This window comes from Equus przewalskii, chromosome 9, assembly GCF_037783145.1.
Source record: "Equus przewalskii isolate Varuska chromosome 9, EquPr2, whole genome shotgun sequence".
Classification (NCBI taxonomy): Eukaryota; Metazoa; Chordata; class Mammalia; order Perissodactyla; family Equidae; genus Equus; species Equus przewalskii.
The window spans coordinates 7170763-7451479 of NC_091839.1; the positions used below are offsets into that span (position 1 = coordinate 7170763).

General features: G+C 47.2%; 14 protein-coding genes, 5 long non-coding RNA genes and 1 pseudogene across 75 annotated transcripts in view; 12 read left to right on the forward strand and 8 right to left on the reverse strand.

Annotated features, from left to right (window-relative positions):
- The first annotated feature begins 6241 nt into the window (after positions 1 to 6241).
- On the forward strand, positions 6242 to 19875 carry LOC139073463 (uncharacterized). Its single transcript, XR_011522226.1, has 4 exons — positions 6242 to 6643; positions 8887 to 9066; positions 12589 to 12766; positions 13669 to 19875. It is a non-coding gene; the product is annotated as an uncharacterized lncRNA (long non-coding RNA).
- A 297-nt stretch (positions 19876 to 20172) lies between these two features.
- Positions 20173 to 22926, forward strand: SDHAF1 (succinate dehydrogenase complex assembly factor 1). Its single transcript, XM_070557412.1, has one exon. It carries the CDS (start codon positions 20310 to 20312, stop codon positions 20664 to 20666), a length of 357 nt encoding a protein of 118 aa, XP_070413513.1. The 5' UTR covers positions 20173 to 20309; the 3' UTR covers positions 20667 to 22926.
- Positions 22927 to 25230: 2304 nt separating this feature from the next.
- Positions 25231 to 29053, reverse strand: SYNE4 (spectrin repeat containing nuclear envelope family member 4). The gene is made up of 8 exons (XM_070559513.1): positions 28776 to 29053; positions 28513 to 28663; positions 27852 to 27995; positions 27462 to 27656; positions 27140 to 27388; positions 26304 to 26549; positions 25545 to 25603; positions 25231 to 25452 (listed from the first exon to the last, which is right to left on the reverse strand). Exons 1-8 carry the CDS (start codon positions 28901 to 28903, stop codon positions 25272 to 25274), a joined length of 1353 nt encoding a protein of 450 aa, XP_070415614.1. The 5' UTR covers positions 28904 to 29053; the 3' UTR covers positions 25231 to 25271.
- Positions 29054 to 29349: 296 nt separating this feature from the next.
- ALKBH6 (alkB homolog 6) lies at positions 29350 to 34589 on the reverse strand. 15 transcript variants are annotated; one of them, XM_070557410.1, is made up of 9 exons: positions 34511 to 34578; positions 33828 to 33913; positions 33657 to 33735; positions 33282 to 33350; positions 31962 to 32077; positions 31643 to 31703; positions 31114 to 31265; positions 30790 to 30906; positions 29350 to 29765 (listed from the first exon to the last, which is right to left on the reverse strand). In XM_070557410.1, exons 7-9 carry the CDS (start codon positions 31240 to 31242, stop codon positions 29502 to 29504), a joined length of 510 nt encoding a protein of 169 aa, XP_070413511.1. In that variant the 5' UTR covers positions 31243 to 31265; positions 31643 to 31703; positions 31962 to 32077; positions 33282 to 33350; positions 33657 to 33735; positions 33828 to 33913; positions 34511 to 34578; the 3' UTR covers positions 29350 to 29501. The 15 variants fall into 15 exon arrangements, with proteins under 15 accessions (XP_070413511.1, XP_070413503.1, XP_070413502.1 ...); XM_070557402.1 differs by lacking the exon at positions 31962 to 32077 and having other exon boundaries at positions 34511 to 34589; XM_070557401.1 differs by lacking the exon at positions 31962 to 32077 and having other exon boundaries at positions 33851 to 33913; positions 34511 to 34584.
- Positions 34590 to 35001: 412 nt separating this feature from the next.
- Positions 35002 to 47043, reverse strand: CLIP3 (CAP-Gly domain containing linker protein 3). 2 transcript variants are annotated; one of them, XM_070557437.1, is made up of 14 exons: positions 46850 to 47043; positions 46322 to 46545; positions 43216 to 43355; positions 43038 to 43131; positions 42681 to 42842; positions 42156 to 42274; positions 41004 to 41240; positions 38691 to 38826; positions 38417 to 38545; positions 37849 to 37992; positions 37657 to 37780; positions 37390 to 37454; positions 36949 to 37021; positions 35002 to 36577 (listed from the first exon to the last, which is right to left on the reverse strand). In XM_070557437.1, the coding sequence occupies exons 1-14, from the start codon at positions 47014 to 47016 to the stop codon at positions 36523 to 36525; spliced, it is 1869 nt and encodes a 622-aa protein (XP_070413538.1). In that variant the 5' UTR covers positions 47017 to 47043; the 3' UTR covers positions 35002 to 36522. The 2 variants fall into 2 exon arrangements, with proteins under 2 accessions (XP_070413538.1, XP_070413537.1); XM_070557436.1 differs by having other exon boundaries at positions 46845 to 47031.
- LOC139073464 (uncharacterized) lies at positions 39603 to 41993 on the forward strand. The gene is made up of 2 exons (XR_011522230.1): positions 39603 to 39744; positions 40384 to 41993. It is a non-coding gene; the product is annotated as an uncharacterized lncRNA (long non-coding RNA).
- Positions 47044 to 48549: 1506 nt separating the features above from the next.
- THAP8 (THAP domain containing 8) lies at positions 48550 to 59557 on the reverse strand. Of its 6 annotated transcripts, XM_070557442.1 has the most exons (6): positions 59371 to 59502; positions 53020 to 53082; positions 52826 to 52904; positions 51203 to 51395; positions 50598 to 50990; positions 48550 to 49142 (listed from the first exon to the last, which is right to left on the reverse strand). In XM_070557442.1, exons 4-6 carry the CDS (start codon positions 51347 to 51349, stop codon positions 49002 to 49004), a joined length of 681 nt encoding a protein of 226 aa, XP_070413543.1. In that variant the 5' UTR covers positions 51350 to 51395; positions 52826 to 52904; positions 53020 to 53082; positions 59371 to 59502; the 3' UTR covers positions 48550 to 49001. The 6 variants fall into 6 exon arrangements, with proteins under 6 accessions (XP_070413543.1, XP_070413541.1, XP_070413542.1 ...); XM_070557440.1 differs by lacking the exon at positions 53020 to 53082 and having other exon boundaries at positions 52720 to 52904; positions 59371 to 59534; XM_070557441.1 differs by lacking the exon at positions 53020 to 53082 and having other exon boundaries at positions 59371 to 59515.
- Positions 59558 to 59583: 26 nt separating this feature from the next.
- On the forward strand, positions 59584 to 106964 carry WDR62 (WD repeat domain 62). 23 transcript variants are annotated; one of them, XM_070557414.1, is made up of 34 exons: positions 60060 to 60375; positions 62859 to 62993; positions 63097 to 63188; positions 63849 to 63911; positions 67979 to 68036; positions 68271 to 68441; positions 69297 to 69434; positions 69859 to 70041; positions 71605 to 71765; positions 73133 to 73322; positions 82205 to 82342; positions 83832 to 84010; positions 85498 to 85589; positions 87181 to 87306; positions 89843 to 89910; positions 89992 to 90113; positions 90932 to 91007; positions 91789 to 91900; positions 91995 to 92058; positions 92713 to 92838; positions 93894 to 94027; positions 95797 to 95849; positions 97784 to 98005; positions 99281 to 99408; positions 99752 to 99855; positions 100196 to 100306; positions 100578 to 100712; positions 100990 to 101101; positions 101219 to 101360; positions 101435 to 101495; positions 101677 to 102357; positions 102907 to 103046; positions 103141 to 103452; positions 106060 to 106188. In XM_070557414.1, exons 1-33 carry the CDS (start codon positions 60199 to 60201, stop codon positions 103402 to 103404), a joined length of 4758 nt encoding a protein of 1585 aa, XP_070413515.1. In that variant the 5' UTR covers positions 60060 to 60198; the 3' UTR covers positions 103405 to 103452; positions 106060 to 106188. The 23 variants fall into 23 exon arrangements, with proteins under 23 accessions (XP_070413514.1, XP_070413532.1, XP_070413520.1 ...); XM_070557413.1 differs by lacking the exon at positions 106060 to 106188 and having other exon boundaries at positions 59584 to 60375; positions 103141 to 103483; XM_070557419.1 differs by lacking the exon at positions 62859 to 62993 and having other exon boundaries at positions 59609 to 60375; positions 106060 to 106964.
- A 747-nt stretch (positions 106965 to 107711) lies between these two features.
- On the forward strand, positions 107712 to 109564 carry OVOL3 (ovo like zinc finger 3). Its single transcript, XM_008536255.2, has 4 exons — positions 107712 to 107910; positions 107984 to 108048; positions 108646 to 108847; positions 109308 to 109564. The coding sequence occupies exons 1-4, from the start codon at positions 107817 to 107819 to the stop codon at positions 109511 to 109513; spliced, it is 567 nt and encodes a 188-aa protein (XP_008534477.2). The 5' UTR covers positions 107712 to 107816; the 3' UTR covers positions 109514 to 109564.
- POLR2I (RNA polymerase II subunit I) lies at positions 109563 to 110836 on the reverse strand. Its single transcript, XM_008536241.2, has 6 exons — positions 110702 to 110836; positions 110569 to 110623; positions 110211 to 110284; positions 110049 to 110123; positions 109892 to 109943; positions 109563 to 109664 (listed from the first exon to the last, which is right to left on the reverse strand). Exons 1-6 carry the CDS (start codon positions 110758 to 110760, stop codon positions 109602 to 109604), a joined length of 378 nt encoding a protein of 125 aa, XP_008534463.1. The 5' UTR covers positions 110761 to 110836; the 3' UTR covers positions 109563 to 109601.
- Positions 110837 to 110862: 26 nt separating this feature from the next.
- Positions 110863 to 117804, forward strand: TBCB (tubulin folding cofactor B). Of its 2 annotated transcripts, none has more exons than XM_008536242.2 (6): positions 110863 to 111545; positions 111867 to 112010; positions 113599 to 113695; positions 114456 to 114647; positions 117270 to 117342; positions 117525 to 117804. In XM_008536242.2, the coding sequence occupies exons 1-6, from the start codon at positions 111210 to 111212 to the stop codon at positions 117637 to 117639; spliced, it is 957 nt and encodes a 318-aa protein (XP_008534464.2). In that variant the 5' UTR covers positions 110863 to 111209; the 3' UTR covers positions 117640 to 117804. The 2 variants fall into 2 exon arrangements, with proteins under 2 accessions (XP_008534464.2, XP_070413722.1); XM_070557621.1 differs by lacking the exon at positions 110863 to 111545 and adding an exon at positions 111583 to 111758.
- Positions 117805 to 125418: 7614 nt separating this feature from the next.
- LOC139073483 (uncharacterized) lies at positions 125419 to 130642 on the forward strand. Its single transcript, XR_011522262.1, has 2 exons — positions 125419 to 125616; positions 129837 to 130642. It is a non-coding gene; the product is annotated as an uncharacterized lncRNA (long non-coding RNA).
- Positions 130643 to 136324: 5682 nt separating this feature from the next.
- CAPNS1 (calpain small subunit 1) lies at positions 136325 to 143692 on the forward strand. The gene is given in 12 exon segments (XM_070557630.1): positions 136325 to 136464; positions 137328 to 137489; positions 137492 to 137541; positions 138437 to 138470; positions 138737 to 138826; positions 138971 to 139028; positions 139126 to 139190; positions 140800 to 140868; positions 140969 to 141047; positions 141194 to 141310; positions 142901 to 142959; positions 143140 to 143692. Coding segments are annotated over 11 exon segments (792 nt in total). The 5' UTR covers positions 136325 to 136464; positions 137328 to 137345; the 3' UTR covers positions 143167 to 143692.
- A 683-nt stretch (positions 143693 to 144375) lies between these two features.
- COX7A1 (cytochrome c oxidase subunit 7A1) lies at positions 144376 to 146328 on the reverse strand. The gene is made up of 4 exons (XM_070557631.1): positions 145947 to 146328; positions 145133 to 145219; positions 144937 to 145021; positions 144376 to 144489 (listed from the first exon to the last, which is right to left on the reverse strand). The coding sequence occupies exons 1-4, from the start codon at positions 146253 to 146255 to the stop codon at positions 144434 to 144436; spliced, it is 537 nt and encodes a 178-aa protein (XP_070413732.1). The 5' UTR covers positions 146256 to 146328; the 3' UTR covers positions 144376 to 144433.
- Positions 146194 to 158264, forward strand: LOC139073476 (uncharacterized). The gene is made up of 2 exons (XR_011522254.1): positions 146194 to 146454; positions 155648 to 158264. It is a non-coding gene; the product is annotated as an uncharacterized lncRNA (long non-coding RNA).
- A 24202-nt stretch (positions 158265 to 182466) lies between these two features.
- Positions 182467 to 214415, reverse strand: ZNF565 (zinc finger protein 565). 4 transcript variants are annotated; one of them, XM_008536245.2, is made up of 5 exons: positions 214283 to 214415; positions 198913 to 198986; positions 192801 to 193049; positions 192131 to 192226; positions 182467 to 184039 (listed from the first exon to the last, which is right to left on the reverse strand). In XM_008536245.2, the coding sequence occupies exons 4-5, from the start codon at positions 192150 to 192152 to the stop codon at positions 182769 to 182771; spliced, it is 1293 nt and encodes a 430-aa protein (XP_008534467.2). In that variant the 5' UTR covers positions 192153 to 192226; positions 192801 to 193049; positions 198913 to 198986; positions 214283 to 214415; the 3' UTR covers positions 182467 to 182768. The 4 variants fall into 4 exon arrangements, with proteins under 4 accessions (XP_008534467.2, XP_008534466.2, XP_070413665.1 ...); XM_008536244.2 differs by having other exon boundaries at positions 192923 to 193049; positions 214283 to 214395; XM_070557564.1 differs by having other exon boundaries at positions 192081 to 192226; positions 192923 to 193049; positions 214283 to 214395.
- Positions 214393 to 233076, forward strand: ZNF146 (zinc finger protein 146). 9 transcript variants are annotated; one of them, XM_070557629.1, is made up of 5 exons: positions 214774 to 214860; positions 217074 to 217151; positions 222083 to 222310; positions 224461 to 224532; positions 230024 to 233076. In XM_070557629.1, the coding sequence occupies exon 5, from the start codon at positions 230807 to 230809 to the stop codon at positions 231683 to 231685; it is 879 nt and encodes a 292-aa protein (XP_070413730.1). In that variant the 5' UTR covers positions 214774 to 214860; positions 217074 to 217151; positions 222083 to 222310; positions 224461 to 224532; positions 230024 to 230806; the 3' UTR covers positions 231686 to 233076. The 9 variants fall into 9 exon arrangements, with proteins under 9 accessions (XP_070413723.1, XP_070413727.1, XP_008534468.1 ...); XM_070557628.1 differs by lacking the exon at positions 217074 to 217151 and having other exon boundaries at positions 214723 to 214860; XM_070557624.1 differs by lacking the exon at positions 224461 to 224532 and having other exon boundaries at positions 214769 to 214853.
- A 21207-nt stretch (positions 233077 to 254283) lies between these two features.
- On the forward strand, positions 254284 to 255483 carry LOC139073480 (uncharacterized). Its single transcript, XR_011522258.1, has 2 exons — positions 254284 to 254483; positions 255141 to 255483. It is a non-coding gene; the product is annotated as an uncharacterized lncRNA (long non-coding RNA).
- A 5806-nt stretch (positions 255484 to 261289) lies between these two features.
- On the reverse strand, positions 261290 to 266431 carry LOC103561566 (zinc finger protein 260-like; annotated as a pseudogene).
- A 4349-nt stretch (positions 266432 to 270780) lies between these two features.
- LOC103561563 (zinc finger protein 850-like) overlaps positions 270781 to 280717 on the forward strand; it is a 32645-nt gene continuing 22708 nt past the window's right edge. The window contains exons 1-6 of one of the 3 annotated variants that reach the window (XM_008536248.2): positions 270781 to 270937; positions 272294 to 272353; positions 276206 to 276290; positions 278195 to 278275; positions 278442 to 278568; positions 278830 to 278925. In XM_008536248.2, the coding sequence (XP_008534470.2) occupies positions 278270 to 278275; positions 278442 to 278568; positions 278830 to 278925 (229 nt within the window). In that variant the 5' untranslated portion in view covers positions 270781 to 270937; positions 272294 to 272353; positions 276206 to 276290; positions 278195 to 278269. Of the gene's footprint in view, positions 271514 to 272293; positions 272354 to 276205; positions 276291 to 278194; positions 278276 to 278441; positions 278569 to 278829; positions 278926 to 280717 lie in introns of all 3 variants that reach the window. The other 2 variants (XM_008536247.2, XM_008536250.2) reach the window with 2 other exon arrangements.

Below are 280717 nucleotides of genomic sequence, written 5' to 3' on the forward strand. Positions count from 1 at the left end.
CCAGCTGCCGTGCTGGGGTCTGCCCCTTCCCCAGCTACCCACCTGCGCTCTGCGTGGCCCTCCCGGTCTACGCGCACGCCTGTCAGCGCCTGGGTGTCAGCGTCGACCCCTGGAGGTTCTGGTCTGGCTGCCATGAGCAAGCCTTAGAAGGAGGTGGCTGAGGGCTGCTGGGGAAGGGCATTCTGGGACTTAGGGACGACACTCTTTGATACTGGCGTCGATTCCTGGGTCAAGGCTCCAGGGTCCCTGGGGTGAGACAGCCTCTGGGTCTCGGGGGTGGGGCTACTGGCGCCTGGGAGGCGGGCTCTTTGGGTGTGAGGATGGAGACTCCTCTGCCCTAGGGGCGGGACTTCTGGGTTCTGGGGACTAGAACACCTACGTCTTGGGGTCGGAGTCTTTGGGTCCTGGGAGTGAAGACTAACAGGCCCTCGGGCCCAGAACTACTCAGTTCTAAAATGCAGGATCCCGGGATTTGGTGGATGGAAAATCCTCTAGGCGGCAGGACTCCGGGGTCTAGGGTGAGAGATCTGTGTCCCACAGCCAGACTTCTATGTTCTGGAGGGGGACTTCTGGTTTCTGACGCTAGAGACTTCTTTATTCTGTGAGGTGGAGATTGCTGGGGCTAGGGGCTGGAAAGCCTCCATTCTAGGGGATGAGGACCCCAGGATCCTGGGGGAGACTCTCGGAAGCTGAGAGTGGGGTGTCTCCACTCTAGGGGTCGTTGTATGCTTAGGTCTCCTAAAATCATACTCGGAGGTCATGACTGGACTCTCTCTCCCCCCCCCCACTTCCTCCACCCCTCCCCTACAGCCATCCAGTGCCCCCAAAACAGCCACTGTGAGCCTCTGGCTCGTCCTGCCCAGAGACGTGCGTGGGCCTGTCGGGAGCGTAGTGCCCGGCGCCCTGCGGGGAGACAGGCGCCTGCGACGCCCGACAGTGGCCGGCGGTTGTGGCTGCACACAGCGGGGACACCTGCTGGCACCTGCTGAGGCTTTGTGCCGCGGCGGTCTGCAGAGGCCACTATATCACCTTCGACAGGCGCCGATTCCGCTTCCCCAGCTCCTGCGGGTACCTGTGGAGCGGCTTTCGTTCTCCGGCGCCACGTGGGCTCGCTGACTTCCGTGTGCTCCTGGGCACCGGTCCTGAAGGGACCCGAGCGGCCTCCAAGTGCACATGCCTGGATGCCACCTGAGGCTGGATCCCAAGGAACCCCGTGGGGTCGTGCTCAGAAAACCCCCATCCTGCCCACACATACACCCAGAGATCCCCCCTTATGCCCTCTGACCCAGAATCCTCACCTCAGGACTCCCAATCCTGGTCCTAAGATTCCCCTAACCTCACCTAAGGCTCAAATCTTGAGTTTTAGTCCTATAGTACTGGACCCTAAATCCAGAACTCCCACCTCCTTCCTTTTGACCCCAAATCTCTGGTCCAGCAGCCTAACTTCAAAGACCCCCCCAAAAAAACCTCACCCCAAAATCATAACTCAAGCCTTAACCCTTTAGGACAAACTCTAAGTCCAGAACTCCCTATCCAGGTCCCCCACAACTTCCTGGAGAGAAGGAAGAGAAGTTGTGAGGCTTTTGGAAAGGCCACATGTAAGGCATTCACGAGGAGTCAGTATAATAGCACATGCACAAGTACTTTTAAGGTAGGTACAATTGGCATTACCATTTTCCAGATGAGGAAACTGTGGCCCAGAGAGGTGCAGCCACTTGCCTGGGGTCACACAGCTGATAAAGAGCAGAGCTGGGATTTGAACCTTGGCAGTTTGGCTCCAGGGTCTGTTATGCTGTCTTTGCAAATAGAAAACACATGACCTCAGCTACCTCATTGGGAAACATAAGTTAGAGTCCCAATGATTTGGACACGACTTCAACGTGGCAAGTTCTCCCGTTAAGGTAGAAGATAGGAGCACTAGGAGAGTAGCCTCTGGGGCTGTGGGGATAAGTGAAGCCACTGACCACAGAGGACAGCATCCAAACGGTGTCAGCTATTTTATGTCAGCAGCGTGCCTTGGCAGTATTTTAAATTTATTACTAAGTTAGTTAGCATTCTAAAATGAGGATGTCTGGATTTACGGCATCTCTTGAGAAACCAGAACCTCTGGTGACTGGTCCCCTAGTCTCATGGCCACTGGTGGGTGGGGCTTCCCCCTCTAGCCAGGGACACATACTTTCTCTCGTTTGTCCTAGTCCCTGTCATGTCCTCCTGTATTACAGCCTTTCCTCTTCACTCATTTAGTTGCTCACCTGGCCCCCGGAGGCATGTGAGTTAGGACCAGGTTTTATTGTTTCCTGGGACCAGGGGTCTGGCCCTGACTTCAGCTTTATGGGGGCCCTGGACCCTTCTGGACCCTAATCCCAGGATCTAAGATCCCTCTCTTGCCCCAAGATGTGTCAGGCACAGTTATAAATCCTCACAACAATTTTTTCCAGTTGGGCACTATTATTTCCCTCCTTTTACAGAGAAGTTAAACAAATTGCCAAAATGAAACAACTGAAAAAAAATAGGGGCCAAGATTTGAAACCAGACAACTTGGCTCTAAAATCAAAGGTCACTTAACCACCATGCTTCCCTGTGCTGGCACATGTAGTTATTAAAGTCAAAACATACGAAGTTGCCAATATGTAATGTTTTTGTCCTACAATGTGGCAATTTCAAATAGTTTAACTTCTGTTTATATCCTGGGATAAAAACACCTAGCCTTGCTTCAAGAATCCTAGAACCTTCATGGTGAGCCCCAGCACACCAGAGCTTTCAGCCCTGATTCTGGGATCCTGGAACCCCAGTCCTGACCCTGACCCTGATTCATTCAACAATCATTTATTGGGTACCTACTGTGTTCCAGGCACTAAGTGCTTTTTACATGTGTTAACTGAATTTCAGACCCCACTCTCAGTCCAAGTCCTGAGCACCCCAAGACCTGACCCAGGGTCTTCAAATCCCCTATTCCCAAGGCTAACAAATCCTCACCCTCAGTTCCTAGACCCACAGCCCCAACTGCTGTGGGCAAATATGGTCAGAACCATGGACAGCAGCTTCAGCTCGTCTGGACGCTGTGGACAGACCTCCCTGCCCTATGCGGCACACTGAAGCCACTCCCACTGCCTAGAAATCCCAGCACCACTGAGACTTTACAGCCTGATTTGACCTATGAACTTCATTCATTCACTCATTCATTAGTTCCACAAGTATTTATTGAGCACAGACTATGTACCAGGCACTATTGTAAGTGTTTTGTACATATGTCACTTGCAGAGGCCCTGGCTTTCAACTCCCCAGACCTGATCCAGGAATACTACAGCCCCAACCCCCAGAATCCACAATTTTCACCTTCCAAATACTTGTTGGAAAAATTATCAGTACTGTGTACAGTATCCCAAGCATTTATAGGCCTATTTGAACAGTCCCCTGGATCCTCAATGGGGCCCCCTGGAGGCCCTGTCCTTACCTAGGGATCCCAGCGTCCTTGGTACTGACTCTAGGCCCCAGAATCCCAGCTTGACATCCTTTCTTCACACAGATGAGTGGTGCATAATCTGCCATTCCAGGCTCTTGGCAGCAATACACTCATCTTTCACTGTGGCTGGGACACTGTGGTCACCTGCCCCTTTGGCTTGCAGGTGACCTGTGCCCCTCAGATTTGCGTGGCACTGGCTCTCCAGCAGCATACGGGGGCCATGTGATGCGGCTGTGTGCTGACTACAATGGGGACCCCACGGTTGACCTCCAGGTGTCTGGAGTTGTGGCAAGCACCCAGCTGCCTGAGGATGGACTGGCCTGGGCCTTTGGCCATAACTGTTTGGTGAATTCCCCAGCTGGGTGCCTGATGCTGCTTGGAAGATGCTGCCATCGCCACCATCCTGGGTCACCCTGCCAACCACCAGCACCACAGCCCACTTTGCCCACCTCTGTGACATCCTCTTGGACCCCCTGAGGCCCTTCTGGCAGTGCCATGAGTTGCTGGCAGCAAGCCCCTATTTCAAAGATTGCATGATGGACATGTGCCTGGGCACCAGACCCCGCCCCTCTACTGTGAAACCTGCCAACTGCTGGGTGGTCAAGTCTTCCCATGGCACAAGTCAAGCCTATGCAGTGAGTGCCCAGGGCCTCAGTCCAGCCATCATTGCTCATCTGGGAAACCTCGCTCCAGTCCTAACCATGGTTTAGTTCCTTGGCTGTTGCCCATCCTAGGGTGCAGCCCCTCCCTGCACAATTTAGTCCCTGAGACCTTGTACTTCCCAGCCAGCCTCTAACTGCCACCCTCCATTCCCCATCATGGTATAGACCCTCAACTTTTGCCCACCCTAAAGTTTCAGCGCAACTCTGACTAAACTCCAGCCCCAGCTCGTATGTTTCCCACTTCTCAGCTCTGATTATGGCCCGGCCCTTGAACACTCACCTCTTCAGAGACTTGGATCTGTTCATGGTTCAGCCCCCAAGCTCTTACCCATCCCCAGCCCTTACAGATCAGCTATGCCTGACTCATGGTTAGCCACTTGATCTTTACCTGAAGGTAAAGACCTGAAGCTTCCAGCTTCAGCTCTGCCAAGTCAAGCTTTCCAGTCCTTACCCCTGCAGGGCCCAAGATGCCTGATCCTAGCCCCAGAGGTGGGAGGTGAGACTCCAGCAGCCACGTGACCCCAGTAACTCTCCATTCCTACTCCTTCCCGCAGGCCTGCTGTGCCCAGCACACTTGCACTACATGCTGTGCGCTCCAGGCTGCTCAGCCACTTGTGCGGGGCTGGGGCTGGAGCCACCGCCAGGCTATGAGGGTGGCGCGCGCTGTCACCAGGGCTGCATGTGTGACGCAGGCTTTGTGCTGAGCAGCGCCATCTGCATGCCCATGGTTCAGTGAAGCTGCCCAAGTGCCGGCCACTACCTCGAACATGGTGGGCTGCTGCCACCCCTTCACCCTGAAACTGGCTGCTGCTGCTACCACCCTGGTGGCCAGGTGGCCTACAAACCCTGCCACATAGCCCAGGGTGGCCCAGGCCTCTGCTTCGCCTCAGGTGGGCTCCATTACCAAACTTTCGATGGCACTCCCTTCCACCTGCTGGATGCCTGCACCTGTTCATTGCTGGGCACAGACATGAGCCGCCTGTGGGGTGTGTGGACCTTAGAGGTGGCACTGGAAAAAAGCCCAGGGAGCCCATGCTGCTCCGCGCACGTGGCCACCACTTTGGCCTGGACTGTGAGGACTGGGGATATGTCAAGATGAGCCCCACCCTGTCACTCTCCTCATTTCTCTGCCTCCCAGGCTCTGTTCTGGCAGGCAGGATCTCTGTGCATCGCCCTCTGATGCTCTCCTCCCTCCAACACCCTCCTTTCCACTCTTTTCTCCCTCCTACCTTCTCTCTTCTCCACCTCCTCCTTTCTCTCCTTCTTCCCATTCAGTCCCTCACCCAACAGTCGGGTCTGCATGTCCCTGCTCCAGACTGCCCAGGCTCTGTCCCTTTCACTTCTCTCTTCACCACCTCAGCATGTCCACCCCACCTGTCTCTCCCACCCCTCAATCTTCAGCTCCAGGTCTTTTTCTTTTCCACCTGGGTCTCCCTGTGCCCTCCCATGCTCCACAACTACCATTACGTCTTCCTCAACCTCCAGCCAGCCTCCACGACCCCTGGTCCGTGTGCCCCTCCCCCACCACTGCCCTTCCTCTTGAAGTCTTGCGTCTCTTTCTCCCCACAGTGGCCCCTTCTCTTCTCTCCTCCTCCGCCCCCAATATCTGCTCCCTCCTCTTTCCTGGATCCACATAGCCCTCCACAGCCTCCCCATGCCCCAGGCCCATGGATGCCCTCTAGGTGTCTCTCCTGTCCCCTCTCTCACTATACCCCATGCCCACCTCACCACTCTCCCTTCCCCTCACTTTCCTTCCCTTCTCCTGGTCTCCACGCACCTCCCCGCAATACCCCTCCCCAGAACTGCCTCAACTGCCTCTTCTCTCCCCGACCCCTCACCCCCTTCACACCCTCCTCTCAGCCTCCAGTCCCTCTCCACTCTCCCCTGGGTCTGGCACACCACTTCTCTTACTCCTTGCACACACTCCTCGCACTACCCCTCCTCCCTAGGCTTTTCCCAGATTCTCCCCAGACCTGAACCTCCCCCTCACTCTAGGCTCCCCCGGCCCCGGCCGCAGGTGGACTGCGTGCAGCGCTGCTGCCCTCGCGCTGACCAGGTGAGGGGTGCGCGCCTCCACGCGGGGTGCGTCTGTGGCGCTCGCGGTGCGTGGAGGCCCGCGGCTGCCTCCTAAGCGTGGCGCTGCCGGTGGCTCGTCACCGCCTCACGCGCAGCCTCAGCAACAACTTTAACGGCAATGCAGCGGATAAGCGGCAGCTGCCGAGGCCCGGACCCTGCGGTGCCACGACCCTCCCCGGGTTCTGGCGGTCGAGGGGCCACCGAGCACACGGGTGTAGACACAGCATGGCACAGCGCGTGTGGCCTCCTGCGTGAGCCCAGTGGCCCTTGGCGTCCTGCCACACAAGCCCGCCGCCGGAGCCCTTCTTCCAGTCCTGCGTGGCCGACGTGGGCCGTGTCCGCGGGAACCGCGAAGGGCTACGCGCCTTCCTGCAAGCCTATGTGGCCCCCTGCCAGACTGCTGGTGTCGACGTGCGGGCCTGGAGGGAGCCCAACTTTTGGCGTAAGTCCCCCACCTGAGGGTGTCCAGGGCCGGCCCGGGTCGGGTGAGCGGTGGGAGACCGAGGTCTGGTCTTCAGTCATCCCAGGAGTGTTGAGGACCTACTATGTGCCATGCCCATGCTGGAGATAAGGCACCAAACAGGATAGAGTCCTGCACACGTTCTCCTTGGGAAAACAGATTGGATTTTTATCTCTCAGCACATTTACAGAGGGCTCATTCTCTATCGGGCGCTGTGTTAAGACAGTGGTTCTCAAACGTTGCCCCTGGACCAGCAGCATCAGCAATATCCAGGGTTTGTTTACAACGCAAACTCTTGCCCTACCCCAGACTTACTGAAGGAGAAACTCTGGAGTGGGGCCCAGCAACCTGTGTGTTAACAAGCCCTGCAGGAGACTGGGAAGCAAGGCCAGGTCTGAGAACCTGTGTTACCTGCTTTAAGTCAGCTCGCTCCATCTTCCAGCTGCTCTAGAAGATAGGGACAATCATTGTCTGCCTTCTGCAGTTGAGGAAACTGAGGCACAGAGAAGCTAAGGAATTCCCAGACCTCACAGCCAGTGAGTGGTAGAACTGCCTTCCACCTGACTCCAGAATCCTCGCTCTGACCCCCATGCTATATTCTCTCTCCAGCAATAATGTAAAAATAATTCCAGTAATAACATGAAAAGACCAGCTGACCTGAGTACTTGCTGAGTACTTGAACTGAGTAAACTGCTCCGTGCTAAGCCCTATATTACCTCAATTAATTCTCCCAACGGTCCCATCAGGCAGGTACATTTTCTGGATGAGAGAAACCAAGGCATCAATGGTTAAGGAATTTGCCCAATGTCGCACACCTAGAAAATGACTTAGCTGGCATCTGAACATTTGTTCATTTATTTAACAAATTCTCATCAACTTTGAGTCTCTATATGTCCACGTCTCCTCCATGCTCCTCATGGATTCTTGGCCCAACCCTGATTTATTTCTGTGTCAGTGTCCACCTCTTTCTGACCCCCTTCTGCCCCTAGGTTCAAATGCTCCTGGCGGGAATCTGTTTGACTTACTATTTACTGATAGACTGATGACCACCCCTACCTCTGTCTGCCATGGTCATTTGTCCAGCCCTGGCCCAGCCGCTGGTCATCGAGACACAATGTGGCCGCTATATCAGGCAGGACTCTTAATGGCAATGTCAGAATCCCAACTCAAACTGAGAGGAGAAAGAGAAAAGCATTCGGAGCACATATAACTGCAAAGACCGAGGGTACTTCTATCTTCAGGATCAGGTAGATTAAGGATTATCAGTTGCAGTTACAAGAAACCTGTTTCTCTCCTCCTCTGCCTTGGTCTTCCCTTCCTCCCTCTCTGTTAGCTTTATTCTCAAGCAGGCTCTCCCCTTGTGGCTGCAGCAAGGCTTTGGCAACTTTAGGCTGACAATTCTACCAGCTTCAAAGCCCTCGCAAAAATGTAACACCCTTTTCCCATTGGTCCCAACAAAAGTCCCAGAGTCACCACCCATAAGCTTTGCCTGTCCAATTATTGTGACCCAGAGGAGAGAAGAATAATCTGTTTAGCCAGCCCCGGGTTCTGTAGGCACCCCTGGAGCCTGGATATGGAATCACCTCACATAGTGAAAGTAAGGATAGGTGGTTGTCCAAACGGAGGTGGAGGTATTATTATCAGAAGGGTGCAGAGAGCGAAAAAGACGTCCACCACTAGAGTTCACCAACAGGCTGCCCACAGGACCAAACGGCCATAATAGGAAGTATGAGCACTTGGTGGTTCCAGGGATGGTCAACCCCTTCGGCAGGGGCAAGAATCCTTGGGAAGGATGCAGTCTGGGGGTGCTGGTTGGACAGAGGGAAGGCCCTGGCTTGCCTGAGCCTGACAAGCCTCCTCTCCACAGCCATGCAGTGCCCCCCACATGGCCACTACAGGCTGTATGTGAACCCCTGCCCTGAGGCCTGCCTGGGTATTCAGGGAGGTGGTACAGCTCCCTGCTCCCTGCGCTGAGGGCTGCCAGTGTGTTGATGGATTCTTCCCGGCTGGGCGTGGCTGCATCCCTGTGGACCGCTGTTCTTGCTTCCGCAATGGCCATACTTCCCTGTGAGCATCCTCTTGGGTCCTTGTTAGTTTCACTCGGATCCTTCCACTTTGCCTCTGATCCCCAAATGCTCCCTTGTTTGGGTCTCATCTCAGAACCTCTAGGTGCACTTCCCCTTCAGTAGCCCCTCACCTTTCACCCTCCCTCCCTTCCTCCACAGCCCCTACAGACCATCCTCCATTAAGAATTGCTCCTCCTCCTGTACCTGCCAGCTGGGGGAGGAGGTGACCTGTGTCCCCTTCAGCTGCCCTGTGGAGGAAGTCTCTAACATCACAGATGGAGTCCTAGGCTGTCGATTGCAAGGTGACCAAGGCTGCGGTCTGATGGGTCAGAGATTGAGGTATGACTCCTGGCTCCAGGGAAGGAAGGGACTGGTGACCTGGACTCCTGGGACTCATGGGTCCCTGACCCTCTCTCTCCCCCACAGCCACCTTGGCCCTTGCCCTGAGCTCTGTGGCCCCACCGCTGGTTTGCCCACCATTGCTCCCTGGCCCCAGTCCCCAGTGCCTGACAAACTCTCACTTTATCCCATGTGGCTCTGCATGCCCAGCCATCTGCACCAACCCCTCAGCCCCAGAGCACTGTAGCCACCCCTGTGCCTTTACCTGCCAGTGCCTGCCTGGCCACCGGCTGCTGGAGGGTTGATGTGTGCCCCACGCCCACCGATCCTACTTCCTGTGCCAAGGCCATGCTTTCTGTACAGACAACTGTACTTGGCACTGCTGCTGCCTGGCCCTTGGTGCCCCAGTGAGCAAGGTGCCCCAGTGTTGGCCTGACAAGTGCCATGGTCACTGCAAGGCACCACTGCCTGTTAGCCCAGTCCCCACCCAGCCCCACTGTCCTGGAGGAGCCACTGGTCTGCACTGCCACTGGAGACTTCCACACATTCGCAGGAGCCCACTATGAATTCCCTGGCTCCTGTGTCTACTGCCTGGTAGGTCTCTGTGGCACAGCCCATGCCAACCTTGAGCCCTTTAGCCTGGATTTGGCCCTACTTCTGCGGCCACGTGGCTGCACCAAGGCCCTGACTCTCTTAGCCTGTGGCCTGAGGCCAGACATGAGTCCAAAAGATCTCAACCACATCCGCGTGAGGCTCCTAAAGCCCCACACTGATCCGCCATCCCTCACTGTCCCCACTACCCTCAGGTAACCCATAGTGACCCCTCTTTTCCTGCTGATGCCCCCTTCATTAACTCTCCCACTGGCCCTCAAAGATGTCCACTCCAGTTTCCTAGTGGCCTTATTCATCTCACACCATTGGTACTGACCTCCTCCTCACTGGCTTGCTTGCTGACCCCTTCTCACTGACCATCTACTTGTCATTACTTACCACTCTTCAGACTCCTATTACCCTCCTATTAACTCTCCATTGAGTTCTCAGTTGACCCCCTAATTGACTCCCCTTTATCCCACAGGCTCAGCCCTGACCTCTCCATTGCCCCTCCCTTTCACACCCCATTGAACATCCCATTAACCTATTGCCCCTCCCCAACTGATCCTACTCCTGTTATATTGACTTGCCCATTACCCATTTACTGTCCTGTTGGCTCCATCCCATATCCTTACTCCGTTGATCTGTACTGAGTTATCTATTGACCTTCTCAGTGATCTACTGAGTGGCCCATTAGTGCCCCATTTACGCTCCTGCGGCTCTTCCCATTGAGCTTCCTATTGATATTGACGCCTCCATTGAATTCTCAGGTTTTCTGTTATCCCAGTTGAGCCTCTCTCTGACTCATTTTCTCACCCACTGAGCCTTCCATACAGTGTTCCATTAATTCATTGACTGCCTCCTGACTCCACCCCCATTTACTCTCCAGCTGAGCCCCCCCATTGCCACCCAAAGCCACCTACTAAGGCTTCTCTGGATCCTCAGGATCCTCAGGATTTGTCCATCCACTTTCTCCCTTTGCCCTCTTCTTGATCCTCCCATTGATCCTCACTGACCCTACCCTCTGACTCCCTAATTTTCTTTTTACCCCTCATTGATCTCCCATTGACGCCTCATTACTTCTGATTGTCCCATCACTCTACTATTGATCCCATTGAATCTTTTATTGACCTTCCATTTAGCCTCCAACTGACCTCCCATTGAATCCTTCTATGATCCCTAATGACTACCGCTGCTAACCCACCACTAATGTTCTCCTTGAGCCCTCTGATCCTTCGCTGACAAGTCCAAGAATTTCTGCTGACCGTCACCATCGCCTTCCCAGATGTCCCCAACCACATGCCCTCCCTGTAGGTGTACAGAATTCTGGAATCACTGCCCTTCTTTCACGGCCGCCGCCTCCGCGCCTATCGCTGGAGCCAACAGCTCTGCGGAGACTCAGACCTCGACCTCTCGCTGACATATGATTGGGGCAGCCTGGCACGTGTGACGCTGCCGAGGCCCCATGGACCCTACCTGTGCGGCCCCTGCGACCAGGTGGCCCGAGCGGCTCGCCCGCGCCCTTGCCTGGTGCCTGGAAGGTGACAGAGGTGCCGGGCTCTGGCCGGGCCTGCGGACCCGTCTGCCCGGGCCCCGCCTCCGTGGCCGCGCGTACCCATTCTGCCTCAAACACGTACTGCGGGCCGCTCGACAGCGGCCGAAGGTGCCGTGGGCCGTGCTGCGCAGCGCTGGACCCGCTCCGGTTCCTCGACGACCGCTTCGACGACATGTGCGGCCATCGCGGCGCCCGCCGCACCGTCCGCCGAGTCCTGGTCGCCTACACTGTCGCCTGTCAGGCTCTGCGCGCGCGCCTGCGGCCCTGAAGGACGCGCGACTCTTTCCGCGAGCGTGCGGGGCTGGGCAGAGAGAGGGCGAAGCTCGGCCGAGCTCGGATGGGCCACGCGGGGAAGGGCGCGGGAGGCCCGATGGAGCAGCTCCGACCTGGGCGGGCGGGCCGAGCCAAGAAGGGCGGGGCTTGCAGAAGAGTTGGAGGACGAGGTTTGAAAGAGCGGCCAGACCCGGAGGGGCGGCAGTTTAATTAGCAAGATCTTTCTGTCTTTCGTGCCTGTCTCTCTCTCTCACTGTCTGTCTCCCCCGTGACTCTTGGTCGCTCTCCGAGTCTCCCTCTCTGCTCCTCACTGTATCCCTACCTCGCCTTCCCACTCTCTCTGTTCCTCGTCCTTTCTTCCTCGCGTCCCCCCGTGTTGCTCTCCCTCCCCGCCATCCTCCATCTCTGCCTCCCCGTCTGTTTCCCCCACCCCGCCTGTTTCTCAGTCTGTGTCCCCGGCCGACCCCCTTCTCCGTCCCTCGCGGTCTCTCCCCCGCGTCTCCATCTCTGTGCCCTCGTCTCTGACCCTCCCACCCCCGCCGCTCTCGCGCTCCGAGCTGTGCGGCCGGAGCTCTGCGACCCTGTGCCCGGGCGGCAGCCGATGCGCTGAGGGCTGCGAGGGCGACAGGGGCTTGGTGCTGAGCGGCGCCCCCTGCAGGCGGCGGCCAAGGGCGGCTGCTTCCGCGCCGCCGCTACCGCACGCTGGGCGCCGGCCGGTACCCCGGGCGCGGGCACGTGTGCAGCCTCCGCAGGGGCGTGCGCCGCGGCCCGGCCCCCTGCGCGCTCGCCGGGCCCGCGCACGTGCTCGCCTCCGACGGCCGCGCGCTCACGTTGCCCGCGCCCTTCAGCCCTGCGGTTGCCTGGACCTGCCTGCCCGCCCCGCACGCCCCAGTGCCTGGCCCTCCCGCCTAGACGTGGCTGGCGATGGGGCCGGGCCGCTCGGTCTGCGCCTCAACCTCCCCGGTCGCCCCTGCAGCTACACCGCGCTGATGTCGGCGTCCTCGGCGGTACCTGCCGGCGGACTGCGCCCAGGCCCTGCCTCCTCCTCCTTCTGGAAGTGCCTCAGTTTCCCCCATGGTAAAATGGACATGTTTGCCTTCCAGGTTTGAAAGATGGTGCCAGTATATAACAAGGTGGAAGCGTTGCCTGGAACACAGTGATGGCTCCCTCAAGGGTCCCTGTTCGTGTTTGTATGATCACCTCCTACACAGGATTGGATAAAATCAGTCATTTAGGATTCCTTCAATAAATAGCTATGGAGAATCTCTGGAGGATTCAACGGTGAGCAAGTTCTGGACGCGCACACATTCCTCCAGGGAAGCGGATAATAAGTAAATACATAAGTAAAATAGGTGATACATCAGATGATGAGTGTAAGAACTATAAAGAGAAGTAAAACAAGGAGAAGAGACAATAGGGAGACGGAGGTTTAGAATCTTAAATCAGGTAATAAGGAAGACCCCACCAAGAAAGTAACATTTGAGTCGAGGTCCGAAGGAGGTAAGGGAGGGACCCATGTCGACATCTGGGAAGGAGCAAACCAGGCAGAGGGAACATCAAGCGCAAAGACCAGGGCCTTATAGGGCAGTGTGGTGCAGACTAGGCAGAGCAGTAGGAGGGAGGCAGGAGTGTGGTGAGACTCAGTGTGGTGAGACAGAGAGAGCTTCAAAAAGGGGTGTGGTCAGCAGCATGAGGAAGAGAAGGCCAGAGAAGGGGCTCTGGGATTTATTTAGTGCTTACTATGTGCTAGGCATGTATGTATGAGCATACATGTATCATCTCATTTAATACTTCCAGCAACTGTATCAGTCAGCTAATGCTGCATAACAAGCAACCTAAAAAATTTCAGTGACTTACCCCAACCAGCTTTCTCATTCACATGTCTGTGAGTCGACTGGCATTTGGCTGATCTTGGCTCGGGTCATAAAGCACTTACCATATGCCCAGCATTGTTCTAAGCACTTTTTGTTAATTTATTTAATTCTCCCAACAACCCTATGAAGCAGGTACTCTTATCCTCCCATTTTACAAATGGAGAAACTGAAGCTCAGAGCAGCTAAGTCCCTCACTCAAGTCTCACAGCTGGTTTGTGGCACAACTTGGAGGGATGTCCAGGCTCCTGGGAGGCATGGGAGCAGGCTCAGCCTTCTCAGCCCAGTCCTGACCCCTTTCCTTCTCCACAGGTGGATGGTGAGTGCTGCCAGCTGCCCTGGGTCCTGCCGGGGCCAGGGCCTGGGCCACCCTGGAGGGCCGCCATGTGGTGGTGCACACAGCCTGTGGGCTGCATCTCATGTAAGACTGGGGCAACTGGGTGTGCCTAACTGTGTCTTCCATGTTCCACGGCTGGCTAGCATGGCTCGGTGGTGGCAATGTTGGCCCCCTCTACCTGCCCCTGGACACCAGATCCTGGCCCACAGGCCTGGTTGCTACCCTCGTCCACCATCCAGGCCCAGCCTCGGCTTTAGCATTAGCTGCCCCATGCGCTTGCCCAGATTTTCAATGCTCCCAAACTGCATGGACTCCTATAGGCACCAGATGGTCCCTTTGGCTGCTGCCCAGGCCATATCAGCCCCAAGGCCTTCCTCGGGATACGCCTGCAGGACATATGTCGCACCCATGGCCAGCATCTTGGCCTCTGTGATGCCCTCACAGCCTGTACTGCAGCCTGCCGGGAGGCGGGATGCCCATGACACCCTGGAGGGGCCACAAGCTCTGGGGCAAGTTGTGGACTGGCAGGAAGCCACCCCTCTCCTGATGGGGATCAGAGAAGTCCTGACATCAATGGAATTAGCTGAAGAGAGTGTGTGGGAAGGGCATCCAAAGGAAAGGGAGCTGTAATTGCAAAGGGGTAGAGGTTGGAAAATATCGATGGGAAGCTAGCCTGCTGGGGCAGGGGTAATAGGATTGCAAAGGGAAACTTCAGTCATAAGCACTTGCCTTAGACATCCGCCTGCAGCCCTGACTTGTCCACCCTAAAGCCACTATGGCATCTGTGCACGGCCCTGTGAGGGGGCTGTGTCCCGCCTGCCAGCCCTGCTCGCTGGTCCACTTGATGCTATGAGGGCTGTGAGTATGACCCTGGCCTCATCTTTGGTGGCACAGAGTGTGTGTCCCAGGACCACTGCGACTGCTTCCACCATGGACACTCCATCCCTGTAAGAGAGGTCTCCAGGCCCAGGCTTGTGGGCGCGGAGTCTCCCATACCTCGTCCTAAGATGTTCCCTGAGCCAGGCCATATCAGTCAGCATTTTCAGTTGTATCTGCCAGAAAATAATGCCAACTATCTTAAATACAACAGGGAATAGATCGACTTTTATTTGTGTAAAGTTGAGGCTCAGGCATGGCTGGATTCAGGGACTCAGAGGATGTCACCAGGACTCAAGCCTCTATCTTTCATCCCTGCCTTTTCCTTTTTCTGTGTTGGCTTCTATATTAAGTAGGCTCTAGGTCCACCTGCTATGAGAGGCTCAAAATTACAGTGGCTTAGACTTGATAGAAGCTTATTTCTTTCTCATGAACAGTTCAGGTATAACCAGTCTGGTTCTTCCAAGTCAGGGACACAGGCTTCTTCTGTCATGTGGCTCTGCCTCCCCTGTGGTATTGCCCTCATCTGCTCCCCACCACATCTATATTCGAGCAGGTTGGAAGGGAAAAAAGAGGGGACAAGGAAGTCAGGCCTCCTCCCTTTAAGGGCACCCCCCCAGAAGTGGCACTTAGCACTTTTGTTCACTTCCCATTGGCCAGAACTTCATGGAAGGACCGCATCTGGCTGCAAAACGGGCTGGAAAGCATATCTTTAGCTGGGTGGCCATGTGTGCAGCTAAAAATTGTAATTCTAGGGAAGAAATGGAGGATGGATATTTGAAGACAAGCATAGCCTCATTCTCAAAGCACTTCTCTGTTTGGGGGGCAGTGGTGGTCGCAGCTGCTTCAGCTTTACAACGCACAGTTTAGCAACCTCAGTGGGAACACAGCACTTCTCTCTCAACAGCTCCAGCGGAAGTCTAAGGGCCGACTCCTACTGTCCAGTGTAGGTTATCTGTCCATCCCTAAACCCAACACAGAGGCCAAAGTAGGGGGTACTCTGATTGGCCAGGCCTGGGGCACGTGCCCAGAGATGGAGCCAGAGAGTAGATAAATCACCTAGGCAACCCCATAGACTGAGAGTGGGGCTAGTTCCCCAAAGAACCTCGGAGGCTGTTAGCATGGATGGACCCTGGGCGGGCAGTGTTCCCTTCAAGGTTTTGCAGCTCCTTGAGTCCATTAGGAGGTAAAGAAAACCCCCTTAGGATGGTTGACATAGTTGTCTTAGAGATTAGGGGCCACTGGAAAGGAAAAAGCATGGGTCTTTAAACCTCAGTGACTCTGGGGATGAAGAGATGCCCACACTGGGAGGAACAAGGCATAAGAGCAGATATACTGTCACTGCGTGTCCACTGCATGCCAGTGCTGACAACGCTAGCCGCAGGTCAGAATCTTCGGTGAGCTTGTAGGGCTTTTCACACACAAGTGAAAAGCAGAGGGATCGTCATTGATGAAAAGAGACTAAAATACCACAACCGTCCAATGCAGTGCACAAAGCTAGATCAGGTCCTGGTTTGCAAAGAACAGTTACAGAAGATGTTTGGGGAGCAACTGGAGAAATGCATCACATTTTTAAGGATTTGCCCTCCTCATATGGAAACGATGTTTCAATGGATTTTTAATTTGCATTTGTCTTATTAGGAGGTTGAGCATCTTTTCAAATGCTTAAGAAACATTTGTATTTCCTATACTATTAATTTTCTGAATACCTTTTGCTCTTTTTTGTATATTGCGTTGTTGGTTTTTTTCGTTCTGATTTCTAGGAGCTCTTGATATGTTAGGGAAATTAGTGCTTTGCGATATGTGTTAGACATATGCTTCCTTTTTTGTTGATGTTCAGGATGGTCTTTTGGGTCCGATTTTGAGTCTATCTGTCTCTGCAGGTTGGGGAGGTACTGGTCCTGCCTGGCTGCCAGGAATGCTGGATGTGCTTGTGTGGCCAAGGCCTCCAGTGCCAGCCCTTTTCCTGCCCACAGAGCACAGGCTGCATCCTGGATGGGGGTGTGCAGTGCTGTGAGGCTGGGGAGGGTGCCGCATGTCACCTGGTGCCCGGGGGTCTCTTCATCACCTTGGATAGCTTTAGTGGGCTTGCACCCAGGCCTGTTATGCCCTGTGCCTTTGAGCTAGCCACACTGGTGGGTTCCAGGCCCCAAGATCCTGACTGGTTCCATGTCCTTGCTGACTTCCCATCCTGTCCTGGCTGCACTGCGGGAGGCCATCGGCTTCAGGGATGGCTATGCGGCTGTGGGACCCAATCAGGAAATATGGGTAAGGGACTTCTTCAATGCCAGCCAAGACCCTTGTGTGACGTAGCACTGATCCCTGGGGCCTACTGACCCCTCACTGACCTTCAGTAGCCTTTAACATAGAAGTGGTTTCCCATGACCCTCTAATCTCACATTGGCCTCCATTGGCTAAATGTCCTTGCCCTGATCTCCCAGGACCCTCTAGACCCTACATAAACTTCTCAGGACCCCCTGAGTCCACCTTGCTCCAAGACCTACTGGACTCCTGGGAACTACTGACTGAGTGGTCAGAGCTGTAACAGGGAAGCAGAGGCCAGAGCGATCAGGGCTGGGATAGGGAAGCACAGGCAGGCTGTGGGAGCCCAGAGGTGCCCCCAGTTTAGGGGGTCGGTGAAGATTTTCTGAAGGAGGTAACCAATGAGCTGAGACTTGCAGTTAGGCTGGGGAACAGAGCAGGGAGGAACGTTGCAGAACAAGGCCATGACAAAGGAGGGACTGTATTGGGGACTGTGGTGAAAATCAGCTAGTGAGTCTAAGACAGCCCACCAAATGCGGTGGACTTAGGACCAAGGAGGCTATGAGTGACTTAGGAAATCACAGTAGGGGGCAGCTCCTGGACTACAGGGTTGAGGAATGAGGCTTACGGGGAGACAGCAGGCATAGACGCTTCTCTTGACAAGTTGTCCTTGAAGACAGAGGAGACTAGAGATGAGCCAGGAAGAGGCAGAGGGCCAGGCTATCTTAGAACTGATTTATTATGATGCTGCTTTGCAGATGGGAGAAACTCAGGGATGTTTGCTGATAGGAAGAAACTAGACAAGGAGAAGTTGGGAATCCAGCAGAGGGAGGCCGGGGTGGAGGACACCTGGCTCCCCAAGGAACCCGGAAGCAGGAGGGCAGCAGGAGAACAGGAATCTGGGCAGGCACAATGGATAGTGTTTCTAAGCAAGGGGAAAGCATGCCTGAAATCCCATGCTGAGACTCAGAACACAGCTGTGAGGTGGAGCAATTGGAGGAGCCAGAGGATGGGCCAGCAAGAGCACCTGGGGCATCTGCCACAATCTGGCAGGGAGGCTGAGCCAGAGCTTTGCTTGTAGGGCCAAGAGCCCCGGACTGTGTCTCTTAAACTTCTAGTGTAACTTTGGGCACATGACTCAGCCCCTCTCTATGCTTCAGTTTGCCCATCCACAAAAAGCAGTCATAAGAATAGTACCTCCTTCATAGGGCAGCTGTGAGCATACATGTGAATTGCTGGTGTACACTAAGTGCTCTGTAAGTATGAGCTGTGATTGCTCTCGCAGCCTCTTTTATATTATTATTGGAGAGACAAGGTATAGAGCAGAGTGGTTAAGAACACAGGTCACGAATCCAGTACCCCCTCCTCCCCAGGATCCAAACCTGGCTCTGCCACTCACCAGCTCCATGAACCTGGGCAAGCTCTGTGACTTCTCTAGGTCTCTTTCCTTTTTTTTCTTTTTCTTTTTTTTTTTAAGATTTTATGTTTCCTTTTTCTCCGCAAATCCCCCCGGTACATAGTTGTATATTTTTAGTTGTGAGTCCCTCTAGTTGTGGCATGTGGGACGCCACCTCAGCATGGCTCAGTGAGCGGTGCCATGTTGGCGCGCAGGATCCCAACAGTGAAACCCTGGGCCGCAGAAGCAGAGCGGGAATTTAACCACCCGGCCATGGGGCCAGCCCTACTGGGTCTCTTTCCTAATCGGTAAGAGGCAAGAGGCATATAGGCTGCAGATCCACCTTGTCAGTGTGTTGGTGGGATTTAATATCATTGTAAATATTTAATAAGCTATTTTAACATTCACTATTTTAAAATAAATGTATTACATAAAATAATATAAATTTGGTGACAGTATATTAAAATATCAATTGCATCGTATTATTTTGCAAATTTTATTGATGTACTGTGTCATACATTATCTTATGAATTGAATAGTAAAATATTAAAGCAGTTGGAATAGCGCCTGGCACAGAGAATGTTAGATTTTGAAGACAAGAGGTGAGAGACCTGACAAGTTCCAGAGGCTGTTTTTTCCCCTCTAAAGCTGCCTTTTAGGGAAGTGTTTATTATGGAAATTTTCAAGCATCACAGAAGAGAGAATAGTGTTATGAAACCCCATTACAGTTACACAGTGGTTTCTTTTTTTTTTTTTAATTTTTTTTTAATTTTTGAGGAAGATTAGCCCTGAGCTAACTACTGCCAGTCTTCCTCTTTTTGCTGAGGAAGCCTGGCCCTGAGCTAACATCCGTGCCAATCTTCCTCTACTTTATATGTGGGATGCCTACCACAGCATGGGCTGCCAAGCGGTGCCATGTCCACACGCGGGATCCGAACTGACGAACCCCGGGCCGCTGAGAAGCGGAGCGTGTGCACTTAACCGCTGCGCAACCAGGCCGGCCCCTACACAGTGGTTTCTGAAGCCCCGCGGACTCCCAGACTCCGGCCCTAATCCCGGCCTCTGACCCGTCTCCCCTCTGCGCAGGTGAACCGACGCCCCGTGCGGCTCCCGGCCCAGTCGTGCGGGGGCGTGGTCGCACGCTGGGCGGAGGGCTCTGGGGTTATCGTCAAGCGGTCCCCCATGCTCTGGGTGCCCGAGGGGGCGGTGGCCCTCCACGTTACGAGGACGCCTCCGGGCAGCCGGCGGGGACAACAACGGAATTGCGGCCGACGACCTGATACTCTCAGGAGGACTCCGGGGCACCAGCCTAGTCGACGTGCTCCAGGCGTGCCGGACTCAGGGCTTCCACAGCTGCTGAGGACCCTCCCTCTCCTGCCCCAGGACCTCACTCTCATCAGCAGAGGGAGCTACCAGACCAACTCCCTGCCAACAGGCTGCCTTTGGGGGCTTGGAGCCCCCACCCCCTTTCCGTTTGTCTTCCCACTGCAAAGAGAAGCTCTCCTGCCGGCCGTGACTCAACACTTCCCCGCGTGACTCCGTCCGTCTGCGCGTCCCCAGGGCTGGGACCCACGACAGACGCCGGCCCTGGAGGTGGGACCGCATGGAGCTTCCTGCGATCGTTTTAATAAATAACTGATGACAAAAACACGCGTGTGCCTGTCTTCTCTCTCCCGTGCCGCCGCGCCCAGGGGAACACAAGGATTCCAACCTCTAGCTCCCTGCTCTCCCACGACCCAGGAGTTAGGTCAGGGCCCCAGTCCCCTTCCGACCCAAAATCTAAGAGTCCGAGCGCCTAGCCCCCTCCTCCTCCGGGATCCCAGAACTGTCCCCTCAAGGACACAAATTCCCGGTGAGGCGGGCCAGCCAGCCAGCCGCTCCGCCCCCTACGCCCAGCCCTGTGACGTCACTGCAGCGACAGCCAATGGGGCGCGAGGGCGAGGGAGGCGGGAGGCGGGAGGCGGAGCTGTGGGAGCGCGCGGGGCGGAAGTGCTCGCTGCCTCGCTCCTCCATCTCGCCCAGCGCCACGGCGCCACGGTTGGCGCGGCCTCCTCTGCGCGCGATCCCGGCCCCGCCGCCGCCATGAGCCGGCCCAGCCGGCTGCAGAGGCAGGTCCTGAGCCTGTACCGCGAGCTGCTGCGCGCCGCGCGCGGGAAGCCGGGCGCCGAGGCGCGGGTGCGGGCCGAGTTCCGGCAGCACGCCTGCCTGCCGCGCTCCGACGTCCTGCGCATCGAGTACCTGTATCGCCGCGGGCGGCGCCAGCTCCAGCTGCTCCGCTCGGGCCACGCCACGGCCATGGGTGCCTTCGTGCGCCCGCGGGGGCCGACCGAGGAGCCCCGGGACGCGAGGGTCCCGGGGACCCCGCCTGAAGATGGTAACAGTCCAAGGAGCCCTCCCGACAGCATGGGGTCACCAGAGACCCCGCCTGATGGACGGTAACAGGCAGAAGAGCTCACCCGATGGCGCAGGGCAGCCGGGGGGCAAGTCTGACTGCGTGACGGGATCGAGGAACCCGCCTGATGGAAGGGGAGACGTCTTAAGAGACTAGCTCCATGGACTGGGGGGATCGGAGAGACCTCCTGGCAATGTGAGGGCCTAGAGACACCCATGATGGATGGCGAGAGATGTCCAAGCCTGCCCGATCCACGGTAACGGGTCGGACTCTTCCCTGAGGGCTTGGGGCGGCCTGGGTCGCCGGCTGGCTGGACTGTGTCAAGCTGAGAGCTACTTACTCCAAGGCAAGGGGAGTCAGGACTCCCGCCCCCCGCTCCCCCCGCCCCCCCGCCCTCGTTGGACAGAAAGAGACTGGGACACCCTTTTGATGCCTGGCTCCTCAACTCCCCTCTCCTGTAGCAGACTTTTTGCTGAGGAATTTGGGAAGATGCCTTTATGGACGGTGAGAAGCCCCGAATCCCCCTTTGGAAAACTTTTCCCCAATTATTGCGACAAACTAGAACCGGTGAGGAAGGGGTTAGGGTGTCTCACGCTAGCCGATCAACTAAAGACCCCTCAAGACCTCTACTTGATGGTTCTGAGGGGGCATCGTGACTCCTGTGCCCTTCCAACTTCAGGACTGTTGAACAAAGGGAATAAAATTTGGGATGTGCTTACTTCCCTGTCGGTGGTCTTAAAGATTTTATGTGTTTGGGGATTTTTGAAGATGCCCCACAAACCAAGAAGTGACCCGCTGGGAGGGGTGGGTTTAGGGAGCTGTCTAGACTGGCAAATTGGTTCCAGCAGCATAGTTCTCTCTACTGGGCAGATCCATGGGACCCATCCTGGTTTGACCCCAAAGAAACCCCAGCTGACTCCTTAATGGAGGGCAGTGAGGCAGGAGAGGAAATGAAGAGGCCTGGCTGGGAATCCTTGAGGCAGTGGTGGGGAGCTCAAGCCTGGTAGCAGAGTCCAGTCTCAGCTACAAGCTGGGATTTTTGTCAGCAAGGCCCAGGGGTTGGGGAGGAGAGATGGGCGGGCAGACCACAGGCACACCCCCTCCCGTGTCCCCGTGTGGGCCTGCCCTAGACTTTCTCTGGGTACTGCATTTTGCACCCCTGAGCTGTATTTGCACCCATGTTGGTTAAATAAGTGGAAAGCAGACGACTTCTTAGCAGATGCAGCTGGGAGGAGGAGGAGGACGTTAGGAAGGAGCCCAGCCCTCAGACCAAAGGGAGGATGGACAGAAGAGAAGCATGACTCTGCCCTAAACCCTGTGGGGGAGGCAGGTGCCCAAATAGTTATCAAATGGGGTTGAAAGTTGCAGAATTATAATTTGAAGAGATATAATTTGTCAGAAGGTGGGGATAGGCTTCTCAGCAGGAGGACCAGTGTGGGGAAAGGCCTGGAGGGGGCCAAGGGGAGACACGCAAGGGCCCCAGAGCACAGGCTCTGCCCCTTGGGTGTGTGGCTTCTACTTCAGCTTTGTCTCCAGTTAGTACTCACCTCGGGACCTCTGCACCTTGCTCCTCTCTCTCAGCCTCGGTTTTCATCTCAGCTCCTCTCTCCCACTCCTCGGGGAGTGGGTGCCTGGGAAGATTAAATGGGATTGGCTCTGAGTTGATAATGATTGGAGCTGAAGATGAGTCCAGGAGGACTTGTAATGCTGTTCCTTCTCCTTTTGTACAAGTTCAAAAAGTAGCAGAATGAAAACTGAAAAACCAAAACAAACTCCAGTGGTGCCCATCTCACTCAACTAGAAGTCCTCACTGTGGTCCACAAGGCCTCACCTGATCTGGCTCCATCGCCTCTCTCATTTCACCTCCCACTCTCCCCCTCCACGACTCATGCTCCAGCCACACTGGCTTTCTCACATCCCAGGCACACTCCTACCTCAGGGCCTTTGCACTTGCTGTTCCCTCAACCTGGAATACTCTTCCTTCAGTTCTGCACTGTCCAGTGTGGTACCTGGGAGCTACCTGTGACTTGAGCATTTGAAATGAGGATTTCTTTTTAATTTTATAAGTTTTAAGTCATTTAAATGTTAAAACTGAAGCAGTGTAAAATATTTTTTTTCCATTAAACACAACTTTATTGTTTTGGTAGGATTACCTTTCATTTTATCTGTTGAAAATTAATTGTCTGAAAGACTTCGTAAGAAAAAAGGATTGTAAAATACCTCATTTTTATACTGATTACATGTTGAAGTGATAATGTTTTGGATATATCAGGTTAAAGAGAATATAAATTAAATCATTAAAATTAATTTCACCTGTTTCTACTGTTTCACTGTGACTACTAGGAAATTTAAAAGTATATCTGTGGTTCACGTTCTCTTTCCATTGGACAGCACTACTCGGAGGCCCCACCGTGGCTGGTTTCCTCACTAGGATTTGCTATAACGACAATAATTAGAACATGATGACATAATTGTCACCCTGATGCCTTCCTCCACCACCCTGATTAAATCGTACCCCCTTTCCCCTTTGCCCCCTCTTTCTCCTTAGCGCTTATCACTATCGGACCTATTACATACTTACCTGTTTCTTTTACTTACTGTTGGTCTCCCCGACTATAATGTCAGCTCCACAGAGACAGGACTTCAGCCTGTCTTGCTCACTGTCACAGCCCTGCCCTTTGACCCAGACCTCGCTCATAGCAGACTCTCAGTCAATGTTGAATGAATGAATGGATGACACAGATTTGCTCCATTACCCGGTCATTTGGGTCAATATTGCCAAGACTGCCGGCCCTTTTTGCAGTGTCCCCAGGGAAACCATGCCTCCGTGGTTGGGGACAGAGACTTGGCCTGGCATTTGAAACAAGACAGACCCAGGTTTGCCTCCTGACTTCTCCCTGAACCTGGAGTGTCCAGGGGAGCCAGCTCTGGGACTGTGGTTGGAACTCTAAAGGAAGAGGGACTCTCCTATTGGCTGCTAAATCAGAGGGATGTGTGCTCAGAGGTTTTGAGGGACACGCTGGCCACCACCAGGATAAGAATGAAGCCAAACCAGAGAAAAGAACTGGAGATATCATTTAAGCCCCTGGATCGACCTGTGCCTGAAGTCCTAAACTTTTCAGTTACCCATGAAAATAAATTCCCATTTCTATTTAAATCAGTGGAGATTGGGCTTCAGTCACTAGCTCTCTATGTGGCCTCAGGCCAGTGGCTTCCCATCTAGAGCCTCAGTTTCCCATTCTGTTAAGTGGGGACACATCATCGGGTGGTTGTGAGAATTAAGGAGAGGAGATCTGTCTTAAGTGCACATCCAGGAGCCTAGCACAGGGCTCCCGCCTCTGCTCTTGACTCTGATTCTGCTCCACCTCTTGTCCTGACACTTGAAGCTCTGGAGAGCACAGGAGCTTAGACACCTGGGGCTGGAGGCTGGACTCCAGGACCAAGCCCTGGCAATTCATCCTGGTGTCATCAAGACCCAGGAAAGGGGGTTTCACAGTCCTGCGCCAGGGATGGCCCAGCCTGGGGGCCCCCCATGGAGAATTTGAGCAGAGCACCTGTATGGATGCAGGTCAGAGGCAACTCGCCCACGTCACCTGCATCCTTCCCTACACGCCTCTGGCTTCCTGTGGCAAGCTCCAGTGCCTCTCCGCCTGCTGGCCTTTAGAAGCAGGAAAGGCAGGAAGTGCCAGGGAGTTAACATCTCCAGGAACAAGCTGTAACCAGTGAGAAATGGGAGCTGGTACCTAAATGTCACAATTTCTTCACCCCTAGGGTGGAACAACTTTGAGCGTGTCCCACACAGTCTCCTGGAGGTCCCAGTGGGATGGCTCCCCAGGTGCCCAGAGCGGCAACCAGCTCATCAACTCCTGTCCCTGGTTCACCCCCTGCTCCCTGTCTGTCTGCTGGGACCCCCTCCCCATCTCCCTGCTCCCTGACTGTCTGCTGACCCCCTCCCATCCCCCTGCTCCCTGTCCGTCTGCTGGGACCCCCTCCCCAATCCCCCTGCTCCCTGTCTGTCTGCTGGGACCCCCTCCCCAATCCCCCTGCTCCCTGTCCGTCTGCTGGGACCCCCTCCCCAATGAGCTACTTGTGCTTGAATCTTTTGCCTCAGGGTCCGAGGGACCCCAACCCAAGATGGGCTGATTCAGTTCTGTGTCCTGTGCTCAAGGCAAAGGGGTCTGTGGAGGCGGCTGTCCAGACATATCGGGACCGTGTGCTAGTTTCTAGGTCCTCGAGCACCGGATATCCTCACACGTCTGCCATAGACTGAACGTGTCCCCTCAAAATTCATGTGTGGAAATCCTAACCCCCAATATGATGGTCTTAGGAGGTGGGGCCTTTGGGAGTGAGTAGGTCATGAGGTGGAAATGGTTAGTGCCCTTATGAAAGAGACCCCAGAGAGCTCCCTGCCCCTTCTGCCATGTGAGGACACAGCGAGAAGACAGCTGCCTATGAACCAGGAAGTGGACCCTCACCAGACACCAAATCTGCTGGCAGCTTGATCTGGGACTTCTCAGCCTCCAGCACTGTGAGAAATAAATGTCTATCATTTATAAGCCACCCAGTCTATAGTATTTTGTTATAGCAGCCCAAATGGACTAAGACACATCCTTTGAAAGTGACCATTTATTACATATGCCTGGGCTGTGTCCTCAGACTGGGGGGGGACCATTGACATAGCTGAGCACCACGTAAGGTGTCCTGGCCAGTCGGGCGGGAGAGGAGCAGGGGTCCCCTGACAGGGGCAGGAGCACTGTGGCACCCACCAGGAGAAGGAAGAGGAAGAGGAGAAGGAGGAAGGTCAGGGGCCGCCTGGAGACAGGAGCAGGGGCTCTGTGAAGGGAAATGCAGTGTTATGCAAATACGTGGGCTGCCACCATGAGCCCTGTCCCCACACCCGCAGACCCATCTCCCAGGCATCTCACCCAGGGTCTACCTCCAGCATCACATCCTGTAGGTGGGGAGATGCTTGCCTCTTCTTGTCCTAAAGGTAGACAGCACCCAGCAGCAGAATGGATGGAAGTGGCACTCAGTGTGGACTTTCTCTTACTACTACAGGCCAACAGGGCTGGGCTTACTTCTCCTCCATTCTTGGCCCCCCCCATCCCCCATCCCCAGGACCCCACATGGACCCCCTCCAATGTGGTGGATGTCTGTTTGTACCTGCCCTTCATCTGATCCTCTTTTTCCTGGTAACGGTGGCTCAATTTGAGGGGGATGGGGTCACACCTCCCCACTTTCCTGACCCCACACCTCCAATGCAGTGATTGGGCATGTGACCCAGATCTGGCCAATCCGAGTCCTCTATGAGCTTGGCCACTGTGACTGGTTCAGAGTAGAGGCCATGACCCAAGCTGGGCAAGTGGGAGTCAGCCCTGCAACTTTGCTGCCTGAAGGTCGGCGGCACGCTCCTTCCCCTGGGGTGGGTAGACCAGTGGGAAGTGAGTGTGTAGCCACTGGGGTGGCCATTCTGCTGAGAAGGAAACCACCTTGGGGAAGTAGAGCCCAAGGGAGGGAGGGATTGAGCCCTGACAGCATTTGAGGTCCTGCATTCAGCAGCGCCTGGACTTTTCAGTTACATGAAAAAACAGCATCCCCTTTTTTATGCAGTTCAATCTAGGCTGGGTTTCTGCCACTTGCCATCAAGATTCCTGAGCGATACACCTAGCTGAGGAGCAGCTCACCTGAGACTTCCGGAGCAAGGAGCGTCTTCGGTGCCCTGCTAAGTGTTTCCGGTGGCTAAGGCCTGACAGGAGCATGTCCTGTGGGGACAGAGCAGTGTGGGATCCTTGGAGAACCAATGACAAAGGGACACAAAGTTGAGGAGGGGCCAGGATGGGGAGTGTCACAGAGATGAGATTCTGGCGGAAGAGAGAGATCTTGAGGAGAGACGAAGAGAGGGGCAGAGCCAAAGAAACCAAGAGAAGAGAGACATTATTTATTCATTCAACAAATATTTAATGAGTGTCTGTTACATGCCAGGCACTCTTCTAGGAGCTGGGGACACAGTGGGCATGGAAACAGGCACAGTCCTGGCATCCATGGAGCATTATTCTAGCAGGAGAGAGAGACCATGCACCAATAAATAAATATATGTCAAAATGTGGTCATTGCTCTTAGGAAATAAAGCAAGAGGAGAAGGAGAGAGGGCAGGGCAGGCCTCTGCAAAGAGGTGACATCTGAGGAGTGAGCTGGGCATCATCTGGGGCCTTTGAGATGGGAGTGAATTTGGAATGTTCGAACAGCCAGGAGGCTAGTGTGGCTGTAGTGGGGTGAATGAGGGGGAGAATGAGAGAAAATGAGGAAATGTAGACACAGACAGAAGAGAAGAAAACGAAAAGTGAGAGAGAGGAACAGAGAGAGAGAGAGAGGGAGGGAGGGAGGAAAACATTGAGACACCAAGAGAGAAAGAGACTCCGACAGAGATAGAGGGGGAGAGAGCCACTAAGACCTCCTTGAAAGGGAAGGACCCTGCTAGGAGGCACACACGGGTGTCGTCCCCTGCCCCGCCCCGTCTCACCTCAAGGCCTTGTCCCCTGCCCTGAGAGCCCCTGTGGCCACACAGCTCACAGGGAGCCCCTGGTGTCAAGGGTGTCTTTCGCCCCAAGGGCCCAAGGCCCCCAACGTCCCCTGCCGGGTCCCACTCCAACTCTGCAGGAGTAGGGAGGCTACTGGGTGCCCGGGGCCCCCAGACTCCACCAGGTCCTGGCCCGTCCGAGTCCCCCTCGACCTCCAAATCCTGGTCCAATATGTTGGCCTCCTGGAACACCTGGTCAGAGGACAGAGGTCATGGGGGTTGTGGGATTGGCACCAGAGCCAGGGACTGCCAGGGTGGGCCATACCAGGCTGTAGCTGACCAGCTGGGCCTGCAGCCGCCAGAGCCGCCGGAAGATGCTGTCTCGGTGGGCTCCGAGGACCCTCAGGATCTGCTCCAGGGAGGCCCGGGTCTGGGGCTCACTCTGCTGTGCCAGCCCCTCACCAAACACCAGCAGCGCATCCACACGCTCAGCTGCCCCACGCAGGTCTGCCTGTAGGGCCTGGGTACACAGGGATGGCATCACTTCCCACACGCGCACACACCAGGGACCAGAGACCTGGGACCTAGAGTCGCACCGTCCCTTTCCTATCTAGACACCTGGAACACAGAATAAACCCATTTCCTACGCCAGGAAGCTGACACTCACTCCTGAGGCCCTGCCCACCCTCCTACATCTTGGCTTCCCACTGCCCACCTGCAGCTGGACCATTCCGCTCTGGGCTGATGCCCAGGGCCCCAGGCCTCGCTCCAGGTCCTGCAGCTGGAGACCCAGCCCCAACAGGCAAAGGTGCAGGTCCCCCTGGTCAACCTCCAATATGTCGCGGGCAGAGATGGGGCACTGGGGAACACAGGGGGCTGAGTCAGGGCTGGTGGGCCAACCAAGACCTTGCCCCCATTCCCATTGCCACTCCTCTTCTGTAGGCTCCTGCCTTCTGGATGCTTCTCTGCAGCAGAGTCCATCTCCGGATCTGCACCAATGCTGCTCCCACCTGGAGTCCTTCCCAGCAGAGCCAGGCCTGAGGCCCTCTAGTTCAAAGTCTCCAGGTTTTCGCGCTCCTGGAAACTTGGACATGTGGGGCCTGGGGGTCTGGAGAGGGAGGGGGCGATGGAGCTGGATACCCCTACAAGGAACAGGGCTGCACGCAAGCCAGCAATTAAATAATGCTCTCTCAGTTGGTAAAATAATGAGATACTTCCTTAGTGATTGGTAAAGAAGCATTTTCTAGAGCGGCCCTCCCCTCCCAGATGCCCAACACTTTCCCAGCACCATCACTTCATCTCCCATGTGGAGGGCAGATTCTGGGGGACAGAGAGGAAGTGGGGCTGGCACAGGGTCCCGGGGCACCTCAGCTCACCTCATGGTGTTTGCCCCCAGCTGGGTCCTCACTGGCAGAGGGTGCTGGCAGTCTGGGAGGGCCAGTAGCAGGCTCATTGCCCCTCAGCCCACCCTGGAAGTGCTCAAGAGGGTCCAAGGAATCCTGCCCCTGTTTCTGGGCCTGTTCCTGCCTGGTAGGTAGGGGACATTGACAGGCCCCTGGGTGATCCCTGGGACCCATTATCCACCCTGCCCTACCCCTGTACCTTTTGGGACCCAAGTTTCAAAAGCCCCAACCCCTACCTGATTCTCTCCTCTCCAGATGCCGGGCAGATGGCGCATCCAACGAGATTCAGTTCCCTAGGGGCTCCAGGGGGGTGGTTGAGGGGCTCTGAAGGGGGTCTAGGGTCCAGAGGTGGTAGGAGGGCCATAGCTGGGGCCTGGGGACAGATAGTCAATGAAAATCCCCAGTAAAAGCCCTTTTCCTAGCCAGGGGTAACCCCCCAGACGTCAGCAGGACTCACCCAGGCCTGAGGCAGCCAGGGGCCCAAGGGCCTGCTGGCTCCACCTCCTTCCAAGGGGAACCTGGAACCAGGTAATTTGACTCCCAGCTCAGGTGACAGAGGCACCACTTAACTCCTTCCTCCCTAGCAGACCAGTAGCTGGGAACCTTCCAGGCTCACCCTAGCCCTCCCCCCACCGCGAAAGGGTTCCAGATATAACCCCCACACACACCAGAGACCCGGATTCTGCCCCACCCAGTGACCCATTCATCTGACCCCAGGGGCCCCACCATCCATCTAAGGTCCCAGATGCATTGCCCCTCGGGAACCCAAGCATCTGGCCCCCACCTCCGAGAAATCTAAACCCAAAGAAAGATGTTTTGTTTTGTTTTATTTGGAATGGGGCCTTTTCCTGCGGTTCCCATAGTTACTGGGGAAATAACCCCAGAGAGCTGCCTCTGCCCCAGGGTTCCAAGGTCACAGGGACGCAGCCGTCCGAAGTCGGAGCGGGTCCCGGGGCCCGGCGTCACTTGCTGAGCAGGAGGCCGGTGCGCAGCACGCGGGGCACGCGGCGGATGGTCAGCGAGACGCGGGTGCCGCGGACCAGGCGGGCTCCGGGCCGCGCAGACGGGCAGGCGGCCGCGTTGGGAGGCAGGGAGGCAGCGTCGAGCGCGTCTACGCAGGCGGCTGCGATGCCGTGGAGGAGGCGCGTGTAGGCGGTGCCACGGAGCACCAGGAGGCTGCGCGGTTCGAGCAGCAGCGAGGTGGCCGGCCGGGGTGGGGGCCGGGGCTGCGGGGCAGGTCGACGGTCAGCCAGTCCCCAGAAGTCGGGGGACAGGCGAGAGGTCCGCAGACATTGGGGGCCAGGGGACGAGGGTCGAGTTCCCAGAGGCAAAGGCTGAGGGGCAAGCGTGCTCCCAGGGATGGAGAGGTTTAAGTGTAAATCCCCTGGGTCCCAGGTCCAGGGCTACGGGGAAGGGGAGGGGGGAGGTGCAACTGAGGGTCAGCGGCCAGGCAGGGAGATAGTGAGGCAGAGATGGGGGGGGGGGGGGGTGCGGTCTGGGAGTATCTGGGGACATCAGGATGTTCGAGGGCACCGGCGCAGTATGGGGAGGGTGTCAGAGTATCCAGGAGCAGCAGGGCTAAAAAGGGAAGCCCTACGGAGCATCTGGGGAGTGTCCAGGGCAGTCTCTGTGGACACTGGGGTATCAGAAATGCATCACCCGGAGAAAGAGGTCAGGGAAGCTGCTGTCGTGAGCAACCGTCAGAGACGGGACACAGGATATCTGTGGGGTCCTTGAGCAGCAAGTCATGGGTTGAGGTGCCAAGGAGAATCTGGGGGTGTCCCACATGGCAGATCACATTATTGGAGTGGCAGGGAGGAGGTCAGTCTCGGGGTGCCCTGTGCAGTGGGCAGGGAGAGCCAGGATGTTGGGAGGATGTCAGGGCCACCCATGAGTGAATGGTGTTGGGGTATCTGAGGATATCAGTGTCCTCTGGAACACTGGGGAGCCCTGCATGGGGTATGAAGACCTTGGGCTACTGGAGCAATCTGAACGTGTGGGGCCAGCAGATTTGTAGGGTGTCGGGGCATCCATTCAGCATGGGGGGGTTATTAGGGTGTCTGTGGACATCAGGTTTCTAGGGCATTCTGCAAGTAGATGGGTCAGGTGTCTGGGAGGATGTGAGTGCACTCCATGAGGGGACAGGGGAAGGTGTCTGGGAGGGTATCAGCCCAGTGGGACTGGGGCCTCTTGGAGGATGTGGGATGTCAGAGTGCCCACGAGTGACTGGGGCAGTGTCTCAGGGCCCACCTGCTCTGTAGGGTCATCATCCTTTGGCTGCCGCGGCTCGTAGAGATCCAGCATGGTGTGGGAGCCCAGGCTGATGGTGCTGACAGTCGGGTAGTACAGTGGCCCGTCCTCGTGGGGCTGGGGAGTGGGCACCAGGGCTGGACAGGGCAGGAGTCCACACCCCCCACCCTCTGGAGTTCAAGGGGGGCTCCCCAGCTGGGGACAGGGAGGTGAATGCCTGGTTGGGGTATGCGGCTGCTTAATGAGAATGGAGGTAGGTCAACATGATGCCCTGCCCCATGGTGGATCAGAGGTCTGGGGGTCAGGGTGAGGGTGTGTGGTTACCATGATGCCCTCCCCAGGCAGATACTGGTTCACAAGGACGTGGTTGGCTGGGAGACCCCCAAAAAGGCTGAGATCAGACACTTTGTCCACGTAGCGCTGGAGCCACAGGGGCAGCCGCTCAGGAACCATCCCCCGGGGATGGGGGAGCCCACCTGGGGGAGGACAATGAGGTCCTGAGGGCACCCAAGCAAGGAGCCCTGGCACCTGGAGCCCCCATTAGGGATATCCCAGTGGTTGGTAGCACTCTGACCCCCTCAGGGACCCCTGACTCTTTGGAGACCACCATCCAACCCTTCAAAGGTTTCTTGACTTCTCCAAACCCCTGAACCCTTCGAGAGACAACCCTCCTCCCCACTCATCAGGAAATCCCTAACCTCTCAGGACCTCCACTGACCTCTCAGAATCCTCCTGGCCCTTGGGACCTCTTGAACCCTCAAGGACCCCCCAATGTCTTGAGCCTACCCAACCTGAGCCGCCAGCCCCAGCCCACACCCCCAAATCACCCATGCCCCCAGGCAGGGACACTTACCCCAGTTCTGTAACTTCCTCCCGGAGAGCTGGGTCCACTTAGGCTTTGGGGCATTGAAGACCTGGGAGATAGGGAGGGGATCACCCCTTTTTCAGGAGCACCCTCTCTGATTCTCCCATCCAGCCCAACATACGGGTCTTGACTTGGGGTGCAAATGGGTCATCTCAGTGTCTGGGATCATTCTCTGGGACACAGAGTCCCCAAGATTCTGTCATTTTCCCTCTCCTCTGTGGAGGCCTCTGGCCCCAAAGCCCACCTGTGTCTACCAGGGCAAAGGAAAGGATCCAGGGCTACACAATCATGGTTTGAATCTACTCACAGCTCTGGGCTGGCCTGGGCTCTTTCAGCCCAGCAAATAGTCTGGACTCTATAATTTCCTGATTTCTGGGCTATCTCAGCACAGTCTGACTTCTGGAACTTCCTTGTTCCTATTACCTGGAGGAGGGAATGTGCTAAGCTGGGCTATCTCAGCATAGCAAAGAGAGTATTTTGAAAATTCTCCAGTGCCAAGATCCCAAGGGTCTAGAATGGGCAATCTCCAAGAAGTCTATACTCAATAATCTCCTCATTCCCTTCATGGTTATGGGGCTGGAATGAGCTATCTCAGCACAAGGGACTGTGTTCTGTAGCTAACTTGTTCCTGGAACTCGAACTAGACAGGACTAGTTGGGATAGCTAAGGGAAGATCTGTGCTCTATAACTAAGGCTCTGGGGCTGCGAAGGGCTATCCCAGTGCAAGGACTCTAAGCTTTGTAAATTCTTCTTTCCCCAAAGCTTAAAAGTAGAATGCAGGGGGCCAGCCCCGTGGCTGAGTGGTTAAGTTCGCGTGCTTTGCTTCGGCGGCCCAGGGTTTCACCAGTTCGAATCCTGGGCATGGACATAGCACCACTCATCAAGCCACGCTGAGGCGGCATCCCCACATGACACAACTAGAAGGACCCACAACTAAAAATACACACCTATGTACCAGAGAGCTTTGGGAGAAAAAAGAAAAATTTAAAAAAAAAATCTTAAAAAAAAAAAAAAAAGAATGCAGACTGTGCTATCTCAGCACAGGTGGTCTGTGCTTGGTTCTTTGTTCCCAGGACTCTGGGTCTATGCTGAGCTACCTCAGCAGAGGGAAAAGCTTACTCTGTAACATTCTGATGCCTGGGCTATCTCGGCACAGAAATCTGAGCACTGCAAATTCTTCATTTCCCAAATCGCAACGGCCTGAACTGGGCTATCTCTGCCTATCTTTATAACCTCCTTTTCTCCAAGATAGCAGGATTGGGCTATTTCAGCACAGAGAGGATGAGCTCTCTAACTTCCTTGTTTCTGAGGCTCTGGGGTTACACTGCGCTCTTCGAGCACAAGAAATCTGATCTTAATAACATCCTCATTTTGGAGGCTAGACTGGGCCATCTCAGCACAGGGAGTCTGCGCTCCTTCTTTCTAAGAATCAGTTTGATTTCCCCTAAACCTCCTGGGAAAAGCTCTTTCTGACAGACCTCAGCAGGTCCTGAGACAGGAATAGGGAAGGAGAGGGATGGGTGCTGCCAGGATCTTCACTGTCGCCTTGGGGGCTCTCACATAGGACCTGAGGTTGGGGAGGGATCTGGGAAGAGGGGGAGGACAGACCAGAGGGCACTGGGGTCACCTGTCGAAGCAAATACTCCTCCTCGTCCTTGGAGATGAAGTCAGGGACATAGTAGATTACAGGTGGTGCCTAGGATAGAAAGATCCCCCTGAAGGTATGGCCCTTGGACCTACACAGGGGCCCTAGCACTGCTGAGCAGCCCCTCCCTGTGGAGCAAGGCTTAGGATGTCCCCAGACAGGCCAGGGCCTGAAATCGAGGGACAAATGCCCATTTTGGGGGTAGGAAGTCCCCAAGCGAGGGTGGGGCTGGACCCTGAGGGTAAGAATGAATTTGGAAGGAGGGAGCAGCCCCAGCCCACAAACCCAGGAGTCAGCCACTCTATCTCCCACCATCTAGTCCCCACCTTCACCCTCTGCACCCCCCATCCTGACAACCTGCTCCACCCTGAATGGTTCCAGGGCTGGGACCCTGGCGTCCTGATCCTCCATCGACACCAACTCCATGCACCCAGTCCTGTGGGGAGGGGAGGACACGCTGAAGTCACCAAGCCTCCCACCCTCAGGCTATGACCCCACATTCTGCTCTATTGCAGGCCAGGGCCTCACCTCAGCCCTGTAGTGAAACTCACTTCGTTTCTAAAATCTGAGTCCTTGGCATCGTGATCAAAGCCACCCAGTGAGTCCCCAGGCTCCTACCAGGACACCCAGGACAGTGAGCACCCAGAACACTCCCCCAAAATCCATCCACTAAGGGCCCATCAAAGTACACATATTTGCCCTCTCAAGCCTCTCACAGAGGGCATCCTCTGACCTCACTGGGAGCCTTTCTCAAGAGCTCCACACATAGCCTCCAGGGCTGCATCCCGCAGCCCCTTTAAACACCTTAATTTGAGACCCCATCCTGACAACTTCAGACTTGCAACCATGAGACTGGCTCTACACCAACATTCAGGGTCCCCATGGACCTTCCTCTAGCCCTTTCAGATACCCAATTCTGAGCACCCTTGTGCCACCAATCGGATGAGTCTCCTCACACGCGTCCACTCTCAGTCTCGTCGGATCCCCCTATTCTGGACCCCTCAGACTTCACCTTCCTCAGCGCCCCTTCACTGCAGCACCCATGGACCTTCAGCTCTGAGCCTGACTCCTCTCAAATGTTCTTCCCTCCCTGAACCTCTTAGAGCCCCCTCTCTGAGTCTTCTAGGACCCCACACTCTGAGCTTCCTCAGATCCCCACTCTCAGCCCTCTCGGAGCCCTAGCTCCGCCCTCCGCCACCCCCAAAACTGACCGTCCACCAGTGTCCCCTCCAACATCCAAATTCAACACCCCCATTCCCTTCCCAGCCACTTCCGCCCCACGTGTCTGACGCAGAAGCCCTCACACCAATGGGAACTCTCAAAGGCCATGAGGGTCCGCCTTCCACCCAATCGGCGCCCTCACTCAGTACTGCCCCGCCCCCTCACCCTCGTTCAGCGATAGGCTGCGCCTCCTGGCCTCTAAGCCACTGGGGACCCTGCGGAGACGGGTCTTCGTCCGGCACCCACCAATCAGAACTCCAAAACCGAACCTGTCCACACTGCGGAGTGGGCCCAGATGGGAGGGGCAGCCGTGGCCGCCACGGGAAGGAAAGGAGACTGTAAGAAGGGACTTCCCCCAGGCTAGAGCGTCCTATGCCCATGCCGCAGGGAGGCGAGATTGAAGGACTTCCTCTCCCATCTCCCCTCAGCAAGGGGACAGAGGCAGGGCCTAACTCCCCAAACACTGACCCGACACAGAGAAGCCATAGAAACGTCTTTATTGAAGGGGGCAGGGGTCATGCTGAGTTCGGGGACATGCAGTGAAGGGGCAGTCGTGAGCTGTCCTTGGTGGTCAGGGCCCCAGGTCCGCCCTGGACTCCCTGGGCCTTCAGGGTCTCCCTCAGGCTGTTGCTCTGGCCCGATGCTGAGGTCCTTTGGGGCCAGTGACTCAGATTTAGTGTTTTGGACCTATGACCGGAATGTAGATTGAAATGGGGGCTCCCGGATTTGGGGTCCCCTCAAGGCCTTGGGGCCCTTCATGTATTAGATATGGAGGCTTTAGGATTTGAGGTTCCCTTGGGGCAGGGGCTCTTGGAATTTGGGTGTCTTGAGACCCACGGAGTCGGAGCATTTAAGTCCTCAGGTTTCCAGTGGTGAGAATTCCTGTTTGGGGTCTCCTGGTGCCTATGAGTAGGGCTTGAGGTGCCCTGGGAGCCCGGGATGCATATCCTGACTGCAGTCTCCTCCATCCCAGGCACAGGGGCCTCCGTGACTGGGGTTTCCAGGGGGGTTGGGATTGGATTTTTAAATTTGGGATTCCCTGGGGATTTGGGGATTCTGTGATTTTGGGGTCCTGGGAGTTAGGGCCTTGGGGTCTTCTAGGGGCTATAGGACTTGGGGGCACAGGGTAGTTTGGGACATATACTCTGGGGTTTGTGATCCCCAGAGTCTCAGAATGGGGCCTCCAAATTTTGGGGTCCCCCAAAGGGGGAAGTCATTACTTAAAAAATAGAGAATTTTCTGGGAACCTGGCCAGCACAGGGGCTGTAGGCCATGTGGGGTGGGCTTCATACAAGGCACTGGGGGTTTCTTGAGGGTGCAGAGGGTAGGAAGACTTAGGGGTCCTGTAATTAGCACTTCCAGGACTGTTTTGGTGTCTGTAAATTGGGGGTGACAGTGGGCTGGTTAATGTGAGTCTCTTCTTGAGGGGTAAGAGCAGGGGCCTTTGTTAATGGAGGGGGTCTCTGATTTCAGTGTAAGGGTTTTGGGGTGACCATGGGAGTCACAACATCTTGAGGGGACTGATGTTAAATGTGGGATAGCGACAGGAAGGTCTGTTACTCTTACTCTGGAGGTGTGACCTGTGTTTATTTCAAGGAGACTTGATTGGGGGGTGGTCTTTGTTAATGGGGGAGGGCTCTGATCCAGTGATGAGTGACTCAGGAATGTTCTGCTGTAAAGCATTATATGGAGAAGGTCACCATCATTTGGGGTGAAGTGGAAATCTGTTAATCGGGGGGTCTGCTCTGAGGGGTTGGGGACAGGGACTAGCCCAAAGGTGCTACACGCAGGGAATCTCTTTCTGGGTAACACGGGGTCTGTAGTTGGGGGGTTGTGAGGGAATCTGTTAATAATGGGGCCTCAGTGATTGAGGGCTGGCTAATGGGGATCTCTATTCTGGACGTGTTACTGGGAATCTCTATCTCAGGGTGACTTGGGGGGCTCCTTGTGTCAGGAGACGCTAGAGGGGGCTCTGTGTCTCTTTGTTGGGTGTCCAGGGCCTCTAAGACTGCATCTCCGCCCTCAGCATCCAGGGAAACCAGCAGCAGAAGAGCAGCCTGCAAAGGAGAACCGTGTCACACCCTGATGCGGGGCGGGGGACGTGGGGACCCACCCCCCAGCTCTTCCCCGCGTGGCTGGGACTCGGCCTTTCTGGAGTCTGCCTCTGGCTCCCCGGCTGTGCCTTCGCAGGCTCCTGCGGAGTGGAGGGTGTTCTGCCCCCTCTACCTGCCCCTTACAAGTTGAAGTCACCAGAATTCAGTGTGGGGCCTCACTCCCTGAAGACTGTTTCTGGGTAAGCTGACTAGTCACAAATTTTCCTAACCTCTTTTTCCAGCCCCACCCAGAGCTCCAGACCCACGTCCAACGGCTTTGTGGCTGCCTCTCCCTGAACATCCCAGAGGAGAGGGGGCCAGGGGTTGCTACACACCTGGAGATGGAGTTCTCTGATGCGATGTCCTTTGGGGTCCGGACTGTCGTGAAGGTGCGTTTGGGCTGCGTCACTGAAGGGGAGGGAAAGGTCTCAGGTGAGGGGATGACAGACCCACCTGTGCCCTCAAGACCCACCCAGACTCCTTGCCATTAATACTTATCCACATTCCCAATACCCAGCTGGACCCCACATTCTCAATATCCACCTGGACCTCTTATCAATAATATTCCCTGTGTCCCCCAACACCTACCCATGTCCCCAGTGCCTGCCCAGGGCCTTGTGGCTAACACCTCTATACCCTATAGCACCTGTCCTCTTTGGGATCCTGTCTCATCATTTTCCTGGATTATGTGTCCCCAGTTAAATACTGGAGATTCTGTCACCAGCATATACCAGAGAACCCATGGCCCAGACCCCACACTTCAGTCCCCAACTCACTTGTCACTTGATGCACTTTTTTGGCTCCGACGTTGTCCCCAGGGGGGTCAGTGGATCCACCAATCCTGGGGAGACACAAGGAGTGGGAGGAATCAGAGCCACAAGAGTCCAGGGTCTGACGGGGCTGAGCCCCAGGGGCCCCAGGCAGAAAGAGCTAGGGCATGGGTGGGTATCCATACTGTCCTGCTGGTCCAAGAGGAGGAGACATCTGAGGGGGGACTAGGGTTCTGGGTGGTGCCCTGGGCTGGGGTCGGAGTTTGGGCTCACCTCTGAATTCGGGATGCTGGCGCAAAGACTCCATGCCTTGGGGGGCAGGTGAAGTACCGGACGCCAAAGACAGAGCCGTCATGCTTGCCCGTGGGCTGGTCTAGCTCGATGCCATACCAGTAACCTGCAGCAGGCAGGTGTCAGGATGCCTTGGGGCCCTCCCCCCACCACCGCCCAGATCCCCGTCCTCACCTGGGGCGAAGTCTGTCTTCCCGTAGAAGCGCACAATGCCTTGCTTCTGGCCCGCGACAAGGACTTGGTCTCCGACCTCAGCCTTGGCCCCCTCGCGCTGCTGCAGGCTGCCCAGAGACGGGGATGACGAGGGCTTCTTCTTGGCTGGGGGTGGAGGGTACAGGGCATGGGGCTGGGGCCCCCATGCCACCCAGAAAGCCCCAAGGTAGAAACTGTGTCCTGGCTCCAATCAGAAGAATTCCAGAGCCTTCCCCAGAACTGGGTGGGTGAGGGGGGTGTCCTTGGGATTGAAAGGAAACAATCCTCGCTGCCAGAGAACTGGGCGGGGGGACACTTTAGGCCTGAGGGGAAACTGAGTCAAGAACCTGGAGAACCCTAAAATCCTTTCTCAAAGTTGAGGATATTTGGGCCAAAGGAAAAACTGAGTCACAAAAGTCAGAAACTCAAAGAACTCAGGAACTCTAAAACAAGAGTTTGGGCCTGAGGAGAAACTGAGTCACAGAAGCTGGGCTCCCCACAGAATATCTTCAAGACTGGTTCTCCTCACCCCTAGGTCTCCCCCTCTGACCTTTGTGTTCCCTGCGGCCTTTGCCAGTGACACGGGAGAAGTCCATCCGGGGAGTCCGAGGTGTGGAGGTGACCGACGAGGGGGGTGCGTCCACTGCCTTGGAGATCTTGGACACAGAGGCAAAGAGACCTGCGGGGAAGAGCCTGGGCTGGAGTTGTCCAAGCCTTTGCTCCCTGACCCACCATCATCCCCCAATCCCCATTACCCAATCAGCAGCATCACAATGACTGAGTGGACCCCACCACCTCCCCTCTGGGCCCCGGGTGGGACTGACCCTGCTTGGGAGGGCAGATGAAGTACCGGACACCCCCAACACTGCCATCATTCTTGCCCTCAGGTTCATCCAGCTCCACGCCCACCCACTGGCCACTGGCGAACTCCGTGGTCCCGCAGAACCGCAGCGTGCCCGTCTGAGGAAACAAGAAAGGATATGGCTTGAGGGGCCCCTGGGAGGCCACAATAGATCACTGGCACACAGGAGCGTGGTGGGGTGGATGAGGGAGCCCCAGGCTCAACTCCCAGCTCGGACTTGTCCATTTACTGGCTGTATGACTTAACCTCACTGTGCCTCAATGGCCTCATCTGTGTAATGGGAACAGAAATCGCACCCACCTTATAGGATTGTTACAGAGCTGCCCTGTCCAATGCAGTAAATAGCCACTAGACACATATGACAATTTCAATTTAAATTAATTAAAATTAAATTAAAATTTCATTTCCCCAGTTGCACTAGCCACATTTCAAGTACTTAATAGCCACATGTGGCCTGTGGCTACTTCACTGGACAGCGCAGACACAGGACATTTCCATCATCTCAGAAAGGTCCAATGGACAGGCTGTTATAAAGAAGTGAAAGCTCTCAGAACAGGGCCTGGTGCTGAGTAAGGCAGTAAGTGCTGAGTATTATCATCCAGTAGCTTTCGTCAAGGGACCTCCTGGGCCTCAGTTTCCTCTGGAAAATGGGGTAACAATCCACTGCATAGGTTGGTTGTCTGATTGAAACATTTTTAATACATGTAAAGTTGCCTAGCTGCAGTGGGTGTGGTTATCATCACTGTGTGAGGCTCCTTCACTCTCTGAGCCTCAGTTCCTTGTCTGTCAATGGGCTAATTAATCATGCCCACGTCAGGGGGGGGGTGTGGACATCGGTGCCTGGCCCACAAAGAGTGCTTAGGAGGCACCAGGCCCTGTTCAAAGCGCTGTACACATTTTAACCAACTTAAACCTCATACAACCCCCTGAGATGGGTACTGTTATTTGCTCCATTTTATAGATGAAGAAACTGATGCCCAGAGAGCTGGAATCACTGGGCCCAGGCCCCACAGCCGGTAAGTGACAAAGCTGAGATTTGCCTGAGGACTCCCTGAGCTCATAACCATTGTGCTGTGCTGCCTCTCTAAGGGGCAGAGATTGTGATCACACATCTTCAGACAAAGGGTTTCACCTCTCTGAGCCTCTTACAGTCTTCTGGGCTGTCAAATGGGGAGGGCCAATCCATCCTGCTTTCAGAACTGTCACAGGGATGTGATTAGATCATGTACAGAAAGCTTTCCAGATGAGGCTGATGCATGCAAAACTCTTGATTAGGAAACAAAATGTGGCTTTTATGGCTTCTGACAGTACAACAAACAAAATCCAAATTCCTTCCAGTGGCCTGCAGGTCTGGTGTGATCCAGACCCTGCTGACCTCTCCACCTCACCCTCCAGTCACATACCCCTTCCCTCCTCTGGGCCTCTGTACCTGCTGTTTCCTCTGTCTCCATATTTTTGCAGGGTGAGCTCCTTCCCATCTCAGCTCAGACATCACCTCCTCAGAGAAGCCTTCTTGAAACACCTCAGCTAAAATTATCTCTGCCCTCAGTCAGAGACAATTTACTAAATCTAAGCATTTAATGGTTGTCAAAGCCCTTGTTGCTACCAGAAATTATCTTGACTATGGGTTTGCTTTATTGTCTCTCCTTCATTAGAAACGGAACTCCGTGAGAGCCGGGCCAAGGCTGACACAGACCTTTACCCCCAAGGATGGACTGGGTCCAGTATGGAGCCTGAGCCACCAGATAAGTGAATCAAAGTTGGAAGGCCTGGAGGAATGAGGATTCTCTCTGCCCTCTGGGCCTTTGACCTGCTCCCCTTACCTGAGACCACTTCTCCCTTTCTTCTCCTGGCTCCTCCTCATCTTCAAGTGGGGGCATACCCCATCACACCCCTGATCGCTCTGACCTATACTTTTTTCCCAAAGTACTAACCACTCTGGGTGCAGACGTGAGCCCTGACTGGGGACCACGAGGCCAAGGGGGATGCAAATGGGGCAGAGCTGCACTGATTGCTCTGCTTCTGCTTCCCCATGACAGCCAGGACTGCTCTGGGCTGTCACTGACAGGTGATGGATCTGTCTCCCCACCCCGCCCCAGACCAAGAGGGTGGGGCACAAAGGAGGCACTCACAGGATGACTATTAGATGAAATAAATACTGTGTGAATGACTGGGAGGGTGGGCAGACAAAGGGGTGAGTCTGCACTCTGCCCAAGGACCAGCTCTGAGGGATGAAGGATGAGTCCCCCCCCTGGCCTCCCTCCTAGTCCCTGACCTTCTGGCCATCCAGCAGCACGCGGTCTCCCAGGCGCAGGCCCAGTGCGCTAAGCATGAGATTGCCTGGGACGTTGTCATAGTTGGGCAGTGTGACCTTGGGGAGGGCACAGGAGAGTGGCACAGCCTCCTCCAGTAACGTTCGCAGCTCCTTGGCCACCAGCGCCGCCTCTGCTTTGTCCAGGGACATGTCCATGGGGTCTGGAACCACCTCTGCCGGCACCTGTCCCTTTCGGTTCTGGGAGCCAATGGGAAGAGAGAGGGCGAGGACTCAGTGGTGCAGGCTATGCCCCCACAGAGCCCATGCCCCCAGAGACCCAGGATCTTGGTGAAGCAGAGGTGGGACTAGCTCATACCCTGGGCCAATGGAATAAGAAGGGCTGGGGCATTAAAGTGCAGACCTCGTCCCCAGGGAAGTCCACCCCTGAGACCTCATGCTGAGGTGGGACTGGGGTGGGGCCAATAGGGAATGAAGGTCACCCTTCAGTGCTGTAGACCATGCCTTCAGGGAGCCACGCCCCCAGAGACCCCAAGCCCGGAATGGGACCATGTGAGGGATGAACATTGAAAATGGGCTCCTGTGGTACTGGGACGGGTCCAACTGGGCCAGTGGGTAGTGAGGAGAGGCAGGGCCTCAGGGCCACAGGCCATGTCTCCCCAGGATATGTGTGCCTGGGGTGCTGCAGAGTAATTCATGTTGGGGATGGGACCTGGAAATGGATGGGTGGGCAATCAAAGATCACACTGAGGGCTTATGGGGGCCCAACCCTCTCATTTGCCAAGGGTCTCAGCTTGACTTTCTTCATCATCCCGAAATGCTGTCTACCCACAATCATGGGGTCAGCCAGGATTGAAAGAAGATATTCCTTGCTGGGTGACCCCAGACAAATCACTTACTCTCTTTGCCTCAGTTTCCCCACTATAAAATAGGGCTCATAATAGAGTCACCTGACATATCATGAATGCTAAATAAATGTCAGCTATCATTTCATTTGTTGAACATACAGATGATTTTTGTAATATTTTGAGAGCTTTCAGAAACGCAAGTGGTTCTGCCCCCTCCCCCCCATCCTCTGCAGAGGCCTGCTGGCGGGAAGTGGGGAGGGGAGCAGGGAGAAGGAAGATGATGGGCACTGGGCCAGGGTGGCAGTACCCGCAGGGCCGGGTTGGCGCCGTGCTCCAGCAAACATTTGGCGGCTCCCAGGCAAAGGTTGGAGGCAGCGATGTGCAGGGCTGAGCCGTGGTTGAAGTCACTGCATGTGGAGTTCACCACTGGGAAGTGGGGAGAGGAGGGCTCCGGATGAGCGTCCTCGGCACCCGCCCTCCCTCTGCCTTCCAGCCCCCATCTCTCAACCACAGGCAACCTCTGCTGTAGAGCGCCGCCCTACCCCGCCTTCTCGGCCACGCCCCTCCCGACCAGGTCCTGCCCTGTCCTGCGGTTGTGGACCACGGAGCCCCATCTCCCACACCTCCTGCCTCCAGCCTCCCACTGTCTCCTCGGATCCTGGTCCCCCCTTCCCTCCCAGCCAGGCCTCTGTTGGGCCCCATCTCTCGGCCTCCCACCTTCTTCCCTCCACGTCTCCTCCCCTCCCCCCACACCCTGGGCACCCACCTTTGGCTTCCAGCCCTCCTCCCTGGCCTTGGTCCCGCCCCTCCCAGCCGGGTACCCTCCCCTCACCTCGGGGTCGCGCGCCCTTCAGCAGCACGCGCACCAGGTCGGGCACGTCGAAGTAGGCGGCGTAGTGAAGCGCGTTCATGTTGGTCCAGCGGCTGCGCAGGGTCACGTCGGCGCCCAGGGCCAGCAGCTGCTGCGAGAGGCGCACGGCCGCCGCCGGGTCCCCTGCGCGACAGCCCCGGTCAGCTTGCATCCCCTCCTCCAGAGCGTGGGCCCAGGGCCTTAGGGACTGTACTTGGGGTCTCAGGCTGAGGGGTCAGGGTGGAGGTCTGCAGGCTGGGGTTCTGGGTGGTAATGAGGGTGTTGGGTCTAGGGGCCTGGGTTTTGGGGCTCATGGTTTGGGGGGGTTCAGGCCCTCACCGACTCCGTGGGCCCCAGCCTTGCACGCATAATGGAGCAGCGTCATGTCGGTCAGCCCGTCCCGATCATTCACATGGCAGCCTCGACGCAGAATCTGGGAGGACCAGGAGTCCAGGGAAGGTTACCCAAACGTGGGAGGGACCCCCGCCTCTCCCTGCCTGGCTTCCGGTGTTCTCACCTCATTGCCGATGACATCGATCTTGTGCTGGACTTGGGGCACCCACTGGCGCACAATGGCGAACAGCTCAGGGATGGTGGTCTGCGGGTCAAACAGAATCTCCTGGCAGGCCGGGTCATTGGGGTCGAAGAAGGTGAAGGCTGGGGTGGTGAGAGGTCCAAGGTCACCCAAGGCAAGCTGGCACCCTCCTTCCATCCTGAGGCAGGGGGGCTCCAGGTCTTTGCCCTTAAGACCTTCTAATGCAGGGTCTCAAACTGGGGGCACATGGGCCACAGGCAACTTCTGTGTGTTGTACATGAGGTTTCAAAATCAGGAGGTTTCACATAAAAATCTGGACGCCCAGTGTGTCATGAAAGATTGGAAGATCAGGCAATTCCCACCCCTTAAAACCCAAGTGTGGTAGGGAGGGCAGCATCCGCAGTCTGCATGCCCCGGGGTTGTGGGGCCCCCCACGGGGCTGCTCCTGCTCTAGCCACTGTTGCTCTGGCAGAATATTGGGCACGCTTTGGGCAAATCGACAGAGTAAAACAAATTTAAAAGCCAGAAATCCCAGTTTTTAAGAAAAACCTCGAAAATTTTTTCAAATACTGTGCAATCCACATCAAATCCATGGGCAGGATCTAACCTGTGGCCAGCTGGGGTGGTGCCCAGAGGAACTTCCATCTGCCCCCACTAGACTCGTGAGTGTTCTGTGTAGTGACGTCAGCGCCCAAACAGGGCCTGGCACGCTGCAGGAGCTCAGGGCGTGTGTTGAATGAGTGAGTAAATGAAGGACGGGATGATCCAGAGCCCAGGGAAGTGCCGCACAGGAGGTGTCTCCAGGAATCAGCCTGTGTGCTCCTTTTAAAACCCCAGTCACAGCCCTCCCTGGCTCAGAACCCTGCCCTGGCTCCTGTCACACTCAGAGCCCCGCGGCCCACAGGCCCTGCACAAACTGGCCTCATCTGTTCTCTGCCCTCCCCCCTCCCTCAGTCCCCTCCAGCTACACTGTTCTCCTTCTGTCCTTCCAACGCACCAGGCAAATTCCTGTCTCGGGGACTTTGCACTTGCTGTTCTTGCCTGGGACAGTCTTCCCTCTGATCTTCTCAAGACTTCACAGGTCTTTGCTGGAATGTCACCTCTTCAGAGAGGCCTCCCCAGATTGCTCTGTCTAAATCAGCACCTTGCCCGGCTCCATCTCCCACCCTTTTCATTCCTTTAATCACAGCGCACATCACCACTGAACTCGTTTACTCCTTCCTCCCTCCCTCTTTTTCTTCTCTCTTCCTTCCTTCCTCACTCGTCTCCCTCACTAGGATGCAAGCCCTGTTCCCAGCCTGCCTTGTTCTCTCCTTGGTCCCCAGGGCCCAGCCTGCAGCAGGTGCTCGGTCCAGCTCAGCTGAATTCAAGTACAAATTCAATAAGCAAATCCGTGATTTCCTCTTGGAGTCCGCCTTAGCCCTCCCTCTCTCCTGACCACATTTCCAGGTTCCATCACATTCTGTGACCAATCCGGCTTGTTCCAAGGGGGGGGGGGGCGGGCGGGAAGCAGGGGGAGGCAGCCCAGGCCCTCCGACTTGCCACCAGGCCACAGGCCCAAGCCACATCCAGCTGCATTTCCAAAGGAGATTTTCTGGTTTTCTGGGCTAGATCCCCTGCCCCAGACACCCAGATAACTTTCTCATTTTCCTATCAGCCTTAGGTCAACTTATAGCCTCTCTGACCCACCCCTAGTGGGTGACGCATCCTCAGATGCCATCCCTCCTGCCCTATCCTGGCAATGCCTACTCTCTGAACCTGGTACCTAGTTTCTGAACCTCACAGCTGCTGGGGATTCCCAGCCAATATCTTCTAAAAGCCCCTCATATATCCAACTCCGGCTGAGCCCCACCCTCTCTACCTAGTAGCCAGAGGGAGCTTTTAAATATATAAATCAGACCACCACTCCTCTACTTTTAAACTCCCCCTCAAGTGCTCTCCCCATCACACTTAGAGTATATCCAAAGTCCTCACTATGGCCTTTAAGGCCCTTCCAGATCTAGCCATTGCCAACCTCTCACCTCAATTTCAATCACTCCCTAAGTGCAGCTCCATGCGCTTCTTGCTGTTCCAAGCTCAGTCCTGCCTCAGGGCCTTTGCACTTGCTGCTCTCTGCCTGGAACTCTCTTTCTCCAGCTCTCCTATGGCTGATTCCTCCTCATGCTCTGAGTCTCAGCCTAAATGCAACCCCATCAGAAAGACCCACCCTGACCACTCTGTCTCAAGTTGCTGCCCTCTAGCCATTTTCTCTTATATGTCCGTCTTTTCTTTCTTTCACAGCTCTCAATCCCTCTGAATTTAGCTGATGTATTTATCTGTTCACTTATTGAGGCTCTCCTCTCCTGAGAGCGGGGCTCATGCCTGGACTGCTCACTGCTAAATCTCTATTGCCCAGCGTCAGGCTTGTCCCTCAGTAGCAGCAATGGATAAATACTGCTTGGGGAATGATCAGACACTTTCCGTTTCCCCAAGAGGCCACCCTCAGCCCCACAGCCTTCTGCCTCAGAGCCTTTACTCATGGGGTTACCTCTCCTGGGACCCCTTTCCTCCGACCCTTCCCTGGTTAACCCCCAGCTCTTCATTAGCTGTCCCTCAAATGCGACCTCCTCAGAGAAATCATGTCTGAAAGAGCTCTGGCAGCATCCCGTTCTTGGCAAGCACAATTCTCATCACGTCTTATAATTATATATTTATACTATAGTTTTATACTGATTTGTGTGGTCATTATTGAGGTCTGTGAGTTCCCTCAGGGCAAAGACTGGGTCTGTCTTGCTCCGTGCTGTTCCCCCAGCTCCTAGCACAGAGCCAGGTGCATAGCAGTCTTTCAACAAATGTTTGTTGAATGACTAAATGATTGAATGATGCATCATAAATCAAAGATTAGGATTATTCCAACTCCATTCTCCAAAGGGTGAATGAATGAATTAAAGAAAGGGAGTGCAGAATCCAAGGGCTCAGCAGCCAAGACGCCTCAGACCACCTTCAAATACCCCAGTACCCTCCCACCATCACCACTAGCAGAGCTCAGCCCAACCTCCCTGGCCATCCAAGGCTCCAGGCCAGATTCCAGGGCGGGGAAGGTGGTTACCGTAGTCCTTGGGGAGGGGGGCAGGTGCCGAGGGGTGCACAACAGGCTTCTGCCGGCGCTCTTGGGTGGGGCTGGGGGCCTCGGGGACGGGCTCATCCTCTTCCTCCTCTTCTTCCTCCTCCCCCCTGGGCGGCGGGGCCATTGGAGCGGGATCTGTCTTAGTCATGGTCCTCGGTGGGCCTCGGGGGGCGGACGCAGAGTTGGGGGCGGCCTTCAGGCAAATCCTGGAGGCAGAGGTCAGCTAGAGAGGGCGCTCCACAGGCTCCGAGATCTGAGCCCCTAAAAGCTCTCAGGGCCCCACGCCCCCAGCTTTGGAATTTGGGCAATCCCATGGACGCCCGTTACCCATCAGAGGACCCCGTATGTGGGCCCACTGTCTACCACTCCCCCCAGGCCCAGCCCCCCATTCTTCTTCTCCCGCGTCAGGCCCCTCAGTCTAGGACGCCCCCTCCCCGGGTTTGTTTATCTCGGGATGCAGGATGCTTCGCCCCTCCCCTTTTCCGCGGGCGTCCCCTCTACCCACCTTACCTCGGGCCAACGGGGCTGGAGACCAAAGCTGAGACTGGGGAGACAGGAGTAATGGGTGTCAGTGTCGGGGAAAGTGACGGGAGAAGAGAGGGAGACAGAGAGAAGGGGACGAGGCCCAGACGCCGACGGGGGATGGGATTGGAGAGGGAGGGGCGCTGACAGCGCATGCGCTGTGTTACCCCCAACCAGGCGCGGGGGCGGAGATACTGGGAGGCTGCTCACATTGATGAAAAGGCTGGAGGCAGCGACGGGAAGGGGATAGACACGGAGGATGGGGAGAGGAAGAAGAGATGGCCACGAAGGATGTGAGACGTGGAGACAGGAGAGAGATGAAGCAGGCACAAGGGCAAAAAAAAAGGGATGGGACAGCGGGCGCCGTTCTTTTCGTCCATCTCCCTGTGACAGAGCCTTCCCGCAGGCCTGCAAACCAGGGCAGTGAGGGCAGGGGTTCAGGGGTGTGGTGGTGATAGGTGCTTCCTCTCTCTGAGATCTCACACCTGGCCCCTTCTCCATGCTCGCCCTATGTAAGGGATGTCTCAGAGGAAGGATTTCCTAGACACTCTCATAAGCACTTACCAGGCCCAGAGAAGTTAAACCACTTGCCCGAGGACACACAACAAGTAGGTGATGGGGCAAAGACTTGAATCTCAGCTGCCTGGCTGCAGAGTCCGGGCTTTTAATCACCATGCTACACGGCTGTAGCAGTGTCTAGGGGATAGATCTGCCAATGGACCCCTCCAACCCTCTTGAAACCTCTCCCTCCCCGGGAAAAGCCTCCTGGAGCCGGCCCAGGCCTTCCTGGCTCCATCATCCTGGCTTGGTTGTCACACCTGGTTGGCTGTGGCCTGAACTGCCCACAATCGACCTGGCTTGAACAGGGCTGGGAGACGGCCTTCCACCCCTCATCCTTCTAATGCGCAGGCCCAGTAGCTCCATCTCCAAAATATTTCCAGAATTTCATCCCTCATCCCCGACCCCAGGCCCTCATCCTGGTCCATCCTTCAACTTCTCCCACCTGGACTATGGCAACAGCCTACTCCCTGTTCCTCCCCCCCCCCCCCCCAGTCTGCTCCCTGTACGCAGCCACAGGGACCCAGTAATCCTATCCTGTCAGGACCGTCCTCAACTTAGAGGTAGCTGCTTGCTGTACCTCACTCCAGGTAAAAGCCAATGTTCTCAACCACAGCCCACAAGACCCTATGTGAACTTTCCCATCAGCTCTTCAATCTCACCTCCTCTCACTCTCCCCCAACCATACTGGCCTCCTTGCTCTTCCTCACCCCAGGACCTTTGCACTAGCTGTTCCTTCTGCCTGGAATGCTCCTCCCCCAGATGCCTGCTTCTCTCTCTCCTCTCTTTTGGGCTTTTACTTATTGATGCCTTTTCAATGAGACCTTCTCTGCTCTTTTTATCTAAAATTGCATCCTCCTCACCCCCGACACACACACTCACTCCTTCCCTGCTTTAGTTTTCTCCATAGCAACACTGCCCTCCTCCAGCTGACACCTAGATGTTGGGCATTTGCAGGGGCTGTTCTTCTCCCTGGAACATCCAGCCCACGTGCCTTCCAGGGCAGCTCCTTCTCATCATCCAGGTCTCTCCTCCAACATCGTCTCCTTAGAGCATCATCCTCCCAGCAACCCCCACCCCGCCCCACCCCGTTACATCTTCATTCAGTCTTTAGGGCACTTATCACAATCTCAGATTATCTTGTTTATTAGTTTACTAGTTCATCTTCCACTCAGGCAGAATGCGAGCACCATGAGGGCAAGATTTTGCCAGCTGTGTCCACCGCTGTGTCCCCAGCTTGGCACCAGACCTGGCAAGGGGTAGGAGGGGCTCTTTAGAAGCAGGTCCAACTCTCCCCAACCAACCAACCCTTGTCCTGCTCTGAGGCTGTTTTACTGACGGCAAAGATGCAAGCTGGAGGTGGGAGGGACTTGGTGTCCAAGGGAATTGGGACTGACGGGGGTCTTGGGCCCAGATTGGCCCTAAGGTTCAGGGGGTCCCTAGGTGGGAGTGGTGGGAGTCAGGCCCTGAGGGAGGCGCTGCTGTGCCCCAGGCATGGTGGGGCTGGGCCAAGCCCATGTGTGATATGTCTCTCTTCCTCTGTCTTCTGTCATCTGTCCCGCGACATTATCTGTCTTGGCCCTTATGCACTAGGGGTCTGAGTGTCCCGAAGCTCAGGCATGGCGTCCACTGTGGGAGGTGCAGGGCCTTGGGCGAGGACCACAGCTATGTCAGACCCTCCGCAGATGACGGTGAAGGCTTGGGATTCCTCTGGTCCAGGGAGCTGGGCCGTCCCAGGCAAAGAAGTGGCAGAGATGGAGGACACAGTGGGGAGTGAGAGGAGGGAAGGAAAAAGGGAGCGGGGAGAAATGGTGAGGAACAGGGAGGCCGAGGTGGGAGGGGGTATCAGGAAAGAGAGAGAGATGTGGGCAGAGAAAGATATGGGGAGACAGGGAAGCAGATGTGAGAGCAAGAGAGACATTCACAGGGCAATAAAGAGGTATGGGGAAAGAGGGAGAGAGGTGTGGGGGGAGAGAGACATGGAGAGACAGAGAAGGGGGATAGGAGAAATGCAGGGGCAGAGAGACAAGGCCACAGATAGGGGAGACACAGGAAGATGCAGATGAAGAGAGACATGGGCAAATGGGGAGACAGATGGGAGGACGGAGATGAGGGTCAGAAAGACAAAGACGAATGTGGGGGAGAGAGGAGGAGATTGAGAGACAGGGACCGAATGGGGGTAGGGGAGGCAGAAAGAGACACTGTCAGCCCAGGGGCCCTGGGAGACTCCATAAGAGCCCCAGGCCTGAGACTGAGCTCTGTCCTTGCCCAACTGGATGCCCCTCTTGTGCCCCAGTGTGGTTCAGGCCACGGTCTCACACATAAAGCCTCCAGGGGCAGCTACACTGCAGCTCCAGCTGACTGCTACTCTCTGGGAATATGAACCCATTGCTGCCGGCTCTGCTGATCTGCCTTCAGGAAAGACAGAAATTATTTTAAGACGTTGTTGAGGCCGAAAAAATCTTATCCGTGGGCCATGTCCAACCCACTGGCTGTCAGATTGAGACACTTAGCTACAGAGGGACTCTCGGGGGCTCTTTTCTGTGAAACCCCCTCCCACCTGTCTTGTCCAGGCAAGACGGAGAGCCCCCAGGGACCTCTAGCTTGGCCCTAGGGTTTTAAGCTGGGAAAAGGCCTGGTCAAACTTTGATTTTTAAAGACATGATACCTCTCTCTCTCCAAGAAAATATTCAGCAGTAAAATACAACGGGGCAAAAAGGCCTTGGAAAGGCCCCAGGAGACTCTAGCACAGGGGATTCAAACTCAAGCCCGACAGGGCCAGGCAGGGAGCTCTCCAAAGGACAGCACGGGCCTCCTCTGCTGCCAACCGCCTGCCTGGCTCTGAAGCCCGGCCCTGCAGTACCGGCTGCCTGACTCTGGGCAAGTTACTGGGCCATCCTGTGCCTCAGTGTTTTAATCTGGAAAATGGGGACAACACAGTATCAAGGCCTAGTGAGTTTTCAATAGTTATTAACTGTGTCTAGCAGGAAGTAACCGCTCCTTAAATATTACTATTAATAAATGGAGTGGTCACTAATCAGCTCCGACCAGTAGCTGCTTGGCATCGCCAGATTGACTTTTTCCCAGAAAAGCCGGAAATCTGGAAACATGGGGGACGTGTTCTGCTTTCTCGACACCGGCCCTTAGTTTCAAGGGAGCCCCGCACCGCCGCACTCACCCCGCGCGCCAGACCCCGGCGCGCGCGCGCCACCAGCCTCTCCCCGCGCAGCTGCTGCGCCAGCTGCTCCAGGGCCTGCAGCTGCGCCCGGTGCCGCGCGTGCCGCCGCTGCAACCTCCGCACCCGCCGCTGCAGCGCGCCCAGCGCCGCCCCCAGCCCGGCCCGGGGGTGCTGGGCGGCCACTCCGGTGCGCGGCCCTGCGGGGGCCGGGGCAAGGGCCACAGGGGTCAGGAACATGGTGGCTGCTGCCTCGGGGCCTCCAGATGCCGGTCCTAGCACCACGAGGTGTACAGGGCCAGGGGCCGGGACATCTGGACCAGGGGAGAGGGGCGTGGTCTCCTGCGGAGGCGGAGGCACGCCCCCCTTCTCGGTGCTTCGGGAACTCCGCTGCCTCTGGAAGACAAGGCATGGGGCAGGGGGATGTCAGGGCTGGAGTGATGTCCGTGACTCAGAGGGGAGTTTCCTCAGGAGGGGAGGGCTGAGGGTCAGACTCCAGGAGGGACTTCCCTCAGGAGACGAGGGCTGGGGATCAGACTCCACAGATCATTTCCCAGGTGGGGAAGGCTTGGGGTCAGGCTCCAGCAGTGGGACCTCCCGGCGCTCACCTTGGTGGGCGGTGCCCGGGAGAAGATGGAGGGCACCGCATCCGGCCGCAGGTAACGCACGCCCCAGCGCCACTGGAAGCATGAGGGCGTGAAGTGCTCGCTGCACAAGTGCTGGTGGCAGCTGGGCACCCAGTGCTCACGGCCCATGTGCCGCAGCCAGGCCTGCAGCCGGGGGCCATCCTTCAGTGGGAACCTGTGGGGGTGGTGGGGTTAGCAATATCAGGTCGAACCCCACCTCTCCCTGAGAACACTCACACCTGGAGGTCCCCAGGCTGCAAACTTCTGCCTCCCCTAGGCCAGAAACTGGCCCTGCCTCCCACCCAGGCTCTCTCTACCTCCAACCCACAGCCCATCCTTGGCTCCACCTTTTAAACACCCAGCGTCAGCCACCTTTCCCACGCCCCGCCCCCCCGCCCCGCGCCTCCTCTCCAGGCTGCAGCCTCTCCTGGCTGGGTTTTAGCAGCAGCCCCCTTCCTAGTCTCCTTGCCCAAGGCCACTCTCCCTTTCTCCCCGGTCTGTTCCTCCGTGTGAACTGAGGGAGTAGCTGACAAAATCAGACAAATCTAGGATGTGAGAGATTCCACATTCGTGGGGTGGAGTTATAGGTTAAAGGAGATTTAAGAAACATCACCCCCAAATGCAAACGTGGACCTCACGTGCAACAAACCATTCTGTAAAAAGACATTTTAACAGTTGCGGAAAACTGAACGTGCACTGGCTATTAGATAATTGCAAGAAATTAATTTTGCTAGGTGTGATAACTGTATTGGTTTATGCTTCTAAAATAGTCTTAGAAAAACATTCTGAAATATTTATGGGTAAAAGACTTAATGCCTGGAATTTACCTTAAAATGCTGCATTAAAGGTATATGTGGGAGGAAGTGGAACAAAGATTGGCAAAATGTTGACAACTGGTGAAACTGAGTGATGGGCACATGAAGATTCATCTATACAACTCTATTTTTTTGTGCATGCTTGAAAACACCTGTTAAAAAGTTTTTTAACAACTCAACAGCAACAAAAAAACAGGTAAACTGATTAAAAAATGGGGAAAGGACTTGAATACACATTTCTCCAAAGAAGATACACAAATGGCCAACCAACATATGAAAAGATGCTCAACATCACTAATGATTAGGAAAATGCCAATCAAAACCACATGATATCACCTCATAACCATTAGAATGGGTATTATTAAAAAAAAACAGCAAATAAGTGTTGGTGAGGATGTGCAGAAATTGGAAGCCTGTGCACTGTTGATGGGGGTGTAAAATGGAGCAATGTCTATGGAAAATAGTATGGCGGGTCCTCAAAAAACTAAAATTAAAAATAGAATTACCATGTGATCCAGCAATTCCACTTCTGGATACAGACCCAAAAGAAGTGAAAGCAGAGTCTCAAAGAGATATTTGCACACTCATCTTCATTACAGCATTATTCACAGTAGCCAAAAGGTAGAAGAAACCCAAGTGTCCATCAACAGATGAATGGATAAGCAAAACGTGGTATATACATACGATGGAGTATTTTGTGGTTGTTAGTGCCATCAAGTTGATTCCGACTCCTAGTAACCCTGTGTACGGCACAGTGGAACCTGCCTGGTCTTTTGTACCATCTTCTCACCTTCTGGTGCTACATCAGACAATGCTCCACTGCTATGCACATAGTTTCATGGCCAATTTTTTCGGAAGTGTTATTCAGCCTTAAAAAGGAAGGAAATTATGACAAACGCTCTAATATGGATGAACCTTGGGGACATTATGTAAGTGAAATAAGCCAGTCACAAAAAAACACAAATATTGTGTGCTTCTACTTACATGAGGTATCTAGAGTACAGGAGTCAAATTCATAGAAACAGAAAGTTTCCTGGCTGCCAGGGGCTGGAGGGAGGGGGAAATTGGGAGTGGTTCAATGGGTATATAGTTTCAGGTTTTCAAGATGAAATAGTTCTGGAGATTGGGTGCACAATAGTGTGAATAAACTTACTAGTGAACTGTACACTTAAAAAGCATTAAGATGGTAGATTTTATGTGTATTTTATGACAATTAAAAATAAAAATAAGTTTTTTTTTAAATGAACTATTTGGCTTTCCCAATGGGGATGGGTGGGGATTATCTGATCAGGCACCCTCTCATGGCGCCCCACTACTCACTTGTCCCCAACAGCCGTTTTTGCCCTCTTATATAGCAATACACTCTCTATTTAGACCTGGGCTCAAGACTGTCCACAATAAAGACCTCATTTCCCAAGTTCATTTGCAGCCAAGGGTGGCCGCATGATTAAGTTCTGGCCAGTCTGTCCTGCGGCAGCTGCCAGAAACTGTGAAACATTAAACGTTTATTTGAAGCTGCTAAATTTAGGGATAGTTTGCTATGCAGCATTAGATGAACTAATCCAGTCAGTCATGCACATCCCACCTTCACCATGTCTTCCGTATCTGTGACATTTTTTACTTAATACTTTTCTTAAAATTGAGTAACTTTAAGTAATTCCCAAAGATACCTAAAAGAGAAACTTTACACCACAACTGAAAACAGAAAACCAGTATCGATTCCATAAATAGAAGTTAACCAGAAAAACATCTGGGTACTTTTACCCACTGAGGGTTATGAGGCGTGCTCTCACTTTGCTAAAAAGGAAGAGTAAAGGGTGTTAGAGAGTGGGGGACATTCCCATCTACAGGGGACAGGGTGATCTACTCAGGCACACGCACACAAAAGAACACTACACAGCTCTAAAACAGACTCCGGAGGCCTTCGATAAACTAATGTAGTCAGGCACACGTTAGGTAAATAAAGCAAGGTTCCAAACAGAGTCTATCAGCTTTTAGTTACTGTGGTAGGCTGGATAGCGGCCTCCCAAAGATATCTACGTCCTAATGCCTGGAAGCTTTGAATGTTATATTTCATGACAAAAAGTGTGATTAAGTTAAGGATCTTGAGATGGGGAAATTACCCTAGATCATCCAGGCTGACTCTAAATGCAATCACAAGCGTCCTTATAAGACGGAGGCAGAGGAAGATACTACCACGGGCAGAAGAGGGGAAAGCAATGTGATCATGGAGGCAGAGACTGGAAAGACGTGGCCACAAGCCAAGGGATGCCGGCAGCCACCAGAAACCAGAAAAAGCAAGGAACAGCTTCTCCCCTAGAGTCTCCTAGGGAACGCAGCCCTGTCGAGACCTTGATTTTGGCCCAGTGAAACTGATTTGCACTGTGAGAGAATGATCCCTGTTGTTTTAAGTCACCAAGTTTGTTACAGCAGCCACAAGAAACTAACACAGTAATAAAAGGGGAAATAAGAACATATATTCAGATTTGCATATATTTGCATAAAAGAACACTGGAAAGGACACGTAAGAAACTGAAGAGGCCACCAGTGGGGAGGAGGTGGATGGGATGGACAGAGATGAGGGAGCAAGACCTCTCAGGCAAAAGGCAGACAGAGAGGGAAGAGGGGGCAGCTGGTGAAAGAGCACAGACGGGCTGACTCAGACAAGAGCTGTGGCCCCCTAAGAACAGACCCCAGGGCACTCAGCCAGGACCTCTGGCTGCTGCAGTCCCTTCAGCCTCTGCCTGGCATCCAAATGCTCTCGCCAGCCCCATTCTGCCTGGACACACAGGAAATCCCTGGCAGCAAGCCCCCCTCCCGGCCCTCCCCAGCAGAGACTGCCAACTGACTACTCCATAGCCACGCTCTTCTTCTTCCTCACTAACAAAACTCCCCCTTTATTTCAGGCCTGATGCGCTGTGCTGAAGGACTGTCTCCCAAGTTCCTCTGCAGTAGGTGGGGCCACGTAGCTAAGTTCTGGCCAATGAATACTTTCGTGTTGTGTGACACGTCTGGGATGGTACCTTAAAGGCAAAGGAGTTCTCAAATGGAATCAGGGTAGCTCGAGGGGAAAAGGAGGAAAGTGAGTATCATAAACCACCTCTTCCTCATTTGGTTTTGTTCTTATTTCCTTTTGTTCCTCTGGATGGCAACCTTTATAATGGGCAATATCCCTCTCTAAAAATCTACCTTAAGTGGACAGCCAGTCTTCTTTTTAGAGAATATTTTAGCCTTGCTGGTCATCTTATCTAGCGCATGGAGTGGTATACACTGCTGGAAGTTCTTCTTTTTTCCTTACTAACACAACTCAAACCGTTTTCAGGGCAGTTAAATGACCAGCTATAAGACTACATTTCCCAGCCTCCTCTGGGGTTGGGGGGAGACCACTGATGAAGAACCCACCATTGGGTGGGGTTTCTGGGAAGGCTTTGTAAAGGGAGCCGACTCGGTTTGGAGTTGAGTCCCTTTTGCTCTTCCTCCCTTCCGCTTTCTTCCCACCAGAAATGGTAGGACATGATGGCTCGGGCTCTGGCAGCCATCTTGGATGGAGGCCACATGCTAAAGATGACAGAGCAGAAAGATAGGACCCTCATCCCTGGTGATTGTGAAACTGCCACATGAGTAGGGGTCCACCAACCTCTTACATCCGAGAGAAAAATAAACCCTGTGGTAGACTGTATTACGGTTCAAAACATTTGCTGCCCTTCTTCACATGAAGGTTACACATCTCCGCTCCACTCACCTGCAGCTTGCCATAGACTTGCTTTGGCCAAAGGAGTGAAAGTGACATGGGCCACTCCTAAGTACAAAATTTACCAGGAGCCATTGGGTGATCCTTCCCACTTTCTGTTTCCCCCCCTCACAAGACCAGCAATACTCCACGGAGGGGCAGGTCCCTCGGCCTGAGTCTCCAGTTAAGAGACTGTGGAGTAGGGGCACGAATGGCCTGCGAAGGACATAGTGCGAGCGAGAAATAAACCTTGTAGTAGTAAGCCACTGAGATTTTGTGTTTGTTACTGCAGCATAACTTAACCATGCTGATCCCTATAGACCCCCTACTTTGTTTAAGCCATTGTTATATTGGGATTTTGTTACTGCCAGCCAGATGCAATTCCTGACTGGTAGGCCCTCTGTTAGAGATGACTGTCGTTTGTCCCTGAAAGGGCCTATGACAGAACTAATGAATGTTTCCTCTGGCTGCTGGGTAGACTTTCAAGTGATTTCCCAGCAGCCACTTCCCCAGAACGTCTCACCTCGTTCCTACCTGGCATCCATGCCCTCCCCTGCATCTCCTCTGGAAACTGCTCCTCACTCTACTCTTAGCTAAGTGGCTTCTGCGAGACTGCCTCGGGTGGGCCTTGAGGTGGGAATGGGCTAGCCTATGTGAGGAACAGCCTGGCAGCCACCGGTGGAATTTAACCAACCAGACATGAACTGATTTTTATAAAGTCTGGCTGCTATGCACAGCTGTCACTGTTCTCCTCCTCATTCTTATATGTGAAGCACTCAGAACACTGCCTGGCATACAGTAAGTGCTCTTAAGTAAGTCATTATTGTTGTGAGGGAGGCAAGAGTGGAAGCGGGGAGACAGCAAGCAGCTATCACAGTGTCTCATTAAGAGATGATGGTGGCGTGGACTACACTGTGAAAGCAGAGGTGACAAGAAGCGGTCAGACTGAATTTTTTTCTTTTTCTTATTTCCTAATAGTTTCGCTAGGATTTTTTCCATTTGCATTTATAATTGTATTGCCAAACTATCATGGGTTTTGTTGTGATTGCTGCAGGATGGGGATGTGTTTGGAAGGTAGAGTCAAAGGAAGGGTGAATGGGCCAGACGGGGGTGCAGTGGTGCTAAAGAAAAGAAAGGATCATGGATGGCTCCCAGGCTGTGTATGTAGTTCTTCACTGTGTGACCCCTCACCTATCCACGAGCTCCGTCAGGGCAGGAACAAGAGCTGTCAGGGTCCTTTGTGTCCAGCAGGAGCTTGCTTACTCCAGGAGACACTCAGAGTTGCTGAATTAAAAAATGGTGCTAGAGTGATATAATTTAAAAAGCAAGTCTGGGGGCCTGCCCAGTGGTGTAGTGGTTAAGTTTGCATGCTCCACTTTAGCGGCCTGAGGTTCATGGGTTTGGACCCCGGGCATGGACCTAGCACTGCTCACCAAGCCATGCTTTGGCGGCATCTCACATAAAATAGAGATTGGCACAGATGTTAGCTCAGCAACAATCTTCCTCAAGCAAAAGGAGGAAGATTGGCAACAGATGTTAGCTCAGGGCCAATCTTCCTCACAAAAACAAAAGGCAAGTCTGCACACACTGATTTCGGCTTAAAGACACCTCTGCACTCCTCCTACCCTGCACCAGGGTCCCTCCAGGATAGCTGGGACATGGACTGCCGGGTTTCCTGAGGAGCCCACCTGAAATGCATTCATTGAATTCATCCAACAAATATTTACTGAGTGCCCACTACGTGCCAGACACTGTTCTAGGTGCTGGGGACAAAACACAGAACAGGACAGACAAAAATCCCTGCCTTCATGGAGCTGACATTCTAATTTATTCTAGACAATAAACAAATACATCAAATATGTGACATGGCAGAGAGTGGTAAGTTTAGAGGGAATAATAAAGCAGGAGGCAAATAGGCAGACTCTGTATATATCTGGGAGAGGGTTATCATTTTACACAGAATCGTGGTCATAAAAGGACGAACTTTCCAGGCAGAGGGAACAGCACAGGCAAAGGCCCTGGGGCAACAATGTGCCTGGCATGGCAGAGGAACACTGAGTAGGCCAGTGTCATTGGAGCAGAGTAAGGGGCAGGAGGGAGGAAATGGGGTCATACAGATATCAGGAATCCAGCTCCTGTAGGGCTTTACAGGTCTGCTTTCTGCCTGCTCGAGCCTCACCTTCTTGTCTTTTATAGAGCGAGGTGGGAGTCAGGGGAGGGATCTGAGCAGAGGAGGGCCCTGATCTGACTCAGGGGTTCACAGGTCCCCTGTGACTGCCTGTGGGGAACAGACTGTTGGGAGCATGTTGAGCAATGAAGAAGCTATAAAATATGCAGTTGGGAGGTGATAATGGCCAAGACCAGAGCAGAGGCAGAGAAGGGGGTTAGAAGTGGTCAATTCCGGAAAAAATGTAAAAGGGGAGCCAACAGGATTTGCTGATGGACTGGATGAGCAACGTATCCTGGTCAGTCCAATTAACAAACCTGCAGTCCAACAAAGTCAGGTTTATTTACCATGGCAACAAGGGAGACTGCACAGCAGAGGGACTGGGGCGAGTCTCATAAAACAAAGAAAAAGAGAATAATTATCTGGGTTTCAGGGAAGGCTGAAGTGTAGGTGAAACGTAAACGAAACAGGGTTGGGAGAGGCTCAAAGCAAAGCAGAACTGTGTGTAAAGGGATCAATATCAGGTCTGGATGGTGAAGTGGTCCCAGGATCCTGTCCCCTTGGAAGCTATAAAGTTTTGATAGATGTGGCCTGCTGTCCAGAAACCCCTTACCAGCAGCTCTGCACCTGGATTATAAATCGAGGCTGATTCTCTGTGCCAACGTGACCTAACTCCTCCAGGCGTTGAGATGTTTCATGCTTACTGATACAATTTCAAACAGCAAAGTTTGTGGTAGTATGACTTTAGAGAACAAAGCTTCCTACTGAGTAAGAAAGCAGTAGTCACTCAAAGAGGAGGAGTTGTGTCACTTTACATCTGCAGCATGTCCCTGAGAAAAATATACATTTTTTTTTCTTATTAACGCTTCAGCTGGCTTTTTCCGTGTCGGTTAATCCAGCCAAATCGATGAGAAGGCAGATTTTTTTTTTTCTTACACTTCAAGCTAAGATTTTTACTTTCTCAAGTGTGAGGAAAGAGGAGAGGTAAAGATGACGCTAAGGGTTTCTGGCCTGAACAACAGGAAGGATTGAAAGCTATTAACTAAGTAGGAAAGGTTGTGGGAGAGACAAGATGCAGGAGCTCAGTTTCGGACGTTGAGTTTGAGATGCCTCAAATTCGTGGAGGCGGCGAGTGGGCAGTTGTAGACTCCTACAGAGCCTGGATCAATCTCACTTCCCCCTGCACAGCCCTCCTCTCGTTCCGTTCGTCCTGTTCACTATCTGCAGTTAAATAAGTACCCCTGCTGTCACACAACTGCCCCTTTGCATGGGCGGCATCTGCCGGTGAACGGCTGGGAACACCGTCTCCCCACCTCGCGAACTCTGCTTCTAGACGCCTGCGAGCTGGAGCAGGCGCCCCGCGCAGCTGCGTTTATCTCTGGCCCCGCCCCCACAGGGCCCCGCCTCCCCGCCAGCCCCGCCCCGCGCGGGCGCTCACTTGTAGAAGCTCACGGGGCGGTTGTCCGCGCCCAGTCGGCCCGCAGTGTTGGAGCAGTTCGGAGCCCGGCAGTACTTGGGCATGGCTGTCCACCCCCGCCGAGTGTGGACCGCTCTGCTGCGCACTTTGGTCCTCCCCGGGCGCCGCCGAACCCCGCCCCGCCCACGCACTCGCCGCCCGCCTCACGTGACGGCCCTGGGTGCCTGGTCACGTGCTGGGGAGGGAAGAGAGCGCCTGCGTCCTACGTGCCCGGCCGCGTTACCACAGCTACGCCCTCCTCAGGTGGCCAACGGGGAAGAGCGAATGCGTCTGCGCAAAGCCGGATCTTAGCGACCCGGACCTAATCACGTGTTGGCGGAGATGGGGCGTCACCGTGCTTCTGAGTCTGCGCCAACTTGGCAGTCTCTTTCGCTCCACCCGACGCTTACATCCGGGCGCCTGCCATTGCGAGGATAGTCGCCCTGGGTGGGGGCGGGGGGGGGGCAGCAAAAAGCGAGGTGAGGAGGCTTTGGCCTTAGCGTCGTAGAAGTTAAAACCTGTACGTTTCAGTGAATGATGAAAACACAGATTGGATAAAAAAGCCGCCAACTTGTGATCGAGCATCAGGTCGACTAGCTGTGGCTCCACCCTGCCACAGACCCTCCGCTCCGCCTCCTAGCCCTCATTGGTCAAAAGCACCGCCCGGCAACCATGCGATTGGCCAGACCGGCGGCCTGCCGTGTCCAATGAGCGGCGGCGCCGGCTTTCCCGCGGCGGTTCGCTATTCAAGTGGGTTGTGGCGGCGGCGGCGGTTGCGGAGTGTAACGGTCGCCCGGCTCCGGCGCGACGATGGCGGCCATAGGGCCCGGAGGCTTCGCGCGGAACGATGCAGTCGAGAAGCTGCCATCCGTCATGGCGGGAGTTTCGGCGCGGAGGAGCCAGTCCTCTCCGCCCCCTGCTCCACCGGTCTGCCTCCGGCGGCGGACGCGACCCTTGGCGGCACCCGAGGACACGATGCAGAACCGGGTGAGGTGCTGCTTGCCCTGCCCACCCCATTTCCTGGCTCCCTGGGCCTCCCCTAGTCCCGCCCTTAGATCTTTGGCCCCGCCTATCAGCCCCCCGCCTTCCCCTCAGGCTACTCTGTGGCCCCGCCCCATCTCCCAAGCCCCGCCCCTTTAGCCAAGGCTCCTCCCACCTTCCCGTGTTCTCAGCTCTCGGGTACTGCCTGTCATTCCTAGCCCCACCCTTGGCGCATTCCTGGGTTCCTCCCTGGTCCCATCCCTGGGAGTGTATTTTAGGTCTGGTCACCTCCTAGTCCCGCTTTGCTGTGCATCCTTTCAGTCACATTTAGACGTCTCTCTGGGCTCTTCGACTGCTGTTGACCTGGCCCCACGCTGCGTCTCCAGGGTCCCTACCAGGGTTCAGTCCCGAGTCCTACCTGCTTCAACTCTCCCCCAGCTCTACTCCGCCTTCCGTCACCCCCTGCCTTCTCTTTCCTTCTCCATTACCAAGGTGGGATTCTTATTCCATATTGCCACCCTAAATTGTGGAGAGTATGTGAATGATATTTGTAAAATCTCAGCATCGCTGCCTGAAGGGAGGGCGTACAGAACAGTTCCCTAAGTCCTGAGACACAAACAAAGGGGAAGATTTGAGAGTAGGCAGAAGGAATTCGATTAGCACAGCAGCAATTTTTAAAAAATTGTTCTCCAATTCCCTGAGCCACAAAGTCTGCTTTTACAAATTGGAGATAACAATAACTATACCGTGGAGCTGCAGAGAGCTGAAATGAAATTGTGAATAGGGCCCAGAGTCCAGGTAAAGGGTGGATACATGGTAGCTGCTGCTGGATCTTGTTCCTGCCCCTTGGCTTCCTCTCACTCTGATATCATCCACTCCTGGCTGCAAGGCCCTGGGCAAGTGGCCTCTGCCCACCTCTCTGGCTGTACCTTCTTGTCCTCCTGCTCAGCGGGGTTCAGTCACACTGGCCTGTTTTCTGTTTCCCTGAGGCTCCAGGCTCTTGCTGCCTCCTCACCTTTGTGTTTCGTGAGTCCTCTGTCTGGGCTTTTTGCTGCAGTCTACCTGGCTGGCTCCCCGTCTCTCAGGTCTCAGCCTGAATATCCCAACCCAAGAAGCCTTCTCGAACCCCAGCCTAAAGCAGACACCCACTTTAATCTCTCACCCAGCGCCCTGCACTTCATAGCCCTCATCTTGTGTGTTTCTGAAAGTGAATGTACAGAAGAGAGGAATAACGGTAGCAGTTTCAGAGAGGCAGTACAACAAGGTAGTTTAGAGCACCACCTCTGGACCCAGCCTGCCTGGGCTTAAATTCTGTTCTTCCTGCTAGGAACTTTCCTGTGCCTCAATTTCCTCATCCATAACATGACGATAATAGTATGAATATTCCCTTATAGGGTATTTTTGAGGATTAAGTGAGCTCACATATCTTAAGCACTCAGAACAATACCTGGCACATTGCAAGTACTTTGTTAGTGTTAGCTACGACTGTTATTATTGTGTATTTTGGTTAATTGATATCATTTATTTATTTTTCTTGTTTGGCTGCGCAGAGTCCATCTGGCTTGCAAAAGACCTAGTCTAAACATGACCAGTTGTACTAATCCTCAGTAATGCTGATTGACGGATAAAACCCATGTGAATGCCACTGCTTGGGTGCCTGGGTTAGAGTCCTGGCACTGATCCTTCCTGGATGGGTAACCCCTCTGGGCCTCTGTTTCCGCATCTCTGAGATGGAGAGGATGATGCCAGTAGTGACCAAATCACAGGGTTAGTGTGAGCATTAATTAGTCAACACAGTTAGAGGTATTGGAACAGTGCCTGGCTCCTGGTAAATGCGCACTAAACGTTAGCTATTGGTATCTTGTTTGCCTTTCATTTCTGAGGCCAAGGACTTAATGAGAATGTTTTACTTTGTAATAATTGGAAACTCATCTATTCAAAATGTGAAAATGTCACAGTTCTACAAGTCCGTACTCTAAATTGTTTAATCAGCCATGGTGGGGACTGGCCCATTTAGCTTACTTTGCTTAGAGAGTTTTTTTCATTTTAAATGTGATTGTTCACTTGTTTCTTTACTTATCGAACCTCTAGACTGTGAATTTGGTGAGGGACTGGACAGTGTCCACTTTGGCTCACTGCTGTGTCCCCTGCAGGGCCCAAAGTGCTTTTCACAGCCAGACTACCAGGGTTTATAGCCCAAACTTGCCACTCCACAGGGCTGGGACCTTGGGCCTTAGTGTCCTCATCTGTAAAACAGGGCCGATATTGGTGCCTTCTTCCTTGGGTTGATGTGGGGTTCCAGGTCTTTCATCTGTGTAAAATACTTAGAGATTTCCTCAGATGTCACCTCACGGAAGCGTTCTCCCTTCCCCCACGCTCCCAGTTTCCTTCCCTGCATTGTTTTTTTCTGTTGTTCCTGTCATTGCCTGGCGTTTATTTTACATATTTGTTCTGTTCATTTTCCATGTCCTCCATCTCATCACCACCAGAATGTGAGCTCCAACAGGGCATGGAGTTTTGTCTCTCTTCCTCACCATTCTGTGCCCTTCACTGAGCACTGTGTATTTGTCAAAGGAACACTGAGGAGAACGAGTGTGAGCTGCTGGTGCATGACTAGAAGCTCAGTGAGTGTAGTGTATATAACAGGATCTGAATGGGTGGCTGAGGCAGCTGTGCCACTGGGCCCTGCTGGGGCAGGTGCTTCTGACTGGGGCCTTTTCCCTGCAGGTGTCACTCGAGAAGGTGCTCGGCATCACAGCTCAGAACAGCAATGGCCTAACCTGTGACCCCGGCACAGGCCACGTGGCCTACCTGGCAGGGTGAGTGAATGGGTGGGCTTTGGCTTGTCCACCTGCAGAATGCAGATAATGCTGCTGACCTCTCAGGGCTGTGGAGAGGATTCCACGGGCCCATCTGTGTCTAGATTGGTACCTGGTATGAAGTGAGGGCCATGAAGGCCTCATCATGACTGCAGGTGGGGGGTGGCAGCGATCCTGGGGAAGACGGGTGGTTGAGACCCAAGCTGCGATAGCAGGCAACCTGGATTTGTGTCTCAACTCCACCCTATATGCCCCTTTCCGACCATCCCTACCCTGTCCCTGACCAGCTAGGTGGCCCTGGGCAAAGGACTTCTCTCTGGGCTTCAGTTTCCTCGTCTATAAAATGAGACTGACTTCTGACCTCACTTGGCAGTTGTGAGGATTTAAAGAGATTGTGGAAGTAAGGTCTGATTAGCCCAGGGCCTGACAGAATGATTTCCACAGAAGAGGTCTTGGTTTCTGTTTAGTGACAGAATAATAATAATAATAATAATGTGAAGTGCCCTAGAATTCTCAGCATAGACACCTGGAGGAAGAGACCAGAGAATCTTCTGTTCAGAGGGAGCCTTGTTTATATGTGGGCACCTGTGTTGGGAATAGAATTGTCCCTAGGCCCCAGTACTCCCCTGAGTTTGGGCACATGTTCCTCTTTCTTCCCAGCTGTGTGGTGGTGATTTTGAACCCCAAGGAGAACAAGCAGCAGCACATTTTTAATACTGCCAGGTAGGCTGGGGCCTGGGCATGGGGTAGGGGTGGGCCCAGCATCCTGGCACATCCCCCCCACACGTTGCCTGGCAGTGCTTGCGGATGGGAGACTCACGCGTTCACTCACCCATTGGTCTGCTCCGTGCTTGGTACTGTTCCAGGTGCTGGGGACACGGCAGTGAACCAAAGAGATGAGAGCCTCTGCTCTCGTAGAGCTGACAGCTCAGTGGAGGAGACAGACTCAACCAGTCGGCAGATTACTAGCCGACTGTGACCACTGCTGTGGCGGAGATGATGGGATGTGTTAGGGCAGGTTTGCGGGCAGAGAGTAGTGCGGGCAGCCACATCAGAGGGCTCAGAGAAGGCCTCCCTGGGGCTGAGACCTGCAGGAAGTGTGGGGGTGAGCCCTGTGAAGGTGGGAGGAGAGCGTTCCAGGCAGAGGGAACAGCAAGAGCAAAGGCCCTGCAGTAACTGAGAATCTCGGGTTTGAGGAACAGCCAAGGATCCATGTGCCTGAATGGAGGTGTGGATGAGGGGGAGATGAGGCTGGAACAGGCTGAAGCCACGTCACACGTGCCTTGGCAAGGGGGTTGGATACTGTTGCAAAGAGTGCACTGTTGGGCATTCACAGGCTGGGGATCGGCTTTCCTCACTGCAGCCCTCCAGTATGTGCTATCTCCCTTCTCTGTTTTACTTTTCTCCACAAAATGTTCTGCTTTCTGATGTTCTGTCCAATTTCCTCACTGATGACCTCCATAGTCTGCTTTCCACAGTGTGAGCTCTCTGAGGGCAAGGACTTTGTCTTAGTTCAACCTGTGTCCCTCTCCCTTAGAGCAGTGTCTAGCACATGGATGGCACTTATTGTTTCCTGAAGGAATGAATGTGATCTGGGTTGTAGAAGGATCCTCCAGCCGCCAGTTTATTGGAGAAGGCCCTTGTTCTGAGCAGGCCCCAGTTGGTGCCCTGGGGTCTGCTTTGGGACTGATTGATCACTGTGTCGTCCTGGGGCTTTGGTCCCAATTGGGTTGTGACCTTTGGGAGGCACCCCACTGCCATTATTTATTTCATAAATGCTGCAAAAATATCACTCCGTGGTGTAGCTCAAGCTTAGCTCCTTTGGCCTGGTTCTCCAGGTGGACGAAGATGTGAGTTTTCTTCTTCCCTTATGGTCCATAAGGTACAGTCCTTAAGATATGGCAGGTCCCCGTGGCATGACAGATACAGATTCCCTCTTGGAAGGGGCTTCTTGGACCTTGGCTCCTGGCTGTGGGTTCTGTCCCTGGTGGTGAGGGCAGAGGTGGATTCCAGTCCTGGCTCAAGTGTTTGTTCACTACGTCTTCTCAGCTGAGACACTTCTTGGCAACAGTCGCAAACTAGAGGCCCATGGACTTGTCTGACACAGTATGTCTGAAAGATTGGACTAGTTGACAACGTTTAAAGTTTTTTACACAGGAATCCAGATGCCCTCTCATTTTGGAAAAGTGAGGGATTCTGGCCCCTGGGGCCCACATTCCTCCTGTGGCAACGATGGGCTGGAGTCTGGTGGCATTTGTCAGAGCCCCCTGGGCCAGTTCCTCTCATCCTCCCTGTTGCCTCCCTGGTTGCTGTAGACAGTGGAGTAAATAACCTTGATCTGAAGCAGGCGGCATGGAGGTGTCACTCTCAACCACTGGTGGGTCTGTCTTAGGAGGCGGTGTGGCCTGTGTGGAGGTTTTCACCCTGGCTGCGTTTCAGCCCCCTGATCCCTGGGCCTCAGCCCCACAGAAGGCTGAATCAGTTAGTCTAGAGCCAGGCCTGGGCATTGGCAATTTTTGAGCTTTTTATATTTGAAATAATTTCAGACTTAATAGTACAAAGAGCTCTTGTACGCCTTTCATCCATGTTTCCGAAATGTGATCGTTTTACCGCATTTACTTTATCATTCTCTATACACATTACTTTTTTTCTGAACCGTTTGAGAGGAGGTGGCAGACTTGATGTCCCTGTACTTCTAAGTACTCCAGTGTGTATTTGCTGCAAAGAAAAAAGGCAGGATCCTTAAAAACCATAGTACATTCAGCAAAATCAGGACGTTAAAATTGGTACATCACTACCATCTACTCCTCATTCACATTTCACCCTTTGTCCCAAGAACATATAGCAGAAGGATTCTGTTGAGAATCACATATTGCATTTTGTTGTCTCTTCAGTCTTCTCCAGTCTGAAGCCATTCCTTCATCTTTTCTTGACTTTCATGACCTTGACGCTTTTGAGGAGTACAGGCCAGGTATCTTTAGAATGGCCCAACGTTGGGTTTGTCTGATGTTTCCTCATAGATAGATTCAGGTTCTCAGAAGGAGTGCTGCGTTCTTCTCAGGCATTCTCTCAGGAAGTGCACAGCATTGATCTCTCCCCTGACTGGTGGTGTTTCCTTTGAGCTCTTGGTTAAGATGGTGTCTGCCAGGCTTCTCCCCCGTGAAGCTGCTCTTTTCCCCCTTGTAATCAGTGAGTAGCTTGGGGGAAGCTCCTCTGAAACTGCAAATATTTCCCTGTTCCTCACCAAACTTTCACTCACTCGTCTCAGCACAGCTTTGACGTTTTTCAGAAGCTCCCCAGGGAATTCTAATGTGCAGCCAGGACTGAGAACCACGGGCTTAGAGGCCAGGGCTCTGCCCTGTCTGGTGAGGTCAACTTGGCCAGGGCACCTCCCTGTGTTGAGGTCTCCGCACCTCAGAACTGGCTAACGAGAGTCCTGGCTTCACGGAGCATGTGTGAGGAGTCAGTGCAGTGATGCCCTCACGGCATTTGGCAGAGGGCTGGGCACAGGGTCGGGGCGTGCGACAGGTTAGGAGTAGCTGCAGGCTACAGAAACCCCACAAGTGTGGCTTAGAACACAAGGATGTGCTCTTCCTGCACCTAAGGTGGAGGCAGGCACCCAGGGGGCTGGTGTCTCTGCGAGTAACAGGGACCCCACTCCTTTTGTCATTCTGTGCCACGCTTACTGTGAGGCTTCTGTTCTTGAGGTCGCCTCATGGTCCAAGATGGAGTCTGGCTGTCCTGTCTTCATTTCAGAAGGGGAACGAGTGGGGAGCAAGGCAGAACGTTCCCTTTGAGAAACTTTTCTGAGAGTCTCACAGAGCACTTCAGCTTACCTCTCCTTAGCTAGACTCAGCCGCGTAGCTGTGCCTGTGCAGCTGCGAGAGAGGTGAGGAAGTACACTCTAGCTGGGGATGGTGCTATCCCGGTGAAAACTGGGAGTCCGTCAGTGAGGGAGGGGGGGCGAGTGGTGTTGCCTAGGCGGCCCCCTTGTCTGCTACGGTAAGGAGCCTTAGGAAGCCACCAGAGGCCTGAGTTGATGTGATCAGTGTTCTGTGAGATTGTCAGAGATTCACTCAGAAGCATTCACTTAGTTTTCTGCATGCCAGTTTACTCGTGTGAGGGAGGCAATTACTACACTGTTAAAGAACAGAGGTACAAACAGGATTAAAAGAGAAGAAGGAGAGAAAAAAACAACAGTTTTGGAATGGTGAAACTTGCTGCCCAAAAAGCGTGCAAACTAGTCCGGTCATTGAGGCCTTGTGCGGGCTCCCTGGGAGTATCAGAGACATGCTGGTTGTTTACGTGTTTTCCAGAACACCTGAGTGTTTGGCAGTGGCGCACACGCTGCAGGCTGTCTCAGCACGATGTCTGTGGGGTCCTCCCTTCAGCACCACCCCACAGGCCAGATCTGTATATTTCCTACATCTGAATTTCTCAGGGTTAGAGGGTGGATGGGGTCTTAGAGCCCACCCCTGCTGAGGGAGAGGAAGGAGGGCCCCCTACAGTGTCCACCCCATCTGGATTTGGGGCTTCCGGGAGGAAGGGGCCTTGCTTTTACAAAGCACCCATCCCCTGGACTGCACCCACTCCTCCTGGCCACAGGGAATGCAGGGAAGTGCTGTGTGCGGGCAGGCACAGAGGCTGCACGGGCTCTGTGGGAGCAGCTGGCGCTCACCTCTCTGGCCTCTTTGGGAGTGAGAGTGGGCAGAGTGCTGTGAGCGCAGCCAGGCTGGGGTCTGGCTGCCCCCTCAGTGGGACCAGTGGTCAACCCCTTTCCTTGTCCCCAGGAAGTCTCTGAGTGCTCTGGCCTTCTCCCCTGATGGGAAGTACATAGTGACGGGGGAGGTGAGTTGTGACCATGATTGAGTGGGTAGGGAGGGGTCTTGGGGCCATTCCTTCTGTGCCCAGCAGGCCTGCGGAGTCCCTGGAAGAGCTCCTTCCTGGGACAGAAAAGCCCTGTGGCAGATTCGGGGGGAGCTTTTTGGGCCCACCCTGGCGCAATGCCACCGTCAGCCCTGACAGCCCCTCTAGACCTGCCTGGAGCAGAGCCAGCAGCAGTCATGGCCCCACCTTCCCCAGAACGGGCACAGGCCTGCCGTGCGCATCTGGGACGTGGATGAGAAGAGTCAGGTGGCAGAGATGCTGGGCCACAAATACGGCGTGGCCTGTGTGGCCTTCTCCCCCAACATGAAGCACATCGTGTCCATGGGCTACCAGCACGATATGGTGCTCAACGTCTGGGACTGGAAGGTGAGAGCCAGCTCGTGGGCGTCGGGGCGGGCAGCCTGAGTCTCAGGCCTTGGAGAACTAGATGAGATAATCTGGCAAAGTACTCGCTTACCCAGCACATCTTTATTGAGCACCCACCACGTGCTGCTCCCTGTTCTAGGCACTTCTGTAGGGCAAATGACAAACTCCCAACTAGTGGGATTATATAATTATTTTTATGTTGACCAGCCGTGGCCTTGAGCAAGTGACCCACCCTCCCTGAGTCTGTTTCCTCTTCTGTACAATGAATATAGATGTCTCTGCCTCCCTGAATTGTGAGAATTCAATGAGTCAATATGAAGGCTGGACTTTGGAACAGCTCAGGGAAGCCTTGGAATCAGCAGAAGTGGCTGCCAAGTTCTGGCTCTGCTCATAGTCTGCTGTGTGACCTTGAGCACATGACATCCCCACTCTGAGCCTAGCCGAGCTGAGGGAGAAGCACCTCCCTTATAGGGCTGTTGAGGGGATTCCCTGAGTTATCCTGTGAAGGGCTCAGCAGGGCCCAGAGTGAGCCCTGTGTGTGGTAGCCATGGGTTGTGTCATCCTTTCCTCCCAGCTGTGACTGTCCTCGACACCGTGTGTGGGTTGCAGAGCTTGGACTCTTGAGGAGAGCTCTGGAACTTAGTCTCATATGGAAACCTTCCTAGGCTTAGTCTCCTCTGTATTGGGAATGAGGAGAGTGCCACACACAGGTTGCCCCGTAAAGTGGCTCCCAGGAGGGCCCAGGGAAGACGGACTTGGAGCAGGGAGAGTCGGAGAGGCAGGGCTGAGGGCAGAGCCGTGGACAGTCTGGTCAGGTGGCTACTGGCATGAACTTCTCTGTATTGCTTCTTTCAGAAAGGCATTTTGGTGGCTTCCAACAAGGTCTCATGCAGAGTTATCGCCCTCTCCTTCTCCGAGGACAGCAGCTATTTTGTCACCGTTGGGAACCGGCATGTGAGGTTCTGGTTCTTGGAAGTCTCCACTGAGGCAAAGGTGAGTTTCTGTCCCTGCCACCCCAGCCAGGCCCGGGGAGAAACCATCAGGGACAGCATGGACTCCTGTTTCTACCTGAGATTTGGGGGCAGTGGTCTCAGAGGTGTCCGGCCTCTCAGGGGTCCGCTTCTGCCTCCGAGCCTGCTCTCCAGGTGCTGACTGGCAGGCCCTGCTGGGACACTTCCCCCGACGCCCTCCGTGCTCCGACTCCGGGGCCAGACCTTGTTCCTGGACTGCCGCCTTCCAGCCAGTCTGCCTGGAAGTGTGTGTTCTGTTTTTCCCTCCCTTCTCCTCCACTTGGAGGAGTTTCTTGGAGTCCTCTGTTTGGCTGTGTTGTATCTTCTGCTCATGAGAGGCCCAGTGGGACCTTGCTGGGGGCTGGGCCCTGTGGACGGTTTCTCACTGTGCTCTGCTGTGCCTCCAGGTGACGGGCACGGTGCCCCTCGTGGGGCGCTCAGGCATCCTGGGTGAGCTGCACAACAACGTCTTCTGTGGTGTGGCTTGTGGCCGGGGCCGGATGGCAGGCAATGCCTTCTGTGTGTCCTACTCGGGCCTCCTCTGCCAGTTCAACGAGAAGAGGGTACTAGAGAAGTGGATCAACCTAAAGGTACCCCCCTCCCCCTCTGCCTTCAGTGGGGGAAACTTCCCATGACGTGTCTCCAGGGACACTCAGCAGTGTTCCTGCCTGGTAGTTGATCGCACCAGCTCTGGGTTTGTCTTCAGATTCTACTTGTGCAACTCCAGTGAGTGACTTTCCCTTTCTGAGCCTCAGTTTCCTCATCTGTAAGATGGCAATACTGCTGCCTTATCTCACAATTGATAAGGGAGTCACATGAGATAACACATATAAGGGACTTAGCACAGTGCCGGGTACCCTGTAACGGGGATCAAGGTTACGATTACTTCCCCATCACTCTTTGATCCAGTTTACACGTCTTTTCATTGACCACTCTTGGCATGGGAGGTCTACTTTTTTTTTTTTTTTTTTGAGAAAGATTAGCCCTGAGCTAACATCTGCTGCCAATCCTCCTCCTTTTTTTTTTTTTTTTTTTTTGCTGAGGAAGACTGGCCCTGAGCTAAGATCCATGCCCATCTTCCTCCACTTTATATGTGGGACGCCTGCCACAGCATGGCTTGCCGAGCCGTGCCATGTCCGCACCTGGGATCCGAACCGGCGAACCCCAGGCCGCCAGAGCAGAACATGCGCACTTAACCACTGCACCACCAGGCCAGCCCCATTTTTTTTTTAATCTAAAGGATCATTGATTTAATTTTTCAGTCAGAAAAGGCTATACAAAGTACATAACATTTTAAACTAAAGGATGGTATATCAATAAATTGCAGAACCACTTTTCTTGGAGATCTGAGGGTTTGAGTCCAAGCTGTCTCCCCATTCCAAGATTGGATGCCTGTCTGGCCATCAGCAGGAGCATGGCGGGTCCCTCCTTTTTCTGTTCCTGCTCTTGTGACTCCCCTCCAGAGCTCACCTTTAGGGTTAATGGCGTGGTATCAGGCATGGGGAAGAATTCTGAGTTTTATCTGTCTTTCCTAGGTGGTTAAATATCATTTTTTTTTATTTGAATCCTCTTGCTAGAACTTATGCAACTTTTAAGCAAGGCAGAAGCTTTTGACAGATGGCTGTTTAGTCCCTGAGCATCTAAACAACTCAGAAATTTAGTCCCTCTGGCTTTGGGAAAACTCCCGTAATCTATCTCAGGACGTCTTGCACTTCCTGCCCCTTCTGTCTGCGTGTCTTCCTGTGTACAGAAACGTTTTTCTATGCTGCTATTAAGCGTGATCTATGAAGTTGTTTTTGAGCAGTAGGAAATAAAATTTAAGCTCGATTTCAGCCCTGTTACTGCAAGTGACCTACCTGAAGTCACAACCTGCCAAACAGGTATTTTCCACCCCCAGCTGACTTCCTCTGTAGATAGCAGCGACAGCTCTCTCCCAGGTCGTGCATCTGTCTGCCTGCCGGCATGTTTCCTTCCACACTGTCTGTGTGCTGTATCCTGACTTCACATATCTTAGAATTTGCTAAAATGGGCTTTTCAGACCCAAGAAACTATAAGGTTTCTCAGGAGGCCCAAGGCTGTTCTGTCAGTCCCCATGTCCCTGAACCAGGCCACGCAAAGCACCAAGTCCACTTAGGTCCCCTCTTCCCCCACAGGTCTCCTTGTCTTCCTGCCTCTGTGTCAGCCAGGAGCTCATCTTCTGCGGCTGCACAGATGGGATAGTCCGCATCTTCCAGGCCCACAGCCTGCACTACCTCGCCAACCTGCCCAAGCCACACTACCTCGGGGTGGACGTGGCGCAGGGCCTGGAGCCCAGGTACTACCCCACAAGGGGAGGGAGAGGGGCCCACCCAGAGTCTGTCTGCTGGTGTCCATCCATGCTTCCAGATCAGTCTACCTATCTGGCCAGCCCTGGGCTGGAAGCAGGATACAGCTATAATGAGGCAGCAAAAGCTCTGCCACCATGAAGTCTGCAGTCTAGTGAGGGAGCTCGATGAGAAACAAATACATAAGATCATTTTAGATAGTCATAAACACTTTGGTGAAATAAAGGAGGGACTCAGAAAGGAGAGTGCCTGGGGGTGGGGCTGTGATGATTGGGTGGCCAGGGGAAGCCTCTCTGGTGACAAGGAGCCAGCTGTGTGGAGAGCTGGGTCCTGACAGCATGTGGAAAGGCTTAAGGGGACAGCACGCTGGGCTTGGCATGTTGTGGGAACAGCTAGGGGCCATGTGGCAGAGTCCAGTATGCCAGGGGAGGGTGGTAGGAGACAGGTGTGAGCAGTGACGGAGGCTGCCGGGAGGAGCGTGTAGTCTATTCTGAGGTCCTGGGAGGCCAGTGGGGGTTTCAGGCGTTGGCATTACATGGTCAGGCCTTGAGCATTAGATCCTCTGGCTGCCACGTTGAGAGCGGGTGGAAGCGCTGAGCTGTGGCCTGTCTTCCCCTTTGTTGTGAGTCTGTTTTGTGGGGTAGGGGGCTTCCTAACCAGGAGGTGCTGGATACCTGGGGCCGCCTCTTAGTAGATTGCTGGACATTAGCTCCTGGGTACATTTTCTAAGAGAGAGCCTAGAGGGGGCAACTGGCTGTCCCAAAGGAAAGAGAGAGTGGGTCAGCAACCCACAGACAGTGGTGTGCTATAGTAGCCAGGCTGCCCAGTCTGCCACCTTCTGCCATGTGCCCTCGGGCAGGTCAGTGTATCAACCTGTGCCTCAGTTTCCTCATCTGTAAAATATAGCCCCTGCCTCTCATGGAGGTCGTGGGGATTCATTGCAGCTAAAGCTCTTACTCGGCACACAGGAGGTGCTCAGTACACTGTAGCCATTGTGAGGAGGCCCCACGGAGTTTTGATCGTGTCTTGGTGGGGCTGACAAGAGAGACAGCCTGAGTATATGCCCATTACCCTTCCTTGCTCAGGGAGGACAAAGCTTGGGTTGGGTGAAATGAGGGGAAAGAAGTGTTAACTGGAGTCGAAAATTCAAATGCTCTCAGGGCCAAGCAGAAGCTTCCAGTTTACAATCTCTATTAGAAGCAAAACAAAGGAAGAGGAAAGGGAGAAGTGGAGTTGGAGTGGGAGAGATGGACTACCATGGCATTGCCAGGCATAAAACAGCTGGAGTGTCACAGAGGCAGCTGTTACTACTCACAGTGACATTGATGGTGATTGATGACTCGTGTGGCCTTGTTAGCTTCCTCTTCCACAGGAAGGCAGAAGCAGTCTACCCAGATACAGTGGCGCTGACCTTCGACCCCATCCACCAGTGGCTGTCCTGCGTGTATAAAGACCACAGCATCTACATCTGGGATGTCAAAGACATCAACAAAGTAGGCAAGATGTGGTCGGAGCTCTTCCACAGCTCCTACGTCTGGAATGTGGAGGTGAGCCCCGCTTATCCTCCCCCCGCCCTTGCTCAGCCCCAATTGGGGTTTCCGCAGAGTTTGGGAAACCCATTCAGCTATTCCTTCAAAAGATACTCGTGGACCCCTACTATGTGCCAGGTGCTGGGGACACAACTGGGAAAGAAACTGACAAAAGTCTTGCTCTCGTGGAGTTCACATTTGGGTGGGAGAGTCAACCCGTAAACATCATCAATACATAATATGCCAAGTAGCAGTATCTCTCTGAGAAAGCTAAAGCAGCAGAGGGGAAAGGGGAGTGGTGTGTGCTGTTCTGGAGAGGAGCATGATTTAGGAGGCCTCTCTGAGGATGTGACATTCAAGCAGAGACCTCCAGGGAGTTAGGGACTGAGGCTAGTGACCACCAGGGAGAACAGGAAGAGCGAAGGTCCAGGAGCAGGGGCATGTGTGCCTCAGAGAGCTGCACAGGAGGCCATTTGGGGAGTGTAGTGCTTTTTCTTTTTTAAGTGTTGAAGAAGTTTTTATTTTCTGAGAATGACTCCGTGGGCATTCTTTATTCTCTGAAGCTGCTCTAAGTACTCCTTACAGATAAGACAACTGGTAGAGAAAGAATCATATCTACTTTTTTTTTTTTTTTTTTTGCTGGAAATTTCTTACTGCTAGGAATGTTTGTCAGTGGCCCAATTCAGGATTGTGAGAAATGACTTCTCTTGAATAAGCTTATTCAGCCCTTTGACTGCTTGAATCCATCTGCCTTTGTGGATCTGATGTTTCTGTTGATAGCACTTTTCTCACTTAACAAGAATGTTTTTAAAATAATTTTTAAAATTTGTATATAAATATATTCTTTAAAAAAGCTGAAATATTACAGATAAAGCTAACATCTATTTTGATCACCTCCCCACCCCTCCCCAATCCTGCTCTCTCTCACTGTCACTCTTGTTTTCAGTTTAGTATTTCAGTTCATTTCTTTGCATCTCCCTATTATATATGTATATCCTCAACAAAAATATCTGTGGATGGATCTTTTTGTCAGTTCTGGAAAATTCTCAGCCAGTACCTATTTAAGAGTTGCCTCTATCCCTTTCTCTCTCTTCTTCTATAACTCTGATGTCCTATCTCTCTCTCTCTTTCATATTTTTTTAAATAAAACAGAACTAGAAAACCAAACACACAAAAATGTACAGTTTATCGATTATTGTTGGCAACTGTTGATGCTTAATGCCTAGATCCATTTATTCATTGGGGCCTGCAATATGGTGCTATTCTAATTCTATCATTTCTTTTTGTTAGTTGGACTACTAATATGAAGAGACACTTCCCCTCATCTACCATTTGGTCACCCAGTGGTATACTTCATATAGGAAAGGCAGGATAGATGCTTGATTCTTTCCCTTTATTTACCAGTTTGCAAGATAATGAATTGGTTCCCTGCCTCTAAAGGTAACTAGTTGTTTTTATTTAATATCATTATAAACTCATATATTTAAATATATTGGATATATTTTAATCCATTGCAATTATTAACATTATTGGAGCTCAAATTGTCCCATCTTTGACCAGTGGGAGCCTCTTCAAGTTGGCTCTTGAGTCCTTTGAACATGACCTGCATAGTCTGATAACTACCTTACTATCTGAGATGAGATGTTCCAGCCTCATCTCGTACATTTCCTGTCCCAGACCCGGAATCAGCCATTTTTTGAGGAAGTCCTAGTTTGTTTTTTTCCAGTTCATATTGGTATTTCACAGTACAGTCTGGGTGCTGGAGATGCTCATAGCCATTGGATTGATCCTTCCAGGATCCTAGTTCTCAAAGACGTAGGGGATGGAGGAATTAGAATATCCACAGTTAGTCATTTACTTGTTCCAGCATTATACAAACAACAGTCTAAGAAGGACAAGTACTCAATTTGGAAAACAATTAAAACAATTTTTTTTGCATATGTTCTCTCCATTCTCCCCCAATCTTAAAAATAATTGAACTGTGTCTATATGATCCGATTGTGTAGTCACTAATACTATATTCTCTCCCTTTTGACTCCATTTGTTTTGGGGGGTATAAGTGTACATATATATTATGGTAAAATATACGTAACATAAAATTTACCAATTAAGTCATTTTAAAATGTACAATTCAGTGGCATTTAGTACATTCACAGTGTTTGCAACCATCACTACTATCTGTTTCTGGAACATTTTCATCACTCCAGGAGGAAACTCTACCCATTAAGCAATCACTCCCCATTCCCATTCCCCCAGCCCCTAGCAACAACTAATGTGCTTTCTGTCGCTATGGATTTGCCTGTTCTGAATATTTCATATAAATTGAATCGTAAAATATGTGAACTGTATGTCTGGCTCCTTTCTCTTAGCGTAATGTTTCCAAGGTTCATCCATGTTGTAGCATCTATCAGTATTTCCTTCTTTTCTAAGGTTGAAGAATATTCCATTGTATGGATAACACCACATTTGGTTATCTCTGCATCAGCTGATGGACACTTGGGTTCTTTCCACCTTTTGGCTATTGTGAATGGTGCTGTGAACATTCCTGTACAAGCTTTTTTAAACATCTGTTTTTAATTCTTTTGAGTGTATACCCAAGTGTGGAATTGCTGGGTCCTATGGTAATTCTGTGTTTAGCTTTTTGAAAAACCGCCTAACGTTTCCACAGCAGCTGCCCCGTTTTACATTCCCACCAGCAATGTATAAGGGTTCCAGTTTCTCCACATCTTTGCCAACGCTGGTTATTTTCCTTTTTTTTTTTAAATTATAGCCATTTTAGTGTTTGTGATTTCTCTTTTGATTTCTGCTTTGACTCATAGGTTGTGTGAGAGTGTGTTGTTTAATATCCATGTACAGTCATGCGTCAGTCAGTCACAAGGATACGTTCTGAGAAATGCGTCGTTATACAATTTCGTCATTGTATGAACACATCACAGAGTGTACTGACACAAACCTAGTCAGTATAGCCTACTACACACCTAGGCTCTATGCTCCTAATCTTATGGGATCTCTGTCGTCTATGTGGTCTGTCACTGACCGAAACATTATTATGCAGTGCGTGGCTGTATTTGTTAATTCTCCAAATTTCCTTCTGTTATTCATTTGTAGTTTCATTCCGTTGTGGTCAGAGAATAGTGTGTGATTAGTTTTTTAAAATTTATTGAGACTTATTTTGTGATGTAATATATGGTCTTTTCTGGGGAATGTTCCATGTCCACTTGAAAAGAATGTGTATTCTGCAGTTATTAGGTGGAATATTCTTTTTTTTCTCAGGCTTGGCACTGAGCTAACATCTGTTGCCAATCTTTTTCCTTCTTCTTCTCCCCAAAGCCCCCCAGTACATAGTTGTATATTCTAGTTGTAGGTCCTTCTGGTTGTGCTGTGTGGAACGCCGCCTCAGCATGGCTTGGTGAGCGGTGCCAAGTCCACGCCCAGGATCCAAACTGGAGAAACCCTGGGCCGCTGAAGTGGAGCACATGAACTTAACCACTTGGCTGCTCTGGCCCCTTTGGTGGAATATTCTTTATATGTCTGTTTACGGAAAGAATATTGAAGTCTCCAACTATTATCGTAGAACTGTATATTTCCCCCTTCAGTTCTGTCAGCTTTTGCTTCATGTATTTGGGTCTTTGTTGTTAGATGAGTCTGTATTTATACTTGTTATATCTTCATGATGATTGACCCTTTTATCAATGTATAATGTCTTTCTTTGTCACTTGTAACATTTTTGACTTAAGGTCTATTTTGTTTGACACTACTATAGATACCCGAAGCTCCCTTTTAGTTGCCATTTGTGTGGATTATCTTTTTCCATACCTTCGCTTTCAACCTCTATGTGTCTGTGGATATAAAGTGAGTCTCTTATGAACAACGTATAATTGGATCTTTGTTGTAATGCATTCTGCCACTTATTTCCTTTTGGTTGGAGAGTTTAATCTACTTACATTTAAAGTAATTATTCATAAGGCAGGATTCACTCTTGCCATTTTGCTATTTGCTTTCTATCTTATATCTTTTATGTTCCTTAATTCTCCCATCACTACTTTCTTTTGTGTTTAATTTTTTGTAGTGTTCCATTTTTTTTTTTCATTTCCTCTCCTGTATATTTTAAAGTTATTTTTTTACTGGAGGATTATAATTGACATCTTAAATTTTTGACAAACTAGTTTGAAGTAATACTAACCTTTCTTCGGTAGTATGCACATGCTCTGCTCTTATATGGCTCTGTCCCTCCCTTTATGTTGTTATTGTCACAAATTAAATCTTTATACATTGTATACCCATTCACAATGATTTATAATTATTGTCTTATGTCTTTGTCTCTTAAATCATACAGCAAAAGAAGAGTTACAAACAAAAAACACAATAATAGTGGCTTTTATATTTACCTATATAATTACTCTCACCAGTGTTCATTATTTCTTAATATGGCTTCAAGTTCCTGTCTCATGTCCTTTCACTTAACCCTGGAGGACTCCCTTTAGCATTTCTTGTAGGGCAGGTCTCCTAGCGACAAATTCCCACAACTTTTGTCATCTGTGAAGTCTTAATTTCGCCTTCCATTTGAAGGATAGTTTCGTCAGATAGAGAATTCCTGGTTGACAGTTTTTTCTTTTAACTTTAAATGTTGTCCCCCTACCTTCTGGTTTCCATGATTTCTGATGAGAAATCAACTGTTAATTCTATTGAGGATCCTTTGTATAGGATGAGTTGCTTGTCTCTTGTTGCCTTCAAGATTTTCCCTTTGGCTTTGGCTTTCACTAATTTGTGGTGTGTCTTGATGTGGATCTCTTTTAGTTTGTCTTGGAGCTTTTTGAGCTTCTTGAATGTGTTGATTCATGTCTTTTATCAAATTTGAGAAGTTTTGGCCATTCCTCAAATGTTTTTTCTGCCCCTTTCCTTCTCTGCTTTCCTTCTGGGACTCCCGTAGTGTGTATGTTCATATTCTCCATGGTGTTGCGTAGGTAACTTAGGCTCTGTTCATTTTTGTTTATACATTTTTCTCTCTGATCCTTGGACTACGTAATTTCAATTGATCTTCGGCTTCATTGATTCTTCCTTCTGCTTGTCAAATCCAAATCCACTGTTGAGCCCTAGTGAATTTTTTATTTTAGTCGTTACACTTTTCAGCTCCAGATTTCTATTTGCTTCCCTTTTATTATTTCTATCTCTTTATTACACTTGATCTTAGCCAAAAGGCCGAGAAGCGATCTATCTCTTTGTTGATATTCCCTACTTGATGAGATATTATTCTCCTTATTTCTTGGACACAATTTCCTTGATCTCTTTCAGAATATGCAAGACAATTGATTAAAGGTTTTGTCTAATGAGTCCAATCTCGGCTTCTTCGGTTTCTGTTAGTTAGCAATTTCTGTTAATTTGTTTTTTCCTGTGAATGGACTATTCATTTTTTGCATGCCTGTCTCATATTTTTCGTTAAAAACTGGTATTTTTAATATTATAATGTGATAACTCTGGAAATCATATTCTCCTCCTCCCCAGAGCTTGTTATGGATTGTAATTGTTTGCTTACTGACTTTTCTAAACTATTTTTGTAAAGATTGTGTTATTGTCATGTGTCACATGTGGGCACTGAAGTCTCTATTCCGTTATCTTAGTGGTCAGCCATGATTTGTCAGCGATTTTCTTAAATGCCAAAATTCAGCAGCTTCTTTCCTCATTAAGCATTCCCCTGGTTATTATAAGTTAGATTCCAGAGTTCTGAAAAAGTTGATTCTGGCAGTTTTGCCAGCTTAAGGTTGTTTTGGTGGAGAGACAGCGTTTTGGAGTTCCCACTTTGCCATTTTTGGTGATGTCCCTTGATCCTCCTTTATTCTTAATTCCACAAGCGACTATATATTTAATCCTCATCTCCTTGTGTCGATGTCTCTCTAGTCATTTTTGTTATCTGAAGCTCATTCTTAGTAGATTTGTCAGGAACAGTTCATGGGGACACTATTTCCTGAGTTTTTGCATTATGATAATCTTTTTTCTGTGCCCTTTATCCTTTTTTTTTTTTAAAGATTGGCACCTGAGCTAACAACTGTTGCCAATCTTTTTTTCTTTTCTCCTGCTTTTTCTCCCCAAATCTCCCCAGTACATAGTTGTACACTTTAGTTGTGGGTCCTTCTAGTTGTGATGTGAGGAATGCTACCTCAGCATGGCTTGATGAGCGGTGCCATGTCCACACCCAGGATCAGAACTGGCTAAACCCTGGGCCACTGAAGCAGAGCATGCAAACTTAACCACTCAGTCACGGGGCTGGCCCTGCCCTTTATACTTGAAAATCACTTTTGCTGGATAAAAAATTGCTTGGCTCACTTTTTTTTCGGCGGGTGGGGGGGAGGGTGAGGAAGATTGGTCCTGAGCTAACATCTGTTGCTAATCTTCCTCTTTTTTTTTGATTGAGGAAGATGGTCCCTGAGCTAACATCTGTGCCAGTTTTCCTCTATTTTGTATGTGGGATGCCACCACAACCTGGCTTGATGAGTAGTGTGTAGGTCTGCACCCAGGATCCAAACCCACAAATCCCAGGCTGCTGAAGCTGAGCACATGAACTTAACCACTATGCCACTGGGCCAGCCTATTGGCTCACGTTTTCCTTCCTATCTATCTTAAATATGTTGCTCCATTTTCTTACAGTTATTGAAATGTCTGATGTCTTTCTTCGCCTTGTAAGTCACTGCCTGTTTTTTGCCTGGAAGTCCGAAGGATTTCTTTCATTTTCTTTCAAGCCTAGTAATTTTACTCTAGAGTACATCTTGGTGTTGGTTTTTATAGGTAGACATATTCTTGAATTATACATTTTTGTGTTTTTTTCTGTGACTTTGATTTGGTTTTCTTCAGGAATTTCTGTTATCTGTAAATTGGATCTTCTTTGCCTAGCTTCAATATGTGTCACTTTCTCTTGAATTCTTTTATCTCTTTCACCGTTTCTTTTTGATTTTTAATAATTTCCTCCTTTTCACCTTTCTTAATACCTTATCTTTTGTGCTTATTCCCTCTTGGCTTCCTTCTAATTTGGCCTTTATTTCTGAAATGATTTTGCGTTTATTTCTAACTTTCAATTCTATCGCTTTGTCTCTGAGTTTTTGTAGTTATCATTTAGGTTCTTTTTCATATCTTAGATCATTTTCTTAGTATCTTTTAGCTCTTTTTGAAATAGTACGTTAGAGTTCTGATCTGTTTATAAAAGTGTCTTTATGATGTGCTTACTTTCTTTCCTTTTGTTTTAAAGAGTAACTTTGGGACTTGACCTTGGTTCTTTTTTTGTTGTTGATTTTTATGTGCTAGTTTTTCTGAAGTTTTAGAAGTTGGTGTGGTTCAGGACAGGTTTTCTAACTTCACAAGAAAGAACTCATCGTCTCTTAGTTTGTATTGTTCAAAAATAGGGCAGGTTGCTTTCTGATATTTCCTTATTATGTTCTGATTTATGTTACGTTTCTACTTATATCTGAACCTCCCCTTTCCTTTGTCTCTCCTGTCTCGTCCTGATCAATTCTGTTTCCACTCTCAGCAGTTTCCCCAGGGTGGGGCCTTGTCCTGGAAGGGAGCCCCGGCAGATCGGTTTCCATAGTTCACAGGGCCTTGGCTGCTCCAGCCCCTTCACACCTTGCTGCCCAGCCCTTGCTCCCAACCTCTGTTGGAGTGGACAAAACCCTCCCAGTTTCAGCTCTGTTCTCTCTGGCCCATTGTGCTTTCCACTGAGTATTTGCTGCCTACTTTGCGGTCATCCTGTTCCTGGGTCTGTCAGATGCCTCATTGCTTCTCTCTGCTTTCTCCCCTATACGTGTTGATAACATGTAGGTCTTATGACTGGTGGTACCTTGTCCCTACCTGTTTGTATTTGGGAGTTATGGGACTATCTTGTCACCTAGTTAGTCTGTAAATGTTGTCCATGGATTTTGGTTTTGCTGTCTAGTTACTCTTTTTTTTAAAAAAAAAAAAAAAAAAAGATTGGCACCTGAGCTAACATCTGTTGCCAATTTTATTTTTATTTTTTTTATTCTTCTCCCCAAAGCCCCCCAGTACATAGTTGTATATTCTAGTTGTAGGTCTTTCTGGCTGGACTACATGGAATGCTGCCTCAGCATGGCCTGATGAGCAATGCCAGGTGCCCGCCCAGGATCTGAATCAGTGAAACCCTGGGCCACCAAAGCGGAGCACAGGAACTTAACTACTTGACCACAGGGCTGGCCCCTGCTTACTCTTTTTTGTGTGTGGATTTTGGATTAAAAATCTAAGCTGCTGTTATCATCATCTTCTCAGCACCCAGTCTTCCGTATTTTGAAATGTCTTTATATGTTGTCTCTCTGAGCTGCATTCTGAATGATGTCTTTAATTCTGTCTTTCAATTCACTTAATTTTCTTTTCAACTGTGTCTAATCTTTGGTTTTTAATATGTTTTATTTTTCTTTTCTAGAAGTAGTTCTGTTTTGTTCTTTTTCAGCCCTGCTTAGTTATTCTTTATAGTTTCTGCTTGGCTCCTCATACTTTTAATCTTGTCACAGTTCTTTTGTTTCTTTAAACATATTAAACAGCTATTTTATATTCTGTCTGATAAGCCCAATATTTGAAGCTAGATCTGTTGTTTCTACTGCTTTTTGCTCGTGGTACCTTGTTGCCTTTTATGCTTAGTGATTTTTGACTGAGTTGCCCGTTTTCCTTGGAAATGTATTTGTGGGGATGTTTGACGGCCTGGGCTGAAGATGGGGCATGGATAGTATATGGCAGCATTTTGTGTCCTTTTTGTCGTGTTTATTTTTAACCTAGAAGGCATTGTGCTATGCCTGTTTATCAGCAGCTCACTTTTTTTCACCAGAATGCAACAGTGTATCATGGTGCTGTCACGGAAGTGGTTGTAATAAGTTGCCCTTTGCCTTGTTCTCTGGGAACTGTAGGTGTATCCTGAGTTTGAAGATCAGAGAGCTTGTCTGCCATCAGGATCTTTTCTGACTTGTTCCTCAGACAACACCATCCGCTTCTGGAACATGGATAGCAGCCCTGACTCTCACTGGCAGAAAAACATCTTCAGTAATGTGAGTGGCTTTGTTGGGAACCATCTTTTCGGAGGAACAGAGACCTGCTTCAAGCTGGGCTGTACGGGCAGGAGGGAGTCTCATGCGACCTTGGCGTTAGGCTTCATTAGGGCGGGATCAGGAACCAAGGCAGCTTACTCTCTGTCTCCCACTCTCCTCTTCCTCGCTCCCCCTTTCTTTCTTTCTGAGGTGGGATAGTCTGTCCTCTCCGCCAATCAGCTCCTGCTCTCCAGGTGTGCGCGGACACAGCCACTCTAGGCAGCCCGACATACTCAATAGGAATGAAATTGCTGCCCAAGTCTCGAGTCGGAACTCCTTGGCAAGACACCTGATGGGCCCAACCAGGCAGGGGCGTCCCCTGTCTAGCTAGCTGCCACGCAGTGGGGCCTCGGATCAGGTGCTAGCAGGATCCCAGAGAGAGCCATGAAGAGAGGTTGGGGAGAAGACACTTTGCTGAAGACATGAATGGCGTTGCCAGCACAGTGAGGGAGCTGAGGATCTGAGACCTGAATCATGCATTCGCTTATTCTGCAGATGCTTACGAAGGTCTGTGCTGCACGCTGGGGACACGTCAGTGTCTAAGACAGACCCTTCTCCTGTCCTCGCGGCACCACAGTCTAGTGGGGGTCAGGGGGCGGACAGTGAACCATAACTGCACAGATTCTGATGTAATCACAAATGGGATAAGCACCACGAAAGAAAATTGCAAGGTACTAGTAGGACATAAAACAGAGTCATCTGATCTTATCTGTGGCATCAGGGGCACCTTCCTGGAGGAAGAGACAACTGAACTGAGATATGGAGGATTGAGAGGAGTAAAGAGGGGAGGGGAGAGTGTCCTGCACCAAAGGAATAGCCTATGCAAAAGCCCTGAGGTAGGAGAGAGCTTGGTGAGTTGGAAAACCTGAAAGTGTGGCTGGGACGAAAAAGGCCCATAATGCCTGCAGGGTGTGTTTAACAGGGGCTTCTTTACTATGCCCCTCCCAAAACTACCATCTTCTCTGCATCTGTCGTATACATTGGCTCCACACAATAGTGAAACCCAAAATAAGAGGTAAAAGTTTGGTTTTATGACTCATAAATAGTCTGGAGGTAACCATTCTGGGGTGTTTTGCAGCTGCAGGAAGTCCATAGAGACCCAGGAGCCTTCCAGCTCTCCACTCTGCCATTTTGAATGAGTGGCCCTTGTCCTTGTGATCCAGTGTGGCTGCCGGAGCTCTAGTCATCACATCCAAGTTCCAGGCAGCCAGACAGAGAAAAAGGAGCAGAAGGGTTTGCACTTGCTTTATATCTCATTGACCAGAATTTAATCACACAGCCTCATCTAGCTGCAAAGGAGGTCAGAAACAGTTGTTCTGAGTGGTGAAGCTCCCAGGTCAAAATTGGAGTTCTGTTACTAATAAAGAATGGAGACTGGCTGTCAGGAGACACAATTACAGAGGTGCTTCCGAGTTTCTTGTGGCACTGATGTCAGCCCTGCTTCCTGCAGACCCTGCTGAAGGTAGTGTATGTGGAGAACGACATCCAGCACCTGCAGGACATGTCCCACTTCCCAGACCGAGGGAGCGAGAATGGGACACCTCTGGACGTGAAGGCCGGGGTGCGAGTCATGCAGGTCAGTCCTGACGGCCAGCACTTGGCTTCAGGCGACCGAAGTGGAAATCTGAGGCAAGTGGGCCCTGGCCGGTGTCTAGGGCGCACCTCCCAGCCCGGGCTTGGGGGCTCAGGGCGGTGTCTAGGGTGCACCTCCTAGCTCAGGCTCAGACGCTCAGGGTGGTGGGGAGCAGCCTGGCCTGGGCGCCTCCAGTTATGCATTGGGAATGAGGAACTGTGAGTAGCCATCTGGTGACCAGACAGTCTTGGGAGCTTCAGCTGAGAAAGAGCTTCTGGAAGGGCTGAGATCAGGGCAGCTACCAGGTCTCAGCAGCTGGGGCATGCGAACTTTGCCTGCAGGGTGGACAGGCAAACTTGCATGGCTCTGGGGAAGGGTGACACTTTCACCAGCCACGTGGTACCACAGCTGAGCCATCAGAGAGGATGCCAGCCAGGGCTTGGGGTTCCTGGTGACCCAGGGAGAGGGGGCCAGGAGGATGGGCCATTTGAGCGCTAAGGCTGTTTACCCACTCTGCAGAGGTTTTTCAGGGTGTTAACAGCCCAGCAGGTGGTGGCCGAATATGAGCCCTGTCAGAGGGACCAGGTTTAAGCTGTGACCTGGGTGCAGAGGCTGTTGAGGGATGGAAGGGACCAGAGCAACTGTAGACCACGTGCCCGTAAAGGGGCGGCCACCATGCAGCCCGAGCAGCGCAGGTTGTTGTCTCTTCCCGTTGTCCAGGAAGAACAGGAAGTGCAGATGTTTTTTTCTATGAAGTTCTGTGGTTTTTAAATGCTGGCAACTGTTTTGATATCAGTCACTGCATGAGGCAAACTGACTGTATTGGTGGTCTGCTCCCAGTGGCAGTGCTCTGCCGTGAATGCAAAAGCGGTGACAGGAGCTAACCTGGGACAGCACTCTTGCCCCAGGCCAGCCACTGGCCTGAGTGCTGTCTCAACTGACTCAGTCCTCCCACTGACCGTCTGATGTCAGTGCTGTTCCTAGCTCCTCAGGTGGGTTAACCAAGGCAAGAGAGGCCGAGTGGCTAGGCTAAGATCACACAGGAAGAGAGTGGAGGAGCTGGGATGCCTGTTCCTTATTTCAGTCCAGGCTGACTTGTTGACTCTTTGATTTCATTTGGAGAGAATGTGAGAAAAGTTTAGATTGGAGACCCTTTAAGAATGAGAGATTCGAATCAAATGTTCCCACCCATAGGTCCTATCCTTGAGTATGACCTCTGGCCCTGCCCCGCCCCCAGGAACCACCTCTGATTCAGCCCTGCCTCTAACCCCTGTTCCCCCAGGGGACTGTTATGGATCTGGCTCATGGAACTGCAAGGGGCTGGGTGCCCACTGAGGTGCTCCTAGGCTTGGCCCTGCTTCCTTCCAGATGGCAGGTTTCTAAATGAGAAGAGCGATTGGGCGTCTCTACACTAGTTGGCCAGGGTAGGGGGTTCTCCATGTTGGCTACCTGGCTGCTCTGACCTTTCCAGCAGTGGCAGAGCGCCTGGGGCTGAGGGGTGGGGGCTCCGGGCAGGGGACAGTAGGCAGTGTGTCTCCCCTAGGATCCACGAGCTGCACTTCATGGACGAGCTGGTCAAGGTGGAGGCCCACGACGCCGAGGTGCTGTGCCTGGAGTACTCCAAGCCCGAGACGGGTGAGCCCACGTGGGGGCCGCAGGGGACTGGCCGCCTGGCAGAGCCCGAGACGAGTCATTGGTGTCTGGTGGGGCTGCGAACGACAGCTGGGAGGCTTGTGTTCAGTAAAGGCCCTGTCACTAGACCCTTGGACCAGGGTGATCGGGACTCCAGAAAGCAAGACACCTGCAGGCAGGGCTCAGCTTGACTTGCTTACCCTGGTCCCCAGCACCCGGAACAGTGCTTAGGCTAAAGAGGTGGATGTTGAATGAGTGAATCTCTCTGCTGGAGAAGATAGATAGTTAAATGTAATTATTTTGACAGCATTTGATACGTGAAGAAAAATTGCAAGAATATGGTGATGAATATCTGCATCCTCTTCACCCCGAGTCCCCCAGGTTTTTTCTTTTAGTTCCTGTTCGGACAGGAACAGAGTCCTGTGACTGTGTCTGACTTTATCTGCCTCCCCTCTCTCCATCTCTCTCTCTGGGTTTGTACACACACCCCCATGTAATAAAAGAATAGCGCATACCTTATTTTTTTCTTTTGCTTAAACTCTTTGAGAGTGAGTTGCAGGCTTGATGCCCTTTCACCCATGAATACCTCTCTGAGCATTCCTAGGGACGAGGACATCCATTTATGTGACCAGAGTACACTGATCAAATACTGTCATCTGTCTTGTGGTCCTTATTCCAGTTTTGCCAGTTGTCGCAGAATTGTCCTTTATAGCACCTTTGTTTTTCCCATCCAGGTTCACACTTTAGTTCTCATGGCTGTTTTGTCACCTTTATTCTGGAACATTTCCACAGCCTTAATTTGTCCCTATGACTTTGGCATCCTGCAGAATATAGACCAGTCATTTTATAGAATTTCCTTCAGTTGGGTTTGTCTGTTTTCCTCACGATTTGCTTCTGACGGTACATTTTTGGCAGGAATAGAACGTAGGTGGAGTTATGTCCTGATATGTTAACGACCTTCTCATGCTCTTCTTTCCTTCTCCCTCCCCCTGCACCTCTGGCCCACCGGCTTTTCTTTAAACCTCTCCTCATTCAGGACACCTTTCCTGAGCTCCCCTTCACCTCAGGTCGTGTGTTAGGCCTCTGACAGACCAGGTGACCAGGGTAGGCACTGTCACAGGGGCCAGCAGGGAATGCCCAGCACAGAAGGAAGCATGGCAGCAGGTGGTGGATAGGGCCTGGACGAGGCCCGTACAGCCAGAGCTCAGAGAGTGAGGGGGCAGTGTTTTCGGGAAGCTGAGAAGTTGGCAGGGCCATGCGCGGCGTGCCAAGGAGTCGGACTTGGCAGGACAGAGTGCTCGGCTGGGCTAGAATGTCTGCTGTGGGGACGAGTGGAGGAGTGTCCTTGTGTCCATTGAGATTCATCCTCCCTGAACTGGTGACATGGGATGTGAAATGCCAGGGTTTGGGGGCTCTGGGGAAAGACTACACGGAGCAGGGGAGTGGCCCCTCTCTGGGCTGGGGGCAAGTTGGCTGCAGTTAGGGAACCAAAGAGCCCTTCTTCAAGGCGTGGAAAGCTCAGTCACACTGCTCTTGGGAGGTCTGGGCATCAAGTGGCCTCCAGGGCACCCAGGCCTACCCTCTCTACTCGCAGGGCTGACCTTGCTGGCCTCAGCCAGTCGGGACCGACTGATCCACGTGCTGAACGTGGAGAAGAACTACAACCTGGAGCAGACCCTGGACGACCACTCCTCCTCCATCACAGCCATCAAGTTCGCTGGTGAGCCTTTCCTTCCCGCTGCCTGTGCCTTGTTAGATGGGCTCCTTTGGCTGCGAGTGACAGCAAAAACTCCTTTAAACAAAAAAGGGAGAAGCAAACTCTGAATGTGGGCACAGCTGGATCCAAAGGTTGATTTTTGAAAATTGTCAAGACTCCCTCCCTCTGCCAGCTGTGCCTTTCCCTGGTGGATACCATCTTGGTTGTCACTCGACCACTGGAAAGAGAGTCCCCCACTTTCTATCAATTCTGACAAAAATTGGGAGCTGACTTTCCTTGTGCTGGCTTGAGGCACCTGCCATTCCCAGAGTGGTTATCGGTTCCAGAACTCTGGGGTGTTCTCTTGGGCCAGGACTGACTCATGTGCCACCTGCCTCCACCCCTGATCCAGGGGGGACTAGCATTAGGCGAGTGCTGGTCCCCGAAAAGAAACCAGGGTGCCAATCCTGTGAGAAGGCCTGATGGGCGCTGATGACTTTCACAGAAAAATAGGTGACAGCAACGATTGCTGGAGGCTAATTCTGTGCTGGGTGGTGATCTTGCTCCGCCCGGCAGTTATTTCCTTCCCTACCCATTCTGTACCACCTCATAAGCCGATGGGTACGGGCCTTGGGTCTTTCCTGAGGCTGTCCTTCTCCAAAGCCACAGTCAATCAGGAAGGCAGAGGGATTCCTCCGGTTCTGGAAAGATTCGGCATGGAGATCCCTGGCCCTGAGGGATTCCAGGGGGAGGGGAGGCAGGCCCTGTGGAGTTTAACTGATCAGAATCCAAGAACATGTTCAAAACTATACTCAAAAGGACTCTATTCCTGGGGAGAATGCATCCCTGTACTGGGTACTCTATGCAAATTCCTGACTATGAAGAATGAGAATGTATTGCTATCTCTTGGTCTTCTCCACTTTCTGCCTGCCTCTCTCCAGCTAAGGTCGTAGGGAGCTGGGCAAAGACAGGTTCACCGTGTTTGATAGGTCCTGATGGAAACCTAACAAAGGCTGATCAGCTCACACTTCTCAGGCATCCTTAAAAGACTGTTCAGACCATCCCACTCCATGGGAGAGAGGTTGTTAGACTAAATCAGTAAATCCAGCAGTCACCTCACCTTTACTGAGAGGTGATGCCTGGCCAAGGGGGTGGCCCGGGAGTCAGTCTTTAAGGCCACCTTCTGAAGGGTGCGGGCCTTCATTAGAGCCCTAGCCAGTCCAAAAGGATGCGGTTTCTGGGGGCCCTGCTCTGGCCAGGCTGGCTCTTTTGGGAATTATGCTCACAACTTTGATATTCCGTATAACCTGGGCCCCAGCTGGTCAGAACCTGACTGAAGCTGCTAAAGAAGGATTCGGTCTTTTAACAGTTTTCTCTGAAACACATACCGAAACAAGTGAGTACAATATCTCTGTATAGTTTACAGAATGAGACAGTGAACATCCACCTCAAGGTTCAGGGCGGTTGGTATGACCTAGGACAGACGTGCCCACTGTTTATAGCCAGTGGCTGTTTTGATTGCTCGGGGTCCTAACGTTGCGAAATACTTGGACTCACCACCCCAGGTTAAGAAGCATAACGTTACCAGTGACGTGCAGGCCCTCTCAGTCCCTCCCAGGTCACACTTCCCCCACACAGCACTCACTCCCTCCGTGAGCCAGTGCCTCCTGCTTGAGTAACATCTTAACTTGTAGTCAGGCTCAGCCCTCTCAAACGTGCTGTCAGGAAGGAAGAGCATCTTTGGTACCAAGGCTCTCAATGTTTTCTATTTGTTCTGTCTCCTCATCCTCACCACCACTCTGTGAGGTATTTGTGTTGTTACTATTTTTATTCTATAAAGAAAGAAGGAGAAAAGCAAGGACACTAATAGTGCTTACCAGGTGGCAGCCACTGTTCCAAGGCCTTCACACAACTCCACAGGCAGGGGTTGTTGTAGGCCCATTGTACAGACAGAAAGCTGAAGCTCGAAGAGGAAGTCTGGGCTCAGAGAACAGTGTTTAACCAGAGAATGTCCGGGGTCAATCCTAGCCCTATCCTGACTCTCCGCGTACCCTGGGACAAGGACTGTGTGGCTCTGAGCCCCTGGTTCAGATTTGTACGATGGAGTGGCTAGTGAGCAGTCAGGAAGGAAGGCAGTGTGGCACAGGGCCTGGCCCACAGTATGCGTGGGTGCTGTGATTGTTCTCGATGGCATGAGTCTCCCTGCAGTCTGCCTGTCTCACTTCCTCCCTGCTTCGGTCCTGCCTCCACTCTGCTGGCTGAGTCACTTTTCCAAATCTCAGTTTAGACATGGTGCCCCTTCTGTGTCCCTGGCCTTTGTTTCCCTATCTGCCCTTTGTCTGCAGAGCCTGCCTTGCCCACTGCTCCATCCGCTCCCCCTCACACACACAGTTCACATCTTACAGAGTCCTGTCTGCACCCAGCACCCACCTCACCTCCTCCAGGAAGCCCTCCCTTACCTCCAGCAGAGTTCCCTTACAGTGGAGTTCTGTAGCTAGGATCCCTGACCCCAGTCAGGCCCAGCAGTGGCCCTCCTAATGCACCACTCCTCCTCCGCCAGGCACCAGAGACATCCAGATGATCAGCTGTGGGGCTGACAAGAGCATCTACTTTCGCAGTGCCCAGCAGGTAGAGTGGGATGGCTTCTTTGTGGGTTGAGGTGGGGAGCTTGTCAAGGGTGTCCTCTGAAGGACCTGCCTGCCCTGCCAGGCCTCGGATGGACTACACTTTGTCCGTACCCACCACGTAGCAGAGAAGACCACCTTGTATGACATGGACATTGACATCACCCAGAAGTATGTGGCTGTGGCCTGCCAAGACCGCAATGTAAGGTGAGGAGGTGGCCTGGGCTGGTTTCTGTGTGGGGCCTGTATGGGGCCTAGTTGGGTCTGTCTTCTCATGAGCTGTCTGCTTTCTTCCTCCTGCTCATTGTGTCCCTGAGAAGCTGCGTGGGGTAGAGGGACCCAGCCAGTGTTTCTTAGGAGCTGGGTTCACCCAGGCCTAGCCTCCAGGTCAGCAGAGGGTTCCTTCTGGCCCTCCGGGAGCCTGTGCGGGGCAACTGAGAGGGGCCCATGTGGCTCATAAACCCATTATTCACCCGCATTCCCTGAGCCCCTGTTGGATGGATGGTGTGGAAGCCACAGCAGTAAGCAGGGCAGCCCCAGGCCCTGCCTTCCCAGAGCTCACAGTCCAGTGGAGCAGATGGTGAAAGCATGGAGTGGTCAGGGCTGGGATGAGGGGGCTCCGGGGAGATACCCGACCGCACCTGGGGATCAAGCAGGGCTTGATGGAAGGGACGTCTGTTCTGAGACTGGGGAGGAGGTGGAGGAATGAGCATGTGCAGTGGTTCCCCAGCTCTTCCATCTGCTCATTCCTGCTGGGAGCCAGGCACTCGGCCTGCTGTGTGATGGGAGAGACAGACGTTAGCTCAGTGGACACCCCAATACGTAACCTCCACAACCTCAGCCTAAGGTGGGGGTCTCATTCCCTGATTTGGGGTTTCAGTCCAGGCATTGGATGGGGGACAACAGGTGGCAGGGGGCTTCCAGGGGAGAAGAGGGTGGCAGGTAAGGCTGGAACCAGAGAACAAGGGGGTGGGGGAGGGAGTGGGCAGGGTCATGTTGGCCATGAGCTGTCCCCACCTCCCCAGAGTCTACAACACGGTGAACGGGAAGCAGAAGAAGTGCTATAAGGGCTCCCAGGGTGACGAGGGCTCCCTGCTGAAGGTAAGGAGCTGGGCCCCAGGGTGAAAACCACACACACCCCCACGAGCCCCCTGTCTGCTGCCCTGATGGGCCACCTGAGACCTGTGTCCTCCTTGGCACCCGATCAAAGGGTCACATGCTGGCCGGCACCCACTGAGGCCTGGCTGACCAAGGACGCTTGGGAGCGGGGGGTGGCCCCGACTGCTCCACCTCCATCTACTGAGCCCTTCCCCAAGTGGGGACATATAAGTGGTTTCCAGTTCGAGTGACAAGAGAGTGTGGTAGGAAGAATCAGAGAGGCCTGGGCTCCCTCACTAGGCTTTCCCCTGCCTGTGTTATCCAGGACGGGTGGAGACCTTCTCAGAGCCTCTGGCCTGTGGGAGTTATGAGTTCAGGCTCCACGGTCAGGCCCCCTCACAGCTCTGCCTCAGGCTGACTGTGACCTTGGGCAAGTGTCATCTCCTCAAGCCTGTTCATCATCTGTAAAATGCAAATAAAAAGAACCTCCATCATAAGGTTGTTCTGTGGAGGCAGTAAGTTCACACACGTACAGTACTTAGCCCAGGGCCTGGCTGCCGCCAGCACCAATCTTGTGCTTGTTAACTTCTTCTCCTGCTAAGTGGGAGCAGGAGTTCCCACCCTACCAGGTTGTGTGTCAGGAGGGCTGCCTGGCACAAGTCCATGTGTCAGGGGCCAGCACGAGAGGGGTCCTTAGTCGTTGGTGGCTGTGAGATTTGACCCATGCCTCCCAATAGGGAAGAAGCAGGCAGCCCAAGTGTCACGTGGGTCCTCTTCTCGGCAGGTCCACGTGGACCCCTCAGGCACCTTCCTGGCCACAAGCTGCTCTGACAAAAGCATCTCCGTGATCGACTTTTACTCGGGCGAGTGCATTGCCAAGATGTTTGGCCATTCAGGTGGGTGTGCCTCCCTGCTCAGGACACCACCCCACCCGCTCCCACCCAGCCTCTGACTCAGAAGGCCAGCGTAGCTTCTCTGCCCTACTTGCAGAAATCGTCACCAGCATGAAGTTCACCTATGACTGTCGTCACTTGATCACAGTGTCTGGAGACAGGTAGGAAAGGTCTGGAGGCTGACCCGGGCTGCCTGCCTCAGTGAGTGGGTGGGACATATTCTATGTGGGACTCCAACACGTGAACACCTTGCTCACAGCCCCCCTGTGCAGAGAGCTCTTCTGAGCTTTCAGCTTACTCTCTCCTTGGACAGTGTGCACATTAGTGTCATGCCCACCTCTCAGTTCAAATCCCAGATCTGCCAGTTATTAACTTGTGACCTTGAGCAGGTCATTTCCCCTCTCTGAGCCCCAGTCAGTTTGCTCCTCTGTAAAAGAGAGATGGCACCATCTACCTTGAAAAAATGTATGGTGAAAATCAAATGAGATGACATATATAAAGTCCTTAGCATGTGATTGGTGCCTCAGGAAGCCCCTTTAGCCGCTCCCTTTGATTTACCACAATCCTTCCTCACAGTCCCCTTCCGTGGGTCTTGAGGCCATCAGAGCAGGCCCTGGTTTGCTGGGATGCCCTGGACCCCACCCAGGGTGTAAACCTGACATGGTCCAGAGCCCTGGCACTAAGCTAATGGGGTGTGTTTTCAGGGAGGGGCCAAAGAATGGGGTCTTGGCCTTGGTGACCCGGGTGGCTCCAGGCTCCGACGGCTCCCGTATTCACTGTTCCTCCCCTTCTGCACCTCTCCTTGGCCTCTGCAGCTGCGTGTTCATCTGGCACCTGGGCCCGGAGCTCACCAACTGCATGAAGCAGCACTTGCTGGAGATCGACCGCCGGGAGCAGCAGCGGCAGGAAACGAAGGACGGGATGTGGAGCAGCCAGCCCAGGTCCTGGCAGCCACCTGTCCATCCCCCAGAGGAAGGTCTTCCTGCCCTGGGCCTCGGGAGGAGTGACGCTGGGGAGGTAGCCATGGCCAAGACAGCCCGGGCCTGCCCCTCGTGCACTGGTGGGGGAGACGGCCTTTGAGTACAAGGTTACGAGAATACTCCCGAGAAGGGTTTGAAGCGGAGATGCTCAGAGAACCTGTGAGGGCTAGCCCATGCCCTGTGGGGACCAGAGGAGCCCTGACCCAGCCCGCGGGGGCCGGAGGGGGTGGGGGAGGCTCCAGTGGAGCTGAGATGTCTCTATCAAAGTTGCTGCTTCCCTTATTGCTTTATGTCTTCCGAACATCCTTCTCGAAAGTCCTCATGCTACAAGACCAGTTTTCCTTGGCGTGAATTCACGTTCTAGGTTTTGATTTGGGATTTGGGTTTGGAGGTCTCAGTTTGAGCAGGAGGTTTGGGATTTTTCCTCTTCTGCCCCTGGAGCTGTCCCTGTCTGTCTGTCTGTCTGGAGGCGTTGCTGTTGCTTCCCTGCAGGGAACAGGCCTTGAACGGGCCACTGGTCCTGCGCTGGTAGTGGAGGTAGTGTGAATCTAGGTACCAGGGCAGCAGGTAGCCCCTGTGGCTCTCAGTTTTGAGGTCACATCCCACCCTGGGGCTACAGTGGGGTGCTGGCTCCTGTGCCCACCTTGTATCAAGCATCTTTTAGTCTCTTGTATTCCAAAGGAGCTAAAATCTCGCTGCTACCCCCCGCTTCCCAGCACAGACTCCAGCAGCTCAGGACTCCAGCCTTACCTGCACTGCCTTCTGTCCCATTGCTGTGGCTCTTGGAGAGTTCGTCTTACTTTTTGAGTGCAGCCTTTATTATATCTCGTTTATTGTGGTGATATGTTTCTAGTGAAGTGAGTATAGCAGGCGAGACCTCCCAGCACCATCTTGACTAGAAGCCAAGAATATGTTCATATGGAACCTCGCACACCCCAAGGCCTGGCCAGGCAGCTCACGCCCACCCCACCCCATGTACCTATTTCTCTCCTTACCCTCCTCATTTCTGGCTTCAGGCAGGAGACATATGTATCCATGCCCAGCGAGACATGCTCCCTAAGCCCTGGAGAACAGACGGAGGATGAGCTGGAAGACGAGTGCGAACCTGAAGAGTTGCTGAAGACACCGTCCAAGGAGAGCTTGGATCCAGGTGGGGAAGGGGCCCTATTTGGAACTCTGTCAGTGCGGGCCTCGCTTCCGGGTTTTGCCCACTCCTTTGTCTCCAGGGCCGGGCACGTAGTGAAGCTCAACAGTCATGTCAGTCGGGACTCTCAGTGTAAGAGCAGCCAGACTCTCGTTGGCTTGAGCTGGAGAGAGGATCTTTTGGTTCCTGTAACTGAAAACTTGAGATTATTGGCTTTAGGCATAGCTGGATCTGGGTAGTCAGGTGATGTTAAAGAAATCGATTTTTCTCCATCTCTTGGCTCTGCTTTTCTCCATGTTGGCTTTGCTCTCAGGCAGACTCTCCCTTTACTGCGGGCAAAGATTCCCACAGCAGCTGTAGACTATAAGTCTATAGAGAAGAGAGCACCTCTTTCACAGTAGCTCAAGCAAAGTCCTGGGGTTTTGACCTTTGTTCCTGCCATGAGTCATGTGCCCATTTCTGAGCCAGTCGCTGTGTTTGGCCAGGCCTGAGTCATTTGGTCATCCCTGTGGGCAGCGGCTACAGTCAGCTCCACTCAAACCACCTGACCAAAGGAGCAGGGGGTGTGAGGGAGTATCCCAGGGAAAAACAGGGTGCTGTGAACCAGAAGACAGAACCGATTCTGTCATTCAGGCAAAAGGGAGAGCAGTAGCTCAATGACTATAAAAGGCCAGGCCCTCTGTAAATTTCTTTGCATATCACCTGGCCCTCGTAGTTGCAAGATGGCTGCTGAAGTTCCAGGCATCAGAAACATGGTTGAAGAGGACGTTCTCTCCTGGAATCTCCTTTAGAGAGGAAACTTTCCCAGAAGCCCCTGGCAGGCTTCTCTCAGGTCCACTGGCCATAATTGCTCCAGCCATGAGGAAGGCTAGGAACAGTGACTAGCATGGGTGCCTTTAGTGGGAGTGGTGGGCTCTGCCGACAAGGGGAACAGGCAGGGCTGGCTGGATGGCTGATTGCGAGGCAACAGCAATATGGGAATTCAGCCTTGGAAAAAAATTAGACAGAGAGTAAGCTAGTTTTCTTTCTCGCCATCCTTACACCTGACCCAGGGTCCTCTCCAGGGTGGCACTTTTGTCAGTTCACTGTGAATCCTTATAGGCCTTTTCCTGGACATTCACGTCCATATGTACGTATCCTCAGAAACGTCAGATTTATATCCGTCAAGTGTATTATCCTGCGGATCCTGTTCTGCGTCTCTTTCCTCTCACAAGTATCTTATCGCCCAGTATGTTGGTGGATGCGAAGCCGAGGCCACCCTCTCTCAACCTGCAGCGTAGTAGAGTTCTTTAAGTCCAGTCGCCCCAGGTGGGCGTTTAGATTTTTTCTAACTTTACACCACTGGGAATGAGGCTGTGCTGACCTCGGAGACCTCCCCTCGGGCGCGCGGGAGAGTGTTCCTCCAGGACGGAGGCCAAGGAGTGGCCCTGCTGGGGCCTGGGGTTAGTACACTTGTTATTTTAAAAGAGAACCCCAAGGGCTCTCCAAATCCAGTTTCTGCCCCACCCGCAGTGGGGTAAGTAAGCCCTCCACTCCCCCACACTTTTGCCAACATTTGATTATATGAAGCATTTCAATTTGGGTCGGTCTTGGGGTAAAATATTGTATCCCACAGTGTAGATTCGCGTTTCCCTGACAGTTACTGAGGTCGAGCATCTTTGGGATGTCCGGTAGTTCCTGAATCACCTCTTTGGAGAACTGCCTGTTTATGTATGGTGCCCATAGGTCTGTTGGGTTGTTTATTCTCTTTCCGTGGATTCCGTGTCTCTCTCCAGATCCTCAGTGCCTGCTGACCAACGGCAAGCTGCCACTCTGGGCAAAGCGGCTGGTGAGTCTGCCCAGAGAGCAGGACTCCTGGGGCTGGCATGTAGGGGACCCAACTCCATCGTCTTGTTTCTTCTGGGAATTCTTCACCCCCTCCACGGCCCTCCTTTCCCTGGAGAACCCTGTCACCCTTCCAGTCTCAGCTTAGACAGCCTTTCATTAGTGCCACATGTATTCACAGAACGCCTATCCTGTGCTAGGCCTTGTTTTGGCCATTAGACATGGCAATGAGCAAAGCAGACAAAATTTTTGCCTTCGCGGGCTCCTTTCCTAGGGTGGGAGATGGACACAATCCACATTAAACAGGTAGATTGCACAGTATTTGGGGAGCTGATGAGTGCGCTGGAGGAAAAAAGTAGTGGACAAGGAAAATAAGTGGTGTCAGGGGAGGGGTGACAGTGTCGGGGTAGGCAGAAAGGGCTCACTGGGAAGACGATGTCTAAGCAGAGTTGAAGCAAGTGAGAAATGCAGATACTGGGAGAGAATGTTCCAGGCAGAGAGACGGGTCTGCAAGGGCACAGGCCCTGAGGCAGGACTGTGCTTGGCATGTTCAGGGAGGTGCAGGGAGGCCCAGGTGCCTGGGTTGAGGGTGAATGAGAGGCAGAGTGGGAGGAAGGGGCTCAGAGGCAGCGGGGGCCGGGTGGTGTGGGGCCGTGCGGGCTGTGCTGTGTCCCTCGACACTCCTTGGTGTCCTCCCCACCTAGCTCTTCCACCGAGTGAAAGGGAGACAGGGGGCGCTCTGAGCCCAGGAAGGCCGTGGTCCAATTCAGGTGTTAACCCACTGGCTGCCTGTGGGCAACCAACTCCAAGGAGTGCGCAGGGGGACTGGGGAAGAGACTGCCGTGTCCTCCTGGCAGGAGAGGTTGGAGGCTGGACCCGGGGGAGGAAATGGTTGGGTTCTGCGTGGATTTTGAAGAGGGAGCCAAACAATTGGATGTGAGGGAAGGAGAGGGACCGAGGTGAAGTTAAGATTGAATGATTGTTAACTTGGGAGAGGGGCAGGCTAGGAGGTGGCAGGTTCAAAGCTGGCAGCAGAATCCTAAACTCTAGGTTAGAGAGTTTATTTCTAGAACAACGTCAGACCTCAGATCAAAGCTTAGATATCAGCAACTCAGGGAAGTCCTCCCCGCCGTGCCCTCCCCTGCAGACCAGGCCGGGGCATCTGGCTGCACTCTCTCAGCCCCCGCCCCCTTATCTGTGCAGGTTACAGTTGGGATCCCCCTCAGCAGACAGTCACAGCGCAGTTACTCTGTGCAGGCTCCAAGTCTTTTATATGTATCGTCTCATTTAATCCTCATTGAGGTAGGGGCTTCTCCTGTCTCCATTTCGCAGACAGAGAAACTAAGGCCCAGAGAAGTTGAGTGACTTGTCCAGGGTCACACAGCTAGGAATCAGAGGACATGGGATCGACCCTGGGCAGGCTGGCTCCAGCCTGAGTTCTCAAATGCCCACCCTCCAGTGTCCGTCAAGCAGCGGTCTTGGTAGGAGGCAAGGTGGGAAGGCAGGGCAGGAGAGTGGCCGTATCTTAGATGTGCTTGGATGGCAGAGCTGACAGGACTTGCTGGAGAAGTCCAGTGTGGAGTGTGAGGGAGAGTCAGAGAGAGAGGAAGGTGACTCCAGGGTTCGGGGCCCGAGCGCCTGGAGAGAATACCCGAGACAGGGAAGGCCTTAGGAGGAGCCGGCTGGGGAGGGTCAGGAGTTGTTTCAACATGTTCACTTTGAAATGTCACTGAACTTCCGTGTGGGGAGGTCAAGCAGTTGCATGTGCGCTTCTGAAGTTTAAGAGCGAGATTCAGGCTGGGGAGCTACATCTGGACGGTGTTCCTGAGTGGTGTTTACAGAGCCAAGAGCCTGGATGAGGTCCATGCAGTGTCCCTGGCCCCCATCGGAGGGGGTGAGCACTCAGCTGGCGGCCTGATCGTCCCCTGTCACCCTCAGCTAGGAGATGACGATGATGTGGTGGATGGCTCAGCCTTCCATGCCAGGCGCAGCTACCAGCCGCATGGCCGCTGGGCAGAGCGGGCTGACCAGGAGCCCCTCAAGACCATCCTGGATGCCCGGGACCTGGATTGCTACTTTACCCCCATGAAGCCCGAGAGCCTGGAGGACTCCCTTCTGGATACAGTGGAGCCACAGAGCCCGGCGGGCCTGCTGAGCGAGGTACACATTGTCTGTCCCAGCCTGGCCTGTAGCCCCTGCACCACGATGCTCACCCAGGCCTTGGGGCCTCAGAGCTCTTGTTTTGAAAATAAGCCGAGTGTCCCACTGCTGGGTGCAGGAGGATTACATGATATAATGGAGGGTAGGAAGGCACACCCTGGGCCTCATGCAGACCAGGAGCCTGGGAGGCGGCCACCTGGTTAACAGCTTGGACCTGAGAGCGGGCCTGTGCCTGAGTGAGGGGCATTTGAACAGCTGGAGCCCTGGCCCCACATCTTCCCGACTGTAACTCGAAGCAAGGCTTACCTCTCTGGGCTTCAGTTTTCCAGAAAATGGTCTTTAAAAAAGATAACCAGGGGCCGGCTCGGTGGCGTAGTGGTTAGGTTCATGCACTCTGCTTCGGCAGCCTTTGGTTCACAGGTTCAGATCCCAGGCACAGACCTAGCACCGCTTGTCAAGCCATGCTGTGGTGACATCCCACATAAAGTGGAGGAACATTGGCACAGATGTTAGCTCAGCGACAGTCTTCCTAAAGAAGAAAGAGGAAGTTTGGCAACAGATGTTAGCTCAGGGCCAATCTTCTTCAAAAACAAAAAGATAACCAAGAAGAAAAGATTTCTATAAAACTGGTCATAAAAAGAAAGTCCTAAGAGGGCTTTTACAGGAATTCAGGGCCAAGAGCAGAGCCTGAGGCCTTAGAGGTGCTGAAATAACTTTGGTTCTTATTCTATTATTTTCCAAACAAAATTCCTTTTTCTTCTATTGTGTAAGTCTTCTTTGTATTGTGGCATAATGTACATACAGTTACGTGCACATGTCTTAGGTACGCAGCTTAACGAGTTATTACTGACGTACACTCCTGTGCACCACCAGCCAGGTCTAGGTGTAGAGCATTGTCTGCCTCCTGGAAGACCCCTGTGTGCCCCTCCCCATCAGCCCGCCACCGAGGTAACCAGCATCCTGGCCTCTCTCCCCGTGCATTGGTTGGCCTGGTCTTAGCTTGATATAATTGAATCTTAGAGGATAGGAGCCATCCATGTTCCTTGTCTGTCAAGGGGCGAGTGACTGAGCAGGGGGATCACGCAGTGAGCTCATGATGCGCAAAGCTCTCAGCCCGGCCCCGGCGCACAGGAGCGTCTACAGTGGGGCCACCATCCCCACCGACATCCTCACCGCTACTGTCGCTACTGTTGGTGTTGGCAGAACACCTGGCAGCTTGCGAGGGCCCTGGTTGCCACAGCTGCCCCAGATGGCCGTGCTCTCCTCACCCCACAGCCCGAGAGTCCCCGGGACGATGGCTGTGGGCATCCCTCCTTCCTGCCCCTACAGAGGGAGTCCTCTGAGGCCAGCGAGCTCATCATCTACTCCCCAGAGGCGGAGGTGACGGTCACAGGGACAGACAGGTGGGTGTCCTGTGCACTAAGGGGAGCCTTAGTTGGAGAGTGGAAGCCTCCGCTGGTAGGCACGCCCTGGAAGAGCTGTTCTCCGCCCTCCCAGGGGGCCTCTCGGAGTAGGGCAGAGGGAGCGAGGCCCTCATGGCGCAGGAGCCCAGCCCTGCGGCCTCAGCTCAGCCTCAGGTTCCCTGGGTCCCCGGGGAGGTGTAGGGAGCCTCTGGAAGAGGCAGGAGAGGCGAGGCAGTACTCCCAGTCAGAGTAGGGTGCTGGTACTGATGGGTTCTGGCTGGGGGCCAGTTGTTTAGTGACTGGTGTGTTCTCATTCCCTCGCCCACCCCCACGGGCACTGCAGCGAGGACTGTGCGAAGGAGGGGATGAGGGAGCCCGGAGACCAGCAAGGCGACTGCTACCTCCAGGTCCCCTCCATCGGCTTGAAGCATCAGAGCCCACCTGAGGGTGAGTGAGGGGTAGGCAGGGACCCTGTGGTTGTCTGTTTGTCCAGCCAGGCCCCTTTCTGGGCGCTGATGGTGAGCTTCCTGAAGCTCATTCTGTCACAGAGGCAGACAGGCTCCCTGCTATTACCGGAGGATCCTGGAGCCCAGCTGCCCACTGGCGGGAGCCCAGCTCAGCCACTTCCTCCAAATGTAACCTTGCTGGTCCGGAAAAATGGGAGGCGGGTATGATCATCCCTGTTCTCCAGATGGGGAAACTGAAGCCCGGAGAGCCTGAGCCTCTTCCTGACTCACCCAGGAAGGGCCCAGCCTGGGGCTCCTGACCCCCCGCTCTGCTCCTCCAGACTCAGGGGAGTCAGAGGCCAACTTGGAGTGCAGCTTCGCCACCATCCACTCCTCCCCTCCACAGCCGGACCCAGACCCTCGATTTGACGTGCCAATGCCCCCAACACCAGGCAAGCAGGGGCCTGGCTAGGGGGTGGGCATGATACAGAACCACAGGCCCCACATCAGCCCTGCACGTTGTGCCCACCAAGCCTCAAGTGGCCTAGAAGACAGAGCCATTAGCTTTCCCTTCTCGGCCTGGTGGCAACAGGGTGTGTGACTGGTGCGTCCAGCTTCCTCCAGTGTTAAGTGTCTGGCATCTCAGTCAGGGCGTCTGCCATGACTCATGGTGTTGAAGGTTCTCTCTTGCCCGCCCCGCCCTCCCCCCCAACCTCTCCCCAGGATGCCCAGGTACCGCAGAAGAGTTGTCCCAGCCCGAAGTGCCAAGCATTTCCAATGGCTCCCTGCCCCAGACCCCTGAGCAGGAGAAATTCCTCCGCCACCACTTCGAGACACTTACTGACGCGCCCCCTGAGGGTAGGGCCCTGCCCCTCTCTGAGCCACGCCTGGGCGGGCCATCAGAGCTGGGCACAGTGTGGGCGTCTCTGGGCAGGGCTTCCCTGGCCGGGCTGGTGAGCGTGGTGGGAGGGGACCCGTGTTCTCTAAGGACTGAGCGGCAGTTTCCTCTCCCTGCGCCGTTTGCTCCTGAGGTGTGTGTGGTGTCTGGCGATGGGCTTTCTGAGGAGCTCCCTGCCCGGGCCCAGGGCTGGCTGGCTGGAGGGATTCTGAGGGCTCCCTCGGCATCTGCCCCTAGAGCTCTTCCACGGATCCCTGAGGGACGTGCAGGCCTCTGAGGCTGAGGACTACTTCAATCCCCGGCTGAGCATCTCGGCCCAGTTCCTCTCCCGCCTCCAGAACACATCCAGGTAGGAGCTGGTGACCCAGTGAACCCCCACCTTCCTTCCAGCATCTGCGTCCCCCTGGGCGGGGCTGGGTCCCCTCAGACACCCCCAGGGCAGCCACAACCACTGGTCTCCCCACAGGTTCAGCCACACCTGCCCTCCCCAGCTGCCCCTGCACCTTGGGAAGCCCCCAGAGGTCAAACGGTCAGACTTCAGAGGGAGCCAGCCCAGAGCAGAGCCCCCAAGAGTGGATGCTGGTTGCACCTCCCCGGGCAGGACCAGTGTGAGTACTGGGGCCGCCTCCCTTGGGGCACGGGGCTGGGAGGCCATGTCCTCACCGCAGGACTGTGCTTGCAGGTTCTCTCTGTGGGGATGGCTGAGGAGCCCCTCGAGCCCCTGGAGGCCTGGTGCCCACTGAGTGAGTGTCCCCGCTCCCTCAGGAACAGCCCTGGGCTTGTCAGCAGATGGCCCTGGGGGCCCAGCTGAACTATGGGTGGGGATCGGCAGGGGCCACTCAGACCCTGCAGCCACCCTGGGGTGAGGCCCTGCCCATCGGCTCTGTGGCTGGTGTGAGAGTGAGCCAGCTGCTTCCTTTACAGCCCCCTGCCTCACAGGCCTGCCACCATGTGTCCCCTCCTCCTCACTGCTGCCCACAGACGGGAAGCCTCTGACGCCCACAGCCCTACCCACTCCAGGCCTGGCTCAGGAGGTCTGCACCCCCTCCACCCGCTCCTACCTGCAGACCACTGCCAGCTCCCGTGCCAAGATGTCACGTAGCATCTCTGTCGAGGACAGGGAGAGCCCTGTCCTGGCTGAGCTGCCAAGACCCCTCCGCAGACCCTCGTCCATGGGGGAGCTGGCCTCCCTGGGCCAGGATCTCCAGGCTGTCAGCACAGCAGCACCCAGTTCTGACAGCGAGGCCCAAGAGCCTGCCCTGCCCTCCTGGGGCAACCATGAGGCCCGAGCCAGCCTGAAACTGACCCTGTCGAACATATGTGATGGGCTCTTGCTGCCCCCACCCCTGCTGGAGCCTCCTACCACGTGCGTCTGGTCCCAGGAACCTGTAGCCACCCAGCCTGATGTCATGGCCGCAACAGCCAGCTTCCTGGCCCATAGCCCCATGGATGGGAGCACCCTGAGGCTCCACAACTCCGCCTTTCTCCCAAGGCTTCCAGCCCCTGAGCCCCTCAACACCCCTGCCCACCCCAACAAGCCCCCGCTTCCAGAGGCCAGTCCTGGGGCCCCTGGCAGCATCACCTCCCTCCTGGAGCCCACTCCTGGTGAGTACCACCCTCAGGATAAGGGATTGTCCCCTTAGCTCACCCCCTGTAACAGCTGACTCAGCTCCAAAAGCAGGCACTTGACCTGGCCACAGGGGCTGCTCCATCTATTCGTTCATTTACTGAAATATTCAGTGACCACTGTGTACGTGTTGGCCTTTGTTCTAGGCCCTGGGGGCATGGGACATGGTGGTCAACAAGACTACAGAGAATTGACACCTTAACTGGGGGAGATGCCCAGACTAAATCTATAAGGAAAGTGCTAAGTATGTCACCCACTGACAAGCGCTCAGGAGAGAAATGCAAGAGCTGGTTTAGGGAGTGAGGGGTGAGGGCAGTGGTTACAGTTTAGACAGGATGATGAGAAAAGGCTTTGGGGAGAAGACGGCATCGAGCAGAGGCCTGCAGGAGGGGCGGCAAGGGAGCCTTGGGGACTGGGGAGTGTTTGAGGCAGAGTGACAACACTCAGGATCCGCCCAGCTAGCCTGGCCTCTCTCAAACCAGCTGGGAAGTAGCGGTGTCTTTCTTGTTCCCTCCCTCTGCTCCCAGATGCGCCCAGTCTACTGCAGGGCAGCCCCAGACGGTGGGGGGAGCCTGGGATGCCGGCTCCCCTTGAGCTGAGCAGTGTGGAGACCATTGTGCACAGACTGCAGACTACCTTCCAGGAAGCTCTGGACCTTTACCACCTGGTGAGCCAAGCCCCAGAGTCCAGGGAAAGGGCCGAGGGGGCTCCCTGGGACTGCCTGGCCTGGGTGGCCCCAACAAGGTTGGCACCTCTTGCAGGTGGTCTCCAGTGACCAGGTGAGCGCTGAGCAGCGGCAGGCCCGGACTGAGCTGGCCTCCACCTTCCACTGGATCCACTGCCAGTTAGAGGCCAATGACTGGCTGCTTGGAACTGATGTGGCCCCAGACCAGGCCCTGCCTAGCCCAGGGCCCCCTTCCCCCCCTACATTGTGCCCCCTTGCCAGCCCCGATTTGCACGCCCTGCTGGAACACTACTCGGAGCTGCTGGTGCAGGCTGTGCGGAGGAAGGCCCGGGGGGACTGAGGGCCAGCAGCCCCCTCCACCGCAGCCCTGCTGCTTCTGAAGAGAGAGGTATTTTAATCCAATAAACTGACAGCTTGAAGGAGTGGTTCCTGCTCCTTTTCCTGGCGCATCCACAGAGCCCCCTTCAGGTGTAGTCGGGGAGGGAGGGTGGAGAGCAATGCTCTGGTGGACCAGCCTGGGGAACTCACAGATGCCTGATGCCAGTCCCTGCTCCAGGACGCCGTCAATGGGCCAGCATTCCCAAGAAATCTGGGAACTGCAGTAATGATGATCCCAGTGCCTGGCTGCCACATTGCCTATCCCCAGCCCAGTGAGCTGCTGTGGGGTCACGGGTGGTCCATGCCTGGTGGGGCCCATGTGGATCCTATGAGGTCCAGGTTTTTGTCACCATCTGCAGCAGGGGAAATTGAGAAGAGACAAACAGGTCACCCACTGGACAATCTGGGCAGCCTGCCCAGGCCACCCAGCAGCTGGAATCCGTAATTCCTTCCCCAGCAGGAGGATTGTGTTCAGCTTCAGCATCCCATGAGCTCCCAGCACTGGTACCAGCTTCCCCAGGCAGCAGGCATCTAGCCATATGGCGTGTCTGCTAAGAAGGCCACTCTTGTGACCACCAAAGCCCCCACTGTCCCAAGTCTCTATAAAACGGAAGCCAGCAGGGGCAGGGCTGTCTCCTAAAGCACAGTCCCACCATGTAGCCTGTTGTGGCCTGAACCCACACTTGCCTGTGAGTTCCTCTCTGCTCTGTTTGTGATCATGGCCCACCAGAAAGAGGCTCAGAGAAATCCACTGTGTTGCCCAGAGTCCCATAGAGCTGAGACTTAAACCTAGGCTTTCTTGGTGACATGAGGACATGGATCTGCTGCCTCTGGAAACATTGACACACACCAGAACCAATCATGCAGTTGTTCAGAAATCCTGCCAGCCCACGGGTGCCTGTCACTGTCCTCCCCTCTAGAGGTGGGGTGAGAAAGAGCACAGGCAAGGCGTCTTCCCCCGTGGCATTCACCTCCTAGAGAGCAGTACACCCAGGAATGAAAACAGTTACTAACAGCTGTAGGTGAGCTGAGGGAAGTCACTGTGTGGCCGAAGGGTCAGAGAAGGCCTTTCTGAGATGACATTTGAGCCGAGGCTTGATAGAGGGCACAGGCCATGTGGACATCTTGGGGACATATCCAGGCAGACAGAACAGCCCGTGCAAAGACCCCATGGGGATCACAGGTATGGGTAAAGAATAGCAACAAAGCCGGGATGGCTGGAATGGGGTGAGCTGGGGGAAGAGGAGAGGAGAGCAGGTGGGAGGGGCCCTGTTCCTTCATGACATTTAAGTCTAAGAAACATTCACAACATGATTTTTTTCCCTAAATAAAATCCCTGATTTGGGGGTTTGGGGAGCTCCAGTATCGTTTATTTCTTAAGACTCCCTTTCTCTGCTCAGGGAGCCCAGGTGGTCCAGGACTCATAGGTGGGCTGCACCTCTGCGAGGAGGCTCCCTGCCCAGGCCCACGGGTCACCCCGCAAGACTAGAGACCCACTCTCCCTGCCCTTGCCTAGCTTGGTTGTAGTCGCCTAGGATCCCTGAGGCAAGATTTGGTGTCCAGGCTCCTGGACACCCAGGGGACCATCCTGGACCTCTGTCCCTCATGGAATTAACCCGTCCTCCCACTCTGTATCATAGTTAAGCCTGCAACTCCAAGTAGCAAACACCTGGCTTATGGGGGCCCAAGCTGTAGGGATAATTGTTGTCTTGATTATGTTCCTGCTCTGTCACTCTGTGAGTCTGACTTTCACATTCCACCTTAGGCCCTCACAGTTGCAACATGGCTGCCATAGCACCCAGCAATACATCCTCACCCAACTAGGAGCAAAGGCACAAAGCTGGGCAGCTGCCAGGGAAGTGGGAAAAAGCTGCAAGCCTTCCCAAGTGCCTCCCCTTTCCGATCAGTGGCAGGCCACAGGAATGGTGATGGCTTTGGTTTGCTTGAAACTGCCCTCTTGTCCTGGGCATGTTGCTGCTCAAACAAAATAGGGTTCTCAGCACAAAAGGTGGCTGGTAGTTAGGACCCAGTGTGTCTGCCACTCTCCACTTCCTAGTGCCAAGCTCTTCATCCATGGAAGCACCAGACTTCTCTCCTCGGACAAACCAGCTGGTTAAGAAACCACTGCTGATGAATGTGTGTGCGGGCCATCCATCGACAGGGGCCCGGCAGGAAGAGGACAGCATGCTCAAGTGGGACAGTTGACAGAGAGTTTAGGGAAGGGAGCATTTGCAGAGGAAAAGATAGGGAATAGGGTACCCACAGGCAGGTACCGAACCCGGACTAGTACCGGAGGAAAGCTGTCACCTCCAGGCCTCAAGGCACGAGGGTGCATAGTGGAATCCCAAAGAGCAAATCCTGGAGAGTGGGCTGCCCTGAGGGGAGCTGTGCTCCTGCCAAGCCCATGGGGAGGGAGTTGGGGGATCCCCTCCCCCATCTTCTGTGGGGTTCCCCATTGTCCAAACCCTGCTGGAAGCCAGAGGACGTGGGAGCCCAGATGATGCTGTCCACCCAGGTCAGCCTCCCAGGACACGGAGCAGGGCAGAATGGGACAGAAAGGGTGGCTGGGGGCAAATGAAGATCTCCAGCCCTAGATTTTTCCCTAATGCGTTTTCAGCTACAACACAGGAACAAGTTGCTCAAGAGACATGGTGTCGGGAGTATGGAGAACTGGGCACCTGAGAAGAAACAGAAAATGGCTCCCCCTAACCTATTTGCCAGCTCATTCTATGCAACTGAAGGAGGCCCCCTGCACTCCACGTCTGACAGCTCCTGGATACTGGGCTGCCAGACCTGTGCCGGGCCCTCCAGTCATGGCTGCATGCAATCCAACAGCTGTGAGATGGAGACACCTCAAACCGCACTTTACAGATGCCTGCCTGGCCACCCTGCCTCTCAAGAGTTCCAAACAACCCCCTGGCCGCATGCTGGACCCCATGCTAAGCATTCTCCTGACATTATCTACATAGATCTTCAACACAAACCAGCACTAGGGGGACTCATCGGTCCCATTGTCCAGATGAAGAAACTTAGGCTCAGTAAGAAGTGACTTGCCCGGGTCCTGCAGAGGTGAAGCGGCAAAGCCCTGGGCTGGCAGACTCTCAGCACTGGCCCCCTTGCCTCCTCAAGGGAGTCAGCAGGACTGAGTCTCAGGGAGTGCGAATAAATGAAGAAATATTGCTTCTCTCAGCACCAAGCCTTCGTATAGACTGTCCCCTCTGCCAGGAACACCCTCCCCTTCCACCTGAAACCTCCTCTTCCTTCAGGGCTCATACCCCGGAAGTCATCCCTGAACCCTCAGGCTGGATCGGGAGCCTCTTCCAGGCCCCCCGAGCACCCTGGGTTTTCCCCATCGCTGCTTGGCTCTCTGCCTGTGCTTCCCCCATCCTAGCCTTGGTCATCCGGGCTATCAGTGTGAGTCTCCCATGGACTAAGTTGTGTGTTCATTTTCAGTGCCGAGCCAGGCCTGGTCTGTAGCTGGAGCTCAGAAAATTATTGGGGGAATAAATGAAAGTAACTGCATGAGGAGTATTCAAAATCCTTGACCCCTGGTTAAGAGGTCAGACAATGACCAATCTAGAACACAGCCTGGCCAGCGTGCTAGGGTAGGGTCTGAGGAGCCCTGGCTGGGTCAGGTGACACTGTTTAGTTCCTGGACTGTGGGAGAGTGGGGGAGTGGTGTCCCAGGCAGTCACTACGAGCTGAACTATTAACAAACCAGGATTCTAATGCCCAGTACACCTGAACAGTGCTTCTGGCTGAAGTCAGCCCTGGGCATCTGAGGATCAGAGAGATGGATGCACAGCCTGGATCCTCACTTTGCCCTTACCTATAGGACCCTGCTGTCCCTCCGTGCTCTGGAGCAAGGCAATCACAGTTGCCCCCTCCCCTGCTTCCTCAGACAGCTGCTGTGATTTGAATACCCAAGCAGCTGTTGGACATCCGGTGGTGACTGATTTGCCTGGCAAACAGACTCTCAGGCCTTTGGCCCTGCTGGTACCATGGGGAGACACTCAGTCCCCCTGGGCTCTTTGTTTCCTGTCTTCACCCCCTAAAGCCCCCTAGGCTCCTGTTTCACCCTTTCTTGATCTCCTTGGGGGTCCTAGCACTTGTGTGCCCCTGGAGGCTGGAGAGTGCCCTCAGAAACGCAGCGTTGGACAAGAGGGAGGAACAGCGGACCCGGAGGCAGAGGTAACTGGAGCCAGCCAAGTCTGCTCCCTGGCCTGTCAGGAAATTTGCATGGAGAGAAGGAGGCTCCTCCATGGCTTCCCCTCCCTTCCCACCTGGGATAGTCAGACCCGGGCTGAGGCCCTACAGCAGGCAGAGGAGCAGCCCGTGTGAGTGTGTGGAGCCATCTCCCCATTCCCGGAGGTGATGCCTCGTGCTTTCCTGGTCAGGAGCCGGCGTCCACAGCCACCCAACTGGGGCCACCTGCCTGACCAGCTCCGGGGAGACGCCTATGTCCCAGGTAGGCCCCTCCCTGCGCCTGGAGGTGAGGGGCGGGGAGACACAAAGCCTCACTGTCTGGCTTCTCTCCTCAGACTGCAGCAGCCTGGGGGGGCCACCGGCACCCCAGCCTTCCAGCCACGGGGACCCCTGGGTGGCGGTGAGTGTGCTGCTGGCCCACAAGACCCCGCTCAGTTTCACCCCTGCCCGCTGTCAGCCTCTACAGAACCTGAGTGCCCCCTATTCCCCTCACCCTCCAGCCCCTCCAGCTTTGGGACCTTTCCACCCATGGTTCTCTCTGCTGGGAATGCCTTGACTTTCTCAGTAGTGAGCTCCCTGTTAGGCCTCATCCCAAGCTCCATGTCCCCAGGGTAGGCAGCCACAGCCCCTGCCCTCAGGGATCTCTCTGTCCAGTGGGGCAGACCAAGACTTAAACCAAGTGGAGGTTGGTTTGCTTTATGTCAGAGGATCAGACAAGGTGACAGGAGCGGGATGGGGGAGGAGATTGGGGCCTCCCGGAGGGGCTATTCAGCTAGGCATGCACTGGAAGAAGGAAAGCATGGGTGGAATGTAAATATGCCAAGATTAACTCAGTATTTGAGCGCCAGGAACTGTTCCAGGCAACTAGTGTTTTGAAAGAGTAAGACAGAAATTAGCACAAGTAGCAGTCTCTGGCCTTCCCAGACCTCCTGGGTTCCCCAGTCTAGGCACTCCGTTTGTTCCAGCCAGGGGTCTAACTCCCACATCCCTCCCACAGCCCACACAGGGCACTCTGGCCGCCACTGCCAGGGGCCCTGGGACACTTGGCTGCCCGCTCTGCCCCAAGGCTTTCCCGTTGCGACGCATGCTGACGCGGCACCTCAAGTGCCACAGCCCCGCGCGCCGCCACGTGTGCCGCTGTTGTGGCAAGGGCTTTCACGACGCCTTTGACCTCAAGCGCCACATGAGGACTCACACCGGTGAGCAGTGGTAGGAACAGGGAGGAGCTGCTGGGCCCCAGACGGGGACGGAACGAAATGGAGGGAGGCGCCAGAAGGCACCAGGGATGTGGAGTTTCCTGTTTGTGGGGCAGAGACTTAGCCGTCTGCAGGCTCGAACACCGTGTACCTTAGATCCCAGCAGGTGGGCAGGTGGGTGTAAGGTGGCACTAGGGTGGGGCCTGGCAAGGGGTGTAGATTGAAGACGAATACTGGTGAAGGGATGCAGGTCCCGGATGGAAGGGTGCGGAGGAAGGAACCTCCTGGTGAAGAGGGTAGGGATACAGGTGTCTGGCCCATGTTTGTGCCGGGAGGAGGTGGCAGATGGTGGGACCTGACGGAGGAGTCTGGCGAACGGCGGCGTGCTCACGTAGGGCAAGATGGCTTTGGTCCGGAGGCCATTACCCTGTCTGTCCTCTCCCCTTCGGACCCACCTGCGCAGGGATCCGGCCATTCCGCTGCGGAGCTTGCGGCAAAGCATTTACGCAGCGCTGCTCGCTGGAAGCGCATCTCGCCAAGGTGCACGGGCAGCCGGCCAGCTACGCCTACCGCGAGCGCCGCGAGAAACTGCACGTGTGCGAGGACTGCGGCTTCACCAGCTCGCGGCCCGACGCCTACGCGCAGCACCGCGCCCTGCACCGCGCCTGACACTGTGCACCCGCGTCCACCCACGAGAGGCAAATAAACACAGGAAACGCACACCCAACACAGCGTTTATTGCACAGGGGAGGGGGGTTCACTCGGTCCAGCGGTGGCCGCAGTGTGGGGCCGTGCACACGTAGTACAAGCGCATGGCGTCCTGGAAGAAAGGACGCACAGTTAGGGAAGGCTGGACCCACGGGAGAGTCCAACATGGAACCTCCATCCAGCAGAGCCTCACCCGAAGGAACAGACAGGGGGCTTTCCCCCTTGGTAAGAGACCAGTTCAGGACGCCAGGAAGGGCAGGGTCCCGCCAGTACTGGTATCCCCGCCCCCGGGGAGGACTAAACCCGGGAAACCCAGAAAGCCTTCCTCGTGCCACTCACCTCGGCCCTGGCGCTGTGCGACTGGAAGAACACTGCCTCCTTGTGGCCGCACCTGAGGGGACAGTCAGCCACTCAGTCGGCCATACCCTTCCCTCCTCTCTTCTCTGCCTGGAGAGGACAAGCCCCTCTCCCTCCCCAGTACCAGCTGCGCGCTCACTTTTGGCACGGGTGGTCTTCGGTCCGCGGCAACGTGGGGTCCTGGGACACGTCAGCGATGATCTGGGTCAGTTCGCTGAGGGAAGAGAGAGTGAATAATTATGCTCAAACCCGGCCTCCCAGGCCAACGACCTCGTCCCAAAGTTCCGGTCCGGCCACTCACTCCACTTCGTGCGTGATTTTGTTGACGTAGATGCAGCTGTTGTCGGCTTCTTGCTGGTAATCACAATTCCGGCACTGCGAGAGAGCGAGCGTGGCGGGGAGGTCACGGAGCGATCCCCGATGGGGTCAGGAGGGAGGGCAGGGCCTTCCCCAAAGGGGATAATTAGGGGATGGAGTCTCGAGGTTGGGATAATGGGCAAGACAGGAGAGTCGGGTTCACTCGGGAGGTGGTGAGGAGGCGAGACCAGGGCGCGTCGGGAGAAAAACAGGGAGTAGGGGTCACGTGGAGTAGGGCGGGGCCACTTGGGAACGGGTGGACCTGTCGGGGAAGCCCGGGGCAACCCGCGGGCTCCGCTCACCGCGTAGAGCAGAATGCGGTTCTCCTTGTCCTCCTTGGGGTAGAGCATGTTGTTACTGTGGGGAGGGGGAGGTCAGAGGTCAGCCCTGGAGCCATTATTTGCTCCCCTTCCATACTTGCTGCCCCAGCCTCACCATTCCTGGCAGAATCGAATACCCACGAAGCCAGGCTCGTAGGTCCCATCCGGCTCCATAGCCACGCACGACCCGCCGAGCCTTCTGCGCTTGCTCCGCCGCGCGCAACAGGTCGCGGGAAGGGTCAGGCCTCGCTGCTTCGCCAAAAGAGGGGCGGAGCTGCGCGCACGCAGCGGCTCGCAGCGGCTTTGTGCCGGGCTCTCTGCGCTGAAGTTTGATTAATTGCTTGCTTCGATCTTTTGCTATTCTACAGTAATTGCTTCTGACTTCTGGGCCCCGCTTCCCCATTTATAGAATAGCGTGGTACGAGAGCCGGGAATACGAGCGTCCCGTAACCCGCAAAGCGCTTGGTATAAATGAAGACGCCATTGCTCGTCGCTGGCTGAGAGCCCGTGCACATGCGCGAGTTTACCCTCGCGGCCCAAGTAACTCTTGTCAGGCCTTCCTCTCGGCTTCGGCCTTCGCCGCCCGGCCGTTTCCCGTGCGGCTATTGGAAGAACTGGGCACCATGGAACACTTCTCGGGATTGGCTGGGCCCACCCAAGACTACGGGGAGCCCTCTTCCTGGGGGCGGAGAGACGGCGGCGATTGGCCGGCCCTCCTGGCGGGAGAGCGCGGATTGGCCGGGTCGCGAGCAGGGGGCGGGGCTGATAGCCCAGAAGCGGCGGCGGCTGCGGAGCCGGGTGTGAGGCGGCAGACTGGGCTGCGGGCCCCGGCAGGGCGCGGCGACATGGAGGTGACGGGGCTGTCGGCGCCCACAGTGACCGTTTTCATCAGCAGCTCTCTGAACAGCTTCCGCTCCCAGAAGCGATACAGTCGCAGCCTCACCATAGCTGAGTTCAAGGTGTGGCCGTGGGGGCGGGGCCCGGAGGGCGGGGCGCAGGGTTTGAGGGGGCGGGGCAAAGAAGAAATGGAGGGGCTTCCCAAACGCAGGGTGGGGCCAGGGATAAGCTGAGGTTGCAGAGATTGGGGGCGAGGCAGGGGAAAACTAGAGGTTCCAGACGGCGGGAACAAGAACCGAGGGAGGCGGCCAGGGGTAACCAGGTGGATCCTAATGGTGGGTCTCGGAGGAGTAAGGATGGGGTGATGGTTATTGATAGAAGGGGCGGAGCCTCAGGTGGAGGGTGGGGCCACTGACAGCTTCCACCTCTCCTGCCCCCCACAGTGTAAACTAGAGCTGGTGGTGGGCAGCCCTGCTTCTTGCATGGAACTGGAGCTGTATGGAGCTGACGACAAGTTCTACGGCAAGCTGGATCAGGAGGATGCCCTGCTGGGCTCCTACCCCGTAGACGATGGCTGCCGCATTCACGTGAGGCCTCCCCATCTGTGATCCCTCCCCTCCGTTCATTTATTTATTTGACAGATGCTTGCAATACTTTACCCTGTGTGATGACTAAGATAGGCCCTACTGTCATGGATCCCCTGGTCCAGTATGGAGAGACAGACCCATCACCCGACAGTGACAGCCAGAGTGGTCTGGACTGGGCTGGGGAAAGCCCAGGGAACTGGGAGTGCCCAGAGAGGTACCCACCTCCACCTGGGAGGATCAGAAGGGGCTTCCTAAAGGAAGGGATGCCTGAGATGAGACCTGAGGATGAGGAAAGAGCGACCTAGAAGAAATGGGAAGGGCATGCCAGGTGGAGGGAAGAGTGTATGGAGGCCTATACAGTGTGAGTGGGTCAGGGTGAGCGTTGCCATGTTAGCTCAGGGGCTCAGGCCTAACATCTCAGGGTGTTCCTGACCCCTCTCTTTCCCTCACATCCACATCCAGTCTCTCCGCAAACCCTGTGGGCTCCACCCACAGCATCTATCCAGGATCTAAACTCTTCTCCCCACTGCCCCACCCTGGCCCGGCCTCCATCCTCTGCCTCCTGGACCATCACAGCAGCCCCCGCCCTGTCTCCCTGCTCCGTCCCCGCCCCCTGCAGTCTGCTCCCCACGGCAGCCAGGCAGCCAGGAGCCGCCTGCGAACCTGAGTCAGGTCAGGGCCCTCCCGGCTCAGAGCCTCCCCTGGCTGCACCTCATCCTGGGTAAAAGCCAAAGCCTACAGTGATCTGTTGCATCTCCTACTCTCCCCCGGCTCACTCTACTCCAGCCACGCTGGCCTCCCCGCTGTTCCCCAGAAGAGCTGAGGCCGTTTCTGCATCCAGGACTTTGTGCCTCTGGTTCCGTCTCATCCTTCAGGCCTTGTCTCAGACATCCCTCCTCTCAGAAGCCCTCTCTAACCACCCTGCTATCCTCTTTAAGGCCATCTGTGGTATGTTTCTACGTAGACCCTTGTCATGACCTGGCTGTAACACACGTACCTGTGCACACGTTTGTGGTTGGTCTCCCAGCAGAACAAACCCTCCTTAAAGGCAGGGCTGTCTCTCTTTTTGCACCGTGTCCCTAGTCGCCAGCACAGGGCCAACTGGGCGCCTTGGAGGAACTCAGCAAGGGCTGAGTGAGTGAATATTGGAGGTGGTACAGGAAGGGATGTTCCAGGGTCTGAAGGTTGAGACCAGCTTAGGAGGATCCCAGAGGCCAGAGAGGATAGACAAGCCACCTAGAGGGCTTGTGGCCAGGCCCGAGCTCTGCCCTTCAGCTCCAGTGACTTGGGGACCATCGGTGATGGGCATGTCAGCACGCAGGGGTCGTTTGGGGGCAGACGCAGCCTCCAGGGGCTTGGATGAGGTGCAGAAGGGGAGATGGACAGTGTAGACGCCTGCTCTCATCCCTTCAGCTGGGCTCTGGAAAGGAGAGAAGGCTGGGGAAATGTGAAGGTAGAGGGATGTGGGTTTTCCTGACAGAAAACACTTAACATCTGTGGAACATTCCAGTGTGCAACCCACACACCCGCATCCCAGGGCTCCCTGGCTGGACCTTGATCCCCACCGACCGACCTCCCCTCATGACAGGTCATTGACCACAGTGGTGCCCGCCTTGGGGAGTTTGAGGACGTGTCCAAGGTGAAGAAATACTCGATCCCAGAAGAAGCCTACGACCAGAGGCAAGGTACGGGCACCCAGGGATGGATGGGGCGTGTGCGGGCCGGAGGAAGTGTGTGCAGGTGGGCGGAGGTCGGGGCAGATGGATAGATGGGGACGTGGAGGGGAGATCAGTGGTGTGGGCAGTGGGGCAGACAGCACAGGAAAATGGAGGGGGTGAGTTGAGGTTGGTGTGGGGACAGATGGGGACACGAGAGAGCAGTTGGGGGTGGACAGGGCATGGGTGTGAAGAGGGGCTGGAAGGTGTGAGGGGGTGTGGGCAGGCAGACAGGGACATAGGAAATAGGCATGAAAGGGAGCTGGGGGTTCAGGTGTGGGGGGAGCAGTCAGGGTCATGTGGGGCCATGGTGGGACAGATGGGCTGTTGGGGGCAGAGCACGATAAGATATGTGGAGTGGACAGGGCAGTGTGGTGATCAGTGCAGGCATGTGGGGACAGATCAGACTGTGGTGGGGAAGACATGGAGGGCCTCGGGGCCTGGATGGAGCTCATGTGATCCTGAGGGGACGTGGGAGGATGGGGTAATGGGAAACACTGGAGGCAGCCGTCCTCCCCTTATTTCTGGATTGTGGGGAGGCCCAGGGGTCCTGGGAGAGGCCAGGGCAGTGGTGGGAGACTTGCGGGGCTTGGGCAATAGCCCTTTGACATCCAAAACAGAAGAGTTTCTCTGTGAATGTTGGCCCTGTGTGGGCAGTAGGTCATCCTGTTAGCAGAGGCCCCGCCCGGGGGGACCATGTCTGACCCCCTGTCCCCCACCCCACCCACAGACTCAGTCCGCTCCTTTCTGAAGCGCAGCAAGCTAGGCCGATACAGTGAAGAGGAGCAGGCGCAGCAGAAGGCTGAGAACTCCCAGCGCCTCACCGAGGAGAAGGCCCAGGCCAGTGCCATCCCCGTGGGCAGCCGCTGTGAAGTGCGGGCGCCTGGGCAGCCCCCTCGCCGGGGCACCGTCATGTATGTAGGTACGTGGCCCACTGAGACCTTATGCCCGGCCCTGAGGTGGGCAGTGCTAGGCACCAGCACTCGTGGAGATCTCAGTCCAGTAGGGGAGACAGACCCCACGCTGACGGTGACAGCCCAGAGTGTGCACAGCTGGGAAGTGGGAAGCAGAGGCAGGATGACGTGATGGGTTGTGATCAAGGAAGCAGAGGCTAGAGGGAGCAGTTCTGAGCTGAAAGCACAGGGCACAGTGGTCAGAGCTGAGACGGGGGAAACCCAGGCTGAAGCGATCCAGGCAGGGAAGAGGGAAGCTGAGGGGGCTGTGTGAGCTGAGAGGAGGTACCAGACCGTCCTTGAGAGCAATCCAGGAGGGCTTCCTGGGGGAAGGACTATCTGAAGGAAAGGGAGAAGTGAACAAGATGAAAAGCAGGGAAGAGTGTTCTAGCCAGAGGGAACAGTGAGTGTAAAGGGCAGAAACAAGCTTGGTTTATTTGAGGCAGAGAAAGGAAGACAGCCTGGCTAGTGGGGAGTAAGTGAGGGGAGAGGTAAGGAGTGAAGTCCGGGGTGTGGGCAGGGCTAGAGCATGCGGGACCTTAGAGACTGGAGACAGTGTGAGTCTTTTTTCTTTATAACAGCTTTATTGAAGTACAATTTATATACCATAAAGTTCACCCATTTAAAGTGTACAATTCATTGGTTTTTAATATGTTCACAGATTGTGCAACTATCGCCACAATTAATTTTATAACATTTTCATCACCCCAAAAAGAAACCTCATAACCATTAGCAACCACTCTCTATTTCTGAAACCCCACTCAGTCCACATAAGTGGTCACTAATCTACCTTCCGTCTTTATAGATTTGTCTATTCTGGACGTTTCATATAAATGGAATCATACAGTCTGTGGTCTTCTCTGACTGGCTTCTTTCACTTAGCGTAACATTTTCAAGGTTCATCCATGTTGTAGCACGTAGCAGTATTTCACTTCTTTTTATTACCAAATAATATTCCATTGTATGGATATACCACATTTTATTTATTCATGCATTTGCTGATGGACATTTGGGTCCTTTTCACTTTTTGGCTATCACAAACAGTGCTGCTGTAAACATTCTTGTGTAAGTTTTTGTGTGGACGTGTACTTTCATTTCTCTATACCTAGGAGTGGAATTGCTGGGTCACATGGTAGCTCTGTGTTTAACCTTTTGAGGACCTGCCACACTGTTTTCCACAGTGGCTGCACCATTTTACATTGCCGCCAGCAATGTCTGAGGGTTCCAGCTTCTCCACATCCTCACCAACACTTAGTATTATCTGTCTTTTTGATTACAGCCATTCTAATGGGAGTGAAGTGGTACAGCGTATGGTTTTGATTTGTATTTCTTTGATGGCTAAAGATGTTGAGCATCTTTTCATGTGCTTGTATATCTTCTTTGGAGAAATGTCTGTTCAGATGTTTTTGCCCATTTTTTTAATTGGGTGGTTTGTCTTTTTGTTGTTGAGTTGTGTATTAGTTTGCTTGGGCTGCCATCACAAAGTACCACACAGCAGGTGGCTTAAACACCAGAAATTGACTTCTCACAGTTCTGGAAGCTGGAAGTCCAAGATCAAGGCCTTGGCAGGTTTGCTTTCTTCTGAGGCCTCTCTCCTTGGCTTGCAGAAGGCCACCTCCTCTCTCTGTCCTCACGTGGTCTTTCCGCCGTGTGCAGGCACATCCCTGGCGTCTCTTTGTCCAGATTTCCTCTTGTTGGGATACCAGTCAGCTTGGATTAGATCTCACCCTAATAGCCTCATTTTAATTTAATTATCTCTCCAAAGGCCCTGTCTCCAAATACAGTCACCTTCTGAGCTACTGAGCATCAGCCTGTGAATTCAGCCCATAACAAGTTGTAAGAGTTCTTTACATACTCTATATAAAATTTTCTTATCAAATGTATCATTTGCAAATATTTTCTCCCATTCTGTGAGTTGGTTGTCTTTTTACTCTCTTGATAGTGTCCTTTGAAGCACAAAAGTTTTTAATTTTTATGAGGTCCTATTTATCTATTTTTTCTTTTGTTGCACAAGTAGTACTTTGGTATTATATCTAAGAAACCAGCCTAATAAGGTCCCAAAGATTTATGCCTATATTTTCTTCTAAGAGTTTTACAGTGTTACATCTTGCATTTAAGACTTGGCCCGTTTTGGGTTAATTTTGTGCGTGGTGTGAGGTAGGGGTCCAGCTTCATTCTCTTGCATGTGGGTATCTAGTTGTCCCAACACAATTTGTTGAAAAGACTATTTTTTCCTCATTGAATTGTCTTGGCATCCTTATGGTCCAAAATCATTTGACCATAAGCAGTGTGGATTTTATGCTGAGTGAGATGGGAAGCCCTGAGGAGTTTGGGGCAAGGCAGCGGTATTATTTCCCTTCACTTCTTACAAAGACCCCTTTGGCCAGGGGTGTTGAGTGAATAGGGGGTCTAGTGTAGGAGCAGGGAGACAGTGAAGGGGGTGACCATATTAGTCTGGGCAGGAGATGGCGGTGGTCCTGGGTGTTAGTGAGGAGGGGTTTTCACCAGGACAGGCTTTCCACTCAGTGGGCAGGCACAAATCTGGGGGGAGCTTCATATGAAGGTGTCATTGGGATTTCTCCCCTGGGCAGGACTCACAGATTTCAAGCCTGGCTACTGGATTGGTGTCCGCTATGACGAGCCACTAGGGAAAAACGATGGCAGGTAATAAGTATTCCTACTCAGGCGGCTGTGTGTGTGTCCATGCCTGTGTCTGTGCCTGCAGATGTGTTCATGTATGTGTAAGTGCATGCATGTACTACTGGGTGAGCCTGCCCATCCTAGCATCTGGGGTGGGAGCCATGTTGGGGGCCCTCTGACCACTGCCTCCCCATTATGCCCTACAGCGTGAACGGGAAACGTTACTTTGAATGCCAGGCCAAGTACGGCGCCTTCGTCAAGCCATCAGTTGTGACAGTGGGGGACTTCCCTGAGGAAGACTATGGGTTGGATGAGATGTGATGCCCAAGCAAGGGCATCCCCCTGTTCCAGCTAACTCGCCTACTTATTGCCCCTCCCTGTGTATGCCCATGGCCCTCTTCCCCAACCCCATTTTTATTTTACTCACTTTGCCTTTGCCATTGTCTTTTGAGACTCATGTATTAAATTTGCCGGAAACATGGGAAATGTTTGCAGGACTTGATGATTATAGGAGGGGCTGGGGGCAGCTGGGTAGGTGAGGGTGAAATGGGGGGGCTGGGCACAGCAAAGTTTAGGCTGGGTGAGGCTTTATCCCTTAGCTGGAGGCCCCTGAGACTGTTCTTTGTACTTTATTGGTTAATGTAGTGTTCTGCTGCTATGACAAAGAGGCCTAAAGTAATAATGGCCTTCACAAATGAAAGTTTCTTTCCTTCTCATGTAAAGTCTCACGTACTCACCCAGAGCTAATGTGGTGATGCCTCCATGTCAGAGGCCAGTCTCCATCTCCATACATCTTGTTGCTCTCCCATCTCCTCCTCATGATTCCCACCTCATCTGCTCCAGGCACCAGGAAGAGGGGAACAAGAAGGGGATACTCCTTGTCTTTAAGGAATATGTATAACTCAAAACTCGTTCCTATTTCATTGGCCAGAATTTTGTCTCATGGCCACTTGTTGCAAAGGAGGCTGGGAAATGTAGTTTTTATTCTGGGCAGCCATGTTCTTAGCCAAATATCAGAAGTTCCTGTACTACAGCAGCCGGGGAGAAGGGATATTGGGGGTCAACAAGTAGTTCTACCATAGTCCCTGTGGGTGGGGGATCTTACCTGTTCACTTAAGAATAGTTGAAAGAAGTGAGAAGTCTAAATTCTTCAGCAGTAGCATGAAGGCCCTCAGCATTGCAGAGCTGGGCAGAGAACACTGCCCTCGGGTTCGCACCGATTGGAGGGGTTCCTGATCTGCTCACTGTGTGGGGGATGCTCCTTAATTGCTGTGATCACTTAATTATAACTTCCAGAGAAGAGCTTGGCAGCAGGGAGCAAGCACAGTACGCAGAGTGAAGTTGAACCGCCTGCGAGCTGAAGGGATCCTCAGGGGAAGCTGCTCACATCCACAGCCAGCCCTGTGGGCCTGTACTCTGATGCCCACCCTACTGTGCATGGACAAACTCAGACACACAGGCCACTCGCTCACTGGGCTCACACTCAGACACTGGAGACACCCAAAACACAGACATGACAGGTCACGTGCAGAAACGGTGCCCACAGATTCTCTCACATGCACACGTGGGGGAGCCACACATACACACAGGCTACACTCACATTCACACAAACACCCACCAGGGATGGATACACACCTCCACAAAAATGCACATCAGTTAAGTTGCCAATCTACAAACAACAAAACAAAACAGTCCTGGTTATTTTAGAAAAGGACCCGACGGCTTAGGCCCCTTCCATGTCAGGGAGTTGTCAGAGGGGGGAGCATTAGCAGGGGCGTCACACCAGCACCTGCCAGCCTGCAGTGGAAGATCTAAACACAAATTTCCAGGAGGTGCTTTATGCCTGCCAGCTGTTAACGTGGAGAAGCTGTCCCCAAAAGAACATGGGGAAACATTGACATTTTTTTTTTTTAAAGATTTTATTTTTTCCTTTTTCTCCCCAAAGCCCCCCTGGTACATAGTTGTATATATTCTTCATTGTGGGTCCTTCTAGTTGTGGCATGTGGGACGCTGCCTCAGCGTGGTTTGATGAGCAGTGCCATGTCCGTGCCCAGGATTCGAACCAACGAAACACTGGGCCACCTGCAGCGGAGCGCACGAACTTAACCACTGGGCCACGGGGCCAGCCCCAACAATGAAATTTTTGATGACAGTGGAAGGTCATTTATAGAATGATCTGGTGCTTAAGCTTTCATGTTATCAGGGGCCCCAGAGAGGAAGGGGACGTGGTCAGTGTGTTCACGTAATACCAGCTGCTGTAACAAGTACCCCCGCCCCCACCACAGTCGGGATTCAGGTTTGCTTGATTGGCAGCACCTCACTGTGGTGACTCACACACCCAGACTCCATCCTGTGGCTCCATCATTTCCATGTGCTCGGGATTATCTGCTTCCAGCTGGCAAATAGGAGACTGTCTGGAAGTTTCACCATATTCTTTAATATCCTGTGGTACACATTTCACTTCTGCTCATGTTGTATTCATGAGAACTCATCAGTCATGCAGCCACCCTGGAGGCAGAGTGGGCCTTGGAACGCACTTCTGGGCTGAGCAGCTCCCTGCTAGCGACTACTATGAAAAAGGACCATGGGTTTTGGTGGCCCCAGCACTGCCCACCCTCTACCAGTCACCAGATCCACAACCTCAGGGGAAGCAGCAGGAAGGGGCTGTGGGATCTCCTTCCTCCACACCCATTAAATCCTTCTACCCCCCGACAATGGCCCACGCCCGCCCTGCACCATCCACCACCCTCCCTTGATCCCCCAGTCCGTACAGGTGGAAGACAGTGACTGCCCAACACTCTTTCCCCACGTTTTTTGAGCGCCCCCCCCCCCCCCCATATGACCTGACGCTAGGAACACACTCATGAATTGGACAGTCCTTGCTTGGGAGTTGAAGGCGACAAATAAACAGGTAATTACCAAACATTGCCGCTTTTTTTTTGACTGATATTTCATTATGAATAAGGTTGCTGGCAGTGGGGAGAACAAAATCACGAAATTCCCAAGGGGCTGCTGGTGTGAGGGAAGGGATAGGAGTGGGAGATATTAGAATAGGAATCATGGGAACAAAAGGGGACAGGGCTTTGTAAGCCTGAAGGAATCCATTTGGTGATTCATGCAGATCAGAAACTTGATCCCTGTGCGAAACACAAACTTAGGCTGAATGCAGCTTTTGTCCGAGAGTTGGGCTAAATCACTAACTCAGCGTGCTCAGAGCCCACTTGGGTTGAATCGTGTAACAGTTATAAACTTGGTTAAGAGGTGCTGTAACCTTAGTGAGGAGGAGCACAGACTCTGAAGCCGGGACCCCCAGCTCTGTCACTCGCCAGCCCGGGGACAGTATTTCTTCTCTCTGGGTTTCAGCCCAAACAACTGTTGTGAGCATTAAATGAGCTAATACATGGAAGGCGCTCAAATTCAGAGCCAGGCACATAGGTAAGTGCTTACTCAGTGAGTATTAGCTGTAGGTCTAAAAACGACTACGTATAGTCAACAGTTGCTATGCTGGCTTCCTTTAATCCTCACAGCGGACCCTGCCCCCAATTTCTTCACCGTTTCCCCTCCCCATCCTAACCTTCCTGACCCATGTCTGGAGTCACCCTCTCCGAAAGGGATTGCCAGAGTTTCCCTGGATGGCTCTAACCTCCCAAGTCCCCGCAACCTCAGCGTCCCGGCCTTGGCAATAACCCAGTCGCGAGCAATAACCGCGCAGCCGCCACGTGAGGGCAGCAACGCACTGCTCAGCACACCGCGCGCGGCGCATTGTGGGGCGCGTAGTCTCTCTGGCTTTGGGCAACGGCTCCAGCCTAGCAGGCGAACTGCATTTCCCAGAAGACCATGCGACACCCTCAGCCTCGCCCGCTATCGCCTGGAACTGGAGCTCCGCTCCCTCCCTGCGGCGCGGGGAATTGTAGGGTGAAGGGAATCCGCTCCCCGGCGGAGGGCGGTGCTGCGCAGGCGCGGCGGCCTGCCGAACGGCCCAGCGTGTCATCCGAGAGAGGGAACCGGCTTCCTGGCGGGGGCGCCAGAGCTGACTTTCTGGCCCCGGTAGATGAACCCGCGTGACCCGTCTCCGTAGTGGAGCCGGCTGGCCCGCTTCCCTCCCTCCTGCTTTCCTGCGTCTGAATTAGTCACTCTCCCGGGCTCCTGGTCAGCTCTCAAACCGGCTGAAGCCGAGCCCATCTTAAAGGAAAAAATATCCCTTTTCCCCTTTCTTTTCGCTCTTCTTTTTCACAAACTGTTTTTTAAAAAAATATATTAAGGGAATTTAAAATTGGGTTAGTGTAAGGATCGCCCAAGTACCCCATCACCCAGCTTCAGTAATTGTCTACATGTGGCCAACCGAGTTCAATTTTTCTGGCCCTCCCCCCCTCCATTATTTTAAAGTCAATCTCAAGCAACGTTATCATCTTACCCAGAAATGTTTCCATATGTATCTCTAAAAGAGATAAGGGGTCGGTATCACACCTAAGAAAAATTGCAATAATTCTTTGATACTACCTAGCTCAGAGTCCGTATTCAGAAGCCCCGATTTTTTCATGAATGTCTTCCTGCTGCTGGCTTGTTCAAATCAGAATCCAAACAGTGTTTCTGCCCTCCATTTGGCTATTTAAGTCTTTTATTCCACAACACTTCCCCTCCCTCTCGTCTTCCTGTGGGATTTCCCACAGTCTGATTTGGCTGGTTGAGCCTCCTGGTCTCCTTTAATATGTTCTTCCATCCTTGTATGTTCTACACACTGGTAAATCCAAAAGCTGGGTCAGGTTCAGGTTCAATTTTAGGGTAAATATACTTTACGGGTGGTCTTGAGTTCTTCGATCAGGAGCCACTTACCATCTGGTTGTCTCCTGTTTTGTGATGAGATCCCATCTTGGATTCTTGTGTTGCCAGCCTGATCCATCCGTAATAAACCACAGCCAACCTTCAGGAAAGAGAGGTCGATAAAGTCTTGCCTTCATCCCTCTCCCTCTGCTCCACAAAAACTAAACACTCTTTTTATTGCTAACGCCCTTCCTTGTTGCTGAACTCGAGGTAATTCTTCACCTCATCTTACTGGTCCTGACGTTTAGACCAGTGGTTCTCAAACTTTTGTCTCAGCACCTCTTTGCATTCTTGAAAATTATTGAGGACCTCAAAAAGCTTTTGTTTATGAGGGTTATATCTGTAGGTATTTACCACATTAGAAATTAAAAATTTTAAACGTTTATTTAAAAAAGTAATAAACCACTACATGTTAACATTATTAACTTTTTTATAAAGAATAACTGTTTTGTGAGCACGCTGTAGTGTATACAGAAGTCAGATTATAATGTCGTACACATGAAACATATAATGTTATAAACCAATGTTAGCTCAGTTTTAAAAAAGAACAACTTGAAAAAATTAGTGAGAAGAGTGGCATTGTTTTACACTTTGAAAATCTTTTTATGTCTGGCTTAAGAAAAGGCAGCTGGGGGCCAGCCCCAGGGCCTAGTGGTTAAATTCAGTGCGCTCTGCTTCAGTGGACCAGGTTCAGTTCCTGTGTGGACCTACACCACTTGTCTGTGAGTGGTCATGCTGTGGCAGTGGGGCACATACTAAAAGAGGAAGATTGACAGCAAATGTTAGCTCAGGGCGAATCTTCCTCAGCAAAAAAAAAGAAAAGAAAAGATAGCTGGATTCTCATACCTGCTTCTGCATGCAAACTGTTGAGTATTATTATGTAGCCTCTGGAAAACTTCTCTGTATACTCATGAAAGAATGATAGTGGAAAAGGAAAAAAAGTATTATTATGAATAATTGTTTTTTTGTGGGTTTTTTGGTGAGGAAGATTGGCCCAGAGCTAACGTCCATTGCCAATCTCCCTCTTTTTGCTTGAGGAAAATTGTTGCTGAGCTAACATCTGTGCCAATCTTCCTCTATTTTGTATGTGGGACACCATCACAGCATGGCTTGGTGAGCAGTGTGTAGGTCCGCACCCAGGATCCGAAACCACGAACCCTGTGCCACCACAGTGGAGCACCCGAACTTAACCACTACACCACCTATGCCATGGGGCTGGCCCTGAAAATAGTTTTAACTTCAAAGTCCCCCTTAAAGGATCTCAAGGACTCCAGGTGTCTCCAGTGTTTAAAATATCCAAACATTTCCCATGACAGTCCTGGTTTCTGACCTCTGCCATATGGGGATAGCTGAGAACACGAAGCCTGCTTCTCTACCTGGACCCAGTGGGCTGGATCCGCTGTACCTGTCAGGACCTAACTGGGTTATAGAAGCCACTCAGATGTGAAAAGAGAGGGACATCAACACCCGGAGGTGGTTATGCAGCAGATGGAGGAGCTGAGGGACCAAAAAGGAGCCAGTGATGCTATCGGAAATCAGAGCAGTGAGAAGCCATTGCCGCTCCAGGCTGGAGGAACGAAGGGAGGAGGTGGTGTCACCAGAGCCCAGAGATGGGGTCACCTAGTAGAAGCTGGAAACACAGTAGGATTGTGTGGGTAGGAGGAGCTGGAGCTGTGGAGGAGGCACGACCACAGGGAGAGGGGAGAATTGCCCTGGCCCCTTCCTCCTGCTCTCCAATCTCCTGCTCACGTTTCCCATTGGCTGAACCCCAGTGAATCCAGGTGAAGGGGGAGACTGGGAACCGTGGCCTGGGGTGCAGGCAGAAAGGGGAGGGGGGCAAATACAGCCCAGAGCAGCACAGCCTGGTCCCTGGTGCGCAGGGTTCCCCACGCCCTGCTGCTCTGCACCAGGCTCCACTCACTGACTTACGTCACCTGGCTGACTGCTGTAGGCTTAGAGTTAGGGTTGAGTTTGGGACCCTTTTGTGGTGGGTTTAAAATGTGTCCACAAATTCCTGGACACTTCTCTCTTGAGAGCCCTCCCCCTGGGTGTGGGCTTGACTTAGTCCTGCTTCTAAGGAATGCAACGTGGCGGAAGTAATGGTGTGGAACTCCTAAGACCAGGTCATAAAAGATGCTGTAGGGGCTGGCCCCGTGGTGCAGCGGTTATGTTCACAGGTTCCGCTTGGGCGGCCGGGGTTCGCCGGTTCAGATCCTGGAGGCAGACGTGGCACCACTTGGCACGCCATGCCTGTGGTAGGCGTCCCACATATAAAATAGAGGAAGATGGGCATGGATGTTAGCTCAGGGCCAGCCTTCCTCAGCAAAAAGAGGAGGATTGGCAGGAGTTAGCTCAGGGCTAATCTTCCTCAAAAAAAAAAAAAAAGGCACTGTGGCTTGGTCCTTGCTCTCGGGCCACTTGCTCTGAGAGAAGCCAGCTGCCCATATTGTGACGACATGGAAGCAGCCCTCTGGAGAGGTCTCTGTGGTCAGAAACTGAGACTTGCCAGGAACTGAGGCCAAGAGCCCTGGGAGCGGGCCACCTTGGAAACTGGTCCTCCAACCCTTGTCAAGCCACGACATAGCCGTGGGCCTGGCAACAACCTGACAGCATCCTCATGAGAGGGCCTGAGCCAGAACCAGCCAACTACGCCACTCCTGGACTCCTGACCCATAGGAAATGCGAGATGATGAATTCTGTTTTAAGCTGTTAAATTTTGGTTTTAGGGGCCAGCCCTGTGGCCCAGTGGTTAAGTTCGTGCACTCTGCTTCGGCGGCCCAGGGTTTCACTGGTTCGGATTCTGGGCGCGGACATGGCACCGCTCCTCAGGCCACATTGAGGCGGCATCCCACATGCCACAACTATAAGGACCCACAACTAAAATGTACAACTATGTGCCGGGGGGCTTTGGGGAGAAAAAAGCAGAAAACAAAAAAATTTTGGTTTTAATTTGTTAGCAGCAATACGTACCTAATGCACCTGTGTTCCAGTGACCTATTGAGGCCGTAAATATATGGAAACCTCACCAAATTCCAGCAGCCGTTTTATTTTTCCTGCATTTCTGGAGATGTGGAATTGGGGAAGGGCTTGGCTTGGTGAATCTCATATGCTTGAGTCAGAAGTTGGCTGGGCCTGGAGCCGTCTCAAGGCTGGGTGTCCAGAGTGACTCAGCAGCTTGGCTGCACTGATGCTGGCTGTTGGCTGGGTGCTCCGCGGCGACTATAGAGCGCCTCCGCGTGGCCTTCCCAGTGTGGGAGTCTCGGGGTGGTTGGGCTTTTTACTGACAGCCGGCTTTCTCCAAACTGAGTCTTCTAGGAGATCCAGGCAAAAGCTTCATGGCCTTTTCTGACCAGCCTCCGAAGTCACGTAGTATCACTTCTGTGGCTGTTGATCAAAGTGATCACAAACCCACCAGATTCAAGAGGAGGCCACATCGCTCCCCATTCTTCATGTGAGGAATGCCAGAGCCTTGTCAAGGTTTGAAAAGAGTCCCTTCTTGCTATAAAGAACATTCTGTAAGGCATCAGCTCGGGTCCTTTTCTCTCCTCATTCTACACATTCTCCTCTGATCAGGTCTTGGGACTTTAATCACCATCTGCGTGTGATGCACAGCCCCATCTCCAGCCCAGCCCCTTTCCTGATGGACACATTGCTTGGCAACTGCGCAGCTCCCTGCTCCTGTCTTAGATGTTGCTTAGATACCCCTCAGACCAGGCTGTGCCTGTTTATATTCCTGAGCCACACAGTGATGAAAAATCATAAAAATTATTGTTGCTTTAAGCTACTAATTTTGCTGTGGTTTGCTATGCAGCAAAAGCTAACTGATACAGGATTAAGGAGATGTTTTCTGGCTCCCTATGGGCCTTGCAGAGGAAGGGATTACATGTTTTCACAATATAAACAATCACAATGTCAGCACAGGGCCTGGGATATTGTGTCCATTCACCCACCCACTCATCCATCCATCCATTCATTCATTCATTCATTCATTCATTCTACAGATGTTTATTAACATCCTGCCATGTGCCGACACTTTTCTGGGTACTGTGGCCACAGCAGTGAGCAAAACAGACACAATATGTTTTCATGGAGCTTACGTAATTCAAGGTGTGGTGTTATTGTAAGAACAATCTACTGGAGAATGTAACAGAATGGTTGGCCAGACTAGAGAATGTAAGAATTTATAATAGGATAGAAGCATTGCATCACACCTGGTCAGCCTGGACTTGTTTTCACAGAGGAGCTAGGATCCAGAGAGAGAGAGAGATTATAAGGCCTCTTGAGGCCTAGGCTGCGAAGGATTGCACTGTCCTTCCACCTCATTCTATTGGTTAATGACAAGGCTGGTCTAGCTTCAAGCGGTTGGGAAATGGACTCCACCCCTTGATGTGAGAAATTGCAAAGTCAGATTGTGCAGGACAAGGATACAGGGAGGAGTGGGAAATAGAGCTATTTTTGCAATCAGTCTACCACAGAGCGCTTTTTCATGGAGTGTATTAGTTACAGTAAATAATGCCAGCTGCTGTCACCTGAAGAACCTTAAAACTCAGAGGCTTAATAAATCTATTTTCTAATTCACACTACAGTTCAATGCAAGTCACTGGGGTCCCTCTGCTCCACAGTCTTTCAGAGACCAGGGTCCCTTCCATCTTGTGGCTTTGCCCGTCTCTAGGCCCTCAGAGTCCCTCTGTTGAGCCAGTGGGGGTTGAAAAAAAGAGAAGACCACGTGTGGGAGGTTTTTAAAGTCAGGCCTGGAGATCGGAGACAACATATCTGCTCACATGCCATTGGCTACAAGTCAGTTACACGTCCATACAAAATTGAAAGGAACGACGAGAAATGTAGTTCAGCTGCATGTGGACGAACAAAGGGAAGCAGTTTTGGTGAGCAATTAGGCAATTTCTGCCACACATTTTGGGACGTGCTATGTCTGAAAATAGAGAAGGGTTGTGTTGTCTGTTTCCTGTTTATTGCTTGCCATAAGCTCCATGAGCTTTGTTCACCACTGCATCCTCATCACCCATCCAGGGGCCTGGATATATATCATTCAATAAATAAGTGTTGAACAAATGAATGAAAAAAGTTCTAGTAACTTTCAGATCATGGAATATTATGAACACAGTAAAAATGATATTTTTAGAGGCATGGACAATTCCTCAGGGTGTGTATAATAGACACATGGGGTCAGATAGGATTTAATATAAATCCCGTAACAGAACTCAATATGGCAGTGGCTTCAATAAAATAGAACTTTCTTTCTTTCTCCTGTAGGAAGCTGAGTGTAAGGTGTCCGGGGCTGGTAACGAGGCTTTTTAGTATCAGGGACCCAGACTGCTTCTAGCTATGGCCTTGCCATCCCTATGGCCTGCCCTGGCCTGTGTGGTCCACAGTGGCTCCCGGTACATCCCTGTTCCAGGCAGTGAGAAGGAGAAAGAGGGAATGGAGACTCTCTCAGCTGCCCCTTCAGAGCACAGCTGACCCGAGAAATAAAATCTTAGCTGTAGTGTCTGATTTGTTCTACCCTGCGGAGTGTGAAGGTCATCTCTCTGCTGACTTTTCAGGGCAAAGAGCTGATGCATGACAGCGAGGTCAGGTCACAGGTGTGCAGTCAAAGGCAGTGTAGCTGCTCCTTCTGGTTAATACAAGTTGTTTGCAAAAATGGGCAGGATGAAAATTTGCATGTGCAGTACAGTCAGGAATTATAAAATATTCCCAGGAAAAAGTCAGAAGGGAAATATGACTAAATAGAGGTTGTCTCTGAAAGTGGGTGAATTTTTCCTTTTAAAATGTATTTTGCCCTATTTATATATACATTTTCTACAATAAGCAAGTATTACTGATGAGGATTTTAGGCTGGTTAATTTTAAAACTGCAGATGAGAAGCAGGCTCCGAGGAGTGGAATTTGCTTGCCCTTTGATGAGAGACATTTGCATTTGTGAAGGAAGTCTCTATGCCTCCCTCTCTGCGCCAGGAGGAAGGGAGGATTGCCTTATCTCTGGAAATTCTTAATGGGGAAGGCAAGAACTTAAGTTGTTTACTGTCTGGCAACCTCATGTAACTGACCGCCGCCCCCCCCCACCAACATCCTCCTTTGTCTTTAGCTGAAGATAATATTTAAGCGGTGACTTCTGCCATTTATTTAATCCGATTTGACCCTTATCTAAAAGTTATAGGACCACCCAATAGCCAGACCCCACCTGCACTGATACCATTTTAACTTTTTTACATATTCTTTCCTTTGTCTTGTAAAGAGATAACTCGCATACCTATGCCTTAAATTTAGCCTTACTCTCCACCCATGTTTGCAGCAGCAGCAGCTCCCCATGCCAGCAGCACCTCCTCCTGCCTGTGGGCCCTGCCCCACGCAGCAGCTCTGACTGCCCATGGGTCCTGTCCCCATGCTATTCCACACTATTCTCTAAATAAAAGAGCACTACTGCCAGATCTTGAGAGTCCAAGAAATCTTTCTTTCAACTCCTCAGCTCACCGACCCTGCATCATTACCAGATATTTAAAATATCTGTAGTTATGAAATATAGCATACCCATAGAAAGAGAAAAAATATAAATGCACAGTACACTGAATCATTATAAAGTGAGCACTCAGATACCAGAGTGATCAGGCTGGGACGAGGGAACCCGGAAGGCTGTGGGATGCCTGAGGAGGTACCTGATTTAGCTGGAGGCAAGGAGGCAAGGAGGGAATTATCAAGGAGGCGTATGGCGGGGAGCCATCTGAACCAGGGTCGGGGAGGATGAAGAAGGTATGCTGTGGAACCGTGAAAGCACATTCTACTGACTTCAGAGTCCTCATTCGGATGAGGAACTCTGAGTTGTACAAATAATCCCCAAAGAAGGAAGATGATGATGAGGAAGATGATGAAGATGATGATGATGATGAGTTATTGACCAAGTGTTCCAGGCCTAGCTCTGGGTTGGGTGATGCTGAGGACACAGTGGTCCCTAAGACAGCCCTTCTCCCCATCAGAGGGCCCCCAATCAGTCCAGGAGACAGACATTATCAAACACTACAGATCATAATTTGCTATGCGTGTCCTGGGGAAGAAGTTCCGGGAGTCCTGGGAGCATGTCACAGGGCAACCTGCTCGAGTCTGTGGTGGGCGAGGTCAGGAAAGCTTTCCTTGAAGAGGTGACTGCAAAGCAGACAGGGTAGGAGGGGTGTTCCTGCAGAGGCACAGCCGGTGCAAGAGCCTGCAGCAGGGAGCCTGGGGAGGGGACCGGGAAGAGTGACGGCTCATTCGTGTGGCAGCTTCACTGAGCTACAAGGTGCCCAGACACTTGTTTGGCTAAACCTTATTTCTGGGCGGGTCTGTGAGGGCGTTCCCGGGTGAGATTAGCATTTGAACGTTAGACTGAGTAAAGCAGATGGCCCTCCCCGATGTGGGAGAATCATCCAGTCCTTTGGGGGCCTGAGTGGAACAAAAAGACGGAGGAGGGAACACTTCACGCTCTGCCCAGCTACTGAGCTGAAACGTCGGGCTTCTCCTGTGCACGGACTGGGACGTACACTGTTCACTCCCCTGCTCCTCGGGCCTTCAGATTTGGACCAGGACGTAAACCATTGGCTTTCCTGCACCTACGGCTTGCAGCCCGCAGGTTGTGTGACTTCTCAGCCTCCATAATCCTGTGAGCCAATTCCTTACAAGAAATCTCTTTCTTTCTCTCCCTTTCTCTAGGTCCTGTTGGTCCTGCTTCTCTGGAGAACCCTGACTAATACACGTCGAAGGGAGGGCAGTGGAGGAACAGTAATCCGGATTAGTCAGCACAGAACTATTTGGCATTAACCACACTTGGGTTTGGACCTGGCTCTGCCTCCTCCTCGGGCAAATAATGCCACCTCTCTGAACCTCCACTTCCTCTCACATTAGCTGGTTCCTTCCCAGAGGGTTGTGAGAGGCTTTGCAGGACAGGCCTGTAGCAATCACCCCAGCCTGGTCCCATCAAGCCCTCAGGCGGCGTTGGCTGGGGTAGTTAGGACTCTTGCAAGTTTATTAATTGGTGGCTTTGTAAAATTAACTTTTTTTTTTTTTTTGAGGAAGATTAGCCCTGAGCTAACATCTGTTGCCAATCCTCCTCTTTTTGCTGAGGAAGACTGGCCCTGAGCTATCCTTGCCCATCTTCCTCTACTTTATATGTGGGACGCCCACCACAGCATCGCTTGACAGGTGGTGAGTAGGTCCACACCTGGGACGTGAACCAGCGAACCCCGGGCCGCTGAAGCGGAACGTGCGAACCTAACCATTGTGTCACTGGGCAGGCCCCTAAAATTAACATCGTTGAGGCAGCAAATTGGAAGGGTTCAAAGTGAGCTACAAAGCCAGCCTTCCTGGTTCAAATCTTGACTCAGACACTTACGAGCTGTGTGACCTTGGACAAGTAATCCCACCTCTCTGGTTTCCTCATGGGCATGATAACAGTTTCTCCCTGCATCAGTCAGAATATACTAGGTTATGCTGTGGTAATAAATGAGCTCTAGACCTTAGTGGACTAACAATCAAAACTTATTTCTCGCTCATAGAAATAGGCGATGTCCTCCATGCCACGGCTCAGTGATCCAGCCAGCCTCCTTCACGAGGCACGTCTGTGCCGCCATGGCTCCCATGGCTACCTGGGCAGCGGACCAGAGCATGGAGCATCATGCACTGGCTTTTAAATACTGCTACCGGGAAGTGACACAGCCAACACTTCCACTCACGTTTTATTGGCCAAAGCAAGTCATATAACCATACCCGAGTCCAAGGCGTCTGGAAGATGGTGGGAGACTTTAGTCATGCTTACTGTCCTCTCCTTGATGGTGCTGAAAATTCAATGAGAGAGCCCACACAAAACATTTCATTCATTCAATGAATATTTGAGGACCTCAGAAGTGCTGGCACTGTTCTAGGAAGTGGCTGCATAGCAGTGAACAAGGCAGACAGAAATCTTTGCCTTCAAGGAGCTCACATTCTAGTGGGGGAGGCGGACAAGAAACCGAATAAAGAAGCAAACCATGCAGTATGTCAGCAGGTGATAACGGTAATGTTACCGAACCAAAGTGGGTCCCCTTGTTGGTGAGTTGAAATCAGCGCCTTCACCAGAAGTAGTTGTCACACAAAGTAAAGTTTATTTGCAGCAAATAGAGACCATGGGGAATTGTTCCCCAAAGTCATGGCTCCCCAAGCACAGGACAACAGGAGACTTTTTTTTTTTTGAGGAAGATTAGCCCTGAGCTAACTGCTGCCAATCCTCCTCTTTTTGCTGAGGAAGACTAGCCCTGAGCTAACATCCGCACCCATCTTCCTCTACTTTATACGTGGGACACCTGCCACAGCATGGCTTTTGCCAAGTAGTGCCATGTCTGCACCCGGAATCCAAACCGGCGAACCCAGGGCGGCCGAGAAGCAGAACGTGCGCACTTAAGCGCTGCGCCACCAGCCGGCTCCAACAGGGGCCTTTTATTGCAGATGGGGAATGAATATTCAAAAGGGAGAGGTGCGCATTCGCTTGCTCAAGCTCAGTTCAAAAAACATGCTTCCACATACATCACATGTTGTGGTAATAAGGTTTCGGCTCCTCCTGGGGCGGAGATCTTAGCATTAAAATAAGGCAAAGGTCATCTCTGGGGCACTTTTCAGCCCATCTGCACAGGTGTCACTCTCGCTGTGGGGTTTGGACCCCTTCAGGGTGGTTGGTGATTGCATCTCTTAACATAAAAAAAAGGAAAAACAATTTGGAGAAAAAGTTAAATGCTTCTGAAAGCTCCCTTGAGTTCCTGGGGGCAATTAGTCGGTGACAGTAAGAGCCGCAGGTGAGATGGAGATCTGAGAGGACCTCCCAGAGATCAGGAGATGTGGAGACTTGAGGCACAAAGGCGGGGCCCGGGAGGCACTTGGGAAAGGAGTGGCAGCCTCGAGAGTGCCGGCAGAGGGGCTGCTGGCTGTTGCCGGGCTTGCGCAGCCTCCTCATCCATCTGTGTCTGGTCTGTGATGAGCTGGGAACATGCATCCAGATCAAATTGCTAGTAGGGCTTCTCCTTTCTTAAGGGGGAGGAGATGAGGGCAGAGAGGTGACAGAACAGAGCACTAGGGACTTGGTCGTGGTGAGGACTTTGAGTCTTATCTTCGGTAAAGTGTAGCCAGGAGAGGGCTCAAGCAGGAGGGTTGTGAATAGACTCAGGCATTCACAGGCTCCCTCTGGCTGCATTTGGGGAAAAGACTGAGAGCAGGCGCGGGAGCGGGGAGACTGCTGTAATGGGCCAGGCAGGAGAGGACGGAGGCCAGGCCAGCTTGTGGCAGTGGAGAGGGAGGAGGGTTTAGTTTCTGTAGGCAGAGTCGACAAGGTTTGTCACTGGAAGGACGGAGGTGCCATTAACGCAGACAGGGAAGTCAGAGGGAGCAGGTTTGGGAGGAAGGTCAGGAGCTCAGTTTAGGAGGAGTGAAGCTTGAGACACAGCTAAGACCGCCATGGAGATGGAGAGTAAGATGCAGAATGTTGGAGTCTGGAGACAGAAATTTCTGGGCTGAAGATAGAAATTTGGTTGTTGATAGCCTGGAGATGGAATTTAAGCCGTGTGTTTTGGGGGGAGATCCCCTATAGCATGAGTGGGACAGAGAGGAGGACCAAGGAGCTGGCCAGGGTTGAGTCAGGCAAACAGACCTAGATGATAAAATGACTGCTTTTTCTTCTTCTCCCCAAAGCTGCCCGGTACATAGTTGTCTATTCTAGTTGTAGGTCCTTCTGGTTGTGCTGTGTGGAACGCCGCCTCAGCATGGCGTGATGAGCAGTGCCATGTCTGCGCCCAGGATCCGAACCAGAAAAACTCTAGGCTGCTGAAGCAGAGCGCGCGAACTTAACCGCCCAGTCGGGGGGCCGGTCCTACAATGTGATTGTAATTGGCAGTGGGTGCTCTGAGAAAGAGCAGGTCATGGGTCACAAGAGATTTTCACATATTGAGGTATATGGGGTAACTATTTGAGTCCAAAACTGATTCAGCTTGATCTAAAAAGCCTGATTTATGGCCTATCAAACATACATTGTACATCTGCTTAACCATCAAAGCAAAGATTGCCCTCTCAAGATAAGAAGCATACTGCCCCTCCGGCGCCCTATTGGTAACGCCCGGATTACTCCCTTTCCTGACACCAGGGTCATGTCAACCTGGTAATTTGCCACTTCATACTTCTGAAATTTTGATGAAAACGTATCCTGGGTGTGTTTAATGCATGTTCTTTGTTCTGAAAAGATCTGAGTCTGTGCTGAAACCCATGCTTCTCCGGAATGCCTTCTAAGGCCTTCCCGGGTTATAATCCTCACTCTGGCTCATAATAAACTCACCCTCATTTTGATTTTTAGGTTGGTTATGGATTATTTGCGTCAACACAAGCATGTGACAAACGGCAAGCAGTAGGACATGCTGGAGTATATGAGGGAGCCATTTGGTGTAAACCTAATTCGGCCTGAACTTGTTTTTCCAAAAGGGCCTGACGTGGCCGTTGAGCACGCATTGTACCTCTGCTCTAGGCATTTGCTGTGTCCCAAAGACAAGAACAAATGGCCTTAACATAAAGAAGCAACATCCCCCCGTTGGCATTTCCTTAAGGATAAGCATCTCTCCCTAGGCTAGGAATTGGCTGCTATGCTCACCTGTGACCACCCAGCTCTAGACAACAGACCTGCCACCTGCTGTGTCCATCAATCACAGTGCAGGGCAATCTTGTGACTATTGTAAAAGGGACATTTCGATCATATGTGATACATGCTCTTTGACAGTATATAACCCCTCTGCACACCCCACTTCCTCAGTGCCCTTCCCTCCTCAGGGAAAGAAAGCCCAGGCTAAGCTAGTCCTCAGATCTGGCTCATAATAAACTCATGCCAATTTTCATTTATAGATTTATTATGGATTATTTTCATTGACACATGCAGCCGCAAGCCTCATCTAGTTTCAGGAGGAGACAGGGAGGACTTCCTAGAGGAAGTGACTCCTGAGCTGACACCCAAAGCCCGAGTAGCTACAAAACCAGACGGAAAAAAGTAGAAGGAATGTTCTAGGTAGAGGGCACAGCCCATGCAAAAGCCTGGCAGCCAGCGAGCCCCGGTGAGGGCAGAGCACAGAGGTGCTCAGTCTGGCAGGGTGGGGTGTGGGGAGAAGGGAATCGGATTAGTAATCACCAAAAATATTGACATCAGCCAAGTCCAGGTTCAGACCTGGTCCTGCCACCCTCTGTGACCTCAGGCAAGTCACCCTGCCTTCAGAGCCTCCATTTTCTCTTCTGTTAGTTCCTGCCTCACAGACAAGATTTGTGTGGCAGTTCCATGGCCAGGCCCCAAACTCTCAACAAGCGTAGCTGCGATTCTGATTTTTGTCTGTTGTGATCCTGTTATTTGAGCTATTATAATATCAAATATTTCTATTATTTGAGGAGAATATGCATGAGGAGTCAATGCCTCAAGGTACAGGCTAGGGAGTTAAACCTCCGAGTCAGTTTACTTCTTTGTAAAATGGAGATAATATATAGCATCCATCCTATAGGACTGTTATGAGGACATATGAGCTGGTACATGTGACGAGGAAAATAATCCATAAGCAATCTATAAACGAAAATATGGTTGAGTTTATTCTGAGCTAAAATGTGAGAACCATGGCCTGGGGCCTATACCCCCAAAGAGGATGTTTCACATAGGATTGAAATGTCCCTTTTACAATAGTTGCGAGACTGCTCTGTGGCACAGCGATTGATGGGGTTTGCTGTCTTGGCAGGCACAGCAGGAGGCAAGTCTGTTGTCCTCGAGCTAGCTGATCACAAGTGAGCTGGGTGGTCAAAGGTGAGTTCAGCAATCAGTTCCTAGTCTAAAGAAAGATGTGTATCCCTAAGGAAATGCCAGTGTGGGGGGAAGTTGCATCTTTATCTTAAGGCCATTTGTTCTTGCCATAGGAAATGTTTAAAGCAGATATTCAATGCATGCTCAATGGCCATGTCAGGCCCTTTTGGAAAAACAAAGTCAGGCTGAATTAGGTTTACACCAAACGGCTTCCTCATATACTCCAATAGATCCTCTTGCTTGCCATTTCTATTTGTCACATGTAAAGTCTTAGCAGAGTGCTTGGCAGTTATTCTAATCAGTATTATCTAAAGATGAGCAAGAGTCAACCGCCTGAGGAACCCAGGTGGGTTCCAAGAGGATGAACAGCCTGGGTAATAGCTATTATTTACTAAGTGTTTTTGCCTAATTCTGGTATGGGCGGACCCAGCGGGGTGTGGGAACCCTTGTTCCCATTTTACAGATTAGAAAATCATTACCGCAAATCACTGTTTTGGGATTCCACACTTGCTAAGGGGCAGAGCGAGGATTTAAACTCAAGCTTAGCCAGCCTCCAGGGAAGAGGCCCAGGGCCAGACCGCCAGGGAGCCAGTTTAGCCCTGCGAAGTTGGGGGTCGCGTGCAAGTTGGAGGCTGGAACCCAAGAGCAAGAGAAAGGCCTCCAAAGGCGACTCAGTCGCCATTTCCCCCCGTTTCTGCATTCCCCACCCGACCCACCCCCTGACCTCAGGGACATCCAGCCTCAGAAATCAGGTCGTGGCCAGTGGACTCTTCCTGAGTGCCGGCCCCTCTTTAGAGACTGGAAGACTGAGGCGACACTTGGGTCGGCCTAGGAAAAACGATTCTGGTGACGCTAACTCCGGGTCAAGGCGCGCGCGGGTGGAGGAGGCACTAGGTGGCCTCGTGGGCGGCGAAGTCCTGCCCTGAGTTGGACCGCCACCCGGGCTGCCGCAGGGTCCCGGGAATCTAGCCTGAGTCCCTGCCACAGACCAGGCTCCAGATGCTGTTTGTCGCGACAAGGTTAGGAGAGGGCCCGTGCGCCGAGTCCCCAGTCCCTTTTCAAGCGGACCGAAAACCGCATCGGTGGCCGGGTGGAAGCTGGCTTCGGGGCGAAAAGTCACACCATAACCCTCCGGGGCCACCTCGGAGCTCTCCTGCCCGGGCGCCCCCGCCCGGCCGGGAGAGGCACAGCGGACCTCAGCCCCACTAAGTCGGCCCGGGGCTGGAACCCGGAGTGCCGGAAACACTCAGCGCGGCGCGGCGGCTGCTGTATCCCGTTACGCAGGCTGGGTCGGCGCGCGCAGGCGCAGTTCCGATGCCGGCTCTAGGACCGCGCGGACGCCCCCGGGACCCCGCAGTGCCGGATCCGGCCTTGGCAGCCTGAGTCACGGGTCCCGCCCTGCCGAGCCGGACGCAGCTGGAAGCCCGGGAGCGGCGCAGGCGAGCGGACCAGCGGACTGTGAGCGAGGCGGTGAGCGCCCGGTGCAGACTGCCCCTGCACTCCGTAAGCCCGGCCCTGGCGGCCCCCCGCCCCGACGAGATCCTCAAGTCCCGGTCTCAGGGGTCCCCCAGACCATGATCTCAGATTCGAACGCCCAGACCTGTCCAGCCCTAGTGATCCCGCCCCGGGGATTCCTCCACCCTCCGGCTCAGGATCTAAAATACGAGGTGGATTTGAGAGGTACCTCGTAAAATCTGCCCTGGGTGGGGCCTCCAGAACCACGATCCTAGCTAGATCCGTGCTCCCGGTTGTAATGGGACTCCGTTATCCTGGGCCCCGGGGTTCACACCCACAACCTTAGACCTGACCCCATAAACCCAGTGGAACACCGTAATCCTGCTGCTGGGAGGATCTAAACCCTCAATTCCATTCTGGATTTTCTAAACCCTGCCCCAGGGGCCTCCTGGTGGAGAATCTCTGATCCGCGCCCCTGACCCGCCCAACACCCAAGTCCAGTTTTGGGGCTCTGGATCTCAGACTCGAGCGCCCAAACACGTCAAGGATGCCTTCCACCAACTTGGGGCCCCCATCTTGAGAACCCGCCCGGACCTGGACGGTATCTGGTGCTTAAAATGATGCCTATGCGTGGACTCCATCTAGGGGCCCTCAAACCAGACGGGCACCCTTTGGACTGGAGGGGGTTTCAAACCTTACCCTCCGTCCCTATCCCACCCACCCGAGAACCGTCCTCCCCGTGAAGCCCAGACACTATCCCGAATGGACCTTCAAGCCCCAGCCCGAGGCCGGGTCCCCGCCCAGAGGCCTCATATTACTCTCCCACGTCCAGCTGCCAGAAATGCGTGTTTTTGTGGGGAGGGGGCGGGCTCAGGGGCGAGGCGGCCACCTGACCCCTTTTTCCCCCTCAGGGATATTGAGTCGCAGCCATGTTCCTGGTTAACTCGTTCCTGAAGGGCGGCGGCGGCGGCGGGGGAGGCGGGGGCCTGGGCGGGGGCCTGGGGAATGTGCTCGGAGGCCTGATCAGCGGCGGCGGCGGAGGCGGTGGCGGTGGTGGTGGCGGCGGCGGCGGCCTGGCGGCGGAACTGCCATGCGCATCCTGGGCGGGGTCATTAGCGCCATCAGGTAAGGCGGGGCCTGAGGAGGGGCGGGGCCTGGCGGAGGAGGCATGTCCAGCGAGCATAGAGTGGGGTAACCTGGAGGCTGACCTGGAGCCCTCCTTAGGCTGGGCGGGCCTGGGCTGGGAGACGGCCTTGAGGGGCGGGCCGTACTGAGGCTGATGGCAGCTCCCAGGGGCGGGGCCTGACCTGGGCGCAGTCAGACCGTTGAGGGGACCCGGGAGGTGGGGCTTCCTCGGGCTGGGCGCGGCCTGCTTTCAGTACCTGGAGACGAACGTTAGGGGGGCCGTGCCAACGAGACTGGGTGTCCCTTCCCGGGGGCGAGGCTTGTTTTGTGGGCGCGGCCTGGCGGTCCTAGGTGGGTCCATGAGGAGGTGGGCCCACAAGAGGTCGAAGCCTAGTGGGATGAGGGACATGGCCTTGGGCTGGGCCTGGCCAGGAACTGGCTAGATAGAAAGATGCCGTGGTGGAGGTAGGACAGCTTGTCGGTAGGGGCCTGGTTAGCCTTGGCCTCTGAGCAGTGATCCCTCGACGGGGCGAGAACTCATGGAGCTGGGCTGGACTCTTTGAAGACACAGGCTTTCCGTTCAGGAAGCTGTGGTGATGGAGCAGGTTCCTAGACAGGTGGGACCTGAAGAGGGTGGGGCCCTGGGGGGCTGGGTCTGTTGAGGAATCTGCCATGGGGGGTATGCCCTGGCAGGAGAGGGACCTCCCGTGGGGGCGGGCCTGTGGGTTTCCTCGCTGCGCAACCAGGGTGGCAAGGATAGGGACAGGTGAGGACAAGGACAGGTGAGGCAGGCGGAGGGAGCAGGTCGGCAGAGTGGCGGGTTGGGGCGTTGGGGCTGTCACCGCCTGTCGTTGGCCCTGCCCCCTGGCGCTGACTCCCCTCTGTTTCCCTTCAGCGAGGCGGCTGCGCAGTACAACCCAGAGCCCCCGGTAAGCCGCCCTCCACAACCGGAGACCTTTCTTCTCACTCCAAGGCCCCTTCCAGCATCCTTGTCCCTTTGGAGAAGCCCCACCTCCTCCCTCTTTCGCTTTTATTAAGTCTCTCCCTTGTCATATCTCAGACTTAGCTATACCCACTCCCTGTTCACTGACCACCTCTCCTCTTTGATCACTCAGGCCCCAGCCCACTCTGACTTTCCCACCCAGGTCCCAGGTCCCCCTCCCCCTACCTGCTATGAGATCTCCTCCCTCTGCAGCCCCCACGCACCCATTACTCCAACATCGAGGCCAATGAGAGCGAGGAGGTCCGCCAGTTCCGGAGGCTCTTTGCCCAGCTGGCTGGAGATGTAAGTAACCCGGGCCCCCAGGCCTGTGCTGACCCTTCCCTGCCTTCCCCTGGGCTGCCCTCACACACACTCGACCATGGCAATCCCAAAGTTCCCATCCTCCTTCATGACACGCCCGGATGCATCCCTTACTTCTCCCCACAGGACATGGAGGTCAGTCCCACAGAACTCATGAACATTCTCAACAAGATCGTGACCCGACGTGAGTGATTGGCATCAACACAAAGGGACGGTTTAGAGTTATGGTGGCCGGGGTGGCTGTGACCTCTGGCCTCTGACCTTCAACCTGTTCCCCACAGACCCTGATCTGAAGACTGATGGCTTTGGCATTGACACGTGCCGCAGCATGGTGGCCGTGATGGATGTATCCTTGGGGGCAGTCTGGCAGTGGGCCTTGGGGGAAGAGGGAATTTTCTGAGAGCGTGACTGGGACAGCCGGGATGTAGCTTCCATACCTACCGGGGTGGACATGCATACCTAAGAACACACGCCCGCCTATGGACATGTGGCAATAAGTAGTAACATCAGCTGTCAGCGCTGGCACTTTGCTTCCCTCTACTTCACAGCCACCCTGTTAGGCACAAGTGTTGTACTCCAGTTAAAGGTGAAAAAAAGACTCACAGAGAGGCAAACATTTGTCTGAAGTTAGAAATAAAGAATGAGTGGCAGGATAGGAATTTGGACTCGGGTCTTTTGGGCTTGTGAACCCAAGCTTATAACTGCCGTAGGTATGCGATGCACGTTTCCACGGGCACACCCATATACATACAGATGTGCAGACACGTGCTCAGGGACATACATGTATATTTGCACATGGGCCAGTCATTAGCTGATCTTGGGGACGTGCACACTCCGCACAGAGGGCAGTGCAGACACATGCATATGTACGTGTCATGTGATCACATACGTGTGGTGCATAGGGTTAAACAATTCCAGCTCTGGCCCTTAACAAGGTTACCGAGCCTCTCTGTGCCTCAGTTTGCCTGTCTGTAAGATGGGGTGAATGATAATGATGATACTAAATTGGAGCTACATGCAAAAGTTTTAGCACGGTGCCTACGAGTACACAGGAAGTGGTCTGTATGCGTTAGCTGTTACTGTGATCTTACTCCGTAGATCTTTCAGCTCTGAATCTGTTTCTTTCTCTGTCACTGGGGAATAATAGTGGTGGGGCTGGTGTTTGAGGATTTAGGGAGAAAAGTTAGGGAGAAAAGTTCTTGAGGAGCTTAGCACCATCTCGCATGTCCCAGGTAACTTGATAAGTCTTGGCTATTGTTGCTGTTTATTGAGAATTTATCAGATGCCAGCCCCTGACCTACAGGCTTTGTACCAGTGTCTCATTCAGTTTCTACCACACCCAGCAGGTATTTACTCTCATCACCTTATTTCCTTAGATTTCTAAGAGACCCTCCTTTTTTACATGTCCTAACATTTATGAAATTGAGGAATTAGCAACTATTTTCAGGCGAGGAATTTGTAGTTTGGAGAAGTTCAATATAATTCCCCATGGTTATGTTTAAAGAGTCTTTTTTTTAGAAATATAAACTATGGATAAAAACAAAAATAGGGGCTGGCCCAGTGGCGCAGCGGTTAAGTTCGCACCTTCTGTTTTGGTGGCCCGGGGTTCGCTGGTTCGGATCCCAGGTGCTGACCTATGCACCACTTGTCAAGCCATGCTGTGGCAGGTGTCCCACATATAAAGTAGAGGAAGATGGGCACAGATGTCACCTCAGGGCCAGTCTTCCTCAGCAAAAAGAGGATTGGCGGCAGATGTTAGCTCAGGGCTAATCTTCCTCAGAAAAAAAGATAAAAAAATAAAGGCGTACCTAAGGTGACATGACTAGGGTGGGACGGGAGATGAGGTTGTAGCCCAGGTTCCCCCGCTGGGCCGTGATCATCGTCAGCTACACAGTGTGCACAGTGCACGCGTCCGGGCACAGCCGTTACGCTGGTCTTAACCACCCTCCCACCAGAGCGACACGACAGGCAAGCTGGGCTTTGAGGAATTCAAGTACTTGTGGAACAACATCAAAAAGTGGCAGGTGCGTGGCGACCTCAAACTCCAAGCACAAAGACACCTAAGCCATGGAGATGCCATGCCCCACGGCGCTCAGTTGAACCCTGACCTCCCTGTCCCCACAGGCCATCTACAAACAGTTTGACATGGACCGTTCGGGGACCATCGGCAGCAGTGAACTCCCAGGGGCCTTTCAGGCAGCAGGTATGGCTGGCAGGGCCTTGGTGGGGCTGGGGTGGGACTCACGAGGCAGCCGCCGCTGAGCTGGTCTGAGCCTGAATCCTGGGAGCGGGGCTGAGAGTGGGTCGGGCCATGTGGCTCCCACACCTGAGAGACGGAACCATTCTCAGGGTTCCACCTGAACGAGCATCTCTACAACATGATCATCCGACGCTACTCGGATGAAGGAGGGAACATGGATTTTGACAACTTCATCAGCTGCCTGGTCAGGATGGACGCCATGTTCCGTGAGTGATACCCCAGCTCTCTTCTGGGCGGGATTGCTTCAAGCTCCATCGGCCAAGGTCTCCTCTGAGCCTGGCCCTGAGGTGGGCCATGCTAGGGGCACGGCAGGGACCAAAACCGCCCAGTTCCTGCCCTCACATTGCTCACAGTCCAGTGGAGGAGAGGCAACTCACGAGACGGGGACAGCTCAGAATGGTTATGCTGGGACTGGGGATGCCTGGGCAGAGCGATGGGGCCGTGGGGGGAAGCTCAGGGCACAGTGGGCTTCGTGTGACTGGGGAAGCTCCAATGGCTATTCCAACTTTACGAGGCACCTGATGTGGCCTGCAGGCTTCCTGGAGGAGGGCACCTGTGAGTTGAGACCTGAGGGATGAGGAGTGAGCCCAGTGAGAGGCTGGGGATGGGTGTTGCGGTGGGAACAGCCTGTGCGAAGCCTAGAAAGGAAAGAGAGGATGGTGCTTTGGGTGTTTTCAGTTGGACTCAGTTCAGAGTGCCAAAGAGGGGGGAGGATGGGGAGACAAGGCTAGGAGGGGTCCGTAGGGGCTGGCTCGTGAGGGCCCTTAGGAACATTAATGCACCGAAGCCTAAGACCGCCCTGAGAGGTGGGAATTCTTGCCCCCATTTTATGGAGGAGAAACCGAGAGTTCAAGGAGGCAAAATGGCTTGCTCACAGTCGCTCAGCTGGGAATTTGCAAAGCCAGAGTTTGGATTCGGATCTGAGAGAGCTGAGTGAAACTAGACCAGGAGCAATGGGCATGGTCAGGCTAAGCAGGGCTGTGAATGCCAAGTTCAGGCTGTTCAGACACTACTGGGGCAATGGAGAGCCACAGCAGGTTCTAGTCAGGGGAGGGACAGGGTCAGGTTTGGCTTTAGGAAGACCCTGGCCTCCTGAGAGCCCAGGGAGGACAATGCATTAAGAGCACGGGTAGAGGAAAAGGGGCAGGTATGTCAGAGACGGGAAGGGAAGGTGGGAGTGGACAACAGGGCAGATGATGCCAAGTCACGTATGAGAAGAGAAGGCCCAAGAAATGGCCATTGGATTTCCCAGCAAGAGGGCCAGTGGTCACTGTAGCACGTGCAGGGTCCGGGCCTCGTGTGTGTGGACCCATGAGGGTGGGAACTGAGTGCTGAGAGAGGAAGCGGACCTTGGGCCCCTGTTTGCCTCAGTCTGCCTGTGGGTGGGGCACCTGGAGTCGCCTTTCAGAGCAGGCAGGGGGCCTGCAGAGCCTCCCTGCAGGAGCCTGGCTAGGCTGGCACTGGAGGGCCCAGGGGAGTGGGAGGCAGGCCGTGAGCAGAGGGTGACCAGGGCGCAGGTCGGTATTCGGAGGCCGTCGTTGAGGTGGGGACAGCCTGGCTTTCAGTCCCGGTCCTCTCCTTTCTCGCTGTGTGACCCGGGGCACATCACTTCACTTCTAAAATGACACATCTCACAGAACAGCATTAAATGAGTTCGCATGTGGCAAGCACTTTACACAGTGCTGGGCACAGAGCAGGTACTCAGTAAAGGACTAGCTGTTGGTACTGCTGTTCTATATGTTAGTATATTTTTATCCTAAAAGCCAAATCCCCCCAACCCTCCCCTTTTCCTCTAGGTGCCTTCAAATCTCTTGACAAAGATGGCAGTGGACAAATCCAGGTGAACATCCAGGAGGTAAGAACCCCCATCCTGGCATGTGGGTGCCTAGCAGGGGAGCTGCCCCTCAGCCCTGTGTACCTGCCCTGAGCTTGGGCTCCCTCCCCCATCTTCCCAGCAGCCCCCGGGGGAGGGCCGAAAGGGCGCCTGCTCTCCTCAGTTCCCCGCTCCTCACTCTCTGTGCCTTCCTGTCCCCAGTGGCTGCAGCTGACTATGTATTCCTGAAGGGGAACCCCGGACCTGCCCCCCGTCGCCTCGCTGGAGGAGTCGCCTTGGACTCTGCAGTCTCTCCCAGGGCTCATCCTGTCTGCGGTCTTGTCTTCATGGGTCCTGCGCACCCACAGGCCTTTCCCTTCCCCCAGCCCTTGGCACCTGGCTTCTCCGTCAAGAGCCAGGGTCCAACCTGCGCCAACCTGCCCTGCCCCAAGTTACCCCTGGCTCTGAGACACCTAACACGCCCTGCCCCGAGAGTCACCCTACCCCAGCACACCCATCTCACACCCGCTCCATCAGCCCTCTCGGGCACCTGTGTCAAGCCAGCACTTGTGTTGCTTCCATGCCCCAAGGACCCTTCTCTCAGTCCTGAGACTGTCACTCCAGTCCCTACACGCCCTGGCACACCCATTCATGGTTACCACCCAGGCAGCCAACTCCAGGCCGTAACAGGCCCGCACACCCCAGTGCCTTTGTATTCTGCTCCAGCCTGCCAGGCCCAGGAGGAAATAAATGCACCCCAGTTGCTGCTGTCTCAGATCTGCTTCCTGTTCTGAGAGTTGAGGGGTGGCTCAGGCTCTGTCTGGGGCAGAGGGAGTCAGGGTCCTGGGGGGTGGAGGGGTGGGGGCGCTTTTATCAGTCTCCACAACTACCCCCAGGGCTGGATCTGCATGTCTCCTAGTCCTTTTCTTGTCTTTTCTTCTCATACTGGATCCCAGTTGAGCTGTAGCCTGGTTCTCGCTGAGACCCCTCACAGATCCTGTGGAGGGTGACTGGGACCCAGAAGCCCAGGCGATCTCTGCTTCTGCTGCAGGACCCAGGCTGGTGGAAGGTCTCAGTGCCACCCCTGGCTCTGTTCCCCAAGGCCATGTTTGCCCCCCTCTTGGCTTGTGGGCTCCAGTGAGTCTGTCCTCCTGTGCCTCTCAGCATCTTCCTTCCCACCCTCGGGCCTCTGCAAGGAGAGGGGCTGCCATCCTATGCTATGGAGCCCCTGTCCCATTCAAAGTTACCGCCCGGGGGGGCCATTTGGGGCTCCCCAACCCCTCTTGGAGGGCTGAGAAGCAGTGACATAGGAATAGCCCTGGCCTAGCATGTGGGACTCAGGGCCTGGGGTGATGGGCTGTCCATGGGGCAGAGATCCCTTGTTAATAGGAAGACAGGCTGGGGGGTGGGCATGGACACACACAGGTGCACACACACAGAGGTCAGAGCTGGGCCGGGTTCCCCAAGAAGCAACACGTTTATTGATACTGTTTCAGGTCCTGTAGGCTTCTTGGTCTCATTTCTTGTGGGGGAAGGAGGCCCAGCCAAGGCAGTACAGGCTGTAGGCGGTGCCTAGGAGGGAGAGTGGGGGATACAGAATGACACTAGCCTCCCTGAACCCCATCTGGGGCTTTTAAACCCCTCTGCGGACTCCCCGGTCACCAGCCTGGATCCCAGCCCCAGTTCAGGCTCCAGCTCCTTCCCCAAACTGCACTTCAGGTGAGGGGAGATCTCCAGGCCTTGATCCAGACCAGGCTTCCAGCTTTCTCCCCACCTCCCGCCTGGGTCCCAGATCCCATCCTGGGACGGGGGGGCCTAGGCCCTAGGGTGCTCCCTCCCTATATGCCTGCCCGGACTCCAGTACCATCCCCAAACCTGGCCCCTCAGAACCCAAGCCCCTCCCTAAGCGCCAGCCCAGATGCCGGGCAGGCCTCTCTCCAAACCGCAGCCCGGAACCGCCCCTGCACTCCAGCTCGACCCGCCCGCCTCGGGCTCAGGCCGCGCCGGTCCCGCACTCACCGCCCAGACACAGCCCCATGGTCACTCGGTACAGGATGTTATCGGTTGCCCCGCCCTTCAAGTGCACCGGGAGGTCATTGTCCGCCTGCAGTTGGGGTCGTCCGATGAGAAGCGGGCGCCGGCTGCTCCGTAGACTGCCCCCGCCTCCCCCGCCTCGGCCCGGGTCTTCCCCTCGCCCCGCCCCGCCCCCGCCCACCTGGAAGAGTTTCTGTTTCTCGGCCACTCGGTTCTCGAAGCGGTTCCGGGCGGTTGAGCTGAAGGAGCGGACCAGCGCCGGGGAGACCTGGAGAGAGCGGGTCGGGGGGATTGGAGGCAGCCAGAGAGGCGTCCCGAAGTGGGTCCTGCTGGGGGCGGGAGGCGGGGGGCGGGCTCTCTGGGGCCCGGACGTGGGGACGGTCCTATTCCCGGGCAGTGAGTGTCTCAAAGCCAAGATCCGAACTGCCAGCACGAGTGGGGGAGGGGATCCTGTCAAGAAAGGCCCAGAAGAAGGGGACTCGCGCCTAGAGGGTCTAGCATGGAGGTTGCCAGGCAGTTTAGAGGGTCCTGGAAGGGGAGCGGAGCCAGAAGGGAGATTCATGATCTGCGGGTCCAAGTCCCGAGATGCTTTTGCGGGGAGGGTTTCCTGGATTAATGGGAGAAGCTCAGGTCCCAGTCAAGTCGGGACTGGACCCGGGGTACCTAATGGGGTTTACGGGCTGCCAAAGAAGTCCGGGGGACGGGAAGGGGTGTAAAGTTGCCAGTTCCTAGGTCCCAAGGTGTTAAGGGAGCCCAGGATGAAGGGAAGAAGTTCAAACCCGGGGCTTTGGGCCATGTTAGGTGTCCCCGGCGGTCTCAGAAACTATTGCATTGGGAGGTGAGGGTTCGGGGTCCCAGGCCGTTTGAGAGGGAGTCCCGAATCCTTCAGGGGGCTCGCGTTCCAAGGCCCCAGATTCCGAGACGTTTAGGGAGTCTCGTATTGCGGCGAGGGCTTCCAAATTGGGGGCCCCGGCCCGACCCATGGGGACCCTCACCCGCAGGGCCCTCATTCTGCGTCCTCCTCTTCGGCCGGAGTCACCTCCCCTCTCCACCCAAGGACATACAGTGTCCTCCCCTCCCGGGGAATCCCAGGCCACGCCCCCGGCGCGCCGCACCGCAGCCCTGTCCCCGGCCCGGGGTGGGAAGCCGGACAAATCCGGCGACCAGATTCGGGTTCGTCCAATAGGCTCCCGGAGAAGATGCTCCGACCCCTCCCCCGCGCCAAACGGTTGGAGCACCCATGTGCTAATCCTCGGAATTTCTATTGGTCCGAGTGGAGAGGAAAGCGGTACCAGGGGATACATTTTTGGTTTGTTTCTGCGGAGATAGCCTCGTGGGACAAGTGCAACTCCTCCCCCACCACGGTGCCCCGTACCTGTCCCTACCCGCGTGGGTATTGGAGAACGCGAGAGAGCTCAGACAAACGGGGGTTCGAACTCCTTGTTCTATCTACATCGACTGATTGCACCTCTGAGCCTTAGTTCCCGTATCTGTAACCTGGGGGTAAGTGAGGATCTTCCTCAAAGGTTTGCTGAGAGCATTTAATGAGCTCATCTGAGAACATAACTGAGGTAATAACTATGCACGGTTATTGCATATAACTGCTGTACAGTTATTGCATAACCGTGCCAATAACTATTGCACAGAAACAAATAAGAGCCGTTATTTTTACTATTTTCTAGCGGTAAGATTCATATATCAAATATTTTTATATTGTCGATGCAAATAAGCCCTAATCAATCTATAAATCAAAATTGGGGTGAGTTTATTATAAGCCAAGTTTGAAGACTATAGCGTGGGGCCTTCCTTCCATGAAGACTCAGTCATGGGGACGGCCCCAAATTCTGTCTGATTCTAATGTGCAGCCAGGGTTGAGCACAGTTGCCCTGATGGTTTTAGCCACTGGTGATGATCCTAGTCTTAAAGGTTTTAGAACAGTTTTTTTTTCTTTTCTTCTTCTCCCCAGAGCCCCCCAGTACATAGTTGTGTATTCTAGTTGTAGGTCCTTCCACTTCTACCGTGCGGGACCCCGGCTCAGCATGGCTTGATGAGTGGTGCTAGGGCTGCACCCAGGACCCAAACCAGGTCCTGGCGAAACCCTGGGCCACAGAAGCAGAGCACGCAAACTTAACCACTTGGCCACGGGGCAGCCCCTAAAAGGTTTTAACAATCTCCTTTAAAAGGGGCTCTTATAACAATTAAATTCCCTTAATAGTTTCAAACTATGCTTGTAAATTTCATATGTTAGATTTTTCCGTTTAAGAGCCACAGTAGGCTAAGTTAACAGAGACATCTTTCCTCAGTACTTGACATAAGTTTTATGAATCTGTTAACCTGAAAATAAGGAGCCAAAATGACAGGCAGAGAGGCATTTCGGATCAAAGAATTGCAACTGGGGAGCCCAGATCCAGGTAGCAACCCAAATAGTGTCCCACTAGGGAGCAAAAGTCAGGGGCTTTTATAGACAAAGAAGAGAGGCTTGCGTTATGGAGAATGTTCATTGGGGTTAGCTCAGAAAGCTAATTTTGGCTAAACGTAACTGCTTGCTCTGGCTGCTAGAGGAAGGCAAACGCCTGTCACTGTGAGAAGCTGCAGGATTCTTGCAGCATTACTCAGTTCAAAAGGTCATGTTCTCCTGGATGAGGACGTGCATGAGACCCATTTTCTTAATGGCTTCCTGGCTCCCCCCCTTTTTTTTTTGGGTGAGGAAGACTGTAGCTAACATCTGTGCCAACCTTCCTCTATATTTTATGTGGGGCCCTGCCACAGCATGGCTTGACGACCGGTGCTAGGTCCACACCCAGGATCCAAACCGGTGAACCCCAGGCTGCTAAGCAAAGTGCTCAAACTTAACCACTACACCACCTGGCCAGCCCTCTGGCTCCATTTTAATGCCCTTAGACATAAATGACTTCATTTTGTTTCACATTTCACATATCTAAAATTACAAATTTATAAATGTGGCAAAACTTATATTTGATTAATTGTTCCAATAGTGTACATAAACAGTAATATTTCAGCTAAAAGTAAGTCTTAGTCATTAACTGAATTCCACATTTTAAATCAAAATTACAAGATTGACCTGTTATTTGAACAGGCCAATTTATCTTAGATATTATGAATATTTAAAATATTAAATATTCAGATTCCCCAATACAAAAAAAGTTAATACCATGGTTTTCACCATCTGAAGTATTTCTTTACTTAATTTTACTTAATATTTCTATACTTAAATTTTATTAATCAATTCAAAAATTTCCCAAGTTGAGACAATGCTTACCCACATTTTAAGATGATCAATACCATACTAGCAATTGTCATCAGAGAAATGCAAATTAAAACCACAATGAAACATCACTACATGCCTAATAGATGGCCAAAATTAAAAAGACTGACCATACCAAATGCTGGTGAGGATGTGGGACAATTGTAACTCTCATACATTGCTGGTGAAAACGCAGAATGGTACACCCGCTGTGGCAGTCTGGGACCAATCAGGAAATAGAAATCCCTCACTAGGTTAAACAGGGAAGTTCAATATAAAGAATGATTAACTGTGATAAAGGAGTAACTCTATATGGTACCTTACGTTGAAAGAAGGTACCCAAGGAAGGAGAAATGTGCAGGAGTTTAGACCTTGTTGGAGAAGATGTGGTTTTGTCACTGACAAATTGCCCAGAGAAACTCAAGAGAAGTTTTGGAAGCATTTAGCTGTTTTTCCAAATTGTTTTTTCTTTTTTGTTATGTTAAGAGATGCAATTACCAACCACCCTGAACGTGTCCAAACCCCAGGGCAAGAGCAACACCGTGCACAGATGGGCCGAAAAGTGCCTAAGAGTAAACCTTATTACCGTAACACGTCATGTACGTGGAAGCATGTTTTCCGACTGAGCCTGTGCAAAGGAATGCCCACCTCTCCCTTTTGAATAGTCATTCCCCATCCGAAATAAATGCCCCCGCTGTCCCGTGCTCAGGGAGCCATGGCTTTGGGAAATAATTTCCCTGTGGGCTCGTTATTTACAGCAAATAAACTTTACTTTGTGTGACAAGTCCTTCTGGTGGAGGCTCTGATTTTCAGGTCACCAAGAGGCGGACCCACTTTGGTTTTGTAACAGTTTGGTCACTGGGTAGCAGTGAAGTTCGCTGGTTTAGCCAGGCTGGATGTGGCCTGGAGTTGCTGGACGGATAGGCAAGCTCCTGGAGAGCAGGCAGGGGAGCAGCAATCGGCAGCCAGGGGAGTGGGTCTGCGGTGGGAGTCCGGTGCTGGCAGGGACAGAGGCCTGCAGGGCACGACGGTCATGGGGGTGGGGCACCATCTGCAGGAGGAATGACTGCATGGTGTATGACCCTCTGGACCACAGGAGGCTAGGGGCAGGCCACAGAGGGCTTGCCAAGGGAATTCAGCAGGTGGCTGCATGCAGGATGTGAGGGGGCTTCTGAGGGAGTCTGGGTAGGCAGCTGTGGGAAGATGATTGCCAGGCTGAGGTTGGGGCAGGTTCTGTGGGAAGTCCTCACACCCATGCCACCGACCAACCCGGACTGTGCCCCTGCCTGCGCTGGAAATTGCCGGAAGCCTCTGCGTCCTGCAGTGTCCCTCCAGTACCCTCTACTGAGAAAGCTTGACAGTGTGCTGTTTTTAGAGGAGAAAAGCTTGGGAATTCTGTGGTTTATCACAGAGCATGTATTGAAGGGTGCGTTCAGAGCTGAGAGGTAGCAGATAGCTGACACCGTCTACCTCTTTGGCTACTCAGCTTTCATACGCACCCGTCTACACACGCTTGAACTCCCTAACAACAATGAAACAACTCTGTATGTTTCCCTATCCTTCTTACCCGTGAAGAAGTTTTACTGTGCCCCAGAGAAGACCCACGGTCCCAGCAGTCACACCCCACCACAGGCTGTATTAATGACGCCTCAGATTCAGTCACAGTCTCACTGACTATTCTGTACCTACAGACTGCATTGTAAAGTTAGCCTCTGATAATAACTCCTGTGTAAAATTGAAAAAAAAAGAGGAGAAAGAAGAGAATGGTTAGTTTATACATAGAAACACCTGCATGTAACAAGTAGAGGAAATAAGTCCCCCTTTCTGTAATTGGTCAGGAGGTCATAAGTGATGTCTGCTGCTTCCTTTTTTTTTTTTTAATACTTTGTCTTTTATTTTATTTCTTTTTGTTTGTTGAGGAAGATTAGTCCTGAGCTAACATCCATGGCCAATCCTCCTCTTTTTGCTGAAGAAGGCTGGCCCTGAGCCGACATCCATGCCCATCTTCCTCTACTTTATATGTGGGATGCCTACTACAGCATGGCTTTTGCCAAGCAGTGCCATGGCTGCACCCAGGATCCGAACTGGCAAACCCCGGGCCGCTGAAGCAGAACGTGCATACTTAACCGATGCGCCACCGGGCTGGCGCCAACTGCTGCTTCCTTCTTTAATTACCCCTTCCATAGTTCCAGTGGCCTCAGCCACAACCTCAACTGCTCTGGGTTCTGTACCTGGTCGAGTTGACCCAAACCTTCATTCCCAAAGGATTCGAGCCCTCAAGCATCCTGCTTTTTTTCAATTGTAGTTTTACACTAACCTTTACTATTGGGCATGGAAGTACCCAGAGAGTCCTCTGGGTTCCAAAGTCTTCCTTGCCTTCGTCGTGTAGAAGTAACCCAATTTCTCCTGGGTAATTTGGATCAGTTGCTTCAGCCAATAGATTAGCCCGCCCCCCTTTTTGCTTGTTGGTTCAGTGGAATAAGGTCCTAAAATGTCCGGATGGGAGTCTTATCTCTCAACTCAGGGGATCCGTTGTCCCCCTCAGTGGAAGCATTCCTCCCCATGGGGACTAAGATCTCTACAGCCTCCAACCTCAAAGTTGTCGAGGAGAGAAGCAAGCATTCTTCAAGTGAGTTATTGGGTATAATAGTGAGGGAGCCATTCCCACTCTTCCTCCTTTATTCCCAGACCTGTAAATTCTGGCTCTGGGGGAAACAGTACCATACGGTGGTCTCTGGTTCAAAGCATAGAGCGCATCCTGTAAGACAGAATCCCATCCTTTCCGGGGGTCGTTTCCCAGTTGGCGCTGTAACTGAGTGATTAGGAAGGCATTCTGCCTTTCACTTAGGCCCGTTGCTTCTGGGCGATGGGCTATATGGTAAGACCAGTTTATTCCATGGGCGTGAGCCTATTGCTACACTTCCTTCACTTTGAAATGAGTTTGTTGATCTGACACAATGCCGTGTGGAATACCTTGATCACGGGCCAGCATTCTTTGAGTCCATAGATAGTGATGATAACAAAGCATTAGAGGCAGGGAAGCAAGTCCGTATCCGGAATATCTGATTCCAGTGAGGACAAATCTTTGTCCCCTTCATGATGGAAGAGGTCCAATGGTACTGACTTGCCACCACGTAGCAGGCTGATTCTCCAGGAAATGGTCCCATTTGGGACTCAACATTGGTCTCTACTGCTGGCAGATTAGGCACTCAACAGTGGTAGTGACAAAAATTCTCTTCTTGACCAAACTTTAGTCAGGCTCCTCTGAGCCTTCTGCTTGACCAGGCCTGACCTTGGACTTCTGTCTATGTCCTGATAGAGTCTAGTTTCAGTGAGAATCTGCTAAGTCACTTCAGCCAGAATGTCCCACCCTCGATATCTAGTCACCCTCAACATCTGACCAAATTTCTCATCCTCCCACAATCCTCCAGGTAATATCTGAGATCACGCTGGCCTGCCTTCAGGAAGACTCCTTTTAGGTCAGTTTAGCAAAGAATTACCCTACCCTCTTAGTAATTTTCCATCCAACGAACATCCCCCCTGCTCCTTGGCTCTGTATCCCAGAATAATTTTTTCTTTAACAGTAGCCAGGTCAGCCTTGGTAAAGGGAATGTCCACATTGTTGAGCCGATGCATTGCTTCCATCCCTGCCACCATGGTCACTTTGTTTGGGGACCCACTGAGCAAGTACTGGGGTAGCTGGGGCAAGAGGCTGAATGACATCCCCAGAAATGTCATTTTGTCTACTTGATTATTAAGAACCAGTGGCTGCCCTTTGGGGGGAATTCACATGGGACACAAATATCTTCACAGTCTATGCATATTCTGAGAAGTCCATCCACATGCTTACTCCCCAAACTTCCTTGTCACTAATCTTTCAACCTTGTTCCTTCCAAGTCCTTCACCATCCACCCAAACCATTAGTTACTGCCCATAAATTTGTATAGATCCATGGCCACCTCTCACTCCACACAGAGTGGAAAACTAAATGTACTGCTTGAAGTTTTGACCACTGTCCTTCAGGTTCACCCCTGAGCGAGGCTGTAAAGCTGTCGCTGTCCACTTTTGGGTGGGACCAGCATATTGTGCAGAGTCTGTAAACCAGGCTCAAGTTTGCTCTTCCTCAGTTGGTTGGTCATAAGGAACACACTGGAGGACAACAGGCTTGGATTCAGAGAGGCGGCAATGCAACAGGAGTTAGTGTAGGAGTCTGACCTAGGTAGGACAGCTTGTGCTACAGCCTGAGCTTACTGTATAGCCTCGTATTGTTCTGGTCCTCACTCAAAGAGGGCAGCCCTGTGGTGACTCTGAAGATGGGTCAAAGTAGCACGCTCAAATAGGGTATATGTTGCCTCCAAAATCCAAAAACCCCCACCAAGCGTGGTGCTTCTTTCTTTGTGGGAGGTGGTGTGGGTCGCAGTAATTTGTCTTTCACCTTAAAAAGGTTGGCTTTACATGCTCCAGACCACTGAACCCCCAAGGCTTCACTGAAGCTGGGGGAGGGGGGGTCCTTGAATTCTGATGGTTTTTCTCCCATCCTCTCGTTCATATATGCCTTACGAAAGCATTTAAAGTACTTGCTACTTTCAGGAGCAATCAGCATAATGTCATTCTTATAGTGGACCAGTCTGATGGTTGGTGGAATGTCAAGATGATCAAGATTTTTTTTTTTATTGTGAGGAAGATTGTTGCTGAGCCAACATCTGTGCCAGTCTTCCTCTACTTTATGTGGATGCTGCCACAGCGTGGCTTGACAAGCGGTGCTAGGTCCGTGCCCAGGATCTGAACCTGCAAACCCTGGGTAACCGAAGCAGAGTGCACAAACTTAACCACTATGCCACCGGGCTGGCCCCAAGATGATCAAGATCTTGGTGCAGCATTACGGCAAAGAGCAGGCGAATTCACGTGGCCTCAAGGCACCACTGAAAGGTATACTGCTGGGGCTGGCAGTTAAAAGCAAACTTCTTATGATAGTCCTTGAAAACTGGTGTGGAGAGAAAGGCATTGACCAGGTCAATAGCTGCATCTCAAGTACCAGAGCCTGTTGATTTGTTCCAGCAAAGATATTACATCTGGGACAGCAGCTTCAGTTGGAGGAACCACCCAATTAAGTTTACAATAGCCCACAGTCATTCTCCAGGATATTATTTTTTACACATTTTAAAGTAAATTGCAGATATAAGTATACTTCCGCTAAATAGTTTATTAACTAGACTACATCGTTAATTTAACTGCCTGGCTATTTGAAGGTACGGAAATGAGTGTTATTCTACATGGCTGGGAGGAGTGTAAATTAGAACCAACCTTTCTAGCAGCCTGTTGGCCACATATCAAATAGCTATATAAAAATAATAAACCCTGGACCTGCATTCCTACAGGGCAACAATCAGCTGAGGCTTCAGAGCAACCGCCCTTTTAAATGAGGGGTGGCACATTGGAAAGCTGGCCCCTGTGCCTCTTTGCAATATGATTCTTCAGCTCATTCCAATTTGCCGCTCCTTCAGTCTGAGCTTGGCCACATGACTTGCTTTGGCCAAGAGCAACAGCACATTAGCCGTTTTCACACTAACAGGTTAGCCTGCTGGGTGACGAGAGGCATTGGGCTGAGCACTCCCCATTGCTCCAGCTGAGACCACTAGACTTGAGTGAGGGCATCCTAGACCACCCAGCCGAGTCAGATCAGAACTGCCCAGCCAACCCACAGAATCATAAGGAACAAGAGATACTGATTATTTGAAGCCATTAAGTTTTGGGCAGTTTGTTATACAGCAAAAGCTAATTGACATAAGGACATGCATTTCACTTCACCAAAGTCCCCATCAACCCCTAATGTCTGACACCTATTTCACTTAATCATATTCCTTGCCTGGTCCTTGTAGGCATTTAAATTTGCCACTCATGCAACAGAGCTTGGCGTGGCAACTGCTTCCAACTTCAGCATTGTTCCCTACTCCCCATTCCTAATTCCCGAGAGGGAATCCTGGATCTCTCAGTTCCATCGACCCCTCCTCCCCGCCAGCACCTTCTCCCCCATCCAGGCCGCCATGTCTTCTCCCTCCTGGCTCATGTACTAGTCTCTTTTCTGGTCTCCCTGCATAGATCTGTAGCATTATCTGGTTGATTGCTCTGACACAAGAGGGTAATAAAACTTCTCTTATCTCAACAAGAGGGCCATGGTTACAGCCTGGACAAGGTCCCTGGATTAAGCCCTAAGGTGCCAGGAAGTCTGGAACAATATCTACCTGTTAAAAGCAATGAAGTCCCAGACCTTGGAGGCATCTCTAGGTCATAAAAGCTAAGAAGCCTCAGGCCATTTGGCTCCTGAAGAGATTTTATTGATACATCAAAGGGCTGGAGTAAGGAGATATAAGTATACTTATATTCGGGAGGGAGGGGGACAGCTGCCTCCTCCTCCTTTATAAGCGGAGAAAAATGGCCTTTCTTCCTACCTTGCCTGTGGGGTGTCCAGCTAAACACACAGGACAATTGACCTGGCTCTCATCACATTGTCCTAAGAGTAAGGACTCAGGCAAAGGGGAACTGATGCACTTATTATCTACTTCGAGGTACTTAATAAGAAACCCGTCTCTGATCCATTATAACTCACATGCACATTCACAATTAAAAAAGATGACTAATAAAAACCCAACAATGTGATTCAGCCACATTCCACACTGTCTGCTTCTTTCTATCCTGAAACCAATAAATTCTGCTTATTCATAATTTCTTCTCCTCTACAACACTGGCTTGCAATTATGTCTTTAGTGACCCTTATGGCATGATCTTTAAATTTTAGATGATCACAGATTACTTACCAACCCTCTCGATAGTTTTTGTTCAAAATGCTAAGAGAGAGAAAGAGAACCTGATTGGTTCAGCCCATCTTTCTGTGCTAGGCCATGTCCTTGGTCTCTGGCAGCCTATGCCTGAGTGGCCAAGAGGATGTCAGGACTGCAGGGCAGCAGGAACAGTGGGAGTGGGTGTGGCCGAGCGAGGACTGATTGGCTCCTTCAGGACAGTGGGGTCTCCTCCTGGGGTTAAGCTCCAGAGTCAGTTGCTGAGGCGAAAATAGTGTACAGTTAAAACTTTCTTTGAAAATACCTTTAGATGACACCATATTGGAAAGTAAAATGCCGTCTTTCATTGTGTCGCGTACAATCCTTTGTCCTCCGGTGATGAAACAGATTGCTGTGGCTTTGGCTAAACGTCAGTGTTAGGTTTGGGTTTAGGGGCCGGGTTGTATGAAAATACACTCAACTCACACTTATCCAAGGTGAGACATGGGAACCCAGGGAGTAATGGATTTCACTCCATCTCATACTCACTTGGGGGCATATGCCGCTTAATTATTGAGTGGAATGGAGGGCAGGGTAATTTTCCTTGTTTAAATATTTTTCACAATCTCTTTCGGTTTATTGTGAATCCATACAGTTGTTACCGCGCCGGGTTCGTTTTCGCCTGCCAACCGGAAAGCCAAACATCAGGACAACGAGATGGCAGCAGGGAGTTTACTCACAAGGCAGCCGCGCGAGGAAGCGAGAGCATGAGCCTCAAATTCGCTTCCCCGAAAACAGGGATTCAGGGATATTTATGGGATGAGGCAAGGTGGTCTGAAATGTGGAGAGGTGATTGGAGGTGAGGAGGGGTGAGTGAATTGATGGTCTGCGCAAGCGTAGTCAGACTCCATGCCTCTTCACAGGACGCATGTTCACAAAATGGCGGCCTCAGCATGATCTGAGGGTGGAGTTTTTAACCTCTTGACGTCGTGGCTTATCTGACATCTGCGCATGCCCAGTTGATGAGTTGGTGGTCTCAACCAGCCTGAAGCGGACAAGGAGTTCTAATTCCTGAAAAGCAGCTCACACACCGATTACCATGGTGACCCAGGCTCCAGGGAGATGTTCTCTGTAGGAGCCGAGTGGGAGTCAGCGTATTACCTAAGCAGCACAGATAACAGTGGGTGAGTTAAACAGCTAAAAGCCGTAATCAGTAATTGCAAAAAGGAAAAAAAACCTTTAGTTCCTAGCTACTTAATCATCAACGGCTAACTCTGCCGGTTTCACGTTTGACTCTATAAGTTAAACGTGGGTACAAAATGACTCCGCTGCCCAGCTACTGCCTTGCTTCCTCGGATCTCACCCCCACCTCTGCGCTCCGGTCTTCACCCCGGAAACGGTGCACCTGCTCTGTTTATCTGTCTGTCGACTTCAGACTCCATTGCATCCCCAGCACCTGGCACACGTGTGGACTTCGTTGTTGAAGAAAATATAATGTAATCCAAATGTGCTCTCACTTGGTCACTCCCACCCACTTAATAAAGTAGGACCTCAGTGCTTCTCCCAGCTTCTAGCCGTCTCTGGATATTTCTGGGCATCCCCAGGGAGTGGCCGCACATAGACCTGCTCACCCAGCTGTCGCCTGTTAACTACATCTGTAGCATCCATGTTCAGGGAAGAACATAGAAATTGATAGAGGGATTGGATCCCAGAGAGGCTGCACAGTGGCCTCTCGGCAGGACTGCTGCCTCATTTATGGGGCCCTGTGCAAAATGAAAATGTGGGACCCCTTGTTCAAACAGCAGGAGAAAGTGCCATTAACAGTACTAAATTGTGAAGCTTTTTTCTTTCTTCCATGATTGCTCTCAACCTGCCATGGGTGTTTTTAATTTGCTATTTAACGCTGTGCTCTCTAGAGCAAGAGATACTCCTGGGGTGAGTACAAACACAGTCACCTGGGGCCCACACATGCAGCCCTTTGACTACTGGGCTCCCCTCCTCTCCCCACCAGCCACTGGACAACTTGTGCCCTGGCCGGAGGTGAAGTCGAACCAGGCATCTCTACTTCCCACAGGCTTGCTTCCCCGTGGGTAATGCAACTTCCCTGCCAGGAAGACCTAGGGACCCAGATCAAAGGTGAGCGTGACGCTCCCCCCTGTGGGGTCACATGCCGAATGTGCTATGGCATGCCAACTGCAGAGTGGGGAGCTGCCACCTATCCTGCCCTCAGAGACCGTGGGGGAATGTGTGTTGGACCTGGTTCTTCCCTATGCCGGTGCCTTGGCCCCCTGGAGGCAGAAGGACAAGCAGCCAAGACTCTGTCTCAGGGTGGTGGAGAGTGTGGGAGGAGAGAACGCCCGTGAGTCAGGCTCCAAGCCCCTGTGCATGCTCCATTGTCCCACCAGAGTTCTCTTACTGAACACACACCCGAAGAGAACAGTATTAAGAATTTCAGGAAGGCAACTGCAGAGCGTTAAACCCAAGCCGGCGGCCCTCCTGACCGTGGGCCTGTGTCAGTGCACGGGACACACATCTCACTTCTAGGCTAGTCCTCCAGGAGCGACTCTCAGAACGTCTGAAAACTAGGAGAGCTGCTGCTCTGAAGCTGCTCCTGCAGGGCTGACGTTGAGGACACACTCCTGTAGCCCTGACCTCGGGTCGCAAAGGTGGAATCAAGAAGCCACTGCTGCCATCGCTCAGGTCTCCGTTAGGAATGGTTTGTCAACTTGCAGGACAGAAGGGCTCACACTCAGGATAAAGAGCCAGCTGGGCGTGGAAGCCACGCTGCCCTGTCTTAGCTGCATGAAGACTCATCGCTGTAGCAAAAAGGCACCAAAATACTGTGCTTTAAAGGACACAGAACTTATATAGCAACCAATCCAATATGGGGACCTGGTTTGAATCTTGACATGAACAAATGGCAAAGAAAAATGATGACATTTTTGAGACAATTGAAAATTTGAACAAGGTTGACTTTTCCCTCAATATTTCATCTTGAAAAGTTTCAAAGATACAGAAACGGTGAAGGAGTCTTATGATGAACACTCATACACCCACTACCTAGATTCTGTAATAAACATTTTGCTGCATTTGCTTTATCACATAACTAGCCATTTCTGTCTCTATTGATCCATCAATCCACATCATTTATGATCCATTTCAAAGTAACTTGCAGATATCAGTATTCTTCCCCCAAATACTTCAGCATGTGTTATTAACTAGACTTCTTGGATATTTGATTATATTAAATAATTAAACATTTTTATATGTGATATTGCTATTGTGGTTGTGTTTTTAAAAAAAGAATATATTTTAGAAATACATACTCAAGTATTTTTTGGTGGAATGGTATGATGCCTAGTGTATTAGTTATCTACTGCCATGTAACAAATTACCCTAAACTATAGCAGCTTAAAAGAAAAATAAACATTATTTATTATTAATCTCACACAGTGCCTGTGGGTCAGGAATCTGGGGATGGTTTAGCCCACCCAGTCACGCAGCTTAGGGTAGAGGCGACAGGCACCCACCAGGATTTTCCTGTCGTAGGTGGGGAGGGAGGCTGACATCAGGCATCCTTCCAGGGGCCAGAACCAAGTTTTATGTCACTCTGCTGCCACCTTGCGGCAGGCTCGGAACAATGGCCCCTCCCACTTGGACCTTCCCACACTCTAGTCCTGTTTATGATGTTTTAGGACTTCCTTTTTAAAACTTTTAACTTTTATTCACCCAGTTGCTGAATAAATCATAAATTCACGTGGTTTAAAATTCATAAGGGTGAACAGGGAGAAAAGTCTTCTTCCCCCTTGGGACCTTCTGAGTTCCTCTCCAGGGGAACCATTCTATGTTATCTGTTTCTTCTGTATCCCTCCAGAGAAATTTTGTGCATGTACAAAAACAGAAAACAAGACCCCAAATACAACAGCATCAACAAAACCCCAAAAATATACTCACCTTCCCCAGTCATAAAAGGATGCTTTGTTCCTGAAATCAGCAAATTCATTCAAAAATGTTTGTTAATCCTGATTTGAACAAACAGTATGTATATGTTTTGAATAAACAAAAAATATAAAAATATGTGTGACCCAATGGGGAAATGTGAACACTGACTGGATATTTTACTGTATTAAGAAATTAATGTTAATTGTTTAGGTGTGATATGGAGTTCTCTCTTAAAATGAAATTTGAAGTATTTATGGTTGAAATGACACAATGTCTTTCTTTGATTTAAAATCCATTGAGCAAAAAACCTGGTTAAAAAAATGGGCCAAGTGTCTGAATAGATATTTTTCCAAAGAAGACATATAGATGGCCAATGGGCACAGGAAAAGATGTTCAACATCATTCTTTATCAGGGAAATGCAAATCAAAACCATAAGATATCACCTCACACCTGTTAGATTGCCTGTTATTTAAAAAATCCCAAAACAAGAAATAACAAGTATTGGAGAGGATGTAGAGAAAAGGGAACCCTTGTACACTGTTTGTGGGAATATAAATTGATGCAGCCACTATGGAAAACAATATGGAAGTTCCTCAAGAAATTAAAAATAAAACTACTATATGGTCCAGATATTCTATCTCTGGGTATTTATTCAAAGAATGTGAAAACACTAATTTGAAAAGATATCTGCACCCCTATGTTCATCGCAGCATTGTTTACAATAGCCAAGATATGGAAACAACCTAAGTGTCCATCAATCGATGAACAGATAAAGAAGATGTGGTATATATACATATAATGGAATACTATGCAGCCATAAAAAGGGAAATCTTCCTATTTGTGACAACATGGATGGACCTTGAGGATATTATGCTAGTGAAATAAGTCACACAGAGAAAGACAAATACTGCGTGATCTCACTTATATGTGGAATCTAAAAAACAAAACAAACAAACAAAACAAAAACAAACTCATGGATACAGAGAACAGATTGGTACTTACCAGAGGGGAAGGGGGTGGGGAGAGGGCAAAACGGGTGAGGGGGATCAAGTGTATGGTGATGAATGGTAACCAGACTTATGGTGGTGATCACTTTGAAGTGTATGCAAATATCAAATTATAATATTGTGTACCTGAAACTTATATAATGTTATACACCAATTTTATCTAAAAAATAATCCATTGAGGGGGGAAAAAGAGAGTGAGAGTGTAGACGAAGCAAGTTTACTGAGGCTGGGTGATTGAAATGAGGTGGGGGTTCATTATCCTATTTGCTCTACTTTTGTGTGTGTTTGACATTTTCCATGATTAAAAATTAAAATATATTTCCTGAGTACCTACCGTATGCCAGGCACTGTTCTAGACACTGGGGATCAGCAGTGAACAAAACAGACAAGCTCCATACATTCATGTAGCTTATGTTCTGGTGGGATAATAACAGCTAACATTGACTGCGGGCTTACCAAACGCTAAGTATTATTGTAAACTTATTGGAATTTTTTATATCAGTACATAAATAGCTTCACCACTCTTTATTTTTTATTTTTTATCTTTTAAGGAAGATTAGCCCTGAGCTAACTACTGCCAGTCCTCCTCTTTTTGCTGAGGAAGACTGGCCCTGAGCTAACATCCGTGCCCATCTTCCTCTACTTTATATGTGGGACACCTACCACAGCATGGCTTGCCAAGCGGTGCCATGTCCGCACCCGGATCTGAACCGGTGAACCCCGGGCCACCGAGAAGCCGAACGTGTAAATTTAACTGCTGCACCACTGGGCCGGCCCCTTCATCACTCTTCATATTTATTTTCTAGGTACATAGTATTCCAGTATATGGACTTTCCAGAATTCATTTAGCCAGTAAGTTTGTTAGGTTAAATGGACTATTTAAGTAGTTTTTGTTTAAGCAGTATTTATAAATTTTGTTTTTAAAATCTCATTGCCTATTTTTTGTCTTTTAATTTGGCTATTTATATTTAACATGGTCATTATATAATAGGTTTTAAATTTATCTCCTTACAGTTTTTTTTTTTATTTTTCACCTGTCCTCTTTTCCTTCTACTCTCGTTTCTTGTCTTATTTTGTATTCACAAACAGTATTGATTATTCCATTTCCTGCTCTTAGCTATTTATAAATTATTTTTCTCATTTTAAAGGTTGCCTTAGATATTATGTGATTCATCCTTTAATTCTTTTTGTTGTTGAAAAGAGATTTTTATTACTAAAACAAAATCACTGAGGTGCTGTCTCACTCATTTTTACTTGTTAAAGAGAGGATTTATACAATTGGATTTTTTTATGTTGGTCATAGATTTACACAATCTCTCTCTTTTTTTTTTTTTTTGAGGAAGATTAGCCCTGAGCTAACTGCCGCCAATCCTCCTCTTTTTGCTGAGGAAGACTGGCCCTGAGTTAACATCCATGCCCATCCTCCTCCACTTTATACGTGGGACTCCTACCACAGCATGGAGTGCCAAGCGTTGCCCTGTCCACACCGGGATCGGAACCAGTGAAGCCCTGGCCGCCGAGAAGCAGAATGGGTACACTTAACCACTGCGCCACCAGGCTGGCCCCTATACCCAACTGTTTTCTGATAGAGATAAGAATTAGAAGTACTCAGTGATGATTTTTTTTTCTGAGGAATATTTGTCCTGAGCTGACATCCATGGCCAATCCTCCTCTTTTTGCTTGAGGAAGATTCAGCCTGAGCTAACATCTGCCACAAATCTTCCTCTATTTCGTATGTGTGCTGCCACCACACAATGGCCACTGACCAGCAGTGTAGGTCTGCGCCTGGGAACTGAACCCGGGCTGCCAAGGTGGAGCACGCCCAACTTAACCACTAGATCACCCAGGCTACCCTCAGTGATGCATTCTTGTTAGATTTGCTGTCTACAAGTCCGGAAGACAGGTCTCAGCAAAAACAACCCAGCCAGCACCTTAATCTTGGACTCAGCTTCCAGAACTGTGAGAAAATAAATTTCTCTTGTTTAAGCCCCTCAGTCTACGGTATTTTGTTACAGCAGCCTGAGCAGACTAATGCAGACTTTGGTACCAAGAACAGAGCGCTGATGTAACAAATACCTAAAAATGTGGACACGGCCTTGGAACTGGGTGATGTACAGTGGCCAGGAGAGTTTTGAGGTGCATGCTAGAAACAGCCTAGTTTGCCTTGAAGGGACCATTGGTAGAAATATAGATGTTAAGGGTGATTCTGGTTTAAGGCTCAAGCGGAAAAGAGAAGAGCTGTAGAGAATGCTTCTATCATCTCAGAGAATAAATCTATCATCGTGAGCAAAATGCTGGTAGGAATTTTGTCACAGACTAACTGTACCTCAGGAGTGGGGCCTGCACAGAGCTGAAGGGGTGGGGCCGCAGCCTGGGACTGTGGGGGCTGAACTGCTGGGCCTAGCAGGCAGAGCATCCAGCTCAAGAGGATTGTTCTTTAGCCTTAAGATTTGATGAAACTTGCTTTGCTAGGTTTTGGCCTTTCTGGGGACCCCTCATTCCTTCCTTCGTTCTGATTTCTCCCTTTTGGAATGGGAATGGTCGTCCTATGCCTGACCCACAGTGGTATTTTGGAAGCACAGAGCTTGTCTGGTCTCACAGATTCTCAGATAGAGAGGAATTTTGCCTCAGGATAAATGGTAACTCAGTCTCACCCATATCTGATTTAGATGATATTTAGACAAGACTTTGGATTTTAGGTTATAGAGTTGATGCTGGAATGGATTAAGATTCTTAGAGCTGATGGGATGGGGCGAATGTATTTTGTGTGTGAAAAGGACATGAATTTTGGGGGGCCAGAAGGCAGAATGTTATGGGCTGGATTGTGTCTTCCTCAAACTCATGTTGAAACCCTTCTATCCAATGTGACTGATTTGGAGACAGGGCCTTTAGAGAGGTAACTAAGGTTAAACGAGGTCATAAGTGTAGGGCCCTAATCTAGTAGGACTGGTACCCTAACAAGAAGAGGAAGAGACACCAACACATCGACTGGGCCCACACAGATGTCAGATAAGTGACCTTTTCATGTCAAGAGTCTAAAAACTCCACCCTCAGATCATGTATCTATGGCTATTATTCTTTAATATTACTCACAATGATGACACTTTATGCCTTTCAATCATTCTTCAATACCAATGAATCATTCTTCAATACAAACTAAACTAGCTATAATATTCCCTTCTTCTTTTGGTTGCAAGTTTAACACAATTATTGAATAAAGGCTTTGAAAAACAAAAGAATCTTCTATCTAAACATTTTTCTTTAATGTTTAAAACTCTCTTCTGAAAAGTAATGATTAACGTTTGAAACAGAGAAATAAGATGTAACAAACAGGATTTGAAACAATATTTGCTACTTTATTTCATTCAAACCATCTTAACATTGTTCTTTTCCATATATTGCAATATGTTGGTGATTACTTTTAAGTTTTGCTTGTCATAACAATTTCCTTTGGAGTCTTTGTGTTTTTTTTTAGGAAGATTAGCCCTGAGCTAACATCTGCCAACTCTCCTCTTTTTTGCTGAGGAAGACTGGCCCTGAGCTAACATCTGTGTCCCTCTTCCTCTACTTTTTATATGTGGGACGCCTACCACAGCATGGCTTGACAGGTGGTGCCATGTCTGCACCAGGTATCCGAACTGGTGAACCCTGGGCTGCCAAAGCAGAACGTGCAAACTTAACTGCTGTGCCACCGGACTGGCCCTTCCTTTGGAGTCTTTGAATATGTTTCACATGTTGAAACATATAATTTTCCCCTGTGCTTTCAATGTAATCCGTTAAGAATGCCAAGAATAACAGTTAAACATGCCAATTTTGTTTGTCAAATAATAGCTTTGAAAATACTTGCCAAATGCAGTTACTTTTCAAGTAGAAAAATGTGTATCTTATTACTGAGTTCAGTTAAGCTACTTAGTATTGTCCTTCATGACAATCAACAAATTTCACTATGATAGGTCCAATCTTTGAACAAAATGTATTATATAAAAAATTCAGCTCTTTGATGAGCTTCTTTTTAATAATTCTTGCTGCATTTTCAAATGTATCTAATGAGATTCAGAAGAATCTCTCTGGGTGCCAAAGCTTTGTTATATAAAGAATTGTTCCTACACTTCTTCCAAGAATTTAATAGTGCCACTACGTTTTCTGGTCATATTTGTAGCTCCAGCATTTGTAACTCATTTACAACTTTTCCAGTTTAATGTATACTGATTAACAGTGATTTTCTAATAACAGGATTTTCTAATCCTGTTAGTGTATTCAATCCTGTAAATATAAAGTTAAATTTAAATACAACTAAACCTCCATAAAATTATCTTGCCTGATATGTAACATAAATGAAAAGTATTGTGCAGTTTAAAGTATTGGTGCTGTAGGGAAATAGACACCAAATCTACACCAGACTTAATGGTCTAAAAATAATCGCTTCTTGATATTCTACGGCAGTGTAGATTTGATGAGATATAGTCTTATCACTGAGAGGGAGAGTTTCTACTTTATCAGCTGATTTGAAATATTGTACACACCATATCGATATACCAAAATAGAATAAAAATTTCGACTATCTTGCCACACCAAATGTGAATAAATATTATTGTATTGTATTGTAATGACTTTTTCATTAATAGCCATAGCACAATAAAATATTGAGCTGAACGCTCTAACCTTTTTCTTTCTCTGAAAATATGAGAAGGACTGATCGCAGCTCAAGCTCTACAGGAAGCAGACTGTGAGAGATCTGCATGCAGGAAGTCCGTCACCCCATGGGGAGCTGCGGCACTGGGGTGGGATGGCCCTAAGGAGATGCCCAATTTGGACAATAGGGTTGAGCCTTTACTCCCACCCCCCAGCCTGCATGGGGTGAGGGCCATTATTGTAGGAGGGGCTAAATGGAAGTCCCTGGAACTTCCTTTCCCTTCAAGGATAATACTGTCATGCATGGCTTAACCATGGGGACACATTCTGAGAAATATGTCATTAGGCGATTTTGTTGTTGTGCGAACATCATAGAATGTACTTACACAAACCTAGATGGTATAGCCTAGTACACACCTAGGCTATAAGGTGCTAATCTTATGGGACCACTGTCATATACATGGTATGTTATTGACCGAAACGTCGTTATGTGGCATGCACGTGCTGTGAACACAAGCAACACTGCATCCTTGCAGGAATTTTAGAAAGTCATGCTACAATGAAAGACTTGAAAGAAGATCATCTTCATTTAATTCACCAGTTTGGCTGGACTATTGCAAACTTAACCAGATGGTGGCTCCAGTTGCAGCTACTGTCCCTCATGCAGGACTTTTACTAGAAAAAAATCAACATATTCCCAGGCATTTGGGACACAGCTACTGACCTGGCTAATCCCTTTTTCTCTATACCAGTTTGGAAGAACTACCAGAAGCAATTTTGTTTCACCTGTATACCTTCATGGTGTTACCTGTGGGCTATGTTGACTCTCCTGTTCTTTGACACAAAATCGTCTGCAGAGACTGATACCAACCCTGATATCAGTTTCCCCACATTAAACCCAGCATATACACTCATTCCCTGCTTACTCTCTGGCTTCCTGGCTCCAGAATCCGCTATCCTCATGGAGACAGACACTGTCGAGGACAAGCACCTGGACCATCTCCTCCCTACAAGGAGATACGGGCTGGTGGGAAAGCTGCTGACCAGCAAGGTCGTGAGCTCCCTCCTCTCTGCAAGTGGCTCAAAGCCAAAGACAGGCTGGTGGGAAAGCTCCGACCAGCAAGGCCGTATGCTCCCCCTCCCCTACCTAAAGCCCCAAATAAAAACGCTTCCTTTTAGCTTTTCGGGGAGTTTGGGATTTGAGCCTTAGCTGCCCTCACTCCTTGCTCAGCCCTGTGCAAAAGTAAAATTCCTAGTTTCTTCCACCACACCCGGTGTCAGAGATTGGCTTGCTGTGCAATGGGTGAGCGAACTCACTTCAGGTTCGGTAACAAGACCTTGATCATCTTGACATTCCACAAAAGATCACACTGGTGCATTGCATTGGTGACATTATGTCATCTGGATCTGAGAAGTAGGAGAGGCTCTACGTACCTTAGTAAATCATAATGGGAAGGTGAAAGATAAACCCCATGAAATTCGGGGACCATCACTTCAGTGAAATTTCTTGAGTTCAGAGGTCTGCAGGACGTTGACATATCTGCTCCAAAGTGCCCACTGAACAAAGAGGCACAAAGCTTGGCAGGCCTCCTGGAGTTTGGAGGCAACATATTTGACATCTGAGCGTGCTACTTTAGCCTATCTACAGAGTCACTCTCAAGGCTGCAAGTTTCGAGAGGTGATCAGAACAAGAGAAGGCTCTGTAAGTTCAGGCTGAGGTAGAAGTCATTCTACCACTTGGCCTTTATGATCCAGCAGATCCAGAAGTGCTTGAAGTGTCTGTAGCAAATAGGGATGCTGTACAGAGGCTCTGGTAAGCACCAAGAAGAGAATCACAAAGCTGCCGTCTAGAATTTTGGAGCAAATGTATGTTCTCTTCTGTAGATAATCATGCTCCTTTTGAGAAACTGCTTTTGTCTTGCTACTGGGCCTTGGTAGAGATTGAAACTCTGACTTTGGAACATTAGGTGACCATTCATCTTGAGCTTCGTAAGCTGTGTGTTGTATGACCCATCTAGCCATAAGTTTGGGTATTAGCAACAGCAATCTATCATCAATAAAAATGATACGTAAGAGACCGAACTTCAGCAGGTCCAAAAGGTGCAAGTAAGTTGCACAAACAGGTGGCTCAGACTCATATGATGCCATCTCCTATGGCATTGACTACTCTCCCTCAGTCCATGCCTGTGGTCAGCTGGAATGTTCCTTACAAGTGGTTGACTGAGGAAGGAAAAACTTGAGCCTGGTTCACAGACGGGTCTGCATGGTATGCTGTACCGCCTGAAAGTTGATAGCTGCAGCATTATGACTTTACTCAGAGGTGACTCTGAGGACAGTGGTGAAGACCAGTCCTTTCAGTGGGCATGATTTTGAGCAATATATTTGGCTTTTCTCATTAGTCTGGTATGAGAGATGGCCAGAAGTATGGATCTGCATGGATTCATGGACAGTTACTAGTGTTGGTCAGGGACTTGAAAGAAATAATATTGGAAAATTGGTGACAGGGAATTCTGAGGAAGAGATATATGTATTGACCTCTCTGATGAGCACAGGCTTTCAAGTATGTATGTTCCATATAAATGCCCACAAAAGAGCATCCACTGCAGAGGAGATTCTTAATAATCAAGTAAACAAAGCGATGTGTTCTGTGGATGTTATTCAGCCTCTTACTTCAGCCATCCATTTGTTAATGGGCCTGTGAACAAGGTGGTCATGGTGGCATGAATGGAGGTTATGCATGGGCTCAACAATGTGGACTTCCTCTTACCAAGGCTCACCTGGTTAACAGCATTGCCAAGTGCCTAATCTGCCAACAGTAGAGAACGGATGAGGCACTTTCCCTGTGGGGAAGCACCAACCGCTCGATGGCAGATTGGTTACGTTAGACTACTTCCAACACGCAGGGGCTGAGATTCGTTCTCATGGGAATAGACACATACCCGGAAAAGGATTTGCCTTTCCTGCCCTTAATGCTTGTGCCAGCACCGTTAGGTATGGACTCACAGAATGCCTTACTCACTGTCATGGCATTCTTTACAGCATTGTGTCTGGTCAAGGAAGCCATTTCACAAGAATGGAGGTGCAGTAATGGGCTCATGTCCATGGAATGAACTGGTCTAACCCGATATCCTATCATCGAGTAGCAGCTAGCTCAGTTGAAAGGTGGAATGGCTTACTGAAGACTCACTTATGGTGCTAGTTGGGAGTCAACAACCTGAAAAGATGGAGTTCTGTATTTATGGGATTCAGTATATGCTTTGACTCAGAGACCACCATATGGTGCTGTCTGCCCTAGAATACATTGGTCTGGGAATCAAGGAGTGGAAGTGGGAGCTGCTCCTCTCACTGTTATACCCAATAACTCACCTGCAGAATTTTTTCCTACTGTCCTGGAAATTTTGAGCCCTGCTGATTTGAAGGTCTTTGTCCCCAGGGAGAATGCATCCACAGGGGACACAATAATGGAGCCGCTGAATTGGAAGATAAGATTACCACCTGAACGTTTTAGGTCCCTTATACCACTGAGCCAATAGGCAAAAAACAAAAAGGAAGGGAATAATCTATTGCTGGAGTCGTGGATTCCAAGTCCCAAAATGAAGTTGGGTTGCTTCTGGAGGCAAGAAGACTATGTATGGATCCAGGGAATTCTCTGGGAGCATTTCTTGGTACTTCCATGCCCAATAGTAATGGTTAATGGAAAACTACAGCAACTCAAAAGGGCAGCATGATTGAGACTCAGACCTTTTGGGAATGAAAGTTCAGATCATGTGTTGTAAGGCCTAAAACGTCATGTGCTGTTGCCATGACATACTTGGGCCCCACAGGGCCCAAAGGCCTAACTGTGAGTTCCTTGCTTTTGCCAGATATGACTTCCCACCAGTGGAAAAGGCTCCCCACCTAGTTTGTTCCCCTATCAGCCAGACCAGATACACCACCCAGTCCTCAAACTAGCAAGTTTTACCTCTCTGCCAGTCCGTGAAATTATTTAAACAAGCCAATGACGTCCTCCCCTGGGAACCAGGGGTCACCCCGCCCCCTGGCTACTATAAAACCTGCTTCCCACAGCTATCGCTCATTCCCTTTATTTCTGAGTGCAACGCCATTGGGCCCTGCATGGCATTCCGTGTCCTCCTCTGGGGCTATGAGTATGTTTGATTAATAAACTTCTGTTTATTTCAGCTGGTCAGTGTTGGGTGTCATGTGTTTGGCCATCTTGTACTGTTGGGGGGTGAGCCCTCCCTTACCAGTGGAGTGAATAGGAGGTCATCAAAACAGATCACCCCACCAGGTAAGGAACCTAGAGAAGCTGAGGTTCCGGCTGAGGATGGCAGAAATACAGAACGGGCTGTGGAAGAAGGAAGTCATAGAAATCAGCTATGACCAATTACAAAAATGAAGACTGTAGTGGCTTTGCATATTTCTATTTGCTTATTATATGTATGTGTTTATTTGTATATGCTCTTTTCTTTTCTTTCCTTTGTCCATTTTTAGTTTATATGTAAGTTGTTGGAAGTTAATTTATAATTTGGCCTTTACTAGTAGAGTATTCCATCCGACTGTGACTGAATTTAAGAAGTAATTAGCATATCTATTAATGGATACAATGATTCCTGGGTCTGTGAATCTCCTCATTTAGGGGAATCTCTCATTTGTGAGAACTTCTTCATTTGTAAAAAAGATAGCCATATCTTGTTAGTACAAAGATAAAGTGTTTTTTGATATTGCTGTTGTACAGGAGTTCAAATTTATGTAGAGGGTGCATATGGATGCTGACTAGTCAAAGAGTTAGATTGTGCTGATTATTGATTGATTGTCTGTTAGCTCTAAATTTACTTTTTGTGTGCTCTGTAAAAATGGATCTGGTCTCATTTAAAAAAATATTTTGGGGGCCAGCCCGGTGGCATAGTGGTTAAGTTAGTGCTCTCCGCTTTGGCAGCCCGGGGTTTGCAGGTTCGGATCCCAGATGCTGACCCAGCACCGCTTGTCAAGCTGCCCTGTGGCAGCATCCCACATAAAACAGAGGAAGATTGGCACAGAAGTTAGCTCAGCAACAATCTTCCTCAAGCAAAAATAGGCAGATTGGTAACAGATGTTAGCTCAGGGCCAATCTTCCTCAAAAAAACCACTTATATATATATAATTATTTATATATGTTACTTACATATTTATATATTATTTATATATAAATATTTATTATATATGTTATATATATATATATATATATATATATACACATATATATATATATTTTTTTCCTTTGCCAGCTGGCATGATGCTAAACTCCCTCAATAGAGGTTGATGGAGAGACACTGTAGAATGAAAAAGGGTTCTGCTTCCTGGCTCTGGGGTGCCAGATTGCCAGGCTCCTACAGCATCTTTGACTTCCCCAGTGCCCAGCTCCTGCAGTTTCCCTAGCCCTCGGTTCCTATATCATTCTCAGCTTTTCCAGAACCAGGGGCCTGCAATGCACGGCAGCCAGCAGCACCTAGTGGCCAGCAGCTTCCCCCAGTGCCTCTTTTGGGTGGTTTTGTAGCAGAGTGCCTCATTGAGACACTTCCTCTTGAACAGTTTTCCCTGGCACATTAGAGGTGGATTTCTAAAGGGTAAGATTCCAAACGGCAGATTTCCAGTAAGATCCACCAGCACAGCACCACAGCGACTTCTCTGCCATTCAGTAAGCTATAGCCATGCCTTCTCCAACAAGGTCTGGATCTCAGCCCTGGGAGGGCCTCTTCCTTGGGTGCTCTACGTCAGCCCTAGAGGAGCCATGGAGCCTTGGGTAGCTCCAAAGAGTTGCCCAAATTGGGACAATGGGGCTGGAATCGCCAGCATCAACCGGTCATTGGATATAAGCAGTCTCTGGGAAGGGGATATTATATTAAAACCTTTCTTTAGCCAAGAGCGCTCACTGGGAAGAACTCAGCTGCAAGGAATCACCAGCCAAGGCTCCAAGCAGATGAAGGACTGAATGCCTTGGTCCTGAAGCAGCAGTGATCTGGGTGACGCTATCCTTATGGTCACAGCGTCCTATAGACATATCAACAGGTGGATGTGCTGTATGTTCACGTATCTTTAATTAAAATATTTTTCCAAGAATTACAGAGAATATATTGCAGCATGTCATTTTCATTGAGTTTTATACATTTGATAAAACCACATTTTAAATAATCTTAATTATAAAGTCTTATGTTTATTTCCTTTTATAGTGCAGCTCAAAAAAGTCTACTGAGTTAATATTTTCCTCAATATTTCCATTATTTATGCTTCCAGATCCAGCAGTGGAACTTGAACACATCTCTTCATTTCATCATTCTTTTTCCTTCTCATAATAAAATCATCTATTGTAAGGACAACTACAACTAATACTAATATTAGTGCAAATCAGATGTACAGTTGGAGTTTTTAAAAGTCTTATTTGATAATGCCCTTTCCAAAAAATGCACTGAAAGTCTCTAACTGAAACTCAGTTGAAAATTTATTATGCCAACAGCAGATAAAATTCTCTTGCATTTCAAAACAGAACAAAATCATTCCATTTGCAATAACATGGATGGACCTTGAGGGAATTATGTTAAGTGAAATAAGCCAGCTAGAGGAGGATAATCTGTGTATGACTCCACTCATATGAGGAATTTAAAAATGTGGACAAAGAGAACAGATTAGTGGCTACCAGGGGAAAGGTGGGGTGCGGGGTGGGCACGAAGGGTGAAGGGGTACACCTACAACACGAATGACAAACATTAATGTACAGCTGAAATTTCACAAGATTGTAACCTATCATTAACTCAATAAAAAAAAATTCTCTTGCATTTCACTTCATGACCAGGTAGAAGCGCCAATATGAAATTAAACTGAGAACTTTGACTAAAGGGGTCAACTTTTCCACAAATTTCCAAAAACCATATTAATAGTCACCATTTCTTCCTTCCTTTCCTGCTCATACCCAGGGATAGTTGTAAACCTTGTGGTCAAAAGTAAGATGATAGATAAGAGTAAAATGCAGTGCCAAGAGCATTCAGTGGGGGAAAGAGCAGTCTTTTTTTTAAGATTGGCCCTGAGCTAACATCCATTGCCAATCTTCCTCTTTTTTGTCCCTTCTTCCAAGAGCCCCCCCAGTACATAGTTGCATATTCTAGTTGTAGGTCCTTCCAGTTGAGCTATGTGGGACACTGCCTCAGCGTGGCATGATGACTGGTACTAGGTCCACACCCGGGATTGGTGAAAGCAGAGCCTGCAAACTTAACCATTCAGCCATGGGGCTGGCCCCAAGAGCAGTCTTTTAAACAAACGGTGCTCGGACAACTGGATATCCACATGCAAAAGAATTACGTTGGACCTTACCGCACATATACACCAAAATTAACTCAAAATGGATCCAAGAGCTAAAACTATGAAACTGGAAGAAAACATGGGCGTAAATCTTCATGATCTTGGATTAGGCTATGGTTTATTAGATATGACACCAAAAGCACAAGCAACAAGAACAAAATGGATAAACTGACTTCACCAAAATAAAAACTTTTGTATGTCAAAGGACACTATCAAGAGAGTGAAAAGACAACCCATAGAATAGGAGAAAATATTTTCAAATCATATTTTGGATAAGGGCCTAGTATACATAATATATAAAGAACTCTCAAAACAAAGTAAAAGACAAACCAATTAAAAAATGGGCAAATAATATAGACATTTCTCCAAAAGTTAAAAAGCATTTAATTGAAAATTAAATCTCAAAACATATTACTTATAAAAATCTAGTTCTGATTAATACCAACTTAATTTCCATATACAAAAACTTTGCTCCTATATAGCTTTACCTCCTTATGCTGTTATTGTCACAAACTACATCTTTATACACTCTGTGCCCATCAACATAGATATATAATTGTTGCTTTATGCAGTTGTCTTTTCAATCAGAGAGGAGTTACAAATAAAAAATACACTAATGCTTGTCTTTTGTATTTATCTTTGTCGTTATCTTTACCAGTGTTCTTTACTTCTTCATGTGGGTTTTAGTTACTGTCTACTGTGTTTTCATCTCAGCCTGAAGCATTACTTTTGCATTTCTTGTAGGGCAGGTCTGCTAACAATGATCTCTCAGTTTTTGTTTATCTAGGAATGTCTTAATTTCACCTCCAGTTTTGAAGATAGTTTTGCCAGATATGGAATTCTTGGTTGAGTTATTTTTCTCTCAGCTCTTTTATTTTTTTTTGAGGAAGATTAGCCCTGAGCTAACTACTGCCAATCCTCCTCTTTTTGCTGAAGAGGACTGACCCTGAGCTAACATCTGTGCCCACCTTCCTCTACTTTATACATGGGACGCCTACCACAGCATGGCATGCCAAGCGGTGCCACGTCCACACCTGGAATACGAATTGGTGAACTCCGGGACGCTGAAGTGGAACATGAGCACTTAACCAATGTGCCACCAGGCCGGTGAGTCCCAAAGGGCCTCAGCACTTTGAATATATCATCCCCCTGCCTTCTGACCTTCACGGTTTCTGATGAGAAATCAGCTGTTAATCTTATTGAGGCTTCCTTGTTCATGATGAGACGCTTCTCTCTTGCTTCCAAGATTCTCCCTTTGTCTTTGGTGATATATACCAAAGACCTGTCTGTCTGGCAATTTTTTAACAGCTACTGTTCCAAAAGCCTGGCAGGATTTTGTAAATTGGGTTTATATTTCTGTTAATGTGTGCTTTTAAACATTTCTGATGCTTTTCTAAGAGAATGTGACTATTTCCTAAAGGCAGGATTTCAATTTTCACTTACGTATTTTGAAAAGAGAGTACAAATTTGATTTCTTTCAGCTTTTTGCTTGTTTCCTTATTCTGCATTTTGAAAATATGTGGAATGTATTTAATTTTGCAGTACCATTTGCAAGCATATAAGTAGGACTTGCAATGTATTTTTCATGTTTGATTCCCAAGGCTATTCCAAAAGTAATATATCATTTTATCTCTTAATAACATAATTATAATTATTATATAAATATCATAAAATATACTTATAATTATATATTTTAAATTTGTATATTTATTTTTAATATATTATAATAAAATATATATTATTATAGTATAATAACATAGTTATATAATTATTTATTAAGGAATAACTTCCTGAAAATTTGTCCAAATACCCTTCACCCTTGGCTATTGTATCAGTTTTCTATCTCTGTTGTTACAAATAACCACCATAGTGGCTTGAAACAATGCAAATTTGTTCTCTTACAGTTCTGGAGATAAAAATCCAAAATCAGTTTCACTAGGCTAAAGTCAAGACATTGGCAGGGCTAGTTCCTTCTGGAGGCTCCAGGGAAGAACCCATTTCCTTGTTTTTTCCAGCTTCTAGAGGCCTTCCGCATTCCTTGGCTTGTGACCCCTTCCTTGAATCACTCCAACCTCTTGCTTCCATTGGCACACCTCTTAATACTCACTCTGATCTTCTGCCTCTTTCTGATAAGAACCCTTATGATTATACTGGGCCCACCTGGATCATCCAGGATAGCGTCTCCATCTCAAGACCCTTAACTCATTCAAAGTCCACTTTGCCATATAAGATTCTAGGGATTAAGATGAGGTCATCTTAAGTCAAAGGGAGAAAGTCAAATACCATATGATCGCACTCATAAGTAGACGATAAAAATGACGACAAACAAACACATAGCAACAGAGATTGGATTGGTGGTTACCAGAGGGGAAGGGGGGAGGGGGCGGGGGGAGGGCAACAGGGGGGATTAGGCACACGTGTGGGGACGGACTATAATTAGTTTTTGAGTGGCGAACATGATGTAAACTACACAGAATTTGAAATATATTACGATGTACACCTGAAAGCTATATAATGTTATAATCCAATGTTACTGCAATAAAAAATAAAAATTAAAAAAAATTTTTAAAAGATGACGTCATCTTTGGGAGGCCATTATTCGGTCTACCACAGCCAGTTCCTTTGGTATGGTACCATTTGGAACCCTGTCATTGAGCGTGACTGAAAACAGAGGCCCGCCACAGGGCCTAGAAGAGTGCCTGGCATACCGTAGGTGCTCAATAAATAGTGTTGAACTGAGTTGAAATAAAAGTAAATGCACTCGACCCTTACTATGTTCCAGGCATGTTCTAAGCATATATTATTTATAGCCTCACAGCAAAGCTACCGCCTAGATACAAAGTACGAAACTAGTTCAAGGTCACACAGCAAGCAAAGTGACTCACTTGGATTTGAACTCAGGAACTCTGGCTGCAGGGCCTACTACTCTAAAGCACCTCTCTTACGGTACTCAGGAAAGCGGTGTGTGTTCCAGAGATGTCCTAGTGCTAGAAGTAAATTAGACTTCAAAGTTATCAGGGATAGGAGGCCAAAGATAGTCCCAAGGACGTTTGGTTGGAGAACTGGGTGTGCAATGGGCCATGGTCGAGAGAGGAGACAGTTAGAGGAACTTATTAATGGGACTAGGAATGACTCAATTTAGGGTTGCCTGCAATTATTTAAGTAACTTTGAATTGTGGTGTAATAGCAAACTTTCCTTTCTGAGTTTAGTCTTATGATGTGCTGGAAACTCTACTCGTCTAGGCACTTCACATTCAAGTTGTCACAATAACTGCATGAGGTGCTACTACGAGCCCCAAACTGAAGCTTAGGAGGCTAAGTTGTTATCGTCTGGCTAGTGATAGAGTGCAGACCTCATTCTAAAGCTAATGTTTTAAATGTGGACAATAAGATACCAGAAATCTTAGCTGATAGCCTGCTTCTGATTTGCGAGACCAGGCAGACTGTGACATCATTAAACAAGGTATATTAGAAATAAGGGAGGAAAAGAGGATTTTGGAGCTACAAGGAAGGGGGAGCGGAATTTAAAATCTGGTTTTAGACATTACACTTGAGATGCCTGAGAGATTTCTAGGCAGAGTAGTACAGGAAGCTATTGCATCATTAATGCTGCTTATGGAGCTAATTAAAATGAAACATCAAACTTTATTTCCAAAATTAAAATACGCGAATTCTCGGGAATGACTCGTGAAATTCTTCTTCAGCCAGAGTTTTCAGAGCACCCAAAAACTTTTCGTTTTTGAAAAGAGAGAGCTTTGGGAAAGAATGTTCTTCTTAGGAAAACCTTTTCCTAAAGTCCTAATTCTCCTAATACATATGAAACAACTTTCTCTGCAGTCACAACGAGAATCACGATATCAGCTTAAACCAGATTTTGGTAAAAAATTTTATTGTCCTCCCTACTAAAGGCTCAGGATTATAGATTCTTACTGATTTTTTTTAAAGTCTCTACCTTTTAGAGATAATTACTGAAATATTTACAGATGTCTTTATATGACATCTGAGTTCTGTTTTCAAAAGCCTCCAGTGAAAGAGGAAGTGGGCATGAGTACAGACAAAACCAAACCAGCCATGGGGTGATGGTTTTTATAGCAGGATGATAATATGAAGGTTTATTTCAGCGTACTTTCTACTTTTGTGTATGTTTGAAGTTTCCCATAATAAAGTATGACTTTTTAAAAACTTAGAAGCTAGAAGGAAATACACAAAACCAGAAACATTTGTTTGAGTGAAGGTACTAAAAATGTTTTTCCTTTACATTTTTCTATATTCTCTGTATTTCTTTTTGGTGAGGAAGATTGGTCCTGTGCTAAATTGGTTGCCAATCTTCCTCTTTTAGCTTGAGGAAGATTGGCCCTGAGCTAACATCTGTGTCAATCTTCCTTTATTTTGTATGTGGGACGCTGCCACAGCATGGCTTGATGAGTGGTGCCATGTCCACACCTAGGATCCAAACCGGTGAAACCCTGGGCTGATGAAGCAGGGCATGCTAACTCAACCCCTCGGCCACGGGGCTGGCCCCTGAATTGACTGCATTTTATAGATTATCTGAAAAAATACTGATTTTTCCTTCTCACAATCACACATTCTGCAAGCTCTCCCCAACATGAATACATGAAACTCTCCCCTATCTGCCCATGCCCTTGAAATTAGGATTCTCCACTTATGAGCCATTGGACAAGCTACTCAATATCTTTGACTCTCAATTTCTTTATCTCTTAAAGTAGAAAAAAGTCATAAATGACAATGTATTCAAATAAGGCAGGGATTTAACACTTGGTGAGTTTCAGGCATTGTGCTACAAACTTTACACACATTTATTCCCCTCAAAAATAGCTCTTTTAAGTAAGAAAAATATGACTACCCTAACATTAAATGAACAAAGGCTATGAACATACAATTAATTTATTGAATTGACAAATATTTATTGAGCACCTACTATATTTTAGGCACCATGCTAAAGGCAATACCAATGGTCAACAATTACGGGAACAAATGGTCATCTACATTAATCATAACCAAAGGAATTCAGGTGAAAACAAAAGTGACTTTTCCATTTTTCACTCATCAAAATGGTCTATCTTCAAAACAAATGTTTTTCCCAGGATTAGATGAACGTGGTGCTTCAGGATCTCTTCTGTTGTGGGTAGAGGCACAGATGCATAATCTTCCTGAAGGCACTTGAACAATGTATATAAAACAGCTTAAAATGTATATGTATCTAAGAAATACCCAACCAGGAGAATGAAGCACTTCTAGCAACCCAGCTGTGGTTTCCAAATACCAAAAGGAGAGAGGACTCCTCGGAAAAAGGCTACTTCAAGATGGGAGGTAGGAAACGAACAAGATGAACCTGGAACATCTTGTGGCAGACAGCAAGCGAATGATCAAAGACTACTGGGGTCATATCAGGATACAGGAGCCCACCACCCAACATGGAAGGATTTGAGCATCAATGAGGGTACAACGTAAATGGATCTCAACACATTAATATTAAATATACTTCACACTCACACCCCCCTAACTCATTGGTTACCATGGCAGAAGGCTAGGGAACTGACTCATTATTTTGAAAATCAATAAAGAGAAGGCAAGAAAGTAGCATTTATCCTGTCTTTCCTCACTGTAACATGGGTAACCAAATAGCAGATGAAGGGAAGTTTTTCTTCATAAAAAGATTCTAGCTAATAAAGGAAGAGGGAATAATAGTATATCATCATTTTATAATCCGTAATGAATTGATAGACTTAAATATTGAGCATCAATGGCTACTAAATCATAAAAAGACACCTAAATATATACATATTTTTTTGGTGAGGAAGATTGGCCCTGAGCTAACATCCGTGCCAATCTTCCTCTACTTTTTGTATGTGGGACGCCACCACAGCATGGCCTGACAAGTGTAGGTCCATGCCTGGGATCCGAATCCTCAAACCCCAAGCTGCTGAAGCGGAGTGCGTGAACTTAACCACTACACCACAGGGCCAGCCCCAAGACACTTAAATATTATGTTTCCTAGTATTAACCACCTATAAGTAGTCTTAACAAAAAAACTGACCCTCAATCTGATCAAGCCTCTAGATACCAACAACTAATTTACAGGAAATATCAAGGAGAGAGGAGCATGTTAAACTACACTATGGGGATGCAGCCAACAAAAACCAGGCTCTGAGAAACTCTACAGGGTAAACAACCTAGTTTCTTCAAAAAATAAAATTCAACAAGAAAAGGATGAGAGAGAATGCATAGATTGAGACTTAAGAGACATAAGACTCCACTGCAATGTGTGGACATTATTTGGATCCTGATAACTTTTTTAAAAAATTGACATTTATGAAACAGAAATTGGAACACTGACTATCAGATATGTAATGGTATTAAGGCAATATTTCCATTTTTTTAAGGAGTGCAAATCTTTTCTAAACTTGGGATATACTTTAGAAATGCATATGAAATATTTATGGATGAAATGATATAGCTAGGATTTACTTAAAAAGTAACATGGAGTGGGGGAAATGGGTGGGAATACAGATACAACAAGACTGGCCATGAGCTAATAATTCTTGAAGTTGGTAATGGGGGCACTGGGGTACACTATAATATTCAGTGTATTTCTGTGTATGTTCAAGTTTTTCATAATAAAAAGTTAAAAATATACATATACATTTTGATCTCACATTTCTACTTCTAGAGATTTATCTTAAAGATGTACCACACATATACAAAATAATTTATATGCCAGAATATTTATTATAGGATTGTTTGGAAGAGCAAAAAATAATGGAAAAAACTAAACTGATAAGACTGAATAAATTACGAAACACACACATGATGGAACAGTATGCAGTTGTTAAAAAAGAATAAGGCAGCTATATATGTATTGATATGGTCCAATCTTCAAGGTATAAGGATAAGCAAAAATAGCAATGTATAGAAATTTGCTACCATTTGTGTAAAAAATTTTTACAAAGAGTCTGTTATGTGTATATCTACACTTAAGCAAACATGAAAACCAGGAAGTTTATCAAGAACTTGACAGCAGTGAGCAGTGGGCAGAGATAATGTGGAGACTTGCGTCTGTATACCTAATTGTAACTTTAAAATTTTTATCCTGTGCATGTGTTTTAACTATTCAAAATGACAATTTTTAATGTTATAGCTTTGATCCTCTCCAACTGTACATCCTAATCATTAAACCACATGAGGAAAAATGACATACAGAACACTGCTTTCCAATCCTTTGTAGGTGGTGGCACATGCAGACAATGCAGATGTTTTTGCAGAACCCTCAGGATGTCTGAGTAGATGGATGGCATTGGGGTGCAACGGGCACTCTGCCCCCGACACTGCCTGGCAACCCCAAAGGCTCAGGGGACCCATTTCTTGACACTTTTCAGATTCATTCACAAGCCCTGATCCAGACGTCACTAGGGTTGAGTCAAGGCTCTTTTCCCCATCACTGTCAATCTCCTGTAGTTACAATAAAAATTCTGAAAACAGGCGCCGGCTCCGTGGCCGAGTGGTTAAGTTTGCGTGCTCCGCTGCAGTGGCCCAGGGTTTGGATCCTGGGCACGGACATGGCACCGCTCGTCAGGCCACGTTGAGGCGGCGTCCCACATCCCACAACTAGAAGGACCTGGAACTAAGATATACAACTATGTACGGGGCGGGGGTTTGGAAATAAAGCAGAAAAAAAAAAAAAAAAAAAGATTGGCAACAGTTGTTAGCCCAGGTGCCAATCCTTAAAAAAAAAAAAGGAAGATTGGCAACAGTTGTTAGCCCAGGTGCCAATCTTTAAAAAAAAAAATTCTGAAAACATAATTAATCCAGGACAGGTGAAACTCCAGACAGTCCTTTTAAACGTAGCTTCTTAACTTTAATAGACTGATTTAAATTAGCAGGAGTTTTACTTATATTTATCTTCACAAATGATAATCACCTACAATTTGTCTTGGGAGATAAGCTTGTTGAGTTTATCCTCATTTTATTGAGCCTTGAAAATGAACTGGCAAACTTCTCTCACGGATTATCTGTTCCTTGAAGTTTTTGTAGGTTAAAGTTTCTTTAAAGGGACAGAGCTTTGATGACTACGATATTGTGATTTATAAGAAACACATTTCTCGGGGGCTGGCCCCGTGGCCAAGTGGTTAAGTTCCGTGCGCTCCGCTTCGGCGGCCCAGGGTTTTGCCAGTTTGGATCCTGGGCATGGACGTGGCACTGCTCGTCAAGCCATGCTGAGGTGGCGTCCCACATGTGACAACCAAAAATATACAACTATGTACCAGGGGGCTTTGGGGAGAAAAAGGAAAAATAAATCTTAAAAAAAATATATATATTTCTCAGACATATTTGGTCTTCATCCATAGTTTCCGGCTCACAGTTCTCATAACCTTTGGAATTTCCTGAACTGACAAGAGCAATGGGAGGATTTTTTGTTAAAATATTTGGCCTGCTGTCCTCAGCTCCTGAAAACCCTTCAGGGCCATAAAGGTGAAATGGGTGTCTTATTTATGTTAATGAAGGTGACTTTTTCCTTTTTTTGAGGAAGATTAGCCCTGAGCTAACTGCTGCCAATCCTCCTCTTTTTGCTGAGGAAGACTGGCCCTGAGCTAACATCCGTGCCCATCTTCCTCCACTTTATATGTGGGACACCTACTACAGCATGGCTTGACAAGCGGTGCCATGTCTGTACCCGGGATCTGAACCAGCGAACCCAGGCCGCCAAAGTGGAACATGCGAACTTAACCACTGTGCCACCAGGCCAGCCCCTGCAGGTGACTTTTGAACCCCACCCTTGGGGTCCTGGTTGCCAGGAGAATCAACCATGTGATGAGAGGACTGAAACTTTCAGTCACACTCCCTGATTCCCAGGGAGGGAGACCTGAGATTCAACCAACTGCCAATGGCCAACGACTTGGTGAATCAGGACTATATCAAGAAGCTTTCATAAAAACCCAAACTGACAACTCATTGGCCTTTTTCAGAGCTTCCATGTTGGGGAACCAGAATGCTTCCACGTGTCATTGTGCTGGGCCCCAAGCTCCACTAGGACAGAAGTTCCTTTGTTTGGGACCTTACCCTACGTATATCCTTTAATATCTTTTGTAATAAATTGGTAATCTAGTGAATAAACGAGTTTTCTTGAGTTCTGTGAGCGATTCTAGCAAATTAACCGAACCCGAGCAGGATGGTCATGGGAATCTCTGGTTTACAGCCAGTCAGTCAGAAGTACAGGTGACAACCCGGGCTTGCGACTGGCGTCTAAAGTGGAGGCCGGTCATGTGGGACTGAGCCCTTTACCTGTGGAATCTGAGTCTATTTCCGGGTAGATACCGTCAGAACTGAGCCGAACTCTCAGACACTCTGCTGGCGTCCGAGAACCGCTTGTGGGTGTGGGGAGGTCTCCATGCACATGTCGGAACTGGGTCCAGGAAGCTTTGTGATGACTTCCTATGTCCTTTCACAACTATTGATTTATTCAGTTATTCCACATCTTCTTGAACCAATTTTGATATTTTTGTAAAAATCCATTCTCCAGATTTTCAAATATATTAAAGTCATGCATAGTAGCTACTTAAAAAAACATCCAGCCTTTCCTCATTCATATTGCTAAATGTTTTTTCTGCATCAGAGTCGTCAATCTTTTATCTTATTATATAGTTAAATAAATAACCTTCAGAGTAAGTCTACTGTTTTTTCTACTTTATTCTTTATTTTTAATAATCATTATTACTGTTGACTTGGGTTTATGTGGTGATTTTTTCCCACCTTTTAGAGTTCACTAGTCATTCATTCAACATGCTCAGCATATAACTGGCGATGGGAGGTGCTGGAGTTCTACCTTGGGAGAACAGGCCCTGCCTCCAGTCCTTGGCTTCTGACAGGAGTCCAGCTTTGGCTACGCTGAACTGGTTTTGATACAGAGAAGTGTCATTCATTTGTAGTTTGTAATTCTAGTTTTGATTTTTCTTGAAATGAACATATACTTGGAGGTGGTTTTAGACTTCTAAATGGCAGATTTCTTCTGGCTACTCTTCTGTCAATTTCTAATCTTCTGAACTGTTTTTTTCAGTTAAAAGATGAGGGCAGTGGGGGATGGATAACGCTTTACTGACTTGGCACCTACAGAACAGGTGGCTACAGGCCCTAGGACTAATCTTTTGAATTTCTAACCTTTTGAATGAAGGCCTTCTCATGATAATTATACTTTACTACTGTTTTTCAGAATGAATTACCATAACAAGTGGTTATGAAGGCTTTTTGAAATTTGTTACATTCATAAGGCCCTCCTCTCAAATGAACTCAACAGTAATACTGTTATAATTAATGACAATAACTAACATTTATTGAGCATAGGCTTTGTATAAAATATCTGATAGTCCTCAAAAAAACTCTATTAGGTAGGTATATTTATCACTGCTTAAAAATAAGTAAACTGAAGAACAGAGAGACTGCATAATTTGCCCAATGCTATTCAGTCAGTAACTGGTGGAACTGAGTTAATGTTAAGTAAGGTGTATGCCATGGCAAAAGGCACATTCACAAAATACTTCAATAGGGTCATTTTCTATTAGAAATTCTCAGAAGTTTAATACATTTTGAATGGTAATAGAAGACTTTTTACATTCATATTAATATCTTTTTCAGCATAAGTTCTTTGATGCTTAGTAAACAGTGAGTGTGAGGCAAAAAGAATCCCACATTTATTGAATTTTCTTCTGGTACAAGGTGTCTGATGTTCCATAATGGAAGTGACAAATGAAGAATTTCTGACATTAATTACATTACATTACACATTACCTAATATTGAGTCAGATGTGAACTTCACATAAAGGCTTGCCTACATCCCTAACGTTCAAGGCATTCTAACCAGTATGGATTCTGTAGTGTTCAATGAGCTGTGAGCCAAGAATAAAGGCCTGCCCACATTCTCTACATTCATAAGGTTTGATACCAGGATGAATTCTCTGATGTTCAGTAAGTTGTGAACTACGGATAAAGGCCATTCCACATTCCCTACACTGATAGGGTTTCTCACAAGTATGAATTCGCTGATGATGAGTCAGTTGTGAAACACGAATAAAGGCTTTCCCGCATTCCTTACATTCATAGGGTTTGTCACCAGTGTGAATTCTTTGATGTTGGATAAGGTATGAACTACGACTAAAGGCCTTCCCACAGTCCTTACATTCATAGGGTCTGTCACCAGTATGAACTCTTTGATGTCGAGTAAGCTGTGCATGCTGCCTAAAGGCCTTCCCACATTCCTTACATTCATAGGGTTTCTCCCCAGAATGAATTCTTTGATGTCGAGTAACTTCTGAGCTATGAATAAAGCCCTTTCCACACTCCTTACATTCATAGGGTTTCTCACCAGTGTGAATTCTTTGATGTACAGTAAGTTGTGAGTGCTGTCTAAAGGCTTTCCCACAGTCCTTACACTGATAGGGTCGAGCACCCGTATGAATTCTCCGATGAACAGTAAGTTGTGAGCCACGAATAAAAGCTTTCCCGCAATCTTTACATACATAGGGCTTCTCACCTGTATGAGTTCTTTGATGCAGAATAAGCTGTGAATGCTGTCTAAAGGTCTTCCCACATTCTTTACATTCATAGGGTTTGACACCAGTATGAAGTCTCTGATGCAGAATAAGTTCTGAACCACGACCAAAGGCCTTCCCACATTCCTTACAGGCATAAGGTTTCTCTCCCGTATGAATTCTCCCATGTTGAACAAGGTGTGAGGCACGACTAAAGGCCTTCCCACATTCCTTACATTCAAAGGGTTTTTCACCAGTGTGAATTTTCTGATGTTGAATAAGGTGTGAGCCACAGCTAAACGCTTTTCCACATTCACTACATTCAATCAGTTTCTCGCCAGTCTGACTGCTCTGATGTAGAGTAAGGGATGTATAATGCTCAAAAGTGGGCATGTTTTCATACGCGATTTCCACTTGCTTGAAACAGCACTCTGGATTTACCTGTTGTCTTTCAAATTGGCCATTGCGTTCCCAGTCATCTCTAAAACTGGAGCCCTCAAAACCACAGCATCTAAGGCTTTCCATGAGCCCCCAACTGAATGACTCTATTTCAAAAAGGTCTTTTTGTGGAAATTTCTCACACCTGGACTCCAAGTCTGAAAAAGAAAAAAAAAAGTAAACACAAGCTGTTTTCCTCTTATAACAGAAATTTAAAAAAATCTATAGTAGAGAGACAAAATGAAAATAATAATCATAAAAGGTGAATGGCTTATATAAGTCTCAGATATTGCTGTGCAATTTCCAAAAAGTACATGAAAGCACAAATATGAGAGCTTATATGGTGCTAGAAGGGACTAAGAAAAGAAATTAAGCCAGGGTTCTCAATTTTGCTGGGGATCAGAACCATCCAGAAAGCCTGCTAACAATACAAACGTCCAAGAACCACCCCACACTGAATCAAAATCTACAGGAGTAGGGCCTAGGCATGTCTGTGCATGTGCCTGTATATGTACATATCTATTCATCCATCTATTTCAAAAATAATATATTTTTTTTGAGGAAGATTAGCCCTGAGCTAACATCTGCTGCCAATCCTCTTTTTGCTGAGGAAGACTGGCCCTGAGCTAACATTCGTGCCCTTCTTCCTCTACTTTATATGTGGGACGCCTACCACAGCATGGCTTGTCAAGTGGTGCCATGTCCGCACCAGGGATCCGAACCAGCGAACCCCTGGCCACCAAAGTGGAACGTGTGCACTTAACCACTGCGCCACCGGGCCAGCCCTATGTATATATTTTAAGATTCACATAACATGACATTCTCCATTTAACTATTTTAAAGTACACAATTCAGTGGTCAGCAGTACATTCCCAATGTCATGCAACCATCAACACTATCCAGTTGCAGAACATTCTCATCACCCCAAATAGAAACCCTGTGCTCGTTAAGCAGTCACTCTCCATTGATCATTCTCTCCAGCCCCTGGCAATCACTAATGCCAGAGAACCACTAATTTTGTCTCTATGAATTTGCCTACTCTGGGCATTTTATATAAACAAGGCATCTATATAGTTAACACTTTCCACCACATGGTGCTGATGCCAATCAAGACAAAAAGCTCTACTTAAACTTTCTCACAGCCTCTCCACTGCCCTTAGAATGAATTCCAAACTCACTGTCATGCTGCACAGGCTCTTGGCAAAGCAGGTCCCTGATTATCTTTGCTGCTAGTTGTCTCAACCGAGAACGATACATCTTCATATTAAGCACTCTCCTCCATCCTCTCTATGTACCAAACCGCAGGCCTCCTTTGAGCACCTAGAACAAATCTGGGTCTTTTCCAGCTTAGATTTCTCCGCAGGTTCTTCTCCTTACCAGGAATCCTGTCCTGGTTCTTTGTATGGCTGCTCTCCTCATCCTTCAGGTCTCAGATTAAAACTCACATTTTCAGAAAAGCTCTCAGCCTGATAACCCTAAGCATACACCTTGATTCTCTCTCTCTCACAGTTTGTGCCTTGTCTTCCTAACACTTTCATCAGTTGAAATTAGATTTTCATTTATTTACTATTTGTTTTCTGTTTGTTTTCTTGCTTCTAAATCTCCCCAAAGGCAGAAATAATGCCTTTCTCACTAGCCATTGTAACCAAACCCTAGCATATACGGTAGCTTTTAATAATGGATTGTTGAATGAATAAATATCAGATTCTAGAAACAGACCAATGGAACCCAATAGAAAGACCAGAAATCGACTGAAGTTTATAAGGAAATTGAATTTCTTATAAAGGTGGTATCTCAAAGAGGAAAAGGATAGTTTTTGTAATAAATAATGCTGAGGTAACTGGCTAATCATTTGGAAAAAGATGAAAGTGGATCCATACATTGCCACCATATACCAGAATAAACTCCAAAACAGAATTTTAACGATAAAAGAAAAGAGAAAACACACAAATACTGGAAGGAAACAAAGTGGGTTACTTTATAAGCTAGGTATGGAAAACGTTCTAACAATGACTCAAAATCCAAAAGCAACAAAATAAAAGGCTGATCAATTCCCCTACGTAAAGGTGAAAGACACAATAAAACAGACAACCAGCATATGAACAAAAACACCAAAAGCAAAGTCAAAAGACAAATGACAGAGAAAATATTTGAAACTTACATTACAGATAAGAGGATGATCTTCCTGACTTATAAAAAGCTCTTAAAAATTGAGAAATAGCCTCAAAAAGTTAAACATAGGGAGCTGGCCCCAAGGCCGAGTGGTTAAGTTTGCACGCTCCGCTTCGGTGGCCCAGGGTTTCGCTGATTCGGATCCTGGGCACGGACATGGCACTGCTCGTCAGGCCACGCTGAGGTGGTGTCCCACATCCCACAGCTAGAAGGACCCACAACTAAAAATATACAACTATGTACCAGGGGGCTTTGGGGAGAAAAAGGAAAAGAAAATCTTTAAAAAAAAAAAAAGTTAAACATACAATTATCATTTGATCTAGCAATTCTACTCCCAGGTAGCTTCCCAAAAGAAGTGAAAACAGGGACTCAGCTACCTGCACACCAACCTCCACAGCAGCACTGTTCACAACAGCCAAAAGGAGGAAAGAACCCAAGTGTCCATCAACAGATGGATGGACAAAGTGTGGTATATACATACAATGTAATATTACACAGCCTTAAAAAGGGAGGAAATTTTGATAAATGTTACAACATAGATGAACCTTGAAAACATTATGCTAAGTGAAATAAGCCAGATACAAAAGGCTCCATATTGTATGTCTCCACTTACATGAGGTACCTAGAAGAGTCAAATTCATAGAGACAGAAAGTAGAATAGAGGTGACCAGGGGCTGGAGGAGGGGAAAATGGAGAGTTACTGTTCAATGGGTGCAGAGTTTCTGTTTGGGATGAGGAAGAGTAAGTTCTGCAAATGGACAGTGGTGATGGTTGCACCACATTGTGAATGTAACTAATGCTACTGACTTGTACACTTAAAAATGGTCAAACTAGGGGGCTGGCCCCATGGCCGAGCGGTTAAGTTTGTCTGCTCTGCTTCAGCGGCCCAGGATTTCACTGGTTGGAATCCTGGGCGCAGACACGTTGCCACTCATCAGGCCATGCTGAGGTGGCATCCCACATGCCACAACTGGAAGGACCCACAACTAAAAATACACAACTATGTACCGGGGGTTTTGGGGAAAAAAAGAAAAATAAAATCTTTAAAAAAAAAAATGGTCAAATTGGTAAATTTTATGTAATGTTTACCACAATTAAAAAAAATCTAATTAAAAAGGCTCCCCCCTACTCCTAAAACTACAAAGACTCAGAAAACACACCAACTGAATATTCTATGAACGATAATTCTTGTTACGGAATAAACAGTAATGAGTGACCATAACAAGGGGAGACAATCCTGGATTATCTGGGTGGGCCCAATGTAATCACAAGGGCCCTTATAAGTGTAAGACGGAGGAAAGTCAGAGTCAGAGAGAGATCTGAAGATGCCACCCTGCTGGCTTTGAAGATGGAAGGGGGCTATGATCCAAGGAATGCAGGTGGTCTCCAGAAGCTGGAAAAGGCAAGAAAACTGATTCTCCCCACAGCCTCCAAAAAGGAATGCAGCCCTGCAGACAACTTGATTTTAACCCAGTGAGATACATTTTGGACTTCTGCTCTCCAGAACTATGAAATAATAAATTTGTGTTGTTTTAAGCCACCAAGTTTTTGGTAGTTTCTTACAGAAGCCACAGGAAACTAACAGAGAAGGAAAAAACTGAGTAATTCATCAATGCATCACACCTGCCCAATCTTAGCCCTGGAGTCCACTCTCCCAAGGAAAGGCAGGTTAGAGCCAAAGTACAAAGAGAAGCCAGAAAGTTGGTTCTTGGGTTTTTGAGCTTTGAAGTGCAGAGGTTTTGGTGATTTAAGGCTGTTTTAGGCGCATGGCAAGTATGATTTTGATTATATATACTGTGCTCCTCAAACATGGACTTTCAGGTGTTTCTCTAAATCAAGGGTTGGCAACCTTTTTCTTTTCTTTAAAGGGCCAGATGGTACATACTTCAGGCTTTGTGGTCCAAGAGGCAAAAATGATGATATAGGCACTTATACAATAAGAGAGAAAACAAATTATCACAAAGTTTTTATTGATGAAATTCAAACTATAATAATAATTAGTCTTATACTTAAATAATTTTTTTTTTTTTTGTAATACAGGTCTATGAACGAGAAGAACAGAATTCTTTTCTGGGGGAGATAACATTTCACTTAACTGGAGTTCAGGGTTAGTGTTCTCCAGCATCAGAATTGATGGCAATGTTCATCTATTAGTGCTGACCTGTAATGAGATTTTATGTATTTCATCTTTGAAAATGTTTTGTAGATAGTGCTGCCAAATACTGAGATCAGTCCACGAGCAGGAGATCTTAACTGTGTATGTGCATCCCTTAGAAAGCATTTACAGAACTGAATAGGCTCACAGGCCATGTAAACACAGGCGGCAGACGGGATTTGGCCCGCAGGCCGTAGTGTACAGATGACTGACTTATATCATTACTGTTAGTGAAGAATAATTCACACTATAAATTATGAAATATTATAAGAACAATGAAAGTACGAAACTAAAATTCCAGATTATTAAAACAAAATCAGAGTGGGGTATGCGTGAGGATGACTCTAGGGAGAGGTCAACACACTTTTTCTGTAAAAGACCGGATAGTAAATGTTTTAGGCTTTGTGGGCCACAAAAGGTCTCTGTCACATACACATATATATATATATTTTTAAACCCTTTCAAAATGTAAAAACCATTCTTAGCCTGTGGGTGATACAAAAAAACTGGCCATGAGCTGGATTTGACCTACAGATTGTAGTTTACCGACCCCTGGTCTAGGGCATAGGGAAGTGAAAGATGGTAAAAGTCTTACTTTGCTCAGAAAAAGAAATTCAAAGATACTGTTTCATACCAGTCTCCAATCAAAGAAACCAGGGCTCCTTTGAGGAATGGCTGATTTCAGGGCTGGGGCAGGAAAAATACAAGATAAGCCTGGAACATGTTATGGTATCAGAAAATAAGGAAGTGCTCAAAAAAGAATGAGGGCATGCTGAGAGAACCCTGGAGTCAGTCTGAAGGAGTTCCCAATGGCCAAAGTTTGAACAATTTGACCAACAAAATAAACAATGATAGCATTGGGCTACAAGCCATCAAATATGATAAATACCCATGAGCCCATACTGATAGAAACAAATCACTGAATACATAAATGAATGGGAGAGGGGTAGGGACAGCTGTTCCTTACAGAGGAATGCCAATTAATAAATGTAGAAAGAATACGGTACATAGAAAATCAACACTAGGCAACACTATTGTAATGACTGTTACAGATGAGATCCACCAATGGATGCTAAAACCATTAGGCAAAATGTATAGTCTCAAAGTACCTCCCTCCAAGATAATTACCAATTATAGACGGAAAAATAGTAACTTTATAGGGGAAAAACATGAGAAACCCTATCTTAACCAAGAGATCAAAGTTAACAAGTAATAAGCCATTACATCACGTAACCCCTGATATGATGTACAGAGGACACAACATCACTTCTGTGGTATTCCTGCCAAAGATGCATAATTTCAATATAATTACAAGAAAAATATCAGACAAACACAAGGTGAGAGACATTCTTCAAAACAGTATTCATATGGGGCTGGCCTGGTGGCACAGTGGTTAAGTTCACATGCTCTGCTTTGGTGGCCTGGGATTCGCAGGTTCAGATCCCAGGTGTGGACCTACACACTGCTTACCAAGCCATGCTGTGGTGGCGTTCCACATACTAAACAGAGGAAGACTGGTAATGGATGTTAGCTCAGGGCCAATCTTCTTCACCAAAAGACCTCCCAAAGAACAAAAAACAAAACAAAATAAATAGCATTCATCAGAAGTCTCAAGGTCATGAAAGACTGAGGAACTGTAGCAGATTAGAGGATGCTAAGGAGACACAATAACTAGACACAATATGGGATCTGGGACTGGACAGAAGAATCTGATCCTGGGACAGAAGAAGGACATTAGGGGAAAACTTGAGAAAATTCTAAAAAGATCTGTAGATTATTTAATAGTACTGTATCAATGTTAATTTCCTGGTTTTGATAATTGTACTGTGGTTAAGTAAAATGTTAACATCAGTGGAAGCTGAGTGAAGGGTACACGAGAATTCTCTATAATAATTTTGCAAGTTCTCCATAAGCCTAAAATTATTTCAAAATAAGAAAGTTAAGAAATAACTTTACTACAAAGAAAAATATTCTTTTTCAGTCTTGAGGTGGGTAGAGCAAGAGAGGTTTAAGTAAATTCTTTAAAGTCAAATTAAAGACTATTCTATTACAAAGCAATAGGAAGCACAACTTTAAAATCACTTGAGGGTAGAAAGAGTGGTAATAAAATGTGAGCAAAATAGGAATAGCTGGAAATAAGAAGAATGAGGAACAGAAAATATAAAATAAAATGGCAGGAATAAGAAAAGACATTATTTACCACAATAAATGAGAGCGGATTGCATTCCTTTATTAAAGGCAAGGAATCTCAGACTGATTAAGAAAGGAAACTAACAGAATCCTCATTACAATGGACACACTTAAAGTGGCAATAACTTAAAAAAAAAAGGATAAGCAAAGATATGTCATAACTTTCTTAAGCCAACAAAAACAAGGCATTTGATATTAATATCAGAAAAAACAGGATTCAAGGTTAAAAGCACTAAGTGGGAAAATAAAGGATGGACCGTACTGACAAAAATACAATTTTCAAGGAGGAGCTGTATTTCACCTTTACAAAATGTAAAATGCAGTGGCAAAATACATAAGACAAGAAACAGCTCTCAGAATGCGATAGCATCAGAACCAAGAAAGCTAAAAGACAGGCAGATTCTAAATCATATAATCAGAATAGTTATAGTTAATAGAGGCGAGGGCCCCATCCAAAAGACACCAGTTTTAAATATATGTGGAACATTTTCCAAAATTGGAACAACTTGACTTATTGACAACGTTGGAAGAGAAAAGGCAGTGTAATGATTTCTTCTTTGGGCTGAGAAAATTCCTGCCAACACAGAATTCCATACTCAGTGAAAATATCCTACAAGAATCTTCATGTGGTTAAAAACAGAGAATTGTCAAGAGCAGACGTGCACAAAAGGACATTTTAAGGATGTTCTTCAGGTAGAGAAAAAATGATCCCTGATGAAAATAAATAATGACAACAACAGCAGAGAAGTCAGGAGGTGGGTAACTGATAATGAAGTATTCGAAGGCTCCAAAATTGTCCAGCAAATGCCAACTAATAATACTTGATAATGTGTGTTTAGTTGTCACTATCTCCTGGCATTGCTCTGTGGATTTTCACATTATTTTTTTATTTTTATTTTTTTGAGGAAGATTAGCCCCAAGCTAACATCTGCTGCCAATCCTCCTCTTTTTGATGAGGAAGCCTGGCCCTGAACTAACATCCGTGCCCATCTTCCTCTACTTTATACGTGGGACGCCTACCACAGCATGGCTTGCCAAGCAGTGCCATGTCCACACCAGGGATCCGAACTGGCAAACCCCGGGCCGCCAAAGCGGAACATGAGAACTTAACCGCTGCACCACCAGGCCAGCCCCCGCATTATTAACTCATGTAACAGCTACAGTAACTACATATGGAAGACACTATTTTTATTCCATTTGCACAGGAGAAAACTGAAGCACAGAGTATTTAAGTAATTTACCTAAACTCACAGATCTAGTAAGTGGCAGAGCTAGAATTTGAACTCAGGTAGTCTGATTCCAAAGTCTGTGCCCTCAACCATGACACAACCTTACCTCTCAACAGCTAAGAGAAAAATGAATTGCTGAATTAGGTAAAGTGAGAAGCTGTTTTAAGAAAATAAGTATTTTTTAAGGGATGAAGATCCTCGCAGAGAAAAGGATCCGAAGTACAGGTAAACAGCTGGCCACTGGGGAAGAAGGTAGCACATTTCTTCTAAAATGGGAGGAAAATATGAAAGAAGAAAGAACAGAGAGGAACCAATGGGGGCAAGGGCAGGGTTCCCTTGGGAGCTGAGGCTGACAAGGTCTGCTCTTCGTGTGTGTGTCTCAGGCAGTTTTTGGGATGGCTTTGAGGGGAGCTTCCCATCACTGACTCAAGTTACTGCTATCAGTGGGCTCACCTGCCGGGCTATGATTCCCAACGACCTCCAGTGGATCAGCCCTTGCTCACCTGGGCACCATGCTCCTGGCATATCATTTGCAATTGTCCAGGGTTCCTTCCCTTGCTCCAATAAGGAAACGACATCAGGCTTAGCAATGGAAAGTCCTGTTTATAGAAAAAGAAATGGAGCATGATTACATTCTTCCAAATTTCAAACCCCATCCCTTGGTCATCAAAGAAGAGAGGCAATTACATGAAGGAAGGTGTAAAGGTTGTCTAAAGGACAGGAAGATGGAGGTGCCAATGGAATTACCTATTTCCAATTCCACAAACACAAACAATTCTCTTGGGAACAGACAGCAGAAATTCAGCTAGAAACTTGTGAGTCTCCCTAGATATTCTGGTATCGTGAAGATAGCAGAAATTCTAGAAGGCTAGTCCTGAGTTATTTAAGAGTAGGTAAGCATGGTGGTTTTTCTCCATTTGCCTTCTCCTTCCCTCCAATCCCTTCACAGCTGTTTCTGGCCCTGCTCTGTGTCCCAGACAGCTTACTGTAAAGACTGCATTACTCTGGCCCTATGGGTCTGGCAGAGGGAAAGCGTCAGCAGGAGGTCAGTGGGCAGGAAGAGAGAGAGTTCAGGGTATTTCTTATCCCCTCCCTCCCTCCTTTGACCCAGGAGTTCTGGAGGTGGCTACTGTTGCCGCCAGCTGGGCCCTTCTCCATGACTCTAGCTCTCACCAGCATCCAGTGGCAGCGTTTCCTCCTTTAGCCCTCCCGGCAGAGGTGGTAACAGTCTCCCTCTATTGTCGTCCCTGGGAGCCTTGTTTTCCGTCTGGCCTTGTATTATACAATATCCTTACCCAGTGAGACCAAGTTACTGAAGTTCTCCAAAGTCACATCCCTGTACAAGTCTCTCTGGGCAGGTTCCAGGCACTTCCATTCTTCCTGAGAGAACTCTATGGCCACATCCCTGAAGGTCACCAATCCCTGAAATAATAAACCCATGCATTACCAGTAAATGAAAGGACTATTATTTTTTCCATTTATCACAAAAAAATCTCAAAATACACCAAAGTATAGAGAATAGTATAATGACCCCCAAGAATCCATCACTGTGTTTCAACAATTAACAAGACTTTGCACATCTTGTTTCATCTCTTCCCTTCCATTTTTTACCGCTGGTGTATTTTGAGGCAAATCCTACATACCAAATATCATAGTATTTTACCCATAAATACTTTCGTATTTAACACATTAGACTTAAAAAAAAAAAAGCAGGGCCCAGCCTGGTGGCACAGTGGTTAAGTTCGCGTGCTCTGCTTTGGTGGCCTGGGGTTCTGTTCCTGTGCGCGGATCTAGAACCACTTGTAAAGCCATGCTGTGGTGGCATCCACATAAAATAGAGGAAGGTTGGCGCAGGTGTTAGCTCAGTGACAACCTTCCTCACACACAAAACCCCATAAAACCAGAATATCATCATCAAGCTTAATAAAATTTACAATAATTTCCTAATAAAAAGATCAAGTTTCAAACTGCCCCAATTTCCTCAAAAGTGATTTTTTACAGTTGGTTTGTTCAAATCAGGGTTCAAATAAGATCCACACACTGCATTTAGTTGATAGGTTTCCTAAAGTCTCTCAAATCTCTAACAGTCCCCACAAACTCTTTAAAAAATTTTATTGCTATTTCTTGAGGAAACATTTGAATCAGTAGAATTCCCCACGTTTTGGATCTGGCCGAGTGCGTCTTCATGACGTAGTTTACCACGCTGCTTTACTTCCACGCTTTCTGTGAACAGGTCGTTAGACCTGGAGGCCCGACGCACAGGTTTTGGAGGGCTGTGACTGCGTCGGAGGTGGTGCCGTGTACTTCCTACAGCACCCCATTAGGAGGCACATCGTGACTGGTTGTCCCATTTTTAACAAGGTTAAAAATTGATAAGTAGGTTCAGATTTTGGCAACCTGACTCATCCAGGAAAATGTCCAAAAGATGGAAAGAGAGGAGATGGAGAACTGCAGCGTAGGAAGGAGATGATAAAGCAAGCAAGCTGGGGCCAAATGCCTATGCCACGAAGGAAGCAGAATAAGCAAAGTTATTTGACTAAAGGCCTACATGCTTCTGAATATTCCTCTGGCTAGAGACGAAACCTCCTTCCTTTTCCACAAGGGTCTGTGACTGAGCAAAATCTAGCTAAGTAGAGTCTTATAAATAAATGAGATAACATACACAAAACACACAGGAAACATGGGCCTTGCAAATAATGGTCTTTAAAAATTAGTGCCTTTTACTATTTTTCCATTGAGATGATAAAAAAGAATCTAAAATGTCTAATAAATCTCTATCTAAAAATATAGGACTTATAGAAGTTTTAAAACTATCCTGAAGACTCAGGGTCATAATTAGTCCATGGATCTCAACCCAGGTTACACCTTCCCCTTTAGGACGTATTTGGGATCACGGAGGGGATGGTCTAGCTGTTGTAACGTTGGGGGAGGCTGGGCTGGGGTGGGCAGTGTGCTGCTATTGGCATTTAGTGCCTGGCGTCAGGAATGTTGTGTCCTGAATTATCTGGGCCAGGTACCCAGGACAGTCCCAAACAACAAAGAACAGTATTGCTGAAAATGACAACAGTCTCCCTACTGAAAAGCAGTTTGTCAGATATCACGAGCATATTTTTTGTTTGACAAATTTTATTATAAACACAGGAATTTTTATTTGCTACATAACAAGGCACCTTATGTCCTGTAAGATATAATCATTCCATTATTTGGGGGCATTCAGCTTAAACATGATCTGTAAAATCTTCAGTGTTTATTATATACTTGTTAACATCTACCATCCTTCACTGTCTACTTTTTCTTGTTCCTGAAATAAGAAAGTTGATCGGGGGTGTATCTCAGTCACACGAATGTGGCCCACAAGCAACACAGATTGTTCAACCTCAAAACGGACCATTTTACGGTTCTTCATCTCTCATAAATTCCCTTGGAAGACTGAAGAACTTTCTGTAACGAAAGTTCCCAATCACAGCCCCCACCCTAAAGGCTTCACAAAACAGGAGATGTCACCACACACCGAGACCAGGACCAACCACTCCAGCTCTGACCATGTCTACACGGGAGAGGGAAGACTGGGGGCTCCTGCTGCAAACACCTAGGCACGGAATAAACTATAACAAATGCCCTTTTAAGTGCATTTCTAAGCTCTCAAGAAGATAAGGAAAATTACATCCCAGGGCTAACAAAAGAAGCAACACACACACACAGAGTTGAACCCAGAGAGGTAGGCAAATACGTTAGCAGGGGCCAGCCCGAAGTCAAATGCTTTGGGGAATTCACCTTAGTATGGGGCCTGGCACATCTACCAAATGGGGTGTGAACCCAGGACCCTCACTTAAAGCTGGGATCCTAGAAGAGCTACTCTCTCAGTGAAATGGTGGCTCCAGGGAAAACCTTGCTGGAAAAGAGTGACAAGGAACCTGCTGCACTCCAGGTAGAAAAAAAAGGCTATCATTAATGATATTACTTTACTACTAATAACCATTTCCTTTGCCAATCTAGAACCAAAGGCCTACTCTCAAATATGCAATTCAAAGTAACTTCATTCATGTAGTTAGGGGAAACCCGAGGTGAAAAATTAAATGTGTGCCAAGTTTGAGAACACTTCTAGGTGAAAAACCTCTCTGAAGAAAGGCATCATCTACCCAGTTCCCAACAGACCACCGCATATTAAATTAGGTCAACCAAGACAATTCAATGGGAAAGAGCAGTCTTTTAACAAACAGTGCTGGGGCAAGTGGGTATCCACAGGCAAGGAATAAGGCTGAACCGCACCTCACACCATATATAAAAATTAACTCAAAAGAGATTATAGTTTTAAATGTAAAAGTTAACACTATAAAACTCTTAGAAGAAAACACAGGAGTATATCTTCATGACCTCAGTCCGGCTTTCTTAGATGTGGCACCAAACATAGTGACAAAAGAACAAAAAGATAAAATAACTTCATCAAAATTAAAAACTTTTGTGCTATAAATGATTCCACCAAGAAAGTGAAAATCCAATCCAAAAAACTGGGAGAAAATGTTTGCAAATCTTATATCTGGTAAGGGACCTGCATCTAGAATATATAGAGAACTCTTACAACTCAATAATAAAAAGACAACCCAACTAAAAACTAGCCAAGAATGTGAATAGAGATTTCTCCAAAGAAGATAAACAAGTGGTCAATAAGCATATGAAAAGATGCTCAACATCACTAATCATTAGGGAAATGCAAATCAAAACCACAATAAGATGCCACTTCAGGGCTGCCTGGTAGTGGTGGCATGGCGGTGAAGTTTGAGCCCTCTGCTTTGGCGGCCCTGGGTTCTCGGTTCGGATCCCAGATGCAGACCTAGCACTGCTCCTCAGGCCACGCTGTGGCTGCAACCCACATAAAACAGAGGGAGATTGGCACAGATGTTAGCTCAGTGACAACTTTCCTCAAGCAAAAAGATGAAGATTGGCAACAAATGTTAGCTCACGGCCAATCTTTCTCACACACAAAAAAAAGATGCCACTTCTTCATATCCTTTAGGATGGCTATTATCAAAAAGACAAAATAACAAGTGTTGGTGAGGATGTGGAGAAATTGGAACACTCTTACATTGCTGGTGGGAATGTAAAATGGGGCAGCCACTTTGGAAAAAAGTTTTGACAGCTAAATATAGTTATCATGTTACCCAGCAATTCTACTCCTAGGTATAGAGAAATGAAAATGTATGTCCACCCAAAAACACTGGCATACACTTATGCTCACAGCAGCATTATTAATGATAGCCAAAAAGCAGAAACAACCCAAATATTCATAGACAGATGGACTGATGAAAAAATGTGGTACACACATATCCATGGAATATTATTTGGTATAGAAATGAATGAAGGACATGCTACAACATGGATGAAGCTCGAAAACATTATGTTAAGTGAAAACAGCCAGATACAAAAGATCAAATATTGCACGATTTCATGTACATATGAAATGTCCAGAATAGGAAATCCATAGAGACAGAAAGAAAAGTAGTGATGCCAGTGGGTGAGGAGGAGCGACTGGGAGTGACTGCTAATGCAAATGGCATTTCTTTTTGGGGCGATAAAAATGTTCTAAAATGGATTGTGCTTATGATTGTACAACTCTGCAAATATACTAAAACCCACTGAACTGTATACTTAGATGGGTGAATTTTACTGTATGTGAATTATATATACAATAAATAAAGCTGTTAAGAAAGTTATTGAGGACCTCAAAGAACTTCTGTTAATGCTAGTCATATCTATCAATATTTACCGCATGAGAAATTAAAAGTGATAAATTTAAAAACTATTAATTTAGGCAATCACAACTAGAATACACAAGCATATACCGGGGGGCTTTGGGGAGAAGAAAAAGAAATAAAAATGAACAAAAACTATTAATTTATTTAAATAACTAACAATAAATCTGTTACATGCTAACATAAATAACATACACTTTATGAAAAATGACTCCCTTCTCAAAAAAATTTAATAGCATAGTTTTACACTTTTGCAAATCTCTTTAATGACTGGCTGAATAAGAGACAGTTGGATTGTCACATCTGCTTCTGCATTCAATCTGCTAGGACAGCACATATCCTATAGCTCCACTGTACACTTATTAAAGAATGTGAGTGAGAAAGGCAGCTAACATTTGAGTATCATTATGAAAATAATTCTGACCCCTCAGGCCTCCGGAAAGGGTCTCAGTCTTCTTGGACCATGCTTTGAGACCGCTGATCCAGTGCTACACAATCTAACATGAATGATTTGAAAACATACCGTGAGTGAAAAAATCTGGTAAAAATATAGAGAAAGTATGATAACTTTAAAAATTTAAAAACAGAAAACAACACTACATTGCTTAGTATGCATTCATATACAGTAAAACTTTTATAAAAATCAAAGGATTAATAAACACAGAATTAAAAGTAGCCCTTACTATCAGTGTGAATGGTAATGTGATATGGGAGGGGATATGATCCCGGGAGGGAACACAGGATGCTTAAACAGTATATTGACCTGGGTGATGAGCAGATCAATACTCACTTTATTATTCTCTTTTTATTTTTTTTTTTGAGGAAGATTAGCCTTGGGCTAACTGCTGCCAATTCTCCCCTTCTTGCTGAGGAAGACTGGCCCTGAGCTAACATCCATGCCCACCTTCCTCCACTTTATATGTGGGACGCCTACCACAGCATGGTGTGGCAAGTGGTGCCACGTCCGCACCCGGGATCCAAACTGGCGAACCCCGGGCCGCCGAAGCGGAACATGCGAACCTAACCGCTGCGCCACTGGGCCGGCCCCTCACTTTATTATTCTTATTTTTATTAATTGTTTACCATTCTTCATACCATATATACGTTATAAATGTTTTGTATGTATTCTTTGATCATATGAAGTGTTTTATGATTTTTTTAAGAGGGGTGGCATTTAAAAATAGAAGAACGAAAGGAAACCACCCAGATTAACGGAAAAGATCAAAGTTATCTCATCTTTGGCCCCACTCACCCATGGTTCTGAGAAGGGAGGCTCTCATATTCTCCTAGGAGAATGTATTTCTGCTCTCCTGGTGCTCGGGAAGAGCATAGTGCACAAATGTCTACACTGCTGGAGAAGAGAGAGCCACCGAGGGAAGTGGAGCAGCGCCACTTACTCCCGGGGACGGAGGAATGTGGAGCAGGTTACTGAAAGGGGCTCAGTGAGACAGGGAAGTTTCAGGATGAAAAACACAAACGTTCATACGATCTTGAGGGAAGACATTATTTCACGGATAGAGGAAATTTCAACTTACTTGTGCCATGGCTTTTAGAACTCCCTGAGCTGTTCCGATTTCTCTAGATTCTTCTCTCAGACAACTGCAGAGTCCTGAAAAAGAAGAGTAGCGAGAGAAAGGGGAAATCTCCCATAAGCCAAGCTGGCCTTAGCACTCCTGAACAGATGGGCTTAAAACACTTGTAATTCCAGTGTCCCTGCTCTGCCTCCCTTGCCCTCCCCTTATCCCGCCACACAACACTAATATTAAGAACTACAGAGTTAACAAAACCCAGCCCTCCTCTAAACTCTAGGGAAACCAAAAATGGATTCAAAGAAGATGTGCTCCAGCACTGACATAAAATCCAAGAACCTCGGCGGCAGGGATTCCTGCCCGGACAGTCCCCCATCTCGTTGATGCTAACCTATACCCTAGAGGGGGCCTAGATAGCTCCCACCTGTTCCAGGCCCATCTTCCTTTGCAGCTGAAGCAAGCAGGATCTCGGCTCAGACTCACCCACTTTACCCTCTAAGGATGAGAACAGCACCCACAGGCTAGGAGCACAGCATACCTGTGCAGGCCAAACCTGGAGAAAAAGCAATCCTTAAAGTCTTCCAGCTTCCCTGGGCTCAACAGGCAAAACCTCTTGGGTACCTCCCCTACTCTACTTCCTCCTTCTGAGTCCAAAGAGGGACCCCACCAATAGCAGAGGCTTTGTCAAAGACTCCAGCCCCAGCTGGACTCACCAGAAAGGAACAAGAAAACCACAGTAATACAGGCATCTTACAAGCAAACCTGCATATTCAGAGTATTGACCTGAATGGGAACTCAGCTTCTAGAAGCCTCTTGGCCCAGCCCTCCTTATTTTCCATCTAAGCCCTCCCTACTGCTTTCCTGCAGACCATCACTTCCTCACTGGCTGGCAGCTGCTGAGGCCGGTGTTCTGTGGAGAACGGCTCGTACCTCAAAGTAAAGAGAACTCAGGGGTTTTAAGGAGGGTAGTAAGGCCAGTTCCAACTAGAGGTACAGGAAGCCTGCTGTCGGGGGGAGGGGAGTCAGAGGATGATAATAACTGCCAGAGTGGTGTCAAGGAAAATGTTCTGTAAGTTGTAGAATATGAATTGGGACCTAAAAATCAGACAATTTTAATAGGCAGAAAAGGGACAGAAGAGCATTCTGAACAGAGTGAAGAGGAGCGGCAAAACAGTGGACCAAAAGCATATGGTGTGTTTGGGGAGAGAATAATTCAGAGTGACTTGTGTAGTTTGGGGAAAGGTCTAGACCAGTGCTCTCCAATAAAACTTCCTGTGATGATGGAAATAGACATCTTTGCATCTGTACTGTCAATAATGTAGCTATTAGCCACACGTGGCTACTAAGCATTTAACACGTGGCTAGTAGGACTGACGAACTGAATTTCTCATATAATTTAATTTTAATTAATCTAAGTTTAAATTTAATTACTTCCAGAATCCAGAGGAAAATAATGCTGGAGGTGACATCAGGGGTTGGAAAATGAAGGCATATGAAAGAAATAAAATAACTACAAGGGCAAGGACCAGGTCTCACCATCACTGTTACCAGCACTTGCCACCGTGTCTGGAGGACGCAATGAATACTGACTGAACACATAAAAGTTTGGTTTTCACGCATTAATGAAGGGAAAGCCACAGAAGAATTTAAAGAGGAGGTGATAGGGCCCTGGCCAGATTATTTTATTGAAGAGAAGTAAAACTGAAGTCAGGGATATCAGCTGAAAGGTGCTTATGGTTTTCCAAGCAAACAAAGGGCCTGACCCAGCACAGTGATCGTGGAAATGAGGAGGACAGGAATGAATTCGAGTTGTAGGGAAATAAAATCAACAGGCTCTGGCATCTGATTGGATATGAAGATTGGATATGCAGAGAGAGAACGAGGGGTCAAGAATTCTTTCGTATTCACTGAGTTCCTATCTCAACTGGCACAGTTCTACCTTGGAGGAAGACACTAAATCCAGTCCCTGTCTCAGTGGCTCTCACATTCTAATGGACAGAGACAACAACAAATACTGATATGCTGACATTGATATTTCTGTTTATATGTCAGGTGGCCAAAGTTTTATGGAGAAAAATAAAGAAGGGTGAGGGGACAGGGAGCTCTGGGGGGATGGAGGGTGGCCTGAGAAGGCTTTTCACTGAGAGGGTGACATGTTAGCACAGACTGAATGGAGTGAGGGAGCAATGCAGATATCTACGGGAAGCACATTCCTAGCAGAGAGAACAGCAAGTTGGCGACAGTGAGTTCAAGACAGGATAGAATGCAAGGAAGTGCGGACAGAAGAGCCATCCCTTTCATGGAGTTTTACTGAAAAGAACAGAGAAATGAAGCTAGAGGTAGGTATGGGGTCCACGTAGGGTGGGTTGGTTGTTTTGAATGTGGAAGAAATTACAGCATGTTTTATAGCCATGGGAATAACCCAGTAGAGAGAAAACAAACAAAGGAGACAATCGCTGGAGCAATGATCTTGAGTAGGAGAGAGGGGACGGGAACCAGCACCCAAGTGTTGGGGGCTGAACTACAGAACAATCACAAATAGCTCATCCCTAGGGAAGGTAGAGTATATAGTGAGTATAGGAATGGCCCCCAGGATTCTAGGGTGAGGTGATGTGGTGCCATTCATATACACTTTTCATTTATTCTTATTTTTATAACCACCCTGTGGGTTAAATAAAGTTAATTTTATTCCCTATAATATACAGAAGAACTAGAATGTCTGAAGGTTATGAGACTCACCCAAGGCCACACTGCCAGGAAAATCAGAGACGGGATAAGAACCCACGTGTTCTATTTTGCTGCCCATGGAAGTTTCCATCAGCGTAAACTGCCTCCCGGTGGTTACTGCCATTAATGAGGGAATGGACCATAAATCCCAGGTTAGAAAGGGGGCAATAGAGAGAGTTAGGGGTTAATGGGAGAAGGAAAGTGGAACCTTTTGTAAGTGCTTTGTCACAGGAGAAGGTTCTGACAAGTAATAGTTTCTTCTAAGAATTATTAGACAAGAAGGCACCAGATACGTTAGGAATCGGGGTGGGGGGGAGTATTCAGAGGAAAAAGACACAGAAGAAAGGAATTCTGAAAATAAAGGTCAAAGATATGGAAGAGAGATCCAGAAGACCTAAAATACGTATGAAAGTAGAGAATAAAACAGAACCACTGGAGAAAAAATGAATAAAAGAATATTTTCCAGAGGAAATGAAACATTTGAATCTTTAAATTAAAAAGAATCCCTGACGGCTTACAAAAAATCACAGAGGGCCACACCTGGATGTCTGATTCTGAAATTTTTACTTACCAACAGGATATTCATTCTTCTTAAATGTCCATGGTCTACCTACAACTTGCCATGCAATACGAGGCTTCGTATGTTCTTTCTGCAATACTCTCCTAGACAGTCACAGAGCTCCCTTTCTCTCTTTACAAAAGTTTCCGCTTAAACTTCACCTCTGTGAGCAAACTATTAAAATACTACCCCTTGCCATTCTCTCTGGCCTTCCCTGCTTTATTTTTCTGTATAGCTCTCAGTGCTACTAAAAATTATACTATATATTTGCTTGTCAATTATTTGACTCTTCCGACTAAACTTACAAGGAGGGATCTTGTTGATTTTGTTCATTATTAATTCCTCAAGACATAAAATACTGCATGAGAGGCACTCAAACACTGCAATGAATGTACAAGATCGCAGTGAAAACTTTAAGAATGTATCAAAGCAGAAATTTCTCAGACTATTTTTTGTGGTCATATCATAAGCCAAAAAGAAGTTCTAACTTGATAAAATATTTAATTTAAAAAGTGAAATATCTGTAAAAGCATTTCAGACAAATATATTTATATTTTGTGGACACATGACATAAAAGACAAAAAAAAATGCAAAGAAAAAACAAATATTTGATAAGATTAAAAAAATTCTACCCCAAAACACTAAAATAAAAATGAAAAGAGAAATGATAAAATGGAAAAAAATATCTTAACTCAAAACTCAAATACACAATAGAAATCCTTAATGGATAGTGCTTTTAAAATTAAATTTTCAGAAAAAAGCAATAATTTTAGATAAATGAGCAAAGGATATGCACGGGCAATTCACTAAAATAATAGTGGTTCATCAACCTATCAAAAGTTTTTAAACTTCCCTAGTAATGAAGGGAATGCATGTTAAAGCAATAAGGAAATGCCATTTTTATAGTTATCAATTGGCAAAGATTTAAAAGATTGATGATACTCCACAAGAGCATCATGTGAGGAAATAGACACACAGGTTGTAGCTGATGTAAACTTTCAACAAGGCAATGTTAGCAGAAATTAAACTATGTATATCCTCTGATAAAGCAAATCTGTATCTGACACGCTATCCAAAAGGTGTGTGGGGTATATGATGGAGACGTGGAAAATGGAAACAATTTGGAGAGAACTTAAATATTCTACAAGAGAGGAGTGATTAAATACACTATAGTGTATCCATAAAATGGAAACATTGTTGCCACAAAAAGAATGATACATATCTTTGTTGATGTCAAGATGTTAAACCATGCTGGATGAATAAGATAGGCAATAAAACAGTACGTGTTGTGTAATCCTATTTTCATAGGAAAAATATACATATGTGTATATATATGTATGTGTGTATGCATAGAAGATGGACTGAAAAGATTTTCAATTAAATTTTTACAAAATTTGTCTCTAAGTGTATAAAAATCCAGGAATCTTTGTTTACTTCCGTATTTTCAAATTTTCCCTTAAGTATGTTTTATAATCATAAATAATACAATTAATCCCCTCCTGCTTATGGAGGGGTGGATTATAAAAGGAAATATGAATGGAGTGATTCACGAGTGACAGTGGGTGCCTCTGGGAACTTTACGCTGAAGGAGCGTGATTTTCTTCATAGTTCTAGAGCCTTTGAGGGGCGTGTCCTTGAACAATAACTTAAAGCTGCTGACTTCCCACAAAGGATGTGAGCTTTCATATGAAGGGCTTCCTGTTTCCTTAGTCCCCTCACTCACCCGTGCACAGGCCATTTGTTAACCTCTCTCCAACCAGTCCAGGATGTCCTCCTTGCTCCAAAAAGAAATCCCACCTCATTTACAGAAGCAACTTCTTACATATAGAAAAAGAAATGGGTCTTAGCCAATGTGGTAGACAGTACTAATTTAATTACAATAATTTCCAACTGTCCAGTTTTCCTCTCCTTTTAGGCACATAAAATACAACATTTTTTAGCCCCTTGCAGTTAGGCAGGGCCATAAACTGGTTTTGGCCAAAGGAATATAAGCTGAGGTGATGTGTGTCACTCCTGTCTGAGGCACTGGAAAGGCTGTACGATTCTCCAGTCTTTCTATTCCTTGACGTGGTGGCCAACCAGGCTGTGTGTTTCAGATGGTACAGCTATAGGATGGTGGTGTCTCTTTTGGTCTGGGGCCCTGCCTATGCTGATGCACACTGGACATGAAGCACGAGCAAGAAATAAAAAGTTATTCTGTAAGCCACTGAGATTTAGGGGTTGTTTGCTATCACAACATAACAGCCTGTCCTAACCAATACACTAATTCAGCTATACTCTGACTATACACAAATTCAGACTCAGGGCCTTGGTGAACACAAGAAAGAACAATAAAAAAAAAAAAGTCAGAGGAAGCTTCAGAAATAACAGAGCAGAGCTGTCCATTTGCAACTCTATACATCTCAAAGGGATTTTTCATGAACCCACAATGTGAAACAAAAGGCCCTAAACAGGCAGATTATGCGTTATGGGACAAGTTGATCTTGACCTAGCAAAACCGTGCTCCTCTAGATCTCTAACATCAGATCTTTGCACAAATCCCTCTGAGCAAAGTTCAGCCATCTCTACACCACCTAGTAAAGCTCGAACTTACATCCCTGGATTTTCCCTCTCTCTAAATTGACAGACATTCTTATTCTTTAGAGGCCATGGGTCCCACATCACACAGGTCATGAGAACTACACATATGCATGTATTTCCACTTTAACCTTAGTAATCTATTCCTGGAAAAGCAGGCGTTCTGAGTGAAAACTCTAACCAGGAGCCTTTTTCCCAATATTTAAAATGTGAAAAATATAATGCATCACATTTTAACATAAAACCCCCAAATAATTTCCTAAAATATAATTAAACACAAGAAAACAGGGACTGGCCTGGTGGCATAGGGGTTGGGTTCAGTGCACTCCACTTCGGCAGCCTGGATTCACAGGACTGGCTCCCTGGTGTGGACCTACATCACTCATCAAGCCGTGCTGTGGTGGTGACCCACATATACAAAATAGAGGAAGACTGGCAACAGATGTTAGCTCACAGCCAATCTTCCTCACCAAAAAAACAAACAACAAAAAAACAACAAAATACCAACATGTAAGAAATAACTATTGTATTAGTTTGAAAATTTCTTAAAACATCACTTCCTGATCACCAAACAACCATTATAGTTACAACTAGTTGCTTTGTCTACAATAACATGGCCTCTCTTAAAGCCATGAATATCTGCACATCCCTTTTGCTAACATGTCAATCTACGCACTTGTCAAAATATTTACAGGACTCTGATGTTTCACTGATTGTATTTTTGATGTAACTTGGAACTTTTCCTATATGTCATATTTTAAAATGTTGAATTGAATTTTATGGATATAAACATAAATTCTTCCAGCATAAACATCAACCAAAAATCAATACATTGAGAGATATGTACATTCTTAGGTAATGTTCAGTATTCTGAGTCAGACAATGGCAGATAGCTTAAATGAAAGATTTTTATAAAACAGTAATCCTGAGCACTCACAAATTTAGTAGTAATATAATAGTTAACACAGAAAATGTTTAAGGTATGTACAGTTAGTAGAAAAAATCAGGTTTACAAAATAGCTGGGCATCATGTGGTCCTTTTTGTAAAATACACATATATATCAATATAGACAAGATAGATAGACAAATCCAATGGAAAATATCTGAGATGTTTCATCCTTAAAGATTACCTTCCTCATCTCTGGGTTGTGGTCTTCAATTTTCTTAGTTTTACTTAAGTGTATTGTTTTTCAATAACTAGGTATTAACTTTTAAATATATATTTTAAAATTCTGTTAAATGTAAGCTACTCCCAAACAGCAGATAAAAAAGAAAATACTTTTTTTTAAACAATCATCCTCTAAATATTAAATAATAGCTCAGGATATTCTAAACACAGTTGTATTCTCACAGAATGGCTTTTGTTACTTTTGCTTCGTCAGCTCCCAATAGTTGCAAACTTCCTGATTTGGAAACTCTATTCCTGTGTGCTGGAGTCCTGCCTGGAAAAGAACTAGAAGCCACTGGGCCATGTCCTGTGTACAAGTGATGCTACCTTTCAGCTCCTCTTGCAGATGGTTTACTACATTTCTGCACCTGCCCTAATGCTCTCCAAACAGCTACAGAATCATCTTGCTCCACTGGTTACATTTTGGATTTCTGACGATTAGAATGAAAACTGCAGGGAATACAGGAACTCATGAAACTAATTCACCACCACAGAGTTCTTATGGGATCAGTTTAACTAGACAGGATACGACATGACAGTGACTGCTCTGGTCACACAAATATCTCCCTCTTATGAATTCTGACAGCATACTATCAAGGTAAACTAGTGTCCTTATCATCCTTTCCTTTGGACAGTTGCATACTAATTTTATCTCCCCTATTACATTATTTGCAATTTAAAAATAGAGACGACAACTTTATTCCGCCTGAGGAAGATTAGCCCTGAGCTAACATCTGTTGCCAATCCTCCTCTTTTTTTTTGCTTGAGGAAGATTTGGCCTGAGCTAACATATGTGTCAATCTGCCTCCACTTTATATGTGGGTTGCCACTACAGTATGGCCAACAAGTGGTATACGTCCGCACCTGGGATCCAAACCCGTGAACCAGGGTGCCCAAGCGGAGCGTGCACAACTTAACTGCTAGGCCATGGGGCTGGCCCCGACACTACAACTTTTTAAAAGCATTTTGTCTCCCTGAGTTCTAGATTAGGATTTTGCATATATGCAAATTCTTAATAAATGTCTAATATCCTAAAGGAATTCATTATAAAAATACATAAAGTTGTATGCACAAGAATAATTTGGGGACTATTTCACAACTAAAATATAGAGACATAAATATTCTTTAGTAGACAATAAAATGAATAAATCAAGGTGCACCTCAATAATGAAATACTATACAGTGATTTTAAAATGTAACTGTACGATAGTCAATGCATTATTAAATGAGGCAGGCAGGTTACAGAATTTATGTAAAAGTGACACCACTCTATAAAATCCCACAGAAAAACATTTGAACTATATCTATCAAAATATGAAGAATATTTATCTCTGGATGGCGGAATTACATTTTTTGCAAGTTTCTAGATTTTTGCATTACACTTAGATATTTCATAATAAAAAAAATCACAATATTGTTTCCACTTAAAAATAAATAACCAGAGTTGTTGCTGGTATTCATTTTTCTGGAGGTAGAAAAATTAAGAGTAATTGAGTCAATGTCTATGACACAAATGGGGACAAAAATGGAAATCAGTGTGATTGAAACAAATAACATCTAAACAGTCCTTTCAATGTTAACTCATATTCTCTGGTACACTGAGACAGCTTCACTATCCAAAACATTCTGTGAATGACCAATTTTCAAGAACATGCAATTTCCAGATTAAATAAGACAGTGTATGCAAAGCAGAAAGCATGGTGTCAGATATACAATCTCTTCTCCACTTACTCACTAATTAAAAAATTTTTGGGTAGGATCTTTGCAAAATTTGAGCACTTTCTTATTCATCATATTGATCATTACAGCTTTTTCATTGTTTTGGTTAACTCCTTATAAGCATATTTTTTATTAGCTGGGTAATATTCCATCATATGAATATAACAGATGATGGAACATTCTTCCGTTTCCCTATTGTTGAGTGTAAATTGTGGACATGTCAAAGGCTGTTACTAGGTATCACTGTCTTTGATTTTAGAACCATGGTCCTAATTTTCAAGGGTCATGAATCTCTTTGAAAATCTTCTCAAATCATAAATCTTCTTCCAAGGAAAAAATAAAATGAATAAATATCTATAAAAACGGTGCATACAATTTCATGGAGTCTGCAGAACCCTGACTTCTAAGAACAGGGACCAGGACCTTGTTTAAAACCCTGCTGTAACCATTTACTTACAAACATCAAGTACTACTAGCTATATTCTTTTATTTTTTATAATTTATCAAAAGAAGAACAGGGATTTGGCCTGAAACAAATTTAAGACTGACTACCCAAAACCCAAAATGCCCAAAATCAAATTAGATCTGGTCACTGAAACAACCTTTTATCTTAGACTTGTGAATCCAGATTTTGTGATAGGTCCCCAGTCATATTCTCTGAAAAGCCAGGCACAGAAGACCTTGTTTATTAGTCCACACTGTGAAAATCAGAAATATCAATAGTGAGTGCTACATGAGCCAGGGTATCTGTGCACAATTATACAGGGGCCATCGCTCATGAATCAACAAATCACAACCCTCCAAAAAACACAGATCTATGCCATCAGAACTCTTGGTTGCAGAAATAGTGAAAAGGAGAAACTGAATAATTTGACAATAAAAAATAAATATCAGAGAACTGGCTGTACCAGACACTAAAATATACTATAAAGCCTCTACAATTAAAACAGTGTGGTAGTAGTACATAAATAGACCAGTAGAACAGAAGACCTAAAAATAGGACCAAGGATATATGGAAATTTAGTATGTGCTAGAGATGACATCGCAAATCACTGGGGCAAAGACAAAGTTTTTAATAAATAGTGCTGGTAAAGCTGAGTAGCCACTGGGAAAATATAAAATTAAATTGATACCTCACACCATGTACAAAATTAAACCCCAAATGGATTGGGGATCTAATGTAATAGATGAATCTACACAGGTATTAGAAGAAATTTACACAGGTAAATTCCTCTTTAATCCTGGGGTTGAGAAAGGCTTTCAAAATCCAGAAGCAGTAAAAGAAAATATTGGTAAATCTGACAATACAATAAAAACTCCATGGCAAAAAAACCATAAAAAAATCAAAAGACAACTGACAAACAGGGACAAAATACTTGCACCATACATCACAGATGAAGGACTAATATTCTTAAAAGGTAAAGAATTCTTAAACAATGAGACAAAGCACCAAAAAACTGAAAGAAAAATAGGAAAAAGATATGAACAAACAATTCACAAAAAAGATGTAAAAATGGCCCTTAAGCATATGAAAAGATGTTCATCAACATGGTACTGGAAGTCCTAGCCAGAGCAATCAGGCAAGAAAAAGAAATAAAAGGCATCCAAATTGGAAAGGAAGAAGCAAAACTACCTCTGTTCACGGATGACAGGATCTTACATGTAGAAAACCCTGGAGAGTCCACAAAAAAACTGGTAGATCTAATAAACACATTTCAGCAAAGTTGCAGGATATAAAATCAACACACAAAAATCAGTTGCATTTCTATACACTAACAATGAACAAGCTGAAAAGGAAATTAAGAAAATAATTCCATTTATGATAGAAGCAAAAAGAACAAAATATTTAGGAGTAAACTTAACCAAGGAAGCAAAAGATTTACACATTGAAAACTACAAAATATTAGTGAAAGAAATGAAAGAAGACATAAATAAATGGAAAGATGTCCTGTGTTCAAGGATTGGAAAGCGTAATATTGTTAAGATGCTGCTATGGACTGAACTCTGTCCCTCCCAAACTCACATGTTGAAGCTCTAGCCCCTAATATCACTGTTTTTGGAGATGGGGGCCATTGCTGAAGTAATTAAGGTTAAATGAGGTCATAAGGGTGGGGTCCTGATACGATAGTATTAGTATCCCTATAAGAGACACCAGGGAGCTCACACGCACTTTCTCTCTCCGCCATGTGAGGAAAACAGCAAGAAGGCAGGTGGGCGTCTGCAAGCCAGGAAGAGAGTCCTCACCAGAATCTGACTATGCTGGCACCCTGATCTCAGACTTCTAGCCTCCATAACTGTGAGAAAATAAATTTCTGTCATTTAAGCCACTCGATCTATGGTGTTTTGCTATGCGAGCCTGAGCCGAACAAGACAAATGTCAATACTACCCAAAGTGATAAACAGATTCAACGCAATCCTTATCAAAACCCCCAAAACAGTGTGGTACTACCATAAAGAGAGATATCTAGATCAGTGAAATAGAATGGAAACCCTCACATATATGGTCAAATGATTTTCAACAAGAGAGCCAAGACCATTCAATGGGGAAAAGGATAGTTTTTTCAACAAATGGGGGTGGGAAAACTGGATAGCTACAGGAAAAGAATGAAGGTGGACCCTTACTTAATACCATATACAAAATTAACTCAAAATGGATGAAAGATCAAAATGTGAGAGCTAAAACTACAAAGCTCTTAGAAGGAAACATAGCAGAAAATCTTCATCACATTGAATTTAACAATGATTTCTTGGATATGAAACAAAAGCACAGGCAACCAAAGAAAAAATAGACATGTTGTGGACTTCACCAAGATTAAAAACTCTTGTGCATCAGAGGACACTATTAACAGAGTGAAAAGGCAATCTCTGGAATGGGAAGAAATATTGGCAAATCATATATCTGCTAAGGGATTGATACTCATAATGTGTAAAGAACTCCTACAACTCTACAACAAAAAACAACCTGATTGAAAAATGGGCAAAGAACATTTCTCCAAAGATATACAAATGGCTAATAAGCACCTGAAAAAGATCCCAATATCACTCATCATTAGAGAAATGCAAATCAAAACCACAATGAAATACCACTTCACACTCATTAGGATGGTTATTATTAAAAAAAAAAACAGGAAACAACAAGTGTTAGCAAGGATGTGGAGAAACTGGAACCCTTGTGCATTGCTGGTGGGAATGTAAAATGGTGCAGGAGCTGTGGAAAATGGTATGGTGATTCCTCAAAAAGTTAAACACAGAATTACCATATGATGCAGCAATTCTACTTCTGGGTACATACCCAAAAGAAGTGAATGCAGGGACTTGAAGAGATATTTGTAAACCCATGTTCACAGCACTACTATTTACAACAGCCAAAAGGTGCAAGCAACCCAAGTGGTCTGTTGATAGGTGTATGGATAAACAAAATGTGGTACATACGTACAATGGATTATTATTCAGCCTTCAAAAGGAAGGAAATTTTGACAACACTACAATATGGATGAATCATGAAGATGTTATACGAAGTGAAATAAGCCAGTCACAAAAGGACAAATACTGTATGACTCTATTTATATGAGGCACCTAAAATTGCTTAATTCATAGAGATGGAAAGCAGAATGGTGGTTTCCACGAGCTGGAGGGAGGGGGGAATGGGGAGTTACCATTCAATGGATAGAGTTTCAGTTTTGGAAGATGAAAAAAGTTCTGGAGATAGATGGTGGTGCTGGCTGCACAACAATATAAATATACTTAATGCCACTGAATGGTACACTTAAAAATAGTTGAAACGGTAAAATTTATGTATATTTAAATTTTATGTATATTTTTACGTATATTTAAACATTAAAAAACCCCAACAAACTAATGAGGTTGGTTACCTCTAATGGGTGAGTGGGAACAGTGTAGAAAGAACGGGGGAATGGGATTGGGAGAGAAGAAATGACGGAAGAGTGATTGGGTAGATGTTTTTGTCTAATTCTGACTTTTAGAACCATGGTAATGTTTCGCATAATCAAAAAATAATTAAAATCAACCAAGATGTGTGTATAAGGGGAAACCCAAAATAAAATACAAACAGTGACAAATGAACCTGTATTACAAAGGAGTAACATTACCATACAGAAGGGTGTAAGGAAAACTGTTCTTACACTGCACACTGTAAGACTAAAGACAAAAAGAACTGTATGGGGTATGGAGGTATGGGTTAGCAATTCTTTCTTTTCTTTTCTGAGGAAGATTCGCCCTGAGCTAACATCAGCTGCCAATCTCCCTCTTTTTGTATGTGTGCCCTGTCACAGCATGGCCACCGACAGATGGGCAGTGTAGGTTGGCACCCAGGAACCAAACCCGAGCCACCAAAGCCAAGAGCACCGAATTTAACCACTTATCCACCGGGGCTGGCCCCGCAATTCTTAAACTGCATTCTACTCAGGACTGAGCAAATAAATTAAATTAATAAATGGAGTGTGGTTAATGAGAGTCAAGTTTTTCCACTATCAGAGAAGAGAGATACAAAAAAGGAAATGGAGAAGGCTAGAATAAACAGTTTGGTGCTGAACTGGAATTGGAGATATCATACCAAATCACGGATTATCTATATAGGGATAGATATGTGTGCGTAGAGATACACACATTTCTAGCTGAGAGGACCTAGATGCAGTGACATCCCAGTAGCAATGAACATATCTAATCTTCTTTTCTAAATATCATTTTCTAACAAAAGGAGTCAATGCTCCCTGGGAAATTTGCTGGCTCCAGGACTGGGGCTGGGAAAGTACATTATCAGCCTTGTGGTGCCAGAAAATAAGAAAGTGCTAAAAAAAAATAAAGGGGATACATTGAAAGGACACAGATAGTCAACTTGAAGGGGCTCCCCATGGCCAAATCTGAGACAATTTGAGCAAGAAAAGTGATAGTAATGGATTATAACCTATAGCATTAAAAAAAAAAAAATCCAGTCCATACTTACACAAGTAATTTAGTAAATAAATGGAGGAGAAGGAAAATCTAACAGTAGGATTCTAATTAATATATATAGATGGAAGGATGGAAACAAAAAGATCACCGTTTGGCAAATAGCTGGTAATAATATTTTCAGGCAAGAATTCTCAGTGGATGTGAAGATTAGTAGGTGGAAGTAGTATGAGGAACAGGATATTTATATCGGGTTAAAGTACTTCTCTACAAGACATATATTAATTATAATGGGAAAAACAGTGACTTTGCAGCAATTTGCCCGACACCACTTCAACCAAGTTATTAAAGTTAACACCACTAATAACGAGACAAACCGACCTCATGGGTCTCCTGATATAATGCACTGAGGAGAACACATCACTTTTGGGGTATTCTTGCCCCAAATACATACTCTGAATTTGATCATGAGGAAGTATCAGACAACTTCAAATTGAGGAACCTTCTATAATGCAGAATCTACAAAATAAACGGCCAGTTCTCTTCAAAAGTGTCACGGTCATGAAAGACAAAGATTGAGGAACTGTGCCAGAGCAAAGGAGACTAAGAAGATTTACCAACTAACTGCAACATATGATCCCGGAATGGATCCTTGTCCAGAAAAAGGACACTAAGGGACACTGATGAAACTAGAATAAGGTTTGTAGATTAGTTAGTAGTAGTGTATCAATGTTAATCTCATGCTTTTGATTGTACTGTGATTATGTAAGATGGTAACATACGGAGAAGCTGGGTTAAGAGTATATGGGACTTCTATTTGTGCAACAGTTTTAAGTCTAAAACACACCCACATGTTTGGTGCTGCACAAATGGTCAGTGCCACACAAACACAACCACACATCCACTCGAGACATATAAGGACACAACCGCACAAACACAGACACCTCCACACCCTAATACACAGTAACAATCTCACACCCACTAAGAAGGCACACACAGTCACACAATCTACTCTCCAGCGGCGACAAAGTCACTCTTATACAGGATTATCACACCAAAAACCACAAATGCCCCACACACTCACAATCATGTTCCCACTTGGGAGGGGACACACAACCACTGGCACTCTACTCCAGCCCACTCAACATCAACCAGTCATAACTGAACATTCACTCTAGAGATACACACAGTCACACTCACACAGGCAAAGACATCCCACACTTGGACACGCAGCAGCGTTTCAAGACAAACTCTAAGGGAAACAGCAGGGTTACATATGCAGCGTCACCACAGTCATAGACACACGACAACTGCACACAGTACCACACACGGCCACAATATCATACACCCACCTTAGAAACACGTAATCATAATCACACAGACACCTGCACCCATCTCCCAGTCACAGGTGCACTCACCCTCCCAAGAACTAGGCGTACAGTCACACACAGTACACAACAGGGACACAAGCAGTTATCATCCCCACAGTCACAAGGACCCCACACCGCAACACACAGCACCGCACATGGTTACACAAACACAACCAGACATACATCCTGGAGACAGGCAGTCACCACTGCACTCAAAGGCACCCACACCTGGTCACACAGCCACAGACTCCTTCAGAATCTCGCATCCTCAGCCCGCTCCCGCCTGCGCGCACAAACGCAAAGTTCTGGACACGCCCCGTTCCCGCCCCGGACTCCCAGACCCCTCACCTTCTGCCTCCCCTTGGTCGCGTCCGGGTCCCTGCAGAGCTCACAATCTCGCCACGACGTCAAGAGAGACGTAACGTTGGGCCGCTGTGGACTCTGGGAAACGTAGTCCAGAGCCACACCAGGCACGGACAAGATGGCGTCCTTGTACCTCAGAGTCTGAGTTTGGCCCGTCTGAAACTGCGCCCGGGAGGCTTCAAAGACGGAGTCCTCGCTCCAAACCTCCCACCAGGCTTGAGCTGATTTTCCTCCAAGGCAAGTACTCACTTGGAGAGCCCCATAATCACGGGAAGAGGCAGCCAACTTCGCGTGGGAGAGACAGAGAGCGATTGAGTGTCAACCAGCAAAGCCTTAAGGGAAATGTAGTCCAAGGCCGGAAAAGCGGCCTTGCTGTTGACAGAAGGTAATCAGATACCAACCAGCCTGGCCTGGTCGCGGTGACCGCGCAGGCCGCGTCGCGGAGACTTCTGGGAGTGCTCACTCGCCCTCGAAGTGCGCAAGCGCAGCGCAACGAGTGGACATTTTGGTCTTTGTCCGCGGGTCAGTCCGGCCCCTGGCTCCACGTGGCGCCAAAGTAGGAGGTGGGATGTGGGCGTCTTGGGCCGGTGGGGTCCGGGAGGTTGAAGTGAAGGATTCCGGATCTATTGGGGCGCGGCGCGGGGTGGGGAGTGGGTTTAAAAGCGTCAGGACTCCATGTGGGGTGGGGGTGGGGGCCTCTGAGGAGGGTTGGAGCGTGTGTGACCGCAAGTTTGACCGGATGTTCGGAATTACGGAGTGAGAAACTGGGTGCGGGATCGTGGGTGGCCGAGTCTGAGAGGGAGATGCAGGAGATCAGCCTTGAGCTAATAACATCTGAGCCGCGCTTCTCTTGTCGAAAGTGCTGATAATAACGGTGCCATCTTCCTGAGGCGTCTGTTTTACTGGAAGATTTGAAGGGGGAAAAAGCTAAGTGGAAAACAGTTTAAAAATGGATTTTTATATTAACACGCATTTCTTTTTAGTTGGGCTAGAATGGAAATCCCCGTGATTTCTTCTTTTTTTTAAAGACAATATTTTAAAGGAACTTTTCGTTAGTGGGAGTCTGGTTCAGACGATCTCCGATCTCCTGATCTTTGGGGTATTTTAATAGGGCTGCTGTTAAGTGCTGGACAAAATATCAGCGTTACACATCGAGACGCAGTGTCGTGTGGCGCAGAAAGCCCAGGATTAGGGAGTCAAGGGTTTGGAGTTCGAGGTTAGGCACATTGATCCACATTCTTTGAAGAGAACTTGGGGTTGCAGTTTTTTAGAGTGTAATCGTGTGAGTCTAGACTCGATTCTAGGTGTCCTAACTCCTAAATGAATCGAGGTGTTCCCACTTTGTATGGATTTTGTGAAGTAATGAAAATACATGTGTCTGCAAAGATGCTTTTTCTAAGGAATCCGCTCACAGTCATCCTTCGCGTAAATTTTAAATAATAAGAGTTAAAGTAGTTGGGTACCAAATTTAATATCTACAAATCAATAGCCTTCAGATAGCCAAACAACAGCCGGTTAGAAGACATGATAGAAGAATACCGCTATTTACAATAGCAATAAAAAATAAAATATTAAGGAATATTCAAAAAGACTAGAAAAGAATATTTTAAAGTGCTAAGGGTTATAACATAAGATGTGAACAGATAGATATACCATGTTTTTCAATAGGAAGACCTCATAAAGAAGTGTGCAAACTTAAGTAAATTTATTCGTTTAATGAGATCCTAATAAAATTGTCTACGGTTTTTTTTCTTTTGGATCTAGATAAGCTGATTCTGCACTTCATATGGAGAAATAAACAAGCTAGATTAACCAGTAAAACTCTGAAAAAGAAAAGCAGTTGCGATGTGGGGAGGTGGGAGCCCAACAGTGACATTTTAAAATATAAATCCTCAGAAATTACAATAGTGTTGGTATCAGCTTGAAGCAGGCCTGTGAAGGGAAATCAGACAATATCTATAATAAATACGAATGTGTTTTCTTTTTGACTCAGGTATTTCACATCTGGAAATTAGTCCTACAAATGTACCTGCGTTTCCATGAAATGATATCAGTGCGAGATTGCTGATGGCAGCAGTGTTTGGCATAGAAAAAGATTAGAGGGGTCGGCCCCGTGGCCGTGTGGTTAAGTTCCTGCGCTCTGCTTTGTCAGGTCAGGGTTTTGCAGGTTCAGATCCTGGGCGAGGACGTGGCACCGCTCCTCGGGTCATGCTGAGGCTGCTGAGGCGGCGTCCCACATAGCACAACCAGAGGCACTCACAACTAGAATACACAACTGTGTACTGGGAGCTTTGGAGAGAAGTAGAAGGGAAAAAAAAAAAAGATTGGCAACAGATGTTAGCTCAGGTGCCAATCTTTAAAAAAAAAAAAAGATTAGAAACTATTCATGCCCATCAGTAGGAGATTGGTTTCATAAAATTGTGATGCATCTATACAACAGAATAATATACAGCTTTATAAAAGAATGAAGAGGAAACTATATACTGACACTGAAATGAAATCACTCAAAAATGTACTGTTAAGTGAAAAAAAACAAGATGGAGAATGTATGATATGCTTCATTTGTATTAAGAAAAGAGAAATAAGAATATGTATTTGTATTTGTTTCCATTAAAGAACTCAAAAGATACACAAGAAATTAATAAAAGCTGCTATCTCTTTTTGGGATAGTGGTACTGGGATAGATAAGGCAAAGGCAAGTATTTTTATGTTGGTTTGTTTTCTAACTGTGAATTTAGTATACAAAAGTTACAGTGATTTTTTTTTTTTTTTAAAGGACGACGTAGGCCGTGGAGCCAGACTCCCTCTGTTAACTCATTCCTCTGTTGCTTTGTACATCTGTGGCCTTAGGCAGGTACTTGTGCCTCAGCTTCTCATCTAGTAATATAGAGAAAATAATAGTATCTGATTCACAGGTAGTTGGTTGTGTAGATCAGGGAGTTCTGCGTGCTAAAGAATAGTGCCTGGTATGTAGTAAGCACTGGATAAATGTTAAACAGTCCTGTTACTACTATCTGAAAAATAGTGTATCCTCAGAAATAATACAGCCATTCATACTGTTTCTGGTAGAAATTTCTGAAAGATTCAGATACGTAGATACTCTTATTTCCGTGTTTAAAGTATTGTTTTTTTTTGACATTTCCTTTTATAGCTGGAATGAGGAAGTTAGATTTCTGTGTTCATCTTTAGAAACTCATCACTACCTCCTTCGTGAGATGTGTTCTTTGATTTCTATGGTTACTTTTTCATGGTTCTAAGTCAGAACCTCTGATGATGTTTTTAAAAAGTTCCAATTGTGACTGACTTTTGGCCAGAAGACATCAGAGGTGACCTTTCAATTGCATAACATCAGAAGAGACATAACTGTATGACTGGTCCACCATTAGTGATTGTATTTTTAGGGCCAAAATGTAATCTGAATAGTTTTACTTTAGTCCCATACAAATGTTTATTTCCCATCAATCATTTAATGGATGATTTTAACATCGATAAATAATCCTTGGCTGAATCAGTAATTTCTTCATGGGTTCCAAAGTGATGATTTTTTACTTTTTCCTTCCTTTTACATTTATTTGATTGCAACCTCAAATTGTGTCAAATTTTTCCTGTCTTTTTCTTATTTAAGTACTATTTTAAAGTTGTGTTCTAATAACTGCAGCTAGTTTTTCTCAGATACTCTTATTATCACAGTTTTAGCCAGTGGATGCTTCTTCAAGTTGACTTCTGTCCCAATTTGACTCCTAGAACCTTACTTAGAGTGTAGTATTGAATATTTGATTTTTTTTGCCAAAGGCATAAGTGAAAATTGGTATCTCAGTGTAGGTTTAATTTGCATCCCTCATTATGAGTGAGGTTGGGTATCTTCCATACATGTAAGGGCCACATGTATCTATTGGAATTGTCTGTTCACATCCTTCTCCACATTTTTGTATGGGATGTCTTTTTCTTTTGGGAGCTGTTAGAAAAGTTAGCCTTATATGAAATGAGTTGCAGGTTTTTTCAGGTTTTAAATTTGTGTTTTGACATTGTTCACGGTGGTCATTTCTTTTTCTAAACTGCAGAATCAGGAGGTTTTTATTTTTATGTACTTCAATTTATCAGTCTTCTCATTTATGGTCGTAGTCAGAAAGCCCTTTCCACTCCAGGTTTCACCTATACTTTCACATCCTTACAAGGTTATCATTTTTATAGGATTGCATTTTCTTATTTATATTTTTAATTCATTTAGAATCTACCCTGGCATATGATATTAGGTATGCATCAAGGCTTATCTTTTTCTAATTGGCTACTCAGTTCTTCTAACACTATTTATTAAAAAGTCTTAGCTTTACTATTTTAAAATTTCATTTTTATCATATACTGAATTCTTGTATGTATTAGGTCTATTTGTAGACTTTATGTTCTCATCCATCTTCCAGTCTGTCTTCATGTACCAATATTTAACTTTTTATTATTGAGATTTTATAATTTTGTTTTAATACCTGGTATTGCTCGTCTCCTTATTGCTTGCCTTTTCAGAGTTTCCTAGCTATTCTTGCTTATTTATTTTTCTATGTAAACTTTAGAATGAGCTTGTCTAGTTCTAGGGGAAAACACTTATATTTATTGATATTGCATTAAACTCATGAAATAACTTAGAGGAAAGAGACATTAGATCTTTATGATTTTAAATACTCCTATTCCTGTACATAATATATTCCATTTTCCTTTTGGGCTCTCTGGAGTGTTTAAAAATTTTCTTCATATAGGTTTAGATACTTCTTACTAAGTTTATTTCTAGGTACTTTATCTTTTCTATTGCTGTTATGAATGGAGTCGTTGTTGTGTTAAATATGAAGCTTATTTTTTATTCCCTGCTTAACTTACTGAATTATTGTTTATAATTATATTAAATACTAATTGAGGCAATGGGCGTTCTTATCTTTATTTAGAATTTAATAGAAATGCCTTGGGGCTGGCCTGGTGGTGCAGCGGTTAATTTCGCATGTTCCACTTCGGCGGCCCAGGGTTTGCTGGTTCGCATCCCGGGTGCGGACATGGCACCGCTTGGCACACTGTGCTGTGGTAGGCGTCCCACATATAAAAAAAGTAGAGGAAGATGGGCACGGATGTTAGCTCTGGGCCAGTCTTCCTCAGTAAAAAGAGGAGGATTGCCAGCAGATGTTAGCTCAGGGCTAATCTTCCTCAAAAAAAGAAGAAAGAAATGCCTCCAGTATTTTTGCATTAGATAAAATGCTAGCTTTTGTGGTCAGATATAGTTTACAATTACATACATGTAGTATATACATATATGTATATACACACACACACACATAGATTACCCATGCTGCTTGGGTCTCAGGGATGTGGGTAGAAACAAAAAGTTTTTGAGGCTGAGGCCAGATGTAACAACCAGGAAAGATCACATTAATCAAGGAAAGAAAAACCCCTTTGAACTCTGATACTGCAGTCTTAAAAGAAAAGTCAAACAAAACAAAAATAAGATGCTCAGTAAGTTGTTTTTCCTATTCTGTTTTCTTTCCATTCCCTTCTTTTGGGTGACATTTCTTTACTCAGTTTTATCTTTTTTACTGTTTTATCTTTTGTGTTCTTTTTGTAGCTTTGCTTGCTTCTTAAAGTTTTTGTGTCTTTTTTTAAAGATTCATTTTGTTGTGTTTCATTTTATTGTCTGCTTTGTGGCAGTATTTTTCAGATGAGTTTATTTAACTGTTATTTTTTATTAACTGTTGGGAAATTATGCTATTCATTTTCACTCTTCTTACAGTATCCTTGTGTGGACACAGACAAATTATTTTGTCTTACTCATGTTTGTACGAAATAGATTTTCTTAGACAAGTACCAGGAAAAAGGAGGCATAGTAACATTCTATGCTTCCAAGTTCACATACCTCCTCTTCTAGTGTTTAAAGCAAAGGACTTCCGTACCTTCTCTGGCTTGATGACCCTAACCTGGTTGAGGTCAACTTCTATCTCTGACTCTTTGTTTCCCACAATTTTTCATAGTACTTACCTTCACTTTTAGAAGCCTGCTCTTTCTCCTTCCCCCTGCAGTCCTTTTCTGTTTAATCTAGGTCTTGCTTTCATCAGTTCCTTCTTAGGGTGAGGCCTACTCATTCTGTAAGGAAATAGTAGCTGCAGATTTCTGAACTCTTGTGAGTCCTTAGAATCCCCCTCAGCATTCTCAGTTCTTCCTAGGCTTCTTTGCAACTTCCTGTTTAGCCTCCTGTTTGGGTCTGCCTTTGGCAGAGGTACATGGAGTGTGGGAGTTTTTCTGTCCCTAGATTTGTTGTTCGTTGTTAGATTCAGTTACAATTTTCGCTCAGGGTGAATCCCTCACTCTGAGAATGAATATTTAGAGTTAATATATATTCTCTCCACTAGTTTCACTAAAGATAGAGTATATGGATTGAGTACTTGGTTCCCTCCCCCTCCACCGCCATTATTGATGTTTTGTATTGTTTCAGGAGAAGTACTTGCATGATTCAAAACTAAGCAGCCATCATGCTCCTGTGAAACCTTGCCTTGCCTCCTTGAATGTTGATGTTCTAGGATTCTGTCCTTGACCATCTTCACGTACTGTGTATATTCTCTATAAGCAGTCACAGTAACAGTGCACCTGTGTGTTCAGGAGCAGTGATATTCTGACAGCTGACAAATTCCCATTTCCATGCTAGGCCTATTCTAAGTTCCTCATCTGTATATGCAGTTGCCTAATGGATATATCTGCCTGCATGTGCCTCAGAAACCTGACACTCTGAATATCCAGAATATCAAACTTGACCTCCTTCCTCCTGCAGATTGTCTCTGGGCAACTCACTCTTTCATGTTTCTCTCTGTGTACATTACTGTTTAAATCAGGCTCTAAGCCTTCCATCTCTGCCACACTCCAGTACAAAGTGGTGACCGAGCTTTTTCAACACACACAGCAGGTAGTATGTGTTGATCTCAACTTTGTAGAAAAGTTGGAATAGTACAGAGAACTCTCGCATAACCTTACCCAAATTCGCCATTTGCATTTTCTCTTTTGCTTTATTTTTCCTTCTCTCTCTGCCGATATGTATGTGTGTAATTTTTCCCTGAACCATTTGAGACTAAGTTGGACACATGCTCCCTTTATAAATACTTCAGCATGAATTTTCTAAGAACAAGGACATTATTTTTCATAACCACAGTACAGTAATCAAAACCAGAAAATCTAACATCAATACCTTACTATTATTTAATCCAAAGTTGATATTCAGATTTTGTCAGTTGTCCTAATAGTGTCTTTCAAAGTCTTTTTTTGAATGACTGGATGAACTTATGTTTACAGGACATTTCTAATATATAGTTTTACTCAGAGTATAATACAAAAAAAGTAAATATTAGGACTCCAGGAAAACTTTCTGAGTTTTTATTCCTGAATATTGTCAGAACAACTTCCTACACATTGTGTCCTTGTGGCTTGGTTCTGATAGGCGTATGTTGCTGTAGTATTAGATGTGATATTGAATTCATCCAGGAACAAGGGCCGCAGTTAAAATCCACTCAAGAACGTATGCAGGAGAGTGGTGCTAGAGAACAATAGCAGCCAGTCACGTGAGGCATGAACAGTTTTCCTATGTAAGTAAAATTCTGAAAGTAAATTCCCCTTTTTTCCCCCATTTCTGGATGTGTGGAGACTTACATGATTGAATGAGTCTGGCTTTGAAATTCAGGATTCAAATAATCTTAGTCCCTTTGCTCATATAATTGTGTGTACTTTAATCTCTAAGGCAAAAGGTCATTACTTTGTTCTTTTCCACAGGGCCGCTTCCTTCTGCATCCCTGGAAACTGCACCTTCCTCGTTCTTCAGAAGGCTCCAGGGCTCAGTCTGAGTTCCAGGATGGTACTTTGGCCCCAGCATTAACATTCTAGTGCTGTATCATTTCCCCAATAGCAGGTTGTAAACTGAACAAGCTGTATGTGATCCTCTGTTGGAACAAGAAGACAGCTCTGAGTGGTGGAAAAGAAGTGGATAGGAAATTTGTCCAGGTGAGTGAATGACAACCAAGCAGGTTGCAGTTGGTTAGTCAGCATTGATCCCTCTGGAAGGCTTTTAAAGCTGTTTTCTAATAGGCCCTAGTCTTCAAGCATCACTTGGTATGAATTCTTGAGATACTTGAATGGCATTTCCAATTATCATTTTCTCTATTTTAGTATTCTGCTTCATCGTCAGATTCAGAGGGTCTGGTGCCTGTCTTATCTCTATTCTGGATGTCAGCACTTTGTACTTCATTTGTACTGCCTCTGTGTGCTTGTTCTCTTTTTCATTAACGCCCTCAGTCTCATATTCCCCCATGTATATAGACTCCTTTCCTCATGCATTGTGTTTTATAGGTCTTAAGTCTTTACGTATTGTCTGACATTTAGGTTCCTTTCTATTACCACTTTCTCTCATTCTTTCAGGGGTTAAATGCCTCAGAATTATATTTTACATCTGTAATCATACTTCCTGTTGTCTTCTTATCCACCTCTCCCATTATACATCGACAAACTCCTGCCTCCCTCACTTCCACCGCCATATACCTCTCAGAAGTTGTTGCCTTAGAAATCAGTTCTGTCTGTCTGCTGTGTGTGTCTGTATGAATGTATGAACCTGTATTTGTTTTTTAATGTAAAACATGAACTTGTAAACATTTTTGAACATCAAATTATACAGTGAAAAAGTCCTCTCTTACCTCTGGTCCTCAGTCCTATGGTTCTTTTTCAGAGAGGCAGTCACTTTTAAGAGTTTCATGTATCCTTCTTGAGGTAGTCTGTGAATAAACCAGCATATATTTTGTATCTCTGCTGTAAATATGAGTATATATAAGCCCTCAGTTTTCCTTTTCATATATATGATGGTATGTATTGTATTGTGTAGTTTTTTTTTCTGAGATTCTCTACCAACACATAATTTATTTAACCTGTCTCCTATTAATGGACATCTAGGTTGTTTCCAGGCTTATGCTATTAAAGACACAAGTGCATTTACCTGTTTATATTGCTTTGCAGAGAGATGCAGATACAACTGTGTAATAATTTAAGAAGAAATGCTGAGTCAAAGTTATGTTTGTTTATAGATTTGATACAAATAGGCACATTGTTCCCAAAAGGAGTAAACCAATTTATATTTCTGCCAACATGGTTTATTCATATATTCATCAAGTATTTATTGAATGATGTGTATTAGGCACCATTTCAGGTACTAGGGAAATGTCAGTGATCAAAGCAATCAAAAATACCTCCCTCGGGCTCATATTCTAACTGGGGAAGGCAGATGATGAGTAAATAAGTAAAAAATATATTCTGTCAGATGGTAGTGAGTGCTATGGAGAAAAATCAAGGAAAATTGGCATGGAGAAGGGCCAATTGGGAGTTACAATTTTAAGTAAGTTGGTCAGGGTAAGGTCTCAACAACAGGATGACATTTGAAAAAAGATCTAAAGAGTGTGAGAGTGGGGTGTGCAGTATTTGGTGCAAGAGCGTTCAGCCAGAAGGAACAAAAAATTTTAAAAGCCTTGAGTCCGGAACTTGCTGTTCAAGGAATAGTGATCAGGGCAGCAGGCTGCAAAAGGGAATAAGAGGCAGTTTGGTTGGCTCACAGGCCAAATCACAGACTTTGGCCTTTATTCTGAGTGATTTGGGTAACTATCAAAGGGTTTTAAGCAGAGGAGTGATAAGATCAGAATTACATTTTGGCTGATGTATAGAAAATAAGGTAGAAGCGGCCAGGGCTAGGAGATTACTCAGACGCTAATATAGTAGTAGTTGAGCTAGTGACAAGAAGTTAGGTTTTTAAGATATCTTAAAGGAATAGCTGACAGGATTGGCTGATAGATTGTATGTCAGTTATGAGAGAAAAAAGGAGTTATTGAGGACTCCAAGCTTTTAACTGGAAGAGAATGAGTTACCATTTACTGAGATAGAAAGACATCAGGAATTTTGGGAGATAGATCAAGAGTTTTCTTTTGGACTTCTTAATTGTGACGTGTCTCCTTATCATCTAAGTGCATATTCAGGCAGGCAGTTGGATATACAAGTCAGGAATTTAGGGAGACAGAAAGTTCTGACCTCTTCTCTTCTGCTATAGTAAGAGGCTTTTTTATTCAGTGATGGTGTCTCTGCATTTCCTTGCTCATTCCTGCTTTTTCTACCTTCAGGGATGCCAGTGAGTCCACCATGTCTCCTGGATGGAGCCTGCATTCCTGGATTCTCTTATTAAAAACAAGCAGGTGGTAATTTGGCCCTTGAGGCTGTGCCTTATGTTTTTGGAAAGCATTGTGCTTGAGGGCTCTGTTTCAAAACAGCAGTGGCAGCTGTCTACTCAGATCCTTTCTCATAAGACAGTAGCCTTGGGGCTGCTTCCTACTCTTATCAACAGTGCAGTTTTCCTTTTTTTCTGTTTCTGTTTGTCTTTCTCAGACATGGAAAGTGGGCAGAGATGTCTTTATTTTACCATTTGAGAGGAAAGAATCTGTGTTATGTTTGAGTAACCCCTCAAGGAATTCTGTCCCACTTCTGTTGGATTGGTGCTTTGATCACCTGATATGTTGCTTTATCTTTCATAGTGCTGCTTTGTCCTTTGCTTTTATTTTTTCTTCTCTCTATCCTCTTACTGGAGATGACTCCTAGAACACTGCATTCTGCCTTTCCTCCCTCCCTTTATAAATTAATTCCCAGAAAGGATGCATCCATTCTGAAGTTAGAAGTAATTCTTTTTATGATATCAATTTTTATTTTGGCACCTCCAGCCTTTCTATCTTGCCTGCTATAATTTTATGTGTTTATAGGATAAACAGCATCTGATTTCATTCTCATTGTGTCAGATGATTAAATCATTAATTTCCTACCCAAATTAGAGATTTCAGTTCATTATTTTCAGGTCTAGAGATCAGTTCAAACCTGTTTCATATTATGTCTGGACTGTGTCTTTTCTCATGATCCTTGTGATATGGTCAGTCAAGCCTTTAAAAAGATACACTTCAGTGTAATCAAGAGAGGACATACTAACCATAAGAATATAAATGTGAACATATTTCCTTCTCTTTATAAAAGTCTTTGAATTTGAATTTGCATCTTAGCCTTTGATTATAAAATGCTCTTCCTATTCAGGTTACACTCATCATTTAAATCTGTTAGTTGCTCTTCTGTTGATCTCCCTTCTGATTGTTGTCTGTTGTCTGTTGTTGTCTGTTTAGTCTTTAAAATCTAAACTGTCCTCCCTCCCTTATTTTCCCCCTTGATATTGCCCCCACTATTTTAATAATATGTACTATCAGCCATTCAAAGAAAAGAGTAGAGCCATTAAATCCAGCATCTCAGGGTATAGTTAGGATGTTAAGACCTTTAAGTACATACAGATTTGGGTTTAAAAATATTTCATATGGAACACTTTTATTTTAGGAAAAGTGAATCCGATTGTGATTAGAAGCTGTGGGGAAAGATGTTTATAAATAAGAGACAAGATTGGAGAAGTCTTTTTAGGGGCATGTTACTGGAGCTGCTTCCAGGAGGTTCTGTAGATTCTAAGGAGGTTGAAAATAGGAGAGGTCAGGCTAAGCCAAAGGACAGGAAGAACATACTATGCATAGTTGTGACTCATTGGTTGTATACTTAACACGCTTGTCAGGCTGTTCCTCAGGGCCTGTGAACTTTAAATTCTGCTTAGAATGCTCTTCCTCTGGATGTCTGTAAGGATCACTCTCTTCTTTCATGTCCTGAATCTTTCCTTCTCAGAGGCCACTATATCTAAAATTGAAATTCTTTACCCCTTCTCTAATTTTTTTTCATAGCACTTAGAACTTTTTGACAAATCATCTCCTTTATTTATTTGTTTATTATCTGTCTCTGTCCACTGGAATGTAAACTTGATTAGGGCAGAGAATTTTGTCAGTTTTGTTCAATACTGTTTATCCCTAGAAGCTTAGAACTGTGCCTGGCACATAGGAGAAGAGAGAAAGATATTTGTTGAATGAATAATAAGAAACGTTTTGAGTAGCAGTTGTCAAACTTCTTGGTCTCAGTAATTTAGGTTTCTTTTTTTTTTTTTAATAACAGCTTTAGTGATATATAATTCATATAACATAAAGTATACTCTTTTAGGGTGTGCAATTCAGTGGTTTTTAGTATATTCACAAGTTGTGCAACCATCACTACTATCTAATTCTGGAACATTTTCATCGTCACAAAGGGAAACTCCATACGAATTAGCAGTCACCTTTACATTGTTAAAACTTCAGGAACTTCCAAAGACCTTTGGTTTTTGTGGACTTTAGTGATATTTATGTTGTTTAAAAGTAAAATTGAGAAACTTTGAAAAATATTTATTTATTTAATGATCCCCTTACATGGGAACTTAAATTACACTTCTTAATAAAAATAACAGTTTTCCAAATTAAAAAAGTTTAATGAGAAAAGCGACATTGCAGATTTGTAAATATCTACTGTCTGGTTTAGTAGAGGACAGCTGGATTCTCATTTCTGCAGAGTTTTCAAATGTTGACACATCTTATTATACAATATCAAAACATATTTGTTAATATCATTACTGATCGCATTAGAAAAGTCTTTGAAGAATTGAGAAGCTATCATCTCCCGGTGAAGGGAAGATATAGGTTTTCCGAAATGCTAATTTTTGCTTGAAAACTCAAATTTTATCATTGGCAACATATGCTGTCCTTTGTTTTCCTTGAAATGATTTTCTCACTTCATTCTGTCAAAGTACCTGCCAAATAATACCTGTCTAAATAGCTCTAGTTTGTAAGTCAATCATTTATTAATTTATTTAAAGTAAATTAATGGTGCTCCGTGAAAAAGGTTGGCTAGTTTAGCTCACAACGTAAATGATTTGCCCAAGTGCTCTTCCTTGAGACAGCTATCATCCTTTGGTGTACAGTAGAAGTACTTGTGTATTTGTATAAAATTACATTTATTTTTATACTTTTTTTTGCTTTTTGTGGAATTGATATTTGCCGCACTTTTTGTTTGTTTCCTTGGTTTTCTGCATTTAGCACAGACTCCCTTGGACTTTCCTCAGAATAGTTACAAGCCCTCTCAATACTAGTTTCCACATGGTCAAATGCATTGGGAAATCTCTTCCCATTTTTCCCCATGGAGATATAACTCCTAGAATTTTTGTTCTCCTGCTCCAATCTGGACAGGTTATCCTCTGACTCAATAGTCACCTCTTATCTTGTAGTTTCTCATCACCATTATCAAAGAATTTTCTTTATTTTCCCTATGGGTTACATCTCTTCTTTTTTGGATCCTATATCTGTTGCCTTCTCTGTCTTCTAATTTTGGTGGAGCACATCTTTTAGTAGCGTGTAGCATCCTGAGAGGAAAGGTGGATTTGAGGTAAAATTTTTCATCATTTGCATATCTGAAAAATGCCTTTGACTGTCCATTAGATTGATAGGCTAAGCTTAGAATTTTTCCCTCAGAATTTTGTCTTCTAACTTCCCCTGTTTCTGTTGAGAAATTTGATGCCATTCTGATTCCTGTTCCTTTGAATGATACATGTTCTTTTTTTCTGAAAACATTTACAGCCTCTTTATTTTTCCTTTTGAAATGTCATAGTGGTGTGTCTAGTTATGCATCTTTTATTATTCGTTGTGGAGGGTACTGAGTGGGCCCTTTAAGTCTACAAATTCATGGCTTTAGAGGACAAGAAGTTTTTCTGTTCTTTGAATATTTCCTCTAGTCAGTTTTCTCCTTTTATTTTCTGGAACTTCTTTTACTCAGCTATTATATTACTTTGGTTTATCCTCTAAATTTGTCTTCTTAAAGCTTCTATCAGGAAATGATACTGTTACTTGTGCTCATATTTTATTGGCCAAACAAGGTATTTGGCCATGCCTGAGTTTGCTAGGGTTAAGTAATATAAATCCTTCTTCAGTAAGATGACTCTGTTACTGGTGAATGATAATACAGTCTACCTCCCCTTCTCCCCTCCCCATAGTTTTAGTTTCTAAGGGAACTTTTTGTTTCTTGCTTACAAAACCCTGTTATTGTTTCACTGATAAAATAATCTTCTTGTAACTGTCTGATTGGTTTTAGGGTTTGTTGTTTGCTATGCCTTTCCTTTTATCAGACTTTCTTTTTCTCTTGATGTTTCTCTGTCTTTCATGATAGTGGAGTTCCTCAAATGTGTGTGGAATATTGGCTGCAAGGTCATGTTTAAGAATGATTCACTGAGGCCAGCCCCATGGCCGAGTGGTTAAGTTCACGTGCTCAGCTTCAGCGGCCCAGGGTTTTGCTAGTTCGAATCCTGGGTGCAGACATGGCACTGCTCATGAGGCCACACTGAGGCGGCATCCCACATGCCACAACTAGAAGGACCCACAACTAAAAATACACAGCTGTATACTGGGGGGCTTTGGGAGAAAAAGGAAAAATAAAATCTTAAAAAAAAAATAAAAGAATGATTCACTAAAAGGTGATCTTAGGCTTTCTTGTATTGGATGCTTTTTGTCGTCTGGTAGGCTTTAATGGATCAAAAGTATAAGGCCTCATGGATCCCAGGTCTCCTCCCTGCAGAAAGCTTATACTGCCTTACTCTCACAGACTCAGGTGGGGCCAGGTCCTTTGTTTTGGTGAAAAAAATGGGTACAGGTGACAAATACTGTCTTGGAGGGGCGTCCTGCCAAGGTTTTTCATGGGCCTTTCAGGTTCTCCCAGAGAAGGATTCTTTCATATCTTGCTTATGGGTATATGTACCTGGTTACCAACATGTCTTGGCCTCAGTTGCAGAATGGTGCTGGAGGTCTCACCATGTTATGTATAGTTTTAATTCCATTGATTTCAGTGTATTACCTGTGCCCTGTTGCCTTGTTTGTTGGGAGTCCTTGAGTTGAGCTTCTCTGTTTAAATTTCTGCAAAGAATAATTTCCATTTCATACAAGGAATAGACCTTTGCCCTCTTGACTGGGAGGGTCAAGGTCCAGCTGCACCTTATACAATCTTTTTCTTGGGCACCATCCTTTATTCCTTCTCTTGAGGTACTTGATTCCGTCCATTTCCTGAGTCTTTCTGATATTTCATGGCGCAAATTGGCTTGCTTGACATTGGCCCCCTCTTCTGCAGTACCTTTATGTTACTTGAACTACCTCAGGTCTGCTGTGTGTTGAAAATCTTCCATGTGCTTTATTATATCGAAAAATTTGTTAATATCTGTATTTACTGATGTCTCCTATCATATTCTGTTTTCTTGTGAGTTTGTACCATTTTCTTTTTTCTTCTCATTTTAATGGGGTTTTGGGAGGAAGAAGATGTTGGTTATTCCTTTCCTTTTCTTAGGTATCCCAGGTAGACTTTCTCAGTTTTATGTAGTCGTATTTTTAATCCTATTTGTTAACTTTTCATTGTTTGTTACATTTAATTTGCTGAATTATGAAATGGGAAGGGTTATTTCTCAAGAGTAGTCTAAGCTTTATGTACCCATGAATGTTAATTTTCTACCCAGATATCCTCCACAGGAGTTTCCTTCTTGGAAGTTAGTTGGAGACATTGGTCATGAGGATTCTTTCATATTGTGAGATGGGCTAACCAGAGTTAATCCCAAAAAAGCACAATATGAAATTTTATTACTAGTAATGGGAAAATTCATAAACAATGATGATAATTAAAGCTAACATTTATTGAGTGCTTACCATGTGCCAGCACAGTTCTAAGCACTTTATACATTAACTCCTTTAAATGATCATTCTTTGTACTCCATTTTAGAAGAAGCCTGAGAAGATGATGAGCAGATAGAGAGGCAACAAGACTTGCATCCATCTCCAATAAAGTACAGACTGAGGAAAAAAGCAGTGAATATAAGAAAATTGGAAAAATACTTCCTCTGATCTCAGACTTTACACCTTTTAAGGCAACACCTTTATCAACTTACCTAGAAAGAGTTTGAAACAATTTAGATTTAATCATGAGGAAAGTTGTGTAGGAAAGAATCATCAATTTACTTAGTTTGGAAATCCTGCCACAGCTTATTCTTTATGATAGTAACCCCCTTTGAGTGTAAATCAGTGTGGAAATGCCTTCAATTAAAAAAAATTTGAAACCCGTCTGATACCAGAGCGTTCATACTGGAGAGAAACCTATGAATGTACTGAATGTGGGAAAACTTTCACTCACATATCACCCTTCATTAAATGTCGAAGTCAGGCTGGAGCGAAACCCTGTGCTTCTAAGGAATATTGAAAAGCCTTTAGCTAGATGACAGATTTCATTGAGTAGAAGAAAATTCACCTGGAGAGAAACCAGTGACAGTAACAAAACTTCACTGAGTAGTGGAAAATTTATACTTGGAGAGAAAGCTTTGAATGTACTGAGTATCGTAAAATTTTCTCTCAAACTTTAATCCTTACCCTACAATTGAAAAGGTCATACACAAAGAACTCCTACAGATGTAAGAAATGTGGAAATACCTTCAGCCTAAAGTAAATCCTCATTCATCAAGAAATTCATACTGGAGAGAAACCTTGTGAATGTGGGAAAGCTTCCATTCAGATGTCACACCTCAGTCAGCAGAGAATTTGTAGTGGGGGAAACCCCTTTGCCTGTAAGGTATGTGGGAAAGTCTTCAGCCACAAATCAAATCTCACAGAGCATGAGCATTTTCATAATAGAGAGAAACCTTTTGAATGTAATGAATGTGGGAAAGCCTTCAGCCAAAAGCAGTATGTCATTAAACATCAGAACACCCATACTGGAGAGAAGCTCTTTGAATGTAATGAATGTGGAAAATCCTTCAGCCAGAAGGAAAACCTCCTTACGCATCAGAAAATTCACACTGGAGAGAAACCTTTTGAGTGTAAGGATTGTGGGAAAGCTTTCATTCAGAAATCAAACCTCATCAGACACCAGAGAACCCACACAGGAGAGAAGCCCTTTGTATGTAAGGAGTGTGGGAAAACCTTCAGTGGCAAATCAAATCTTACTGAGCATGAGAAAATTCATATTGGAGAGAAACCGTTTAAATGTAGTGAATGTGGAACAGCTTTTGGCCAGAAGAAGTACCTCATAAAACATCAAAACATTCACACTGGAGAGAAACCGTATGAATGTAATGAATGTGGAAAAGCCTTCTCTCAACGAACGTCACTTATTGTACATGTGAGAATTCATTCAGGTGATAAACCTTATGAATGCAATGTATGTGGAAAAGCCTTCTCTCAAAGCTCGTCTCTTACTGTGCATGTGAGAAGCCATACAGGGGAGAAACCCTATGGTTGTAATGAATGTGGGAAAGCCTTCTCTCAGTTCTCAACCCTTGCTCTGCATTTGAGAATACACACAGGTAAGAAGCCTTATCAATGTAGTGAATGTGGGAAGGCCTTTAGCCAGAAGTCTCACCACATTAGACATCAGAAAATTCATACTCATTAAAAGCCCTGTGAATACCTTGAAAATGGGAAAGCATTCATCAGGAATTTACACCTCCTAGCACACCAGAAATAATTGTTCTGAAGGAAAGCATCACAATGAGGGAAAGAAAAGCTAAAAACTTATGGGACACCATGCCGAGAAGGACATTTGTATGATAAAAATCCTGTGCTCAATGAAAAAACCTCCAGCAAAGGTAATGCTGAAACTTAAGACACATTACCACTAAAATTGGGAATGGAAAACATGCTTATTGCTATCTGCATAGATCTGGAGATCTTCAGTGTAATAACAAGAAGTCGAGTTTTGGAAAGGAAGAGACTTTTATAATATTGCTTTAGCAGAACAGAAGAGATTCTGGAAACACCTATGCATTTATTAAAATTTAGAATATGATAGAAATGGCATCAGGAGGTGAGAAGATAATGGGACTATTTAACAAATGATTTGGAGGTATTTTGTTCTCCAAGGAAAAAAAATAGACCAGGAACTATATGCAAAGGTAAGATCTAAAGGGATTAGAAGCAGGACTATGACAAAGCTATATATACTAAAATTATGACCTTGGGAGTAGGGAAACATTCCTGACAACAAAAATCCCTAGCAATTCTCTGAGTTTCTATGCTCAGGAAATATATACCAGGCTATATACTGTGGCATGATTTGTAGTAGCCATAAATTGGAAACAACTTAAATGCCCATCAGGAACAAAATGGAAAACAACTTATGATGGAATACTGTATATCTGTAAAATGTAACAAATGACATCTACATGTATTACAGAGAAGGATCTCAAAAATTAAGTTGAGGGGGGAAAATGAAGTTGCAGAATGACACATATAGTACGATGACATTTTTGTAAATTTAAATTAAAACTTCTTTCACAAAATTCAGTACTATATATTGGTAATGGATACATATATGTATGTATGTTTTTAAAATGTTTTTGAAGTGGGTTGGAAGGATACAGACCAAACTCTTGATAGTGGTTGCCTGTGAAGAGTGGAGTGGGGAATGAATGGGGAGGGTTAGGGTAGGGATTCATTAAAGGGGACTTCAGTTTTATATATAAACATTCATTTCTCTTAAAAATGAAAAAGACTGCAAGTAAATATATCAAAATGTTGGATAATTCTGGGTTATGGTATATGGATATCTTGTCTTATTTTTTGTACTTTTCTGTATTTTTAAATTTTCTCATAATTGATAAGAATGGGGGTGAGGATGGGAACACTGTACCTATAGAAATCATGTTCTAATGGATTCATTCCCAATCAAATACTAAACTTTTTATAGAAAATATTTCTAAAATTTTATCAATGATGAGTTGATGGACTTGCTCTCTATGTAATATGAAATAATCTATTTTATTAAAATTAAAAATGACAGCATAATCCAAATCTGTTTTATTTTTACGTGTTATAGTGTAGACTATATGGTCCATATCTTCACATTTCTAACATTATTTTGCAACATATTGTTTGAGCTTAGACATTTTTGAGAACTTTAGTTAAATACAGATACATGCACATACTTCATATAAACAGAGTTTGAAATTTCAGTTTTCTGGTCCTGTGAATTTCCATAGGAATAGCATGGGTTTTAAACATGTTTTTGATTTTTTCATTTTTAAAGAGAAAATCGTTCAAGTTCTCAGAACTTCCCCCAATTCGAGTTAAATGCCAACACCTGGATCTCACCTGTAACCTATTGCATGTCTCCGATTGCTTAGACAGACACTTTTTTTTGTTGTTTTTTCTCCCAACATTATTGAGGTGTAATTGACAAAATTGTACAGTATTTCAAGTGTACAACATGATGATTTGATATATGTATACATTGTGAAGGGATTGTCCCCATTGAGTTACTGTTAGTTTCTTTTACAGAGGTGGAAAGGATGGGATGGGTATGATGAGAAAAGTGGTTCAGACCCTTGGCAGAATTCTATTGTGAAAACCAGTCCTTCCTAAAGATATTTTTTGTCTGGTCCCTCATCACAGTGTAACTTGATATAAGTACTATTATTAAAGGTTTTCTTAAATAATGGTGAACATCAGCAATACAACATTTGAGGTTGATTTCAAAACCTTTTAAAAAAGCTCTTAATCTCAGTTAAATGCCACGTTACTCTGTATCTTTTATTAGTCTTTTTGGAGGAATGACCATGACTTATATACTTAAATATCCACATGAATCTTAGTCCTTCCTAACATGAAGTCCCCACCCCTCTTTTTTTAAAAGATTTTATTTCTCCTTTTTCTCCCCAAAGCCCCCTGGTACATAGTTGTATGTTTTAGTTGTGGGTCCTTCTGGTTTTGACATTTGGGATGCCGCCTCAACATGGCCTGATGAGCGGTGCCATGTCTGCGCCCAGGATCCCAACTGGTGAAACCCTGGGCCGCCAAAGCAGAGCGCAGGAAGTTAACCACTCAGCCACAGGGCTCCCCCCCCCCCACCACCACTTTTTTAAAAAGGGTGTTATGTACTAAACCTACTGAGGAACAGCACCAAATTTTTGTACACCATTTAAAAATTGCCTCCATTTGTTACTCTTAGTACGGAGAAACATTCTATATAAAGATTTTAGGCATAAGACATGTTTTCCTAAACTACTTTTTTTTCCCTTAATCTCTCATGCTTCATGTAGCTCTTCTACCTCTGCTTGTGTGTTTGTGCAGCTTCAGAGTCAGCAGAGTAAATGACAATCCTGAGGCTAAGACAAAACCAGGAGAATATCTTAATGTGTCTATTTGCCATGGCCTAGGACCCCCTCCCCCACCCAGCAATACTCATTGTGTTGGCTCATAGAAGAAAGTTGAATCTGTAGTTCAGAATTACTGTTTTTACTCATGTCAGGAGGCAGATGATCTGAACTCTCTAAGTACATGTATTTTACTCCATCCTAATTGATAGAGTGTAGATATAAATGACTTGACGGTTGGACACCTGAATCCTCATTAGTCAAGATTTATAAGAGAAATCTTGGTTAATTCCACATTGCCTGTATACATATTAACTGCTATCTTATATAATTTCAAACCATGTGAAGGACCACAAAACATCCTCCTTTATTCTTACCCTCAGCCTAACAAAACCCCTAAAATGTCCTAATTTTCAGTCCTAACCTTGCATCTACTGTTAGGTATTCCTTAGTTGTGTGTGTAGGCAATACCATCTCTTGGCTTTGCTTACATAAGTATTTCACATTTAAGGTGTTCTGTGTTTAAGATACTATGAACAACATAAACTATTATGAAAACCCTGGCTTCGTAATTTTACTGTTTACGTTCACTGACAAATAACAAGGTTAAGCATGATTTTGTCATATAAGGCAATAACCTGGCATTTGTTTGGCTCTACTTTTTTTCCCCCAAAGTATTTTCATCTAAATCAGTGGTTCTTAAACTTGAGTGTACATAGAATCACTTAGAGGGCTTGTTGCTGAGCCCCACCTCCAGAGTTCCTGATGCAGTAAATTTGGAGCGGGGGTTGCGAATTTGTGTTTCTAACAAGTTCCCAGGTGATGCTGTTGTGCCAGGGACCACACTTTGAGAACTGATCTAAACATTTTTATCCAGAACAGCTCTCTGGTAGATGACAGTATGCATATTATTTCTCTATTTTAATATCTAGAAAAAATGAGAGATGAGCAGCAAACTCAGTGTTTTACATCTACTTAGTGGTAGAGCTAAGACTATGAAGCAAGTTATGGCTTTTATAATATTTCAGTGTAATAGATGGGAGAGAACGTTCTTGTGAACTTTTTTGACGAATATTCGGCTATTGCCTATTACATGCCAGACATTAGATAAATGGTGACCATCAAGACAACATGCTCGTGCCCTCTTGAGATCTTACTACTACTTTTGCATCTGGTGGGGGGAAGCATTAAGTTTTTTGTTTTGTGATAAACGTAATGAAAAAATAATGCACTAATAGGAAAGGAAAAAATGTTGGGAGATGTACTTGAAGATACAGGCATGGAGCATATGCTGTAAGGGTCACAGGCCTTTGTGTCAAAGGCTTGGATTTTCATTTTTTTAAGATTGGCACCTGAGCTAACATCTGTTGCCCATCTTTTTTTTTTCTCTCCCTTCTCCCCAAAGCCCTCCAGTACGTAGTTGCATATTCTAGTTGTAGTCCTGGCCCTGGCTGTGTGGGATGCCACCTCAGCATGGCTTGATCAGCAGTGCTAGGTCTGCACCCAGGATGTGAACTGGCAAAACCCAAGGCTGCTCAAGTGGAGTGCGTGAACTTAACCACTCGGCCACAGGGCTGGCCCCTTGGAATTTATTCTTAAGGTGTTATGAGAATTTGCCAAAGGAGACTTGAGTATGGCAGTGACATGTTTGACATTTTGACAAGGTCGCTTGATGCTCTGTGAAGAGTGGATTGAAATGGGAGCAAGAGTAGAGGCAGGGCGACCATTTTAGGGGCTGCATAATTACTGAAGCAAGATGATAGAGGTTAGGACAGAGGAGTTGCATTGGACATGGATGGAAATGGATAGGTCTGAGATTTATTTGGAGGTGAGCTGACAGGACTTACAGAGGTGCGTGATAACAAGGGAAGACGTTAAATTCAGTGCCAACTTTTTAAACTAGAACTGGCTAATGAAGATGTTAGGTGGCTATGGAGAATCAGTTTGGGAGGGAATAAAATCAAGTTGGTTTTGGATACGTTAGGTGTGAAAAGCTTGTTTGACACTAAGTGGAAATCAGGGGACAGCTCAGTAACTTCAGCCTTCAGATAGTATTCAAGATGGGTGATAGGATAAGATCACTTAGGCAAAGTATAAATATAGAGAAAACAAGAAAGCCTAGGTTTCTGCCTCGGCACTCTTCCAACATTTAGATGTCATGCAGAGGAAGGAAAAGTAGCCAATCTCCTATGCTAACGAGGCAGGAGGATATCTAATCTAGAGTGTGGTGTCTTAGAAGTCAGGAGAGCCATGTGGTTCAAGATAGAGCCAGTCATACTGGTGATTGCTACTATAAAATTGAATAAGATGAATACAGTGTCCTTTAGATTTGGCAAAATGTAGGCCATTGTAGGTCTCTGTGGTGCTCTGCGGGGGTCATAAACCAGATTGGAGCAGCATAGGGTAGATTGATGAGAGCACGGCTCTGCTGTCAACCTGCCTGGTTTTGAAGTCTTGTCCTGCCGTTTTTGAGGCTTTCTGCAAGTTCTGTAACATTGTGCCTCAGTTGCCTTATCCGATGCATCATCTTCTCATAGACTTGTGAGGATTAAGTAATAATTCACATTAAAACCATCTTTGAACAGTACTCAGCACCTAATAAATGATCAATAAATGTTTATCATCATTAGATTGAATTAAAGACTGAACATAAAGATAGGAAGAGGTGATAGCAAGTGTAGACTACTCTTGAAATGTTTTGCTGGAAGCCCAGAGGTGGGTCAGTTTGAGGGAGATGTGAAATTAAAGAAGGAATTTTCAGTTCTTCGGTTTGTTAGTAGATGGAAGATACAGGGTTTATTTGTAAACTGATGGCCCAGTAAGATAACTTCAGGACAGAAGTTTTTGAGAGGCCAAGAGAAGATGAGCTGTTGCATAGATGACCAGTTAGTGGTTGATAGGAACTAGGTTACTTTCTCTGTGAGCAGGAGGGAAGAGAGGATATAGGTGTCAATGGAAACAGATCTGAGAATTTGGTGATGGGGAGAATAAAAGGAGCCCCTATGGTTAATCGTATTTTCTCAATGAAGCATCAGATGAAGTTTTTGGTTAGAATAAAAGAAGAGGAGGGAGTGTGCAAGATTTGAGGAGGTAGAAGTTTTTTTTTTTTTTCAGTAAAAATTCCTTTTTCCTCATGAGGCAACTCTCATTTCAGACATCCTGAAGATGTGTCCAATTTGAACTGCAGGCCCTGGGGATTTTGTGGAGTTGACTTAGAAGATTCTAATGGTGGCTCTTCTCCAATTGTTATTTTCTACCCTAAGATGACTATCAGACTTAAGAGCTTTTTGTTGACATCTTACCACATAAAAGGAAATTTTGAGAGTATGTTATTGAGTAAAAGTTCATTATGAGATTATTATCCTACAGAAGTGAAGATAAAATGCAGATGGTCGGAATAGTGAACTGTGAAGCAAGTCTGCATTAGCTGGGTAGAATTAATTAGTATATGGATCCAGGGAATTCCTGGCTAGTCTACATCAGGAATCTTGTGAAAAATAAGTTGATAGGTAAAACAGGAGAAAATACTGGAGACCAGACTAAAATATACCCAGGGTTAAATATTTATGCAAAAGAATTTTTAATATAAATATTTTGATTAAGAATAGTGATTAAAACAATGATAATGTCTACTTGTGGAGTTAACACAAGGACTAAAGTTTTGAGAAGCAAATTTTCTTAGCAAGTTCTTGGGATAAAGCATTCTAAAATGCTTTTATTTTGGAAGGATGGCAGATGTATTAAGTGTACACGTTAAAATAACCAGGGTAGCTGCTAAAAAGAGGGAGGGGGCAGGGAGAGAGAGAACTTCCAAACTAGAAGAAAATGATGGAGTGAGTTAAAAAACAACCCAAAGAAAGGCGGGAAAATGAGGAGGAAACAAAAACAAAAAACAGAAAAAGTGAGATAAATAGAAACCACAAAATGAATTTATTTTAGAAATAGATCTAAGTACATCATTAATCTCAATAAATGTAAATGGGCTCAAATTTTCAGTTAAAATCAAAGATTGTGAAATATGATTTTTTTTAAAGCAGCTATATGCTATTTACAACAGACATGTCTAAAAAGATAAGGACACACATGAAAAATACACAAAAAGATATACTAGGCACATTGTATCCAAGAGAAAGCTGTTTTATTTAATACCAGACAAAATAGTCTTTAAGGCAAACACATTGCTAGAGATAAAGTTCCTAGAGAATGGTAAAAATGTCAACTCACCAGGTGAATGAATGATTGTAATCTTAAATATTCCTAAATAATATAGCCTGAGAATATTCATAAAGCAAAAATTAAAAACCGGAGAGAGAAATTGACAAATTCACAGATATTTTAAAACTATCTGGAGCAAGCCAATTCAGGGTAAATTTATGATCATTTCTATCATTTTTTAATCTCTTGTTCTTAAATGCCTAAAAAGATGAGAGAGTTCTTTGGAAGAGAGGGGAGCTGGGCCCCAAATTGTGTCATGGCCTTGACCTGGCTCTTTCTACTCAGGGCTCGGTTTCCTCACTCATCAGTTATGGATGATCATTTAGGCCTGGCCTTCTCATAGGGCTCTCAGTAAGTTGGAAGGCTCACACCCCTCTCGAGAACCCTTTCACCTAAAAGTGTCTTCAAGCAGGAATCTGTCTCTTTCTCTCCCCTAACTGGGGAGTGCCAAGAAGCGTGAACAGAGTGGAGTGGGAAAGCCACGTGGCACATACTGTATTACTCTCAGATCACTTTTTCCACTGCCTGTACATGTTTTTCGAGTGCAATAAAAATATGTAATTTCCTAGAATATGATAAGGAAACCAACAAAACAAGATGTAAAATAAGTAACAATTGCTAGACAAGATCCCCTTTCTGTACACATTCAGAATACAATATGAGGAAGGACAGTTAGCAAAGGTTAAAGTGATCATCCTGAATAGCTGGAATTATGGATGATTTTGTTTTTTTTTTCTTTATTCTCTCTTTAAAATAATTTACATGTATTATGTAATAAAAGTGAACAACAAAGGCCCATTTATTGCATTCCTTATAGAATTCCTGCTTGGCCAACGTGGAGTCCTGCTGGAATAAGTTTGGTGGTATTTGAGCTTTCAAATCTTATTGCAGAAATGAAACTGATACATAGTTTCCCTCTTGAAGTTTATAATACACGTATGTTCTCATTCATTACATTCCCTATCATTGTGAAAGTGTATGTGAGAAGAGGAGGACCAGCCAACCGGGTAAGTTTTCCACGCAGATAATGATAAAGGAATTAGAAAAATTCAAAAACTGGTATTGAAGTTTTCAGTGAATGAGGAGAGTGTTTTTCCCTAGGGCTGCCATAGCAGAATACCACAAAACTTAAAACAAGCCACTAAGTGTTTTGTTAATGGGCCACCAATTTTGTGGTATTTTGCTCTTCTCACAGTTCTGGAGGCTAGGAGTCCAAAGCCTGTAGGTACGATCAGGGCCATGCTACCTCTGAAAGCTCTAGGGAAGACTCCTTCCTTGCCTCTTACAATTTTTGTGGCCCCAGGCATTCCTTGGCTTGTAGTTGCATGCTCCAGTCTCTTCACATGGCCCTCTTCCCCTTGTCTCCTCGGTCTTTGTCTCCAAACTTCCTCCTCCTATTGGATTTAGGGCCTACCCTAATCCAGTATGATCTCATCTTAACTTGATTACATCTGCAAAGACCCTGTTTCCAAATAAAGTCACATTCAGAGGTACCAGGGTTAGGACATAAACGTATCTTTTTGGGAGACAATCCAGCCCACAACCTGGAAATCAGTAAACCCAGCTCAAACAGCAGTTTCTGTGCAAATAATCTTAGATACATAAGTCCTTAAAATTATCAGCATGAATTTGAGCAAATCTAGCTGAAATACTACAGATTCTTTAAAAAACAAAAAAACCTTAGATCCATGAGTTCTTCCTGAAACTATATTCCTAGAATGAGTTTTGAGCAAGTTACAGTAGTTCAAAGTATAGGAAAGGGTATGAGCATATGACAGCTCTTCTGGAAGGACATTTACACGGGGATAAGGGACACAAATCTGTAGGCAATAAAAAACATCCTCCCTTTTTCTGAGATCCATGGCATGCGAATAGTGCAAAATGAGCAACATCAACTTTAGAGGACTATGGGGGAAGAGAAATCCTTAAAGCATGGCTAAGTTAAGGCAGAAAGTGGAGGTGGAACCTTTAGTGTTGAGGTTTAATAGATTCGCAGTGTTTGTAATTTGGTTGCCATCTCCAGGGGCAAAATGAACTAAGCACAAACAGTAGTAGAAGGGAAGTGTGTGTGAGGATGGTTGACTAGTGGCTGCGCTGACAGGACTGAAAAGGGCTGCAGAGGCCTCATGGTTCTGTTTGGCTTTCGGGTGTGGTCTCTGGACTACTGTAGACACACATCCATCAACTGAAAAATCACCTGTAACCAGAACCAGTTTTTATTTTTCCTAACTTCATTTTGTTGAAATGGTTAAATGTCTGGTTGCCTGGGTTCCTGAGATAATTGAAGGATTCCAGTCTGATACATAATCCAGGAAGGAAATGGCAAGAGAAGCAACTTTTTTGAGATAGAGCCATAAACATTGCATAACATGCAATCTCCATTTATTTCACAGAGAAATATAAAAGATAATTTTGGTTATCTCATTGCCATACTAAGAATAAATGTCTATCATTCTTCAAATCTTGTAAAGAACAAGCTAAGCTCCTCACATCAATATTCAATGTCTTTCATATTTTGTTCACTTCCTACATTTTAGTTTCATCTATCACTAATTTAGAGCGTGTACTTTATATATCAACTAAAAATAGATTGCTTGATGGTCCCGGAACTTACTTTGCACTTTTCCACATTAGCAACTTTTCTTCTGCTTGGAATGTCCATCCACTATAATTCTCAATTACCAGCTATCAAAATGTATTCATCATCAAAGGCAGAGATCAGCTATTACTCTTCCGTTTAGCCTTTCCTATTCCTCTCTGCCTTTGTCCACTCAGGAATCATAGGTTTCTGAATAATAACTACCAGTAACTGAGTCTTTAATATTTGCCAGACACTGTTCTAAAGACTTTATAATGTGTCACTATTCACATCAAGTCTATGCAGTGTAGTCACTCATTTCCATTTTACAAATGAGGAAATAGAATTTACATAGCTAGTAATTAACCATACATTTCCATTTTGCCAAAGAAATAGAAATTTACATAGCTAGTAATTAACCATTAGTTCTCAAACTATTTGTAATTGTACATCTTTAGAGATTGATGGGAAGCTAAAGACTTTATTCCAATCTCATTATTTTATAAGTGAACAAACTGAGGCCAATAAAATGTACCAGTTTGACTCAGGAACTATAATTAGCAGAACAGATATGGCAGAGTGCCATATCTGGTACTCTGTTAATCTTAATGGTTAATCTTAACGTCTCGATAAATCATCACAGGACTGAGAAAAATGACAGATTGAAATTATGAGAAAGGGAAAAGCATAAAAAATAGATCTAGAATATCCTCTATATGCACAATAGACATTTAAAAGGGCACAAAAAGAACAGATGTACAAGGTAGAAGTAATTTAAAAATAATAGAAGAGGGACTTCTGCCTCAGGGAAGATTGAGTAGACGTACTTTTCCTTTTCTCTTGCTAAGGACAAATAAAACCCTAAGCACAAAGAAAACAAATATAAGACTTTGAAAGATGGGAAAAGAAAACAGGGTTGGGACCATGGTACCTAAGGAATAACATGGTGGTGAGTTCCCTGGGTTTTCTTTTTGCCACATATATCCCAGACTTGGAACTGAAGAAGCTGGCAACCCTGAAATGCCAATTGGTGTAAACAGAAGGAAAAAAAAGAAAAATGAAAAAAACAACAAAAGTTTGCTCTGTCTAACCAAAGAACAAGGAAAGGAGCAACGTAGTCGGACCAAAAACTTTTAGACAATAACTGCTCTTCTCCAGCAAAACATCACAGAAAAAACTGGTCCCGCCCGTACCAGCAAAGGCTATTTGGGGAGCCTAGATTTCTGCCCTTGCCAGGCTATAAAAAGGTGCTCAAACCCAACCTCCCCATTCACAGAGGCGGTATGAGAAAAGGACCAGTAGGGAGCTGGGACTTTCATTCCCTCTGGGTAATTATGAGACAGCATCCCTGCCCCTCCCCCCGCCACCACCCATGGTGTCAGCGTAGACCATTTAGGGGGCTGGGATTTCTACCCCGACCCAGCAGTAATGAGGCACCGCACCCCTCAACCTCTGTACTGCGTGGTGTCGGAGAGACCTACAGGAAAGTCAGGACTTTCACCACTGCCCAGTGATAGGGAGGCCACACACACCGCTGTAGTCTGGGTGGAGACCACCTGGGAAGCAGTAATAATACAGTCTTATCCATTCCAGCCAGGATGGTTCCCCGTGGGTGCCTAACGGGGAGCTGGAACTTCCATCCTTGCTCAGCAATAACAAGGAGGCCTTCCCCTCGGGTGTCAAAGAAGGCTGAGTGGCGAACCTAGACTTCTACCCACATCTGGCAGAAACAAGGTAGTGTCTCTGCTCTCTCAGCCATAATGGTGTCAGAGGAAGCCAGTTAAACAGAAGGTTTAAATAAGATGTAGTCTCATAATATAATGCCCAAAATGTCCACGTTTCAATAGAAAATCACTCATGATACCCAAACAGGAAAATCTCAACTTGAATAAAGATCAGTAGATGTTTTATTGTGAACCTAAAACTGTTCTAAAGAATGAAGTCTATTAAAAATATTAATAGATGCCAACAGATGACACATGTTAGAATGATGTGACAAAGACTGTAAACCAGCCATCATAAATATGCTTCAATGAGCAACTCCAAACACATTTGAAGCAAATGAAAAATAGAAAGTTTCAGCAAGAAATAGAAGACGTAAGAACCAAATGGGAATTTTAGAATTGAAAAATACAATAACTACAATTTTAAAAAAAACCTCAACAGATGGGCTCAACAGCAGTATGGAAGGTACAGAGGAAAGATTCCGTAAATTTGAAGACAGCCAATAGAAATTATTCAGTCTGACAGCAGAAAGAAAATAGACTGAAAACAAAAACAGAGCCTCAGAGACCTGTGAGATGATAAGAAGGGATCTAGTATTCATGTCATAGGAGTCCCACAGCGAGGGTAAAAAGAAGGGCAGGGCTAAATAAGTAGTTGAAGAAAATGTCCCCAATATGGCAAAAGATGTAAGTAGATTCAAGAAGCTGAGCAAAATCCAAACAGTAAAAACAAAGAATCCAAGCCAAGACACATAATCAAACCTCTGAAAACTAAATACAAAGAAAAAATCTTGAAAGCAGTGAGAGAAATGACACCTCACCCATAGGAGGAAAACAGTTGAAGGACAGCAAATTTCTCATCACAAATCATGGAGGAAGTGACAACATTTTTCTGGTGGTGAAAGAACAAATAACTGTTCAACCCAGAATTCTCTACTTAGTGAAAATATCCTTCAAGAATGTCTATTCAAGTAGAGCAATCCTAAATCTGTATGTCCTGAACAACAGAGCTGTGACATACGTAAGGCAAATCTGATAGAAATGGGTGTGATGTCACTGAGAATGGTGGAATAGGGAGCTCCATGGATCTATCCCTTCACTGAAGCAATGATTAAGCTGGCAAAAATGGTCAGAATCAACTTTTTCAGAACTCTAGAATCTAATGTAAAAATTATAACAAACCAGGGGAGTGCTTAATGAAGAGAAAAGCTGCTAAATTTCGGTAAGGAATTGTGGCATTTTTGCTTACCTACCTATGATCCCCCAGCTCAGAGATGGCTGTGGGTATGGTGGCCTGCATTCCTGGTGCAGCTTGTTGGTGTCATAGTGGGCAATACAGACCTTGTTCTCAAAGAATTGTGTGTGTTTTGACCTGTCTGGCGACTCCCTGAGTGGATAGGCACCTTTGTTTCTTTGCTTCCCTCTCAGAGCTATCTAAGGGTTGGGGTGGCCTCCTAAGAGGCTTTTGTCAAAAGCATTTAAAAGCTTGTACTATCCACAGCCGCCTGTGACAAGAAATAGTAGAGCAAGCAGCAGACAGATGGAAAAACCTAGGAAGGAAGAGACTGGGGAAAAGATATATTTCAAAATTTACTACAAAGCTACAGTAATAAAAACAATGTGTTACTGGAATAATGATAGAGACATAGATCAATGGAATAGAGTCCCCAAATAAACCCATACATCCATGGTCAACTGATATTTGACCAGAGTGTGAAAGCCATTCAATGGGAAAGAATAGTCTGTTAAGCAAATGGTGCTGGGAAAATCAATGCAAAAAAAAGTAGTTGGACCTTTACCTCATACCACATAAAAAAATTAACTCGAAATGGATCAAAGACCTAAACATAAGAGCTAAAACCATAAAACTCAGAAGAAAACATAAGGGTAGATCTTCATGACTTTGGATTTGGCAATGATTTCTTAGATATGACACCAAAAAACACAAGCGAAAAAAGAAAAACCTAAATTGGACATCAAAATTGAAAACTTTTGTGCATCAAAGGACACTATAAAGAAAGTGAAAAAACAACATACAGAATGAAAAAAATATTTGCAAATCATATATCTGATAAGGGTTTAGTATCTAGAATATATAAAAAACTCTTACAACTCAACAACAAAAAGACAACCCAATAAGAAATGGGCAAGTAACTTAGAATCCTTTTTCTTCAAAGAATACATACAAATGTTCAACAAGCACATGACAAGATGTTCAACATCGCTAATCTTTAGGAAGATACAAATCAAAACCACAACAAGGGGGCTGGCTCCGTGGATGAGTGGTTAAGTTTGTGCACTCTGCTTTGGCAGCCTGGGGTTTGCTGGTTCAGATCATGGGTGTGGACCTACACACCACTCCTCAAGCCATGCTGTGGTGGCATGACTTACAGTAGGATATAGAACTATGTACTGGGGCTTTGGGGAGAAAAAAAAAAAAAGGAAGATTGGCGACAGATGTTAGCTCAGGGCTAATCTTAAAAAAAAAAAAAACCACAATGAGATACCACTTCACATCCACTAGGGTGGCAATAGCCAAAACAATGGAAAATAACAAGTGTTGTCAAGCATGTAGAGAAATTGGAACCCTCATACATTGTAGGAGGGAATTTAAAATGGTGCAGCTGCTATGGAAAAACTATCAAATAAGTTAAACATAGTATTACCATATGACCCAGACACTCTACTCCTAGGGATATAACAAAGAATTGAAAACATGTGTTTAAACAAAAACTTGTATAAGAATGTTCATAGCAGCGGTTTTCACAATAGCCAAAAGCCAATCAATCACCTGACGAATGTATAAACAGAAGGTGGTATATCCATCAGACAATGGGATAATACTGTCTTAAAAAGGAATGAAATACTGATACATGTTACATCATTAAAAGGAATGAAATACTGATACATGTTACATCATTAATGAACATCAAAAACATTATGTTCAGTGAAAGATGTCAGACACAAAAGGTCCCATATTGTATGATTTATTTTATATGAAATATTCAGAATAGGTAAATCCATTTAGAAAGCAGATAGCCAGGTGCTGAGGGAGGGAGAATGGTACATGACTACTTAATAGGTATGGAGTTTCCTTTTGGGGTGATGAAAATGTTTTGAAACTAGCTAGGTACAGGTGTTTTTTGCATAATATGAAAGTACTAAATGCTATGGAATTATACATGTTAAAATGGCTAATTTTATGTAAATGAGACTGCTATCAAAAGAAACTTGTTTCAAATATGTGTTTTAAAATCCAATCTAACAATCTCTGTCTTTTATCCTTTGTTTTGTTATGTTCAGGCCATTTACATTTAATGTAATTATAGATGTGGTTAAATTTGTTTATAATTTTATTTCTTTTCTTTTTTTACCTTCTTTTTTTCTTTTTTCTGTTCCCCCTCCATTCCTTCCTTTGGATTAGTTGTATATATATTTTTGTTTTTTATTGAATAAATTTGACATGTAACATTGTGTAAGTTTAAGGTGTACAGTGCGTTACTTTGATACATTTATATCTTGTAATATGATTGCTCATGTGACATTTATCACATTACATAATTATTGTACAATATTATTGTCTATATTCATCATATTGTGCATTAGATCTCTATTGCTCATTTACTACTCATTATAAGTTTGTACCCTTAAACACAATCACTCTTATCTCCTCCCCCCACCTCTTGATAACCACCATTTTACTCTCTGTTTTTTCACAGGTTTAACTATTTTAGATTCCACATATAAGTGATATCATACAGTACTTGTCTTTCTCTGACGTACCTTGCTTAGCATAATATGCTCAAGGTCCATCCATGTTGTCACAAATGGGAGGATATACTCCTTTCTCATGGCCGTATAATATTCCATTGTGTATACGTACCACATCTTTTTTATCCATTCATCCACTGATAGGCATTTGAGTTGTTTCCAGACCTTCGCTTTTGTGCATAATGCTGCAATAAACATGGGAGTGCATATATCTCATCAAAATCCTGTTTTCATTTCCTTTGTGTATATACCCAGAAGTAGAATTGCTGGATCATATGGTAGACCAATTTTTAATTTTTTGAAGAACTTCCATATTGTTTTCCACAGTGGTTGGACCGATTTACATTCCCATCAACAATGTGTAAGGGTTCCCTTTTCACCCTGCCTTAAGCAGCACCTGTTGTCTCTTGTCTTCTTGATGATAGCCATTTCAACAGATGTGAGGTGATGTCTCACTGTGGTTTTGATTTGCACTTCCCTGATGATTACTTGAGCATCTTTTCATGTGTCTGTTGGCCATTTTGATGTGCTCTTTGGAAAAATGTCTACTTAGTTCTTCTGCCCATTTTTTAATCAGATTGTTTGATTTTGTTATTAAGTTGACTGAGTTCTTAATGTATTTTAGATATTAATCTCTTATCTGATATATGGTTTGCAAAAATTTTCTCCCATTCTGTAGTTGTCTTTTCATTTTGTTAATGTTTCTTTTGCTGTGCAGAGCTTTTGAGTTTGATGTAGTCCCATTTGTTCGTTTTAGCTTTTGTTGTTTGTAGTTGTATATTTTTTAATATTCAATTTTATCTCATCTATTGCCCTTTTTTTTTGCTACATCTCTTTGTATTATTTTTTAGTGGTGCTCTGAAGATTATAGTATACTTATCTAAGTGCTCTAAGTCTACTTAGAATTGATATTTTACCACTTTAAGTAAAATGTAGCCTCACAACCATAAAGTCCTTTTATCTTCTCCATTTTATGTTGTAGCTGTTATATCTATATACATTGATAACCCTTAAAGGGATGAGTAACCTTTTATATTTATCCAGATATCTACCATTGTTGTTGGTCTCCCTTCATTTCTAAAGTTCCAAGTTTCCCATTTCTTTTATTTTTTTTCAGCCTAATGAACTTCCTTTAGCATTTCTTTTAGAGCAAGGATATTGGCAATGAATTCTCTTAGTTTTCCTTCATCCAAGAAGACATTTATTTCACCTTAATTCCTAAGGGATATTCTCACTGGATACAGAATTGTTGATTGGCAGTTCTTTTTATTAGCACTTTCAGAATGTTGGTTCCTTGTCTTCTGGCCTCTATTTTTTTTTCTCATGAGAAGTTCACAACTGATTCATTTTTTCCCTACATGTAATGTGTTATTTTTGTTTGACTGCTTTAAAGTTTTTTCAGTACCTTTCTTTTTTTTCTTTTTTTTTTTTTTTAGCAGTCTGATTATGATGTGCCTGGGCATGATTTTCGTTGAGTTTATTCTATTTGGGGTTCCTAGAGCACCTTGATCTTATAATTTGTGTCTTTCACCAAATTTGGGAAGTTTTTAGCCATCATTTCTTCAAATTTTTTTTCAGCACCTGACTTAGTCTCCTCTCCTTCTGGGACACCAATGACCTGAATGTTAGATCTTTTGATATTGCCCCGTAAGTCCCTGAGGTTTCTGCAAATTCTTTTAAAAAACTTTCACTCTGTTCTTTATGCCCAGTAATTTTCCTTGCTTTGAAATCTAGGTCTGATATTACTGTAGCCATTACAAGCTAAGTTTTATTAGTGTTTTCATGGCATATCTTTTCCTATCCTTTTACCCTTAACCTAGCTATATCATTGTATTTCTGATAGATTTCTTTAGACAACCCATAGTTGGAAAACGATTCTTTCAATATAATCTGAGAAAATCTCCCTTTTATTTGGTGTGTTAAGATCCTTTACATTTAATGTAATTATCGATGAGGTTAGATTTATTAACAAAATAACCATTTTGTTATTTGTTTTATGTTGGCCTCTCTGTGCTTTGTTTTTCTGTTCCCTCTTTCCTGTCTTCTTTTGGATTATCTGAACTGTGACATAGTAAGAAATGTCTATTTGTCTTCTGCCTCTAGTTCCTGACAGAGAGCTTCTAAAATCCTTGTAATTTCCTGAGTGATGGTGGTGATAGGAGCATTTACACAGAGCTCCTAAATGTCTTGGAATTTCCAGGGTGATAGGAGCATTTGTTGTCCTAATGAGTGACTCTCAGTGGGCTCCTGGATAGTTGCAGGATGAGGGCTGGTCGCCAGAAAGAGCAACCTATGATTAGAAGCTTGGAACTTTCAGCCCCACCCTCTCATCCTCCAGGGAGGGGAGAGGGGCTGAAGACCGAGTTAATAATCCAACATGCTTATGTGATGAAGCCTCCATAAAAATCCCTAAACTAGAGGATTTGGAGAGCTTCTGGGTTGGTGAACACATCCATGTGCTGGCAGGGTGGTCACCCCATTCCACAGGAGCAGAAGCTCTTGCACTCGAGACTTCCAAACTTCACCTTATGTGCCTTTTCATCTGTATCCTTTATAATAAACCGGTAAATATAAGTAAATGTTTTTCTGAGTTTTGTGAGCCATTCCAGCAAATTATCAAACCTGAGGGGGGTTGTGGAAATCCTTGGCTTTGTAGCCAAGTTGCATAGAAATGTGGGTACTCTGGGGACCTAGTACTTGCAACTGGTGTCTGAAGTGAGAGCACTGTTGTGAGACTGAGGCTTTAAACCTGTGGAGTCTGACACTAACTCTGGTTGGTTAGTGTGAGAATTGAATTAAATTATACCTGTTAGTGTCTGGAGAGTTGGAAAATTGATTGGTATGGGGGGAAACCCCACACACATTTGATATCAGATGTGTTGTGAGTGGAGAAACAGTTTTCCATTAGAATACATTTTAATGTTATGTTTATTTTTAATTTATGTATTACCCTACACTTTAATTATACATTTTAATATTGTCCATCTGGCTCTCTCTCTGTATTTTTTTAGTGGTTCCTCTAGGTGTTACAATGTACATTCCTATGTTATCACAGTTTACTGACTTAATATTTAACAACTTCAAATTAAATGTATAAGCCTTAAAAACATGTATGTCTGATTATCCTCCCTACTTCCTTTTACAGTTATCATATGTATTACATCTGCATACAATGAAAACCCCACCAGACAATGTAATACTTTTTGAACAGTCATACATACTTTAAAGAACTTAAGAAGAGAAAAATAGTCTCGTATAGTTTCCCAGGTATTTACCAATTATGTTGCTCTTCCTTACTTCCTAAAGTGCCAAGTTTCCCCATTCCTTCATTTCTCTTCCACCTTAAGAACTTCCTTTGGCATTTCTTTTAGAGCAGGCTGCCGACGATGAATTTTCTTGGCATTCCTTCATCTGAGAATGTCCTTATCTCACCGTAGCTCCTGAAGGATATTTCCACTGGGTACGGAGTTATGGACTGACACCTTTTTTTATCAGCACTTTAAACATATTCTTTTCCCTGTCTTCTGGACTCTAACATTTCCGATAGGAAATCCATGACCATTGGAGTCATTGCTCCCCTATATATAATGTGTTCTTTTTCTTTGGCTGCTTTCAAAACATTTTATCTTTGTTTTTCAGCAGTTTGATAACGATGTGTCTGGGCATGATTTTCTTTGTATTTATCCCATTTGGGGTTCACTGAGCTCCTTCAACTTGTAAATTTATGTCTTCCACCAAATTTCAGCCATTCTTTTTTTTTGAGGATGATTAGCCCTGAGCTAAAATCTGCTGCCAATCCTCCTCTTTTTGCTGAGGAAGACTGGCCCTGAGCTAACATCCGTGCCTATCTTCCTCTATATGTGGGACGCCTACCACAGCAGGGCTTGACAAGCCATGCGTAGGTCCACACCTGGGATCCGAACTGAACCGGGGTCACTGAAGTGGAACATGCAAACTTAACCGCTGTGCCACAGGGCTGGCCCCAGCCATTATTTCTTTACATATTTTTTCTGCGTCAATTTCTCTCTTCTCAATTTCTGGAACTCAAATGACACAAATTTTAGAGCATTTGATATTGTCCCACAAGGTGCTAAGGATCTGTTCATTTTTCTGTTTCCATCTTTTTCTCTCTGTTCTTCAGACTGGATAATTTTTGTTGCTCTACTTTCAAGTTCACAGACTCTTTCCTCTGTTATATCCATTCTGCTATTGAGCCCATCTAATAATTTTTTAATTCCAAGTATTTTATTTTTCAGTTTTAATCTTTCCATTTGGATCTTTTTATAGTGTTTATGTCTCTTTCGAGAAATTCTATACTTCCATTTATTTCAAGAGTGAAATGTAGCATAGTGATAACTGCCTTAAAATCTTTGTCTGATAATTCTTACATTTGAGTCATTTTGACTTTGGCATCTGTTGATTTTCTTTTTCCTTGACAGTTGATCACATTTTCCTCGTTCTTTGTATATCAAATAATTTTGGGTTGTATCCTGGACATTTTAAGTATTATTTTCTGAGACTCTGTGTTCTAATAAAATCATCTGGATAATTATTTAAACAAAATTTTTTTAGCAGGCAATATACCCAGTTAGGTTAAGACTGCTCAAGACTGCAAGTTCTTTTAACGTTCTGTGGGCAGTGGATCCAATATCAGCTTAGTTTTCCAAAGCTTTGCCCTGCTGCTTTGGGTATGCCTGCACATGTGCCACTCTAAGATTAGTCTAGGACTTGTGAGGTGGTTTCTATCATAGTTCAGTTCTCAGAACTTTTATTATGCTTCTTTGGGTCTGTCCCACTCCTGTACAGCTCGAGGGTGAGTCTTGTGTCAGTTCATTCAATTAATCAAGGGATCCTCTTTTCTCGGTCTCTCTTCCAGGACTTTCCCCACATTCTGCTACTGCCAGGGGCCTCTTTGGCCAGTCCTCTGGCTGGAAAGAGTGGGTTTCTGTCAAAGTTTTGGCTGTTCCTCCTCCCCTCATGCTGTCACATACTTCACTTTGTGGAGAGGTGACAAGAGTAGAGAGAGAAAAAAATAATATACCCTTTTTGGATCCCATGGGCCTCTTTTCTTAGTTCTGCTGACAGCTACCATAGTGGCAGTGCAGCCTTTTGACCGGCTAGCCGCAGTCTTAGTGCAAAGTCAGTAGAAAAAAAAGAAGGAAAGAGAAGAAAGGGGAGGGATTTCTCCCCCGCCCCCATGCAGGTGCCTTTTTTTCTAGTCCTCTGGCTAGAAAGAAGGGGTTTCTCTCATAACTTTTGCTATTTTCACCGACTGCACAGTTCTGGGACATGCCCTCCTTCCAGTCAAAGCCAGGAGAAAAGGAGGAAAATACCCCTGTAAACATGCCTCCATATTGTTCATTCGTCATGTTTTTATCTCCTTCCACTTCCGTTTACTATTGTTTACATTTCTGAGTCCTCAGGTAGTACCTTTTGTATTTGGTCCACAGTGTTAAGTAGTAATTAGTGGGAGAGAGACACTGTAACGGGCTTATTCCCTGTTGGCCAGTAGTGGCCGTTTGCCACCCCTGATGCTTTGAAAGTGTCTAGTTATAAGCCTTGGAGTGGATCTTTTTCACCCATTGGTGCTTGGTATTCGATAGACTTTCGTCTTGACTCATGTCTGTCAGCTTGGGGAAATTTTCTTGCGTTATTTGATAATTTCACCATTCTATTTTCTCTGTTATCTCTTCTCAGATCTCTATTATTCTATTCACTGGCTAGAAAACTTTTAAAACTCTAATTCTCTTATCATTGGACTTTTTGTTTTATTTCTTTTGAGCGTGTGACCCACAGTCGCAGCTACGGAGCCTCCCTCACTGGGCCCTACAGGAGTAAAGTCACAATACGTACAGAGTCCCAGGGTCTGTCACTAAGGACCCCAGCCTCTCCTTTGACCCCTTTGGCAGCTGCCTCCCTCCGCTCCCCGCCGCCACAGCCTCCGCCTAGAGCGGGATGCTGCCCCCTCCCCGGACACTCACACCTTTTAGGGGCGCCGACTCGCGCATAGAGGGCATGAACGACCCAGCCAACGAAAGAGGCTCAGTTCCGGGGGGGCGGGGGTGCTCCGGCCCGGTCCCTCATCGCAGGCCAAGCCGGCTCTGCGCAGGCACAGCCCTTGCAACGCGGAGAGGAGTCCCGCCCGGCCCGACTCGGGACTACCTTTCCCAGGGTCCACTGCGCCCCAGGGGCCGCCTGCCCTGGACTACATTTCCCAGGACCCTCCCCTCCTCGAGGCCACCGCCTGCCCCCGTTCGCGGTTGGGCCACCTCTCTGGTTCCCCAGGGAAGGGAGGTCGGGGTGCTCTGAGGCCCCGCAGTGCAGGGCGCCGCGAGGTGCCCGGTCTGAAGCCGGGACCCCCGTTGGCGCCGCCCGCGGCTCTCCGGGCTCTGGGCCACCTCTCCTGGGGGCGCCTGCGCCCGAGGCTGCTCTCTGCCGCAGTCCCTTCGCCTGGGGGTGCAGGGCGGGCGCGGGCTCCCGGGTCGGAGGCGGGGGCTCCGCTCCTGCAGTTCGGCTGTGGAGGGTTCGGCTGAGACCCAGCCGCACCGAACCCACCCGGGAGAGGCGGTCGGCGAGGGAGCCGGGAGCCCGGGGCGGGGGACTCAGGGCTGCGGGGGCCCGAGCCGGCGAAGGCGAGGCGTGTGTGTGCGCGCGCCGGCCGGCTGGGTGACATCGTGCATGATTGTTACTTTGGGATTGCGTGTGTGGCTGTTTGCGACGACGGGAACGGGGCTTGCGGGGCTGTGTGTGACTCTTGCCCTTGTTACTGAGTGTATGTAGAGGGATTGTCTTTCTAGTCCGGGTTGTGAGTGTGATGGTACGACCGTGAATGTGAATCTGAGTGCCTGCGTGTGACCATTCGTCACACTGACGTTACTGACTGGTAAGAGTTTGGTGGCGAGGGGAAGTGGAGATGGCCGAGCATATCGTCATTCTGCTGTCTCTGGTATTTATATTGGCTGGATTGTGACAGTGTGATAGTGCTTTTGCGGATCTTTGAGAATGTGGAAACATCGTTTGTGTGGCTGTGTGTCACCATTTGTGTTACTGACTGGGTAGGAATTTGGCTGGGACTGGGGAGCAGCGTGTCGTCATTTCACTGTTTCTAACGGTGGGTTTGTGGCTGTGTGGGGATGCTCTTGTGTCTCTGTGAGGGCAACTGTGAGTGTGGTTACATCGTGTAAGGGCTGTAGGAGTTTGGCTAAGAAGCTAGTGGGTGTGGGAGGTTCCTGTCTTCATTTCTGGGTTTCTGGGATCATCTCTTTTGGGGATCTTTGAGACTGTGAGGGAAGTTGTGAACATTTGACCATTGGTCAATTTTTTTTTTATTTTAATTTTTTTGGTGAGGAAGATTGGCCCTAAGCAAGAGCAGACTCAATCACTATGCCACTGGGTAGCCCCTGGTCAATGTTGACTATAGGAATGTAACTGTCAGGGGATGGGTGCATTGTGTGTCTGATTTCCGTGTTTCTGGGATTGGTATTAGTGCCTGTCCCTTGTTTTTCTTTCAGGGCCTATCCCAGGTTTTTACAACAGTGCCTCCATGGGAGCACGTCCTATACAGTTTTTTTTTTTTTTTTTAAGATTTTATTTTTCCTTTTTCCTCCGAAAGCCCCCTGGTACACAGTTGTGTATTTTTAGTTGTGAGTCCTTCTAGCTGTGGCATGTGGGACGCTGCCTCAGCGTGGCCAGATGAGCAGCACCGTGTCCATGCCAAGGATCCGAACCAGCAAAACCCTGGGCCACCAAAGTGGAGCGCCTGAACTTAGCCACTCAGCCAGGGGCCCAGCCCCGCTATACAGTTTCCTCTTGGTATGTCCACTCTGTATCCTGTTAGGAGCAGACACAAATTGGACATTATGGGAGTGACGTGCACCCTGAGGCTAACTGTGGGTGCAAGAGTTTCTAGGAGCTTGTGACTATGAGTTCTCTGCTACTCCTCTGTCCTCTCACCTTATTGTGACAGGGGCCTCAGTTTCAGAGAAATGGCCCCCAAGTAGGAACATGAGCCTGGAGTGAAGGTTTCAGGTGAAGAGTCCCCATGCCCCACACCAGGTCTCAGAATGAAAGTTAGAATGGAAAGTTCCCCCCAGTTTAGCTCTGGGACAGGAGGAGGAGATGCCCTGCATCCTCTGAATTGCCCTACCTTGGACCCTTGGACTGCACCACCCCCCCCCCCCCCCCCGGCCCCCAGGAACTTGGCGCTTCTCTGATCCTGGAGGGACTGCCTTCCCAGACTCCCTCTGTGGGTCTGTGACAAGTAGGGGAGAAGGATGGAGGCTGTGATCTTTCTTGGTCAGTCTGGGTTGCAAGAAGGGGCCTGTGTTTCACGACTCCTTCCTCTTTCCCTACTTGTGCCCATCTCCAAGAAAGGCGCCAGAGGACAAGGAAAAAAACGGTGGACATCTATACACTGTGAGGCGAGTGGCTGTTTTCTTTCTTCCCTGAAAGTGCTGCCTTGTTTTTCAGAGCACGGGAGTGTTTGTTTTCCTTCTCCTGAGATGTCTTAATCAAGACCTATCCAGTGATCTTTCCTCTCGGTTGTTCCTGCCTGAGGGGATGATGGGAGCTGCAGCGCTGTGCCTGGGCTCTCCAGGTTGCTAGCCACCAGCCATGAGTGGCTTTCGAGCACTTGAAATGTAACTGGTCAGCGTTGAGATGTGCTGTATGTGTAAAATACACTCAGATTTCAAGATTTCCTTACTAGGACAAAAGAATGTAAGATAGCCCTTTAATAATTCTTTTATATTGATTATGTGATGAAATGATATTTGGAAATACTGGATTAAATAAAGTATATTATTAAAATTAATTTTATTTGTTTCATTTTACTTTTTAAAATATGGCCACAAGAAAATTTAAAAATACGTGTATGGCTTGCGTTATGTTTTTATTGGACAGTGCTCAGGTGGACCCGAAGAGTCCAGTTCTGTCCTCTGAGGAAAGAAGCTATATTTCCTTAATATCCTCCAAAGGGAATCTAACCTCAAAAGGTTTAGGGGCTGCCCCGTGGCCGAATGGTTACATTTGCACGCTCTGCTTCTGTGGCCCAGTGTTTGCTGGTTCAGATCCTGGTGCAGACCTAGCCCTGCTCATCAAGCCATGCTGTGGCAGCATCCCACATAGAGGAACTAGAATGACCTACAACTAGGATATACAACTATGTATGGGGCTTTGGGGAGAAAAAAAAAAAAAAGAGGAAGGTTGGCTGTGGATGTTAGCTCAGGGCCAATCTTCCTCACCAAAAAGCGTACTTAAAGAAAAAAAAGAAGGAAGGAGACTAAATAAGTCTTCTAAAAAAAAAAAAGAAGAAGATTTAGAATGATTTGTCTAGAATCAAAGACTGTAATACCTGGGAATGACCTTTAATTTTCAATGATTTTACTTCTGGATATTTATTTCATAGATATACTTAGAGATATGCAGAATTCTGTATGTGTAAAGAACTGGTCCAGAGTTCACAGGCAGTAATAGGTAAATCGTCAAGTAAATCATTCTATATCCACATAGTGGAATATGCATCTAATAAAAATTACTATTATAAGGTTTTTCATAATGAAGTGTTTATGATATTCCATTTAAAGACATTATTAATGAGGAATAAACTACTTACGAAATGTTTAGAGTTGCATTAAATCCCATTTTCTAAAGTAATGATTTGTAAGACATTTTATAAAGATTTCCATCCACAGTAAAGATTTGCATGGTATTTTGTAAAGATTCTATCCATAGAATTTTAAAATAAGTAACTCAGTAGAGGACAGAGTGGAACTTACCTTTATATTGTTGAACACCAGCTGTGTGCCAGATCCTGTGCTGTCTGTTTTATGTGCACAGTGTCACTGCTTCTGAAATGGCACTCACCTGAATTTTGTTTATTCACAGAATGGTCTGGATATGATAATATTTCTCTGTTCCACGGAGGCTTTGTCTCTAGCCTGAGACAAGGGGTACTGAAGGGATATTCAGGAACACGTAGGTGTGATTTGATTCGGGCACACTCATTCTCTTCCTGGCCACCTCTTAAGTCACAACATTGTCCTATTTTCTCATAATTTTCCTTTGCTCAGAATGCCTCCCCTCCTTGGATATTGCCCACCTTCATTCTCCTGTGTTGAAAATAGTTTAACCGTTCTTTCCTCATATTGAAAATAATATGGGTACATTAAAAAAAATTCAGAAACGTGGGCCATTTTTCTTAAAAAGTATTTACATACTCTTGAAGTTTCTTCCTCAGCTAAGTCTGACACCACCACCTTAATTTAATTATCTAAGTGAATATCTTCAGTAATGGGACAAGCTGGGTATCACCTGATACGATGCACTGAGAACACAGTCTCACTTGTGTGACGTTTCTGCCAAAGATGTCTAATCTGAATCTAATCATGAGGAGGTATAAGGCAAAACCAAATTTAAGGTTATTCCACAAAATAACTGGCCCATAATCTTCAAATGGTCAAATTCATGAAGGTCAAAGTAATACTGAAAAACTGCTTCAGACTGAAGGAATGAAGGAGACATGACATGATTTTGAACTTCTTTTGCAATCAATGACATTACTGGGACAATTGGCAAAATTCAAATGATTTGTCTAGGCAATCATTATTCAATGTTTCCTGATTTTGAGGGTCGCATTGTGTTATATATGAGAATGTCCTTGTTTGTTAGAAACACACTCACACATATTCAGGTATGGGGCATGTCTTTCCACTGTACTTGCAGCTATCCTGTAAGCTTGAATTTGTTTTTAAAAATTACAGTGAAAAGAAGGCCCAGCCTCTGTCTCTCCAGTTGGAAGTCCTCTTGTTCCTAGATCCAGCCACTTTTTAGTTCCTAGTTCTAACAAATCCTACTTTCCAAGAAATAAATATTTATTAGATAGTTTGGAAAAATCCCATTTCTTCCTTAGTCCTTCAAGGGAGATGAGGAATTTCTGTCTTTGACAATTTGTTCATTGACAAGCCTATAGTTTGCTTTGAATTTTATAAACATTGTGTTTTGTGTTTCGAATCTCCACGTGGGTTTTGTTCACTCCCAGGCACGTGCGGTTAATGGATTGGTCCTACCATGCTGAAGCAACTAGAATGTACTCTAATTATCTTAGTGTGCTCTATTATAACACAAGCTTCTAGATCTGGCCTTTCTCACCCTTTCCCTTCTTTGTCCTTTTACATTTCCTATTCTTCCATCTTAAAGTATTTAACTTCACTAGTACTACAGGGATTTGCTTTTCCAGAGATTGCTCACGTTCAGGGATGTGGCTTGGACTTTTCTCAGGAAGAGTGGGAGTGCCTGGACTCCGCTCAGAAGAATTTGTACAGAGATACAATGTTACAGAACGAGAGCAACCTGATCTCAGTGGGTAAGCACATCCATCTCCAAAGATTTCTGGAGTTTCTTCTTCCTTATTTGCGCATTTCCAGGTTGTCTTTCAGGTGCATGGCAGAACTGCTCTCCCCTCCTCTTAAGGGCGTGCTTTGTGCTTTGCAGACTGGGAAATGGGCCGCTCTATTGAGCTTTCGTCCTCTTTCTCATCCCTTCTGCACTTGCCTGTCTTCCTTAATTTCTAAGGGACAGAATTTGAATTCTGGAACTTCTACAGTACCATCAAGTCCTATTTCTTTTCTTATGATCAGGATGTTCCATTTCTAAGCCAGATGTGGTCTCCTTCTTGGAACAGGGGAAAGGGCCCTGGATGGTTGCCAGGGACGTGACAGAAGGACTGTCCCCAGTGAGCAAAGGTTGACCAGGTAGGGGAAAGCCCCAGAAACAACACTGAGATCTTTGGTGGGAAGGTCTCCTCAAAGGCCATGGCCTATGGAGAAAGACCAGGGACATTGGGAGGAGATAAGGTCTTTTCAGCATGACCCTTCTGTATCCTCAATGATTATTCTCTGGGCCCTTACCTCAATTTCCCTCTCATTTCAAAAAGGAATGTGCCCTCGTTCTTCCCCAGTAGACACCCTTTACTAGCTCTTAAGTTCTTGTTCCTTTTCATTTGCTCGTTTGTATTTATACTTGTGTCTTCATCCCCCGCAAATGCCTATTTTTAAAAAACACTTCTGATCATTTTTTCTTACTGTCCAATGGCTTATTCCTTTTTTTGACCAGTTAATTTTGACTTAGCAATTTTTTTAACCATTTCTTGGTGTTTCTAATTCATGAAAGTCTCTTCCAAGGTCGTGTGTGAGAAGGAGTAAAGCGCAGTAAGAGCAAGACTGCTGGGGTTTGATGTCCGGCTCTCCCATTTTCTAGCTTACCTTGCGCAACTTGCCTCAGTTTTCTTATCTGTAAAACTGTAATTATTTTTTTATTTTTTTTAAATTTTATTTTTAAGATTTTTTAAAAAATTTTTTTCTCCCCAAAGCCCCCCGCCGTTACATAGTTGTATATTCTTTGCTGTGGGTCCACCTAGTTGTGGCATGTGGGACGCTGCCCCAGCGTGGTCTGATGAGCAGTGCCATGTCCGCGCCCAGGATTCGAACCAACGAAATACTGGGCCGCCTGCAGCAGAGCGCGCGAACCTAACCACTCGGCCACGGGGCCGGCCCCTGTAAAACTGTAATTATAATAATACTTACATCATAAGGATTCAATGGAGCAAATGAAAAACTGTTAGTTCTTTACCGACCTCTTAGTAATTAAGACTATCAATAATGTCACATAACAACTGTGATCACCTTTTCAGAAAATTTTGTGTTGATAATGAAGAATATGTGAGGTCTGAGAGAGCAGCAAACAGCAAAACAGCACATGCTCTACGGCTTTGATTGTTTTTGAAACTTAATGAAGTACCACTTCAACTGCAAGAGATTTTACTTATGATGATAGACCGAAGATGCATGTTAACATGTCTCAGTCCATTCAGGCTGCTGTAACAACGCACCATAGACTGGGTGACCTATAACCAGCAGAAAGGTATTGCCCCCAGTTCTGGAGACAGGAAGTCCAAGATCAGAGTGCCAGCATCGTCAGGGTCCGGTGAGGGCCCTCTTCTGGGTTGCAGACTTCTGGCATGGTGGAAGGGGCGAGCTAGCTCTCTGGGGTCTCTTTTATAAGGGCACTAATCTCAAACCTAATGACCTAATCACCTTCCAAAGGCCCCCCTCGCATACTATCTCTTTGGGGGTTAGGATTTCAACACATGAATTTTTGGGGGACACAAACATTCAGGCCATAGCAACGTCCATCACTGTAAAACTGGAAATATTTAAAAGCAATTTATGAGAAAATATCATGGTGTGTGGGAGCTCAAGTCAATAAATTGCTCACTGAGAATGATTTTAAAAATTATTCAAATAATTTGTGTTCTTTAAAGATGAAATGAAAACTCGATTTTCAGATTTATTTTCTTTTGAAATGAAGCCATGAATGTTGGCTCCAGTCAGATGCAATGCCCAGTCTGCTAGTGAAGAAATTCAAGAACTCAATTAATTTAATGTAAGAAAGAATGCAAATATGAATTTGAAAGTGTGGAATGGCTAAGCTATGGGGGTCAAAAACAAACTTCTTTAATCCAACAATGTGGTCTGAAATGGCAAAAATGCCGGTTATCTTGAGAATCATATATAACTAATCTGTCTGCTTTACATCTGTACTTCCTATTAAAGAGACACCTCAATCTTAATGTGTCCAAAACAGCATTCTTGCTTCCATGCGTCTCCCCATGCTCCTAAATGGCACAACCAACTTCTCAGTGGCTGAATCAGAAAACCTAAAAATTATCTTTGATAACTCCTTTTTTCTCTTCAGCTACCTCAAGTCCTATTTTTACCTCAAAAATATATCTCAAACTGTCCATTTCTCTTCTTTCCCCCTGTAACATTTCCAGTGTAAGCCACTGTCATCCCTACATTGAATTACGGCAGTAGTTTACTTGCTTTCTCTGATTTCACTCAGGCTCCCCCCAATCCATTTTCTACAGATAGCAATCTTTTCAAAATGTAATTCATACTGAAGACCCTTCAGTGGACCGCTTTCCCCCTCCCTAAGCTGCAGCCACACCAGCTTCCTTTCTGTGACTGGCATACCCCAAGCTCTGTCTTATTTCAAAGTCTTGAGAGTCCCTATCCCTCTCGTTAGAACACTCTTCCACACTGCTGCTTCCTTACCATCCCAGCTCTGTTATCTCTCGGACATCTTCCCTAACAATTCTACTGAAAATATCACCTAGCTTACTCTTTATCACCTATTTCTTTCTTTTGCAGTATTTATCACAATATCAAATTACCTCATTTCCCTCCTTTACTTTTTTCACTTTTTTCCCCCTTTGCCACTAGAATGTAAAACTCATGTAGGCAGTGGCCATGTTCGCCTACTTGTTCCTAAGTACCATTAAACAGGAGCAAAGAGCGGCAGTATGCTTCAGACAACTTTCAGCTGTTGGTACCTGCATCTCTGTGCCTGAGGGATTTTTTCATAGCTGTGAAATACCGCTCTGCCCAGGAGAGGGCAGCAGGTCACAAGGAAGGGGAGTCAACATCCCCCAGGGACTGGTATGTAACTATCCCAGCTCCCTCACCACTGGGAGGGATGGGAGTAATTGTGGCACGCGTTCTTTCAGAAAATCTTATCAGTCAGAATTGTTCGAGAAAAAAAAAAGTCTGCAAGACTGAAGCTGAGATGAATAGGTTGGCATTTTACTCAATGGCTTAATGGAAGATCTAGAAAGTAGAATGATTTTCTTCGTTTAAAATATTATAATAAGACACTAAATTTCTAAACCTTTACTATTCAGCTTAAAGAGAACAAGTCAGGAAATGAATACCCAAGTCAGTTTCTCTGAGAAATTGAATTCTCTTCACAAAGACACTGCATGTATCATTATTTAAATAACAGGATAATAACAAATATATGAGTCCAACCAATCTGTTGCAAAATAATGCTAGAAATGATGAGAAAATAGACTATACATAATATACCATACACAGTAAAACAGCAAATTAAAATGTTTAACTTATTATACTGCCACTCTGATTTCATTTTTTTTTTTTTTTGAGGAAGATTAGCCCTGAGCTAACTACTGCCTATCTTCCTCTTTTTGCTGAGGAAGACTGGCCCTGAGCTAACATCCATGCCCATCTTCCTCTGTTTTATACCACAGCATGGCTTTTGCCAAGCAGTGCCATGTCCACACCCGGGATCTGAACCAGTGAACCTGGGGCTGCCAAGAAGCAGGACGTGGGCACTTAACCGCTACACCACTGGGCCAGCCCCTGATTTCATTTTTAATAAACTAGTTAAGTAATTTAATTTTATACAGTAAGCAGTTAGTTTTCAGAAATACTTTCTATTAGAAAAGATTCTTTTCTCCCCCATTAAAAAACAAAACATCATACAATTGAATCTAACAGTTTTGAGTAACTTCCAAAAACTTCACCACTATAGGAAAGGTTGATATTAGCTGCTAAGAACTAAAACTTTAAAAAAAATTGACACTGCAAAAAATCATATCAGTGATGTCAAAGGCAAAGTTCTCCCAGGATTCAGAGGAAAGAGATGAAAGAAAAAAGAAAAAATACGACAGATACAGAGAGTAGGGGTTAGAGATACAAACTAAACAATTACAGATATTCCTCAGGAAGGCTCCAGAGCAAATGCCAACAGAAGTAGTTGAGGAAAACTTTCATGAACTGAAAAAAAAGTAAATAACCCATGGATACAAATTTTAAAACATCAACATAGGCATGATAAATGCATGTATAATCGCAGTTAGGTAAATTCTAGAATTTTTCAGAAAAAAGAAAAAATCAAAGAAATGGCTTGATGTAAAAATGATGAATCAATACATGATACGTTAATTAGTTTCTGAGCATTAAATAAAAATTACAGTTTAAAATATTTGGGGTCAGTAAACAAATATATGGAATGGATCTTCTCCCACCCCAACTTCCACCACCACATCCACTGCTGTGTAAGACCAGCACTGGAGAATCAGAATTCTGGCAGTCACAGGTCGTGTGAGAACATTAGTCCATCCATATGTCCTTCTGCTCCCCTTTGACATGTGACTAGTTAGACAATGTGTGGCTGCAGGCTTGCTGGGTTTCCTGAAGAGAGCCCTCTGCGGCCCTCATCGCGTCTCCCCAGTGCTGGGCTCAGTTTCTCCTGTGGCCACACAAGGCAGGCGGTGAGCGTCTGTGCACGGAGGTAAGATCCTCCTGAAACCATCCAGGGTAAGGAGCGAGGAAGGAGGTGGTGCCCAACTAAAGAAGTTCCTGGAGGTCAGAACTGTCGCGTGCATGCGTATCCCAGGAGGTCTGCTTTCTAGCAAGACCAGGAAGCTGTGTGGGTATCTGGAAAAAAGCACCAGTGGAGGCCAGCATCGTCTAATAAGGATGCTGTTTACTTTTACTTGACCCCATTCTGGGCCCAGCCACAGTCTGCTAAAATGCTTCTAACATTCATCACCCACGTGAGAGACATAGTGTAGTAACTTCTTGATGAGATGACCGAGGAAAAGGGGAATGAGCACTGGGGGCACTGGCTTCTGCCGGTGGGAAAATTCTAGCATAAGGAGTTACTCTTACTTTTAATCACTGAACATGTATTTGTTTGAGTGCCTTTAAAATACGTATTCATCTATCCACTCCAAAAAGCAAGCCCAAACTGAGACCTCAGCATCAGAAAGCTGCTCAATTTCTCTGCAGTATTCATTCATTCATTCATTCATTCATATCTATGCATGTGAGGTGCTGTAAATCACACAGAGGTGGACAACATTCAGTCCTTCCCTCCAGGGCCTTATGATAGACTCTAGCAAATAAAACCAAACAAGTACAGAATCCTGTGGACTTTATAACAAAGGAGAAATCCCCTCTTGGTGTATCTTCGAGGAAGGCACACCTCTCTGGCTACCCAGCAGGACTAAAAGTGGAGAACTGCAACACAGGCAAGTTCCTCCTCAAACAATAAATATCCCCAGGGCTGCTGACTGGGAGATCACCTGCTGAAGATAGAGAGGTCAGCCTTTTTCCCCAACAGATTTAGCTTCCTAAATATCTTACCTTCCATCTTTACTTACAGGCCACACTTTTCTACTATTTATTTATCATGTTCTATTCAGTTACTGCTTTAATTGGCATTAATCACCACCATAAAATAAGAATAATAATAAATACCATTAACTGGTATAGACACTTCACTAGTTCATTTCACCTCTTCCTGCTATTTTTAAAGAAGCAGCCGGTACATGGAATACTCAGCTTTTGGACATCTAAGACCTTTGCTACCATTCTTATGTGCATCGGCAGCATTTCCCATCTTGCTGCAAGGTAGCTAACTTTTCCTTCCTAAAATAACTGTCTTCCTAGTAAGCTTCCTATGTATTTTTGCGTCTCTCTAATGGCATTATACTTATGTATTCTTTCAAGCATATCATTCAAAGCTACAAAATAGCACAAGATTCTTGACCAGCACATCAGCACTTGTAGGACCAGCACATCTCCTTGCAAGAAACAGTTTAGCAAATACAGATCTTTGATGTAGAAAGAAAAGAGGAAACTATTTTTAAGATTTTCCAACCCTAAATTCTACATATTACCGTTATGGATATTTAGATATATCCATAAATATGGATACTTTAGTTGTGAAGCCAAAATCTTTAACTATCATCTTGATCCCATTCTTCTCCTTCCTTCTTTGTCCCTAAGGGCAATCACCATCATGAATTTAGTGTACAAACTTCCAATTCTTTTTATGCCTTTACATACATACCCTATACCCATAACCAATATCCAATATTAATGTTTTTATTCCAATTAAGATATCATTATATTACATGCATCATCTGCCCTTTGATTTTTCACTCAACATCATGGTTTTGAGATCTTTCCCTGTTAATACTTATAGTTTGTTGCAGTCAATTGCTGTACATTATTCCATCATATAAATATAACACATTTTATTCAACCATTTCCCTAATGATAGGCATTTCCAGTTTTCCCCACCCCCAATATGTGGCTGCTAGAAATCATGCTAATGGTTTCTGGTTACCAGAAATCACACTGCAAAGAACGTGATGGCACACATCTCCCTGTGTATATGTTTCAGAGTTTCTCTAAGGCATAATACCAAAAAAAGAAATTTTGGTGCATTTGAGGGTGTAACTTTAGGAAAGTTTCTCTATTCAAGTTTATTAAGTCATTTTCCTAAAGGTTTAGATTTTTTTTCACATTGGATCTTTCTTTTTTAATGTAAGATATAAGGCAGGAATCTCTCTCTCTCTTTATCTACAGAGAAAGCCAATTATTACCCAAAATATTATTTAAGTAATCATTTCTTCACAGAACTGGAATGTATCTAGGCTTCATATTCCATTCCATTAATCTAATATCTATTAGTGCATACTGTCACAACGTTTTAATAATCATACCTCTGTATCAAAAAATTATACCATCTGAAAATATTTATTCCTTTTCAATCTTATACCTCTTCCTCATCTTACTGCATTGGCTCTGGCCTCTAGGATTACACTGATTTGTGGTGGTGATATCAGGCATCCAGGTCGTCTCTGACTTTAATGGGAATGTTTCCAAAGATTCAGCATTAACTATGATGTTTACTGAAAATCTTTTTGGATACAGGCTTTTCATTAATGTTTCTCCTCATAAGAATGTTCTGCTGTCTCAGAGATTTTGAGCTGCTGCTAAAGGCTTTCCTGCATTCATAATGTTTTACCCCAGAATGAATCTCTGATGTGTAGAAAGCCTACTGAAGGTTTTACTATATTTAAGGCATTCATATTATCTCTAATGAGTATGAATTTTCTGATGCCTGATGTGGTGTGATTTCTGACTGAATGCTTTCCCACATGTGCTACACTGATAAGGCTTCTCACCTGTGTGTGTTCTCACGTGTAAACCAAGAGTTGAGAACTGAGAGAAAGCTTTCCCGCACTGAGTACATCCATAGGGCTTCTCCCCTGTGTGGCTTCTCATATGCACAGTAAGAGATGAGCTTTGACAGAAGGCTTTCCCACATACCTTACATTCATAAGGCTTATTACCTGTATGAATTCTCACGTGTACAATAAGTGATGTGATTTGAGAGAAGGATTTTCCACATTTATTACATTCAAAGGGTTTCTCTCCTGTATGAATGTTGTGATGTTTAATGAGGTATTGCTTCTGGCTAAAGGCTGTTCCACAGTCATTACATTTAAAGGGTTTCTCTCCAATATGAATTTGTTCATGCTTTGTGAGATTTGATTTGCTGCTGAAGGTTTTCCCACATTCTTTACATGTATAGAATTTTTCTCCAGTATGCATTTTCTGGTGTTTAATGAGGCTTGACTTCTGAATAAAAGCTGTCTCACAGTCATTACATCCAAATAGTTTCTCTCTAGTATGAATTTTCTGATGGGTAATGAGATTTTCTTTCTGATTGAAGGATTTTCCACATTCCTTACATTTGTAGGATTTCTCTCCAGAGAGCAATGTGATGCTTAGTGAGGTATTGGTTCTGCCTGAAGTCTTTCCCTCATTCATTACATTCAAAGGGTTTCTGTATGAATTTCCTCATGGTCAGTGATATTTGATTTGTGGCTGAAGGCTTTCCCACATTTCTTATAGGAATAAGATTTCCTTCCAATATGAATTCTCCGATGACTTATGAGGTTTGACATCTGAATGGAAGCTTTCTCACATTCATAGGTTTAAATTTTCTAAAGTTCTGTGCCAGAAGTTGCTTCTTCTGGCACAACAGTTCTCCAAATTTGTTACATTCATAGAGTTTCTCCACAGTTTGAATTTTCTCATATTCAATTAGTTTGAATAACTGGCTGAAGGTTTTCCAATATTCCTTGCATGTACAGGTTTTCTCTGCTACATTATTTCTCTAGCAACTAATAAAAAGAAGCACATGAATATAAGGATCCCACATGGACAGAGTTCTCAGGGTTTCTCTCCACTGTGTATTCTCAGGTATTTGATGAGATTTACTTCTGAATCCCTGTTCATACAGATTTCGCTTAATGGGAGTTACTACATGATAGGATGAGTTATAACATATTTATTATATTCATAGCATTTCTTTCTTACATAGATTCCTTCATAATATGTTAAGTCAAAATTAAGTTTTCAATTCTTTCCAAGTCAGTCACATTGACATAGGCCTTGTCTTGAAGAAACAATATGTGAACTCAGAGGGTATGTCTTTCCAATTTACTCACATTCACTGCCTTTTTCCTCTGTATTTTCTTGGAGATATATATAATTTGACTTGTAAGTCTTTCAGTTGCCTCTAAAACTGCTTATTAACTTCCAAGATTTCTTCTAAAATGAAGTACAAAGAATAATCATTAAAAATTAATATGTGAAAATTGCTTAAAACACTGTTTAGCATGCAGTAAGCATGCAAAAAACTATTACTGTAATCATCATCACTTAAAAATTTTTCCACTATTACATTATTAATAAAATTTCAGATATTTGCTACTAGGGGGTAGACTCTTCAGTTTCAGGCCCAAAGAATCCCACAATATGACAGGAATCCTGAGTGCTAATATCCACTGGCCCCTAATTTTGAGAAGGAAACTCTTACAGAGAAACTTTGGGTAGAACACTGACATTTGATTAGTATGTATAGCTTTGAATGCTTTTAAATTAACCTTCCATAACTCAGAAATCAGCAAAGTGAAAGGATCACAAAATGAGTAAGTAACAAATAGGATGAAAGAGTGAGTTCATGACAAGAGTCTATTTAGATGACTAGACAGAGGTTAGAATGACCAAAAGGATAAACAAGGGGGACACAGTGTGTTAAACATAACAGAATGACACAGGCACTTATTTTTGCTTCCTCCAGAAATTTCATTAAAGTTATGTAAATGGGAGAGTGGGACAACAGAAACTCACAAGAAAAAGGAGAATTGCTATAGTTGATGAGATATATCAACAAAGTTTTCAAAGACGGCAAGCAGACGGCAGACTGGAAGTGCACATAAAGGTGCCTGCAGAAAAGAATGTCAGTGAAAAGTAAGGTATAAACCAATCACTGCAACAGCTCATGGACTGGAGGAACCAAATGCCTCAAAAGGCGGTGACAAAGCAAGCAGCTGAAAAAAAGATTTATAAGTAGTTTGAAACTCATCAACCTCATCCCCACTCAAGTGAAGTGATTGCCACCCGTGGTAGTTCTAAACTATGTCCACAGATTTTTTGGATACTTTTCCTGGTCCCCTGCTTTGAGTGTGGGCTGGACTTAGTGACTCACCTCTAATGAACAGATTGTGGTGGAAGTGAAGGGATGTGACCTCTGAACCTAGGTCATAAGAGGTACTGTGGTTTTCTGACTATGTTCTCTCTCTTTCTTCTATCACTTGCTCTGGGGGGAGGCTATTAAGCCAGTTGTTAGGACACTCAGGCAGCCCTGTGGAGAGGCCCATGTAAGAAGGAACTGCAGCTGTCTGACAAGAGCCAGCAAGGAACTACCAAAAGCCATGTGGGTGAGCCATCTAACCAGGGCACAGAGGTTCCAGTCCAGTCAAGCCTGGCCAGCAGCTTGCCTGCAACCTCATGAGAGATCCTGAGGCAGAATCAGCCAGCTAAGCTGCTTCCACATGTAACCCTCAGAAACTTTGAGACAATAAATGTTTGTTGTTCTAAGCTGCGAGGTTGTGGGGCAATTTTTTATGCAGAAACAGATAACTAATATACCACTATACTACCCTGGCAAAGAATAGAATATTTATTCTCTCGAAAAAATGAATCAGAGAAGCTTCAGCCACAGGGATATGAAGAAAAGCAGATGGCGGGGGGGGGGGGGCACCAAAATGAAATTAGGGGCATTCAATAAATGGTGGGATCTCATCACTGTTGGAGTCCCAAAATTCTGATAGTCAAGAGATGAAAAGACGCTTCTCCAGCAAGATGGAACAGCCCAGAAGACCTATAGTAATAACATTTTTGGGCCAACAAAGAAATGTCTGAATTCTTCAGCGAAGGTTCTACAGCAAAGCTTACAAGTTGACAAGCCCTCAAATATCTACATATATAGATATGATAGTCATCTTTTTAGTGCATTATTAATAAAAGATGAATGGACTGCTATTAATCAACTAGGGAAAACTTAGTAATATGTAATCGTAATGTAAATGTAAACTTGGTAATATGAAAGACAGATGAAAACAATAAAAAAAGAACTACAGAAATGGCTATAGGAAAGGAACAGAAAAAGACAACAAAAAACCCCTGCCCAAACCCCCCTACAATAGCACAGAGAGATAAGAGGAGATATTCTACCAAGGAAACAAATACCAAGTACTATAAAACCTGTTCTTGGAAATTAAAAATAGGATAGCTATTATGAAAATTTTCATAGCAGGGGTCAGCCCTGTGGCTTAGTGGTTAAGTTTGGCATGCCTCTCTTTGGCGGCCTGGGTTTGGTTCCTGGGCATGGACCTATAACACTTGTCAGTGGCCATGCTGTGGCAGCAACCCACACACAAAATAGAGGAAGACTGGAACAGATGTTAGCTCAGGGCAAATCTTCCTCAGGAAAAAAAAATTCATAGCAGATATGGGAAATAGAGTTGTGGAAATCATCCAGTTGCTGAAAAAAAAATAAAGAGTAAAAAAACAAGGTAATAAAAGATGAGAAAAATAACAGATAAAATCAGGAATTTCAACATCCTGCTCAAAGGAGTTCCAGAAAAAGAAAGAGGAGAAAATTGAATGGAGGAAAATTTCAGAGAACAAATATAAGATTTCTGGAAATACAGGTCACCCTTCTTCAAAATAAAGTCCACTGTACAATGAACAAAAAAAGACTCATACCGAAGCACACATTTGGGAAATTTCAGAAAACTAGGTATGAAGAGAAGATCTTAAATGCTTCCAAAAAGAAAGAGCAGCAATAACAAAACACAAGTCAAACTGTCATCATACTTTAAGATAAAAACTGTAAGCTGGAAGACAATCGTATAATTCTCTCAAATTCCCAGGGAAAGCTATATCCAACCTAAAATTCCAACCTAGTTAAGCTATCACACAAAAGAGGCAGAATAAAGACGTTTTTCAGTTTTGTAAGGGCCCCAAAGTTATACTCCAAATTAACCTAAGATGCTAATGGAGGACTTTTTTTTTTTTTTACCAAAAAATGGACTAAATCAAGAAAAAAAAAAAAAGAAGACATAAGCTCCAGGAAACCAGTAATCCAACATAAGAAAGGAAAGGGTTGAAGGAAATTCCCAAGATGTTCATGTGCTGGTTTAGTTTTTCAGTCCCACACTGAACCTTCTATATACTTCTCTGTAATACTGGGACTGGCAGTCTGCAAACTACATTTCCCAGGCTCCTTTGCCAGTTGGCTTCCTTTTATTCATTGATAAATCCAACACACTGATTAATTAACTCTACAGTGGAGAAACCTCATAGGCACCATTTAAACTAAGTAATAAAAGTTAACATCAACAGTAATGAACTATATTGACGTTATGTGTCTCCTGATAGGATAAACTGAGAAAGACATAGCATCACTTATGGGGTAGTCCTCCCCAAAATGTATAAATGATGAAGAAACGTCAGGTAAACCCAAATTGAAGAACATTATACAAAATAACTAACCTGTACTCCTTGAAAATGTTAAGATCGTGAACAGGTGGAGTAAACAGAAAACAAATAGTAAGGTGGTACACTTAAACCCAAATACTTTAGTAGTTTCATTAAATATACAGAAGAGAGATGAGGATACTTGGGGATTGGGGACAGACAAAACCAAGCATCTCATAACAAAAAATTACTTTGCAATCTTCTCTCTTCCTTTAAAAGCATGTTGAATTTGCATTCTAATCATAATAAATATGACTATGTTAACATAAAAATCCGTTTATGTGGTTTATCATCTAATAGGTTTGTTTTTGTCCTCCTGTCAACCTCCAAATAAAATTGATGGTCCAGAAAGATGCGCTCTTGTTATCATTTTACAAATGACTAACATGAGGCTCAGAGGTTAATGTCTGATACAGAGAACAATCTTGGTCTCCCAGATAGGTGACCCACATTCACATGTACACAACACCCAGTCACACCTGCGGTCACAGCTCAGCATCTTCGGATTCTCCTGTGCCCGCCCTCCTCCTCGCCTGAGGGCGCGCCGCGCGCACACGCACGCAGACACGCGCGCGCGCACACGCTCGGCTTCCGAGACTGTGATTCCCTCCCTGTAGTCTCCTCGACCCGGTCCAGACCGAGACAGGCTTCACTCTCACCCTCAGCGCTGCGCGGACCGAGGCCAAACTCACCGATGGACAAAGATAAGAACGTCAGGTCAGTGTTTCATGCCCTCTGCCTTCCGTGGGCGAGCTACAACCTCCAGGCATCTCCAGGCGCCGCCGGGCGGTTACGGGGCAGGACCAGGCTCCGAGCTGAGAAGAATCAGTTCGCTCGCATTCTGGCCGGATTGGCTGCTTTTCTAGCCTGGACTACATTACCCATAGGCTCTGCGGCTGGAAGCTACTTCCGCCGCGAACCGGCCGTCTCGTCTTGAGCGTACCGCCGATACCCGAGCTGCCCGGGATGAGTGGGCCTGGCGCCGCTAGCCAGCCGGCTGGCTCCACCTGCGAGCCGCTCCGCGGCCGGACCGTGGGTTCTCTTTGGTGCGGAGAGGCGGTAAATGAGCGCAAGCCCAGCGCAGTGCGCTGAGAGGTGTTAGGAGGTCTGCCGTCCACCTCTGGACTACATTTCCCAGAGGACTCTGCAGGCGCGCTACGTCCCGCGGGATTTTGGCCGCTTCTGTACAGGGTGGCGGGACGCTCGGCTCCGCGAAGTTACCTGCTGTGGGGCCTTTGGAGTCCGGCGCAACTTGGCCGGTTTGGGCCGGACCGGAACTAGGGAAGGACTAGGGTGAGGAGTCTGTTTCCCATCCTTTTGTCTCCCGAGCGAGCTAAAGAGAGAAGATCGTATGTGTGTGTGTGAGAAGGATTGTGATTGTTACTGTGTTTTCGTGTGTGACTGTGACTGTAGGTAGTGATAACTCTGGATGATGGAGGGAAGTTCTAGTGTCCATGTGTGTTCCCAAAATGAGTACGTGACTGTGACTGCACGACGGCGCGCCGTCTCGCATGGTGATCGTGCAGTTGGGACCCTGTGCCCAGGTGGTGGGTGTGTGGTTGTGTGAATGTGTCAGCATCGTGTGTGTGCGAGTTGGAGGTCTGTGACTGTGTGACGTTAGGCGACTGTGGCTGTGCAGGTGCAACTAGTGGGACCCCCTTGGTGAGTGTATGTGTGAGATTGTGATTGTCTGGCGGTGGGGCAATGGGTCTGTGGGTGTGGGGAGGCCAGTGGCTGTGCGATTGGGACTTTGTGTGTCCCCTGGGTGTGTATGTGGGGTTATATGTAACCAGGTGACCTAACACAGCGCTATGTGTGCACACGGGGGGAGGGAGGTGGTTGTGCTTGTGCAAGTATGACTTCACCGCTCTGTACCCAGGAGACGTCTGTGAGCTCATAATTGGTTCTGGCCCTTTCTTGTAAGAGCATTGGCTGAACTCTTCAGTCTTCCCTGACCTTCCTCTGTGTGTGTGTGTATGTGTATAGGGGCTGGAGGAAGTGTGCGTTCCAACCTGGTCGGCTGGGATTTCAAGAAAAGCCATATGTCTCATCAATTTCTTCTTTCTCCCACAGTTCTGTCACTGAGAGGAAAAGGGAAGAATGGTTATTGAACATCCAAAGGCCGAGATCAAGGTTCTGTGAAGTTTTTTCTTTCTTCCCTGAAATCTTTCTTTCTTCGCTGAAATCTTTCTTGTTTTTCAGAGCTTAATTTTATTTTTCCTCTTCTGACCATTCCTAACTACCAAAAGCCCATTCAAGAGACCGTGTCCTAGGTATTTCCCATTTTGATACATAATGGGGGCCTTAGGGTTAGACCCAAGGACCCAGTTTCCTATCTATCCCTCTGTCTTAGTATTAATTTGGCAGTTTCTCTTGTGTGCCAGATCTCCTCTAACATCTCTGCTGGCCTAGTGAGGCAAATACAAGAGCCTTTATCATAACAGCCGAATTGTTGAAAATAAGATTAGTGCATGTGTAGCATCACACACCACAGTCCTGGTACTGAAAGCCATGCCGTTTATGAGAAGGTGTTGGTTAGTCTCGTTCCAAGGAGGTGATAAGATCTTTCACTTTGCCAGTGTTTTTGGAGTAGGAATGAGACTAGGGGCTCGATCAAAGAGTTCTACACCAGTAGGACCAGGGATTTGCCACGTAATCTGTGGATAAACACTTGGACCAGTTTCCAGGTCTATTTTGAATTAAATGTTGAAATGGTCCTCATTGGGGTTCTCAACCTGGAGTCCGCGGACTCCCCCACTGGACTTCTAAAGGGAAGGCGGACTGTAATGATGATCACTTAGGCTTACAAAAAAGGAGAACCATGGATAGATCTAAAAGCAGAGAGTATAACACCTTGGGACAACCCTTGAGATAATCATATCCAAAATTAGTTTTCGTAATTAGGGAAATTTTAAATAAATCCCACTATACGGGAGCATTTTATGCAGCTGATTAAAACTATGTTTGAGATACAGCATATGCATTTTCATTATTATGAGTAACATTAAGCAACAGTAAAATAAATAGAAATACTCAAGAAATTGTTATATTTAAATCGCCCCCGTATTTTTTAGGAAGAGAAGTATTTGTAAGAGGGCCAAAGGCATGTGAAGTCCGCAGAATGATGAAGCTTCAGAGCTCTTAATTTGCAGCTCAGTAAATCTCAAAACAAGTCTTAAACAATGTCAAGCTCCTCAGAAGCTCCCTGAAGATTCACTTTAAGGAAATAGATGTCCTAAAAGGCAGATTATGAATAATAGGGGAAAACTATTTTCAGTCAGCAGAACTAGGCTCCTTGACTTCTCCAGTATCACTTCCTAGAAGAGATCTCTCTGAATAGAATTTAGCCATTTGTCTATCTAGCTAGCAGATGATGACCACATCCACAAATCCTTCCTTCCTCTGAAATGGCAGACTTTCTTCTTCTCCAGAGGCCTATACTCCCATATTGCCCTGGTTGGGGTAGGGATGGCGAAGGGGCAAAGAGAAGGGGGCTAAGGTGATCAAAACATTATAGGTGGACAACATGTACACAGGATTGCTTAGGCAATGTTGTGTCTCATTCTAGACTTCATACAGCAATTAATTAGACTATAAAACATCTAAAGTTTGGAACTCTAGGTAGACAATTTATTATTGGGAACAAGGGAGCAGTTCTAGACAGTGGAGAGAAGGTGGTAAGCCTGTGCTCAGCTAAGTGAGAGGAACTCAGAAGTTGGAAACCGTGCACATGAAAGTTCAGCTGGTCCCCATCTAGGCCACAGCCATCTCTCATTTGATCTTGCAATAGCGTATCACTGGTCCCCCTGCTTCCTTCATTGCCTGCTTAAATTCCTTAGCACAGCAGCCAAGGTGATTCCTCCAAAATGTAAGTTGGATTATGTCACTCCTTGACTTAAAACTTTCTGTGGCTTTCCATCTTAGAATAAAAACCAAAGTTTCTGCCGTGGCGTACATAGCCCTGTGTGATCTGTTTCTGTTCTGACTTTAGCTTCTGTAATTTTTTTTTATAACTTAATTCTGCCTCCTCTGCATTTGAGCTTGCTCGTCCCCCTGCCTGGAATTTTCGTACTCCCAACATCTGCATCACTTACTCCTTCACGTCTTCAAGACTTGCCTTACATGTCAACAAACTGGAAAAGCCCTCCTTGACCACCCTGTATAAAACAGCTTCTTCACCATGTACTTCCTATCTCTCTTATCCTATTTGATTTTTCTCCGTAGCTCTTAGTACCATTTTTTTACCAAGATATAATTGATATGTAACATTATACTAGTTTCAGGTGTACAACCTAATGATTCAGTGTATGTCTATATTGTGAAATGATCACCTCAGTAAGTCTAGTTAACATCCATCACCACACATAGTTAGAAATTATTTCTTGTGATGAGAACTTTTAAGATCTACTCTCTTAGCACCTTTCAAATATACAATACAGTATTATTAACTGCAGTCACCATGCTGTACGTTACATCCCCAGGACTTATTTATTTTAAAAACTAGAAGTTTATGCCTTTTGACCACATTTATCCATTTCACCCACCCGCCATCTCCCCGCCCCCCACCTCTGGCAACTGCCAATCTATTCTCTGTATCTATGAGTTTGGTTTTTTTTTCAGATTCCATATATAAGCGAGATCATACGGTATTTGTCTTTATCTGTCTGACTTAGCATAATGCCCTCGAGTTCCATCCATGTTGTCAGAAATGGCAAGATTTCCTTTGCTATGGCTGCGTAGTATTCCACTGCATATATACACCATGTTTTCTTTATCCATTCGTTCGCTGATGGACTCAGGTTGCTTCCATGTCTTGGCTATTGTAAATAATGCTGCAGTGAACATGGATGGGGGTGCAGATATTTTTTTGAGTCACTGTGTGTGTTTTCTTGAGATAACTACCCAGAAGTGGATTTGCTGGATCCTATGGTAGTACTGTTTTTAGTGTTTTGAGGAATCTCTGCATATTTTCTATAGTGGCTGCACCAATTTACATTTCCACCAATGGTGCACAAGGGTTCCCTTTTCTCCACATCTCCGCTAATGCTCATTATTTGTTGTCTTTTTGTTAATAGCCATTCTAATAGATATGAAGCAATATTTCACTGTGGTTTTGATTTGCATACCAATTTTTAAATGTATTTATGTGTTTGTGTCCATCATCTACAACAAAATCTAAAGTATATCTCTGTGGTGTTCCAAGGACAGTGAGGGGGTGGACAGGGAATTTAGTATGGTTTCTTACTGTAGCAGTGGCAGGCTAGGCTAGGCCATGCTGTCTTAACAACACCTAAATGTCAGTATCTTAACGTGACAGGTTTATTTCTCATTCAGCATGGGCTGTGTCTATACTCTTGTCTTCCTTTCTGTCTAGTTTGTGTGGCCAGGTACTCAAGGCCTTGCAGTCTTTGGCATGGGTTGGGCAGCCCCTGCTTAGACTCGATGGTTCTAAATATAGCCAGGAAGAAGCCAAGAGATTTTATATCTCGAGCCTGGTGCAGAAGCCTCTGGAAGTCTTTGCCTAGGAGCTGAACATGTGCAAGTATGGTGGGTTTCTAGCTTGAGGACTCCCCCTTTGACTTAGGCTGTAACTTCAGTAACTCTCCTTGGGGAAGCTTGGCTGCACCTGCAAAGGGGGAACTGTAATGAGGCCGTTATTGTTGTGCCCGCTGAGGTCCAGATCAGCTTCTTGAGATTAGGGTAATGGTCTGCCTGAGTCCCTCCTGCAGAGGTGCCTGGGCCCCTCTCAGTGCCGGAGCACATCTGCCCTGAATCCATCCTGCCGTTCTTGGGTTCCCCGAGCTTAGGGAAGGGCCGGGATCTGTATACACCCCTTTTAGTTGCCATCAGAGTGTGTGTGTGTGTGTGTGTTTGTGTGTGTGTGTTGGGTGGGGAAGGTAGGGGTAGGCAGCATAGCAAGGAACTGGAAGGGGAGTGTGGAGTTCTTTGGGGCATATCTGGGAGTTATTTTTTCTTTCTCCACAGCTGCTTTCTTGGGATGCTATACTTTTCCAAGAGAGGAATCCAGAGAAATACAGCTTGGGTTACAATTTTAAAAGCCATGCTCCAGGTGAGTTATTTCTTCTCTGAAAAATAGTGTCTTTTAAACTGTTTTAACTACTTGACATACAGTTTCAGGTTTACAACATAATGATCAGACATTTGTCTATATTGTGAAATGGTCACCACAGTAAGTCTCGCTAACATCTATTACCATATATAGTTATAAATTTTTTTCTTGTGGTGAGAACTTTTAGGATCTATTCTCTTAGCGACTTTCAAATATGCAATACAGTATTATTAACTGTAGACACCATGCTGTGTATTATGACCCCCATGACTTATTTATTTTATTGAAATACAGTGTCTTGGTTTTTTTCTTTTTTTCTTTGCATGAACATTTATTTTCTTTATCTAGAAACTTCCTTGCCCAGCTGAGCTCCATCCATGAACCCATCCCCCATCCTTCCAGTCTGTCAGGGAGTGAGTGGTGGTGCCCAGCGGCCTGGGCTTGTCCCTTTGTGTCCCACTGTGACAGTGTTCACATTTGTGTGCAGTGCTCCACGGCGGAGCCTAAGCACCTTCCAGGGCGGGCAGGAGCAGAGCTTCCCTTATCAGACCGTGGCTTAATGAAGCGGAAAGGACTGTCGAGTGGGATAACTGATCTTCACAAGCCTATTTACTTTTCCTTAATTTTTGAGTTCCCCCTTTAAAAAAAAATGAAGTATTGGGGCCAGCCCTGTGGCGGAGTGGTTAAGTTTGCACGCTCTGCTTCGGAGGCCCAGGGTTTCGCCACTTCAAATCCTGGGCGAGATCATGGCACCGCTCATCAGGCCATGCTGAGGTGGCGTCCCACATGCCACAACTAGAAGGACCCACAACTAAGAATACACAACTATGTACCAGGGGGCTTTGGGAGAAAAAGGAAAAATAAAATCTTTTAAAAAAGGTGAAGTATTTCACACTCAAAAGAATAATAGCGGGCCGGCCTGGTAGCACAGCGATTAAGTTCGCACCTTCCGCTTCTCAGCGGCCTGGGGTTCGCTGGTTTGGATCCCGGGTGCAGACATGGGACCGCTTGGCACGCCATGCTGTGGTAGGTGTCCCACGTATAAAGTAGAGGAAGATGGGCATGGATGTTAGCTCAGGGCCAGTCTTCCTCAGCAAAAAGAGGAGAATTGGCAGTAGTTAGCTCAGGGCTACTCTTCCTCAAAAAAAAAAAAAAGGAATAGAACATTCATGTACCTAACAAGACCCTTTTGCACCGTGCCCTCCCTCTCAAAGGGTAACCTGTAAAGACAATTTTGTAGCCTTCATTTTCTCGCTTTTCATAATTGTTTCACTGAATATCCCTGAACAGTATACTATTAGGTTTTCTATAGTTTTGAACTTTTTAACAGGTAAGATTAGCCAGATGCATAAGTTTTTGAGAATTGTAAATTTTCAAAGCTGTAAAGGAACTCAGAGATCTTGTTCAATCTAAACATCCAAAATAATGGAATGATTATGTCTTGCCTTCCTAAGATGAAAGATACAACCAGTTAAAAAAATTTATTAAAGAATTTGCATTATTAGGAAAAATGCTTATGATTTTGTCTAACAATGGAGATCCTTAGTATTTTCTGTACATCTTAATTATATCAAAGTCCTATTGTGTGTGATAGAGTTTTCGCTTGTTTGGTAAATATTTTAGAAAGATTCTGTCTTCCTTTAAGAAATAAGAAGAAAAAGCAAAGGGAGGAGCTCATATTTAAGAGTTTATTGTAAGTAGTAATTAGTATATCAGATGTTCACTATAAAATTCTTTCAACTTTGCTGATGTTTGAAAGTTTCCACAATAAAAATATTGGTAAGTCATGAATGATCATGAAAATAAATAGTAATTTGTCAGGCCTACAGGTTGCTGTGTGTTTTTGTGCTCTCTTTCATTTATTGGGGAAACTACAAGTAAATGTGTGTTCTATTCACTCCTAGCCCTAGCCATGGGATAATGGGAATGTCTCATTGTATGAAGGAGGTTTGTCTGCAGCAACAGGAATATTCAAGAAGATGGAGGTACTTTGTTCTCGTTACACCCGATCTTTTTACTCCGCCCTGTCCTTGGTCTCGCCCATTTGCTTAGTGTATTTTCTGCATCCCTCAGTGTCCTTTTCCATCTCTTCTTTCATCTTAAAAATGTTTCCTTTAATTTCAACAGTACTACGTGGTTTTGTCCTTTTAGGGGTTGGTGATGTTCAGGGATGTGGCTGTGGACTTCTCTCAGGAGGAGTGGGCGTGCCTGGACCCTGCTCAGAGGGGTTTGTACAGAGATGTGATGCTGGAGAACTACCACCACCTGGTCTCACTCGGTAGGGATAACTATCCCCAAGTCACTTGTGAATTTTGGGTGCATCTTTCAGTTGTCTGGGTGGATTTCTACCGATTTCCTAGGGAATTATTTTGTGATCTATAGATGAGGAGATGGGCAGCTTTTGTGGAGCCTTTATCTTCTCCAGGCTTCAGACCTTTACACCTGCCTCTTGTCCTTCAGGTAGTTGCCTGTGTTTTGAGGTCTGGGTTTGAATTCAGGAATAGCATGATTGTGTCTTATTACTTTTTCTTATAAACAGGACTTTCTCTTTCTAAGCCTGATGTGATTTCCTTATTGGAGCAAGGGAAAGAGCCCTGGATGGTTTCGAGGAACATGGCGGGAGGATGGTGCCCAGGTGAGTAACAGTTGAACAGACTGGGAAAGACACTGCAGTTAAGAACCCAGCTGGTGAGGAGGCAGCACCTTAAAGGTATTAATGAGGAATCTCTTCCTTGAAGGCCCATCCAGGGGTTGTGGAGAAAAGGCCTAAGACACATGGAAAAAAGGAAAGACCTTTCCTGTTACCCCCACCTGTACTCTCCATGCTACTGATCTGTCAGAATTCCCTCCAATTTTAAAGCCCTTTTTCTTCAGGAGCCATCCTGTTTCATATAACTTGGATCCACTTCTTTCCCTTTTAAATTTAAACTTGTGTGTGTGGTTTTTTTTAACTTCTTAAAATGCATTTTTTGGGAAGATTGGCCCTAAGCTGACATCTGTATCAGTCTTCCTCCATTTGCATGTGGGATGCCACCACAGCACGGCCTGATGAGCAGTGTGTAGGTGCGCACCTGAGATCTGAACTCATGAACCCCAGGCTGCCGAAGCAGAGCGCGCGACCCCAACCACTATGCCATCAGGCCGGCCTCTAAAGTACATTTTAGGCTCTACTGTTCATCTGTCCTACTGATCTTTAACTTTTCCTTCTTTTTCTTTCTCAGTTTTGCTTTGATGCAGGAATTTCGTGCATTAATGGATATGCATTCACTTTTAATTAGTGTTTATTGACTTAAAAACAATTAGTGCAGCCTTTTTTTCTTGGTGGGTGGGAGTTAAAGAAGTATGTAAGCTATTAAGAGAGAGTCTAATAAAGAGTCTAGAACATGTCCATAAATAACTTCCAGAAAGTAGACTCAAGCATAAGGCTTCTAATATAGTGCTTAGAAGACAGAGCTGAAGCTGGAAATATGGGAGAGTGCCAGGAGAAAAGGACATGCCTGCTTTTAGGAGGAAAAAGTATGCAGAAATGATTGAAGATAATAAGTAAATTATAGAAGATTTAGGTGTCAAGGAAAAGCAAGAGATCCATTTTCAAACAAGTTGGTGACATTCTTTTTTTTTTTTTAAAGATTTTATTTTTTTCCTTTTTCTCCCCAAAGCCCCCCGGTACATAGTTGTATATTCTTTGTGGTGGGTCCTTCTAGTTGTGGCATGTGGGACGCTGCCTCAGCGTGGCTTGATGAGCAGTGCCATGTCCGCGCCCAGGATTCAAACCAATGAAACACTGGGCTGCCTGCAGTGGAGCGCATGAACTTAACCACTCAGCCACGGGGCCAGCCCCATTCAAACAAGTTGGTGACATTCTTAACGTAGGCAAAAATTGTGTTGTAAGTAGCATAGACTGAGGGATTTTTCTTTTGAAATATGAGAAAAATAAGGCTTTTTATTTTCTTTAAATGTGCTTTTAAGTAATGGAAATACTATCCATTTTTAAAAGTGTTCTAATTGTAGGATATGGAGGATTTCCTTTTAGTTTTTTTCACAGAACATTACAAATGTGTTTAAAAATTTTTTTATTGTATTACGTAAATTTTCAAATATGCACCAGGATAGCGGCCTGGATACCCATGAATCCATTTCCTAGCGTCAGGATTATCAGTTTTCCAGTCTTGTTTCATTTCTCCCCATTGACCTCTGCTCCCCCACCCTGAGGTATTTTAAAGCAAGTCCCAGATGGCACATGTTTAAGTGCTATTAAACAATAGGTTGCTTTTCGCAGTTTCTTCTATTTAAAATTACTCCTCTGATGAATCCTTATTTAGATGGGTATTTTTGTATTTGATTCTTAGATGTGAGATTAAACCTTTTAAAGCTCCTTATACTCCAGTGCAGAAATAGCATCATCCAGTGATGCCGACTTGTCCAGC

Excerpts from the sequence above, each read along its gene's own strand:
- SDHAF1 (XM_070557412.1), top strand. The coding sequence starts at position 20,310 with ATGAGCCGGCCCAGCCGGCTGCAGAGGCAGGTCCTGAGCCTGTACCGC.
- SYNE4 (XM_070559513.1), bottom strand. The coding sequence starts at position 28,903 with ATGGCCCTCCTACCACCTCTGGACCCTAGACCCCCTTCAGAGCCCCTC. Across the intron at positions 26,550-27,139 it reads GCAGGGGACAAGGCCTTGAG|TCTCTTCTCTTGGTTTCTTT; the intron begins GTGAGACGGGGC and ends ATAAATAATGTC. Across the intron at positions 25,453-25,544 it reads ATGCTGGAGGTAGACCCTGG|AGCCCCTGCTCCTGTCTCCA; the intron begins GTGAGATGCCTG and ends TTCCCTTCACAG.
- ALKBH6 (XM_070557398.1), bottom strand. The coding sequence starts at position 34,554 with ATGGGGGTGTTGAATTTGGATGTTGGAGGGGACACTGGTGGACG. Across the intron at positions 33,736-33,850 it reads ACTCAGATTTTAGAAACGAA|GACTGGGTGCATGGAGTTGG; the intron begins GTGAGTTTCACT and ends CCCTCCCCACAG. Across the intron at positions 31,704-33,281 it reads AGGAGTATTTGCTTCGACAG|GTCTTCAATGCCCCAAAGCC; the intron begins GTGACCCCAGTG and ends CCTATCTCCCAG.
- CLIP3 (XM_070557437.1), bottom strand. The coding sequence starts at position 47,016 with ATGCGCTGTCAGCGCCCCTCCCTCTCCAATCCCATCCCCCGTCGGCGT. Across the intron at positions 43,356-46,321 it reads CCCCCTCCCCAAGGACTACG|CCTTCACCTTCTTCGACCCC; the intron begins GTAACCACCTTC and ends TCACCACCCCAG. Across the intron at positions 42,275-42,680 it reads GAAGGGCGCGCGACCCCGAG|TGGTGAACTCCACATGCAGT; the intron begins GTGAGGGGAGGG and ends CCCACTTCCCAG.
- THAP8 (XM_070557438.1), bottom strand. The coding sequence starts at position 59,453 with ATGCCCAAGTACTGCCGGGCTCCGAACTGCTCCAACACTGCGGGCCGA. Across the intron at positions 51,396-59,370 it reads CGCCCCGTGAGCTTCTACAA|GTTCCCACTGAAGGATGGCC; the intron begins GTGAGCGCCCGC and ends CCACCCCCACAG. Across the intron at positions 49,143-50,597 it reads GCCGGGGTCTGGCGCGCGGG|CTCCCTGGACCAGAGGAATC; the intron begins GTGAGTGCGGCG and ends GGGACGGCCCAG.
- WDR62 (XM_070557413.1), top strand. The coding sequence starts at position 60,199 with ATGGCGGCCATAGGGCCCGGAGGCTTCGCGCGGAACGATGCAGTCGAG. Across the intron at positions 68,037-68,270 it reads AGTACATAGTGACGGGGGAG|AACGGGCACAGGCCTGCCGT; the intron begins GTGAGTTGTGAC and ends CACCTTCCCCAG. Across the intron at positions 94,028-95,796 it reads CAAGGAGAGCTTGGATCCAG|ATCCTCAGTGCCTGCTGACC; the intron begins GTGGGGAAGGGG and ends GTCTCTCTCCAG.
- OVOL3 (XM_008536255.2), top strand. The coding sequence starts at position 107,817 with ATGCCTCGTGCTTTCCTGGTCAGGAGCCGGCGTCCACAGCCACCCAAC. Across the intron at positions 107,911-107,983 it reads GGGAGACGCCTATGTCCCAG|ACTGCAGCAGCCTGGGGGGG; the intron begins GTAGGCCCCTCC and ends TTCTCTCCTCAG. Across the intron at positions 108,848-109,307 it reads CCACATGAGGACTCACACCG|GGATCCGGCCATTCCGCTGC; the intron begins GTGAGCAGTGGT and ends CCACCTGCGCAG.
- POLR2I (XM_008536241.2), bottom strand. The coding sequence starts at position 110,760 with ATGGAGCCGGATGGGACCTACGAGCCTGGCTTCGTGGGTATTCGATTC. Across the intron at positions 110,624-110,701 it reads ATTCGATTCTGCCAGGAATG|TAACAACATGCTCTACCCCA; the intron begins GTGAGGCTGGGG and ends CCCTCCCCACAG. Across the intron at positions 109,665-109,891 it reads CGCACAGCGCCAGGGCCGAG|GACGCCATGCGCTTGTACTA; the intron begins GTGAGTGGCACG and ends CCTTTCTTCCAG.
- TBCB (XM_008536242.2), top strand. The coding sequence starts at position 111,210 with ATGGAACACTTCTCGGGATTGGCTGGGCCCACCCAAGACTACGGGGAG. Across the intron at positions 112,011-113,598 it reads ACGATGGCTGCCGCATTCAC|GTCATTGACCACAGTGGTGC; the intron begins GTGAGGCCTCCC and ends CCCTCATGACAG. Across the intron at positions 117,343-117,524 it reads CTAGGGAAAAACGATGGCAG|CGTGAACGGGAAACGTTACT; the intron begins GTAATAAGTATT and ends TATGCCCTACAG.
- COX7A1 (XM_070557631.1), bottom strand. The coding sequence starts at position 146,255 with ATGTATCCCCTGGTACCGCTTTCCTCTCCACTCGGACCAATAGAAATT. Across the intron at positions 145,220-145,946 it reads GCAGAATGAGGGCCCTGCGG|GTCTCCCCGGCGCTGGTCCG; the intron begins GTGAGGGTCCCC and ends CGCTCTCTCCAG. Across the intron at positions 145,022-145,132 it reads AGAAACAGAAACTCTTCCAG|GCGGACAATGACCTCCCGGT; the intron begins GTGGGCGGGGGC and ends CCCCAACTGCAG.
- ZNF565 (XM_008536244.2), bottom strand. Across the intron at positions 192,227-192,922 it reads CAGTAACTTGGTCTCACTGG|GACTTTCCATTGCTAAGCCT; the intron begins GTAAGGATATTG and ends TTCTATAAACAG. Across the intron at positions 184,040-192,130 it reads GCCAGGAGCATGGTGCCCAG|ACTTGGAGTCCAGGTGTGAG; the intron begins GTGAGCAAGGGC and ends TTTCTTTTTCAG.
- ZNF146 (XM_070557622.1), top strand. The coding sequence starts at position 230,807 with ATGTCACACCTCAGTCAGCAGAGAATTTGTAGTGGGGGAAACCCCTTT.